The following is a 279,047-nucleotide window of genomic DNA, read 5'->3' as shown; positions in this document are numbered from 1 at the left end:
GGGAAGACACCAAATGCCAGGAGACAGAAGATGGACAGTAGACAAATCTCTGCACTACAGCACCTACTGATATTTGCAGGAGCATCTTTAGGACTCACTATTACAGACATGTAACAAAGCTTTGGTGAGTTTTATGTTGCTCTAAAAAGGATAATCACAGCTGAGAGAAATAAGCACATAACATCTGATACCTAAAAAAAAAAACCCTCTTTGAGCAATTAACATAGCATACACATGAATAGCTGCAGAAATGCTGCCACCCAGCTGTAAAAAAGCTTAGGAAGAGCCTCAGACCCCAACATAACTGAGCTAAGTGGAAAGTGTCATTCCCTGCTTGCTGGAGCACTTTCTCTGCCCCATTTTGATTTCCAGATTTGGGCTACTCTCTGCTGTGTTCTCCACCTTATCTCCTTGTGCTTCAGTGGATACTGAAAGAAATACTGTAAAGCCTAATTTGGAGGGAAAGAACACACACAGCTGTGAACAGATAGCCAGGTCTTGTAACACATGACAAGGTATGTATCCCAGCTGAAGGAGTGACCAAAAATAAGCTTTCCTGCTGTGTTTATCACCAGACAATACAAGGTTACATCCCTGGTTAGAAGGAAGATCTCCACATCCAGCATTAATTCCGGCCCTACTGAGGCCAATTCTCCTAAGCAGTGAGGAGGGATGGTAGTTATCTTGTAAGCACATTAATTCGCCCCTAAATCCTCTCCCAGTGAATGTGCTTGTGGTTGTTGTAACATCTGTGTGATCATCCAGACAACTCAGATGAACTATAGTGGAGCAGCGCCCAGGTCCAGCACCTGCACAAAAACAAAGCAGCATGAAGATGACGTGGAATATGTTTCTTCACCAAGCTCATTTCCTAATTTTTCTCCAGGGTGACAAAGTACAGCAGATGATGCATCACTCAGCTACACACCAAATTCTGCCCAAGGAATCTAGGTTTAAGATTTACCACTAGGTTAAAATAGTTAAATGCCTCTCTTGGAAGTTTTTGAAAACAAATTCAAAACTTTTTTGGAAGTTATTAGATAAGCTTACCATTACATTTCTCAATGTTGAGAGTTTTCTTTCATATCAGAATTAAGTGAAACTTTCTAAGTTGGATGGCAGCTTTCTTCTCTTTTTGAGGCATTTAGCAGACTTTTTCACTAACTAAAGTTCACTGACTTTTCAATTATTGGAGCCTTTGCTAAGAATAGCAGTAAAGATTCATTTAAAAAAAAACATAAAAGGTGAGCATATGTATTTACTTACAATACACAAACTATGTAATCTTACAGACTCTGAAAACTTCTGAACACACTTAAAAGTACATCTGATTTATTTCCTGATTGGTTATTATATGCAGTAAAACACCCTTTTCATCCAGCCACTATAGTAAAAATAATTTTTAAAAGCCAATGTAATTTGGATGGTGGCAATGTACCTCATGAGAGATTAAAAGGTCCTTTTTAATGGGGAAGAAAAATGAAAGTTCAGACCCAAGCTTCAAATCTGTAATGATATTTAGCACACAGCAAAAACAATTTAATTAGCATTACTTAAAAAGCTCTATTGAGGAGGCAATTTCCAGACAAAATTAATAACTCAGATGACTGAATGCCCAAGTAGTGATTGGAGAGTCAGATGTTTGACTTGCACATCATTCCTAGATAATTTAGAGAACAACAAATAACAAAGTCTCCATCTAGCACTTTTAAATACTAAATTTGAGTTATTATATTCAAACCTGGTATTTAAGACTAGGAAGATTTTTTTTTGTACTCTTGACTCATTTAAAACAAAGATCAGAAGTCAACAAATGAACAGTGAACCCAGAACTTCAGGTTACTTCACACTGCTGAGTAAATCTATAAGATGTAATTATCAGATCTTCCACAAATCCAGTGCTGAAAGTAGACAGACAATAACAAGTAGCTCCTGAGACAAGAGAAACCAGTATAATGTTAATGCAAATATACAGAAAAGCTAGTGTAATAATTTCAAGATTAATAATCACTTTTCATTTTCAATACACAATGCATAAATCATTTCTAAAAGAAAAGATACAATAACAACATAGATTTGCAATTTTAAAAAAAGAAACAGAAAGGCACAGTGGGAATGTATATGATCATTTAGAACAAAGGCTTTTTTGCCTTACCTGTTCAGTTAAAATCCCAGAACTGCAAAAAACACCAGAGCCATTATCACCAACAGCGCCTCACAACTGCAGTGAAAAATCATCATCACAGCCTGATAATGTGTGCACACACGTACACACACAAACACTTGAGTTGTGTCCTGTCCTGTTTTCAGTAAAGGACAATACACACACACAAGGGAAAAAGGCTACAGACAAATGTTGAAGAGAGCAACTGCATCCATCATGTAAGCAGAGCTCAAAATCCTACAAGGCTCAGCACTGTGACCAGATCATCTCTGCATCACAACTCCAAAGATGAAGGCAGAGGAGAGTACAGAAGTGTTAAAATCTCACACTAAAGGATCTGAACAGTGGGTCCACCTACAGGTACGATGATGATTTGAGAAGTGATAGGGGCACTAGTGCAGCCACAGTAACATACTAAATTTCAGGAGAAATTAAGAAATGGAAGAAATTAAGATAATGGAAGAGGGATTAAAGGCAATCTTTGTACAGATCCCCCACAAGACTTCTGGAACAGTGTACACCAATCTGTTCAGCCTAGCAAAAGCTTGCCATGTAAACCAATACACTTACCTCTCTAAATTTATCAGGAGATAAGCACAAGGAAAGGAAGTGTAGTGTTTAAACAGTGTTCTGCTAATGAACAGCACAGAAGACAACCATGCAAACACAAACTAACCAGATTTAGCCTACAAGTCACAGACTTCCCCAGACACCTGCAGTGGCAGTGCCAGAGAACTAGAGAGCTTCACAATAGAAACACGCACATTCTACAAAGCAGCTTGGCAGCACAGAAGCTTTAACTAAGTAGTCCAAGAGATCTCATCTAGTCTAGTGCTCCTGCAACACTTGAGCCTAATTTAATAAGAAATAACCTGTTAGTGCACAAGTGCTTGCTCCTCTTTGGGCTCCTCAATAGACTGCAGGCACCTAGTGGAAAGTGCTGCAGATTCATCACATCCAGCCTGCTACAAGAGTCTGCGCTCCTATACGCGCAATTACAATCACAACCAGAGGACCAGGAACATGTGGTAGTTTCTTCCTCACTATCCACAAAGCCCTTGAAAAATTCTTCACTAGCACAGAAAAATCTGTGATTACTAATTTAAAAAGTAGAGGGAATTATATAAACCAGCAGTTTAATATCTTATTACTTTATTTTAAAAGAAAGCAAGAAGAATAAATGCAATTCCAGGATCCATTAACACAATAATTCAAAGGGATCAGGTTTCAGCTACAGTTACCTCCATGCCATGCCTATCTCAGGAAATTCTTACTTCGCATGCTCACCACAATTGTATATAATGAAGCTATGCTCCCTTCTGCTAGAAGTGTTCTAATTGCAATGCTCATTAACTGGTAACCAATTAAATAAGTTTCATAGCTTCCTACTAAGTGGAAGCAATTAGCAATAGAATAATAGGCTAATGTCACTCAGGAACATAAAGGGCTACAAATCTAAGTAGAGATGATTACTCACAGGACTATTAGAGCTGTTAGTGCACCTACTCGATTGCTACCTTTTGCAGGAGAGTTTAGGCACGTGGATGTATCCAGGCAGACAGGACCACAGAAGCACAGAATGGCTGAGGCACCTCTGGACCCTCTGCACAGAGCAGGGTCAACCAGAGCAGATAACTCATGACTTTGTCCAGGTGGGTTTTGAGTACCTCCAAGGATCAGACTCCACAGTCTCTTTGGGCAACCAGCTCCAGTGTTCCAATTACCCTCACAGAAAAAAAAAGAAAAAAAAACAACCAAAAAATCTTCTGCTTAAACATAATTTTCCGTATTTCAATTTGTGTTTACTGCTTCTTGTCCTTTCACTGGGCACCGGTGAGAAGAGTCTGCCTCCATCATCTTTACTTCCCCCATATCAGGCATTCATTATGCACATGGGTAAGACCCCTCAGCCTTCTCTTTTCCAGGCTGAATAGTCCCAGCTCCGAGCCTCTCCCTGTATATCAGATGCTTCAAATCCTTCATCTTCATGGCCCTTCACCGGACTCACTCCAGTATGTCCATGTCTCCCTTGTACTGGGGAGCCCAGTCCTGGACACTGCCCCAGATGCAGTCTCACCAGGGCTGAGTAAAGGGGAAGGGTGACCTCCCTTGGTCTGCTGGCAACACTCTTCCCAATGCAGCCCAGGAGGGGCTTTCCCACAATGGCCTTTCCCACAAAGGCACATTGCTTGCTCATGGTCAACTTGGTGTCCACCAGGAACCCTGGGTCTTATCTGCAAAGCTGCTTTCCAGCTGGTACTGGTACATAGGGTTACTCCTGCCCAGGTACAGGACTTTGCATTTCCTTTTGTTGAATTTCATGAGGTTCCTGTCAGCCCATTTCTCCAGCCTGTCCCAGTCCCTCTGAATGGCAGTGCAACCATCTGGTGTACCAGCCATTTCTCTCAATTTTATATCCTTTACAAACTTGCTGAGGGCACACTCTGTCATATTATCCAGGTCATTAATGAAGATACTAAACTCTACTGGCCCCACTATTGACCCCTGGGGTACACCACTAGTAACTTGCCTCCAGCTGGACTTTCTGCTGCTCATCACAACTCTTTCACACCAGTTCAGCCTGCATTGCAAACCACTTTAACTTTTTGAGAGGCACTAAAGTTTTCAGCAAGGCAGATGACAAATGAGTTTCACCTTTGTCCTGGTTTCAGCTGGGATAGAGTTAATTTTCTTCCTAGTAGCAGGCATAGTGCTGTGTTTTGGATTTAGTGTGAGAAGAATGCTGATAACATGCTGATGTTCTTAGTTGTTGCTAAGTACTGCTTATGCTAGTCAAGGACTTTTCAGCTTCCCATGCTCTGCCAGGGGCACAAGAAACTGGGAGGGGGCACAGCCAGAACAGTTGATCCAAACTGACCAAAGGGCTACTCCATACCATATGACGTCATGCTCAGTATAGAAACTGGGGGGGGTTGGCCAGGGAGCAGCGATCGCTGCTCAGGAACTGTCTGGGTATCAGTCGGTGGGTGGTGAGCAATTGCATTGTGCATCCCTTGCTTTCTATATTATTATTACTATTATTACTATTTTTCTTTATTTCAATTATTAAACTGTTCTTATCTCAACCCAGGAGTGTTTCTCACTCTTACTCCTCCGATTCTCTCCCCCATCCCATCGGGGTAGGGGGAGTGAGCGAGCGGCTGCGTGGTGCTTAGTTACTGGCTGGGGCTAAACCACGACAACCTTGTACACTAGCCTCACAAATGCAGACTCAAGACAGCACTACTAACTACAGTTCTGTTGACATTTCAATTGCTTCCCAGCAACCCATAAGCATCAGACACAGCTTTAAGCTTGCATAAGAACCTGCGTTATCTATTTCACCAAAACACCAGGTATTTATGACTGGTGACAGCTTCTGTCCCATGAACATAATTATCCAGACACAGCAGTTCAGTGCATAATCAGTGGGATGTTAACGACAGGTAATGACACTCATGCACAGAATATGAGATGGATTCAGCCCCCGAGAATCTGTGCAATTCCTCTACATTCAACAGTGCTCCAAGGAACAGTGAGAAATCCAACAGCAGCTTCATACAAATAGACAGGAAGGAGCACATCCAGAGGCAATGCAGTCTCTGTGGATGTGTCTGTAGAATTTCATTGTTTCATCCTATACAGTACTTTTCCCCAGAAGAGAGATCTTGTGGTTTTCAGTCAGGGAGAGTTTTTCTCCTACTAGGCAAAACTGATTAGGACTTATCTGCCTAGTTATGAGCTCAGAATTATGCAGTCCCTTTTGGGAGACTTAAATTGTATTAATACAGCATCAGGTTTTCTTATGACAAGCATTGCTTTGATAACAAAGTAGAATGAAGTGGAGTTAAAAAAAAACATACAGACAGAAAATGAGCATTTTGGTAAGGAAAAAAATGCAATGGCAAAACCGAGGAAAGTTTGCCTATTTTTCTACTGTTCTTATAATTCATGAGATAAGCCACTGCTCCATCACACTTCACACTCGTTGCTTTGGGCAGTCAGCAACTTATGTAGTCAGTTAAGGAACTGTCAGGATGTCCTGGTTTCGGCTGGGATAGAGTTAATTTTCTTCCTAGTAGCAGGCATAGTGCTGTGGTTTGGATTTAGAATGACAAGAATGTTGATAACACACTGATGTTTTTAGTTGTTGCTGAGTACTGCTTATGCTAGTCAAGGACTTTTTCAGCTTCCCATGCTCTGCCAGGCACACAAGAAACTGGGAGGGGGCACAGCCAGAATAGTTGATCCAAACTGACCAAAGGGCTACTCCATACCATATGACGTCATGCTCAGTATAGAAACTGGGAGGGGTTGGCCGGGGAGCAGCGATCACTGCTCGGGAACTGTCTGGGTATCGGTCGGCGGGTGGTGAGCAATTGCATTGTGCATCACGTGCTTCGTGTATCATTATTATTATTATCATTATTATACTGTTACTATTAGCATTACTATTTTTCTTTACTTCAATTATTAAACTGTTCTTATCTCAACCCAGGAGTGTTTCTCACTCTTACTCCTCCGATTCTCTCCCCCATCCCATCGGGGTAGGGGGAGTGAGCGAGCGGCTGCGTGGTGCTTAGTTGCTGGCTGGGGCTAAACCACGACAGTCCTTTTTGGTGCCCAACGTGGGGCACGAAGGGTTTGAGATAACAACAGATTAACCAGAGTGTATTAAGGAGTCTGTTAACAGTTGCCGGTCACGATATTAGTTCATCTGATCTGCACCATGTTCTTTTTTTTTGCAGCATGCGTTAAAGCTTGTTGTCAGTTTGTGTAGTGTGCTATGCTCTGCAGTGATTCATGATTTTTTGCTTGGGAGGCTCCTTATCAAAACCCTGACCTTGAGCATTCTTTCGTATTTGGGTTTCATACAGAAGTCACTACTGTACTTCGGGTACTACCTCATAGAGAGAGTTAGCAATTATACTTCTTACTCTGAGAGGCTTGTTGTGGAGGAAATACAGAATGGCACCTTTGCTGCTTTCTTCTATGATGTTTCCTCCTTCATTACAACAACTTTCCAGTATCTTGAACACCCCTGGGCAGTTAAGATACTTCTATTGATAATTCTTGGGAATGTTGTTTCCGTTTTGATAAAGGTCAGTAAGCAGTTTAAAAATATCATCCAGAGATCTACCCCAAGGCTGGATAGTTATGAGTGGCAGGGTGTGTGGGATCGTATGTGCAAGTACCTAGGGCAGTGGGGACCTGCAGTGTTTTGGAACTTCACCCCTGAACAAGTGCAGAATCCTGAAGAATTAGTAAAGTATTTGGAAGAAGTATGTTGTCACCCTGGTAGCTCCAGAGAGACACAAATCATTGCAACATGCTGGGGACTGGCCCATGCCTATCGAGCCGTGGTCAACACTAATCAGTACCCTCAAAAGAAAGAGAAGGTCTCTGGATCTGATGACAAAACAACAAGCACTGTGGCTACTCAAACCCCCACTACAGGCCCTGCGGCTACTCCAACCCCCACTACAGGCCTTGCAGCTACTCAAACCCCTGCCCCAGGCACTGTGGCTACTCCAGCCACAGCCATGAGCACTGCGGCTACTCAAACCACAGCCATGGGCACTGCGGCTACTCAAACCCCAGTGACAGACACTGCGGCTAAACCAGAGAACCAACCTGCACCGGTATCAGTTGCCCCTATACAGAAGAAAAAATACACGAGGAAATTAAACAGCTGTCCACCTTGCCCGGTCTCTCAGAGGACCCTTCGATTGTAGGGTTGCTGAAGGTTGAGGAACAACAGGTGCCAATTGCTACCACAACTGTGCACAGGCGGCAATATCGCACCAACCGAGACTCCCTGATTCCCATCCATAACCTGATTCATCGACTGGAGAGCCAGGGAGTGATCAGCAAGACTCGCTCACCCTTTAACAGTCCCATATGGCCAGTGCGAAAGTCTAATGGGGAGTGGAGACTAACAGTGGACTATCGTGGCCTGAACGAAGTTACACCGCTGCTGAGTGCTGCTGTGCCAGACATGCTAGAACTTCAATATGAACTGGAGTCAAAGGCAGCTAAGTGGTATGCCACAATTGATATTGCTAATGCATTTTTCTCCATCCCTTTGGCAGCAGAGTGCAGGCCCCAGTTTGCTTTTACCTGGAGGCGTGTTCAGTACACCTGGAACCGACTGCCCAGGGGTGGAAGCACAGCCCCACCATTTGCCATGGACTGATCCAGACAGCACTGGAACAGGGTGAAGCTCCAGAACATCTGCAGTACATTGATGACATCATTGTGTGGGGCAACACAGCAGAAGAAGTTTTTGAGAAGGGAAAGAAAATAGTCCAAATCCTTCTGAAGGCTGGTTTTGCCATAAAACAGAGTAAGGTCAAGGGACCTGCACAGGAGATCCAGTTTTTAGGAATAAAATGGCAAGATGGACGTCATCAGATCCCAATGGATGTGATCAACAAAATAACAGCTATGTCCCCACCAACTAGCAAAAAGGAAACACAAGCTTTCTTAGGTGTTGTGGGTTTTTGGAGAATGCATATTCCAAATTACAGCCAGATCGTAAGCCCTCTCTATCAAGTGACCCGGAAGAAGAACGAATTCAAATGGGGCCCTGAGCAACAACAAGCCTTTGAACAAATTAAACATGAGATAGTTCATGCAGTAGCCCTTGGGCCAGTCCGGGCAGGGCAGGATATTAAAAATGTGCTCTACACTGCAGCCAGGGAGAATGGCCCTACCTGGAGCCTCTGGCAGAAAGCACCAGGGGAGACTCGAGGTCGACCCCTAGGGTTTTGGAGTCGGGGATACAGAGGATCCGAAGCCCGCTATACTCCAACTGAGAAAGAGATACTGGCAGCATATGAAGGGGTTCGAGCTGCTTCAGAAGTGGTTGGTACTGAAGCACAGCTCCTCCTGGCACCCCGACTGCCGGTGTTGGGCTGGATGTTCAAAGGGAGGGTCCCCTCTACACATCATGCAACTGATGCTACATGGAGTAAGTGGGTTGCATTGATCACACAATGGGCTCGAATAGGAAACCCCAGTCGCCCAGGAATCTTGGAAGTGATCATGGACTGGCCAGAAGGGAAAAACCTTAGAATATCACCAGAGGAGGAGGTGACACGTGCTGAAGAGGCCCCACTGTATAATAAATTGCCAGAAAATGAAAAGCAATATGCCCTGTTCACTGATGGGTCCTGTCGTCTTGTGGGAAAGCATTGGAGGTGGAAAGCTGCTGTATGGAGTCCTATACGACAAGTCACAGAAACTGCTGAAGGAGAAGGGGAGTTGAGTCAGTTTGCAGGGGTGAAAGCCATCCAGCTGGCTTTAGATATTGCTGAAAGAGAAAAGTGGCCAGTCCTTTATCTCTATACTGACTCATGGATGGTGGCAAATGCCCTGTGGGGGTGGCTGCAGCAATGGAAGCAGAGCAACTGGCAGCGCAGAGGCAAACCAATCTGGGCTGCCGCATTGTGGCAAGATATTGCTGCCCGGGTAGAGAACCTGGTTGTAAAAGTTCGTCATGTAGATGCTCATGTACCTAAGAGTCGGGCCACTGAAGAACATCAAAACAACCAGCAAGTAGATCAGGCTGCTAAGATTGAAGTGGCTCAGGTAGATTTGGACTGGCAACATAAGGGTGAATTATTTATAGCTCGGTGGGCCCATGATGCCTCAGGCCATCAAGGAAGGGATGCAATGTATAAATGGGCTCGTGATCAAGGGGTGGACTTAACTATGGACAGTATTGCACAGGTTATTCATGAGTGTGAAACATGCGCTGCAATCAAGCAAGCCAAGCAGTTCAAGCCCCTCGGGTATAGTGAACGATGGCTGAAATATAAATATGGGGAGGCCTGGCAGATTGATTACATCACGCTCCCACAGACCCACCAAGGCAAGCGCTATGTGCTCACCATGGTGGAAGCAACCACCGGATGGCTGGAAACATATCCCGTGCCCCATGCCACTGCCCGGAACACCATCCTGGGCCTTGAAAAGCAAGTCCTGTGGCGACATGGCACCCCAGAAAGAATCGAGTCAGACAACGGGACTCATTTCCGAAACAACCTCATAGACACCTGGGCCAAAAAGCACGGCATTGAGTGGGTGTATCACATCCCTTACCATGCACCAGCCTCCGGGAAAATTGAGCGATACAATGGATTGTTAAAGACTACCCTGAGAGCAATGGGTGGTGGGACATTTAAACATTGGGATACGCATTTAGCAAAAGCCACCTGGTTAGTTAACACCAGGGGATCTGCCAATCGAGCTGGCCCTGCCCAATCAAAACTTCTACGTACTGTAGAAGGAGATAAAGTTCCTGTAGTGCACATGAAAAATATGCTGGGGAAGACAGTCTGGGTTACTTCCCCCTCTGGCAAAGGCAAACCCATTCGTGGGATTGTTTTTGCTCAAGGACCGGGGTGCACTTGGTGGGTGATGCGAAAGGATGGGGAAGCCCAATGCGTACCTCAAGGGAATTTGATTTTGGGTGAAAATAGCCAATGAACTGAATTGTATGATATTAATTGCTTTATAATACTGTATGTTATCTCTTAACTGTATGTTATCTCTTAACTGCATGTTAATATAATAATATAGTAGGTTAATATTAAGTATATAATACTGTATATTATGATTGCTATATGCCACATCAATGGTATTGCAGTAAGAATTGCCCAGCTTAATGAAAATGAACTTTGATGAAACCATGTTGGAATGAGAACTGACTTCAGCATGCAACAGTCCAACACTGCACACCACCTCTCCTGCTCTGAAAGACTGTGATGACAGATGGAACCCAAAGTCATGGGCTAAATGAACTCAATGGACATTTTAGAGGGATGGGCCATAGACGAAGGGAATGATATCTGTGTGTATATCAAGATAGGGAAAGCGGTGGTAATTAATTGGAACACATTGGAAAGGGGAGGGCCTGTGCATGACGTAGATGGTATAGAATAAGGGGTGGATACTGTCCTGGTTTCGGCTGGGATAGAGTTAATTTTCTTCCTAGCAGCAGGCATAGTGCTGTGTTTTGGATTTAGTAGGAGAAGAATGTTGATAACACACTGATGTTTTTAGTTGTTGCTGAGTACTGCTTATGCTAGTCAAGGACTTTTTCAGCTTCCCATGCTCTGCCAGGCACACAAGAAACTGGGAGGGGGCACAGCCAGAATAGTTGATCCAAACTGACCAAAGGGCTACTCCATACCATATGATGCCATGCTCAGTATAGAAACTGGGGGGGGTTGGCCAGGGAGCAGTGATCGCTGCTCGGGAACTGTCTGGGTATCGGTCGGCGGGTGGTGAGCAATTGCATTGTGCATCACGTGCTTCGTGTATCATTATTATTATTATCATTATTATACTGTTACTATTAGCATTACTATTTTTCTTTACTTCAATTATTAAACTGTTCTTATCTCAACCCAGGAGTGTTTCTCACTCTTACTCCTCCGATTCTCTCCCCCATCCCATCGGGGTAGGGGGAGTGAGCGAGCGGCTGCGTGGTGCTTAGTTGCTGGCTGGGGCTAAACCACGACACAGGAGCACAACTGAATGATCCACACAGAAGCACAGAGAACAGAACACGCATCAGGGCACACCCTGGCCAAGATGTCACACAGTTCATTATCCATAGGCAAAATTGTCAGGGGCACAGTAGGAATTTTGCACAATTTTCAGTGAGCTCTCACAAGCCACATCAGACTAGACATTTTAAGCAACATTTCCATAAAAGATGGGCTTTTCCCCAGTTCTGGGACTGTATGTTTGAACCATAAAATCCCATAACAGAAATATCTTTAATCATCTAAGTACTAAATACATGGACTCTAACCATGGGGTGCTGCTCAACCACTTTGCCCACACAAAACCCAAGTTAATTAACAAAGTAGCCCAATACGCACCTATAACTTCAGATTTCCATATACGTGAAGCAGAAAGATGTAGCCATAGAAGAGAAGGTATTGCAAAATGCCCAAATACAATTACAAGAACATTTCAGAGAATAACCAAAAAGTTTGCTTATTTTTCTAACCAAAGCTGTGTTGCAATCCAATCAATTTTCTGAACTTGTTTTCATCATAACTGAACCTATTTAGCCAAAGGAAATAAGGGTCAAATGACATATGGTCCCACATGGCACAATCCAGATAAGCAAGTTCTAAAATGCAAGTTATTTTTCACAACTCTGTTTACAAATGACATATTTTTCACTTCATTTGTTGATCCCATTTCCTTTGCCACATGCAATGGTTTTTACTACTACCAGCTATGTTTGAAATAGAGTTTCAGCTGTGTTCCCACAAAGCTAGAGGACTAGAGATCTGCAATATATGCAAGCTTAGAGTTAAGAGAAAACTGTGTTAGGAGCCCTGTAGTACAGTATCTTAATCTATTTAAGCAATAACAACCCTCCAGTACACTGATCAAAAAGCACCACATTATGCTGCTACTGAAGCTGTTTCACTAAATCAAAAAATATCCAATAAGAGTTGGAAAAAGAACCATCTGCTGCCCAAGGGGTGTATCATTACTAGGAGCTATGACAGAGTGCCATATCACAGCAGGATCTTCTACAGCACATACCTGCCAGCTCAAAGCATTAGGATCTATTCAACTAAATGAATCCAGCCCTCTGTACAATAGCTTAAAGCTTCTAAAACAGCCTACCTTGTATAAACCCCATGAAAACATTCCTTCCACTTACATTTGAGCAGCTTGCCCCCCTATTATACTTAGTTTGTCACAACTTTCAGGCTAATAATCACAATTCTTTCATTGACACATTTTTCAGATTTTTCATTTACATGAGTGGCAACAAACCAAAAGAATCCATCAATTTCTACCTACTGCTCTGTTCACAAATTCTGCAATTGTGGTGCATAATTCTTATTCCTTGTTATTTCACTAATTGTTTCTACCAGATATGTAGAAAGTTATTTTGCACAACAGCTAGAGAATTATGTTAGACTCCCACTGCTGATTACTAATTATTTTCTGCTATTCTCAGTGAGAAAGCTTGAGTTGTTAGAATGCACAGAAATACACTGTAGCTTTCAAACTGATTTCTTCAGCACAAAATTCAATATGAACACACTTCTATTAGAAAAATGTTAGCCACATTTGAAAACAAAAATCAGATCAAGAAAAAAATGAAAGCTTACATCCTTGGCATTGTACACAAATCCTGGCAAAGCATTTTGAAGTGGTATTAACACAAGTGGTGTACCTGCCAAGAGAGGAGTATGTAAGCCCAAATAGTTTTCAGGAGTGAAACAACATTCCATTACATGAAGTACCTTTACTGATACTGCCAGTATCTAATATGAAAAGCAAAAGCCACAAACAGTAAATATATCTCTCTCTATTCAATGGAATAGCAAAGACCTCACTACTTGGTAGCTTGCCAGATCCTGGGAGCTTGGGGCCCTTTGGAAGTACCTGAAAAAATCTGCTGTGAGAAAAAAAAGCAACAATCCTTCAGGGAGAAGCAGCACACTCTTGTATGGGGTAAGCACAGACATTATACATTAAGAAATTATTTTGTGTGGATGAACTTGAAATCTTAAGTTATATTTATCAATATATTATCTTTATTCCCTCTGTGTTTGTTTGAATAGGTTTCATGATGGTGGTCTGACTGGAATGGGGGAGTTGTATGAATATATATACATGTATATTCCTTTTTTAAACAGCAGCAGCTTCTAGTCTTGAAGACAAGACCAATCATTGTAATCGGAGAAACTGTATGTTTGCAGACAGCAAGGACATCTCACTAGTAAAGTAGGATCTGGACTCTTTAAATATTTAAATGCAGTTTTAATGCAATTAATGGCTAAGATGCAACAACTGAGCTATAAAACCAGAAATTTCATGTCACACATGCCCTTGAAGGGCAGGTATGACTTCATCTCATCATTAATTGTGTAGAATTAAGACATTGAATCAAACATAAGCCTGTAAGATTTAAAACATAAAAAAGTCCTTCAATAATAAGTAAATAATTTAGCTCCTAAAATCAGCAGGGCCAAAAGTAGCTGAAAGATATTCTCCTCTAAGACCATGCAGCACATTCAGTGTAGCCATGGTCTTGGTATCCACTCTGTGCAGAAGTCACTACTTGGACCATAGGAATGGTTTTTAGCTTTTTATATTGATTATCTCTCTTCCCATTGTAAAACTCCCACTTTTTAATTAGGAACCTAAGCTAACCAAAGTTTTTGTATTTGTCTTTTTGTCATAGAGTAACTGGGAAGTGCATTAAGCACTGGCACCTCCTAGCTAACTTCTACTGAATATTCATGGTCCTGTGCTGCACACCACAGCAATCTTCCAATAATCCTGCCTTCCCATCAGCCTTGCAGGTGTCAGTACAGCTACAGACTAAACTGAACTCAAGCACAGCAAGTCAGTTTAGGATGAATCGGCTTCTCCACTTAAGACCATGGGATCAGGCCAAATGTTTTTTGTCATTAGCAAAAAGGATCCTGTATAAGGTTCACTAGCTTGTCAATCAATACTTCCCTTTCACTTTCAAATTACTTCCTGGTTAGTCTTCAATCACCTCTGCCCCTGCTTGATTTTTGTTACATAAGGAATTTCAGAGGTCTGGGCTAGGAGCAAAAATCTTTGTCTTCTGAAGAATGAGTTAGTGGCAAACATGGACAAAAGGCGATTGCTGTGGAGCCAACCAGGAAATCCACAACGAAGGACACTCCCCACCATGCACAAATGGGTGGGTAGGGAGCACCCAAAATCACTTTTAAGGAAGTAGTTTCCTCATCCTGGCTGACAAAAGCTGAAATTTTCAACAATTCATCTCTCCATGCAGGAAGCCATGTCCTTGGAGAGCACAACTTTGTGGTCAGAAGCTCCTGGAGCTTTCACCCTTAACACACTGCTCAAAAAACATTATGAGCCACAGCCAGTCCAGAGCTGTTGGCACTTGGGCCATTTCCCTTTGCCTCTGTGCATGTTGAACCAATTTCTAACCAGCATACATGAAGCCTGTGAGTACTTCTTCCCCTGAACTCTTGGCCCTTCCTTTGCTGCATGCACTAGGGCCAAAGTTTTTCTTGTGATCATTTCAACATCCAACCATAAAATTTTGGGAGCAACCTCTCACTCATAGGCCAACTTCAACATCACAGCTCCTGAACAGTCAATGACAGCATGGTTGTCCCCAGGCTGCAGTATGCACAAATTGGCCAAGTCACCACATTCCCCTTCATCCTCACAGACCACACAGTGCTGGTGTCAGATGCTCAGAGAGCACGTGTGAGCCTGAGGAGCGTATCAGAATCTGTTTCTCTTCTGCCAAAACTTCAGAAAGGGCCATCACACATGTCCTGGTTAAACCACGACAACACAACAAGCCTTTTTGGCTCCAAAGCAACTCTTCAGCTGGTTCCAGCTGTGCTTAATGAGGGAGGAATAATGCAGCTCCAAGCAGTGTTATTCTGTGTTGGTATTTCAAAAAAATACTGGGAATGAGAGAAGTATTAGCATCTCCCACAGTTGCTGTGGCCAGATGTGGTTGACAATAATCTTTTACTGCCTCTTTTAATAGTAACTGAAGCATTTGCAAGGCACTTAAATCTTCACATTTTTCTCCCAGCCCCCAGCTGAAGAGTTTAGTTCAACTCTAGCTCTGATCCAAAGATCAAGAAATAAGAGCATTTTAGCTTATGGACCCCCAACAGATACTGGCTGTCACAGTAAAGAGCTGCAGAATTTCCCAAACCTTGAGAATCAGCCCCCGCTATTGCAGACACCATATCATGCCCTCTTTTCATGAGCTACCCAAATACCATCTCAAAAGCAGTTAAAATTGTCCCTATTGCCTTTAGTAGAAGTCTTTTCCAGACCTTCTTGGGCTAATCTATTTTTAGGCTGTTTATTAGGGGAAGAAGATTTAATCACACCTTGTTTATTTGTACCCACCTGTACTTGTGGAAATGCTGTCTTCTAATTTGGCTTTTTTCTGTCTCTGGTACTTAACTCCTTGATGTACCAAAGAAAGCAACTATATTCCTCACCTTTCTTTTTGCTAAGTTCCACAGGCCAAGCTTTTCCAGTCACTTATGAAACAGACAATCCATTCCCCTGGTCATCTCTCTGTACCTGTTAAAGTTTAGAGTTTTTCATCCTTGTTTACAGTGTACTGGAAATACCTCACCTGATGGACTGCAGCTGCTTACTTGCATAGCCACTTCACGCTAAGTAAAGAAACCTCATTCTTGATAAATGCACCCAGATTTTGCTATCCTGTTTGGCACATCACTTGGGAAATTTCCATAGGTATAAGGGGCAGTTAACAAGCCTGTGCCCTCTGCTTTTGAAATGTCTTTCTCAGGTACGTATAACGCTAAATAAAAATGGAGTTATGCACATGGCTAGTGCAAAGCACATGCTCAAGTCATTTGAGGAATAAGATCTTTAATCAATATGTCCCTAATTTTACAGCAGGTTTCAAGTAAGCAAAAGATCTGCCCATAAAGCTCTTGCTGTGAGGTCACAGCCAACATGATCACTACTAATAAAACTTAAGCACTGAGTAAGCATGTTCATAACTATGTTTTAATTACAAATGAAAATTGACACCAGCTCTGTCCTTGACTATGGCCTAATATGTTTGGTGAATATTTAACTAGGAAGTTTGCCAGCTTCAATATTGCTTTGCTGCATTTGCTGTTACAGCAAGTCATGGAATGCTATATGCATACCTAACTACATGAAATGATGTGGAAATCCATTTCTGAGCCTACCATTGGTTTAAACAAGAGTACAAAAATGTGCCAAGTGATTTCTGCATCTCAACAAAACTGTTCAACTATGGATTATTTCTCTCACAAAAAGTTCAGGTAGTCATGCAGTCTGAAGACAGTCTAGAGGGGTTTTAACAGAGAGATATACACATATCCAGGTAGAGTGCAGGGTGCATTTACTGTGCTATGAATTTCTTCGCTGACATCAGTAAGGGCAAGATTTTCATTTTTACTGTGAACTTGCCTACATTCCTGGACAGCAAAAACTATTAGTGTGAACTGTAGGAAAATGTACTATGGAGAATTCACTGCAACAAATGAAAAAATTCTTCAAAATGATAGGAAAGTAGCAACATTGATCCAATGGACACAGATAAGAAAGGTCTCTTAAATCTTCTCAGTCATATAATATCAGGTGTCTTCTGTCTGAAGTTTTGTCTATCCTACTGTTTTTATAAGAGACCTGAAAAGCCTTCCAAACAAATTCCTCTCCTCTATATTCTTAGTACAAAATTCTATGCCCAAAGTAGTAATTTTCCCTTGTAGGGTCAAAATATGTACCCAAGCCTTTGTTCAATCACATAGGCAGGTTACCTAGGAATTAAACACCCTATAAAGCAATTAAATGTAATTGAAAGGAAAAACCACTTGTGCACACATCAGCCAACAGAAATTCTGTTGCTTGGAATTATGATAAGTAGTGGGATTGTTAAAAAACCCCACATTGTTATTCAATACACTGAGTTTGAACATCCATACGGACCTCCTCTCTAAGTTCTGTAAAAGACACTTTGTGCAGATTATAGGATTTGCATTTTATATTCAGTGATAAATCACATTCTCATCTGATGATATGGGGGGGTTTGTTTGTGACCTAGCCATGTTATCCAGTTCACTATCCCTGTGATTTCATCTTTTTAAAAGTGCAAGGTTTAATACACAGTTTAAGAAGTGTTAGTCATGAAGCTTTAAGTAGAAGATGTATGACCAAACTAAACCAGAGATGCAGATTCACCACACATTTCAGGATCATAAAGAGCCAACCTGAATAACCAACAGTGCTAAGAGGAGCTATGTTTGGCTTCACCTGAACAATTAACCTCAAAGTGGCACAGAGTCAAGAGGGAAGAATCAAGGAGACAGGCAGAGGAAGAAAATTTAGAATGAACCTGAAAAGTGTGTGTGTTGGGGGGTGGGGGGGGCATGTTTTAAAAAGAAAAGGAAAAAAGGAGTATGAAAAGGGGCACTAACTGGGCTACAAGGAAGAAGTTACAAAGTGACATTGAGAGACTTCCTATCTGTGTGCAGTCAGCTCTCTTCTACCATTCTCACAAATACAGATGTACATCGGTTACTGACACCTTAACATCCTTCAAGTTGCAACCTCAGTGCACACATAAGCTGAGCTGACACATCCCCTAGCAGCTGGCCCACTGGATCAGAGCATTTTCCCTAGAGACTGATGTGGGTCATTCGTATTTTTCTTTTGATTTCCTGATGGGGCTCTGCATTTTTCTCTTGCTTGTGTGGTTTACAAGCTTTGCATGAAAAACTGTAAAAGAATTCAGCTTTCAGGTGATACTCAGTACAAAGTTTCATAGAGAGAGCTGGGTTCCCAAAGAGAAGTGTTCCAAACTGTCACTGGCAAAACTGCCTATTAGGCATGACAGATGTGTTCAAAAAATGGGTAGATGTGGCACTTCGGGACATGGTTTAGTCCAGTCTACCCTTGATTGGCTTAGAGTAGACTTGGTAGTGTAGGTTAATGGTTGGACCGGATGATCTTAAAGGTCTTTTCCAACCTAAACGATTCTATGATTCTATGATATATTATCTTTTGAGCAAGACGCCTTCCTTTGAAACAAACAGGCCTTAGGTACAGAAAGAGAACATTTGTCTCCACTGAATCTACCTGGAATGATGCCCAAACTGTAAGTTTTCCCTTAACTTCCCACTGAAGCCATAGATTAGCTAACTGCTTTCCTCCCTGGCCTTAGCCTTTTTTTTCAGATGCCAGTTAATGTGGGTTAGAAATTGCACACTTTTGAACACAGACTAATCAACAGAAAGCTGTCATCACCATGTAGACAGACATGCACCTGGACTGACTTAACTTTCTCACTTTTCCTCCACATGGTGCATAATACCAAGGTGCCTAAACAGGCTCCTGGTCATGGCACTGCATCCTTCACACTAGGAAGGCATGCATCTACCAGGATAACAATGCAGTTATTACAAGGACTACACTCTGACTTGACTAATGTTATGTTCCTTAGGAGGCAGGTTCCTTATGGTTCCCCAGGTGTGTAGAGGGGCTTAGGGACCCTTAAAGGAGCTGGCAGAGAATCTGCTCTGCTCTGTAATATAGCAATGCAGAGGGGCAAGGGACCAGCCAGGGGTCCAACTCCTAGCCCACTCCAGCAGCCAGGAGGACAGACAGAGCAGTAAGCAGATGCCACAAGGACTGGGCACAGACCAATTCCTGTTGGGCAATGGAGACTACCCCAGGGTGACATAAGGGCACTTACACCTTAAAGGACAGCAGAGGATCTTTGTTGTTCATTGAGGTTTAGTTATTTTTTTTCTTTTGTGTTTGGAAGAAGGATTGGCCAGCAGGAGCAGGGAGGTGATTGTCCCCCTATACTCGGCGCTGGTGAGGCCGCACCTGCAATACTGTGTCCAGTTTCGGGCCCCTCAATATAATAAAGACATTGAGGTGCTGGAGCGTGTCCAGAGAAGGGCAACGAAGCTGGTGAAGGGTCTGGAGCACAGGCCTTATGAAAAGCAGCTGGGGGAACTGGGATTGTTTAGCCTAGAGAAGAGGAGGCTGAGGGGAGACCTTATCACTCTCTACAACTACCTGAAAGGAGGTTGTCGTGAGGTGGGTGTTGGTCTCTTCTCCCATGTAGTTAGTGATAGGACGAGAGGAAATGGGCTCAAGCTGCACCAGGGGAGGTTTAGGTTGGATGTTAGGAAAAATTTCTTCATGGAAAGGATAGTCAAGCATTGGAACAGGTTGCCCAGAGAGGTGGTGGAGGCACCATCCCTGGAAGTGTTCAAAAAACAGGTAGATGTGGCACTTCGGGACATGGTTTTGTCTAGTCTACCCTTGATTGTTTTAGTGTGGACTTGGTAGTGTAGGTTAATGGTTGGACTGGATGATCTTAAAGGTCTTTTCCAACCTAAACGATTCTATGATTTTTATAACCTGGTTATAGAACTTGTTGCCTTAGGTTAGCAGGAAAGACAGACATTGTGCACCAAATAAAGTAACTGAAAAATCTCAGTCCTGAGAAGTTTCTGGTTCTTTTTCAGAACCAAGACTTCGCTCAAAGTTCATAGTTTCTCATAATCCTGTTCAGCTTTCTCAACCCTCTGCAAAGACTGTGAGAATTACAGGTTTACAGACACTTCTTATAGAAATAAGTACCTGCTCAGTTTCTCTAGGTAGGGAACCAAGCAGACCTATACAGCAAGAAGCCACTGCTTCTCACAAAGATCTTCTGAAACACAAAGTTTATGCCAAGTTCACATCCAGATGGGGCTGTAAGCCAGAGGCAGGATATTGCTCAATGGTTGATTGCTGGTATTTTACCTTGTAAGAAGCAGAGTTTCTTCAGTAGTGCCTGCAAGGATTCAAGGTAGAACAGCTCTAGCCTACAGTCATGACTGTATCTGTACAGCATGATGTGGCATACCAGATCTCAGGTGTCCTGGTACAGCCCAGGCACCTGGAAGCACTGCTTACAGGTTAGAGCAAAGCAGTTGGAAGCAGCAGAGCATAGGCTAATTGCTTACAGACGTTGCTAGACAGGCCACAACAACTGCCCTTGCTTTGACCTTCTCCTACAGCCACCCTTCACTCCAGTTTCTTCATGAAATAGAACTTATACAAGTGAAAAAGCTAGAAAACACAACTGTAAGAATGGCTGTCTCCCCTGCACTCTCCAGGAAGTGCCATTTCTCTACTGTATCATGTGAGCAGCTACTCACTCAGCCATTCCCTCTAGAATCCACGCACTTGCAGCATGAGAATCTGCTATGCTACACACTATGCTATGTTATACTCCACTATCACCAGCTTCTAGACACTCACTTCAGAAGCTCCATCTTTTGCGTGTGACAGTGAGGTAGAGGAAGTTTTCATTAACAAGAATTTATTTAGAGAAAAAGATGGGACAGAATTTGTTTATCCTGAGGGGTATCTTGAATCTCTGGAAGACAACTCCTAGTGACAACAAACTCTGAAGAGCAACATTTCAAATACAAATAAAATGCACACTTAAAAATCCCTCCTTACCCAATCTAATGACATATGGTAGCATCTCTTTCAGGATATGCACGTTCTCTACCAGCTGTTAGCCTTCTTGATGCAGAGCTATGATCAATCATGATAGTCCATCACTATGTTCTCAGGCTAGCTACTCCAAGTTATATATCACCCTAAGACCAAAATAAAAACCTAAGCAATCTTCAGAAATTCCCTGACAAGAAACTGTTAATTTTACACACTACTCACCTTGGGAACATGCAGTCTGAAATAAAAACACAGCTGGCCTGATGCTCAAAACTGTCATATAGCTCAATACCACAGGGGACCACCCAGTCAGTGATAAAACATTTTATTAAGGCAGCTAGAGCTAAGAAATGTAAAAGCAGTTCTGTAAATTTAACCACTGGTTGTTGGAAGAGCTGAAGAAAACCTCTCCATTTGTTATCATATGTTTAAAGAGGAAAAAAATTCTGGCTTGTAAATGACAGTGCTACAAACACTGTGTAACTAGTTCTGTAAATTCAGCAACTTTCATCAAGTTTCCATTATCATTTCATGACTCAGAGCCACTCACCATCTCAGGTGGGAGCAGTCCAGTATCTAATACAATGACTCTTCTAGCAAAAGTAGTACTTTTTATTCACTTCAGGATTTTTGAATTGGCACAGTATGATGCAGTACAAACGTACAATAAAGTACAAAGAAGGAAAAATAAGTAAATGCTCCCAAATCTCCTGCTAATCCTAATAAAAATACCAAAGTAGCACATAGTTATGCTTTTTTTATTCAGTAGTCCAACAGCACAGTATAAGAATGCAATTTATTCAACACTTGACTCAAAAGACTCCTGCAACAGCAATATATTCAGAAACTCCTGAGACGCCTCACCAGTGGTGTTTGAAGATTGTCTATTTATGATATTTTACAGTGGCTTAATAGAACAGAGGTTAAAATCCCTGGCTGTGTCTTCCCTGCCTTGCAAACAGGGAAAAACATATCAATACTGCCCTGAATCTGGCTCCCCATTGCAAGCCAGAGAGCAGCTTGCACTGCTGAAAAGCTAAGAAATAACACAGGGCTTTTGCTGAACAATTTCAACATAATTCAAAACATTTTGCAGAAAATGAGGCAAATTGAACAGCAGTTTAGCAACAGTGCATAATAGCAGGTGTCACGTGTAAGGTTAAGAGGCAAATCAACTAAAAGCCAAGAGAAAGGAAAATAAAACAGTGGGGAATCTCAGATGGGCCTGATGTCTCTGCAAAACAGTAACTACCAGCCCTGGTGCTTCATCACAACCCTGACAGCAAATCCAAGGAGAGGAACAAGTAGGGGCTGCTCCTTCTACTGTTTATTACCTTTCCTCTGCTGCCTCTTTATGAGCTTTAGCACACTGCAGGTACTTTTAGCCTTTATACTGTCATCACATAAATACACAGTGTATTTCACCACTAAGTTCTGACCCTAGTGTAATACAGCAACTGTTGCACTGGGTTCAGGGCTCAGCTAGTTTCAAAGTAGTGTATGCCATTAGTAATCCACTTATGTCATTCTCCTAATGACAGATGGACCACATGCTCCAGGAACAGGGTCTGTGTTGCAGGAAAACTTATGTATAGTAGGCTTGCCTACTATGTACACTCAATAGGGATAATACAGGGAACTTAAGGAGATAAGAGGTATTCTTACCCTCAACACTGTCATATCTATACAGAAAGCAATGCTACTTGGTGCATAAGATAGACATGTATTAGAAAGGTGCTCTTTTAGTATGAAAGCAACTATGTAGTGCTGGCAGCTAGCTCCACTCTCAAGTATAGTGCTACCTACAGGAACCAGGAAAGTGGAAGACTGGTAACTAAGGAGAGAAATGGAGCAACACAGGAAAACTCAGCCACCCTCCAGGCAGCATACCCTTCAGCTTCCATTTCTGGCCCTGTGTCTTCACATTTCCCAGAAACAGTGCAAAACAGCTTCAATCTTTTGCTATCTCAGAGTGAGGTTCCACAGGAGCTGCTAGCTCCTAGGTAGTGTGGATGGAGATATTCAGTGGAGAAACTTCTTCCATGCATACACAACAGTTCTGATGCAAGAGACCAGCCAAGCATGATCATTCTGTGGCTTTGGCTGTCACAGCACATGCAGAAGAGGAGGATGCACACTGCTGAGCTGCACTAGTACTTTCAGTTACACCATAAGGCTGGCTAGCTAGATTGGCATTAATGCAACATTCAGCTGGTGCCCTCAATCTGGCTCACTCTGGCTTTCCACACTCACACCATTCTGGTGGGAGAAAAAGAATGACAGCCCCTGACAAGGAGAACAGTACCAAGAAGCACCACTTTGTTTCAAATTGGATCACAGGAAAGGAGCACAGCACTATGCTAAAAGTACAGCCTAGTGACTAGACTAAGATACCAAAAGGTACTTACCTCATTGGTTTCAGTGACTAAAAAATTCACACTGTTCTAATAGGATTTTTAAAATGCACTTGAGAGACTCAATCTTTAGGTATTTAAACAGATTTAAAGATCAGATGCTTGGTCATTTGCCACATAAATCCCAGATAATGCCTGCATCCCCAACAGTTACTTTGAGCTGTGAAGTGAGTCACCACCATCTGCCCACTGCAGCAGGACACTTGGCTGCACCTGCTAGTAGTATCCTTCCCAAAAGCCACCCCCTGGCACTGTAGTTCCCATACAAACATACCACCAGCAGCAGCTTGTACTCCCAAGCAGGTCTCTGCAGTCCAGGACCCTCTAGATTGCCTGCACACTTGTTTAATTATGTGTTGCTGAGGCTCATCTCACCTGAAGTCTTTAAGCATAGAAACTTGTTTATAACAGGAAAGAAGTAGCTATCTGCTTTTGGTAAAGACCGCACACTGAATTGGTGTTAAGATACCAGACTCTGGAATAGAAAAATTGTGTGATGAAGTCTCCAACACAGCAGCTCCCTAGCACAAAATCTCTTTCCAGTTTGGGGGTCCTTCCCTTAAAAATATTCATATTTAAGGGTCTTAAGGTACATTTACTGCCATGAATATTTTCAGGGAGTATGAAAGTTAGATCCCCAATGTGATGATGATGCTCCATGAGTCAGAACTTGCATCTCAAAGTTGCTAAGAAGTACTCAGAGTACATAGGAGAATCAAGACCAGCTAGAGGCTGACTGAGGAAGAGTCCATCTGAGCCTACAGAAAGTGCTCTCCTCTGTTTTGAGTCTGGCTCAGAGCTCCTGCCTCCCTGGCCCTGCGGTATCAGCCAAACCATCTCATTCTTACACTTTTCCCCAGGAGCCTGCTCTTTCCTGCATGAAGGCCACTCCAGCCTTTTGGAGAACAGTTTCAGTCTCACCCAACTTGTGCTTCTCCAGCAGCTTCAGCTGGGACACACATGTATCTCTGTACAGTGCTGCTTTCCAGCAGACCTGACCTGCCAACTCCAAATGGTACAACACACCCATATGCAGGGATGGGGTGGGAAGGTATAGGAAGATTTTAACTTGTGTGTGGAGACTACCAAATACTTATGCAATTACTCATTTCTTTCAAAAAAGCCACACCAATATGCAATTGAATTCACCAGCCTATCACACACACTGTGTGACAAAAATATTACTTTGATATAGGATTATTAATATAAAATACACTATTTTTACACAGATTAATAACTGAGCTGAGCAAGTATCCTCCTTACTATGTGTAATTTTAAATGGTTTAATCCTGTTAATTTCCAGACAATCAAATGATAATATAAGCAATAAAGCAAGCAATAATGAATACTGGTCCTTGAAGTACAGAACCCTTGAATAAAAAATTGTTTCATCATTAAGAGCAAATGTTTTCTCAAAGACACAAGAATCAATATAATCTGCCTTTTGATGCTGTATGGATGCCTAGGTAATAGGTATCTCAGTCTTAGTTCTTTAACTTCTTTAATTTAAGGGCCTGGCAGCTTTCCAAAATTACTTATACATCTTTCTAGTTACATATGCCTGAAATTTCCTATCCATGTTTGTTTAGAGGGCTTCTATTCAGGTACAGTAGACTGGAGTTACAACTTCCTTCAAGTTAAAGGCTTGAGTTATTATTCTTATTGCTTGATGATGAATTGAAAAATTAAATAGCCAAGGATAAAAGTTTTGACAAGACTTGAGATGTTGGCACCTCCCTCTGGCAGTGATAGATTAGCCTGGAATTTATTTGTTTATGAATATTCTATTGTTGTAAAAGAATGCATTGTAAGTATTTCTGCTTGTTGTTGACTTTCACTGCAAGAAGTGTCCTTTATTTTACTAGGACCTATGCAAGTTTGTCTCACACCATCTGGCAACCTCATTTGCACATACCACATTGTACACAGAAGCATCACTAAGTATCTGTTTAAGCTTCCTCAATATAATACTTTATTTTTATTATCAGAAATTGTTTTCATTCTGATCACCAGCAGTAAATCCATATATCTCCTAGCTAAACATTATTTCACATCGCATTTAATCTCAGGCGAGTTTCTTTCAATATGCTCAAACAGATCGAAATTTAGTATGCAGATGCCATTGCTTTTTAGGGCCCTGGCCTTCAAGCGCACACACACAGCTTTATACACACAGAGGTGAAAATCAACTGCCTAACAGATTTGAGGTGCCTGGTGCACAGGCAGGATCCCTACCACACACTTCAAGAGGTAGCAGGGGAAGATTAATGCATTCACTGCCAACACAGGTTAGCAAAAACACTCCCTTGACTTGGAACACCACCAGGAATGGCCTACACTCTTGTACAAAAAAACCACCTCTGTTCTCAACAGTCTCATTTGCACTCCTCATAGGACTGATCCCCTTCAAGGTCTGTAAAAGGGATAGCCAGGCCCTTCTCCAAAGGGAAGAGGAAAGGACAACTCTGATACTTCATTAACACAAGACACTGGGGTAGGAAATTAACAAAAAGCCAGAAAGAACCATCTGGGTTACCAGTCCCCTGCCATTTAGGAAGCTACTCCAAATGCTTCATCCCTCTGTGACTGAATGCAACTATGTTCTTGGAAAAAAAAAAAAAAATCACCTGAGGTAGCATTTGCAGTCAGGCTGTTTGTTACCTGCCACCTCTGCTTAAGTCACAACAGATTTAGAGCAAGGCCCTATGGTAGGAGTACTCAAGGTTTTGCTTTTTTCCTCTTTTCTTTCCCACATACATATACAGACACAATATGCTCACAGAAGCCTTGGTCTTCCTGCAAGAAGAATGGATTGCTGATTATAAGTGGTTTACTGTGAATAAATGGCTATGATGACCTCAGCTTATTAATATTACAGCCAATCAGCAATATAAATCAACCTTACCAATCTTTCATTGGCAACGATGCTACAACATATTAAATAAAAGCTCAGTGTGCATTTTGAAATAACCCTGGTTATACCCTATTTCTTCACAGTATATATCTTCCATCTGCTTATCTCAAAAGCATAGGTCTAAGAATACTGAAATATAAGATATACTTATTCCTGTTAACAAAATCAATCCAGAGATGATTTTTTTACAGAAACAAAGTACAACACAATTATCTAGGTCTCACACAAAGAAAAAAGCCTTCAGAAACAAGTCATTAGAACATTGCACAGAATTAAAGGTCAGTTAACAGAGCTAGTTAAAGTTAACATAAGTGACTAACATCCTGGGAGGCTCATTCAGAATTTAACATAACACTTACATAATGCACACAAAGTAGTTAAACATACATTATTACTTAATTAAACCCTCCTAAACAGCTAACTATATGTGCATTAGCCAAGAGTCTTGATCTAAGAAGTTAAAGCATTCCTTGGCAAACACCCCCAACACTAACACACAACTTTTTGCTGGATTCAGACTCCTTTGTATATTTGCAATTAGCTCTTCCATTCCAGAAATGTAGGAGGAAGGAACTCTAAAAGCACAATGAATAAGGAAGGAGAGATTTGGGGGTTTTAAAATTATTTTCAGTCCTTTCATTTTCAGACATCTTCTAGAGTAGGCAAAGAGACAGGAACAGATTTACTCCCTCAGTTGGGGGAAACCATATTCAAGAGTGTCCCAGCATATCATCTTTTCTAAGCATCAAGAGATACTTGGCTGGTGGTAACCAACACAGAGCTGAAGTTCCAACAGTTCACCTCAGTTGGAATCCTAATCCTTTATTTCACATTTAGATAAATTTTAAGTGAATTTTGAAAGCACTTTACGTAAGGCATACCATAAAGAATACACATTCAAAATAAATAGCATTGCCCATAAGTCACAGTACATATTTATGAACTTTAACTCCTTGAACATGCCAATCTACAGAACATTACAGATGAGCAAAGCTCCATGGCCTGACTCAAAGACCAAGTATTATCTGTAATCTCTGGAATTAAGAGGGCCCCAGCTAGCTTCCAAATTATCACCTCTTACATGGTGCCTCCTACCGTGAAAGGAGTCAAGGCAGAAATAGCCTCTTTGATCATTTTATACACCTCCCTTCACTTAGGATAATTTACTGACTCCAGTAATTGCTAAATACTGACATTTGCATGTACTTGAAATCCTGTAACTGATCAGCTGAATAGATTCAGGTTGAGCGTTACCTTTACTCCAGGGACACTAGAAATGCAAAGTAATTCCATAGTGTATGTGCTTACCTCCTAGCATTCAAGAACCATCATACTCTAACTACATCAAGAACAGCTTTCCCTGCGATACAACCATGTGTCCTAGATCATGCACAGCATTAACCCACTGGCTCTGGCAGAGGTATTTCAATCAAAGGTTTAACAAATTGCCTCAAATGACAAAACTAATATACAGAGGATTTTTTTTTTTTTTTTTTCAAATATTGAAGTTTGGAAGAGGCTGAACACCATACCACATTTTTTTACAAGAATTTCAGTTCTGAAGCTCCTCCTTTGCCTTCAATCGTCTCAATCATTTGAATTAATCCACACAATCACAACTATCAAGGCATTGAATCATTCACAGGTCTTCATTTCAGTTTTAAGATAAGATTTCGTAAGCAAATATGTATAGAGTATTTCCACTATTCCAATGTTACCCTTAACACTGAAGTCCTAGTTCCATGTTGACATAACTAGTAAAGAAATGACTAACATCAACTAACTTGAACTTCAGATCAGGGATTAGAACAAAGGAAGAGAAGAAAACAATAAATTGCATCAGTACAAAGAGCCTGAATGCCCAAACTGATATTACTGCTGTGTTTGAGTTAATGGATGACTACCATCCCCAGCCATGGGACAGAAAATTACCTCTTCGTACTGTTGTAGCTACATTTATCAGTGCCACATATGCCTCTGTACCACTGGATTCAGACTGTTCAACAGATTGGCCATTTCTGAAAAATTTTATTACTACAATGAAAGTCAGGAAAGTCCACTAAAGATGAGATTAACCTACAAGCTTGCTGAATCTCTGCCTGCCTAAACTGGCCATATCATTTAATTGTTCTCCCATAACCTTTGCCATCAGGAAAGAGAAGGTAAAGAAGGGACAGAACCCTATTTAGCATACAGGTATTACCTGTTTAGATTAACAAGCACTGCATTTAGGAAATAAAGGGAAATGATTTATCCAACCATCCATCATTTCTAGCCACAAAGCTTTCACACTGTAATGCCCCCTGAGTACAAGCCAATTGGCAGCACTAAAACAAGAAGTGGGATTTCACCTTCTTCATAGTAGGTTCTGGGATACTTTGAATATCAGACTCTTTCCTGCTCTAAACAGACACTTTCAAATCAAGGCAATAACTAGCTTGCTCTCCAGAAGGAACATACTTTAGCATTAAAGAGACACTATAGTTTTTTCTACACAATTTGGAAAAATATATTGGAACCTTTTACTGTAAATATTACCTTGCCTTTTTTTTTAGGTCATGTGAGACTGTTCCCTACTAAATAACATTTCAGGCTTCCAGCATGATGTGGGAAGGTAACAACAAGATATATGGTATTCATAAACATAGTAGAATCAAACCTATTTAGAGAATTCTGGCACATTTTTGCTTCTTGGGCATAGAAGCTGCACTAATAAATAATTTTAGGCAACATTATAAACTACTTTATAGGTAGAGCAAATGTCATATCTAGTAAGAACAACCCTATGAAAGAAGCCTGTCAAGACTTCTCCTTCCATAAAATGATGCACAGAAATTTGCAGCTGTAGTAAGACACCACTGTAGCAGAAGAATATTTTAATGCAAAACATCTTGCAGCTTGGACTTCAAAAGTACAGGGCTGGATTCACACACTGCAGGAACTTCCACTGAGAAAGACACATTTTTAGTCTGATGGAGTCCATGAGATGAAAAGCAACCTTTTTTTAGCTTTGTTCCTTATCCAGTCAAAACCACTTTCCAAGTGGCTTGGCCATGTTTGAAGGCAACTACTTAGGCTGTGTAAAATCCATTTCCCACAGAGGTCACTGAGAAATTAAACTAGATGTCCTCTGCCAGAAAGCAGAGCAGAGCAAGGAAAAGAACCTAAGAATGCTGGTTTGCAGTCCTGTTTTGTACCTTAGGGGGTTGGACCAAAACCTAGTGGCATCACCTCTGTGGTTGAGCAGCTTCATAGGGTGAGGAAATGCTCACGTTATTTACAAAGGAAATGCTCAAGTTATTTAAAGTCTGTGCACATTCACTTTCACAACCATCTCCTGCATTAGTTAATATCAGCCTAAAAGAGTGGAATATCAACAGCTTTTGGACATTACAGATGCTCTCAGCTGGGAATTATTTGGTCTAACTCAATTTCATACTCAACACGCTCTCCCAAAGTATAAGAGAAGTACAAGGAAACTTGCATATAACCCATGAGTTGCCTTCAACATGCTGAAAATGAATGCATCATGCCAGATGGGATGGGACTACCATGTTTTGCTCGATTCAAGCAAATGTGCCAAATAATCCTAAAACAAAGGATGTGACATGCAAAAAGAACATCACGTTGCTGCATAGCCCATTGTTCTGAGCAGCCCTTCAAGGCAAACCCTCTCCCAGGTAAATCAAATATCTGCAGCAGAAAGGACTTTGTTCCACTTTCTTCCTTCCCTATATATGTGTGTGTATACACACAGAGAGGATGAGAGATCTGGCATTCTTAACGGAATCTTTAATTACCACTTAAACTTATTAGAGAAACAAGAAAGATGCAACTGGGACAGTTATTTTTGTACAGTAAAGCTTAGCACAGCCTAGTAGTTGTTAGAGCACTTACAGTTATTTATTTGTACTATTAGCAATAGAACTTGTCTGCTCTTCAGGACTCTTCACTTATACCTTTGGCAATTTCAGTGACAGCAAAGTTAGGGGAGGCAAGTTGCACCTGTGGGCATCAAAACCAAAACTGATTCATTGCTCTAGAGCATATGAAATGCTTCACTTTGAAACACTACAAATCTGAACAGATAATTTAGAGAAAATCTTTATATAGTTTTCAGAGTACACAGCAGCCTTGCTATGCCCCACCAGTTTAGGCACAATGCTTTCAACTGGAATAGAGACCTGACTATCAGCTATCTGTCAAAGCAAATAATTGACTAAAACAAACATGGGATTAGGACAACCAAGATCAGTTACTCAAATCAGCCTATTGCCAAACAGCCCGCAGTAACCCAAGAATTGATTACCCACTGGATCATGGACACTGATGTTCCTTTCTTACAGCAGCTCAGACAAGTCCAATGCTCTTATCCCTGCTTCTTCACTGCATGTGTGGATTACTGGACACGCCTCTAGCGGCTTCCTGATCTGCTGACCTTGCTTGTTTAGTTTAACCTGTGAATCTGCTGCTGTGTACAGCTAGCCATAATCTAACCAAAGAACCCAAATGCCTTCCTCCAAGAATTCTGCAATTCTCATTTCACACTGCCATGCATAGCTATTATCTACATCATTTACCCCTCCTAAGTGCAGGATCCCAAGATTTTTTTTCCCTTTGGACAGCATAGCCATTTATGCCAGTTAAATCAAGGTTAAGACTTACATCCTCCATAGCAATACTCCAAGGCTCCATAATCAGATAAAGAGTAGCTTTCCTGACCACCAGCCAGGACATGACAGTACTGCTTCCCAAAGAAATAATACTTTCACTTGTGCTCTTACAGCAAAACCCATTCTCTCAAATAATGCTGTTGAGTTTTGATAATGTCTATTGGAATTCAACATGAGTTGAATTTCTCACCTGCTACTGTTTTTGCAAAGTGTGTTTCTCAACATTTAGAGTAGGACTGGTGTGACAACATGCTTGTAGTTAGAAAAAAGGTTTCATTAATAGCATTAGCTGTCCAGCTGTTTATGTCATTAGATCAAAGTTATTCAATAACTCAAGGAAATACATTTCTGGTAGCAGTAACCTCAAGTAGTATTCTTATTAAAGCGTATCTAGTAAGGATACTTGTAGTATTTAATTAGATATCTGAAAGAGTAGTTTACATATTGCAGAAATGACTGTCAACAGTGCAAATTAGCACAGGTATTTGCACTACAACAGAGTAGAACAGGAATAAATCAGATCTTGCAGTTAGCACTGTTTAAGTGATTCTTAGCCTAATCTGTCTAACACTCCCCAAAGTTTATTCAGCTGTCCAGTTCAAACATAGCAATTCCTGATCACAAAACTGAAGAAAGATTATAAGGAGAACCTAGCAAGCACCCCTGTAGCAGCACAAAGCATGGGAGGGACAGTCTGGACTACACAGTAGTGGGAACCACACAGTGGCCTCTGCTACCCACAGATTAGATCATAGCTGTGTCTAATCCTGGGTTTCCAAAAGTCCCCAGGAGGACTGTAAAGCACCCCAAAAGCTTTCTGCAAGTTTTCCACTATTTTTCCAAACCACTGATTACCAACAGCATTCACAAGCAGAATGCCAGTGTCACACACAACTCAGTCTGGACACAAGGCCCCAGCAATATCCATCTACATTTTGCAGTTTTATTCCTAACATTTTATCACACAACTAGAACTCTCAGCTTAAGCTTCAGTCACTGCTGCATCCCTATTTTGGGCTTGTTCCATTAATATTCATCCTGAATGCATTCTCCTATACTCTCCCCACCACTTCTTTTGTTTTGCAAACAAGCATGTTTTGTTTTCTGCCATGCTAGCCTTCACATGTGGGGACTGTCTCAAATACATGCAGTACTTGCTCAGCTTCTGTATAATTCTGCAGAACCTAGAAACAAAGCTTGACAGCAACACAACAGCTAGAGTGCCAAGACAAATGCCCTTCATGCTGACCTATGCATATTCTCAGTTCCTCATAACCATCTGTCTGTAACCGTATCTGACAAGGCAAGCAAGCACAAGTACCTAAGGCAACAATCACCTTAATCTATAGCTATATAACATCTAATGCAATGAGGTACAATCTGTGATGATAGCTCCAAGTATGACAGCTGCAAACTCAGAGAGTGGCATTTTTCATCTCAATATCCATTTCAACCATTGAAGGTCCTCTCAAACTTGCTCTTAAGATTTTTTTCCAGGTATGCTTCTTTTCTTCCCAGTGCTGGAGATAAAGATTTTAGGCAACAAGTTCTCCCACATCAGCATCACCCTACAGCAATCAAGAAGGCAGAGCATCCTCTTCATGAGCTTCACAAATTCTAAACCCACCATGCACTTGTAAGTCATGGACCAGCCCAGTTATGCCAAACAAGAAAAGAACCTCTTCTGAGCACTCAAGCATCTTCTTAAAATAAAGGTAACTTCTGTGAATACACATTAGATCTCTGTATAAGTACCTTATCTAGTGAGCACATCACAAGGATGCTGAGAAATTCTTAATGAGTATTAGTGCATGTCTGCTGCAACATAGGAGACAAGAATTACAAGTCTCTTTTCATTTCCTAATGCAAATTACATTCTGTTCTGGACACAGGACCAAATACTTTATTTAACAGCAAAACCCAAGAATAACTTAGAAAAAGGCATAAAAGTGAATTAAGATTTTTATCATAAGCTACATTGTGGGGGGAAGCAATTGGCATGTCTTTTAACTGCACAAGCTAGTTAACTGCATGAGCTTTGCATTTGAGTGAAATATAAGCAAGCTGGGGAAAAAAAGGACCAAAGTAACAACCATCATTCAAGGGGTACAAGTGCAGAACAACAAGTAGTTGTTTGGAAATCACACAAGTTCTTCAAATCCATGCCTGGATGCAAGCTGATCCATGGTAAGCCGTCAATTAACACTAACAAAAGAAAGCAAAACCAATTAGGTAAATGACCACCTAATAAACAGACAGTTAGCCAATACACAACTAAAAGCTAGTGATAATTCAGAAAGCTCAAAGAACACCTTGAAGATATATACAAAGGGTAAATTAATTGCTTATAATACTCCAATCTATTGAAGTAGCTAGCCAAAAAAAAAATTAAGCATAAAGTTCATTATAGGTAGGCTTTAGTGTCATATTCCTGCCTATATATCCTACCTACCCAAATCCACCGAGTCCCAAAGATATATACATGCTGGTTTAAGTACTACTACCTCCAAAGTTACTATTTTTCTCATCTTAGTAATATCTGAATCTATGATGCTTTTACTGACTCAAAAGCAGAACAACCTAGAAGTATAACTTTTTATTCTAGCATTATTTCCAATCATCAATTAAAACTTAGCAGGAACAAGCTAGTGGGCTTCCAGATAAGTTGGGAGCTAATAAGCTTAAAAGAAAGGATCACATACATGCCTACTTGAAAATAATTTCCCAAGCAGCTAAGAATGCACCTCCAACAGATACAGCCCATACATACACAGACTCAAGATACTACAGTACAAGTCATTTAAGCTGTGAATACATTCCCACGGTACATTCTCTTTGCTCACTGAAAGGGTATTTAGCTATTCTAAAGCTTCAAACAGGCACAGCCACTTCAAGGTGACAGCAGAGAAACACTGATTCTGGACAGTATGTACCTGCATAAGCTACAAGCCCTAATTTGCCAAAACCAGTCATTTGCAGCAGGTCTCTCAGGTAGAAGCCAAAGCAGTGGTGTGGAAGGGGCTTTGGCAGCCTAGGGTTTTTACATATTGAAGTTCTGCCTTACAGCTGAGCCTCTCCACCACCACAAGAAATTCAGTTTTCCGTTGTGAGAAAACTAACAACAGAAAACCAAATAGCTTTCTGCTATATTTGCTAGTAACAACTCTTCACCAGAAGAGTTCAGCCACAATGTTAAGCCTCTCCATGCTGTCAACCACTCCATCTGAAAAAGCAGCAAGTGTCTAGGTTCCAGAGAAGGTCCCACAGGAGGCAAGACAAAAAAAGATTATACTTGCACTTTCTTAACTTCAGTGCAGAGAGAGCCTTTTTTTTTTCCCAACCAACATGTGATGTCAAGAAAACATTGTTGTCACAACTACACAGACACCTTCTGTAGTCTGAGAGGCACTTTTTCCCAAAAACATAAAGCATTTTGTCCATAAACACCAAACATGAGAAACCACAGGCAGCTAGACAGAAATACTGATTACATAGTAGCTCTGAGAAAATACAGAGAAAAAAATACAAATGCTGACCACTAGCTAGAAATCCCCCACAGCCCTTTGCACTAGTTAAAAGCTCAGAAGAATATTCACATAGAAGTTACCAAAACAGAGCCCTTATAGATACTCACAGTATGTATCTGTAATAGTCAAGCAAGAAAACAGGTAGTAGAATGTACTAAAGCCTTTTTTACCCAATATAATATTTTAGTTACATTAAACAATTCAGTAGAGCCTTTACTCAAAGACATTTATGACTGAAAGGGCTTTAAATAGGTACAAGAAAATAAGTCATAAATGAATATGGCCAGGAAATTATACTTACAGGAAACAAAAAACCTACCTATTCTAGACCCAAAGTATTTTTTTTTTTAAATAAAAACTACTCCCTCTGTTAATAATTCTATATAGTGACTTCACTACAACACAGCTATCACTCCAGCCACCCAAGAACATACAAACACCCCCAGACTACTCACCACTCCCTAGCAAGGGCCCTTTATATAAACCTACCCTCAGCATAGTGTTCTGGAGGCTGGTCTTATAAATTTGGCAATGGCAAACAGCTGCTGCTTATGCATTCTAGGGAGTTTGGAACAAGGAGCTGCTGCTTCTGTCTGGTAAGTGTGCTAGTTTGGGGCCTTTTGGTTTGTTTCGGGGTTTTTTTTTTTAGTGTTTAATAATTTATGGTAATTGTAAAATAAGGGATGCAGATAACTTACATGTGTGGGAAAGCTGCTTTTATAGAAGTGTCTAATACAAATGAATTGTCTCCCTTAAGACAATAGAAGAGGCTCTAATAGTTCTGTGAAGCTATCTGATAACAATAGCTTGTAGGTATTAGGAGGAAAAGTATAGTAGTACTGCAAGTACAATATGAGTATTACTGGCTGCAGCATATTGTGACTCTCAAGTGTAATTTGTCCTCAGATAACCTATCTGAAAATAAGGAAGTGATAGTAAAACAGAGATGTAAGAGGGATTTGTTCTTTTTGTCTAGATTTATAGAGTAGAGAGGATAAAATCCTATGAGTGATAAGGCTAGTAGAGGATCAGCAGTGGTATTTCTTGAGCAGGGACTGACTTGAATCACTAACTGTGTTGAATACAAAGCAAGCACTTACAAGTCAGATGCTTGGGACCTTGGGCTTTATCCTAATAGGTGCTTGTTATAGTTTGAGAGCTGTGCTTTTGTTTAAGTACTTCAGCTTGTTTTTGACATGCTGATCTAGAGTCTGATCCTATCTGGACTGCTGTTAGCTTCTCAGTAATGCTGTAACAATGTGGCTTAACAGTAACATTGGAGAGTAGTAATGACTTCATGGAAAGCTTCTGAAACAATGAGAAAAGAAAGGTAGCTTAAGCAACAAATAGATTTTCTGTTCCACAGCATGTCTTAACATAATGATCTTGCAGCTGCTTTTATATCCTGAAGGGGTGGGGGAAATGCTGTTCTACAGTGACTCTAACTCTGAACAAAAGTTAAAGATGCATCAGGAGCAAACGCTCCATAGCAAAGGCTTATCCTAGTGCAAAAATAATGGTATGTCTTAAAAGTTAGTAAACAGCAAAGAAAAGGCTAAATACAAGGGTTTCTGTAGTAGAACAACAGAAGTAAGTGGCAGATAAGATGTTTTATGCTTATTGACAAGGGAAGTATTAAATTCTTCCTGGAAAAAACACAAATATTGGTCAGAAAACAACATAAACCACTGACACTGCTCAAGTATTTTTTCAAAGCAGAGCAAGTAGAACCAGATCTGCAGAGTATCAGTGTTGTCCCATTCAGTAAGTTATGCCTACAATTTATTTTCCAGTAAAGCTAACTATCCCTATAAAGGAAACAGGCTAACTAGAAAAACAGTTCTGCTGTAATTAAATTAGTCAGCTTCCTTTGTAGATGATACAGAAACCAAAAATATGTAGTTTAAGATGCAAAACTGCGTGTGCATATACCCTGTGAGCATCAACTCTATTGTATCTTAAATGTAACACTTAAGATTTGGCTTCAGTTTGTTATTGTGTGGTTTCAGTTAAGTATGTAATGATAAGGCAATTAGGAAATGGCAAATGATAAACATCTTCAAATTCTAGACTAGTTCAAGTTCCAAAATGAAAAAGCTACATCTAAACAAAAACAATTATTTCAGTCCTGGAAATCATCAATGAAGTATAGCATACAAATCTTACAGGACAGGTCTCTGACAGAAATATCAGAATCTGGTAACTAATTTTTTTAAATGAAAGCAAGACTTGCCTGTCTGAATTCTTTTTTTCAGGCAGCCCAAGAAAATTCTTGTTTGCCTTATTATCAACTTTAGATATGCCATGACACTATGCCAAAAAAAATCATTTCTTAACTGTATGTATACAGTATAATGCTTTGTGAACAGATTACCTTCTGCATTTCTACTGTGCTCTTGGAAAAGTCTGTATTCTCCATACATTAATAAATGTATCTCTCTAAACCCTTGAGGGGTGTTAGATTCCTATGAAAATGGTGGGGCTAAATGCTGCACTGGTACGGTGCCCAATCTGAGATCCACTGTTACTGTGCAGCTTGAACTCTTAACACTTGTTAGCATTTGATCCTTGGAGCTCCTGTCATGCATCTCAATTACAACAATGAATGATTAACACTTCTGAAAATCAGCCCCATGCTGTTTTCAAATACTTAGGAAATGAAAACTACAAGGACCACATGTGAAAAGTTTGGGTCAAGTGATTTTCCTTGTATCATACAAACTCAGTGGTAAGAGCTGAAATAAATACAGTTCTCCACAGAGGTTTTTCTCATGCTGAACAATATTCTCACAATCTGTGTTCCTGATCTACTTAAATAGCCTACTTCTGGGGGGGAATCTCTGATCCAAAGTTTGTTCACCATAAGCTTTAGTTCCTTACAAGCTTTTGGCCTTTAGGAAAAAGTAAACCTAACCATTGAGACTAGTGCCATGATCCATATACCCTCCCTTAAGCAGGCATTTTACCTTCTGAGTAGTTCTAACAACTTAATTTCTTAATGTGCCTATGCAAGATAGCTTCAAAATGTAGCAAGTTCTATATTACTGCAGATTATCAGCAAGTAGGGATTTTTAGATTCATGATGGAGAGATCTTTGCCTTGGCCTATCAGTTTATTAGGCCAGCTACTAGCTGGGATGGAAGCACAGTCTGTGCCACTGGCTTTGAAAGTGTTGATAGCAGAGGAATGGTGATACATTGAATTTTTGTTGTCCATTGCAAGCTGAGAGAGTGTGAAATAATGGTTACAGAAACCTGTGTTGTCTTACCCTTTTATTCCAGGTCTTGAGTCCTATAGGAGATTACATGAATGGAAAACATTCCCTAAAACAGTCAAATTTGAAAGCCATATTTCTTGTACATTACACACAGAACAGTGAAAAATAGAAGTAACTGAAACAGTGGCTTACATCTTTTTCTGAAAAGATTGTTTTGTGACTGGTTCAGCTGACAAACAAGAACCTAACACAAAGCCATTTATGTCACTTCTGTATGTTGAAAATACCTTCTCTGCTCCCCAAGTTAAAAGTCTAGGGAGATAACTGTACAGCTGAGCTGTAATATATCAACTTAAGTTTCCCTGCTCACTTAGACCATTTCTATGTGCATTTGTTTTTATACCTTTACTAGAATTTAAAAGAACACTTACAGATGAGACTGCAAGTGAAGACAGGGCACAAACCCTACCTACAGCAATAAAACACGTGATGTTGTGCATGAGCCGATTCAACTGTGCTGAGAGGGACATTATTTTCTGTCTTCTTCCCAAGTAATTGTGGCACTTCTGACTTCATGGTGCAACAGCTGTAGACTAAGCTAGCTTGACTATGCATTCTGATTGTTAGCTTTAACTGTTCAACTGTGACTTGGCTCCTGGAGATCAGACAAGCATCTGAGCTGGCAGAGCAGCGTGTGCCTAGGATGCCCCTGTTTATGGCAGTCTGATGGACCCAGCCACGAAGTGTCCCTAAATTCTGCTCTGTGAAACCCTCACCTGTGTTCCTGTGCTGTAGCAGGCTCAGGCAGCCAGCACCCACTCCTCCAGTCAGGCTCAGTTTGAAGGGAGGTGGCACAGGGCAGATGTCCCTCATCACAAAGCAGCAGTAGTTCAGCTTGGTGAGCTGCTGACTCCTATTACGTGAACATCGACTACAGGAAGACCTAAAACGTGGACAGAAGCAAACTAGATGTCACTGTATGTCACCTCCGCTGGCCTTTTACAACATCAAAATGATCTGAGGTGGCAAGCAGCTCCTGGCAAGGGCTGTGCTTTGGAGGCCTGCAGCTGTGCGAGCCCCAGGCCGAGGCTCACCTCTGTGAGAGGGAGAGTCCGAGGAGCCTCCCGGGCGAGCTGCCGGCGGGAGCGTGGCCACCGCGGCCTGCGGCGAACTGCCCTGAGAGCCCTCCCGGGGGCCGGGCCCCTCTGAGGGAGCGGCTGGCGGGGGCAGCCACTCGGCAGGCGGCAGCGCCGGCCGGAGCGAGCGGGCGCCGAAGCGGGGCAGCGCGGGCCGAGCGCGCCCACTGGCGGCTGCGCGCCGGCACTGACCGGGCAGGGTCCGGGCGGTGCTGCCGCCCGCCGCACGCGCCAGTACTCAAAATGGCTTCCGCCCCCTACAGGCACCGATGCGACGCGGCTGCCCCCTGCCGTCACACGGCGGGGACGAAAAAAATGGCTGCCGCTTCCCACGGGGCTGTAGCCGGGGGACTCACACGGGAATAGCGGCCCTGCCGCCGCTCCCCTTCTGTGTAGCTGCCCGTGTCCGGGCGCCGCCGGCAGGACCGCACCGCCCGGCCGTGAGCCGGCAGCGGCCCCACCCGCGCGGCTGGAGGGGCTGCGGAACCATGGAGTGCGGGGCGGCGCGAGCCTCCGCGCCGGCGGCAGCGCCCTCTGGTGGGCAGAAGCGGCTGCTGCAGGCGGTGGGGGCTGCGCGCCCGTCTCCCGTGGGGCTGCCCCGGGTAGGGCCCGGTGCGGCCCCCAGAGGCCTCGCTCCCTCCGGAGCGCCGCAGTTTGTCCTTCAAGAGGGAAGGGGGATTCCTGGGGGAGCCGCTGGTCCTGCTGCTCCAGCTGCCTGTGCTTGAGGGGCGCCTCTCCTGTCAGCTTTGCCTTGCACCCCTAAAATCCACACCTTTTGTGTCTCCAGGAGCTCTGCCCCAACCTCCCATCGTCCAGTATCACCTTGGTCTCTATTCATGCTTGGTTTTCCCCTCCCTGCTGCCTAAGCTGTTTCTTGGCTTAAGTGGTCCTTCACCCTTCCCCAGTGCTTACATCATCTCCTTGTAATCTGCAACCCTATCCCCAACAGTAAATATCTTTAATCCAGTAAAACAGGCTCTCTGCATCCCAGGGGCTCTCCCGGAGCACAGTCCCACTGGGAAGACCCCCGCCCATGGGTTAGCTCTGCCCTGTGACACCGTGGTTGGCCTGTGCTGGAGCCAGCAGAGCATGCAGATATGGGAGGTGAACCTCACTGCTAGCTGCTCACAGCTGACAAAATTTGGGGTGCAGGGCTGCTGGCTCATTGCAGGGGCATTCCTGGCCATTGCAATGCTTTCAGCTTACTCCTTTGGGTGTGGAGCAATGGGTGTTATTACACAACCCCTCCTGCAGTGCTCCAGACCTTCCACTGATAAGGCCTTGAAGATGTACTTGATCAGCACTTTTCATGAAGCTGTTCAACGATTTGTGCCAAAGCTGTTAATAATGGTGTGGAATAGTATCAGCTGTGAGGGTAAGTGCCGAGCCTTCTGCCTAGCCTGACAGTTGCTGTGCCACTGCAGGATGCTGTCACCTCCCTGTAAATCAGCTTTCTTGGTTCCTTTGCAAGTGGCAGGAGATCAGAGGTCACCTGAGATCCCAGGTAATGATGGAGCAAGTCACTGACATGGAAAGCTCCGAGCACCCATCCTCCATCCTGGCTCACCAGGGGCTGCGCCTCTGCTGAGACCTGGAGCAGAGGATGGGGGACACAGCTGTGCTGTGCCACAGGGAAACAGATGGGGACATGGAGGGCATCGCCTGGTCAGTCTGCAGGTGACATCAGGCCCCTGTCTCAGAGCCCCCTTTCATCTGCTGCTTTAGCAAAGTTCAGATCCGTCAGCTCTGAAGCATTTCTCTTGGCTCAAGACAAGAAACCACTTTTACCTCTGTGCTTCTGCCTTCAAAGCATGCCCCAGTGAGTGTCGGCTGGGCCAGCTGTGGTGGCCTGGGATGTGTCTGTCCCAGGCTTCCTCTGCAAGGAAGGGAAAAGTCTCCCGTTGACAGAGGGGCTTCTATAGCCCCTTGCTTGGCCTGGCAATGCGCAAAGCTCTGCCTGCATCTGCCTTCCCCACTCCCTGGAGCTCTCCCTGGAGCCTTAATCTGTCTGGAGTGTGGGCTGCCTGCAAACTCCTCTGTGCTGCAGTGCATGACGCCCCCCTGGGCCCCTTCTCCGCTTTCCCAGCGGCCATGAAGCGGAGGCTGTGCTGGGGTCAGCGGGGCACAAAGCTGCTGGTGGGGGCCCGCCCTGACCCCTGGCCCTGCCTGCTGTGCCCGCTGCGGGCAGCCCGCCTCTGCCGGCCTGTGCAGACCTGCAGGCGGCATCGGCAGCGGTGCTGGGCCACAAACACACCCAGGAGGGTGTGAGCACGCAGCAGAGGAGCAGAGCAGGGCTCTGCTGCGCAGGGACGCCCAGCCCCAGCACTCACCTGGCGTGCCGGCATCCCACCTGCAGGAACCCGACGTCCAAAGGAAGCAGGTATTTCACCCACTTGGCTCACTGCCCTGGGGTGGCAGCCCATGCCACGGGGACACCATCCTGCGCTGCCACAGGAGCTGCGGGAGAGCTGGCAGAGCAGCAAGGGGGGGTGATCGTCCTGACCCTGTGTGCAGCTGAGGGGGAGAAGGAAAGGGGCTGCCCATGCTGTCCCCATGCTCCGGAGAGTAGGAGTGGGAAGCCCAGGGCTGACTGCATGGGGGAGATGTGGGGTGTGAGGCTGGGAGTGGGGCGTCTGGGCCAGGCTGTGCTGCTCTTGCTGTTTTGGGGTCACCCTGTTCCCCATGTTGACCCAGGAGCTCTGCCCTCCCTCCTGTGAGGTCAGGGGACAGCAGGGCTGGGTGTCAGCTCCTGCTGACCTGCCCAGTGGCACACAGCCTGGGCTGGCTCAGCTCTGTGAGGGCAAGGGGGTCTTGCCCTGCCCATGGCCACCTGGTTGTCCTGTGCCAGCACCCCTGGGGCACAAAGGTCCTTGCAGGGCTGCAAGGGCACACTGCTGTGTTGGTGACTGTAGCAACGGGTTTGTCACCCCTTCAAGTTCCCTGTGCCCCCCACACTAGGGCCAGGGGTGTGCTGTCGGGGTTGTTTGGTGGGAGCTGAAGGAGGGCTCCTTCCAGCTCTGACAGACCCCCAGCTCCTGCTGTGCAGCTCTCCCCTTGGAGCCAGAGCAGAAGCTGAGCAGGGTCTGTTGTGTGCCCAGCTCAGCTCTGTTTGGGACCTGTGCCCGGTGCAGGGGTGTTGTGTAATAACTACTGGTTCTGCTGCTGCAGCCCCACTCTGAGCTGGGGAACAGCATGGCATTTTCCCTCCAAACCTCCAGACAGCACCACTGGCATAGATTTGTGCCTGGTCCTGTGCTACTGCTCTGCCAAGCTCCAGTCCTGGCAGCAACTGTGTCTTGAAGCTGCTGAGTGCTGAAGTTCAGCTGGTGGCTACAGCCACTCCTACTGTACTTTATACCCTGCGTGGGAGCCAGCCGGGGGGGGGTGCCAGGGTTTCCCTGAGCAGCTGCTGGCACTGGTGCTCTGCCCATGTGAGCAGTGGTGGGGGGGGGGGGAACAGAGCAAATCCCAGGGGATGCTGGCTGAGCCTGCTGCTCCCTGGTGGAAGTGGTGCCTCTGTTTCTGGTGACAGCAGGGGTATGAGCCTGCAGCCAGAGTACCTGGGTATCAGGGAGGGAAGCTGTGTGGTCCCACGGCTTCCTGCACTTGTGTTAGGGCTGGCTCCTTCTGTGTGATCACTGAGTGGATCACAGCTGTTGATCTGGTCCCTAGAAGATGGAGGGGGCAGTGGATGTGGGCACTACTGTGCTGCTCAGCATCCCCTGTGCCTTGCCTGGCTGGACTTGCTGATGGCAGCCCCCAGCCTGCAGAAGCCAGCTGGGCAGGTTAGGGGTCCCAGTCTTGGGTTGGTACCTGGCTGCATGTGCTTTAGCAACCACTGCTCTGTGTGGGTCCTGGGGGAGACTCTGCACCTCAGCCCTGAAGACCAACACACAGATGGTATTTGGGAGTGAGGTGCTGTGCTGGGGTGCTAGTGTGTCATGGGGGGAGACCAGGCTGACCTTGGCCACAGCCAGGGCATGGCAGAGCCACTCTGATGTGGCTGGCTGGGGCTGGGAGGGCCTGTGCTAGCTCTGCTCCCCCTCTCCAGGGCCCAGGTTGGGATGGGACACAGCATTGCTACACACACCCTTGCCCCCAATATTGGAGAGGATGTGGGCTAGGAGGATGTGGTCGGCTGGCTCCCGTGCCTGGCATAGTGGTCGCAGTGAAGTGAGAGTCTGGCTTAATCTGCAGAGTGATAGTGTTGCATGGGGTGCCTGGCCTGTTAGGGAGGTTGGGATGAGGAGAGGGAGCAGCTCCACAGCTGGGCAAATAGTAATAAACGTGGGTTTCTCAGGGTGGATAAAGGGAGACCCTGTTGGGGGCTCCCTGCTTCCTCCAGCCAAGCACCAAGAATCTGGGGACCACAGCAAAGTGTCCTGGCCCTCTCTCCTTCCCAGTGTGTAGGGAACCCAGGGGTATCCCTGCACCAAGCCTGGCTGTCCACTCCCCCGCAGTGCTTGGACCAACAACCATCCAGAGCCTGCTCAGCTGCAGCCCCTCCAGTCCCCCTGGGGACCCCAAACCCTTTGCTGTGCGAGCTGAGCTGGAGGGCTGCCAGGATGGTGCTGCCTCAGTGGGGACGTGGGCTTAGGGAGGAGGATGGGTAGTTCCCAGCCCGGAGCCTAAGCCTGCAGCATGGGGCTATGTGGTCTTTGCAGCTGGGTGAGCTACTCCTGGGGATCCTGGGTGCAAGGCTGTGTCAAGCTGGCTGGTGAGGCTGCCAGCCCATGGAGCCTGCACAGTGTCCCTGGCTCCCAGGAAAAGTGCCAAACCCTGGGCTGGGGAGCAGGCCTTGCTCCCTGCCAGCTCCAGGCTTGCTCTGGCTCGTAGAGCAAAGGGTCCTAGGGCAGCCTGCTGAACAGGTTGGGCTGCACCCTGTGCTCCTGCTTTCCCTGGCACCATGCCTTGCCTGGGGACACAGCCAACAGCCCTGCTATGTCCCAGGGCTCTGGGGCAACCACTTGCCAGGGTACCTGGAGCCAGGATGCTGCAGTGCCCCATCCCCATGGGGCAGGGAGTGGTGTGTGTTGGGAGGTCTGTGCCAACACACTGTGTGCATCCCCTGCAGGACACCTGACCTTTGGCCTGGGACAGCCCGGCGCTATGGCAGATCCCCCTGGCTGCTGCCGCCCCTGTGCCACCTGCCTGCTCTGCCTCTACAGCTGCCAGTGGATCACTGCCAAGAAGGAGAAGAGCAGGGGCCTGAGAACCACCAAGGTGATACTACGGGTGATGCTGAGCTGGGGCTGGTCAGCCCCTGCATGGGAGGCTCAGAATGGTGGCTGGGGTGGGGAAGGGCTCTAGCTAGGGCGCTCAGCCCAGACATTGGGCTGCTGACCCCTTGCCACTGGTCCTGCTCCCCAGGGCTGAGCCCCAAGAGAGCTGGGGTGCTACCAGGCACCCTCTCTCTGTCCAGGGACTGCCCTAGCCTGGAGCAGTGAGAGGGTGAGCTGTCTGTCCCCGTTGGGTGACAAGAAGGATAGAGCAGCATGTTGGCAGCAGCAAGGCTGAGCCATGGCCGTCCCCTCCCTGGCTGAGCGTGTGTCTGCGGCAAGGTTCGCACGTGCCTGGAGCAGAGCGCTGTGCTCCCTGAGGGCTGAGCATGGTGGGCAAGTCCTGGGGCGCTGAGTGCCTGGCAAGGCACGTGGGAGGCACGGTTCCTGGGCTGGGTGCGGCCCCCGCCGATGGGGTGCTGGAAGGGGGTGTCCCCGGCAATTTGTAATCTGGGAGGGGTGAGGCCCTGGGATTCTCTGAGGTCTTCAACTCCCATGGGAGCGGCTGTGCCACTGCTTGTCCCATCTTGCCTGGAATGTACGAGCTGGTCCAGGCTGCCAGCTGTACTGTTCAGCACCTGTGGCACCCCTCACCTCCCCATGTACATGGGGCTGGGGGCTGGAGACCCTGAAGCTGGACCTGGTTTTGGCTGGGCAGGCAGGAGCAGTCTGCAGGCTCACTGCTGCAATGGCAGCTCTGAGGCATAGCACCCCTCTCTGCCCAGCCCACAGATCACCCAGCTAGAAGGGAACAGGACCTGGCTCCCTGCCCCTTCCTGCATCCAAAGTCCCAGCCTGCTCTCAGGGGCTGCTGCATGGGAAAGGATGCAGTCCTGCCACAGGGGCTGTCCTCCCCAGCCTGGCATAAGCAGCTTTTTAGCTTGTAGGAGATGCTGGTCCATCTTCCTGTAGCATGGGTCCAGCCAAAAGAGCTCTCCCAGGGAGCTCTGTTCCCTCTCCATGGGGCAGTTCAGTGCCTGAACCCATGAGGCCAGTGCCTGCTGTGACCCCCTGTGCACCCTGCTGCAGGCTGGGTGCTCCCCAGGGGTCTCAGGGGCTAGGTGCCCTGCAGGTATATGCATAGCTGTCATCTCTGGCTTTCAGTGTGACTGCAGCTGGTTCCTTTTCCTCTTCTGTGTCTTCCTCTTCACACTGGTGTGGCTCTACTTCGCCATCATCATCCTCAATGATTTCCACAACTTCAATGAGTGAGTAGGATCCCATGTCCAGCCTTGCTGCCCATGTCCCTCCTCCCCCTCTGACTGTCTCCTTTGCTGGCAGGTTCATCTTCAAGCAGAGGAAGTTGTGGCTAGACTGGTCCCTGGTCCTGCTCATAGCTACAGCCGTGCTGATCACCTACTCTGCTGTGCTGCTGGTGAGCCCCACTGATCCCACCTGGGCTAATGGGGGTACAGAGCTGTGCTGAGCACAGGCTGGCGGCCATGCCCTGTGCAGAGCCAGGTGGAGCCCGCAGCATCTGGCCTGTGGGAGCTGTGTCAGCCCAAGCATGGCTGGAGACCCTGCCTACGTCGGGGGGCCAGAGCTCCTGTGGCTGAATCCTGTGCCCTTAAGAGGGCTGAGGTATGGGGTACAACCCAGCTCTGACATCTCCTTGTTCTTCTCACAGGTCCTTGCTTTGTGCTTGCAGCTTTGCGGCCAGCCCTTGAAGCTACACTGGCTGCACAAGGTGAGAGACTGGGGGTGCAGGAAGATGGTGCCTGCCCTGGCTGCCCTTGAACCTTGGGAAGCTGTGACCAGCCTACTGGGGCTGCATAAGGCTGCTGTGACCCCACTGAGTGGCTGTGTATTACTGCTGAGCTGGGCTGCAGCTGTTAGTCCCCCAGCCACACATCTCTGAGATGAGAACATTTCCCTTGCTCCAAGCGTGGGGTACAGAGCTCAGCTGCAAACCCAGATGGGGGAAGTGGGGTCGCAGGACTTGCAGGGGCTCAGGAGGAAGGGATGAAGAGGACTCTGCCTGCACTGCCAGGGCAGAATGCTGTGTGCTCTCCTAACTGCCCTGTGCCCTGCCCCACAGACCCTGCTGATCTTAACTGCCTTGGTGGTGGCTGCAGCCTTCACAGGGCTGGGAATAAAGTGGGCGGAGGAGTGGAGAAGTGCACGTATCTCCCTGCAGGTGAGTCACCTCGATACCAGAGACTCCCCCGCTGCACCCAGTAACTGGCCTGTGGGGATGAGCTGAAGGGTGGTGACTGGAGCCCCCAGCATGGCTGTGTGCCATGGGCGTTAATTCCCTGCCCTTAACTTCTGCTGTCTGGCCTGGCAAGGTGCTCCTCCTGCTCTTGCAGTCCTGCCTGGAGCAGCTGCAGTCAGGGTGATGAACAGTGGCTGGACTAGAGTGGGGAGTCTGTTCAGTGCCCCCAGAAGCCTGCCCTTCCCTCCTGGCACTGTGGCTCTTCCAGCGGTGCTGGCTGCAGTGGCAGATCCCTGGCATTGGAGCATGAGGATTTTAGGGACAGGGGCTGGACTGGTGCCAGCTGACACCCTGCCTTTGCCTTTCCAGGCAACAGGTCCCTTCCTGCACATTGGAGTTGTGGGGGGAATGACGCTCCTTGCCTGGCCCCTGGCCAGCTTCATCTACCGCACACGCAACACAGGTAATCCCCCTCCAAGGTCTCCACCTCCCTCCTTGGCTGGTGCCATGCTTCCTACCACCCGACTGAGCAGCACTTACGGCAGAATGGTGCACAGAGAGCATCGGTGCAGCGGGAACAGGTCCCCAGGACTCAGTCTGGTAGTAATGCCTGCTCTTGGTTGCCGCTTCTTATGCGCAGCCCTTGGTGCAGCTTCAGCCCTCGCTGCTTTGCAGCTGCTATGGATGGCAGACTAAGTCCTGCAGAAGTGCTGGGTTGGGGTGCAAGGACCTGTAGTGGGCCAAGAATAAATCTGCATGTTCCTGAAGCTGGGGATGCTAGGCCTGGCCTAGGGCAACCATAAGTTAATGCCAGGTGAAGCAGCCTTGGCTTATTCCTAACAGCCTGCAAAATATTCCTCTGTACCTCACCCCTCTATCTTCTCTGTTTCTGCCTGCAGGTCTCAAGGTGTTTCTGCTGCTTGTGTACTGCATGGTGATGATCGTGCTGTATCTGGCTCCCATGGGAATCACGTCCCCTTGCATCATGGAGGAGAACCAGCTGCCCCCCAAGCCAGCCCTGGTTGGCCATCGAGGAGCCCCCATGGTGAGTGACCAGCACTGGCAGCGTCCTGGCACAGGGGTCGGGGTGGATGGGGCAGGCTGCTCTGCCACTGAGAGCCAGGTTATGCCTAGCCATGGGGCACTGGCATCAGACCCTTGCTGCTGCAGGCCTGGACAAGCTCTGGCCAGCCCAGTAGATAGCGGTCTGCACACCAGCCAGGGCAGCACAAGGCTGGAGGATGGGTGAGCACAGGGTGAGGAGGGTGAGTGCGGCAGCTGCAGAGCAGAGCGGCTTGCTGAGCACTGCTGAACCAGGAGCAGGCAACTCAGTGGAAAGCCTGGCTGTGTAGTGCGGGCTGGGAAGCAGGGACTAGGCAAGCTCTGGCTGTCTGCACCCAGCCCTTTTCCATCCCCCACCCTACCAGGGTCACCCCAGTCTCATTGTGGTTGCCCTAGAGCCCAGCCAAGCTGCTGGGGGCAGCCAGGCAGGGTGAGTGGGTGCCTCCTGCCCCTTCCTGCCTGTGCCCTCTGCACTAACACTGTTCTTTTTCCAGCTGGCCCCTGAAAACACCCTCATGTCACTGTACAAGGCAGTGGACTGTGATGTGCAAGTCTTTGAGACGGATGTCATGGTGAGGTAAAGGGGCAGCAGGGACTTAGAGGGAGGAAGGGGCCTGTGTATCCTGTGATCTCGCCTCCCACGTAGGGCATTCTGGAACACACCTGGAGGACTGATATAGCCTGCATTTGGAGGCAGCCCTGTTCAAAGGGCTCTGCCATTTCTACCTTCCCAGTATGGGACTGGCTCCAGCTTGGTGTCCCACTGATCTGGGAGAGGTACTGGGTTTCTGTCTTCCCCACGCAGGTTGCCTTCCAGGGCATTAGGAGGGAAGCACCATCAGGGGAAGGGCACTGCTTGGAAAACAGACCCTGCCTCTAGTTCATCTCATGCAATCTTACTATGGGGACAGCTGTTGCAGCAAGCCAGGAACTACTTGGTTCCTGGCTGGGTCTCTAGGTACTCTGTGCTTTCTGGACATTCACCTTTTTGTGTAGAGGACCACAAGTAGGCATAAGGGTGGGGGTTACCCTAGAAGAGTGGCGGGGGGGGGGGGGGGGGGGGCAGAAATGCCAGGGCAGGGACAGGAAACAAAACAGCTTGCAACACAGAGCTTCTGTCTCTGCTCCTTTGCCAGTGCTGACGGCGTCCCATTCCTCATGCATGATGAGGAACTCACCAGGACCACCAACGTGCAGGCTGTATTCCCTGAGAGGGCTGCCCTGAACAGCACTGCCTTCAACTGGACAGACCTCCAGCAGCTGGATGCTGGCAGCTGGTTCCTGGAGGTCAGGATGCCCCTGGGGTGGCTGGTCAGGGATGGGTGCATTTGTGGGTGAAGCACGAGCCCTGCCCTGGGGAAGGTTCCCTCTGCAGCACTGGTCCTGGCAGACACCTGGACAGGGTGCAGAAGCACTTCTATGCCTGCCCGAATCCCTTGGGTGTGGTTATGCCCCAAGCTGGGGTTTGTTCTCACTGCTCAGCTGAGTCATGAAGGAGGCTGATTTGAGGGGAGATGTCTCATGCATTTACTCTGAACTGCACAGCCTGCCTGGGCTTGGAGGCAGCTGTGGCAGGCTCTTCCCAAAAGGTGACTAACCAATTGCTGAGCTGCTCTGAATGCCCACAGGTGTTGGGGCTGCTTGAACTGTGCTGTTAGTGGGGAGAAGGGTAAAGGTGTCCCATGGATGTGCAGGGGAAGGATCTCTGTGCCTGTCTGCACTGGAGAGCATGTGGAGAGGCCAGTGTAGGAAACTGAGAGCCAGAGATGTGCACCAGTTTGGGAGGTGGAAGCTTACAGGGGTCTGCCTATGATGACTAACTCCCACCCTTGCAGCGGAGGCCGTTTCCCACTGTGCAGAGTCTTTCTGCTGGCGATCGCTACAACGCAGCTAAACAGAGGATCCCATCCTTGGGACAGGCGCTAGAGGCAGCGAAGCAGAGCAATATCTCCATCATGTTTGACCTCCGGCCTGAGAACCACAGTAACTACCAGAGCTTCGTCAATGCCACCCTGGAAGTGATCTTGCTGTCAGGCATCCCACTACAGCAGGTGAGCTGGCCACCGCCCCACCACTGCCAGGCCCTGCCACCCCATATACCACATCTCCATATGCGATCCCTGCTGGGGAACCCTGTCCAGGTGTGGGATTCTCTAGCTGGGAGAAGTTGCCAATAATTAAGGGTTAATGCCTACAGCTTCAGACCCTTCTAAATACTCTGGTTCCGAAGCACTGGCCACTCTGGTGCGTAAACAGTGATTCAGTCTAGGGAGGGGACCTGCAAGAGCAGGAAAATAATGCTCAGGCATTTACCTCCCAGCACTGTGCCACACCTCTCCCTGCAGCTTTTGGACTCTTGCTGTGTTGCCTTTGCACTTCATCCAACCTCTGCAGCACAGGACACGTGCTGCCCTGAGGGGATGAATTAGCACCCAAATCGCTTTCCATTCTTGGCTTTTTGGGAATGCAGAGCAGGAGGGGACACAACAAAGACTTGTGCTGTAGCACTGATCCAAGGTGCATTCTTGCTGCAGAGTTTGGGGCCAAAAGCATGCACGGCTTGATCCATTCAAGGACCCAGAAAGGACATAACTGCTGCAGCTTTCTTAGGGTGGAACTGCTTTCTCCCCTGAGTGGGGTCTGTTGTGCTTACTTCTTGGCTAGCACAAGCTCTTAGGAGACTGTGCTGGCTGAGATCCTCATGGAGGAGCTGAGCATGGAGGGGGGCAGGAAGCAGCTGTCTGAGCAGGCCATGTGTGCCTGGACCTGCAAGGAAATATTGGAAGAGAGCAAGCTCTCTGGAGCACCTCTCCTCTGCATGTGCTCTCTGGCTTTTGCCTAGGTCCTCTGGTTGCCAGATGGGTTTAGGGAACAGGTCAAACAGCAAGCCCCAGGCGTTCAGCAAGTTTATGGCCGGAAGAGACTCCAGAATGAGAAGGAGCCACTGCTGCATGTCAATCTGCCCTACCAGGACATGAGCCCTGAGGAGATCAGGTGAGAGCCCTGTGCCTAGGAGTCTGGGAGCTGTGGGGCCTGGACACTGTACCAGCTCTGTCCCAGGGGCCAAGAGAGGCAAGGGCTGGCTGAGGCTGAGTGCTGCAGCACTGCTGGGAAAGGCAGGGTGTGCACTACAGCCTTGCGGACAAGCACGCCTTGTCAGGCAGGGCTGGTGCAGGGGATGGATGGAGCCAGCGGCAGTCCTCTGCCTTGCCAGCAAATCTGCCCTGGGTCTGGCTCTCCAGACAGTTGCTCCATGTGGCTGCAAATGCTGGATCACATCCCAGACATACAGTCCTCTCTGGCTGTACCCGAGTGTGCCGGCACCCTGCTGTCTGCTGCTCTGACCACGGCTGTCCCTATGCAGGCAGTACCGCCAGGACAACATCTCTGTCAACTTGTATGTGGTGAACCAGCCCTGGCTCTTCTCTGTGCTGTGGTGCTCTGGGGTGAGCTCTGTCACCACCAATGCCTGCCAGGTGCTAAAGGCGATGAAACACCCCATCTGGCTGCTCGTAAGTGACCCTTCCATCCTTCATCCTGCCCCACAGCCCTGTGCCCCAGGCACTTGTGGGTCCCTTTCTGCAGCAGCCCTGGGCAGCCAGCTGCCTGGAAGGGAGGGCAGAAGGGACCGCTGGCGCAGAAGGGACTGCTGGCACAGCAGGCTGGCCTGCGCTAGCAGCACACCACCCCTGGCTGGTGTTCATGGCTTGTCCTGTTGCCTTGCAGCCCAGCAGCACGTACCTCATGATCTGGATTGTTGTAGACTGCACTTCCTTCCTTGCCATCCTCTGGGCCTTCTTCTTGCTGAAGTACGTTTGATCCCTTTCCCCCTCCTGGGTCAGGTCTGTTGGGGGAGGCTGTAGTGTGCTCTGGTGCCCAGTACATACCCAAACCCAGTCATATCTGCTGCTGCCCCTGTCTGGACTCTGGTCCTGGGGGGTCCTCTCCTGTCTGGCTAAGTGAGACAGCAGTGTGGGGAGGCAGCTTGTGTCATTGGGCTGCAGCTAAAACTCTGGCCTGACCCTTCCTTGAGCTGCTGGATGCCTTAGTTCACCCTTACTAGCTTGCTCTGCACCCCAGGGCCTGGGGCCTGCTCCTTTACCACTGCTGCAGGCACTGAGAGCAGATCCCTGTGGGACTGTGTGTCCTGAGGGGCACTACAGTCTACAGCTGGGAGCTTGGGGGAGGGATGGGGCAGGCCAGACTGACGTGCTAACATTGATCCTATTCCATCTCCTAGGAAATGCTCCCAGAGAAGACGGCCAGTGGGTGAGTGCACACGCATGTGAGCTCCCCTCCCTTGGAGTCGGGCTGTGTCTGTGGGGCTGTCCCTGGCAGACAGACAGCTTTCTCCAGCAGAACATGACAGAGCAGTTTGGGATGGCTGGGGGAGGGAAGGGAATCCCAGCCCAGGGAGTTCCTGTCCTGCCCTCAGCAAACAGCCCTGTGGGACAGAGCTGGGGAATCCTACAGTCCCTAAGTCTCCTCAAACCTGATTTTCAGGCCGCTCTGCCTGTCGCTGCGGGATGGTGACTGCCTGCGATGATTGTTGTTTCTCTCTGTCTCCCCAGAGTCCGAGACAGACGTGCTGCTCACAAAGATCAACAGCTTGATGCAAGAGTGACCCCTTGGGCCTGCATCAGCCATGGGGAAGGGCAGCCAGAGCCTTGCACAGCTCAAGCGGGGAGCATTCCTCAGGCCAGCTTCGAGGCTCCTTTCCCTTGCAGACTCCCCATCCCCCATAGCCTTCCTGACTCCTTGCATGGTGCACAACTGCCCTCAGCTGAAAAGACCTGGAACTGGATTCCCAGTCCCCACTGGCAGCCAGGAACCAGAGCCTTTGCAGGGGTTTCCCGAGGCTGGCTTGTGCCTGGGGGCTGAGTAAATTACCCAGCAGTGCTGGAGCTAAGACCTCTGCCCTGGGGTTTGGAGACTAGTGGGTGTTTGAGTTGCTGTTTGGTGCAGGGGCAGGGCAGACTCTGCCTGTCTGCAGCTAGTGATGGGAAACCTTGTTTAAAGTGCTGCTGCCCTGCCACATGGCTTGAGGAATAGGATGGGGGGGGGGGGTGTTCCCCAAGATGGAGGGGGAGCTGAGCTCCTCCCACCCCCATGCTGGGTACCAGTCCTACCCCTGCTGCTGCTGGCTTCATGCTTGTGGGCCAGGGTGCTGGCGCCCCATGCAGCAGTTAGCGCCTGTTGCTTGGGGGGGGAAGGGGAGCAGGGGCTGGGGGTGGAGGGTGTCTGGGGCTGGCAAGACCACGGCCACGCTCCTGCTGCTGCAAGGCTACAGGGGGCTGCAAGGGAGGGGAGTGGTGGGACTCGGCATCGGTCACTTTGCAGCTGGGCCTTGAACATGGAGCGGGGGATCGGGTCAGTTTTACTTGTTCCTACCTATTTATGTCAATAAAGACATAGACAGACCCCCAAGGGGTGAGTTGGGCATAGCTGCTTCCTCCCCCTTTCCCTCTCCCCTGCACCACCGCCCCCCATTCTCCCGCAGGTCCCGCCTGCCCGGAGCGCCGCCGCTACCGGCCCGGGGCAGGCGGGGATCCGCGGCGCGTCCGTGCCACCTAGTGACAGCGCGGGGAAGCGGTGCCGGGCGCCGAGCGGCTCCTCCGGGCCGGGCCCTCCGCAGCGGGGAGGGAGGGGAGGGGAGGCCGGGCCGGGCGTGCCCGCCGGGGTTCCCGGGGCGGGGTGCGCAGGCCGAGCCGCCCCGGCCGGCGGGCTCCGAGCAGCCGCGCCCCGGGGTAGCGCAGCGGGCGGGTGCGGGTGCGCTCTCGGTGCCGGGGCGGTGCCGGCGGGGGGCGGGCGGGGGGCGGCTCCTCGGCCGGGTCCCGCGGGGCGGGCGGCGGCTCGGCCGCTCGCGGGCTGGCACCGACCGGAGCGGCCGCCGGCCACGGCGGAGCGATGATCCGTCGGGAAGGTAAGGAGCGCCCTGCCCGGCCCGCAGCGCCGGGCACCGCGGCCCGCCGTGCTCAACAAGTGTCTGCCCTGCCGGTACCGGCACCGGGATTGCGGCCGGTGCCCCGCGCTCCTGCCGGGCAGTTCCCGCCCTCCTTCCCTTCCTCCTTCCCTCCCTTCCTCCCCGCCACGGGCCGGGCCGCTCTGCCCGCTGCACCCCTGGGGTTGAGACCTGAGGACAGGGTGCCCCGGCTTCGCACCCTCCCCGGGCTGTGGGACGCATCCTCGTGCCACTTGGGCTTGGAGCGGGTGGCCATGGGGTGCTGTGCTTGCAGCACCCTTGGGTGCTGTGGGGAGGGCAGGTATGGGGGTGCGGGCCCTGCGAGGAAGGATATCCTGTAAGTGCAATTTCCACCCTGAGACATGGCAAGATGGGCCCTGGACAGTACACGCTCTGTCTGGGGTGCTGCAGGAAGGGTCCTCTGGTCTCTCCTCTGTGCTGGGGGCACAGCACTTCCCTGGGTTTGGTGCTCCAGGGCCAGGGCTCCCCTGCTCCAGCTGGCTGCTACCCAGTGCTGGTGACCAGTAGCGCAGGGGTCAGCACAGACTGTGTGCTGCTCTTTGTGTGCACCCTGGACTGGGGTGGGATGTTCACACCAGGTTTGCAGTCATTGTGTCCTGGTGTGGTGGCCCCAGTTCTCCACCTGCTTCTTTAGCTTCTGCTGATAAGGTCGGGAATGACCAGGCAAAGATGACTCAACCCTGCTCCTGGGATGCTGGGCAGTATCTGAAGCCACTGTCTGATCTTGCAGAAAAGCAAGCCCTTAGTGATAACACAGGGCTAGGATGCCTATGAAGCCCAATAAATCTGGAGCTTGGGGAAGTCCCTGCTTTTCTTGGAGCCAGTGTGGAGCCCAGCTCTGAGCAAGAACTATTCACACTTCCCCAGGTTCCTTTCTCTGTTCTGTTCCCACAATGAGTCAGTTTGGGCCGGTGACACAGCCAGGATACCTTTCCCCTTTTGGCTGATGAAGAGCCGGGAGGGGAGCTGGCCAGGCAAGCTGGGACAGCAGGTGGCACACACCCTAGTAGACACAGGCCCCCTTGTTTGATGACCTGAATTCCCAGCCAAAAGCCCTGGGATGAGCAGGGTCATCCTTTCTACATGAGTTCCTGGGTTAAAAGATGAGTCCCCAACAGTGGTGGAACAGCTCCCCCGCCTCCTCACACAGATGCCCTTTGTTTGTGGGCTGCCTGAGTGACAAAGGGAAATATTCACTGATAGGGCTGGGACAGACTCAAGACCCATGGGAGCTCCCCACCCACCTGGCAGATGGGTCACTTCTGGGGCTAGAGCTGGACTGCCAGCTCTGGGTGTCTGCCCAGAGAAGCATGGAGGTGTCCTGGCACAGAGAGATCATAGCTCCGCTATTTGAGGTCCAAGGTTGTCTCACAGCTATGGTGAGCCTAGTCTTGAACCAAAGCATTACTTCATGGCAGCCTCCAGCTCCCCTCCTGGCCAGCATCAATCCTTCCCTGACCCCCAGGCATCATGTTCCTTTCCCATTGTGTCTCCAGCTGACCCAAGGCTGCTTGCTGCATGGAGCAATTGTTATGCTTCATCCTGTAAAAACCCAACTTTTGCCATTCATGTAGCTGAGCTGTTTGCAGTATCTTGCGCTACATGACTGGGGCTGTGCTCAGCTTTGCTGCAGCCATCTGGCCCCATGTGGGAGTCTGCAGCTCCTGCGGTAGTACTCATAGCCCTGTGCAACTGGGATGTGTCCAGCTCCTGAATGGCTTCTCTGCCTGGGAGGTGGCAGAGGTGCTCAGGCTGCCCAGCGCCACGGGGTTTGGAGGTGAGTCAACCTGGGTTTAGCTCCTGATTTTCAGTGTCAAGGAGAGCCAGCAGGCAGAACCACCTCCCCTCCAGGCCCTGCCCAGCTCTCCACTGTGGCTCCTCTGCACCTTGCAGCAGGGTTAGCTCTTCCAGGTATGTGTAAGGAGGCTGCTTTTGTGGCTGGCTGATGCCTAAAAATCCAGAGCTGGAGGGCAACTTGAGGCATTATCAAGGTGAGCCCTTTGCACTGCTCCAAGGCTGCACTTGAGCCTTCCCTGACGATGCCTGTCCATCTTTCAGTGTTAATGCCTTGTTACTCCTGTGTCATCTCTGCAGACACTGAACGGGCAGTGGAAATTCTGACCAGATACCAAAGCACCCTGCAGTCCCCAGAGGAGCAGGAGCTAAAAGCCTCCATTGGAAAAGTCTCGCACATCTTCCAAAGTGAACTCTTCCAGGCTCTGCTGGGTAAGCCCCTGCCTTGTGATCCCTGGGGCTTTGTGGTCAGTGGGCTCTCCTGTGGGCCTCATCCTGCATAGGTGCCTGGCACTGACCAGGCTGGGTGTGTCTTGTGCAAACACATGGGTGCCTGTAACACCAGGGAGCTGGGCTGTCTTTCCCCTCCAGGGCTTGGGCAGGAGGGTTGGTAATGAGTTGCTGGGTGTTTGCGACATGATCAGGAATCCTCAGTCAGGTGATTGTGGACAAGGGGTAAAGCCTTCTTCATCAGGCCATGCCAGATCTATCCAGCACCTGCTAAAGGATGCTGCTGGGCCGTGCCAGGTCTATCCAGCACCCGCTAAAGGATGCTGCAATGCCGTGAGCACCCTCTGTGCCGTGCAGGCGTGGTGTGTCCACAACCACCGCTGGGTTTCCAGCTCTGCTGCTGTACCAAGGACGTTCCACCACAGGGCCTTGCTCCTCCCTGCACCCCTCAGCCTCATCACAACCTGTTACTTTCTATTCTTGCTGCAGACCCAAAGGGAAACTAAATTTTTCTATCTTTGAGAGAGAATCCACACGTACCCAGCTCCTTTTGGAGTATCCTGGCCTTTTTTGTGCTTAGACCCGCAAGCGCTTGCACATAATACACTGTGCAAGAGGCTCCATTTCATACAAGAAAAAGGCTTGACAGTGAGGTTCGTCTTGGGGCTGGGCACCAGAAAATGCTATTTTGAGTGCAGCGTAAAGTTCTCCATAAACACAGCTGGAGTCTCACTGGACTACGCAGCTTCTCTGTGCAAGATGTATGGCTATCTCGCTGAACAAGGTCATTTGGAAATGCAGTTTCTTTGCAAAGTATTTTTTAGAAAAAAAAAATTTGATAGTTTTGGACTCTGAAGTTGCTTGGCTCCATTCCCTGCCAGAGCAGACCAGATCCTGGCTGTGCAGGTTCACTTAGGGCCCTAATTTTGGAGAAGGTGCAGTTTGGCGAGGGGCAGGAGCTCCCACTCAGCTCCTCTCCTTAAGTCCCACTCGCTGTGCGTCTCAGGGAAGTATGCACAGCCCTGGGGGTTTCCATTCCCAGGTCTCCTGGGAGAGAAGCCAAGTTTCTCTGCTGGGAAGGAAGGGAAAGCACCCCAGAAGCTCTGCACCCCAGAGGAGGACCCGGGCCCCAGGGTGCAGAGCTCCACACATGGTCTGTGCCTCATTCTTGGTGCGTTTTGACCCGAGGCTGTCTCAGCCCTGGTGCTCGCCATTGCCATCGCTATCGCTCTCCTCTCTCAGTAGCTCTCGCCTTTTCTTTGCACCTCTGCAGCCAGAGACCCCTTTCTATGCCCACAGAGCCCCAAGTTGCCAGCAGCTCCTCTGTGCTTCAGGCTATCCATTGAAAATGAAATACAATCATGGGATGAGCGGTGTGTCTTGAGGTATTTTATTCTCTCCTTTCCTTGTTCTCTCGTTGGAGCATCACCTGGAGGCTTTCAGCTCCGGTGTGTCCTTGTGCAGGGCTTGCACTGGGACGTCTGTGCCATCAGCAGCAGAGATACGTGGCAAAGGAGGGCTCCCTGGGGCAGTGGGCCCCCATGCTGAAGGGACCAGCATGCATCTCCTTTCTTGCCTCTTCATTTATACAACCCACTCTCAAAATAGTCCCCAGCCCATGGTTAGTCCCATGCTGGAGGCAGTGGTCCCCAGCAGGGCTGTGATTGCCTTGGCAAACCTGACACAAGCTCAACACCCCTGGCTGCTTTTGTGTGCTCCCTCAGCCCTCCTTGGGGCTGTATGAAGGTAGTGAAGCAGCTTTCCCAAAGCCCCAGGCTGTCCATATTAGTGCAGAAGTGTTGTGGAGAGAGTGGAGCTGGACAGAGCATGTCCACGTGCACACCGAGCTGGCTGCAGTTTGCATGCTGGCATGCAGATGCTGCACAGACTTCCCAGCTCCCTGCTCTAAGCCGTCTGTCGTGGTGTCCTGTCAACACTGGCATGAGGGAGTGTCGCTTGATTGCTGGTGACCTTTTCAACTGGTTTAACAGGATATTAGTTCCCCTGTGCCAGAGCAGCTTTCTCTAGATGTGTTTATCTAACTAGGAATTTGCATTAATTACTTCCGCCCTCCCGGAGCATGGGTTTGTGAATTCCTCCATCCCTGCGTGAACACGTGTAATGCTGTGTCCGGCTGCGTGCTTGCTGTGCCTGCACATAGCTGGCACACACCAGGGTGGCTCGGTGTCCGCAGTGTGGACCCGCTGGAGTGTAGTGACAGCTCTGGGAGGGTGGTGGAGCATTTCTATTTTATTTGCTCTTTACCCCCCACTTTTCCCAGTGGGCTGCTGTGTCTCTGTCTGAAGTTTGCTCAGAGTCATGGAGCTGGTTCAGAGTTTATCTGAGGGAGGAGGATTTAAAGGAGAGCCACAGGTACGCCTCCTCGCCCAGAGGCTTCCGTCTCGCTGCCCCACACCGTGCCAGATACTTCTCACTCCAGAGGGGTCTCAGCCTGCAGAGGTCTGGCCCCCTGCAGCGTTTCAGAAACATGGGCCTGCTTTTTTTTTCAGCCCCTGGGGAACATGAATGCATGAGCATGGTAGATCCCTGTCCACAGATTGCATGCTTCTACAGGTAATGCTCTCCTAAGACATGCATTGGCTGGCTTGAGTTTGAACACCAAAATGCATTATGCCATAGTAGAGTTAGCTGAAGTGCCAAACATCACAGTTTTCCAAGTTGGTCCACGGGAAAAATGCCAGGGATATGGCTTTCCATATGGTTTGGGGTTTTTTTTTTTTTTTAAGAATAAGCTGTTTTGTGGACTCCAGAAGTCCCAGTTTGCCCAGCTCCAGGGGAGGATCTGCTGGGATGTTCAGATCCTAGCCTGTGTGGTGTCCAGGGCTCAATGTATCTGTCACTGTGAACGTGCCCAGTGTTGCTCCGCACATGCACCGTTTTCTGCCAGACTCCTCTGAGCACAGCACAGCCCCTTAAATCCTTCTGACCACCGCGCCAGACTCAACTCCCTCTCCCAGGAGCTACCCGTGCCCCAGGGCACACTGACTCTGCCAGGACTACTCCTGCCCCGGCACCCGCCGCTGGCTCAGTGCAGTGATGCGGGAGCTGCTCTGCACTGGAATGCACCAACCCCTGCTCCACACAAAAGAAATTCCTTGGCGGTGCAGAGGGAAAACAGGCTACACTGGCTCCCTCCTCCTGGCCCCTCTTTCCCTGCGTATGAGGCCATGGAGCCAAGCGCGTGACTTGCAGGGAAACAGCCCAGTGAAAGGGTGCTCAGGGACGCTGCGGCTGGAGCGATCGTGGCCCTGCTTTCCCTCTGCTCCCTGGAGCCCCTCGGAGAAATGCTTGGCTTTGTCTTGTGCCACCAGGGAGGATGGGGCTCGCACGCAGAAGCAGCTCCCTGACCTTTCCTTCCCAGAGCCAGGGCTGAAAGGGGCCGTTGTGCCCTTTGCAGCAGGCAAAGCTGGGTGGACAGGAAGGGTTTGTGTGTGCTCGGCCACCCTGGCTGCTAGCAGCCCAAAGGGCACAGCTCCTCCCGAAAGCCCCTCTGGGGCTCAGCTCCTCTCCCATGACCAAGCAGTGGCTGGCACAGACCCTAGTGAGGTCCTGTCGGCGGCTCAGGCTCACAACCCTCCCCATGGCTCCTTTTACCCCAAAAAAGGTTCCCCCTGGAGAGCCCTGCTGCTGCAGAGGCATGAGGAGAGGCATGCTATTGCCAACCCACGGTGCTTCTCTGGGCGCGAAACTCTAGCTGGGAACTCAGGTCGCCAGCAGTGCTGTGGGGATGGCGGTCATGGCTTCGCTGGGTGGCTGCAGGAGTCACTGGAAACTGGAGGAATCTGGAGGATTCCCAGCCCTGAGGACTCCTCCTCTTGCAAATTAGCCCATAACCAAAGATGGAAACTTGTTGTTTGATTGAAAGTTCTGCTGTGGCGGCCATAGGTGTGAATCCTCCCTAAGGCAGTGGGCCCATGGCTGGGGGGCTGGTGTGAGGCTGGATTTCTGCTTGGGGTAAATCTGCGGTGACATAGCTGATGACAGTGCACGCGTCGGGGAAGACATGTCATTTTCTGGAAGCACGCGTGCCGGCTGGCACAAGGGTGCTGTATTAGCCCTTGGATGTTGGTGCTATAGAAATATTTAATGACATTTATTTAATGTACTGACCCCAGGAGGAAATTGTTAGACAAATTCTAATCTCTGTAAATCTTGAGTTACTCTTCCTTATTAGATCCAGAGCAGATTTAACACTGTCATTGAACCAAAATTGGGCTGTAAGACAGAACATGCAGCATCATCTTTTGCTACCGCAACGTCCGCTTACTGAGGCTTTTCAGGTAGCGCTGCTCTTAAAGTGTGCAGGTGAGGCAGACTTTTGTGCAACTTGTAATGCCTATAAGAAATGAAGGAAACCAGCATGTATTTAAATTATCTTTAATGTCACATGCATGTGTGTCCTAAAATGTAGTCCTGTCATGGCCACGCCCTTCGTTGCCCAAACCCCGTCCCCCAATCCTGAAACGCCTTTAATCCCTGGTGCCAGCAACGATTCCCTCTCCCGGCAAGTGTCTAAAATGGGCTGAGGGTTTCAGAGGTGGAGAGCGGCTGCTTCAGAGGACAAGCTTAGGGCTCCACAGGCGCCTTGCCAGCTTGGCTGCCCAAGGCTGTGTTCCTGCAGCAGATGGGTGACAAATGGGCACGCCGGCAGCGGTGCACCCCCGCGATGGGGCTGTTCAAATCCTGGTTTCATTTTTGCAAGGTTTTCTGCGTTCCAAGTGTAATCCACGCAGCCAGGGGCCCCTGCTATCCCATTACACAATGACTATTTTTATAACCAGAGGGAGAGATGTTTTTGCAGGAAAACAAAGTCCTGTTTGTCTGGCTGTGTGATGACTGCTTGCCGTGACCTCATGTCTGATTTGGGAGGGCTTCGGGGGCAGCCAGCAGTGCGCTCAGCACCTGGGAGACTGGGGAGGAGGTGCCCCAGGTGCAGTGGGTGGATCTCAGGACTCCCACTCCTCCGGTCACTGCCAGCTGTCCCACTTCTGCCAGGGCACAGGACAGATCCTGGCGATGATGCAGTGTGAAGCAGCAGCTCCAAAAGCAGCATCAATGCCGGGCAGTGGCACAGTGCTCTCTGGGCTCGGGCGGCCACACGGCCTGGCTGGGCTCCCTGTGGGCACAAAGCCACGCTGCCAGCAGCTGAGATTTATAGCAGCTTTCTCTCTGTGGCTGGGAGGTCACCAGGCAGCCCCTGGGAGCTGGATGATGGGGGTCAGTGCTGCTCCCCGTCCCATCTGCAACATGGATGTGCCGCTGCAGTGCATGAGCATGTGGTTAAGCACAGGGAGAGGATGAGGACTTGCATCCGGGGGTACAATCCTGCTTTGTGAAACCCTCCCTGGGAAATAGCCTTGGGCAGTGCTCAGCATGTCCCTGCTTAGACTGCCCAGCACTCACCAGATTTCCTTTGGAATCTTTATAAAGTGGGCATTTAATACTGCATGGTGCCTCGATGTGGCGTAGTTTCAGGTGAGAAATTGCACACTGAAGGGCTGGTGCAGCTGCTTCATCCCTGAGCTGCCAGAGAGTGCTGGGGGAACAGCCATGGTCCCCTTGAGCTGAGACCCACTGCTTGCCCTTGGGGTCACTCGAAGAAGAGGGGCCCTCCAGCCTCCTCCGCAGTGGACACAGGTATAGAAAATTAACTCAGGTTCCTGCTGCAGCTTTCACCGTTCCAAGTGCTTGTTTATGCTACCATGACTTTTTGGCCCTGCCGGCTCTGCCAGGCTTCCTGTTTCCCAGGTGCTTGACGGGATTTATTACTTTTTTATGCCTTTTGCAAGGCGTTTACCAAACTCTTTTAGCCGACCTTTTGGAGCTTTACCTTTAACCTGGCAGCATTCACCATCCTTTCTGGTTTTCTCATTTGGACACAGCTTCAGCTGTTTAGATGAATGTCTTCTTGCTTTTAATAGCCTCCCTTCCCCTGCAGCCCAGCCTTGCTGTCCTCCCTTTTGCCTTTACAGTATCCTCTGGCCAGGCACTGTGCATTTGCTCTGATATCCCAGTGGGGTCTCTCTAAATAGGCTCAGTGCCTCCCACAAATGTTTTACCCTCTTTGTTACCCCTTTCAGTTTCTTCTTAAAAAAGCTTCTCATTTTTTACGTAGTTCCCTTTCTGAAATTAAACACTTCTGCAATGGGTATATTGGCTTTCCTTGCTCCTATGGAGGTGCTGGATCTGGAGGTCCCTGTCTGACCTGGCTCTGGGGATGAGCTGGGGGCTGGCTGGGGGCCAGCAGCTGCCTGAGTGCATGGCAGTGGGGGCTTCTTTACGGAGGAGCAAAGCCCACTGCAGCCCTGCTTCTCCCTGAAATCCTCCACATGTAACCAGGAGAGGGTAAAATGCTCCTGGCAGGGGTAGGAGAGGGTCTGGGCTCCTACAGCCTCTCTGGAGCTACACCCAGGCAGCAGCTGCCATCAGGTCCCACTGCCGCCCCGTAACTGTCTCTGGAGCAGCGAGGGCTGGGACACCCCATTCTCACACCTCTCTCTGGAGCCACTATGATTTACAGCAGCAGGCTCAGGTCCTTGGAGCCCAGAGTGAGGATACCTGGCATCTGCTTGCGGCAGCGCACAGGTAGTATCGTGCCAGGTGGGAAGAGGGAATTTATCAGGGAAGGAGCTGGAGATAACACTGCCATAGCCATCAGCTTTAGAGCTTGTACACCGTGAGCCTGCTGTCCTGGTGCCCTGTGCCCTCTCTGCCTGTCCTGGTGGGAAGGGAGCCCCTCTGCGGGTCAGGGGCACGGGGGAGCAGCAATGGGGAGGGAAAAGCCTGGCAGCATCAGGGCGGGCAGACAGGGGCTGCCTGGCGCAGGAGGCTTCTCGGAGCAGAAGGGACATGGGACCGCACATGGGGCTGGCACAGCCTGGATGAGAGTGGGATGGGGTGGGTTTATGATTGATGTTGCTGAGCACAGTTTGCTCTTAGTCCCCGTGAAGCGTGTGGTCATTGCTCCATGGAAATGCCCATGCCTTCCACAGCCATGGGGCACTGCACGCTGAGCCAGGCACCCCATTGCACCTCTTGCCTTGCAGGGTGGGGCATGGTGGGCAGCGCAGCAGGGGTGGGGAGCCAACAAAGCTCTGTCCCAGCCCATCACTCAGGTGCCAGCCTCTCACAGAGGGCTTAGACTTATGAAGCTCTGGGAGAAGAGTGGGTGGGTGCAGGTGCTGCACCCCATGCAGGACGCTGGCATTGCACTGCCTCCCCAGTCCTGTGGATGTTTCTCATGCTGTTTTGCAGATATCCATGAATTCTACGATTTCACGCTGCGCTCTGCACCCCTGCAGCGTCCCAGCCCAGATGCACATCACGGCACAGCCAGGCAGCAGCATGGAGACAGCAAGTCCAGCTCTGCAGTCACACTCAGAGAGCCCCAAAACCTCCCCGAGGTAAGAACTGCTCCAGCCTGATGCTGCGGGCCCAGACCCTACAAGCTCCTGCAGCAAGGCGGGGGCAAGGGGCATGGAGGCTGCTGGCCACCGCAGCCCAGCCAGCTCACACCCAGGGTGTTTCCACATCTCCTCTGTCATAGCTTGTCTCATTAATGAGGCAACTTCTCTGGTTCACAACTGTTAATTGAATTACTCTTAATGCAAATCACTTCAGCTCCAGCTCTGGTTCCTGCTTTGCTGTTGCAGCTGGATTAGTTGCTCCCGTCTGACGCTGTCTCCCACAGAGGTGTTTCAGCACTCTGATCTAGCCACCTCGCAGGCTGCTTTTGATAAGTGAAGTAGGTTGAGTCTTTTAAGTTTCCCTTTTTGGGATTTTTTTCCAGCTTTCAGATAACTTCTGTCTCTCTTATTTGCATTCTCTTTGATTTTCAACAGCCTTTTGAAAGATACAGCACCAGGTGGGGAGGCAGAAATTGAGCAGTAGGGTCTCAGTTACCTCAAAGGCACCAAGGTAAATAAAATTGCCTCGTGCCTTTGCAGGCCCTCTTCCTGTCACCCTCTCACTGCCTTGTGCCCTGCCAAGGGGTGCTGTGGGATCCCCCTGAACTAGGAATATGGGAACATTCATGCAGAAATGCAAAAATCCAGGGATTTCTCCTTTCAGTGAAATAATGATATCAGAGAAACACCAGATTTCTGCCTCATGGACTGAACTGGCTTCCTATCACATACCTGTGGGGACACCAAATTTGTGTGGCACACAGGGACGATGGAGCTGAATGATGTCTCCTAAGGAAGAACACTTTAAAGGAGTTTGATGATCAAGAACAGGGGGGACAAAACTGCCCACAGTCAGTGCAGGAGATATCTGTGTCCCTCTGACTCAGGAACCATTTTAGTCCCGTTTTTTCTTGACCCCCTTCACATTGACAGTCCCTCTAGTTAAAGGCAAACCTGCAGATCTAGTCTGTGTTTATAAATGAATTTTTAGTGATGTTTAGGCAGTGGGATCCTGCTTCAGTGTTTTGGGTCTCCTGTAGCCTTGATCCACCCACTGGCAAGCTCTGCTGGCAACAGGTGCCAGCCTCTGCAGCCAGGCCAGTCCATGGGGCCCCGAGGAGATGTGACAGTCAATAAGGACATTTAAAAATCAATGTGGAAATAAGTGGGGAAGCAGCCGTGGGCCTGGCGCAGCTGGCGTGAGGGGCACTCCTGCTCCACCCACAGTGCCCTGCGCACAGCGGGGACAAGCAAAGCGGCCAGTCTCAGGGCACTGAACACAACCCAAGCCCATCAACACCATCAAATCCCTCCTCCTTTCTCCAAAAAATGTTTGAGGTATCTTGTGTTGCTGAAACGTGAAATGCAACAGGGAGCTGCCCCTGCCCGGCAGCGGGACAGTCTTGGAGTCCCCTGCCTGCAAGCCTCCACCATTGCCTGCAATGACCCTGCTGCCCACGGGGCCAGTGCCAGGGCAGGCTGTGGGATGCTCACAGAAGGCAGTATGAGCCCCCTGCATGGGATAAAGCTCATTTTAGCCCTTCCAGAAGCAGTGGGGGGGGGCATGGAGGCAGCTGGCCTGCCCTACCATGTGTACCCCTTGTCTTGTTTCAGGATCCGTCCCGGGACGGTGAGCGGAGGCTTCCCGCAGGGGCTGGGGACAGCGCGCCAGGGACGCCGCCACGGCTGGTGAAGGTGACGGCACGGAGGACGGAGGCACCGGCCAGCGTCTGCAGCCTGGTGCTCGGCTCTCGCAGCGCCCTGCCCCAGGTGAGCCTCCGTGCGCCCCACACCGCGTCCCGCCCTGCCAGCCCAGCCAGCGGCTGGCACTGAGGGGACAGCAGCGGGGCCGTGTGCCCGTAGCACCGTGGGGATGGTGCCGGGGAGGTGTTTTGCTCCCCTGGGGCTAGCAGTGTTTCTTCGTGGCTATTCTGGTGATGTTCAGGCTAGGAAATCTAGCAGTCACCCATGCCAGGGGCTGGACAACACCAAAATCATCCCCTCGCGTTAGCATTTGCTATGGCCCAGTGTCAGCCCTCAGGGCTCAGAGGTGTTTATGGTGCAGAAATAAAGAGGCTGTGTGGAGCTGGAAATCCTCCCAGCCCCATCCCTCTCGCCCCCAGCGCTGGCACACTCCCACGTTGCAGATTTCCGTATTTTTTTCTCTGAGCTCTTAAATGGCAGGACCATTCCTCAGCTTACCAGGAGCTTTTCTCTGCTGTCTTATTTACTTGGAAATGCCATTTATTTGGATGTGCATTGTAAATCCCAGCTTCCTCCTGGAGCGAGTGCATTGTTCGGGCTACACATCTGAGGGGAGTTTAGAGATGAGCGAAGGGCAAAATGCACTTTTGGGAGGGAAGAAGTGGCCGGGATGGATGGAGCTCACCGCAGATTTAAAATGATGTGAAAATGTTGTTCTCCTTGGCATAGTTTGAAATAATGCTTGTTTGCTAAGTCAAAGTCTTCTTCCGAAATATTTTAAATATGAAAATTGCACTGCTTCTTTTCTCTCCTTTTTAAATGTTTCCTTTCTTATTCTGGACTGCAATAAAATGGGTAATGCCCCATTTTTTTTTCCCTTACTGTTTAATTTCTCCCTTTCCTCTTGCTACTCTCTACCTTTTCAAACATTCACCAAATCTTTAGCAGTTTTGGAAGGGTGGGACGGTGGTTTCCTGAACACGACAGGAGGATGAGCTCTGCTGCCAATCTCCGCCAGTGGGAGGGAATCATGACCACAGATGGGGGAGTCACAGGGCAAAACGCATGAGGGGTGAGAGCCTGATCAGTCGGGAACAGTCAGATTTTAAGTCAGACTTTCTTCCTAACTGTCCCAGGCTGTGGAGTGCAGCGGCTCTTGCATCCAGTCCCAAATGTCTGGCTGAGTTGCAATGTCTCCTTTAGCAGTAGCCACCTAGCTTTGATTTTAAGACTTCATGCAATGGGGAATCTGCTGTGTCCCTAGCCTGGCTGGCCTAATGGTTATTTATCCTTTCCATTAAAAATCTGCACTTTGCTGTTAGCCTGGATTTCTCTCGCTTTAGCTCCCAGCCCCAGGAAATTTTGCTGCCTTTGTTTGCTAGGATAAAGGACCGCGGCAATCAGAAATGTTCCCAACATGTAGGTATTTATAGATGCGTCTAAGTTCCCTCTTAACTTTCCCTTAGATAAACTAAACAGATTGGCTTCTTCACTCGCTCAGTGTGAGGCAGGTTGTTCCAGCCCTGAAATAATTCCTGTCATTCTTTTCTGAAGCTTTTTTTATTTTCAGCCTCCTCCTTTCCTAGCCTGCATCAGTATGGGTCAGGAGCTGGTCCTCAGTGCCAGGCACTGGTGCTTTCAGGGTCACCCATCTGCGGGGACTGCCGCTGCTGGCCCAGAGCAAGGGGTCACTGCCCGGGAGAGAGTGGGCACTGGGGACCCAGGTGGGCAGGACAGGGGTCTGGGAGGGCTATGCTCTGGCAAGGCTCTCTCGTCTGCAGCCTCTTTCATCCCAGAGGATGGCCACTTCACAGCCTGGCCACAGGGAGAGCAGGGACCTGGAGGGGAAAAAACACTGGGATGGTCATGTTCAGCGCTGGGCTTATCCATGCCTGTAGTCCTGCCTGAAACTCAGCTTTCTGTGGAGACTCAGCAGCTTTCCTGGAAACTGGGACCAAGCAGTGCTGGAGAGCCGCAGGCTCGAGCACTGCTCCTCTGCCGCAGCCCCTGTGCTGGTACACGAAGGCCTTCGACGCGGCAATGAGCCTGGTCCCTTGAGATGTCACTGTCATCACTGAAAACAGGCCTTGCCCCGGCAGAGTGGGAGCATTTCCAGCATTTCCATGTCCAGCCGTGACACAGGATCAGCTGTGCCTGGGGGTAGGCTGTGCCGATGGACTGCAGCGCGGACCCCGCTTCGCATCCTTCGCTCCTGCATGAAGGCACCTCAGCTCCTGCCCAGCATCGCCTCCTGTGTCAGTTCTCAACAGCCCCAGCATGCAGGACAGTGTCAGGGCTGGATAACACCTACACACCTAGCTCCTGCCTGCCTCCACGGTGACTTCTTGCTCCCCAGCCTTCGGTGCATGCTTTTTGCCATGGGCGTGTCCAAAGTGGGTTTCAGGAAAACACTTGAGATGGCAAATGACACTTGGAAGAACTGGGGAAGCTTTTATAATAGGTGATAGTTAATGCTCAGGCAGGAGGGCACCAGCTGCAGGGCAGAGCAGCTGCCCCCCTGGTGCTATCAGCCCAGGAACAACAGCTCTAGCGGACACCCTGCCACTGATAAAAGGCAAGATGATGAACTGGCTTGTCCTGCCTGAAGTAAGTGCAATTGTCTTATCGCATCCGTCAATGTACATAAGTTTTCTGTTGTCCTGGCTTTGTCCTCTCCCCTGCCTGCAGCTCTCCCCAGTGGTCATAGCAGAGCAAAAGCCACCATAACCTGCTTTAGCCAGGAAGATGCATGAGAAATAAATTGCCTCTCACACAAATGCTTCCAGGAACAGGAAATTTTCTGTCTGCTGGCAAGGATGTGTGTACGCTCTGAGTAGCCCTGCAGTGTGCAAATGGCTGCTGCAAAGGAAGTGGGACCAGTAAATACAGCAGCAACATGTGCTTCCTGACGGCAAGGCTTAGTGGGCTGAAACCATCCCTCCATGGGAAAGTGGATGTTCAGCCCTCAGTGGTGTAAGGGCAAGGGGACTTGGCCAGCTGAAATGCCCTGTTGAGGCGCTCAGAGGCACAATCCTGCCTGAGCTCTGTGGTTTGTGGGGTTTTATTTACTGAATCCTCCATTTCAACCTTTCCCTGAGCCCTGTGGTTGCCTTAGCAGGGCTGCTCAGGGCTTGTATGCATCCACAGCAGGAAGACCCACGAGGATGCTCCCGTGGCCAGTGCCGCTCGCCTGCACTCACAGGCTGGCAGGAAAGCTGCTTCTCTCAGTAAACGCTGTTCTCATCCTCCGTGTGGGGAGCAGAGAGCAGCCAGCTGTAAAGATAAATGAAAGAGGAACAATGCCGCTGATGAGCAGAAACTCTGCGCCTGCGAGGAAGCGCTGCTCTTCCCCTACCACCCTCTCCTGCCTCCCAGCACAGCTCTGCAGCCACTGACTTCATCCATGTCATCGCGCCAGTGCAGTGCCGCCCCTCCCATGGTCGCCTGCCCATGCATCCCTCCCTCCCTCCTGCCTGCCAAGGGTTTCGTTGCTTTGCTGCCCAACGCCAGCGCTGCAGCTCTGTCCTTGCTCAGTCCAACAGCTGACACGGAGCAACAGCAGGTCTTAACGTGATGGAGAGAGCGAGCGAGACTGCTTCAGAGCACACATTCTGTGTGTGCTCCGAAATCACCAGTGAATAGGAAACGTCGCTGGCAGGGGGTGCTGCCGCTCTTGCAGGCTGTGGGTGCGTGGGATGCCGCTGAGTGTGCCCGCAGCATGCCAGGTGCAGGCTGTGCTTTAGCCCTGCTGGGCTGAGGCCAAAAATGTCCCCTTCCCTCCCTGTGTCCCAGGGGGGACACGGCCCAGCTCTGCAGAAACATCCTGGCAGGGTGTTAGGAGCCCTCCCTGCTGCACCTGCTGCTGAAGAAGATGCGTCCGTCTGCCCTGTAACCCACAGCTCAAGTGGCAAAAAGGTTCATAGAATTCCCCGGGGGATTTGGCAGAGAAAGGAAGGCTGTGCCGCCAGCGTGGCGACCAGCTGTCTGCTTCTCCCATCCTTCTCTCAAGTGCTTTTTCCTCTTTCCCCTTTTGCCTTTGGCCAAAGAGAAGGGCATTCCTGTGTTCTGCGCCTTTGCCTGGTGGGAGCAGCTCTGGGCACCCGCAGCGGGTTGGGATGAGGCCGGCGTATGCTGCAGCTGCAGAAATGCCCACTGCGAGCTCCCCGCTCCCCCCTTCCCTGGCTGCAGCCCCACCGCTCTTCATTTTCTCTGCAAGGTGTGTGAGAGGGGAAGCACCAAGTAGCTGTTCGCTATTGCAAGGAGTGTCAGGGAAATTACGCAGGTGCCTGATGTGGGCAAATGTCTGACAATGAATGCAGCCGCCCCAAGAAGCCCCCCATGAGGTTGTTCGGTTGCACATGCCCTGCTTTCCCCACCACCCTGTGTCCTTTCTGTGGGCTGGCTGGGCAGGCAGCCGAAGCCATTGCTGCAGACCAGACTGGCCACTGCTTTGTCTCAGCTCAAGCCTGGCAGCATTAGCCTTGCGACCCCAAAATCCTTGGGAGGTGGCTAATGCGCAAGCAATGGGAGCAGAGGAGCAGCCAGCTGCCAGAGGGAGCACCCTCCCCATTGCATCCCCATGCACCTTTGAGGGCATGTTTAATTTTAGGAGAAGCAGAGAAGAAAAGCAGCAATCCACAACCCAGAGGCCCCGGCTGCTGCCCCAGTGTCACTTGAGCCACTTTGTGCCTGGAGGTCTCTTCAGAGCTCTGCATTCAGATGCTCTCCAGCAGTTTTGTGTTTCGACATTGCAGACACAGGCTTGAACGCCAAAGCGCTGAAGTCAAGAGGGTGTCTGTCTGCAGTAACACACTCAGATTGAACCATACATCAGCCCTGCACAGCATGGACACCCGGCTGGGCAGCCAGCTGCCTGTGTCCCTGGGATGCTGTTGCTCAAAGGGGGATCAGCACAGGCTCTGTCAGTAAGAGCTGTCACTTCAGGGGATGTTTTGGGATTGAATGGCCTCAGCTTTACTAGAGGCTCTTGCTATTCCTGCTGCAGAGATGAACAAGCACAGCTTCAGCAAAGGATGAAGAAGTCAGTAGAGCCACCAGGCTGTCAAACCAAAGGCTCATGCATGGCCATCTGTTCCTACTCTATTTGGGGACTTTCTGTCTAAAACCAGTGGCAAAAGGAAAATCCTCAGTAGCCCCCAAGGCTTTTCTGGCTGCGCAGCATAGGAAAGCCCTGCCGGACATAGGGCTGTTGGTCCGTCTGTTCATCCAAGTCATAGTCACTGTTTTGAAGTTACCTTGTGATGGTGTGAGTGCATGCAGCAATCCCTGTGCAGTGGTGGAAAGGGGACAGTGAGGGGGAGGCTTTGGGGAGTGTCCCACAGACGGCCACGCTCCAGAGTCACCCAGAGGAGCCTGGAGTCCATCCCTTCAGATTCATGCTCCAGCTTCACTTGCCTCCATCTAGTGCATGTGTCTGCCCGATCCTAGGGGAGAACAGCTGCTGGGGCGATTCGCACACTGATGGGTTTCACGCGTAGCTCTGAAAGCAAGAACTGAGACCATTCACAGGCATCTCAGCAGATTGGGGACTGAACAGGGGCCAGCCCCATCACTGCCTTTGCCAGGAGTTCCATGAGCCACCACACTGTCCCCGCTGGGTCTCAGCTTTGCCCATCAAGTTTCCAAAATGAGCTGGTGCAGCCTCAGTGCAGGGTCCCCACAGCAGCACCTAGGTCCCTCCTCTCCTGCTTTGCCTTGTTGGGTGACTGACCATGTTCTGCTGCAGCCGAAGTGAAGCATTGGAGCCCGTCTCCCATAGCACAAACCAACCAGGGGCTCTCAAAGTGCAGAGCCTCCATGCCCACAGCACAGGATGTACCGCCCCAACCTCCATCCATCTACACTCTGCTCCCCTTCGCAGCCACCCCAGCATCTTTGGAGGCTGAGGACAAATCTCATGGGTGTGTTTCTGCAAAACAAATGGGCTCTCCCCACCAGTTTTTAAAGAAACAAACCAAGCTTGAAGGCAGAGCCTGGCAGGCCAGCTGCTTTCTATCTGGAGTGCTGGAGCTGGGGGAACGTCGCTGCATCTTAATGGCATCGGGCTGGACGGAAATCAGGATTCTGGTGGCAGAGGCAATACTGGCACTGTTATAAATAGAACAGCCACGATAACTGCTTGTGAAGGTTTTTAGTCTTTAGGACTTGGAGTACCAATATCAAGGTATGCTGAGAGATCCATTATCCTTGGCATTGGTAGGAACTAGGGGAATTGCAGGGGAAGGACAGCGAATGAGTGCGGGTTTGGGAATTGTCCCTCTTGTGAATCTGAGTGTGAGCCCTTTGAAAGGTGCTCTCTGCTGTGTGCTGCCTCCTCTTGCTTTGCTCTGCCTGCTCTGGGGGGGTTAGACCATGTGTGGCTGCAGCAGTGCAAGCATTTCAAGCCAAGCTCGTGCCCTGCTGCAGGAAGCGAGAGTTTGCCCCAGGGCAGCACCTGCTGGAGCCCCGCAGGCTGCAGGTACAAAGCACCTTGCAGGAGCCTTGCTGGCATTGCACCTAAAAATTATTCCAAGGATTGAGACACAGGCAAAGGTCTCCTGCGGTCTGTGGCCTAGATAGCTCTCAGGGCTGGCACTGCTCAGGCACTGCTCAGGTCTGTGCCCAAAGCACTGGCATGGAGAGCATCATGCCTGGCCGGTGTCGCTTCCCCAGCCTCACAACCAGCTTCCCACCTGCACGTGTCCAGGAAACATGGCAATGTCCTGCCCGGCTGTCCCCCCCCTTTTAAGGGGTATTTTTAGACCAGATCATTTCATAGCCCAGGCTACAGCAGACTGCAGGAGGAGCTGTGGCAGACCAAGCAAGGGGGCACTGCACTGTGTTGCAAGGGGGAGACCCCGCGTGGTCCTGGAGCTGGATTCATTGCTAAAGCCAGGGGCAAGCTCTGCCGGCTGCTTTGTGAGCGTGTTGCGGTCCCATTGCTGCACTGTTCATTCCCGCTGCCTTGGCACGTACTACGCAGCTCGTTCCCCTTTGTGCAGCGGTAGATTTTGCATAGCTGAATCTCATGGGGTGTTTTTGCAGGTTAGTTTTGTAAGCTTTGGGGCTCTGCTGCTGTGGGAGCGCTCCTGCGTCACTGCTGTGGTTCAGAACAAGAGTGTGGTCATGAAACCACTCTCCCAGCTGCCTGCTCTCACCGCACCGTGGCTCAGTGGCAGAGCTCATGGCCGGGCTTCCTTTGGGGTGAAACAACCCAGCGGTGCGCTCTGGCCCCTGTGTACGCCCAGTCCCTGGGACCCAGCTATCCCTTGTCTAAGCCAAGACCTGAAGCCAGGGTGAGGGAAGCGGCGCGTTATCCCTCGACATCATCCGTCACCCAGGGCTTGTGTTGCTCGGTGTGTCGCTCCTGAGGAACACGTGTACGGGTGTGCCTGCGCCTGTGCCTCGGGAACACCTCCTCGCCCCACGGCTGGGACCCGGTTTGAAGGTCACCTCGGGCCTTCCGAAACGGTCGTGTCTTCTCCGGGCATACAGGTGGCAGAGGCGACGGGCGGGTAGCGCCAGTGCGCCTTTAAGAGAGGCCCGGGAGCCGGCTGCGGCCCTGCGGCACGCGCGCTGATTGGCCGAGCGGCCGGCAGGCGGGGCGGGGGCGGGGACAGCCATTCAGAAATTTCCGAGCAGCACTTTCTCCCTTAAAGGGGACAGGGCAGTGGCGGCAGGGATGGCCACGGCCAGCCGGACGCCAGCGTCCCGTCCACCGCGGGTGCCCGGGGCTCCCAGGGACACCAGCATTCGTTTTTCTCCCCGAGGTTGGGCAGGTTCCCATGGCGGAAAGCATGTCCTCGGGCAGCACAGCCCAGACAAGGTGCCAGTATCCCCACGAGCCACTGGCTGGGGAGAGTGGGAGCTGCTGACTGGGCTTTGCTCCATCTGGAAGGGGCAGATTGGTGCAGGGGTGTCCAAACTAAAGAGAGAAAGTGTAGACCCACAGAGCTCCCCTTCTTGTCCCCTATGCAGGGTGGGAATAATCGAGGAAAGGGTATCCCTGGGCCCTGGATGTGGGGAAAAGTCCCTCTGGGCAGATCTGTAATGCCCAGGGCAGCCCCAGCTCTGAGCAGAGCGGTGCTGAGTCCTTGCAGCACTTTCATAGCCGCATGTTGACCCGCTCCAAGGATGGGACTGGTTCCTGCAGGTTGGCTCCGGGTGGGGAGCCCACAAGAGTCGACTTGTGGGGCTCTGTGGCTCCAAGGACACATCGGCTTAGGCAGGGCCAGCCAGGAGACCTCCAACAGCCTTGTACAGCACAAGTGGGGTGCGATCAGCTGCCACTAAGTCTGAGTGTGTAAGCACATGCAGGGATGGCTTGGGACTAGTGAAAGATGCAGAGAAACAGGATGTCTGGTGGGGTCACAGTAGGCACAACCTGCTAGAGATCAAGGTACAGGACCGAAAAAGTATCAGCTGATTCTCTTAAAGACATGAGACTTCAAAATACCTTGCTCTGACTCTGGCTTGGAGTGGTGAAGTTGTGTCTTGGTCATATTTCCAAACCTTCCCTCTGCTCCATCAGGCTGGAAATGTACTTTTCTAAAGGAAATGAGGCACACACAAGGACTGGGCACCCCCAGACCACAAGACACAGCAGTGCTGTAATTGCTGTGCCCATGCAGCAGCAAGGCTCCCCCCTTGTGCCCAGGGAGGTGCTGCGGGAAGGCAGCCCACGGCCAGCCCATGCTTCAAGTGCTCCAGCGCAAGGCAGGAGCCTCTCTGCCGGGTGATGGGGAGAGCGGCTGTGGGCGTTGTGAGGCTGTCAGGAAATCCATAAAGCCTGCTGCAGTTGATTGCTATTAAATAGAGCCTCCAGGCTCTCCTTTACAGGGAGGGAGCCTGGGCTCTGCTGCAGGGACCTGCCGCAGGTCTCCATCGCTCCTCTCCCCCGCTCCTCTCCCCCGCCAGCACAGCCATGAAAGACGTTTAGTTGGCCGTAATTTCAATTGCAGAAAGCAGCCAGTGGCGTTTATTGAAGACCCTCACGCAGTTGCTGCCACAAGTGAGGATATTGGAACTGCATGCTGGCACTGGGCAACGTATCAGGGATCATTAATAGAATGAAAATGGTTTTGCCCTGGAGGAGAATAATTTATTTGGCAACTGCCCTGAGAGTGCTGAGAGCTATCGGTCCCTTGGTATGCCTGGTTATTGTTATCCCAGCTGCACATTTCCCGGTGAATCGCTGCCGGTGGCAGGGAGGAACAGTCTCAGTGTGAGATGTTCGTTATCCTGCCCCTTCCCACTCACCCATGACTGCGCAAACCCTCCAATGCTCACGGGAGCCATCGGCCCCATTTGCCCACTAGCTGTGCAGCCAGCTCTGCAGAGTGCCTGTTCAAGTTTCATTTGACAAGCCCCAGATACAGCAAATTGCAAATCCCTGCTGGATGGGGGTCTATGGTACTGCTAAGGAACCAACTGACAGGCTGAGCCAAGTTCGGTTGGTTCCTCCCTTTGCTGCTGATTTCTCCACGGCCTGCTCCCTGCTGCGCATTTATCTCCCAGTGCTCCTCACCCCCAGTTCTCAGCTGGGTAGCTGCCGACCCCACTGCCTCCCCTCTGCTCTGGATATTGGGTAGCTTTCTGCAGGTGACTGTGGTCGAGAAAGGTACCTCCTCCATGCAAAACTGTCCCCTGCCTCCTCCCCCAGCATTACAAAGGTGACACCTTCCCCATCTACACCCAGGCTCACAGCTAATGCGTGGCTTTGGTTCCCCTGGCAGGACCCAGATCCTGCTTGGGCTAAAGGCAGGGAGCAGCATGACAGCGCTCGGGTGACTATTGCCTCTGCAAGGAGCTGGCTGCCTTCATCTTCTGCTCCTAGAAAGGCTGTAGGTGCAACAAACCCCCAGCTCCTGGTCCCTCACACTTGCCTTCCTCTTCCTGCAGGACTTCATGTGAGAGGAAGGAAGCGACAACAGGGGTTGAAATGCCGGCAGCGCCAGATAAAACCTAGCTCCATGCTGCCTTTGTGCCATGTAAATAGCACCATCTCCAGGGATTTCTTGACACTTTGCTGAAATTAGCACCTGTAAAAAGAGCAGCTGCCAAAGCTGAATTTAAATAAGACGGGCAGGCTTCTGGTAGGAAGAGGGTAGAGGCTGAGAGAGGTCTTGGTTTCCTTGAATCACTTCCCTCCATTAAGGCACCTGCCTGGAAATCAGTTCCCAGCTCCTTTAGCTCTGCTCAATGCCACATCACTGGGGCAAGATGCCCACAGCTGCCTGAAAGCACTGGGCACTGCGCCTGCCCTGCCAGATGCAGATCTGGGCACCCCAGTGCAGGTACCCACGCTGTGTGGGCTCCGGCAGTGCCACTCCCAATAGCTAAAACACCACTACTCACTGAAGCAAGCTGGAGGAGTACAGGATGCAGATGCCCCTGCCCAGCTGGCCCTGGCCTCCTCTTGAGCTGAATAACGTGTCCCAAGCCCTGCACAGCATTAGTGAGCATTGCAAGCAAGCAGCAGCAAACAGGGATTTTTTTTTTTCCTTTTAATTGGGGCTAGCAGGCAGCAAATTCACTACGTTCACTACAAATGATTAGTAATGAACTCTCGTGGCAACTAAAATGGGACATGTGGGTGTTCAGGGGGGAGCTGCAAGTAGGTAGGGAAGGGGTCCATCAGAGCTGCAGCAGCTGAGGCTCAAGGCCCCTCCATTTGCAGGTGGTGATGAGGCACTAACAGATAAGAGAGCTGGGGGAAGCAGCAGGAGGCTTTAGATCGTGGAGCTGTACCTGAGTTTGCGAGATGGCAAGTGGAGTGGGGTGGAGGCAGCGATGCTGGCACTCCAGGGCTGGCAGCAAGGGTGTTTCCCATGTGGGGATGCCCATTGCATGCGTGGGTGCCCCATCTGCGGGGCTGCCGGAGACTGAGCAGGGAGAAGACCAGAGACCTTCCTTGTGGAGGATGCACTCCAGTCTGCCATGGGAGGGGGAAAAAAAATCAAATGCTTCTCGTAATTGTTCACTCAGCTCCTTATTAAAGCATTTTTCCCTGACATGTCTTGTCCTTTGCTTTTGCACTTCCCCCCTAAGTGAATACCCATGTCCCTGCCTGCCCCCACCACAGGACTGAGTGAAAGGAGGAGACGTGTCTGGAGCAGGGCAGGTGCGAGCAGTTGGGGTTACAAACTCCACATGTGCCCTTCCCTGGTGCTCTCCTCCCACCCAAGTCAGCCTCTTCCAGACATGGGTCTCCTGACTGACCTTGGCCCAAAGATGGCTTTGGTGAAGGCTCATGGTAGTGGAGGGGGCCTCACTGGATGGCCAGTGGCGCTCAGCACACCGCACGGTCCCTGCAGCCGAACCATGCCGTCCTAGGGTGGGAAATGCAATGGGAGAGAGGTTTGCAGATGGGCTGGAGCAGTCATTACGGTTGTGTTACAGGTTCTGGGCACATCTTGTTGATGAAGTGACTCAGATCTCAAAGGTGCTGCAGGGTGGGAGACGGTAGGTAGCCAAGATGGATTTCATGTCCTTTTACTCTCATGCAGGAGACACTGGCCACCTGCCTGTTTCTACAAGGCTTATTGCTCTGCTTTGGTGCAGCAATCCCCTACTTCAGCTTCATTCCTGCCCCAGTCCCTCCTCTCATTCCCACTTCTGCCCTCACTACTGCAAGATGCCCTCTCCCTGCAGATGACAGCCCCCAGCCCCCAGGTCCACCCTGGCTGTTGAGGAGGTACAGCATCTGCCTGGAGCACAGGGCTCATCAGCCCAGCATCCTCCTGCAGGGCCAGCGCCGTGTGCTCTGGGAGATGGCACAAGGAACAGTAGAAGATGTGGAGGTGATCCTAGTTTCTTGAAGCCTGAAGTGTAAAGTCTGTTAATGCCAGCACTGCATGCTTTCCTTCCATGCACACAAACACAGTTTTTCATTGATTTAAATAACTCTGAACGAGCTTGCTTTGCATGCAGGCATCCAATCCTTCCTTGCCTTAGTGAGCTCCTGGGGTCTGCAGTGTTCTGTGGCACTGAGCTCTGCAGGGCAGAAGTACATACTTATGTGCAGCCGTTGGCTTCATCTTGCTGCATCTCTGGGTCTTTGGGTCAGTGCCACAGTGCACCCAGGTGCCATAACTGACTGTTCGTCAGCGAGAGCCCCTGGGGTCAGCAGGGTGGGGCTCACCTGTGGAGCTGTTTCCGAGGGTTCAGCAGCAGTGCTGTGCTTGGCCACTCAAGGCCAGCACAGTAGGGACAGGATCTCTAGACTTGCTTGTCCAGGAACATTATGACTGTCCTAAGCTTGCATCTGGGGGAATTTCAGTGTAATATATCTGAGCCGCAACACCGCTCCATGGCATTAAGCATGGAGCAGCACATGGTCGTAGCATCCATCCTGTGACAGAAGTAATCTGAGCAGCCCAGAGGCAATGAAGCGCAGGCAGGGCTGGAGAGGACAGGCTCTGCACTGCACGGTGGGGACCGTGGGGTTTGGGACAACACAGATCCCAATTACGGGGTGTCTTCTGCCCCCCTCCCCTTCGCCCAGAAGCAACCATTTCACTTGACCACTTGGGAGCAAACACTGCAGGAGCACCTCCATCTGTGGTGGCGAAGTGCAACAATTTTGTACTGCAGTTTAAAGAGCTAAATAAACAAGGAGTGGGCAGGGGCATTTTTCTGACCAGCCGTCACACACTTCCTCCTCCCACAGCCCTGCTTGTGAGCAGGGCCATATTGCACCGGCTGCGTGAGGCCAGTAGGAGCCTGCAGATCTTGCAGCCTGAACTGGGTTACTGAACCACCACGTCTTGTGGCTCAACTTGCAGCCCCCTCCTGCTTGTGTCTCATTCCTTTACCTGTATCCTGCGGGAGTCTTATTGTGCCCCTCTCATTGCTCTTCTACATACTTAAGTACCATTTCTTCAAGTAATTCTTCACCCACCCTAGTGTTTATTACAACCCTTAAGCATTAGGAGGCCGGGTTCAGGTTCTAACTGGTCAGATGTGGTTTTTTGTAATGGGTTTTTTCTACCCTTCAGTTTGTCTGGGTGACTCTCTTCTGACTCTCTTCCAGTCCAGCACTTCTGTGCAAGAGGTGACGGGCTGCCTGAGCTGCACTGGGAGCAGTGCCCTTGCCCTGCAGCACCGGTGGGCATTTCTGCTCTGCTTTTACCATCCCCTGATGGCACTAGGTGGAAAGCCCAGCAAAGGCCCTTAGTTTTTCCACACCCCCCAATGCACCCGTGGCTCACTGGGCAATGGCAGCATCCCCAGGGTGCTGTGCTGGAGCGTGTGGTAACATTTCCAGCAAAGCAGGGTGAGAGCCGACGTAGGGATGCAACACAGATGCTGCTGCTGCCGGGCCAGTGACCACGGTTCAGGTCTGGAGAAGTTATTTCCTAGTCCGGTGCAGATCACAGTTGATGCGAGGCGAACTCCTCCTGGTGCCAACCGCAAAGCTGGCCGGGCTGCCCACCGCCGTGCGGGGGCTAGAGGATCGGAGCTGCACAAGAGCTGCCTGGTGCGTCCGGGGATGGGGATGGGGACGGGGTGAGGGCAGCCGCAGGTGACGCACGCGGCGGCTCGCCGAGGACTTCTGTTCCTTCTGGAAGCCGCCAGCGCGGGCTGCCGGGGAGCAGCGCGGGCAATCCCCGGGGCCCGGGGCTCGCAGGCGGGTGTTGGGCCCCGGGGCCCGGAGCTGCCCCGTCCGGCGGCGGCAGGCGCGGCCGCGGCGCCCCCAGACCCCGCCCCATCGCCGGGGCGGGGCGCGGCGCGGAGGCTCCGCCGGCGCGGATTGGCCGCTGGGGGGGGGCGGGGGATGCTTCGCGCCGCCGCAGGTGCCGCGCTCCCGAGCCGCGCCGGAGCCGCGCCGGAGCGGGCTGAGCCGCGCCGAGCCGCGCCTGAGCGGGCTGAGCCGCGCCGAGCCGCGCCGGAGCGGGCTGAGCCGCCCCATGCAGCGGAGCGGGGCGGAGCCGCTGCCCCGCGCCCCGCGCCGGGAGCGGCCCCGGGACTGAGCGGCGCTGCGGGCGATGCCGCGCCGCGCCCCCGCGGAGATCACCGCGCTGTAACCCGGGGCCGGGGGCGCCGAGCGGGCGAGGAGGCGGCAGGCGCGCCTTGCGCGGGGCGGGGGCCGCTGCCGCCCCCCGAGCATCCCTCCCTCCCTCCCTCCCTCCCTCCCTCCCTCCGCGCCGCCTCCCCGCCTCCCCCTCTCCCTCCCTGCCGGCTCTATGGTGTGAGGGCAGCGATGCACAAGCACCACCACTGCTGCAAGTGCCCCGAGTGCTACGAGGTGACGCGGATGGCGGCCCTGCGGCGCATGGAGCCCCCCTCCTACGGCGAGTGGCAGCACGAGCAGTACGGCTACGGCGGGTACGGCTCGCAGACCCTGCCCGCGCCCGGGGGGGCCGCGCCCGCCGCCCGCGGCAAGGCCAAGCTGGGGCCCCCCGCCCGCGACCCTGCCGCGCTGAAGCCGCCGCCGCCGCCGCCGGGGAAGAGCGCGCCCAAGGTGAACGGGAGCGGCTCGGGCTGGTGGCCCGAGTGCACGTGTTCGAGCCGCGACTGGTACGAGCAGGTACGGGCCAGCCCCGGGCAGCGGCTCCCCGGTGCGGTGCGGGACGGGGCGGGTGGCTGATGGGGGTAACCTGGGGAGAGTGGCGGGGTCGTGGCAGGGTGCGGCGGCGTCCCTGAGGCGTCGTGGGCGGCCGGGGTGGATGCTGGTGTTGCTGGGGCTGGACGCCGGCGTTGTTGCGGTTGGCCGTCATCGTTGCTCAGATTGGAATCGCTGTTGCTTGGGCTGGCTGCCGTGGTCCTGCCCAGCGTAGGAGCTCTGCATCGGAGCAGCCTCCCTGGGTCCGAGGTGGGCCAGCTGGGTTTCGCTTGGCACAAGGCGGGTGTGATGTTTTTCGACACCCCACCCGAGGTCCTCACTGCTTACGATGCCGTTGCCTGGAGCCCCGGTAGTGTCGAGGGCATCCCATCATACTGTGTGTAGCAGGCATGGGGCGTGCTGCCTGCCGGGCAGCCTCGTGGGCTCACGGTGCTGCTTGCCAGCGCTCCCAAACTGGCACCTGCTCTCCATTGAGTTGTGGTTTCCTCGCTCTGCTGCTACATCCCTGCTCCCCAAGATTATTACGTAACCCTGCTCTGGTCGCTGGCATGCTGTGTGCATTCTGCCCCATTTCACTACCTCCATTTCTTCCCACACACGTTCGTTTTGTACTGTTCTCCTCCAGGACCCGTTATCAGGCTGTGTCTCTCTTTCTCCCCTAAATGGAGAGACCAGTCTTGTTTTGAACCCACAAGCCAGCTTAGAAAATGGTTGGAGCTGTTTGGAAAGCATTAAAATGGAGGCTAGACCCTGCCTGAAAAACAATTTATCCTGCTTTAGAGAAAGGCATTTCAATTTGCTTCTTCTGCCTCTTTCATTCATTATCTTCAAGCCTCACATGATTTCTTATTGATCCTTCTAATTATTATTTCAAGATGCTGTAGCAGGCAGATATGCGGGAATCAATGGGAATTCTCTCCTCCTTTCCCCTCGGAAAACACAACCGTCTTCTTCCCTTCCCCTGTTTTTTCTTCATTACTGTCTCAGTCTGTAGCTCTGGTTGAAATAATTAGATTCAAAGCTGATACGCTCAGATGATGTTTACAGAAAGCACCTAAAACCCCAGCCACCTTCCTATCAGCCTGGTCCTGCTTTCTGTCTCTTTCTCTGCCACTCTTTGCATCAAAATCAGCCTTGTCTCTCTCTCGCCTGCTGATTCCTGGCAAGCATTCTTCCATCTTTCCTTTGCTATCTCTTTCCTTCCCTCCATCCAGAGCAGCAAGCTCAGGGAGCTGGGTAGGAGCAGGGAATTGAAGCATGTCTGCTCCCTCCTTTCCATTCCTGCTTGCATGAAAGGTCCGGCCCAGGGTTCCTAGTAAGATGATTGCAAGCGGGCTGGGAAGGAAGCGATGCCAGCTGCATTGCTGCCGTGGCAGGCTGGGCAGGGGAGCCTTTCATGTTTTTGCAATGGTGGAAGAGAAATCATTGTCTCTTTGTGGTGCTGCCACGGAGCCCTAGGGCTTGGGCTGCTCTGAAAGTCCACGTTGGGAATCTCTGCTTGGCCTTAGCCTTTCTGAAGATGGGGGGGGGGGGGGGGGCGGGAATTCAAAAGCTCCTCATGGTATTGCAAGCGACAGAGGATGCCAGTGTGTGAGGCTACGTGAGCATAGCAGGGTCTGCATGTAGAGTATGACGTGTGTGATATGTGCACTGCCTGTATCAGAGCAGGCAAGATTGCTCCCTGGTGTGTAGCAAATGTATGCAATGAGTAAAGCTTTGCAGCAAATACCTCAGTAACGCTCCCCTTCTGATCACAGGGTGAAAAGTGCCTGAGCCATCAGGAATCCATGTTCTTACCAGTCCAGTGGTGGGCAGAGAGACAAAAAGTGGTAAAATGGAAACAGCTGGGCATGGCTTATGCCCAGGCAGATGGGTTTGGCTCTGGGAGGTCAGGAGATGTTGGGCTCTGGGTAGATTTGGCTGGATGCAAAGCCGTTCTCCTTTGCAGGAGCTGAGGAGGCAGCCTCTGTGTCCTCAAGAGCCTTGGCTAGAGGCAGGGCTGCCATTTTTCAGGGCTGCCCCTTTAAATGAGCTCCCTGTCCCTGGAAGCACTTCCAGCAGCAGAGGTGGGAAGGGGTGTGTGTGCCAGCAGGCTTCCCCGGAAAAGCAGGGATCTGTTCACCTCCCAGGGAGCTTCACCACCTCTCATTTAAGTGGGTTTTTCCCCCCTTGCTTCTTCACGCAAGCAGAGGGGAACGCGCACCGCCTGCACGCGCTGGTGCGGCCGCATGTGCGGATGCTCTGACATCAGAAACATGCTCACGGTTGCATATGGTGGTGTGTGTTCTCTGACATCATGCATACTTACAGACCCTGTGCGTTGTTCCGTGGCATGTGAGACATACCCGCACGTGCTGCCCAACACACAGCATGGTCCTAACGTCAACCCACACCTTCTCCCACCTCCGGTGCCCCATCGGTTCTCTCCTCCTGCCTCTAGGACACAAATTAGCTTGCTCAGGCAATGCCAGTAACTGAGAACCCCTAATCCTGACCGTAGGGAGGGAGGAAATCTCTGAGCTCTGGGTTTCTCATTTCTTTTTGCTTTGCTTTTCTTCCCTCTGAGATCTCTTCCATTTCTTCTCCCTTATCTGTCCATGTTCCCTGTTCATTAGTCCCTGCTCCCTGTGCTTGCTGTCATTGATGTCCTCCATTGTTCCCATCGCCATTCCTCTGGCTGGCCCTGCGCCCTCCTCATCCCTTCTTGCTTGCTGCTGGGGGACTCCAGTCTTCCCCTGTGAGACTGGGGTGAGAGGAGGACTCCCGGCTTTGGGGGAGGAATGGCAGCACAATCTGGGGAAGCATCCCTGATGTGCAGCGCTAGAGGAGCAGAATGCTCAAACCCATCCTCTCCCCGGCACAGTGACGCCCACGGGCTCTCAGGAGAGGAGCGCTGAGCTGAGGGTCCAGCAGCAGCCAGCACCTTTCCCTCCTGCAGGAAAGGTCCAGCCCTGTGTCTTAGTTTGCCCTGAGGTCCCTGGTCCTGGGCACGGTGGCCAGAGCAGGGCCCCCCTCATGAGGCTCCCAAGGGTCTCACCAGTGTTTTCATGTGCATTCGAGGTGGCTGGGGCATGGGCACCTCCTCTCATGGCTGGGGAAGGGGCCCGGGGCAGTGCTGTTCCTCAGCATGTGGTTGGGAAGTACCCTCTGCCCCCGGGGCTGCCCCAGGTTTGCTGGCCCTGCTTGGCCAGAAATGTGATGTCCTTCTGTCCCCCCTTCCTGCAGCCCCTTTCTCCCTTTTGGGGGGTCAGGAGGATGCAGAGGGGGGTTAGAGCAGCATCGCAATGAGTCCCTGACCACCTGCAAGTGCCCAGAGCACACCAGGCTTGTGTGGCCCCCCCTGGCAGAGGCTGTTCGTGGCCAGGCAGGTGGAGGAGGGGGACAGGTCCTCCCTGCCTGTCTTCAGCAGTGAATGCTTCACTGAAGGTGGTGTTTTTCCACGCACAAACATTGCTTGTTATAGTTCCTCCCGTGCACTGGGGAATTACCTGGAGTAGGTAGGCACAGGGTGGCATGTGTTGGTGGAAACAGCAGCCTTTGCTGAGCCTTGGCATGCTGCTGGATTTGGGGCTCCTGGCTCTTGGGGCATGAATGGTGGGGGCGAGGAAAGAGCCTTGGGGAGGCCGTCGGGGTCTGGGCTGGGTTTCTGAGCAATGGGCAGGCATGGCTGAAAGGAAGGAGAGAGCGCGCTGAGGGGGCAGGCGGGAAGCCGAAAGCGGGTTGCTTCGTGGGAAATGGCTGAAGCCCCAGATGTTCTCCCTGGGGAGGCGCGAGGGAGGGTGAGAGGAATGGGGTGCTGGGGACATGGAGGCAGTGGAGGTGGTGAGGTTGGCAGGGTGATGTTGCTATGGCTACTACTGTGCTATTCATAGAAGAAATTAGCTAAATCTTTGCACTGGAAGGTGGAGGAGGAGAGAGGAGGAAGGCGTTCTCCACGTTTGGAGTGAGGAGAGAAGCCAAAACAGGAAAGGGGTGAAGTTTTCCTCCTTTGCTCTGTGCCTGCACCGTGGAGGGGCATTTGGGGGAAGTGCTGCTGCCTGACCTGCCCAGCACTGGCCAGGTACAGGAGGATACAGGCAGAGAAGAGCTGCCCTGTGGAAAAGACCCCCTGCAGAGCACCCACACAGAGTCCCGCGTGGCAGGACGAGCTCTGCATCGTTCCAGGAGCACAGGAGACATCCTTTTAATTAAAGACAGCCAATCTGTGAAAGGTATTTTTGGCAACCTAAATGTACAACTGTAGTGAAACTTGCCCTTCACGTCTGGCTCTGTCGCTGAACGCGGTGCTTGTCTGTTCCTGACCCTGTGTGTCCGCTTGGCCCCTGCTCTGTGGTTGCTGGTGGTCCCCCTGCCCTCCCTCCATCCCCAGCATCTCTTCCAGCGTGTCCTCCTGCCAGCCGGAGTCCCGGGAGGGTCTTCCCTCTCCACCACTGCTCATCACACTCCACTCCCTCATTGTGAGAGTTTGATTCCCATCCCACAGACCTGTTTGTCACCTCCTCACTCACGATGTGTAAATCTGCGTGTCTGTTCCTAATATATCTCCCTCCATCTGATTTCACCTCTCAGCTTGTTTCTTGGGCATCTCCGTCTGGTGATCCTGCCGTCATCACCCAGTTGAGTTGCTATAACCAGGCACTGAGCTGCTTTCCTTCCCCCAAACCCAGCCTTGCACCCACCCTCATCCCCTTGCCCTGTGGGACGCAGCTGATATTTCTCATGGTCGTCTTCCTTTCATGCCGCCCAGCTGGCACCAAGGCCCAGTTAATGCTTTATAAAGTCGTTCCCCCTCCCTGTGTGTCTCTTGGGGAAACTTATGCCTTAACACCCAGATGCCAGGTGAGCCGGTTCCTCTTGCCTGCCCCGGAGCATCCCGTGTCCTGCTGTCACCCATCCCCTGGACTGGGCTGAGGAGGGTCAGATGTTCTCAGTGCTCCTTCCCAAAATATATTGAGTTCATTTAGGAGTGGACAGCTGAGGACGTTTGTCTCCTTGGTTTCTTTATTCATCTGTAAGACTTTTCCCCCTTCCCTTGACCAAGTGAATCCCTCGGACAGGGGCTGTGCACTTGTGCTTGCTGACCCTTCTGACACATCCCATTAATACGGTAAAGGATAATGTTGGAATTAGAGGGGGGAGCTGAAGGACTGAGCTTAGCTCCTCTCCAGCTGGGCTACTAACTGCTGCCTGCTCGCCAGCCCAGATGCACAGACCACAGCCCCGGAGCTGCAACCCGCTGCTGGTTTTGGGTGTCGAGCTGCTGAAGGGGCCCTGGGAGCAGCACAGGGAGAGGCACTGGAGCTGGTGTCCAAACTGGACATAATAGAGATGTAGCTGCTGCTGTAAAGGCAGCATCTGAAGCCACATAGGTGGGAGAGACCCCATCAGCACAACATGTGGAAGAAGAGGAAAGTACCTGCCAAAAATGGGAGGATGTGGCCCTGACCCGTTGCCAGAGGAAGGGAAGGAAAGTGCATTGGTGAGGCAGCTAGGGCCAAGCATGGGCAGGTTTCAGCAGGGATGTAGCCAATGTGGAGGAGGTGGCTCCTTGTGAAGAACCCGGGGGTGGCAGGAAGACCTTCAGCTTCCACCACGGCAGCACCCATCCTCGCCCCTGCTGGAGGAATGCTCCCCCCACCCCCATGGCTGCACATTCCACCTGGCTCTTCCCCCATGGTTTTGGATGTTACATGGCTGGGATGTGCCTGAGCCCAGTTCTGACCAGTGCCAGGGATTCAGCGGGGATCTGCTGGCTGTCCTCAAGGCGTGCTCGAGGGAGGAGGGTCCCATGGCAGGGTTGCATGACAAGGAAACCCAGTGGATGGCCATACCAGAGGTTCCATCTGGGTATCCTGGGTGCAGAGGTGGGTGGGAGGTGGAAGCGAAGCAGAAGCCATCGCCGTCCCTGGAGAGTTGCCTCGTTCGGGTAAGCCCCTCAGCGTGTCGTATGGCGTGATGGGAGGAGAGGAGCTTCCGCTCCTTCCTTAGCTGCGGATGCTCATTTAGAGAGAGGAAGTCATTAAGACTAATCAGGCCATAATCAGGCACATCCGTGGCTATGTGCTGGGCGCCCACAGCACACAGCCCCATGCAGGATGCTCTCCAAGGGGACTGTGGTCTCTGGGTCCTGGGGGAGAGCACGTCCAGCACTGGTCTGCTCTGGGGCACAAGGAGCACAGTGTGGTTGGGATGTGGGGGCTTTGTCTGCCACCCCAAACCCTGCATGCTGGCGGGAGGGACAGTGCGTCTCTAGCTCAGCATCGCAGCTGCGATTCAGGGATGGGTGTAACCCTTGCTGTAAAGTTGTGCCAGTGCTGCGGGTGCAATGGGCTGTGCTAATGCTTGCAGCTGGTTTTAACACATGCAAAGATGGGATGATACAGGAATCCCTCAAGGGCCCTCATTGCAAATCCAACAATACGCTATGAACATATATCATGGACTTAGAGAGGAAAATTTTTAATACAGTGTTTAACAAGTTCAGAATACCTGAATTTGAAATTAAGTTCACTGTTTAGTCTGCAAAAGCTCGCTTCGACGGGGCTCACTGAAGGACTGCTCAGAGGGTGTAGTTATTTTTCGGGACATGTAGTGCTTCAGAGCACCCTGGACCAGGCCCTAAATACCTTCTTGTCACTGTCCTATTAACTGGAATTTAGTTTGAGGCTCTGTTGATGGATCTTGGTTTGCTATTGTCCCACAGAAACATGTTTCTTAACACTTTGTAACTAGGTGTGCACTGGAACTTACTGAAGAGAAGAAAACAGGATATTTGAATCCCAGGGACCAAAGAAATCTTTATTTTAATACCGTCCCTTATTCACTCTTTTTTTTTTCCCTGTACGTATGTATTTGTCTGAGAGGGGAGGAAAAAAGCACGTGAGTCTTTCAGATGATAATAACTCTTCCTGCGAAAAAAGGAATTGAGTCAATTTTATTTGGTACCACCAGGTCAGAGGGAAACCACCGGAGCCCAGCACCTCTGCAAATTGGGTCACTTATTTTAGCGGGCTGAGCCTGGAACAGGATGTCTAACTTTTAAGTATGAAAACGCTGGCCTTAATGGTTTCTAAATGGAAACTTAGACTCCACAGAGCTTCTGTTTGGGGAAGCTTTCTTCCTTCCCCGCTGAGTGAAGGCTTTTTCCAGTCCCTATTTAAGCTTACTCTTCTTTCTAAAAAAAAAAAAAAAAAAAGGCACCAAAACAAAGATTAAACCCTCAGTAGCTGCTTGTGTTCACATTACACTTTGGACACTTCAGTGGCTTTGCCAAAGATCCTTGTGACCAGGGACCTTTCAAGTCCTGCGTTCCCTGTTTCCGGATGGCCGTGGTGCTTTGAACTGGTGCCGAGGCGCAGCCGCGGGGCAGGGGCTCTGCCGCTGCGGCCCCAGAGCCTCACGCCACCAAAAGGGCCCAGCTCTGATGGCTCCCAGAGGCAGCCTGGAGAGCAGGGCTGCTCTCGCCTGCGGGCTACCGTGCTGGCTGGGAGCCAAGCATGGAGGCATGGGCAGCAGCCAGTGCCTGGCTAGCCAGGACCGACACACAAGGTCTGGGCACACGCAAGCTCCACAGTCAGCCCTGGCATCATTTCCTATCTCATTTATGCCATGTTGTGCAGAAGGAGGGCATGGGGTCAGGCTCAGCCTGTCGCTCCCCTTCACGCAGGCACACTGTTGGGTGGTGTGTGCCTCCCCCTGCCCAAACGGTGTCAGCCAACAGGTTGCTCTTGCAGTGGGTGAGAAAAAATGCAAATAGAGTTATTTTGTCCAGCCCAAGGAAAGGGAAGGGAGACTCATCTCTGGTCATGAAATTCTTCAGCCTCCAGAAGTTTCTAGCCTCCATTTTCTTTTGCCCCCTTTCCCCGTCCCAGCCTGTGGGAGCCGTGAGGGATGCCGCTCTCCCTCGGGGCTCCGCAGCACTCTGATGCTCCCAAGCACCCTCAGCTCTGTCCATGGTGTAAAGAGCCCATGAAGGCAAAAAGAGGTGAGCACAGGGAGCTGTGAGAAGGGGACCAGCCTCTGGCAGGCAGCATGGTGCTTCTCCCCTTAAGAAGGGAAGGGATAGGAAGCCCAAAGCATGGATTTGGTGTTGAGATGTAGGAAAAGCCCTACATCTCATGGGCCAGCTGGGAGCCAGGCTTCAGTCTGGGAAGGGATGTGCCGTGCATCGTTTCTTAACAGGAGGTGCGTGAGGTGGCTTCCCTGGGCACGGCCAAGTGAAAGCCAAGGGGGTCTGTAGGTGTGCAGGCATTGGAGGGGGGCTTGGAGCAGCCTGGAGGGATGGTGCCAGCACCTCTCTGCTCCCTGCACCTGCCTTCTGGCAGGGGCAGAGCCAGGGCTCGTCCCTTCTCTCACCTTGGGCACAGGGAGCTTCAGGAGCGGGTTTCTGGCCTGCCTCAACCTCAGAAGTGCCCACACATTGCTGTGGAGGAGCTGTGTCATCTCAGGTGCTTTGGGAGGTGATGTTTTTGGCAGCTGCATGTTGGGCTCTGGGTTGGTGCAGGAGGCAGCCCTGGCGTTGGGAAAACCAGCATCTGTGCAAAGGGCAGGGAAGCCTGGTGCGAAGCAGATGAACGTGTCAGTGCTTATCGGGGTGAGTGGCAGTGAGCGTGGGCTCACCGTGTGTGCTGCGCCGTCAGGACCTGGGCTCGCTCCTGTGAAATTAATTCATTAGCTTGGTGTGAATCTGCTCCCCCTGGCAGCAGGAGCCTGTCGGTGCCCGGGCATCCCACAGCCGACCCTGCTGCCACAGCAGCATCGCACCGCTCCTTGGCGTCCCCGAGCCAGTACCTGCGTGTTCACAGCTAGCACCCAGCACCGTGGGGTCCTGCCACAGAGCAGCTGCTTTCATAGCTGTAAATGCACAGCTTTCTCCATGGTTTAACACCCTTTAAAAAAAAATCAAAGCAGATGGAGCCAGACTACAACCAGCCCAGTGTGCCTACCCTGTTTAGATGTTGGGCATCTCCCCACTTGGCCTCCACACCTGAGAGCTTTTAAAAGGATGTAAAGACCGAATTTCATTATCTCCAGAGCCATTTCCTTTTGAGTGTTACTATTATACCGCAGGTGGTATGCAGCAAAGGATATTAAAAGGCAGATTGGCTATTCACTCTGATCCAGTCCAGGAAAGTTGCAGAAATAAAGAAGTTAGTACTCTGCTTCTCATACACTAGCCCAGCATCACAAATAGTCACCCTGTCCTGTGCATTCCTTGGTGTATGACACATGGGGCACACCAGCCTCCTGCAGAGACCAGCTCTGTGCGTTAGGCTTGGTGTTTGTCAGCTCTGGAGGCTCCTGTTTGAGTCCTGTTGCTGGTTAAGATGGAAATGGGTTTATATGTGGGCACAAAGCAGTTGCTGTTGGCCTGGCATGTCTGCAGCACATTTATTTTGCCTGGAAGAGGTATGTAATTCCTGACCTCTGTGGGCTGGCCCCTGTGCTGGCTCTGTGGAGGATGTGAAGCTGTTGCAAAGCTTCAGGATTTCAGTGCTAGAGAGAATATCTTGAACTTCCAGTTCAGAGTCTCCCTGCTCAACTCCCATGTGCCAGCCTGTAGAGCAGTCCTTGGGGAAATGCCACAGGGCAAGGCTCAGCCCTTGGAAACAAGCTAACAAACCTCATCCGTTTGCATTTAATTGCAGTTTTTCTTTTCATTGGAAGTTTTGGAAAATCATCATGTTTTGCAATTCTTACCTTTGCCCCAGCAGATGACAGCAATAGAAACAGAGGTGAAGGGTGATACCTGTAGACATATGCTTGGCTGCCCTCAGGTGACTGTGTTAGTGCCCCTGGGCTGCCAAGGCCAGTCACCCATTGGAAATACAGCCCAGACGGCAGCGGTCCCTCTCAGATGACTGCCCAGAGGTGACATCTAAAGGTATTCCTGAAAGGCTGGATCCTGCGCCTGAGGTGTGTCTGAGCGCTGCCGGCTGTCTTTCTGCTCCCTGCACATGCTGCAGTGGAATCACTTCAGCCCAGGGAGGGGGCTGCAGGCTGTCCAGGAGGTGACATCCCTCCTGCCCTGCATGCAGACCTGCAGCCTCCTCCTGGCTTTAGCCACAGAGGCAGCTGCCTCAGATGGGCTCAGGGCTCTCCTGGGGCCTCTGCGGGGAGCCACCCCCTTGCTGGGGGCTGCACGGGGCAGTGCTCCCTCCGTTAGCACCTGGGCTGTGGCTGCCACCAGGACCATCGTGTAGTGCTCGAGCACTGGTACAGATGAGTGCGAGGCTCTGCTTCTCTCAGCCCTCATGAGACCAGAGAGCTCCTGAATCCTGACCTTCAGACATCATCTCCATTTACTGCTATTCCCTTTGACTCCTGTTGCTGCACAGATTTTCCCAACAGCTGTCCTCTGCCTCACTGGCTTTGCACCTAGATCAATCTCTCTGCATCTGTGCAGTGACCCCTCCTCGGTCCCCAAGGTCTTCCTTGAGTCCCACCTTCTCCACAGCCTCCAGCCCCTGAGTCCAAGGATCTGTGCAGCCCCCTGCACCTCTGCCTGATGGAGGGAGTTCAGGGCACCTCCAGCTCCACTGGGCTTTGGTGGTCCTGCTGCCATGGGATGAGCACCGTAGGGCTTGGGACCTCTTCTCTTTCCATTTGTAACCCCCCAAGCACAAAGAGGGCTTGGTAAATAACAATAGTGTGATGAAGCGGTTTAGATGGAAGAGATCTAACAGCCCCCATTGAATGTGACCTGAATGCACAGCCCTGTTCCCTCTCCTCCCTGTGTGTAGCAACCCCCTGCTCCTTAGGGCATAAATTACTTACCATTCCCTATAGAATTGAGGGCATGGTTAATTCACCAGCACGTTCCTGCTGCCCAGCAAAAAATGATGACGCTCTCTCTCCTCCCCTGGCTGGCAGAAGGCTCGGTACAGGAGCCTGCCTGATGGAGGGAAGCAGAGGCTTTTCATTTTCAGGCCCTCTGCTTATTTCTGAGTCTTAAGTCTTGTCTTTCTTTACAGTAGAACAGGCAAGGTGCTAATTTTGGAATATTTGCAAGTGGAAGTCAGAGCTAATGTCCAAACACCTTTTTGTCATAGCTGGAATAGCTGGCCACAGGAGGCAAGCGGGGATTTCCTGGTCTGAATTCCTTCTGACCGTGTGTGACTTTGTTTTAAGCAGCCGCTCACATTCAGCATCTCCTGGGTCCCATCTGGAGCCTGAGTGGGAAATTGTGCTCCTAGCAGTATTTTGAGATGTAAAAATCACTAGTGTGGAATGGCTGCGAAGGATGCTCAGTGTGCAGTGAGCAGGCTAGACAAAATATGTCCTTAGGGCTCACCACTGTGTGAGCGAGGCAATGTGATGTGTAATTTGTGGGCTATTAGTAATTCAACAGAGAGACTGCAGTGGGGCTCAGTGGAGGACTCAAGCTGGACCTGCAAAAGTCTCTATAACATTATCATACAGAGCACTTCTCCCTGGGAGGGATCCAAAGCATCATTTATGGAGTTGAATTCATGTCATAAATCATGGGGCACGTGATGAGCTACATTCACTTAGGCTGCCTCTTCTGTATCCTTCCTGGAAACTCATCCAATAGGAGCTGGCCTCTGGCACATCAAGGCTCAAACATCCACCGTTTGTTAATTGCTGGCAGTAGAAGTGCTGCTTTTTTGCCTTGAAATGTGGAATCCCGTCCTAGAATTGCACTGGGGACTAATAAAAGCCAGTGCCAGGTTTAATATATGCTATCTCACAAATTATCTGGACTAAATACAAGGACTGTGTACTGCCAGAGAGGGGATATTCCCAGCTTAACATTGCTTCTGGGCCATGGAGATCCCAAGACACTGGACCTGAAAATTGCGATTCTCTTATGTGTGTGGGAGGGGTTTGGCAGGAGTGCTTGGAAGTGGTCATATTTGCCTGAGCTAGAGAATTAATTGCCATAAAAACTATGGTTTTGTAACCAATAGTTACAGCTGCAGAAAAGATCAGAAAGCATCTGAATAAATCAAATTAACTATCTCCTGCTCTGTCCATGAGAGCAGAACCTTTCAGGGCAAGATTTAAACCACAATCTGGTTGATTCCTAACTCTCCCACCTATGAAACGAGGGGAGTGAAAAGTCCAGAAATACAACCAACTAAAACGGGATGGTGGGGACTGCCATGCTGGGTTGCATGAGGAGGTTGGTCTCTGTCAGGGGCATATAAACCCAGAGGAGGGCAATGAGGAGGTAGCTTGCTCCTCTGAAAATATCTCAGACTCACAGAGGCCATTGGGCTATTGCAATCCAACCACCCACGCTACTGGACAGACGGTGGTTCCTGTTAATTGCTGCGCTAGCCCACCCCTTGACTTGCTTGCTCCTGACCCTGTTTCTGATGCCCTACGGCAGAGGGTTCGCCTCCCCTTGTAGCTCATATCTCAGGTCTCCCAGTCTCGCTCTGGCTGTTGTTCTCCACATGAGCCTTGGGATGACGATGTGAATTGAGGCTCACTCCTGACCTTCCGGATTTTGCACCACTTGCTGCTGTGTGCCAGTGAGGAATGTCGGCCTTGTAATTAGTCTTAAGCTTCTCAGTTTTTGCCGCTTCTCCCTCCCGCTCCCGCTCAGAGACAGGCGCCTTCCCGGCTCCCTTGCCCCCGCAGCCAGGCGGGCAGGGGCTGCTCCCGGGGGAAGGGGCTCGCTGCGGGCTCCGCGGGGCACCGCGCCTTCAGGAGGTTGCGGCGCTGGACAGCTCCGGCGCGGCGGGACCCCGCGGGCCGCCTTGGGGGACCCCGGCCGCCCCGTCCCTGCGGCCGCCGGCGCTGCAGCTTCCCCCGCGCCCTTCTCCCGGGAGAGCCTCCCTCCCTTTAGGGCCTCGTCCCTGCCTTCTCCTGCCTGCGCTTGCCCTCTGTGCATGTGTCCCTCCTACGATGTGCAGCGAGCTAATGGGCAGAGGGCAGCCCAGGAGGAGGGGGACCCGGGCAGAGGTTTATGGGGAGCCCTGCAAGAGAGGGGGGATGCGCATCTGTGTGGGGGGAGGTGAGCCGAGGTTGCCGAGCAGAGGATTTACCCCAGAGGTAACAAGGATGAGGGACCAAACTCTTCCACCTCTCCCAGCACATGGTGGCCCCATGCTTAGGAGGGGCAGCAGCAGCTGCTGGAAGGTGCGTGAAGGCCTCAGGGCTGGTCTGCTGGCAATATATCCCTCCTTCAGAAAGACTTCCTTCCCTACTCCTGCTATTTCCTAATCCCTCAGTAATGTGGATTTCAAGTAAATTTTGGTGCTGGTGGGATTCTGGCCCAAGGCTGGGAGAGTTTCCAGTCTTCCCTGCCTCCTTCCCAGCAGCGGAGGCCATGGGGTGTTGGGGACGCACCAGGCCTGAGGAGGGGACTGATGCCCAGAGCCATGCTGTGGCCCTGCTCCTGTCCCAGGGTTGTTGGGCACCTGGAGGAGGGACAAGAGCAGAGCCCTTCCTGAATTGCTCTCTTCTGCCTGTGGTGGCACGGCCAGCAGAGAGGCAGTGCACTGCGAAGGGCTGGGTTCATCGCTCAGCTCGGTGACCTCCTGCTTTTCTCTCCTCACAGGCCAACCCTGCTCCCATTATTGTGAACACAGACTCGCTGGAACAAGGGCTTTCTGTAAGTCTCCTGGTTTTGTTTCACTTCCTTTGAACAAGGGGTATGCTTTCCCTGCTTGGTGGTGCAGGAAAGGCTCCTCCAGCCCAACGGGGCCCCGGTGAGGTGGCAGAGGAGCCTGATACCTGCACCACATCCCCACAGCACATCCCACCCCCAAACCTCGCTGGGGCTGGGTGATGCTAAGCAGAGCCAAGGCTAGCAGTAGGCGCTGCTGGGGAGTCCAGCACAGGGAGGGTACAAGGCAGGAGGCACTCAGAGGGGCACACTGTGGGGTAAGCAGGCATCGGAGGAGCAGGAGGAGCAAGTGGGGCTGGCTGTGTTCAGGGTTACCCACACAGCCATTTCTTCAGCCTCCCATCCAGGGTGGCTGTGAGGCTCTTCTGGGGCATCCAGAAGATGCCATCTTCCTGCACTGCCTCAGCCCCCTTCAGCAGCCCTGGCCCCTCAGGAGGGAGGCAGGGCTCTCTCGGTGCTCGCTGGCATCACGCCCGTTGGTCCTCAGGGCAGCATGAGCCATCAGATGCTGCTCCTCTCCCAGCAAAGGCTGCCAGCAGCTGAGCAGTGCTTGGTGACTGTGAGTGTTTGCAGCCACGGTGCATTTGGCATTCTTGGCATAGTATAAAGATAATCCTCGGTTTGTTGCAGAGAGGGTTTGCATGCTGCTGCATCCTTTCCCAGAACATTTACAAATCATTCCTGCTGGGAGGGATGGAGGGAGCAGGGTGGCCAGCATGGATTTCTGCAGCACTGGCTCTGTGCTTGTGGGGTGCTCCCCTTTTTTTTCCCCAAAGGGAGCTCAGCTGACAGCTTGCCAGGGCTGGGTGCTTTGCACCTGGTTTTCTTCTGATACAGCAAATTTCAGCTGCCTTCCACATTAATGAAGCGGCACCAGGACTCAGAGCTGAGGTTGATTTGTCTTTGGAGTCGTGGTGGAGGGCTACAGGTGACTTCTGGTGGTTGAACCTTCCTTGTAAAGAACTGCAGATCTCAGCCCATAGACTGTTGTGGGGTCAGTGCGCACCAGAGCTGTGCTGGGCTGGTTGAGCAGGGCTATGAAAAGGAAGGGAAGCCCAGCTGAGGCCTCTTCTACCCTGGCTGTATGGTTTAATAATGCCTCAGGTGCTGAACTGAAGCCACCCGGCCTTGGAGAGGATGGTGCCTCTTTCAGCATGGTGGTCCTGGGTCCAGCAGCCTTGTATGAACGTGGCAGAAGACAGTTGCTCTCCCCAAAGGTTTCCTTCTTCAAACGCATGTCATGGCAGGGTGTTTGTGGGGTTGGAGGTTTCTCACAGAGTGCTGGGCACCCCTACTGCAGGGCAGTGCCGTGTTGCAGCCTGCTCTCTGCGCTCACCCAGCTGGTGCCGTTCTACAGGGAAATGGAAAAAGGGCGATGTCTCCTGGAGGGGAAGGATACACCGCAAGGTTGGACTGGGGCGAGTAAGGGGTGTGCTGTGGGCAGGGCAGTGAGGTATTCATGGATAGAAAGTCTGCTTTCACGTCTGTTTTGTACACTCTCTCCCTTGCTTGCTCGCCATTGCAGCCACCAGCGCCGCGTCCTTTGCCAGGCTTCTGCTGTGCCCGTTCCTGCTCCCTGCCTGTGTGCCCAAGGGCAACGAGAGGCGAGCCCAAGGGCCAAGGACAGGCTCTGTCACCCCAGGCAGGCTCCCAAGCCCTGCAGAAGCCAGCAGCAGGGAGCCCGCCCATGGGGCCAGCAGCCACCTCCTCCCACTGCACTCAACTTTCCTGCCCTCCTGGCTGCCTCCCCCACTTTGTCTGATTAACACCATATCCCTCCAGCCCCCTCTCCCTCCACCTCCTTAGTTCCATATCCCTGTCCACACCTTCTCCCTGGGCCTTGGCTGCAGCTCCTTCTTGCCGTGCTAGATGGGAGCTCCCTTTCTGTAGCCCCTGGGGTGGGTTTGGCTGGGTTTTGGGGCTGCCCTGCACCCCTGGCAGGCACCAGCATCACCCTGGGGATGGCAGTCACCTACCCCATCCATCCAACCCCAGCAGCACATGCTGGGAGGGCAAACTGCCCTGTGGTGGTCAAAAGGAAGGGGCTGTGTCTGGGCAGAGCGGGGACCACCAGCCTTTGGCCAGGCATGTGCCACCTGTGGGATGCCTGGAGGAGCTTGTGCCCGGGGCAGGGGAGACACCTGACTGATTCCTCTCAACCTCCAGCCTGGAAACCCTCTTGCCTTCTACTTCATGTCATACCGGCACAGAAATGAGCCCTGCTCCATCCTTTCCTTCTCCAGGGTGCCGGGCTCCTCGGGCTCCAGGGCAAACACACCCCAAAACCTTCCATTCAGCAGTTTCCCAGGTCAGCAAAGGAGCCACACCAGGGGCTTGCTGCAAAAGAGCGCACCAAAACAGCAAATCTGGAAGCATGTTTTTTTACAAACCAAAAAGCTGAAGCCTGTTGGTACAGTATGTATTTGGAAGGGTTAAAGTCACATCTTCCAGTCTTTAATTATTTAACTATTCAATGCTTTCCTTAATGATAAACAGATGGATGTATTCTAGTTCCTTCCTGTTCTAGCTCCATTGATTGCATTGGACTAGCTGCTGGGCTGAATTTGGCCCCGGCTGTTTATCAAGAAGTCTGCTCTACATTTCAGTCTCTCTGTCCACCCACCTCCATCCCCAAGAGCATGTGGCACCAGCAGCACTGTAAGGTATGAGCTGCAGCACTGGGTCCCACTCACCACCGGGGCCGGGGCTCAGCTCTGCTCCCTGCAGCTTGTGCAGAGTGCAGCACCCCCAGGGTGTAAAAACCCAAATAAATCCTTATAAAATTCCTGCTGTATTAAAAGCATCCCTTGAAGGGTAAGGACAGATGCCGGGGGGGATCACCTGTGCCAGCTCCAGGTCACTGCTCATGGTTTCACCCCTTTGTGTATTTTGCTCAGCAGGTCCATAGCGGGGAGACAGAGCATCGGAAGTCCAGTTCCCATGGCAGGCAGGGTCTTTGCGTTTCAGAGCTGCCTCTCTGAAGCTGAAACAACTTCTTGCTGCCCAGAGTGCATGGCAACTGCTGCCAGGCAGTCCAAAAGTGTGCAGGGAAGGTCACTCCAAAGCCCTTGAGGATTTCATATCCTGGCTGCCCCACTGCCCAGCAGCGAGGTGCCACCACCTCCTTGATCTCTAAAAGCCAGGTCTGAGGAAGCCAAGTGCTTCCTTCCCAGGCCTGATCCCGGCCAGTGAGCGCCATGGGAGTCCCAGGCTCTGCCACCAGTGAGCGCAGAGGTAACCCCCTTGTGCAGCACTGACTCTGCTGCCCAGGTCCCCAGCTGTGGTTGCTGCAGGGTGGAGGGCTGTAGAGATGGCCACCACAGTCCAGTGCCTTTGGGCAGGGTAAAATTTGCTTGTAAGCCTGGAAAAAAAGTAAAAAATCAAAACGAAACTGCCACCCTCACGCTTTGGTCCCAAGTGCTGGTACATCCCACTGCCAGTTCCCGCAGACAGTGTGGCTGTGGAGCCCTCCCAGCTGCATGCTGGGGCTGTCAGGCTTCAAACCCCTTCCCTCTGCCTGAGCCCAGCAGGCTGGTCCCCATGGCCCTCTGGCAAAAGGCTGACCAGAAATACGGCATTTATTTACTCTGTGCGCAAGGCCAACACTGTGGGCAACGCATACAAGGGGGTGGAGGCCAGAGGTTAGCTGGCAGCGAGTCAGTAGGTCTCGGTGCTGCAGCAGGATGCACAGATGGGGGGAGGTGAAGGGAGGGAGCTCTTGACCTATTTTCTCTGGGTCCCCTGCCATGTACAGGTAAGGACAGTTCTCCCTCACCAGCGCTGCTGATGTCCGTGCCAGCAGGGAGGTGCCCATCGCACCCGCTGCCCCGGCACGGGGCTGCTCTCCTTTCCCCTCGCTGGGGCAGGCGTGGGGCATCACCAGGCGCCCTCCACCCCCAGGTCCCACTGGCACCGCCGAGGGCTGACCCTCCAGCCTTCAGGCTCTCTTCAGTATGTCAGTACATGGCTGCTCCACCACCAGGTCCCGGTGCTTGTCCCCATCGCGTCCTAACCACAAGATATGGGCTAGATCCTGCTCCAAAAGTGGCCGCAGGCAGTATTATCCTTCCTGCAGGTTATTTCTTCTTGCAGCCTGGTGGGCTATTTGAGTTGGATTTGAGGAACCCCATCTTAGTCTTCTAAATGTGGCCTCCTTTTCTTATTTAAAAAAAAAAAATCCTAACTCTCTAGCAAATTGCAAAGCGCGTTCCACATGCGCTGGTGCGGTGTTGGCCAGCGAAGCCTGCAGACAGCTTGCAGTAGCTCTGGAAGGTGTGCGCTCTTCTGTTTATCAAGTGAGTGTTAACTCTGCAGCCTTCTGTTGATGATTTAAATGTCATCATCACTAACTATTTCCCTGCTGCTCAAAACATGAAAGGGAAGCGAAGGCCAGCGAAGGGAGCTTCTTCCTGAGCCCTCAGGTGGGCTTGCTGCTTGGGAAGGGCTTGGAAAAAAAAAAAACCCTTACTCTTTTCCATGAGAAATCAGATTGTGCTTAGGATCAGGATACGCTGGGAACGGCTAATTAGCCCCCAACACCCCTGTCAGCTCTGCAGGTGTTACATGGGGAGATGGGAGCAGAGTGGGGTGTGCTGTCCCTGCCCCGGGGCGATGAAGCCAGGCATCTCCCCACTGAGCCGGTGGCGCTGAGACGGCCCCGAACAGGAGCTGGGGAGGAGCGCACTGGTGAAGAGGGGGAACAGCCTGCGGCACAGCCAGGTCACAGCAGCTCCGGTGGGTGCCGCGGCGAGGTTTTGCCGTCAGTGAGTGACTGGTATTCAGTTTTTTGACGCTGGAACGTTTGCTTTGTTGGCTCGTTCCCTTGGTTACGTGGTATATATTAAGTTCTCCATTTGGCTTCCTTTTGCAATTAACTGGTGTTCTGTTGCATGGATTTTGGAAATATAAACAGATCTAAAACTTCATGGTCAGGCCTGGCTGACCCTGGCGTGCCTGGCTGGAGCAAGCTGCTCCCAGCATGCATGGCACCAGGCAAGCAACAACACCCATTGCTTTCAGGGACCGATGCAAAACACCACTCATCATTGGCAGCCCCGAGATTTGGTGAGCGGGGATACCCCAAATTCACCTGCCTGGAAGCGGGGTGCCTGATGGGGTTGCATGCCGGGTTGTCTCTGCGCTCCGGGTGCTTGCCGGCAGCAGCCGCTCGCTTGGCGGGGCTCGCGTGCTGCTGGCTCTCTCCACGGCTCACAGATTGTCAAAGTTTTCTGCACATCCCCATCCTGTAGGTATGTATGTGCTGTTCCTCTGCGGCCGTGGGTGTGCATATGGCTGGCTGTGTGGCAACTGTGTTGAATGCCAAAGCAGAGAGGACAATGTGTGTAGTAGCGAAGGGTGCCAGGAATACGAGTTGCTGGAAAGCCGGGGAGAGGCGACGCCGCGCCCCACGCGCCGGGCTACCAACTGCAGAGATGCGATGAGCCTGGAGGCTGTGGCGAGGGAGGCTGTGAGGGCGGCGCAGGCCAGCGAGCCGGCTCCACTCAGGATTAGTCAGTACGGTAGGATGCAAGGAGAGAAAGGCAACCTGTGGCAAGGGAAGCGATGCCCCGCCGCCCGCGGGAGCATGGCCCAGGGCAGTGCTGTGGCAGGAGGTGGCACTGGCCACACGTCCCTGTCCCTCTGAGACTGTCGGGGATCCTGCTGCGGGTTAATCCCACCACTACCAGTGCTTTTCTGTGGAGGGATCCTGTTCAAGAGCTGACCAAAGCCTTTCCCAATGTGCTGGGAGGATCAGAGCATCCTAATATTGGAGCATCTGGATGTCCTGACCCTGAACCGTGCCCTGAAATCTTCCCATGGCTGAGAGGCGCCAGGCACAGAGCACATCTGAGAAGGGGCAACCCTCTCAGCCCCTGTTCCCTGCAGCCCCCATCCCGTCTCTCTGCTCCAGACTCTCCCCAACCATCGTTCTCGAAGCGCAGTACCCACAACAGGGTGTGGGATTGCTTTGGCCTCACCAGGGCTGAACCAGGCAGGGGATGGGGGTGCATGTGGCACAGTCCCATCCCAGATCCTGACATGCAGAACTGCTCTTCCACCTGGGCATGTGATTATTCCCACCTAGAAAAACTCCTGTTTCCTCTTCCTACCTATTTATAATAGGGTCTCACAGCTGCCTCACTGAGTTTCCTTCTGTGGTGTCAGATGATGGCTTTAGCATAAATGATGTTTGCTGTCCCCTCCATCTAACAACCCAGCACTGTGAGGTTTTGGAGGATGGCCGGGCTGTGCCTCCACGGGGGCGGATCGCAGGGAGCTGGGCAAGCTGGACACAACTGGTGCTGGCGCCGGATAAGGGGACCTGTGTCCAAACAAAGCCACAGCAGCTCCAGTTTGGGATACAGAGCATGTACAGAAAGTGGCTCTATACAATCTACAAGCCATCAATTAATGGTGGGTGTAAAATCCACATGCGCATTGTCCAGGGGCCACAGGCAGGCAGGGCTGCACAATGGGAGAGGCATTTCCCTGCTGAGCCCTGGGTCCCGCTGCCTCTGCCGTGCCGTGCAGACCAGCCTGCGTCCCATCCCTTGTTTCCCAGAGTGACTCAAATTGTGAGTTTGAGTCCAGTCCCCTCCAAAACCGTTGCTGTTTTGAGTGTAACAGCTCTGGATGTTCCAATAGCCAATTGCTTTGCAAGTCCCGCAAAATTTTAGACCTCAGCAGCTGTTTATGGCTTGATCCTGATGACCTGGAGTGAAACTGCTGCTTTATTTTCCTGTGCATTTTTGCTTATGGGGAAATTGGAAGTTTTTGACCTGTACATTTACCATTTCTTATTTTAGAGCCTACAGTTGCATCTCTTTTGTTTCAAGCCATTACGTTTCCCAGAGCCCTGCTTTGGCACTCTGGGTATGGGAGATTTTTAAGCGTGGGGGTCAGTATGGTGTACAGCATTGAGACAGACTACACCATTTTTTTATATAAGGGCATCACAATGTTTTCCCCTCTTACTGTGCCCCACACTCACACCTCGTTTCCTTTGCACCCAACGAATTTGGTAGAATAAATTATTCTGAATTCCCCGTTAACACAGTCATGCTACTAAAAGATTTAAAAGATATAAGCTGCTAAAGGTATTTATTATGTTACTTTGTACAGACATTATTTTTTTTCCTTTAAATGGACCAACCCCCTTTCCTTCCTGCAGCAGTGAATTCCCGAGGTTAATTACATGCTGTGTAACAAAGGCATTATTTCTTTTTGTGCCTTCACTTGTGTTCCTTTTCATGGCTGGAGAAATGAGCCGGGAGAATAAAGGCTTTGCACTGAAGTGCATTAAAGTCAGTGGGCTTTGGCTCATGCCCAGAAAGAAAAGCAGCGCATGGTTTAATTCCAGGGCAGACTTGAGCGATTGCGTTTAAGGTTTTTTCAGTAGTGATGGCACAGCTTTTAGGTTGGGTTCTCTATATTCAGCTCTCAGAGGGGAAAAGCAAATCCCCCCAGGACCGGCACAGAGCTGTAACGAGCTGTCTCCCTCTCCCCAGGTGAATGGCAGTGATGGGATGTTCAAATATGAGGAGATCGTCTTGGAAAGGGTAAGTGCTATTTACTCGCCCGCCGGCAGCCTTTGCTGCCTCTTCCCACTCGCCCTCCCACCAGCGCAGCCGGCACCCCCTGCATCCCTGTGCCAGCTGATGGGAGAGGTCGGTCTCCACTCCCCGCTCTCTCCAGAGGCTTTTGGGGGTGTTGTGCTTGCCTTCCCTGCATGGCCCCCGCAGCGCGGGGAGAGGTGGGCTTGCTGCTCCCACCCCCCGCAGACCCCTCCAGAAGGGAGGGAGGAAGGCTTCTCCCTCGCCTCCCTCATTCACACCCTCACCCCCACAAACCCGCCAGCACAGAGCTGGGGGGGGAGGCTCTTTGTCACCGCCTTTGCCGGAAAATGGAGGTGCGCAGGGAGCTCTGCTCATGCAGGCGCGCGGGCGGGCGCACCCCACAGCCGGGCATGCGGGACCAATGCCTCCCCACCACCAGACTCCCCGTCGCTCCAGGGTACACAGCCCAGGGATGCTAAGCGGCAAGGACAGGTTTTCTAGTAAACTGGACCGCAACAGGGAGAGTTTCTTCTCAAGCCTTTTCTTGTCTGTTGGCAACACAGAGCTGATGGCGTGCACCACACAGGCTATGGCTAAAATTAGCTCCCCCTGCAGATGGGGCTTATCCAGGGGCGAGCCAGCACCACGCAGGGCAGGGAGGGCTTTCCCCTGGTGCCCAGGCAGCGGCAGGGATGGAGGGGCAGAGAGGGAGCAGGGAAAGCTGGCCCAGGGTTTGCTCCAAGAGGTGGGCACAGCCCTGCCAAGTGGGGACGGCCGGGGCAGGAGGCTGCCCGTGGCGCTCCACAGCGCACCTTGCCTCTTCCTCGCTGCCGTGCCAGGTGGCTCGGCCTTGCTGCGTGGCCAGCATCGCAGGGGAAGACGCATCGCTCATTATTCTGTTCCTCTCTGCCTTTAGTCATCTCCCTCCTCCCCTTGGCTCTGCATCACGGAGGTGGGTGGACGGAAGGTTATCTGGGGCTGCCGCCTCACCCACCGCTTCCCCGGCGTGCCTGACGAAACCAGCCCAGGAGATACTTCCTTTCTGGGCTGAGCCTTCTCACTCCAGGCCCAGTTTAGAGACAAAAGCCTTGTTTTCAGGGGTTCTTCAGAGCTTCTTCTGTCCTCAGCCCACAGTGGGAGAAGGAGGGAGCTGGCAGGGTCACATGGAGAGGCAGCACTTGTTACTGCCCCCATTTCAAAGCCCCAGGCAGCGATTCCCTCTCCAGCAGCAAGGAACCATAAGGGAATTTCAGTGCTTAGCAGCCAGGGCCAGCATGGACCATACCCAGGTCCTTCCCCTTCACCTGGTCCCCAGTGTGATCCAACAGCCCCATCTTACCGCAGGAGGAGCACCCTGCTGCCTGCAGGTGAGGCTGTCCCCTTGCTGGGGTGTTTGGCTCCCAGAGCTCACCTCAGTGTACCCCAAAATTGCTGGTCTGTCACTGTTATTAATCCTTGTCCTTGTTGTAAAGACAAGGGCAAATGCAGCAGCGTTTTGGGGGCAATAACTGAAGAAACGCCGTCTGCAGAGCAACGTGGCTTTGGGTTTACCCACCACATGTGTCTGCAGCAGGAGCTGCCCCCATGTCTACATCAACCCCGATGCCAGCTAAGAAATCCTTTGAACTCCATTTCAAGGTTTATCAAAATAAAAATAAACACCTCCTGGATCATTTCCAGGTTTTGTAGCTAGCATTGGAGCGCACCCTTCCATAGACAGGCACAACGAATGGCTGGAGACCATTTTGCACAGTCTTACCTGCCTTGCTGGGGCCCGGCTGGCTCTCCAGTGACAGTAAGCAGCGTTTTTGAGCTGGGCACAGGGTAACCAGAATCCAGCTTAGAGGAAGGAGAGCAGCCTCAGACCTCTCACTGTTGAGTGCCTCCTCATCGTGTGCCGGCCAAATCCCAACTGGCAGGAGAGCATCCAGGAGCGTTTTGTAGTGAGGGGCATTGGTGGCTCCCGGAGATGCCATGTGCTGTGTCATAAGTGGCATAAGTCAGAGCAGAGACCTCTGCGTTGCTGATGCTGAGCCCGGATTGCTGGGGAGAAGCGCAAACCCCAGCCAGCTGCTGGTGCTAGATGATCCCAGGGAGCCTGAGCTCTGGTGTGGCCCTCCTGGCCACAGGTCCCCCAGAAGGGCAGAGCTCCCCATCGCCTTATGCTGAGCACTGGGGCTGTGGGCAGCCGGGAGAGTGCTTGGCCCGAGTCTGTTTGTGTATGAGAGGTGGGCACGATAGGATGTGACTAAGTGTCAGCTCTTCCGCATGACAAAACAAGGCGAGGAGCCATCTGATTTTCAAAGCAGAGCAGAAAAAGCAGGAATTGTCCACTTGCATCAAGCACAGAGCTGTAAGCAACGCCTGTGAGTGTGTCACTAATAGGGATCCTGTAAGCCGGAGAGGCAGTACAAGGCCATGGCCACTCATCCTGGGATGCTGCCGGGATGGGGCTGGAGACGCGGCAGGGCCCCTGCATTCCCACTGGGCAGACTTCAGCAGGACAAAGTGATGCCCCAAGCATATCTGGGAGGAAGAGGAGGCAGAACTGGAGATCCCACTCCATCCTGACAGCCCCCTCCACCCAGTCCTGCAAATTTTGGCATCAGCACTGCTGGTCCCTGGGTTGGCTCCATGCCAGAACTGCATCCCAGGGTGCAGGGGGGCAGGGGTGGGATGCTGGTGACTGGCACAAGCCCCGCTGCTCCATGTGGGCTGCAGCATCGGTGTCTCCTCCTGGGGAGCAGCCAGCAAGGGGAGGTTTTCTCCGCCAAGGACCACCCCCTCTTCCCCCAGCTCACTGCCTGCCTCAGAGACTCTCAACGGAGACGCGGCGGCGAGGGAGGTCCTCGGCGGCTCCCACTCTCCCGCTCCATCTGTTCGGTGCTCTGTGCTGCTGCACCGAGCGCCTCGGCTGATGAGCGCCAGCCTCCCCTCCGGCCGCAAAGCCCTCTGCCCCCTGAGCAGGGTACCCTGGGGCGCAACAGATGTTGTAAGGGCTTCCACGCCCCAGGCAGCCACGGCTGGCGGGGAACTGCTTCGGGAGGGCTGGCAGCAAGCGGTTGCCCACGGGGGAAAGACGCGGTGTTTGATTTCCCACAGGGTAACTCTGGCCTTGGCTTCAGCATAGCAGGAGGAATCGACAACCCCCACGTTCCAGATGACCCGGGTATCTTCATCACCAAAATCATCCCCGGGGGAGCGGCAGCCATGGACGGCCGTCTGGGGTGAGTGTACAGGGCCTGAGGAGCAGCTCCATCAGGGTGTCACCTGGGATCTCCCGAGGGACCCTCTAGGCAGCTCCTGCCCTCTCCCCTGCCATGGTCCCCAGTACCTCCCGGTCCCTTCCCCACAGCCACGTCCCCTCAATGCAGCGATGCCTGCGGTCCCCTGCCACCAGCCTCCTATCTGCAGCCACCTCTCCTCCCCTCCCTGTGCCAGGCTCCAGCTCCCATCCTTCCCCCTGCAGCCCAGGGCAGGATCCAGCCTTTCCCCTCATCTCCCATCTCCACCTGGGTCGCACCATGTGGACCAGCCCCACTGCCTTCCCCCTTCAGGAGGGACCCCGCTCTCACCCTGGCAGGGCAGGATCTGGCCAGCTTGAGCAGCTCTCCTTCGCACAAGGGTCTGCGCAGCCAGAAGAGGGTGGCAGAAGTGTTCAGAGGAGGGTGGCATGGGCTGGCAGTTCCCCAGGGGAGCTCAGGACCACCCTGTGCCCGCAGGGTGAACGACTGCGTGCTGCGGGTGAATGACGTGGACGTCTCTGAGGTGGTGCACAGCAAAGCCGTGGAGGCCCTTAAGGAAGCGGGCCCCGTGGTGCGGCTCGTGGTACGCCGCCGGCAGCCCCCACCAGAGACCATCATGGAAGTCAACCTCATGAAGGGCCCCAAAGGTGAACCCCTCACTCTGCTCGCAGAACCGGGGTGCCCCGCTGCCCCACAGACAATGTGGGGTGACCCCTCAGTGTGGGATGCCATGGGTGCCAGGCAGCGTCATGGAGGGTGTGGGATGCAAGGTGGCACTGCCACGGTGTGGGATGCTGCAGGGTGGCCCAGCAGCGTGGGATGCTATGGGGCACAGGGTGTGGGACAGCCCCACAGTGCAGTGCTCGGTGGTTGGGCTGTCCCTGCACAGCAGCAGGGTGGCCCATTGCCTGCCAGGTTTGGGGCAGGGTGGGAAGCCCAGTGAGGCGGAGGGGCTGTGGTGCCAGCCCAGGGCTCCGTCCATCTGTCTGTCCCTCACCCCTCACCTGCCTTCTCACTCCCAATCAGGCCTGGGTTTCAGCATCGCAGGGGGCATTGGGAACCAGCACATCCCCGGGGACAACAGCATCTACATCACAAAGATCATCGAGGGAGGCGCTGCCCAGAAGGACGGGCGCCTGCAGATCGGGGACCGGCTGCTTGCGGTAAGCCCCATGCCTGCAGCCAGCCACGAGGCAAAGCTGGGCAGTCTCCACCGTGCCACGGTGCTGATCCTGAACCCCAGCACCCGTCCCGCTGGCAGTCCCGCACCCCTTCCCTGGGGTCCCCACTGAGACGGTGCTGTAAGAGGGGCAGGCGCAGCACTGGCTGCAGGCGGGAGGGCCAAACCCATGGAGATGGGACCCTGTCTCCGGACCTACGGCAGCAGCTACCCTGAGGGAAACCGCTCCACTCCCACAGGGCTGCATTGGCCCCTGCCCTCCTGCCAGCAGCCGTGTCACCCAGCCCCTTCCCTCTGGCAGGTGAATAACACAAACCTGCAGGATGTGCGGCACGAGGAGGCGGTAGCCGCCCTGAAGAACACCTCCGACATGGTGTACCTGAAAGTGGCCAAGCCCGGCAACATCCACCTCAACGACATGTACGCGCCCCCCGACTACGCCAGCAGTACGTACGCCGCCGGCCACTGGCATGGCAGCCCAAGCACCACAGGGCTAGGGGGGATGGAGTGTGCTGGGGCGGTGGGCAACACTGGGCTGGTCTCCACGTCCGTGTTGCAGATGGGTTTCTGCTCCTGATGCCCTTCTCCTCCCCTGCAGCCTTCTCAGCTTTGGCTGACAACCACATAAGCCATAACTCCAGTATGGGCTACCTGGGCAGTGTTGAGGGCAAGCCTGCCTACCCCGTCCCTCCCCAGGTGACTCCATCCCGGTACTCACCCATCCCTCGGCACATGATCGGGGACGAGGACTTCACCAGGTGAGTACTGGGCATGAGCATCCCTAATCCCTGCTCTTTCTGCTTCCCTCTCTGTGGTGGTTTGACCCTGGCTGGATGCCAGGTCAAACCACCACACTCTTTCCCTCCCTGGCTGCTTGCCCTCATCCCCGCTGCCGGTGCAGAGCCTCAGCTGAAAGCCTGTTTGTGGGTGCATGGTGCAAAGCTTGGGGCCCCCACAGTGAGCTCCATGTTCACCCCCCTGAGACCAGCCCTGCTGTGTCGCTCCCTGGCTCGCTGCATCCCCCCACTTCCCCATTCCCCCTCCTGCTCCTCCCCAAGCCTTACACATCTGCATTTCAGCTTCATTCTCTTATTTATTTTACAATACCTGAAATACAAGATGTTCCCTGCCCTTACGGTGCCATCCGGTGCCGGCAGCGCCTCAGGCTCCCAGGCTGTGAGCAGGCTGTCCCCAAGAGGAGCTGTGCTGGGGGTGAGGGGCTGGTGGGGCACAGCTCTGGGTACAGGTAGGGCTCCTCCTCCTGTGCTCCCCGAGCCTGGCAGCCCAAACTGCCTGCAGCTGGGTGCCATTTCACCGGCTGCCAGTCCCGGGCTTGACAGCCCTCCTGAACAGCCCTGGCATGGCCCCCTTTTCCCCACTAGCATAATTTACACTGCACAAGCAGGTTTGTTTCCTGAATCCAGGAAATAAAGATGAGCACAAAGGAGACATTGCTCTGAGCCTAAACACAATATAAAACTCCTCCAAAGCCTCATGCTGAGGATGGGAGAGTGAGGCCTGGCTGGTCCTGCTCTGTTTGCCCGGGCTCACAGCTTTCCCTCTGCTTGCAACAGCCTCGGGGCCAGTGCTGACTTTGCTCAGGTTTGGTATCCCCAGGGCCAGGGCTGTAGGGCTCAGACTATATTCTTAGGACTGACATTCGGGTTAGGCTTAGGGCTGGCTTTGCAGTTAGGAGCGAGGTCACAGGCAGGTTTTGGGGTTGCGTTTCCACTAGAAGATGCTGTAGCCTCGGCTGGGATTGTCCCATTCTGCGGGGCGCTGGTGGATGCCGGAGCAGGAGACCCTGACTTGCCATCTGGCATCAGGTCCGCTGTCCTCCCAGAGAGTGGCTGCACTCACCTTTGTCATGGGGATTTCTCGCTTCTTGGTGCTCATCCATGGACAGGTGTCTCTGTGCTCTGTGACCTGTGCAGCACTGGCCTCCACCCATGCCCCATCTCTCCCACCTGGTGTCGGCACCAGCAATGCCAGTTCTACAGCCTGTCCCCAGCACTGCATCCTCGGCGGGTGTAGCAACTCCTGTGCTGTCAGGGATGGTGCCACATGCAGGAGCAGTGCTTTCTGCCATTGCATTGCACCACAGAAGGGACTGAGTCCCAGCACTCGGAAACTGCACCATCTGTCTCTCGCCAGGGACCCCAGTCCCACTAGGGCGTCCCTTCCTACATGCGCCGACGTCCTTATTTGCTGGCCAGAAAGCGGAGAGAGCAGCCCAGCCCGGGCTGGACCCTGCCCAGTGGCAATGGCACGGCGATGGCTCAGCAGTGGCTCAGCGCAGGCTTGGCAGTGGCCCTGGTGCAGCATGTGCCGGTGGCCGCGAGAGGATGGTGCTGCCTTGCAGAGGGCCCCGCTGCAGACAGCCTGGCTCCACTCGGACAAGGTCCCCAGCCATAGCTCCCTGCTCCCTGCCAGATTCGCAGCCTGTGGTGGGCTCAGCGCCTCCCTTATCCATCCCAGGGCAGTGCTGAAAACCTCATGTGCATCCCTGACCCCCCCAAGACAGCTTCATCACTGCGGGTCTGTTGGCTCCTGCATCACCAAGATTGTGCGCTGGGACCAGCGTGGTCCAAATGCATCTTACTGGTGTGTGGAAAGGCAGCAACTCCCCTGAAAAAGCAGCTGTCTCCCAGGAGGCTCCTGCCAGCTGTTCCCCAGGAGAAGCAGAGGTCCTGGCCTGGATCCAGTATCAAGCCTCTTTCCCTCCCGCGGGCACAAGTGCTGCTCTAGACATGGATGTGGCTCCAGTGACCCTCATATCCTGCAGCACCCAGGGCCGGGGACCAGAGCATCTGTTTTCCAATGAGCTCCACCACTGCAACCCAGACCCGGCACTGCCCCACAGGATCCCCGCAGTCACTCTGTGCCGAGATCCCAGTGTTAACACTGCAACTTCCAGGATGGGATCTGCCTGCAGGATCCATGTCCTGTCTCCTGGGGTGAGGATGGAAGCAGAGAGTGCATGTCATGACTGAGACCTGAGATGTACCTGTCTGGGGCTTCATTTCATCTCCTTGGTTCCTGTAGTGTGTCTACCTTCCACCAAACTGTCTAGTGCTCACGGGTGCTGGGGATGCTTCCCACCAGGCCAAGCTGGGGTGGTGGTTCCCACACTCTGCTTGGGCAGCAGCAACACCCAAGGGGAAGAGCAAGTTCATCAGCTGGCTGGAGGCAGGGTTTACAGACCCAGAAATCAGACCTATTTCTTCCCCTGGGAGAGCTCTAGCCCCAGGCATAGCTTTGCTGCAGAGGGACTGATGGCTGCAGCCCTCCCTGCCCCCTCACAACTACCCCCAAGCCAAGCACTGGTGGACTGGTGGCATCCTGAGGACTTGGGGTTGAGCCTCTTTTGACCCCAATGGCACTTACATGGTGTTTCCCTGGTCTCCTCCTGGTCCTGGTGCATCTCAGCCCCACACTACAGTCCAGACGAGTCCTGAGCCCTGCTTAGCTCAGAGCTCAAACGCATCCAGAGGCCATAAGGGTAAAGCAGGTATTTTCTGGAGGCCACAAGGTAGGTCCAGTCTCTGCTCCATCAGAAATGTGTAGCTGGAGTTACAGCCCTGCTTTACCTCTGCGTTTGAAGGCAAGGGGCTGCCTGTGGTGATGCATGGTGTTTGTGGAGCTGCAGGCATGGGGAGCCAGGCTGTGAATTTGTCCTCACTTGGGTGCTCCCCCCAGTCAGGGCCATGCTGTCTGTGCCTGCAGGGGCAGGAAGGAGTTAAGTCTGGAGGGTCTAGCAGAGCAAAGGCTTCATCCTTTCAGCGCTTCCATAAAAAACTCTGTGTGTGGGTCGGGGAAGCTGCGGGCCCCGCAGCCGGAGAGAGGCAGAGACAGGCAGCACGGGGCAGCTGTGGCGTGGAGCATTCAGAACATTCCTGCCCCTCGTGCCTCCTGGTCGGCGCCGCCAGTAGAGCCTGCCACGCCACAATGTTCACCGTCAATGTCTCATCGTCCATGTCCTACAGGGGACAGCCATCCCTGTCCCCTTCCAGGCAGCAGCGAGGCCACAGGAGCAAGTGTTACCAGAGGTAGGGGACCGGGATGCTGCTGTGCCTGGTGGGAAGTGTGGGGACGGGGAGAGGAGCGGCTGGGAGAGCTAGGAGGGTCAGTCTGTGCTGAGCCCACGGTCTGGGCAGGGCAGGAGCCCACCAAGACCTTCTTGCAAGGCGTCCTGCATTTCTCTCTGTCCATCTGCTGCTCCTATTGCTCCTTATAAGGTGGTTGCCTGGAGCTAAGTGACATTCAGCCCATCAGGATTCAGCCTCGGGGAAGGATGGTGGGAGACTTTTCCTGCAGTGCTGGCACATGTCCCTGGAGGTAAATCCTGCCACCTGCCATCGTGAAAGCACCAAAATCTTCCCCAACTGCCCAGGTGACGGCAGTGATACTCCAGCCTGGCCCAGGGGGCTGAAAAAGATGTTTTCTTGCAAGAGTGGCCTGGAGCAGGCTGGCTTCGTGCTGCCTGCTCCGCCAAACTTTATTCCCCTGGGTCTCCCCTCCGCTTGTGCCACCTTGAGGCCAGCTCCTTCCCCAGCTGTCACCGGCAGCTGGGGGGGCCGGCTGGGCCAGCCCCCCCCTCCCCCCCCAGTGCCCCACAGTCCCCTTAGCATTGCCAAGTCTGCCGGTATTTTAGGATCCACTGTGGGTGCCCTGAGCCAGTGCCATGCCTGGGGCTCCAGCATCTCTCCTACCGTGTCCCAGAGATCTCCTTCTGCTCCGCAGCAGGTGCGGGGTTGATCAGGCTGCTGAGCTCACTGGCAGGTCCTCGGTCCTTGTGGTACCTGCTGGAGCAGCCAGGATCCAGCCAGTCACCGCAGTGGATGCGCTGATGGTCCTCAGTGTCATGTTGGCTGACAATCACCACTAGCCTGTGCTAATTGTCTAGCATCATTTATTCCTTCTTATTTTAATCCAGTGCTTGAGCTGAGAGCTGCCGTTGTTCCCATCAGACTTGGGTTCTTTTTCCCAGCCAAAAATGGATGCAGGATTTTTGTGATGCCAGGCAGTCTTTCTGCCTTTGCCTGCCTATTGTGTGAGCTGTGAAAGAATTAAGTCATCACTGAAAAATTTAGGACTTCTGTTGGGCCACGCAGGGCCTGTGGCATGGGGGTGCATGGGGTTTGCAGGCATGCTTGCCGTGCTGCATGGGTGCGGAGGGGCTTGATCCCCCCTCTCCCGGCACGGCCGCACCATCCTCGATGCCCAGGCTTGCAGCATCCGATGCTGCCTCGCCATCTGATGTTTCTGTGAGTGATTTCACGGCGGATGCTTTGTCTCCGTCCATGCTGTGTCTCATGTCACTTGTGCAACTGCCCGCACCTCTCCCAGTTTATCAGCCTCCTCGGTGCCTTAGGCTGAGTCATGCCGGGTCACAGTCAGGGTGACTCCAGCCCCGCCGGTGTGCCAGGAAGCCCCAGCATGGCCGACCCTGTCACCACCTTTGCTGCTTCTCACCCTGATGTGTCCCTGTCCCGTGTCTGTCCTTCCAGGGAGCCCCGGAAAATCATCCTGCACAAAGGCTCCACCGGCCTGGGCTTCAACATCGTCGGGGGGGAAGATGGCGAGGGGATCTTCGTGTCTTTCATCCTGGCCGGAGGCCCTGCCGACCTCAGCGGGGAGCTGCGGAGGGGAGACCGCATCCTCTCGGTGAGTCGGCGGGGCTGCCCGCTGCCCCTCCACGGCCTCCCAAACCCCTGGCGGGCGCCCGCAGGACACCCGTCCCTTGTCACCCGGGACAGAGCGCGGTAGGGTCTGTCCCCAGTGCCTGTGTGGACACGGCCCCTGGGTGCGTAGAATCGGAGCAGCGGCCTGCCCGGGATCTGCCCTGCGGCGGAGCAGGGGCTGGCCGGCTCCTCCCGCGCCTGCCGGCGGAGGGCACCCCCGATGCCCGGGCCGGCGGGGGGCGGCTACCGGGGATGCCAGTACTGGAGATGTCGGGGGGGGGGGCGGGTACTGGGGGCACAGGGGCTGGGTGACGAGGCACGGAGTGTGGGTACCGCGGGTACCGGTGCAGGGGCGGGGGCAGCGGTGCCGAGGGCCGGCGCGCAGGGCAGGCCCGGTCGGTGCGAGCCCCGCTCGGTCCGGTCCAGCGGAGCCGCTCTGTCCCGGCAGGTGAACGGGGTGAACCTCCGCAACGCCACCCACGAGCAGGCGGCGGCGGCGCTGAAGCGGGCGGGGCAGACGGTGACCATCGTCGCGCAGTACCGGCCCGAAGGTACGGCCGCCGGGAGCCGGGAACGGGGGCGGGGCCGGGAACGGGCCGGGGGCGGGGCGTCGCATGCAGATGAGGGGGGCGGGGCGGTGGCTGGCGCGCGGATCGGGCGGGCCGGGAGGCCGGGGCGGGGGGGCCGCCGGCGAGGCGCCGATTGGCGCGGGGCGGGGCCCGGGGGGAGGTGCGGCCGCCGATTGGTCGGCGCGGCGGGGGGGGCGGGGCGGCGGCGTCCCGCCGGCGGTGCCTGCGCGGCTTTGTGTGCGGGCCGGGCGGCTCCGGGGCTGCTGCCGGGGGCGCCGCCGCCCCCCACCGGCCTGCAGGTGAGCGGGACTCTGCCGAGCTCGCCCGCGCCTCCCCGGCCCTGCGGCTGGCCCGGCGACACGGGCCGGGCCGGACCGCCCCTCCCCTCCGGGCCTGGGCCGGCGGGGGGCCTCGCCGGGAGCGGGGTCGTCTCCGGTGGCGGGGGGGGGGGGGGTGGTGGTGGTGTCTGTTTGCCGGAGGGTGTCGCTGGGGGGCCGCGCTCCGTGGGCTCCTGTGGGCCTTGCTGGGGGGCCCGGCACTGAAGGGCTGCTCCGGCGGGGTTCACGGGTGCGGCGGCAGCCCCTCGTCCTGGGGGGCAGCTCCCCGCCAGCGCGGAGGGCTCCGGGCACCCCCCTGCGACCGGGCCGGCGGGGCTGGAACCGGGGCCTCGATGCTGGGTGGGGGCTCGTCCCCGACTGAGCATCCCGCCTGCCGCACGACCCCAACGGCTGCCTTTCGTTAGCGCTGGGCTTTAATTCCCTCGGTGAAGGTGTCGGGGGCTGGTGGTCCCCCGTGGGGTGGCTGGGTCCTGCGTGGGGCAGCTAGCAGCATGCAGCTGCAGGAAAGGAGCTGGAGGCTGCCTACCGAAACCCTCCCGGGCTGGCAGGGCTGAAGTGTCACCTGTGGGCTGGAAGGGCAAGTGCCGGGGAGGCCATCCCGCCGGCGGGCGAGGGGCCGGGAGCTGCTCCCGGGGCTGCTGCCATGCTGTTACCGTGTCCCGGGCAGCACCGTGCCAGTGCTGGGAAGCAGCAGTTCACGTCCCCTGATGCAGGTGTCTCTCCTGGACGCCACTGTTTTTCTCCCCTAGCAGCTCTGGTCCTCTCTGCCAAGGCGAGCATGCTGCCCCTTGCCTGCCTTTTGCCGTGTGCCTCCTCGGTGGCATCGCTGGGCAGTGCCCTGCGGGCCCCTGTCCCCGCTGTTCCTCCTCTGTTCCATGGCAGAGGCCATTGGGGCGCGGAGCCGTTAGTGCCACTCAGGGGTGTGCTGTGGATGTGGGGCTTGTTTGGTTTGGCTTTTTTTTTTTTTTTTTTTTTTTTTTTTTTCCCTTTCTTTCCAGGAAGCACTTAGTGTTCTTGTATTTCTGGCTCCCTTTGCCACTTGAGATTTGGCAAAGACGCCAACCAAAAGTGGTTCCTAAATGTCAAACAGGACAAAATGTTTCAAAACGCCTTTGGACTGAGGCTGAAATGTCAGTGCTTTCTAGCCGGTGGCTTTATGGATCCGCGATGGCTCCTAGCACTTGCGGGCAGCAGCAGCTGGCACACAGGCTGCAGCCATCCTGGGATGCAGCGTTGCTGCTGTGAAACACAGACTGTTGGTCTTGGGAGTTGACCTCAGTGCTCCAGAGGCCTGAAGGCCTGGGAGCCGAGCAGAAAGGTCTCCCTGGCGTGAGCCCCACGTACAGGTGAGGCTGGGTCCCCTTGAGGGGATGTGTGCTCCCAAATGTTTGCCTTTTCTATGTGCATCATGGCTGTGGAAAGAGCGGGAGAGCTGGATTGTAGAATGCCCAAACAGGAGATGCTGGTGGAAAGGGGCTTTGAGAAGTTCCTCCCCGCTAGCAGAGGCGGAGGATGGCACCTGTCTTTTGTATGTGAGCGTGGCTAGGGCTTGCCCATAGGGTGCTAGGGTGCACACGTGCTCTGCAGCTGACCTCTCTGGGGCTCTGAGGGAGCAGAGAGGCTGCTTGCGCAGGTCTCGGGGAGTGAGGTGCCCTTCCTGTGGGTTGCACTGGGAGTGGAAAGAAGCAAAGGCAAAACCAGGGAAGGATAGAAAGGCAGGATAGCAGCTCCTCTTTCTTCTGAGCACCTGCGTGTGGTGCAGCACCTCTGACCACTGCTGCATGCCATTGAGGAGGAGGAGGAGGCTGCTCCCTGTGATGGTGCCTCTGAGCTGTTTGTGAGGTCCCTTCTCTTTGAGCACTTCTCCCCCTGACCTTTGCCTGCTGCTATCGCCAGCGCTTGGGTTTGGCAACTCCACCTCCTCATGCCCCATGCAACAAAGCCTTGATATTCTTCACCTGAAAATACAAGAACTTGTGTGATGGCATGTCTCTGAGCTGGCTGCTGAAAGGAAGTGCCAGGGCTGCATGGTGACTTTTAAAAGCCTCCAAGCTTTCTCCATGGCTGTGCTCCCCTCCACTCACCTGGGCCTGCAGCACATGTGCCCTGTGCAGGGAAGTGTCTGTACTTTAACCCTGCAGCTGGAAGGTGTGTGGGGTCAGGGTGATAAAATGCCAGGCTGGAGGGGAAGGATGGAGCTGGGGGTAGTTTTTGCAGGTGGCTGGGCTGGAGGCTGTGGCCGAGCATCCCTGGGCTATGCTGATGGCCCGACTAAGCTGGCCTGGCCCTGGGCAGGTGGGTTTGGATGCCGGAGAGAGCACGGCACACGCGCAAGGCCTTGTGCATGCTCGGGAGTTGCTTTCTGATGCAACCCCCTTCTCTACCAGTGCCTTCTCCCCTTGCACTGTCTGCTAGTGCCCAGAAATCAGCTGCAGACCTGCCGTCGTCTTGGGTCTGCTGGGTATATTTGCAGCTGCACCACACGAGTGTGTGCCGGTGCTGGGGATCCTTGGTGCAGGCAGGTGATCCCTGCCTGATCTTAATGGTCTGCGACCTGTGCACGCTTAGGTGTGCAGGGCCATATCCTGCTCCTGGCGCCGAGGTCACTGCAGTGCAGGATCGGGCCCAGCTCCAGGAGCACCTGCACCCTGGGAAGGGAAGAGCGGTGGGAGGGTGGAGCGATGTTTTTATCCAGTTGCTGAGTGGGAATAGCAAATGTCCTGCCCCTCCTGGCACATGGCACAGCGCCACAGTGGCACTCATGGCAAGACGCGCCAGGTCACCTGTTGCATATTTTTAAGTTTTGATAAGTGTGTCCTGAACGTGTCTGGCACCCAGGTCCTGTGGGAATGCTGGGGAGGCAGGGATCAGCCGTGGCTCACCTCCCCACCACAGGCAAGCTTCCCAGGCAAGTTTTGGCTGCACAGGAGATCTCCTTCCAGGATGTGGAGGCATGGTGGCCGTGAGCCAGGGAGCAAAGGCAGGAGCTCTGCTCGCTGGGGGTTATTTGCCAGCAATTGTCTCAGAGGCTGCTCCAGCATGCAGATAAGGAGGGGCCAGTGACAGCTGGGAGCATCCCATGCTTACTCCTGGGGTAACCTTGCCTCCCTTGTGCTGGGAGGGAGGTAGCAGGTTTGCTTTTGGAGCTGGCTGCTCCTCTGCCCTGCGCCCTCCTGCAGTCGGAGCGAGCACAGGTTGATAGCTCCTTGGGAGACCCTTCCCAGGATGGGAGATTGCATTTGCTCTCCAGGCAAAAAAGCTAGAGCAGCCCCTGTGTCCTTCAGTTTGCTGCATCCAGCCTGACTTGTGCTTCTCGTTGTGCTCGCGGGCTTTTCCCAGCCCCTCCAAGCAGCGTGGCCACTCCAGCAAGCACTCCATGGAGTGCACTGGCCAAGGCAGGGGCACTTGAGAGCTCTGCCCTTGGGTTGCATGCAGGGGATGCAGTTGCTGGCAGGGCGGTGGCACCCAAAGGTTGCCCTCCCGTCATCCGTGCCCTGATGCCAGTGGTGGCTAAACCTGCTTTTGCCCTTCGCTGCCTGCACAATCCCAGGCATGCAGAGAGCCTGTGCCCCTGGTGGGGTTTGGGACAACTCGGCTGGGGACAGGGGTTATAGCGCCCAGCTCAGCAGCTTTCCAGAGGAAATAGCCCTTCTGTACCAAAGAGGGTTTATGGAGCAGCTGTACCTGCTTCTGACTGATGCCCCTCTGGGATATGAGAGCTCATGGGCACCTTGGGGCAGAATGAGCTGCGCCAGAGGTGCTGTGGTCCACCCTGGTGTGGAGCAAGAGGTGCGGAGTGGGATGAAGCTCGCCTCCCTCTGCCAGGAACTCTGTAAAAACCCCAGTGCAGGTCAGCGAGTGCAAAAGTGCTGCTTTGATGTCAGAATTCAGTTTTCTTATTTTATAAGCCTTGCCCATGTTGGCTTTCTTGTGTTTCCCCCTGCTAGCAGGAAGGCAGGCAGGAGCAGTGGGTCTGGTGACCTCTGCATTAAGCAGCTGACCCTGCCCAGCATGCAGCACCTCTTGATGTCTTGTGGCAGGGGAAGGGGCTTTATGTGGAATTTCTGTGTGTCGCTTGGAGATTTTTTGTGTGTATCGCCTTTTTTTCTCAGTCTTTAAGTAAAAACGCATCTTTGGCAGCTGGGTGCATGAGGGGGTTGCCCAGGCAGGTCCGGCTGCAGAGTGAAAGGCTGGAGAGTCAGAAAATGCCAAGCTGCAGCTGCATAACCCCAGCCCCATGTGCATCTGCACTGAGAGTCGCCTCTCCCCTTGCACGGTGAGGGGCTGACTCTCAAACGCAGCCCGCAGTGCATTTCTTAGCAGTGTGTTGTTCCCTCTACCCCTGTGCGATGCAGCTCTGCAGGCCAGGCAGCAGCCTGCGCAATCCCCCACACTGCTGGGGCTCTGCTCTGCAGCAGGCGCTTGCCTCCGCTGCTGAGCTGCTGTGCTCCAGTTCACAAAAAAAAAAAACCCAAACCACATCTAAACCTCTGGGTTGTGGAGAGGCTTTCTACGCAAGTCTTACAGCAGAGATGAGACTGGTCCCCTCTCACGAGGACATGGGGATGTAACTGCAGGGTGCACCCAGAGGACAAAATCAAGGGTACTGGGTGAGAACTGCTGGGGTGGGCTGTGGCAGTGCCCGCAGCTTTCCTGGTGCCACGCTGCTGTGGTTGCTCACCGCCCGGCAAACCTTCCCTGTCGGCCCTGGATAAGCAGGGCCGATGCCTCCACCCTCTGCTTGCCGGCCCGACCTTTACACCCAGCTGAAGGTCGGGCTGGCGCAGCAGCAGGCACAGGGGTGGTGGCTGCTCCCATCCAGCTGCCTGGCAGAGGGGTGGCAGCAGCTTCTGGAGGGTCCCCCAGCTCCTCCTGCAGGTCTCTGCTGTCGGGATGTGTGAGCAAAAGGTGAATTCCTCCTTCCCACTCCCCTTCTGTGGGTGGGGGCTGTGTGGGGACCCGATGGCTGCAGTCATGCCTTGCTGCTCCAGCCAGTGGGTGCCGGTGTCCTGGAGGGGCTCTCTTTCTCTGCACATTTTGAACTGCTCTGTAGGTCAGCAGCTTGCTGAGCCCTGCCCAACCGTTGCCTCACCGAGCCGCAGCTCAGTAGCGGTGGTCTCAGCAGCCCTTGCCTGAGCTGCCTGTGCAGGGGCTTGGGGTAGGTTTGGGAGCAGCCGGTGCCCTGCCTGCTCCAGATGCCCTGCCTGAACTCCCACAGGGTGCTGCAGCCTCTTCGGTTTCATCCTCCCGCATGTGCAGCGGACAGATGGGCTCACGTGCAAGACACCCCATGGACAGGCTGTCATTGCCTCTCTCGGAGCTTACCAGTTGAGCCCTGCTTGGTGCGGAGGGGTGGCTCAGTGGCAGCTCCTGCCTGCACTGACCACCTCTCTCCCTGCAGAGTACAGCCGCTTCGAGTCAAAGATCCATGACCTGAGAGAGCAGATGATGAACAGCAGCATGAGCTCCGGCTCCGGCTCACTCCGGACGAGCGAGAAGAGATCTCTCTATGTCCGGTAAGGCTCAGCCCCCCTTGCCTGCCCCCTGCCTGCCCCCCTTGCTCCAGGCAGCTGGAGGCGGGTGCGATGGTATATCCCCACAGTGCGGGATGCAGGGTGGGATGGTTCAGCCTGGGCTGTGCAGCACCTCTGTGGACGGGTGTTTCAGAGGTCAGGGAATAGTGTGATAGATACCACATGAAGTCCGGAGGGCGCAGCAGGGAGAGTGGTGCTTTTGCACTGGTTTGCTGGGGCTGGGTACTCTGCACTCAAGTGCCTCTTCCGAGGGCTGCTCCGCTTTGGAAAGCACTGATGTCTCTACAGAGCCCTGGGTGGCTGCTGGCCAGGCCAAAACACCAGGGATCACTGGGAAACAGGGAAATGCTGGGCATCCAGCACCGCTTCTGCTCGGGGCAGCGTTTGGGGTGTTCTCCTTGAACCACTCCCTGCTAACAGGCTTCTCCCTGTCTCCTCCCGCCATTCCTGTGGCAGGATCTGGCTGGAGGGAAGATGAGCTCTTAGGAGGATTATTGTTCTGAGCCCTCAACGTGCGTTTGGTCCAGAGCCAGGTGCAGGGCAGGCAGGGGTTAAGCAGCCATGCAGCTCTAACTGCTGCAAGTCGTGCACCACCAGGGCAGCCCCTGCTCGCTGCCTGCCTCCTGCCTGCCACAGCACCTGTGGGGTGACAGCTAATGAGTAATTTTAACTTGGTAATTAAAATAATCCTGTAAATCCTCACCCTGCACAGCCTGTTGCAGATGGGGGCTGGCGGAAGCAGGGGATGCTTCTCCTTCCCCATGGGAAGGATGACAAGGGCCGAGGCTGCATCACCCTCAGCCTGCGTCTCCCACTGCATGGCTGCTCCATGCACATGGGCTTCAGGCTGTTGCTGGACCTGGTGCAAGTGCAGCCTGGCAGGAGGGGAGAGCTGCGGCTCTGGGTTCCTGTAATTCACACCTTCCTGTGTGGCTTTGCAGGCATCTTGCTTGATTTAGAGTCTTGGGGCTCCATGCTGCGGGTGTGCACTGAGCTGGGTGCTATGTTGAATAAACACCTTCTTGCTAGTCCTGCCCTTGCTCCCCTGCTGTCCCATGGACACCCTCATGGGTGGAGCAGGGTGTAGGTTGCATCCAGTTTGAGTTGAGCCTGTGAGTCTCCTGTTTCCTGCCTGGATAGGTGCTGCACGTATCAGGGCATGCCCGCGAGCCAGAGAGCTCCCTGCTGCCTCCAGGCTGCTTGTAGTATCTCGCATCTCTTGATGCATCCCTCCACATGGCTTTGGTGGCCTCTGCAGCGCTGTGTCCCCTCACATACACCCAGGTGGCTTCAGATGGGAGCTTGGCAGCGCCTTGCTGAGGGGGTGATCCTAGGGGAGAGCTTTCCCCCAGCATGGCCCTTCCTGACCCTCCCCAGCTCTGGCAGCTGCGCACCCCGCAAATGTGCTTTCGAAAGCTGCTGGGCGCCCGGGCTGCCCCAACCCTTCTGGGCGTGGTAGTTTCGAGCACAGTTTACTCGAAACTAGCTGAGCTGCTGCGCTGTGGACAGGACATCAATTACAGGACTTGCTACCCAGCTGCTTGAGTCAGCCCTGTGAGGCTGCGTTGTACCCCATGTACTGTCAATGGGGGCAGAGCCAGGCACCCTGAGTGCCTGCCGGAGCTGATTTGGGGGTATCAGCACTCGCCATGTGTTTCAGAGCTACAGCTGCACAGCACGGGCAGGGGTGAAGCAGGTTCACACACTGCCCGCTGCCTGTATGTGCCGCTGCAGGGCAAAGTCCACCGGCACTGGGACTGTGCCAGGCAGGGATGGGGGCCGGGAAGGCGTTGTGCCTGGGCACTGGGAGCAGGCTGTGCCAAGTCCCTGGCACTGCTCTTCTGCCCTCCAGCCAAACCATCTGCTCTCCTGGCTGTTCCTGCAGCAAGTTGGTCTAGGGGCAGAGCAGAGCAGAGCTACCGTGCTTCCATCTGGCCCCCGCACCCTGTGCACCCTGGGGAGCACCCACCCACAGTGGATCCTGGGTGCCGACGGGGCCAGGGACTGGTCTCCAGGAGCATCGCACCTTGAGGAAGAAAACGTCTTGTGGCTCCGCTTTGTGGGTGTTCAGCCCTTGCACAAATCTTGCTGTGCCTGCCCTGGAATGCCAGTGGCTGCTGCGGGAGGAGGCAGGGAGCCACGGGGCCTGCGCTGCTGTGCAGCGCAGGGTGCGGGGTGTGGGCAGGGTGCCCCGCAGCCTGCCTCGGTTCGGGAACCGGCTTGACCAGATCCCGGGGGCCTTGGCTCGTGCTTTTCTCCCAACAGCACTGGTCTCGCAGGGGCCTGCCAGCCACGCGCAGCCTTATCTTTCAGCCAGGAGCTGCCTGGGAGGGTTGCTTGCATCCAGCCAAAGTACCCTGTGGTGCTTTGCTGCCAGCTCCAGCATGCCATGGGCCATGCTTGGGTACAGAGGGACTGAGCACAAGAGCTGCCCAGTCCTGAGAAGGCTGGGAAAGGGGGAGCAACCTGGTGGCTGGATGTACCTGGATGCATAGGGCTGCATCATGTCTTGTCCTAAAGATCCCTCCCTGACCAACAGGGCAGCCCCTCTTCTCTTCCTCCTCGTTCGAGACTGGCTGCCTTGAGCCAGTCCCAAATGACCCGATAGGTTTCATCGCCTGGTGCTCCCCTGGTAGCAGGAGCAGGGATCTGGCTGAAGAAGTGCCTTCCCAGCTCTGCTGCTCCATGAGGACCTGCTGCATTGTCCTTCGTCCCTCCCATTTGCACCATGTGCTTTCAGACCCCCTTAGGAGTCCCTGCAGTGGAAGGGGGTAATGAGCTGGGCAGAGGGTGTCTCCTGGTTGAGGAAGGCTCGTTAGTGCCAGGATTAAACCAGCAGCCAGCCAGCATTTGCAGTGCCTGGCTGGTGTCTGGCTGGGGGCGAGCAGGGTCCATGTCCCAGGAGCAAACACAGGGGTTGTGCTGGTGGCAGTGGTGCTTCTAGTTACTGTTCCCTTGGTTTGGTTTGTTGCAAAGTGGATCTATCAAAGCAGACATGGTTTGAGGTCTGATTTTAGTAGAATGAGTTGCATGTGAAGCCACTGAGAGCAGCTTGTGGGTACAGGCTGCAGTGCTGTGTGTGATGAAGTGTGTGCAGGAAGGGTATTAGTGTTCCTCTAGTTTAAAAAAAAAAAAAATTTTTCTGTAGCTGATTAGTTTAATATTGAACATAATTTTAAACTAAATAAACTGTTCTCAGGAGAAGTATTTAGGAGCCTGAAAAGGATCAGTTGTGGAAGCAGATATATATACATACCCTCAGATGTGTTCCTCGCTCACAGGCTCTGGACTAATGTACCCCTCTACATAAATAAAGTACATGCTCAAAGCACCCCGTGGTCTCTGCTGGTGCGACCGCCCACCAGCAGTGGGGTCTGATGTTCCCCATCCTGCTCCTGGGCCCTGCAGCTGCTGGGCAGGGATGGTGAGGGGCAGCCCCACACCCTGGCCCCCTGCCGCCCTTCTGCACGCTGCTGCTTTCTTGAGGCCCTGTGAGCTTTGTCTGCTCGCTAACCACAGCTGCCTTCAATGTGTCTGTGGGTCACGTGCCTCTTGCAGCTAAGGTCAAGAGCAAGTTGTTTTGGTCCAGCACTGTTATTCCTGCGTTGCACGCTTCAGGGCTTGTGCTGAGCCTGCCAGCAGGAAGGGTATGCTGGTGGCTGTGTGGCACCGCTGGCCTCGGCAGGAGGCTTCCCCGCAGTTTGGGTTAAATCCTTTAAGGTACGAAAGTGTCAGTGCCCCAGGAGGTCAGCAGTGCTGCTGCCCTCACTGCATGGCTGTACTCAGTGAAGGCAACACTCCTCTGCTCCTCCGCAGAGCCCTGTTTGACTACGACCGGACCCGGGACAGTTGCTTGCCCAGCCAGGGGCTCAGCTTCTCCTACGGGGACATCCTGCACGTCATCAACGCCTCTGATGATGAGTGGTGGCAAGCCAGGCTTGTCACGCCCCATGGTGAGAGCGAGCAGATCGGGGTCATCCCCAGCAAGAAAAGGTGAGTGTCCGTCAGCAGGAGCTGTCACGCGTAGTACCTCTGGAGCTCCTCAGCCTCCACAAGCCCTGCAGCCCTCGGGGGTCTGCTCAGGGTGGTCCCAGTACACATGCCCCTCCATGGCTGTGCAGCGTGAAGGGCACTCTAGTTGCAAGCTGGGGCTGTGTGCAGGTCTCCCTGGGGCGATGTTATCCAAAGCTGTGTGAGCCTCCAGGTGAGGAGGGGAGTGCTCAGCCCCTTATGTGGTCCCTGTGGGGATGGAGAGCTGGCGTTAGCCAGTTTGGGGCTCCAAGTTAGAGCAGAGTCACAGCAGTGGCTGTGGGCTGCTCTTTGTGTCCTCTGACAACCTGCCCAGCTCTGTGAGCCAGGTCCCATGAGATGAGAAGTTGCAGGGAGCAGAGGAGCTGGCTGCCACTGCCTTCAGGTCTGCAGAGCCAGCCCCATCCCTCCCCTCCTGGGAAGGCTGGCTTGTCCCATCTCCTGCTCCTGCAGATGCTGGCCCTGGCCAGACCATGGGCAGGCGGCTCCACCTCCATCCCTCTCAGGGAAAGAGCTGCCCTTCACCAATGGGGCCATGACGTGAGGGTGCACAGAGCTGCCTGGGCAGCCAAGCAGGCAGCATGGAGGGTGCATGCACAGGACTAGCGGCTCTTTCTTCCCTTTAACTTCCAATCAGGGTGGAAAAGAAGGAGAGAGCGCGGTTGAAAACGGTGAAGTTCCACGCCCGGACTGGCATGATTGAGTCCAACAGGGTAAGTGCCAAGCTGGGGCTCAGCAGGGCCGGTAGCTAGCAGGGGCAGGATGAGTCCCAGCGGCCAGAGCTCCCAATGGGGTGGCTGGAGCAATCCCAAAGCAAAGAGCAGTGTGACTGGACCTGCCCCAGGCCCGCATCTGTTTGGCATGAATCCTCTGCGACTGTGCAGGGGGTGAGCAGAGGAGCCTGGGATGGTGCGAAAGCGCTGGGGAAGGACCCCTGTGGTGGGGGAGCAGAGACTGTCCCACCACGGCCTGTGGCTGGGAGTTGACTGCAGGTAGCTCATGTAGGTGAAGGTAGCTGCCCTCACCCCTCGTGTGGAGTGCTTAGCGAGTGGACAAGGAAGGGAGAATGGCCTGGCTACCCCTGCAGAGCTGCTGATTGCCCTGTCAGCTTCCCAGCATTCCTACCATGTGTTTTTCTCCACGCTTAATTTTTTTCCTGCATTACAGTTTTCATGTAATCTCCATGATTTCATTTGAGGGTAACTGCCCTGACACAGCTCCTCATTGTCTCGTCATTTTAATTTTTCCCACATGCGTTAAACACCATTGTTTTTTTCTGTCCTCCCTTCCATCTCCATGTTCTTCAGTCGATCAAAACGAAACGTAAAAAGAGTTTCCGCCTCTCTCGAAAGTTTCCATTTTACAAGAGCAAAGAGAACCTGGCCCAGGAGAGCGGCGGACAGGAACGTAAGTAGCAGCTGGCCAGAGAGGGCAAGCGTGCGACCCTCAGGTCCCCTGTCTTTGGGGGGAGAGATTCAGCACGTTTCCGTAGCCAGGGCTCCTGGCATCTGCCCATGTTCAGGTCTGTGCTCCACAGTCGTGCCAGCAGTTAGGTAGAAACTGGAGCTTGAAACAAAGCAACGGCTGTGGGCTTGGCACTCTCTTTCTCTCTCTCATGTTCAATGTCTTCATCCTTTCATCCAACTTTACACCCACCTGACCCCCTGCTCTGCCTCCCCCTGCTCTCCCCGCTCTGCTGCGGGCTCTGCTCCCTCCCTCTGCCTGCCAAGGGCTGTTCCCCTCCAAGCAAGGGTCTGACCGCCTACTGCGGAGCTTCTCCTGTCCCCGTCAGGGCTGAGGGGCTGGGGAGGTCCTGGCTGTGTTCCCCACCTCCCCTGGAAGTGACTCGCAGCTACATATTCCTATCTGAGTTAAACCCTGTGGGCACGGGGGAGCTATGCCCTTGCTGGTGGAGGAGGTGGCCGCCCATGAGTGAGGCACATCTTTGGTAGGTGGCTGCAGACACTGGGAGGTCCCCAGCTTTCACCTGGCAGCATGCTGGGGCTCCCAGCAAAAGCAGGACATTGTTGCCTCAAATCCTGACGCGGGCAGCACTGGAACTGCTTGCTGAACCCAGCCCCTCTTCCTTGCAGATGCTAAATTGCATCCACTCCTTCAGCAAGCACCCAGAGAGAGAGGCGCAGTCCTTGCACCTCAGGGAAGAGAGGGTGGGCAAGGCAGAGGTGTCTCTGCCCCAGTGCCAGTGCAGTGAGCGCATTCCCCTCCCCTCCGGTGGCTCTCCTGGGTGTGATGCAGAGGCAGGAGGTTGATGCTGGACTGCTCTGGGGGCTGCCCACATCCCTCTGCTGCCAGGCTGGCGCCAGCTTCCAGTGAGCTTAGCAGCCAACGTGAGCCTCTGGCCTGTGGTGAAGGTGAAGTCTGTGTATCCCTCATAGTGCCTTGACGTGGCTGGGCTTCAGTCAGCTCCGTGCTGGCGCTGGGGGCTCCCTGAGGCGCTGCTCTCGGACAGCCCTGCAGTGCAGTGATATATGGCACGGGGACAGGGCAGGCAACACTCTTTGCCAGCCCATGTCACAGACCCGCAGCCAGCTCCCTCCCCGTGCTCTGCCACTGTCCATCCCAGCTTGCAGCAGGGGGTCCTTCCCCCATGTTTCCACAGCCAAGGCAAGCACTGGAGTGTGGGCAGCTAACATACACAGGTGGGGAAAAATGTGCCTCCCTGACATGTGTTAGAGGACTGGCTGGGCTCTGTCTACCCCCAGAGCGGCTGGGCTGTTCCAGGGGAGTGCGGAGCTACTGTGCCCTGCTGGTACACCCCGCGAGGCATCACAGAGAAACACCTCAGCCCTGCTTGCCGGCAGCTCAACGCTGCAACTGCTCGGTGGTAGCAGATGCTGCTGTGGCTGCCCTGCCCTCCCCAGATTCAGGGTGGCTCTTGGGGACTCTTTGGCAGGGAGGATGAGCTCGGGGGGTGGGGTCCGGCCACACAAGGTGAGACATTGGCAGCGGGCTGATGGCATCAGCTCTGAAAACATTTAACCTCACTTGCAGTTGCAGCTCTGGGCCATTCTGCACTCCTGTCACTAATGCTGGTCTGGCTCTGTCTCCCCAATCCCTCTGACTGCCCTCTCCTGCGCTCTCTTCTCTCCCCCTCTCCCCCGTCTCGCTGTCTGTGAAATCAGGACTTCCCTGGGTTAAGTGACGATTATTATGGAGCAAAGAACCTGAGTAAGTCAAATTTCGATGCGCATCATTCACTTTCTGTCGCTGGCATGCCTGGTGATGCCGGGGGAACGGCCGGGCTCTGGCCGGGGCAGCTGTGCTTCTCTGGGTGTGGGGAAGGAGGAGCCCCATGGGTGCTGCTCCTCTGCTGGGGAGCGCCCGCGTCTGCTGGCAGGGGCTGCTGGGCTTGAGGAGGTGCTGCTGCTGCACGCGGGAGGGGACAGGGGAGTTTGCTTGGGGATGTTGGCCATGCCCTAAGCGCGCCCAGCTGAGGGCTGCTCGCCGCACCCAGGGTGAGCTGTAACTCATCATTGTCCTCTTCCTCCTGCTCCTAGCTGGGCTGGCTGCTGGTTTAGTGCTCGGAGACTCAAGAGCCACTACCAGTACAGGTGGAAGGTGGCTGTGACCATGATGGGTCGCTCTGTGTGGGGCGGTGACAGTGTTTTGAAGTGTTGCCACCTTCCTCTGGGGCACCATGTAGCCAGAGCTGCAAAACAATGATGGCAGGAGCCCCTCGGTCCTCCCATCTGGGTGGGAGTCCCCTGCCAAGCTCCACACCCCGCCTGACTGGGGCAGAGCCTGACCAGGGGCAGGCAGTGGCCAGCAAGCCTCTGTGGGGCAGTTGCAACACTGGGATCAGTCTGAGCAAGCAAAGCCCCAAACTCTGCCCCATCTTGTCACTGTCTTGTCTCTGCGAGCCCCAGCCCTGTCCCTGTGATGGTGTGGAGCCATGCCCCCCCCGCCCACCATGTGCATGCTGCACCCACTCCCCCCCACCAGCACCCTGCCCCCCATGCACTCCACCTTCCCTCCCTCAGCCTGGGAAGCCCAGTGCCTGCGCATGCCTGCCCACGCCTGCCAGGCAGCCCCCTCCCAGCATCCCTGCCTTCTCCCAGGGTAGCCAAGCATCCCCCTGCACACCCCCAGTTTCCCAGCAAAGGGCGAGAGATGCCATCCTGCCCGTGCAGCGCAGGTTTTTCAGGAGGCCAGTGCTGCCCTGCCCTGGGTCAGTAGTGCTGGATGACGGCGGGGTGCCCCTGTGCCTTCTGCCCATGCTGCTTCTGAAGGGGGTCTCTCTGGTTGCTTTGCAGAGGGCGTGACATCAAACACCAGTGACAGCGAGAGCAGTTCCAGTAAGTGTGTGTCTCGCCTGCTTTCCCACCCCTGTGCGTACATGTGTGTGTGTATGTGTGTGCACATTTTGGCACTTCCATCTTGTCTTGTGCCAGTGGTGGCTCTGTTCAGAGGCTGGGCCTTCCTGCTGGTGACACTGAGATGCTGTGGCCAGCTCCCTCCTCAGGGCCTGGGGGAGCAGAGGCTGGGGGGCAGGAGTGAGCCTGCCTGCTTCCCTGCTCTCTCCTGGCTGCAGGGCTTTGCTCTAAGGCTGGGTGATGGGTTCCCAGTCCATGGTGGGCCCCCATCCTCAGTGCCTGCTGCAGGAAGCAATGGCCAGAGACCAGGTCCATAGCATAGGTGGCTCCTGGAGCCCAAGCCTGTACAAGAGCGTGGGGAGTCCAGCTGCAGTGAATGCTCTCTTTATCCCTGGCGGGTCCTCTAATATCTGCAGCACATGCATCCACCCTGCAGGGAGGATGGTGCGTCCCAATGGGCCCTGAGCCCGCAGTGGCAGGGAGGGAAAGAGGAGGCTTGACCCAGAGCTGGGACGTGAATAATTGACGTGGATCAAGGGCTGCAAACTGCATGCCTGTCACACTCCATGTCAGCTGGTAGCATCACGGGGGCAGCCTGGAGGTGTCCCCAGGGCTGCAGGAGGCTGGTGGGGGCAGGAGCCAGCTCCTCGTGGGTGCAGAGGGACTGCAGAGCTGCTGCAAGTGCTCACCTGCCTCTCCCTGGCTCTGTTGCAGAAGGACAAGAGGACACCATCCTGTCGTATGAGCCGGTGACGCGGCAAGAAAGTAAGTGCTGGTGCTGAGCTGCCCTGTGCCTGCTCCAGTGTGGGCACCTACATCCCTGGCAGAGCCAGGGTGACCAGTGCGACCTCCTCCTCCCCGCCTCTTGTGCTGTACCAGCACAGTGCTGGGTGAACACAAGTGGAGCTTCTTGTCTGTTGCATGCAGCAGAGGAGCCAGGCGTGCATGCCGCCTCGCGGAGCTTTCCCTGGCCTTGATCGCCCTGTTTTAATCAGTAGAAAAGACTTGTGACCTGGTCTGCAAGAGCAAGGGAGAGATCCAGAGCTAAAACTGAGCTAGGCTTTAGTCCCCAGCTGAGGACAGGATTTGTCCCTCGCTGCCTTGGGCCAGGTCCCTGCTGCAGAGCAACCCCCACAGCCCTCAGCATTTAAGCCTGCTCAATGCTCAGTCTGTGCAGACCCTTTCGCAGGCTGAACAGTCCTAGCCTCGGTGGTCTCTCCTTGCCAGAATCTGAATCAGACTCCTAGGCTCCCATCACACCCCCAGCCCCATGGCATCCTTGCCCCACTGTTCTGGTTGTCGGGCTCCTGCCCTGAGCAAGGGAGCAGCTTTGCTGATCCGCAACCTCAGAGACTTGCAGCACCTTCCCCGGGGCCGCGCAGATGGTTTGGGTCAGATGGGAAGGAGATGTTGACCATGACCAGGAGGAGATAAACTCACACGAAGGAGGCACCTTTGGGTGCCCGTATGAGCAGGAGCACCCACTGCCAGCAGGTAGAGGGCAGGTTGATGCCAAATGTGGCAGTAGGGTCAGCTGCCCGCAGCACAGAGGGAGCCTCAGGTTGTGGCTCTTGTTCGCAGTTCATTATGCGAGGCCGGTGATCATCCTGGGGCCGACAAAGGACCGAATTAACGATGACCTCATCTCCGAATTCCCACACAAGTTTGGTTCCTGCGTGCCACGTAAGTCCCAGCTGGCGCTTGGTGCCGTTGCTGGAGGGAGGGGAGAAGGGTGGCTCTGCTACTTGCAGGGTGTAGCCTGCAGTGGGGGGAGGGAGCTGGGAGCACGCGTGGGTTTTCTCTCTCCCAGGACGTTTGGCATGCATCACTCTGGGTTCGCTCATGATGCCTGCTCTCCTCCAGACACCACCAGGCCTCGGCGCGAGAACGAGGTGGACGGACAAGATTACCACTTTGTCGTATCCCGTGAGCAGATGGAGAAAGACATCCAGGACAACAAGTTCATAGAGGCTGGGCAGTTCAATGACAATCTCTATGGGACCAGCATTCAGTCAGTGCGGGCAGTGGCAGAGAGGGTGAGTGTCAGTTGGCATTCCTGGGACCGGGACACATCCAGCCCAAACCTGGACACGTTCAGCAGTTCCCTTCCTCTCCCTGTGGTGTTAACGAAGGGCTGTAACCACATTAAGCAAGCATGGCACGAGCCTCTTCTCCCTCTGGAGTCCTGCCAAGCCACGTGGCTGCTTTTCTCGGCCACATTACTCCACCTTGGTGTCATCCGAACTCCACCTGAAAGCCCGGCAGTGGTGGCGCCAGCCTTGTGCTTGGGAGCTCGCAGGGCAAAGGTGCCCGGCTGCCCTTCTTGAAGCAGCGGCATTTCCTCCACAGGAATACAGGAATGTACTGAGGGCTTGTAAATTGTTTCACGTGTTCAGAGAAAGATTCAGTCCATTTGCAGTGCTGCTGTCCTGCCCTAAGCAGGTGGGAATGTAAGGCCGATGGGCGTTGGCTTGTGTCTTGGGACTGGTGTTTCACCTCTGTGGCTCCTCTCTTTTGTAAGCATATCCGTATGAGCAAGCTCTTTCTGCAGGGAGTAGACTGTGTGGGTAGGTCTGATCCCAATCATCTCCTTTTCAGGGGAAACACTGCATCCTGGATGTGTCTGGCAATGCTATCAAGAGGTTGCAACAAGCACAACTTTATCCCATTGCCATTTTCATCAAACCAAAATCCATTGAAGCTCTCATGTAAGTGCAGCGCCATGTTCTGTACCTCTCCAGGGCGAGCAGCTCTGGCATGTCGGGGGTTTGTATGTCTGCTGCCTGTGCTTTTTAGAAAGCAGCAGAGGTTGCTGCTGGTGCTGAACTTGTCCCTTGTTAAGAGGAGCTGGGCCCATTGCTGTTTCTGTGGTGTTCCTCCACATCTAATGCCATGGTGCACCTAGGCTCCATGGATTGCTCCAGCTTAAAGCCCTTCATTCACCCCAAAGAGGATTATCCATGGGAAATCCAAAAATGCTCCCAAATGTGCCTGATGTAACCTGCTCACCTGGGCCCTGAGTCCAGCCAGGAGAACTGCTGACAGCCCATAGTGGTGGATCACAGCTGGATGGTGGCTGAGCCAGGACAGCCCTGGGGAGCAGAGAGGAGATGTTTCCTGTGTGCCTAAGGGGGACCTTCTGCTTGTCCTGCTGCTCCTGGCCCTGGGGAGCACAGGCTGGAAAGGGTGCAAGAGCTGAGCTTGCAACTCTTCTGAGCAGCAGCAGAGATGTGAGGAGATTCAGTAGCTAGAGATGGACTCTGAGATCAGAAGAGACTTTGCTGGCACCAAGGGGACTGGGAAAACTTCTCAGGCCAGAAGGGGTTGAACTGCTTATTTGGATGTTCTATGAAGATGAGGGCACCTAGGCAAGGAGGGTGGTGACAGGCTGTGGAAAAACAGGGAGACTTCTGCAGTAGTCTCGCAAATTCAGAGTATTGTCTGGATTTGAGTCCACTTCTGTGCAATGGTGAAGAGGGGGTGTGGTGGCAATGGGAAGAACTGTTGGAAGTTGAGATGAGGTGCCAAGGCAGTAAAGAGATTGTGGGGAAGGGTCCTGCCTTTGAGAGCTACATCCTGCACAGCTTCCATTCCTGGTGTGCAGAGGCTTCCCAGGCACCCCAGCTTTGTGGGCTATTTTTGCTTCTGTTCATTGCGAAGAAAAAGAGCTAAGGTTCTGTTTTTTGTACATGGCAGGGAGATGAACCGGAGACAGACATACGAACAGGCCAACAAGGTCTTTGATAAAGCCATGAAACTCGAGCAAGAGTTTGGAGAGTATTTTACAGGTGAGTGTCCTGAGCAATATCTTATTTATTTTACTTTTCTGGCTGGCAGCTGTGACCTCTCTACCAGCACTGTCTTGCTGCAGGGTCATGGGAAAATGTCCAGCTTCATCAAAGCAAAAAAGACATGGCACTTTGCCAGCAGGACTCTGCAAAGAGACTGCTCCAAGATCAGTGGATAAGAGTAAACCAGCTCTAGAGAAGGAGACAAGTTGCCAGGCAGGATTTTCCGAGCCTGTGAAAGCTTATCGCCAACTTTAATAATAATAAAAAAAGAAAGAAAAACCCAGGCAGGGGAAGCACAGCATAGATTCAGGGTGCTACAAGGCTACAGGAAATAAAACTCCCTGCACGGGGGAAAGGAGAGTGTTTTTAAAAAGAAAAAAAGAGTCATTTTAAAGAGGAAAAATAAAAAATTAGTGACCTAAATGGTGGAGACTGTCCTGAGTTATTACAAAACATCTCCCAAAAAAAGCCTGGAAGTTTGGCTGGCTTCCTAAGTAGTCTTTGCTGAAGAGCCGGTCAGGGGCTGCCTGGCACTTTCTGCCTGCAGAGATGAGCTGCTCATGACACAGGCATCCTTGTGCATTAAGGAACTAATGTTTGTAACATGATTAATTTTGGAAACTCATGGGCAGGCGAAGAGGCAGAGAAACTGGTCTTCCATCTTTCCTCCCATGCAATAACTGTTTCTTTGTTGAGTTGAGGAGTGTATTGCCCACCTAAGCTACCAGGAAAAATCCCAAGCAGAACATTTTCCAAAAATGGATCTCATCTGAGCAAATGTATGGGTACAAACAGGGTAAAAGCTTTCCCCAGACCTCCTGTCCTCGGCAGCAGGTCCAGAGCTGCTGGCTGCTCTTCCAGGAGGAGTGCAAAGGAAGCGCACGCCACAGTTTTGCCAGACCCTTGCCATGCCATTGTGCGCTTGGATGGTGAGTTTGAAGTTGACCTGAGGAAGGAACGCTCTTGGCTGAAACCCATTGTTGAAAGAAGTGGGTAATGGGCAAAGAGATGGTCACTGTAGCAAGTTCTGTGCCAGGAACTTGTAGTGAGGGAACAGAGATGCTGGAGGATGGTCCTGGCTGGGCTACAGAGGCAGGCTGAATTACCAGAAAGCTTTGACCCTCCATGTGCATCTTCCTCCTCTGATGTAGGAAGCACAGTGAAGTGCTTCGTGTTGTGTCTGTACTAAGCAGCCAGACTGTCGCTGGTCTTTGGGTGACAGTTACCGCTGGGAGCGACAGCCATAAGCTGGCCTTTTCCAGCCTGACAGTGCTGCAGAGGAAGCAACAAACATGAGGAGCCTGCAGCAGCTGACCAGAGGGGATGGACAAATCCAGCACCTTGGGGTACGCGCTCAGCGCACACCGGCTAATCCGCGCGAGGCCCTCCCGTTCACCACAGCAGAGTAGCTGCAGTGCTGGAGCCAGCTGCCCGTGGCCTCGGCGCGGTGGCATGACATGATTTGCAAAGCTGATTAGCAGCCCATTGTGGAGAACCCAGCTAGCACCTCACACACGTGAGGAGCTCTGCCAGTGCTGGATCAGCTCTTGCTAATCCCCTTGGACAGGCTGGGTTAACCCTCGGTGTCATCGTGCACCAGTTACAGCTCCTTTGACATGGGTTATCTCGTTCATTAGTTGTTGGCCGTGCCACGCCAGCCCCTTTGGTGCAGAGTGAAGGCCTTTCCCGTAGGTCGCGGTGGGGAAGGTGCAGCGCTGCCTCATGCTCAAGGTCTTGCTTGTTCTCTCCTCTTCCAGCCATCGTACAAGGAGACTCTCTGGAAGAGATTTACAGCAAAATCAAGCAAATCATTGAGGACCAGTCTGGGCACTACATCTGGGTGCCGTCCCCAGAGAAACTCTGAAGATGTCCCCCACCTGCTTCCCTGTGAGCAGAAAATCTCTGAAGTCCCACCCCACCCAAGCCCTCTGCCCCAAGGGGGGGGAATATGAAAACTGTTCCTGCCCCCTTTTTTAGATCGTCGCAAAATTGAGTTTTCTAGTCCTGTTTCTTTTGTTGGGATGAACTCATCTCATTCATCATGTGACTGTTCCCACCGTTCCTGCATGGACCTTCCCACTGCTCCATTAGAGACAGATGAGAACCCATTCAAGGTCGTTTTTTATTATTATTATTATTATTAACTAAACCAAGAAACAAGATGGGAGGAGGCGGCTAAGGACTAACGTAAGAAACAAGTGAAGCAACGGACTCTGAGCACATGAGCTAGTATCAGAGCTCCAGGGGCATTTCTCCAAGTGTGACTGTCTAGCAGCTCTGAACAGTGCGACAGAAAGGCAGCAGAAAGCATTTTATTTATCTGTATATGTAATTTATATATAATATATAGAGAGGTATTATATATATATTATATATATATATGTATGTGGACCAGGAAACCTGAGGGACCTCTCTTAAAAGGTATTGTATTATTGCAAGGATCTTTCAGTTTCTCTGTCCCAACCGCTGGGCGTAGGAAGTCCACTTGGGCAGAAAGAGCTCAAAACGGTACAAGGTGCTTCGGAAGCGTCTCCTGTTGGTGCCAGCCTCCTGCCAGCCACCCCAGGTCTATGAGGCAGAGCAGAGACTGGTATGCTGCCTGTGCAGAAGGGACCAGAGGTCCAGAGTAACACAGCAAGGAGCAGTAGCTGATCTGAGTGAGGCTGGGAGACGGAGACTGAGCAGGAGGCTGCAGAGCAAGAGAATGGATGATACTACATATTAAATTGCACATTGTTTTACACACCACCTTATGTGTTTGCATGAGAGGTTTCCTTTTGGTTCTATTTTTTTTTTAAGCTGATTTTAAACCAAAACCATATTGTGTTGCTGTGTTGGCTTTTTTTTATTAGTCCATTTTTCTCTTGTTAATAATGAACTGAATGGGTATAAAATCCAGTTTTTTAACTTATTTTTTAATCTGGCTCTATTGTAAATAGAATCTAGATCTGCGGTGTTTAGTTAGGAAATACTCTACCAGCCACATGGAACAAATGTACGCACTGTCCTGTGTTGCTGTGGAAAACCTGGGATGTTGGACTGGCCCTGTACCTGTGGGCACAGGTTGAAATGACCCATTCTAGCTTGCGGCAGCACACTGGCATTCCCTTCTGCATTAGCCACTGGCAGGAAGAGCCCTCAGCTGTGCCTTGGATGAATGCTCACACTTTTCCGAATCAGTAACAGAATTAAAAAAACATCCTCCCTCTCTTCCCTGCTCCATGCCAAATTCCCAGCTCTGCTGCATGCAGGTGGTGGTGGTAGCCTTCCCAGAGGCCATCCTTCCATCCTTCCTTGCCTTGCTGCTCTGGGAGCTGGGGCTTGGCAGGTGAACGTGCAGCCACCTCGCCTGGTTCTGTCTCTGACATCTCTGCATAAATCCTCTTTCTGAAATTGGGCTCGGCTCCCTGTCTCAAGGTCACCTTAGAAAACCGAATTGGGTGCCATGGGGTCTGTGTGGCAGGAGGATGCAGAGATGCACCCATCTGCTGTGCACTGGGATTTTTCAACTGAGGTGACTGTTGGTGCTGAGACAGTTGGCCCTAAGCTGAGAAATGTCTGTCTTTGAGGACACTTTGGCTTCCACACTTGAATGGGGCTCCATCATGGGAACAGAGCCTTGTGTGAAGCAGGGGGAGGAGACTCGCACAGCCTTTGAGAAGGAGCTATGTTGCTGGGTACTCACAGTACAGGTAGAAGCGCTCCCACCTTACAAAAAAAGAACCTGGCGAATGCTGTTTCTCACAGTGCTACGCACCAGAACAAAGGAGGTCACCATACAAGCACGAGCAGGTAAGTTTTGGCCCATTCTCCCTCCCCCTATTTTATAGGGATAAGTGAATGTATGGGGTGCCGGTTCCCTTTCCTGAAGGTAATGATTATCAGTGTGTCTGCGCATGGCACGCACAGGCCATGGTTTTCAGTGTGAATGAGAACTGCTGTAAGTAAGACTGTCCATGTACTGTCTGGTGAGAAGCTGTCTTTACTCATCCTGCATCACAAGGAGCCCTGCAGGGACCAAGCAGCTTCCTGGGACAGAAAGCAGTGCCGCAGAAGAGATGCGGCCGCTAGCGTGGTGGAGGGCAGGAAGGATTCTGCTGTCAGTGGGACTGACCCTAAAGGAGCAAACTTTGGCAATGGATTCCTGTTTGGCATCTAGCCCCCTGCCCTGCTGGTCCTGCTCCAGATGCTATAAACAACAGTCCCTGGAGAAGTGGAGTAAGTGAAACAAAAGTCCTTAAGGTGCTGGTCATGCTGTTCCTGTCTTTTTGTTTTGTTCCCCCCCCCCCCCCTTTTTCTTGCTGCCCCCCTCCCAATAGCCTGTCTCCCTCTCATCAGGTCATATGGAGAAAAAAGATGATGTACTCCATGGCATAGCTGACAGTATTGAATCGATCATGACAACACTAGTTGGTTACCAGTGTTTCTTCCAAGGAGACATATATTTTTAATAAACAGAGAGTTGCAAAGAACTCTGTCTTTGAGACCTTCTTGCAGAGTCCTTCATTGTGTGCCAGACCTGGTTTTGGTGCTGATCTTAGCAACTATTGATATGGTCTCTCTACAGCAAACAAGTGTTGACAGTGGTTTTAAAAAAAAAAAAATAAATTGCCTTTTTTTTTTTAATATAAGGTGGTCACTGAGAACTCATCTAAAAGAAGAGGTAAATTAAAAAAACAAAACAAAAAAACAAACAGAAAGTGGGTTGGTTTACAGCCATAACCAAGCCACTGAAAAGCTCTTTTGGGCTGTTGTAACACAGGTTTACTCTGGTCTGATGATTGACACCATAAATGTATTTTGGGTCATGGCTTGAATTGTGGGGAGTTTGCTTTACAAATGCAGATCAAATAATAGGGTTTATATGCTGCTACATAATTGTCCCTGTATTAGATATAAAGACAGCAAAGTAAAGACATAGTCCAGCTCATCTAGAGCATCTTTTTACAGTTTAACATGCTGTGTAGGCATCAGAGAAAACAAGAAAGGAGTTGTAAAGACAACTAGTATCTTTTTCTAGTACCTTTAAGTGCAGAGAATAGGAGTGTTCACTGGAAAACAAATGTGGTTAATGGGGTATCGTTATACATTCCTGTCTGAATCTGCTTTGTCATTTACCTAACTGAAAGGTGAAAGGGTTTTGTTTTTTAAATCTTGAATGTTGTGGGTTTTTTTCCTTTCAAACTGAACACAAGAGAAGTAAAGTGAGATTTCAGGGGAACGGGGTGTTGTACTGAGCATGGGCATAGAGATTGCAGACAGTTCAGAGTTTAGGACGCTCACTGGACAAATAAAACAGTTTAGAAACGCCTTTAACTGATCAGATCAACAGTCTTCTGGTGGTGGTTGTCCATAAAATACTGGAAGATTAAACAGTTATTAAGCAGATCTGATGCTGGCATTACCACTCCCAAAAAATCAAACTGTTTCCTTACATAGTGACAGATTTGGAATGATGAAGTTGTTGATGTAAAGCATCACAGGAACGTTGCCTGTTAACGCTGCCATGGTAGCTGCCAGGCTTCTCTGTCCAGTCCTCAGAGTTACTGCCAGTAACTCTTGAGCTGCAGTATGTGGATCTGCAGACACTCCTCCCTCGACAATCCATGATGTATCTGAGCTGATGGGTCATCTTGATCTGCTCTGACAGTGAACCATTAAGGTTTCAGTAGGGAGAGGAACACGGAGTTATGTTCTCAAATAAATCATGCCACTCTTGTAAGGTGGAGACAACCACTGGAAGAGTAACTCACATGCTGAGAGAATGACAGTGGCATGAAGGGACAGAAGAACTTGCTGGTTTTAATGAGCTTTTTAATGAGCTGTTTTTCTGGCTGAGGGTAAATTGCTCTGCCTACCAGGACCTTAGCAAAGTCCTTCTAGACCATACCATAGCAGAGCATTGTCCTGTTAATGGTCCTGTCTCATTGTGAAATGTAAGGGGGGATGGGGGGGGGGTCTTTTCTCTCCCAAGATGTCCTGCGACAGCTGCCTGCAACAGGTATGAAACTAATCTGCCTTAAGACACTTCTAGAAAATGAGACCATAAGCTGCTTGTGCTATAGAGAAATATGTCTATGCTTCTGTCTGCAGCTCTGGTTAGTTAACTGTCTTGGCCCTTGTTAAGCAGAGGAGCACAGGATCTGAGAGGCTATTGGAAGAGGGGGTTTAAAGGAATGTAATAATAATAGTTTTCTCAAAACATTTTATCCTTGTTGGTGCCTGAGATGCATGCACCTGGACAGCTGTCTTAGGTATGTCTTTTCTTGCTAATGATGCTTGGCAGCATAACCTTCAAGGACTGCTAGTCTCTGCTTTCCTCAAGCTATCACAGCAGGATTCATGGCACTAAAGCATCTGCTGTGAAGCAGGTAAAGTTATTGTGTTAAAGGTGTCTCTTCCTGTGAAGAATCCTTAGGTACCCCTGACCTTTAGTGTTTAAATGTCCTTTGCCTCCAAAATGAGGGTCATGTTGTTTGACTTTAGTTTTTTTAACCCTAAGGCAAAACATTAAGATGTTTGGGTCAGACAGTGCAGCATTTGTTAATGGTGCAAGCCCACAGGAGCAGTGGGACTAGCAGCAACACCTTGTTGGGGCCACACTTGGCTCACCACAGGGGCGACAGTGGTATTTCCTCTCTTAGTTCCAGTGCACTACGTGACAAAATCTTCTGCCCAATCCTCTAATGAGCTTCAACCCTCTTCCAATTACCTTGATTTCTGATTACAGTGATCACTTCAATGCCAAGTGCTAGTGGCCAGACCAGCCCCTCCTACTGCCTCTCCAGAATGCTCAATGCAGCCACAACATTAACAGCAGCAAAGCTCTTCACAAACTGTATGGTGGGAGGTAACCCGAGGTGCACCCCAAGTGGAAAGCTGCCAGAGAGCCAGTGTTCCTACTGCAGGTGCAGCTGGGTGAGAGGTGGCAGAAGGGGCTCCAGGGCTCAGCAGCTATGGCTCTACCAGCTCTGCCCTGCCCCAATCCCAGATTCTTCTCAGCGAGGACTTTTTTTCTCCTAGGCAGGTTCCCTGCAGCCATATTCCTAGTGGCTTGGTGGTAAAAATACCCTCTCTCTGGACCCATTCTCCAAGTCACATTGTGTTTCCCTTGTGCCTCTAGGCTGTTGCTGCTCCCCAAACAGGTAAGAAATTATCAGATAAGGAAAAAAGACAGGGCATAAAAGACAGGCTGGGGAAACGGGTGAAATTTGTGAACTACTGCCCTAGAGGATACATTTGTGTTCTCAGAAGCAAGGAGGAACTCTGCAGTTACAGAGCAAGTGTCCAGCACACCCTGTAGCTTCCACAATGATGTGTAAATCAGAAACTACTGCTGTAATACCACCCTCTGGAGCAATCTGTTAAGATTGCAGGATGAGCACCCAGACACTCTAAGCTGAAACAATGCTACAACAGAACAGTGATCAATAAAAAGAGAAGACTGGGGGAGTAAGGAGCGGCACCCATTACCCCCCCACCCCCCACCCCGGTCAACTGTTGCTGGCTTAAAAAGATTAATATCCCACAGTCATCCTAGCTGGGCTACTGAACTATAAAGCAACATTCAGCCTAGTAAAATAAACACTGGACCAGCCTGCATCTACACTAGCAAACTCAGTGCACAAACACCTGCAAAGTAGAGTGATTGCACGCAAACTAGCTCTTGGGAATGGTGACTGAAAATCCAGCTGATTAAGGTCTGATTCAACTAGAAGAGGAATTCTTGCCCTACTTAAAACCTATGGTAAATACTAAGCCTCGAATAAAATGTACAATGCAAAAATGTGCAGAGAAGAAGTGAGAAGTACTGTCAGCAGAGTCTGTAACTGATCTGATCTGGGCTTCTTAGCAAAGTCTGTAGCACAAAAGAAATCAAACTGAGCATCTCCAAGGCAAAAATTCAAACAATTCTGGCTGTAGGCAAAACCACATTTAATACTTGCTGCCTTCTATGGCTGTATGTAATTACCTGCTGTACTTACTGGGCAAACATGACCTCCTCATCTGGTACAGTGTGACACCTTTACCTGTTTATGTATTTGTGCAAGTCAGAACTGAGAATAATAATTAAAGCTGGCCTGGCAGGCACCAAGGAGATACTACAGGCAGCAATGGATACCTTTGACTCTATGGCATTGTTTACAGTCCCTGCATTAATGTGATGCAGCATACATCTCCAAAACTGTGCCTCCAAAAGAATTTTCTGTGGCATGAGGCCTGCTTTCTATGGGTTCAAAGGTGTTTCTTAGTTAAACAGACAGCACATTGTGCATTAAAGATCTGAAAGCAGTGGCTCACATACATCCAAATGAGACCTGGTGTACTGAGCGTGCCAGGTGGAGAATTTACTCTAAACAGATCCACCTTTGTGTGTCTCACAGGAGCCACCTGCACCAGGCCGCCTGGGTGATTTGTATGGGTACCATAAACGAAATGCCACTGAAGTTCAGTGGAAGCCACAGCCTGAAGAATAAAGGCCCTGTGGTAGACCTCAGGAATAAGAACATGTACATAACCTCCAGTTGAACATAATTACTTTTTTGCTTTCATCTTTGCATCCTGCTTGACTATTTCCACAAAGGTACCTTCCTGTTCCTACCAATACATAGTTATAGCTAGCTGAGCCTGAAGAGCAACAAGACACTTTGCAACAAACGCTCTAGCAGGGGCACAGCTCAGGCAGCACCAGTCTCAGCTGTAGTGTCCAGTATCTTGCTATCACAGGCACCAGATCCCATAAACTTCCCAATACTTCCCTGGTTGCCACCTTCGATATAATTCACTCCTTTAGACAGTCTCATTCTCACACTTTATCCAGAAGCTGCTATTAACCTGTGCAGTACTGCAAACCATCTAGTACAGTATGTTCCTACCTGCTGTTGCTGTAAATGCCACGCTGACTTACGTGGCTGCATGGACCTGCCTTCAGGAAATGACCCTGTATCCAGCTGCACAACAGACATGAGGATGTGCCAGCTACGCTAAGGGCTGATTTCTAGCTTCAGGCATAGGATGCAAAGTGGTGCCTGGTGCACACAAAAAGCAGAAATCACTAGTATTTGGTTTACTCAGACTATGAAAAGAAGATAGACATGGCTCATTGATAGACACTGCAATGCAGCTGACTTTTAATTACTTCTTGGCCCTGACCACTGCACTAAGCACACCACTAAGCTCTTCTTCCAGAGCTTGTCAGGCTTTCAGAATGGACAACTAATGCAATTTCTTCTTTTCTATAGCCACCATCCTGCTGTTAGTGACCCTGTCCTCTGTCTGAAGAGCTTTAATAATCTGGTTCTAAGTAAAATATATTTTTAAATTTTAAAACCAAAATTAAGTAAGTCTTAATCTCAAACCAGATGATCTTACAGCTGTCCATCAGCCCTGCCTTCTGTAAATGCTTGTGAAGAGTAAGTAAGTAGCAAAGCACTTTGAGCTCTCTAGTAAGCGAACCAGAGGACATGAAATGACTGTAGCAGTGTTCCTCAAGGTGCTTGAATATTCTCTTAAAGAAACAGCAGAAGAATCCACTTATAGGATGTATGCTCAGTTATAGATCATGCAAATGTGTATGTGGTCTATCACACAAAAGACACAATATACAATCTTTACTTTGACCTGCCTTGTACCTGGTTACTATAGTGCAGCAGCCCTAATTGAAAAGCAATCAGTATACATCTACCAACTATGATACCTACCTCATCTTCTAAGCAGACAACTGACAGCCTGAATCTGTGCTTTTTGCTCAAGCACCCTATCAGCTTTTTTTTTTTTTTTAAAAAAAGAAACACTCCTATGCTGAGTATACCTAGGCTATGCTAGACCCCACAGTACTGATCCCCAAACACTTCAAAGGGCTTTATTGGAGTCCACTGTTGCTCCCTCCCAGCCCAGTCACCTTTATTTCCTTCCAGAGAAGGGCTGGACACATTGGAAGATGCATGGCCTTGTACTCATATGCAGGTAGAATGCAACCACAGTTCATCCCCCGGAATTAGGATACCAAGAGGTGTCATGGAGCATATCTCTGCTACAGTACAGAAGACAACACTTGGGCCATGTTTTCTTCTGACCTCTGCACCTGCTGGTGAAACAGCAGCAGTTGTATAGAACTAATTATGTTTCTTAACCCCACTCCACCTCTCCACACTCCTCACTATCCCCCCTGAATTTCAGGTGGGAGGTATGTCTTCAATCCAGCTGCAGTGAGATCCATCCATTTACCAGCCTGTGTTTTTATGTGGATTTGGGGGGATTTCATGCTGAACTGTGGCTGGTGTGTTACAGTTAGTAGCTGTCACAGGAGAAGAGTCAGAGATTACTCAGACAGATCTGATCTAGTAGTTAGTTTATTGAGTTCTAATCAGTAAATTTAGGTATGTAAAATATTTAATAAGTATAGATGGATTGGCAGCCAACACTCTACTATTTACTACACTTAAAGTTGGTATGGGATACAAAGATTATCGCTTAAGCTTACTATACATATCTTAAATGTTACATGCATGCAAAAAATGTCACTTACCAAACCATCAATGCCTGGTGTCAGGTAAGGGATCTCTCAGCCTCGAGGGGTAACCCTGAGAGGTGTCCCTGCTCAAGGGGAGATCACCGCCATGCAGCCAGCTGCTATGGAGGGAGAGCTCAACAGATGCTGATGGCTGCAGATATTTATAGTGTAAAGTGGTTGATTCGCAGTCAGATTTCCTGCTGTGTTAATGCAGTTTCAGCCACTTATCAGCCCAGTCTCCAGCCTAAACAGTTTTTTGGGGTTTGGTGCCGAGTTCTCACCGACAGCCTCACACAATAGGATTAACTTTGATTAGGCCTACTTGCTGAGCATCTGCCTGGACCAAAGTTCAGTCAGTTCAAACAGGAGGAGTGCATCCGTCACAGTAGTCTATAAGCAGCAGTACCTAGTCAAAGCTTTAGCTTTTTCTGTGAGCTAAATAGTACCCTGCTCTTTTTTATTCTAACTAAATTGTGAAACTGGCAAACAGCTCTGAATTCTTGTACATACTGAAATGGACTGAAAATGAAACAATCTGATAAATATTTATATAGCAAGGCAGCTATGACATCCAGAGGAGATGCCTGGTCTTGGAATACTTGTATTGTTCTCATTGCCACTTACTACTAAAATCAGGTATTTAAACCAACCTGTTACACAACAGCAGACACATCTCATGAAAAACTTCAGTATTTATTTCTAACTGATATATAGCTCCAAAGAATGAAGATTATTCTCTAGAGGAAAACAATTACATTTATTCAATAAACACTTCCTAAAAAGTACATAACTTAATTGCCAACAAGGAGGAGATCCTGGTTTCTTTTCCGCTGCTCCCATGGCCCCATGCCTTTGCAGAGCTAACGGCCTCTTTCATTCAGCAGAACATTTCCAAGAGAGACTGCTGTCCTCCTTTTTTGCAGTTGTGGCTGACGTTATTCTTCTTCATTTGGAAGAAACCCTTTTGCTCTGTCCAATTTGTCCAGAACCTCACTATAAAGACCAATCATCTGGAGAATATAAGCACCACAGTTGTCAATAAGGATGGATAAAGTTGTATCATTCAACTAGATAATACACCAAAGTGACAGGGAACAGAAGCAAGGGAATAGGTGGGAGACTACCACTGGCTTCTAAACCTAAAATTTCATATTGATGTAAAGGTTTCGGTACAGATTTAATTAAATACAGTGGTTTAAGAAAAAAATAGTTGTATCAGTGCAACCTAACAAAGGTGGTTTTATTTATACTGACATAAAGTCTAGTTTATAGCTGAGTCTTACATCATTGAATAAACCTATTCACAGAATCACAGAATGGCTGAGGTTGGGAGTGATCTCAATTCTTATTGTCTTAACTGATGTACCAGCTCATGCATACGAGAATGAATGATGACTGCATACACCAGCCAGGCTGCACTGTGTTGCAATCAAGGTAGGAGCACCAGCCCAAAACTGTAAAGAGAAGCTTACTTGTGACAGAGCAAGAAAAAGTGTTGCTGCTTTCTACAGAGGTACTAGCCCTGAAATTTTTCCCTCCCAGGAAGTGGCTAAGCTACACCTGAAAAGACGAGCTTTAATGATATTATTCACATCAGCTTAAAGCCTGTTTATAAGACATTAGATTATACTAGAAACCAAGCTTGAAAGTATTCATAGAACAGCTGTTTACTTAAGTAAACTGGTACAGCACCTTGACTTTAGTGAAAGCAGGCAAGGTAAAAGGGTTGTCCCATGGCCACAAATAGTCAGAAGTTTATTTTCAGTTAGCCATTTACATGATCCTTCCAGTAAAAGGACACTACGTTACTCTTTCTATTGTCTAATAAAACTTTTCTGGCCTCACTTTGAAAAAAATCTTTTAGCATGAAGCTCCCCCAAAATATTTAGGTACCATGCTTCTCCTGAAACTCTTTAAAGATCATCTGTAGTGGTTTCTTCACCCAGATCTGTATCTCAAATTCAGGCCAGACACCCAATCCAACATCCTCAAATCCATCTGCTTACACTTACATGGCCTTCATAGCTTTTCTTCAGAGATCCTAAGTGACTGAGGAAACGCATTCCTAATCCACACCACTGCTCAGCTTCCTTGTATTTACCAACAGTATACTGAAATATTCCTGTATTCCAGGCTCTTGTCATCAACCAAAGGATCTCCATCTCCGGGTAAGCATCCTGGAGTAGCAAATAAGCAGCAGCAGCTCATGAGAAAATAGACTCTTCACTTTAAACCTGACAAGTCAAGAGTGCATTAGAGTTTAGTTTTAGAGTGGGAAAACACTTGGGGTTTGGGTTTTTTTTTTCCTCCTAGGCAAAGGGCAATTCCTTCTGAGCCATCCTGTACTTCACAGTTCATCTACACTACTGTCAAACAGCTTGTTTCCAACATCACAGAATCATAGAATGCTTTGGGTTGGAAGGGACCTTTAGGGATCATCTAGCCCAACCCCCCTGCAGTGAGCAGGGACATCTTTAACTAGATCAGGTTGCTCAGAGCCCCATCCAACCTGACCTTCAATGTTTCCAGGGATGGGGCCTCCACTACCTCTCTGGGCAACCTGTTCCAGTGCTTCACCACCCTCATTGTAAAAAATTTCTTCCTTATATCTAGTCTAAATCTATTCTTCTTTAGTTTAAAACCATTACTCCTTGTCCTGTCACAACAGGCCTTGCTAAAAAGATTGCCCCCATCTTTCCTACAGGCCCCCTTTAAGTACTGAAAGGCCGCAATGAGGTCTCCCCGCAGCCTTCTCTTCTCGAGGCTGAACAACCCCAACTCTCTCAGGCTGTCCTCGTAGGAGAGCGGCTCCCATATAATTTTTGTGGCCCTCCTCTGGACGTGCTCCAACAGGTCGATGTCCTTCTTGTGCGGACAGCTCCAGAGCTGGACGCAGTACTCCAGGTGAGGTCTCACCAGAGCAGAGTAGAGGGGCAGAATCGCCTCCCTCGACCTGCTGGCCACGCTTCTTTTGATGCAGCCCAGGATTCGGTTGGCTTTCTGGGCTGCAAGCGCACATTGTTGGCTCATGTCCAGCTCTTCATCCAGCAGTACCCCCAAGTCCTTCTCCGCAGGGCTGCTCTCAATCTCTTCATCTCCCAGCCTGTATTGATATCAGAGGTTGCCCTGTCCCAGGTGCAGGACCTTGCACTTGGCCTTGTTGAACCTCATGAGGTTCACACAGGCCCACCTCTCCAGCTTGCCCAGGTCCCTTTGGATGACATCTCGTCCTTCTGGCGTGTCAACCACACCACTCAGTTTGTCGTATGCAAACTTGCTGAGGGTGCACTCCATCCCACTGTCTACGTCATTGATGAAGATGTTAAACAGCACAGGTCCCAGTACGGACCCCTGAGGGACTCCACATGTCACTGGTCTCCATGTGGACATTGAGCCATTGACCACGACCCTCTGGATGCAACCACCCAGCCAATTCCTTACCCACCAACCAGTCCATCCATATCTCCCCAATTTAGAGGGAAGGATGTTGTGGGGGACTGTGTCGAAGGCTTTACAGAAGTCCAAATAGATGACATCCATTGCTTTTCCCTTGTCCACTGATGCAGTCACTCCTCACAGAAAGCCACTAGGTTGGTCAGGCAGGACTTGCCCTTGGTGAATCTGTGCTGGCTGTCTCTAATCACCCCTCTGTCTTCCATGTGCTTGAGCATAGCTTCTAGGAGGATCTGCTCCATGATCTTCCCAGGCACCGAGGTGAGGCTGACCAGTCGGCAGTTCCCAGGGTCCTCCTTTCTTCCCTTTTTAAAAATGGGCACAACATTCCCCTTCTTCCAGTCACCAGGGACTTCACCTGACTGCCATGACTTTTCAAATATTATGGAGAGTGGCTTGGCAACTACATCAGCATGACATGGGTAAGTCATGTTGCAACTACCTATTGGTAGGTCAGAAAATGCAATTCAGTAGGACTGGGAATGATGCTAGAATGGAAGTATGCTTTCCAACAGCTTATCTGCAGACAGGCTGGACTTGCTGCTGCAGTACTTTCCAGTTTATCCAAACAGTACTGAATAGCAGGACATAGTTGTTCACTACAGATCAGAAGCAGCAGTTCTTACATCTTCAGAATTTCTCTATGCACTGTGGCAATGGCTTGCCAGAATGAAAGCTGCCCTTCTAACTGCAGAACAAAAGCCAGAGTACCCAACAGTACTTTGAACCTGCTGGGGAATTGATTCAGTTGGGGAAGGGAAGGACAAGCAATTATTTATTTGCCATGCAAATCCTTAAGGGGAGGCTGGAAGGACTTTTCCCTCTTTGATAGATACTTCTCATCCTAAGTAAGAGGGCCCAGAGTGAATTTCTGAACTGCAGCATCCATTTCTGAATAGGAGGTATAAATCATGAGTGGTGTACCAGCTTTCTAACTGATGATGTACTGATGTGCTGCCGCAGTGTCATTCTCTTAGCATGGTACCATTAGTACCTGCTGCCATGAGCAAGACTGCAAAAGAAGACCTTCTAGTACTGTGAAATTTCGCTGTTCTAAGTATCAGTCCACATAAACAGTCCATTCATATCCTTCAACAAGAACATTATCAAAGTTATAGGTGAGAACTTTGGTGAAAGGCAGGACACAAATGTGGACATATTCTGTTTTGGGCAAGTCAGGAACAGCATATCTTTATGCCACTTTTATAAAAGAAGAGACATTCAAACCTGACTAAAGAAACAGCCATGCAATGGAATGAAGTTATGAAACACAGTATTGGTTTCATTAGTCCTGAACAGAAATACTCCTTAACTGATTTTTATCTATGAAATTCTAAGTAGAAATGTCTGACTTCCTCAGTACACCTGCCTTCACTGTACAGCGTTACGCTTCAGGCCTGAAACGAGCAGCAGAAATGCTTACTGAAAGAAAGATTTTACTCTCCATACACCTGTCCTCACAGAAACAAGGCATGTGGTGCCACAAGTACTGACAGCACAGGAATCTAGTTCTAGGTCATTTGGAAAAAATAGCAACGTAGTAAGCTCCCAAATACATTTAACAAAACAGAGCTGAGAAAAAAAACAAGACTGGTATCCAAATTTTAGGTGGCTTTAAACTGATCTGGAAAAGTAATCTGCATTTAAAAAAACATATTCAGTGTAAGAATGTAGAAAGCAAGAGGAGGAAAGATGCATGTTCTACCTCAAGATGTTTCTAAAATAGGCACTGAAAATTTGGCCTTAAATGTCTCTAAAAAAGCCCTTACAAAATCCAGGGAAATTCATAACTCAGTCATAAATATCCAAGAGGCTTTTCTTTTGAGGTGATTTCAGTGTATCTTTTACTGAAGAAGTCTTAGCTGCTCCACATATAACACTATATAATGTTCCATCTACTAATTATTCTCAGTCTGATGAGAATTTTTTTTAATGTGCTCAGGATCATCTCCCAGTCTCTTGTTTTCCTGTTCAACTTACTGTGCTGCTGACTATGCTCAGAGCATCTTCAAAGTAGTCCCACACCTCCTGCAGTACACAGGCATCCAAGTCTGTTAATCCAGTCGGCAAAGAAAGATTAATCAAACTATGTAAGCATTTGCTGAGAATTGAAACAGAGCAAAAGAGGAAACATTAAATACCATGTGCACAAACAGCTACTTTTTATTATCAGCAGCACACTAACTTACGTCTCTATGATTGTCAGACAGACACGTCTACCTTGGTGCTTACTACTCTCACATTCTTATAGCAGAAACATACATTTTTCTAGTATCAGATCTCATTCATACAAACTATGCAAAAAGAGAGATGAGAACAGCAAGTACTTAATTATTTTCATTGCTGGGCTCTAAAGTAACACAGAAGGAAAGATATAATAATTTCTAGGGTGCTACACATGACAGCTGGGAAAAAGTACCTTTTCTAACTTCACCAACAAGAGCTAAGTAGTCAGCATCCTCAGAAAATCAGTAACAAATACCTGGTATCTGAAAACAGGTCTGTCTTAGTGTGAAATGGAAAAGTCTATATTAACAGTTGCCTTTGCCCAGTGCTTACTGTAAGGAACTCGGAATGAGGAAAAATATTCTTTATGGGATACAAGTGAGACAGAAGGACAAATACCAGGTTGTTTTTCAGATTTCATAAGGTACAGCTGTTACAGAGCCACCTACCCAGCAAAATAAATCACATATGTACTATGTCATCGTATCACTAACTTACAGCCCTTAATTTCTCTTTGCTTCATTGTCTTTGAAATACCTAGTTCACTACTGCAGGGTAACATCTGAAATGAACACCTTCCTCACAAGAAACAGCCAGAGACCTCTTCTGGATGCAATTTTCATTTCCATTTTCCTTCCTCAATAGATTCATTTATTGGAAATATGACTGTTTCAGAAAATATGCCAAGTAAACAAATTGCAGTTAACACATCTATTACACAGTCATACTTAAGAGGTACATTGGTTGGCCAACAAGAAGTGGAACCTTACACATAAGCTAAAATCCACTTTTTTCAAATTGCAGGCTTTATTCCCTGTCAGCATTTCCAGTCACAGGCTCATGGCAAAGTTATGCAGTAACACTAACCTAAATTTCACAGCATCAATGACAGTCTGCTTTCTGTGAAGGTTTAGTGCACTCTTGAGAGCTTTCTTACACAGTACAGGATACCGAGCTGGCGATTCCATTGCTAATGCTTAAAAGCAAAAGAAAATAGAGAAGAAGAAAGAAATAGCTGGACCCAGACTTTAATCTCATTGGCCACTAAAATAAACTACAGCATGTTGCCAGATCACTTGTGATAAACAACTGAAAAGAGATTTGCTTAATGAGTGGGCTGGTCACAAGCTAGTGCTTCTCTACTACTTCTTTACTGTGCACATCATCAATGATAACTACAAGGCAGAAGCACAGCAGATTTCATAATTCAGAAGTATTCTCACTACTGTTTCCTTCTGATGCAGTAACCCAAAAATATTGGGGGGGAGGGTGTCTAAAGTAAAGAGTATTTTTTTGTTTGTCTCTTTGAACATGAAAATTTGGATGGAAAAATTAGGCAGGAGCAGGATGTCAGTATGCTGTTTCCAAGCCCAGGTGTGTGTACTCCCTCAAGACAAGGGAGATAAGTAGGTGTTTATGCAATCCTACAGAATCCCCTCCACAGATTTGCCACAGTAGTTCTAAATTTTACTCATCTTCCTTGGATCCTACTCTAGATTCTCAAGGAGGCATGACTAAACTTTGTGATGAAAGTATGGTACAGTATAGAGAAGTGCTATTTACAAATTAATTACACTAACTTTAAGTTGAAACTGCGTATCTATCCAAAGTCCACATCCTAAAACTTGTGTATTAGGGCATGAATCAGCTAGGATCATTCTCTGGCCTTTGCCAGTTTGGAGCTTGTAAAAGTTTATCTGAATAATCTTTTCCAGACTCACAACCTATACAAATGTCTCAGGGTCTAGAAGTGGAAGGATGTCGCAAACTTCTGGTTCATCATCCACGTAATACGGTATTTCAAAATACAGATCTCCTAATGTTGCTGAGATCCTAAGCATCTTTGCTTCAGGAAAAAGTATATATGGTTAGACCCATTTTCTGCATGCTGCACAATACATGACAATCCTGGTCACCCCAAATGAACAAGAAAGAGCAACAAAAGCTGGTTTTCATGACTTGAAAAACTATGGAAGTACAAATGCAGTCCTTACATGCAATGATCTCCAGCGTCTTGACTTCTATTTGTGGTTGCTCCCATACTGACTCCATAAGGTTGTGGAGTGTTGGATCATTCAGCTTGGATCTTGCTTCAAATTCATAAAGCAGCAACAATGTGTCTGTTGGGTCTTTAGCAAAATCTCCTACAGAAGAGACAGAACTGCCTGGATGTAATGATTCATTTTCTTAAAGCCACATGGTGTACCATAAGGTATAAATTTTGCTTCCAACAGGTAGGAAAACCATTACGGTACTCAGATTTAACAGCAGAGCAAGTGGAACTCTGAAGCAGTCTTGGACAGAAACCTCAGATGTCCAAAGCACAATCCCACCAACCACCCAAGCACCATGCCTCGCCTCCCCGGCCCCCACCCCCAAAAAAAAAAAAAAATCTGGACTGTCTGCAATTGGCTAAATTCATGCAACCCTCCTAGGCAAGACAATAGCTACTAGGGAAGCCATTTTCATAGACGGGTAAAAGAGATAACAGGCGGCCACCAGCTCAGAAGGTCAGCCTATGAAAGAAGTTATCATCAGCTTCAAATTTTTCTATAGGACTTGTCCCCTTTCTGGTAGAAAAGCCTTCAGGAAATCCTTAAACACAGAAGAAGGGTGGGAGAACAGTAGAACTGCTAAGAAGGTATAAACCTGATACAAATGCCAAACAGTCCTTTACTGAACTATCACAAAGACCTTTGTTTTTACATCTAAAAGACATTCTCAGCTTCCGCCAGGGCAACAGACTTGTCCACACATTAGCCAAGTTCTAGTGAAGAAATGAAGGAAGCACCAGGCTACCGTTCCACAAACCTCTGCAGGAGAAACTCCAATATGTCCCTCTCCTAAGATAATCAACCCCTTGGGATTTTAAGGATGGAAAATTAAAAGGGAAGAAGTTTTCCTGAGTTATCTTGCCTTCAGTGCAAAAGGACAAACAGAATCCCAAATCCAGGCCATATAATGAACCTTTCATTCTGAAATTTTAAGGGGAAAAAACCCCAGCAAGTAAATTTCTTCACAAAAGTTAAATACTAATGCACCTTACAATGGAAACTCCAGTGTCCCAAACCTATAACTGAAAAGAAACCAGACCACAGGCCAGACAAGGAATGCCTAATGGAATTTTTCTACCAATATACAACCAAAAAAGTGAAACATGCATCCTCTAGGCTAACAGTCACTCAGCATCTCAGCTGTCAGCTGAAAGCACGCCAGTCTCCAGTAATATCCGACCTAAATTGATATGGAATAGTCACAGAACAGAGGATGGGTTTTGGCACTTCAAAGTATGGTAGCAGGACCTTCTGTATTCTGAAATGCCTTATATGAGAAGAGGCTAGTAAATTAAAACAGTGCAAGAGCAACTCCACTCTAGAGCAAAGAGCTTGGAGTTTCTTAACATTTAAGACAGAACAGTCAACCCAACTTCACTCTGAAAGATTGCTCCACACTTCACAGCACCTATACAATAAGAAGTCTGCAATGACATACAAAAAACAATAGCTGGCTTTGCCAATTCATTTATCATATTGCTATATATCTGCTTCAACACTCTTCAGCTGAGACAGCAATTCCATATACCCTGTATTTTTCATGAATACAGTGACTAAGTCTAAGAGTTCATGTGCTGAACAGACACACTTTGTAGCTTACCTGTTAATTTCAGAACTTTCCATATGTCCTTGCATGCCTGGAGATGTTGAAGGGCCTGAGTCAAAAGCTCCATCTGTTTTACAAAATTTAAGAAGTATTTTTGTCATAGTTTTAAAAATTAATGAAATATACATGTCACAACTAACAGGTTCTTTACACCAAACTATAAAATAAACTAAGAATCAGCCTAATCAGTACATCATCTACACCAGTTACTGGTTTTGGATTTTTTTTTTCTCTCTCTCTTTTTCAAAGACCTCCACATCTCAGACAAAGCCGCTTCACACTGAATGTTCCATTGGTCCAGAAAGAACCATATGGGTTCCTATGGGACATCATTTATTTTAGCTCCCAAGCATAAAATAGTGCTATTGAGACTGACAAGCCACTAAATCCCACAACACAAATTGCTGTGCATTGCTCTCCACAAAAGTTTCTAAATCACAGTACAGCAAACTTCCGTACTTCCTTCATAACCACTGTACATTTTCCTTAATCTTCTTACCACAGTAAGTACAACACCCCCAAAAAAGGATGTATGCATAAAAAAACCAAAAGTAATTGTGAGCTTTATCACAACCATACTGGTAACTACTTTCAGCAACAGCATAATCCTAAAGATGCAGTAATTATTTGCCTGACCAACCCATGTTTAGCAGCAGACTCCTTACATACTATATAAGGTAGACTGAAATTCCTCTAAGAGAAGGTACTGCCATGACTCTTTGCTGATATAAATCTGTTCAAATCTACTGAAGTCAACAGAACTAATTTACAGAAACCCAACGCTTACAATTGTCTGGAAAGCACTAGGTGCATTGATTCTAATTAACTATGAAAGGTTCCCATGCTTATATTCTCAATATCCTGTTCTGAGTGAAACAACTAAGACTTCAAAATCAAAAGAAAAAAATGCTACACTGATACATACAGAATCAGGTAACAGAGCAATGCCCTACCTGTTCAGAAGGTGTTACTTGTCTCCCCATTTCCAGATCAACTGCAGCTGCCATTAACAGGCATGTCTTCTGAGCAATTAGAACAGCTTTGTCAGAAGGACAAAACTGGGACAACTGACACCAAAAATAGGAAAAGGTAATGAGAATTCTGCCCATATAAAGCAATTTGCTTGTGAACAGATGATTGCTGTCTCCTCTATGACATTTTTAGTAATCAGCCATGAATAGTATATATTCATATTGCAATTTTACTTGTACAATTACACAAGAAGATTATTTAAATATAAAGTGTAAAGCAGCATTGGAGTCCCCTCTCTACAAACACATATAAAACTGACAGTGTTGGTAGGAGTTCTGTATGGAGATTAGGACTCGAGTACTTAACATGTTTGTATTAATGACAGAGTTTCCAAACATCAGAATCCATTTATTTTAGAAAGTTCTCATTGAAGCCTAAGTTTCTTTTGATATTTTTAAGCAACAGAATGTAAAGTATGACAATAAAGCTTACATTTTGTATTACAAGTCAATCTCCTTCTGACAAAAGTGCTCCATCTTCAGAGCATACAAGCATGTCTCCAAGGAGATACCTGATACATGGAGGTAACTTCTAACAGAACTAGACAGATGACAATATTCCTCAATCAGAGATACTATTAGCAAGAGTACACACCTTGAAAGACAGTAGGAAAAAATCCCTCATCTTTTCAGGGCAGCCCCTGAACCGTACAGCTAAGTTCCAAGCTAGCAAAGACATAAAAAATGGAGACTAGAATAAAAATCTTCAATGTTACAGGTATGCCCATCTAGTCTCTAGTAATAGGCAGTTCAGATTCTGCAATTCAGTTTCTTAATCAAAATATCATCAACAGCTCATTTAACAACAGCAAGAAATACCATTATTAGTGATTTGTTAAAATAGCTTACTCATGCTTTCAAATTTTGTCTTAATAATTTCAACATAACCAAGTATCCATTCTACCACATACCCTACCCACAACAGCATGAACGGGAAGAAGCATTTTCTTACGTTAGTAAACAAAACTAGTATCTGAATAAAAGTGTTGAACAATATTCCCAAGACAAATTAAAAAAAAGGAAAAAAAACCACATCATTTTGAAACATTCTCCATTTTAGCCAGCAGGGTCAAGTACATAGCAATTAAACACACAATTCTGATTAGTAAATGGATGAGCCATCTAAGGACAATCAAACTATTTACATATGAGATCTGGCCCAATTATATGTTTAGAGTCTACAGTGACTTTGCAGATTCTAACTTTCATGTTAATTTATTCCCTAGGACATGTTTTTGTAGTCTCTGAATTGTTTATTCTGTGAGGGAGAATACTGCCTTGGAAAGGTCATGGTGACCACAGAGTCCATTCACACTCGTGTTACTGTTTTTGACCTCTGCTGCTTCTCTCCCTCCTTTGCTACTCTGTATTGGAGTATGGCTACATTATGAGGATGTGTGCAAAAGCTCATCATGGCAGATGTCTTCTGTTACTGATTTCAACTATTTTCTCTCCCATATGCTCTGGCAGAAGCAAGAATCTGAAAAATTGCTTCAACCCGTTACCCTATGCTTAAATTTTTATTTATAGACAGCAAATGCACCGATTCCTTTACCAAAACAGTGTAACGAAGACACTAAATGAGGATCCAGAAACACGCTACGGATAGTGCTTAAGACAGCTCCATGGGAGATGCATTTCCCACTAGGAAACACTTTATCTATGATAATGTCTGCTCTTTGGATTTCATATACTGTAGTTCAAGGCAAACTGCAGGACTGCTGATTTAAGGGACTAATGAAGACAGTCTGGGTGGCAGAGGTAAGCTCATTCTGCACCAATCACACCAGTACACTCATCTGAACTTCCTAATTCTTATTTTGCCTACATGAGAATATGCATACTCAGGATCGGCAGTAAGGTTTTTTAGCAGCATATTTTTTTCAGACATTGAAGAAAACCATTATTCTTTCTATTTGCCTGATCTCAAATTTTACTTCTGTAACAGAGTCTTGGTAGTGAAGGGCTAACTACGAGAAAAATGGTGAACTCTGAAGAGTTGTATCATGGACACATACAACAATTCCTGCGGTGAAGGGAATAATGCTATCCCATCAGTCAAACAGACCTTGTGTGAGTATTTGTCTTGATAACTGACTTAAAACATGAGCCATACCAGATAGTTTCAGAAGACAGAAAATGCAGGAGAACTTTAAGACTAGTTAAGGCAGCAACTGCCAAAGGTGACAAGTTTTATAGATTTAAACGCTTCTTTCTTCCTTAAGGTCTGGCTAAGTGGATATGGAGGGGATTCAGTTTAGATTTTGAGAGTGCAACCTACCAACTTTTCTAAACCAGTGAGCTTCAAGGATCCTCATGTCCCCCGTAAATTTCTCTTCTGTGAAAGACTCCGCAAGTCTCTTGTGAGCTGCAGAAAATGTGTTGTTCAATACATAAGTTACACCTTCTGAGCAGAATAAAAGCACTTCCACGTCTAGTAACTACACTACAAAACAGGTTTCCAAAACTCCCATATAATTCCTGATGAAGAGTTACTCTCACAACTTAAATCTAATATGCTTGACCAGAGAAGCGTATAAAAAACATCAAAAGGTGCCTCAAAGAGCATTTTAGATAAGATACATAAGGCTGCCAAGAAGTACTTCCTCTTCAAAGTTCACTGACACCGAAGTCTAATGCAGAGGAGTTTTACTTAATTTCACAAAAAGTTGAGGGTTTTTAAATTTAGTAACAGGTTTGAGGCCTTTCTTCAAGGAACCTTAATTTAATTTAATTCTAGTCTTCATTCTCTTCTCTTAGTTCCAGTAAGAATGGCTAGTGTAGAAAAAGTTCTACAATCTCATTAATTTTCTTGTCCAAGATAGGAAGAGAGGGGTAAAAAAGATTTAGTGAAAGTATTTCTTCTGATGGAGCAAAGTCCTCTGTAAAACTCCTGTACCTTTTCCAATGCAAGCAAGACAATTCTTTTTCAAAGGACAGCACAACTTAAAAGTGGGAACCAATTTTGACAAGCCTCTCCTGTCTTTCAGCAATTTGCTATTACACCTTGCAGTTTTCTAAGCCTTCCAGGGGAAAAAAAATAGCATGAAGTTAATTTTAAAAATGCTCCCTTTTAAACAACTAGAACAGCAAAGACCACCATTGGCATTTAATTAATGCCAGTAGAAAGTTACACTGTTAATTCAGTTTACAAAACCAAATGTCTTCCTTTTGTGGTAGCCCCGCTACTAAAGATACTAACTTTGTTCCTGCCAATGCAGTCAGAGGAGGAGACTGCCATTTGAGGCCACCCAGGCTGTGGCTTGTACCCAAATATCTGTTGTTTGCATGCATGGCCTTATGAAGGATTAAAGGGAAACTGCCTAGAAGAAACTGCCCCTTTGTCTGAGAGAAGCTCCCAAGTACAGGCTTTACTAGAAACAGTTTTTCCAACACTAGCCTACAAGCTTTCCATAGCAAAAACCTGTAGCACTGAGATCCAACTTCACAACACTGCTGAACCTACAGTTTTAATTTTCACTGATTTCAGTGGGAAGTTGGGAACCTAGACTGAAATAAGGAGTCTAAACATTTGGTTGGTATGGACCTAATCATACAATAAAATTTTCACAGATGGAAGAACTACAGAAAATTTAAATAAAACAAAAGCATACCCAAGGTCAAGTAAGTCAGCATTGAGTTGATATCTTCATCTCTAGAATGGAGGAAAAAATAAGTTTTAGAAAATGTTTGATTAACTTTCTTAGAACATATTATTTATGTTGGAATACAACATCTCCATAATTAGGATATAATCATTCTTCCCCTGACAAACATCTCAGTCATTAGCAACTTCTAGCATTTGAAGATGCAGAAGAAGTTGAAGGCCTGAAGAAAGTTTTATTGATCTGCAGCAGTGAAGACTGTTGTAGAAGTGTAGTGGGAGATTTTCTCAGTTGTTGGGGCTGCAGGTTACACTTCAAACCCTGCTCACACTACGCTGTTTTCCTGACAGTCAAAATCCAGCAGTACAGTTCTCCTACTTCTAAGCCAACACACCATTTGCAAAATGGCTAGTCTTCATCAAGGGAGGTCCCACTCTGAAGTGCTCACTCAGAACTTCTGAAAGATATCACATCCTAGTGTCAAAGTTAAGAGGTTGCTTAGCTCACATTCTCCATCAAAAATACCTGACAGTCTTATGCATTAATAAAAGAGGAAGGCAAAGAGCAAATATTTAAAGGAAAGGTTATACAAGTAGAAAAGATGTTCCTATGTCAAGTCATTAGATCAAGTTGGGAAGTCATCTCGGTGGACTTTTTACTAGCATAAAAACTAATCTCTTGATTACTCTGCAAGAAAATAAACCCAGCAAGAAAATATTACACCACTTGTACAACATATCCACCATAAGAAAATGCTTTTGCAAATGGACTCACCTTTCCTCTTCACCTTCTGCCATGACCTTTGACAACATAAGACGAACCAAACATCTAAATATGAGAAAAACAAGCAATGAAGAAACAAGAAATCTTTTTCCAACGGTGTACTTTGCCCTAATTTTCCAGAAAGAATACCACTTTTCTTCCTTATGCTATCAGCCCCTGGAATTCATAGAAGAATTCAAAGTGTCAAACTGAGAATAAGATTATACTATTTCCCACCCTATTACCTGATTTTGTATATCACTTTGTTAAATCATGTAATAGTAAGTAAATAAATGTACTTTAACAAAGGCTTTACACAAATCTTGAAATAAATATATCTGTCTTACAATATTTGTTTTTATAAACATGACAGAATATTTCAGTAAGAAGACACCACTTCATCAGAGGACACAAACGAACTGGTATTTTCACTGAATATATTGTTGCAATCTCATTAGAGTCACTGTCGGTCATCTGTTCAAATCACAATGTAATCATAAAATTCAGAGCAACTAATACTATTTGCTTGGGAGAGACTTGGAACATCTGTAGATATTAAAGTTCAGGCTTGAAGTACATCTGCAGCACCAAAAAGACTGCTAACTAATCTTTTATCTACTGTTTTCCACCTTCCTCAATATAATAAATTATTTTTGAAAAAGAAACCAGAAAAATTTCTCATTCCTTGTAAATATATTGAATTCTCACTTTAAAGCTGCAAATAATTGTCGGCAGTCTTGTAAATGTTCAGACAAATACTCCAAAGCTTTGATAGCCACAACCTGTTGTTCATTCTGAAAAGAAATTAAAACATGTTTTGTATAAACTGCACTACCTCAGTTATCACAAAAAAAGTCCCATAACAACAAAGAAACAGCATATTCCAAAAATCTGCGCAGTCTACTAGCAGGAAAAAGAACAAAGGACTCTGCACAGAAGAGCCTCAGTGTCAAGAGAAAACCATAAGGAGAGATCATACGATTCCATGCACAAAGAGCCTATGGCAAGAAGGGGATCAGTAGAGGTTGGCAAGGCTTTCATGCCTTACAGTGCTATGAACAAAGCCCTAAAAGGCAACCAAAAGCCTCTTCTGATTATGCTAATGTAATCAGCCAGTTCAGACATCACTCAAGTCACCAACGAAGAGGCAAATAGGAGGGACAAGTGACTTTTCAGTCTTTCATCGTTGACTTACATGTATTTTGTACACAGATCCCCCCTAGCATGTCAAAGATGAAATCCCAGAGGCAGAAAAAGACGTAACATTTTGCTAAGGAGAATTTTACAGAAATACACCATGTCATTTCCAGATACCAACATTTATAACTCAGAATCCGTTATTTTCCTGAAGGAATATTAAAAAATACAATTTCTTTTTATGTTAAATCAATTTCTACTTTGCATTACACAAGATATTTGAGTGAGACCTTGGTCACAGAAGCATGAAATACTTAGAAATGCATGAAATACATAGAAATACTAAAAGTAGTCCAGGTTACAGAGGTTACAGCTGTCCTACTTATATCAATAAAGCAAACACAATGTTATCTGCTCTACCTCTAAAGCAATTTGGGCAGCTAAACTCAGGAGGTTAGTGCCTGTATTTTCATCCACTCTCAGCTTGTCTTCATGTTGAGATGGCTTTTCTGCTAGTTTCCCCATTTCAATAACTGTTTCCACAGCTGAAATATATATACATAAGGAAAAATTAATTTTTTTTATAGAAGCAATTGGAAGGTGCAAGGTTCTACTGTTTTAATGAGGTTTTAGAAATGACTTATGAAAGGTTATAACTTTTTTTTAATATGAAAAACCAAGACAAGAAAACCTGACCATACCAGCACTTCTTCACAATTACGCATTTCTTCCTAGAGAAGCGCCAAAAGGCTTTCCAAGCTACTAATCTAAGGAAACAAGGATGCCATACAAATGAAACTCTATCTCACATCCTTAATTTTATTCTGCTAAACAACTGTTTGTCACCAAAGACAGAAGACTTTCTCTAATACGTTGTCTGGGCGTGATTCCAAGCTCCCACATCTTGGCTTATGCTAAGGGTGCTGCTGCTTTTATGTTCACACTGTGCTGTGGTTCCCACTCTATATTATGTGAACAAATTATGAGGCCATTGAAAAGATGTATAGAGAACAATTAATTGGCACAGAACTCACCAGAAAATAAGCTCTGCATGTTACTCTGTATTCTAAGTAAGTATAGACTGTATTTCTCAATTTTCATTACTTGAGCTAAGATTCTCATTAAAATATGAAATGGCAGAACTCATTATAAAGAACAAAGAGTCTACAGAGATACGTCATTCTGTAAGTGATCTCAGTAATTCATGTATTTTCTGGTAACTTCAGGCTCCACTTGTCCAGAGAAATTAAGAGCAGCAATAATGATTCCATCAAGGTTCATTTAGCTCATTATCCTTTTTTATATCGTATATGCATAGAAAAGAATATTAGAAACAGTAATTATACAATGATTCTCACCCTGGGATGCTACTATATATAGCTTCCGCCCATGAGAAGATTAGAGACTTCCTAGCCAGAGGCTCCATCCAGACAGTATCATATATGGCAATGGACTCCACATCTTACAAATGTGTGCAAAATGCATCCCACTCTGACAGTTTGAATCTACAGCCTGACAGTTTCACTGACTTTATAGACCCTTCTTCTAGCTTCCCTCTATCGTGTCTCTCTCAAGATGAACACTCCAAATCTGCCTAGTATTTTCTAATATATTTGGCACTTCTGCTCCTCATAGTGGACCCTTTATCTTTCAAGTTCTACCTTTATCAGTATCTTTCTCCATCACTGCAATCTTATAGACACTGAATTTAGTAAAGATGCTGTTTGGATCACACCTCTCTGCTTCTTTAACTGCCTCTTTAGCCTATTCACAAAAGAGATTAAAGGAAATCAGTACAATGACATCTTGAAATCAGTAATATAATTTGCAATAGAAGAGAGCTAAAAAGATACACAAAATGTTAATAGTTACATTGTTGATATTTATATAAGTACTCAGGAAGTTTGGTTTGGCAACATCTTCCCTGGAAAGAAAAGTAAGGTGACAAGAACAGAAGATGGCACCAAAGACTGACAATGACCAGACTGAGGAAAAAGCCAATTCCTCAAAATTAAAGCTACAGAATCAGAAAGCAAGAGAAGCCCTGAGATTGCTGAAAAATTAAACTCCCTTCTGTCACTTTGAACTGGGAAGTTTAACACCCCCACACCAGAAGGCCTAGATAGGTAAAGCAGGTGCACTTCTCTGCAGAGGTGAGGGCTAACACACTGTTGTGGGACGTTCTAGTGAGACACATCAAACATTTTTCCTGCCAGGGCTCATCTGTCTTGAAGAGAGGAGGACCTCTCATCTGAGAAGAAACCTGATATACTGAGGCATGGTCACACAACCTGTGGACTTTCCCCCATGAGTATGATAGGTGATACAAGAGGCCCCCATAGCAGCTAAGATGATGCACAACATCTCTCTGCCAGATGATGCAAGATAAGCAAAGACAGTTCCCCCTCTCAAAGCAGAAGAGGTACAATAACAAAGATGTAAATTAAGTCCCAATGACATAGCCACAAAAATAAAAACAATGTAAATAAATAAATAATAAATGTGTGTGTGTGTGTATATATATTATATATACCTTGTCAACTTGTTTCAGATGAAGATAGCAAGAAGCCATGTTCCTCTGCAGCTTAGCCAAGTTCTGATCTATCTGCCCAGGTGTGTAGAAGCTGACAGAATAATTGTACCAGTGAAGAGCTTCAGAATAGCTTTTTGCCTAGAAAATAAAAAAGAAAAAAAAAAACAAACACAAACCCCAAACACACCCTTACTTGGGTGATTAAACCGCCTATGTTTTCTCAAATTTAAAAAAAAAAAGGTCATAGAAAATGAAAGATTTAGAAAATCAAGTATATTCTAGTGCAACCTTTCTCCCAGAAGAGCAATCACTGGTCCCACAACATGGGTAATACTCATTAGGAGAACTGATGCTTTACCTATTTCTACTCTTCCCTTATTCTTATGGCCATTATAAAAGACAAGACACTGTACTAGAGGGGTCATTTGTCTGACCCAGAAAGGACATTCTTATGACTAAATACAAACCAGAAATATTTCAAAAAAACTCTCTCTTCATGATACAAAGCAACTGAAACGAAGAGAAAAAGACAAAAGTGTTTATCCCACTTAGACTGTGAACCTTGATGATACCATGCTGAAGATGGTACTCCGAACTATAGTTCCAATTTGGAGAGAGAATTTAATTTAAAATGAGGAAGAGGGAAGCTGTGTCATTAGCAAAATTCCTTCTTGACTACACAGATAAAAGGTAACAAAATGGCACATGTATTTTTCTTTATATATTCAAGAAATGAGTGTATGACAAATACAAGAGTAGAACATGAGCTCATCTGTTCCAAATACTGAAAGAATAAGAATGTAACTGGTTGTGAATAACAGAACTTATATATACTCATAATACGAATGTGTATGAACTAAGACAGAATGTGTATGAACTAAGACAGAATGTAAGCATCCAAAGACACTTTATAAGCTGAAAAGAAAATCAATGTACAAATAACACCGCTTCATACTCCTTAAAGCAACAACTGACTGTCAGAATGCAGGAATTGTAAAATAAACAGTTCAATGTAAAGAATATTTTTAGGTTTTTGTACCCTTCCCAGGATAGAACCAGAATGATGGGCTGCACAGGTTCCTTGGCCGATCAGTTCTGGCCATAACTGTTCCCACGTACAAACCTTGAGATGAAGCTACCTGAAACTTGATGTTGTAATGGAAACCAGCACCCAGCTGGATGAAAATAAAAATAGTGCCAACTGGAATAGGGATCTTAGTAACAGCTTGCACTCTAACCAAAAATAGACATACCAAAGAGGTCAGAAAAAGCAGATCTTCATTTTCACTGATACAAATAACAACACTACTGTTTGGTCCCAAACCTCATAATGTTTGGCAGCTCTGTCCCACAAGATGATGTGCAGCTGGTTCAAGGCTTCAGGCAACAGCTGTTTCCCAGTATAATGACCTGAAAAGATACTGCAAATCATCACTTTACAAGAAGTTTAAGAAGCACACTGACACGCACCTAAGAACTATGTGAGAAAGACTGTCCCATAGCCTACAACAAAAAACCACTGACACAGCAATAGTATCAACCAGGAGCCAGTGTTTCTTATCCTGCTTCTGGGGAGGGGAAAAAAAACCAACCATAACAAACAAACAAACAACCCCCCCCCCAAACAGCCGGTAAGAGAATAAATATTTTCACACTTGAAAAATGTAAATGTGGCTCTTGCACCTAGCTCAATGCTACATAAAATAAGGTCTGATTTCGAGCAGATCTCACAGTCAAAAAATACTACAGTGCTACAGGTGCAACAGACATGGAAAAGAAACTGTTATTCAGCTGCTCTAACAAGGATATGCAACCTCTTTTAGTACTGACAAACAAAACCACATTGGGCTTGATGGACAAAGTATTAACATTACACAGAACTTCTGATAAATGTTTCTAATCCCACATGTATCAGTCACACACAGTATACACTAAGAAGGAGGAATTGTTCTAGCAAGTGAATTTAACCCTGAGCTTTACCACGACTGTCATTCATTATGAAAGTTGAGAGTTGCCATGCAAAAGAAACATAAGGAAAACCAGACACAAAGAAAGATGAGAAGAAGCAAAAAAGTGAAAATCAGAATTCAAGACTTTAGCCAACTAAATCCAGCTTTCAGTAAACAGCAGCAAAAGATAGATACAGACCTATAATAACTTCTTCAACCTTTTGCTTAGCAAGCAGCTCCCTCTTATTCTGCAATAGACACTCGATGTGGAGCAGGGTAATTCTTCCAAGGTCAGGCGAAGATTCAAATCGTTCAGAAACAGATTTCAGAAAATCAAAACCAACTGATTCCCTATTCACACAGATGCATTTTTAAGAGGCTGCACAAGAAGAGCTGATAATTTTCCATTCTAAAGAATAACATATTCATACTGTACAGCATGTTTCTCATTAATACTACTAGCACACAATCACACTGACAGAGTGAGTCAAGGTATGAATTACTGCAATTCTTCTATTCAGTAGTAACTTCCTATTAGCACATGCTTGTTCCACGGTATTCACAAGAGAGTTTACTCCTCACAATGAAAGAGTAAGAATTTACTGCAAGATAGAAGCATATACATAGGTAATCATGATGGAGCATTCAACAGTGTGAAATTTCATGCCTCAATTTATTCTGCAGTAACTTGTTCATCCTTTTACTGCTTTTCATAAGAATGATTCTAGACTCCAACCTCTTTCATTCTGAGGGTTGGTTAGTTAATATGGAAGACAGATTTCAGTCAGGTAATTCCATACTCATATATATATTATTCCAGATATACATTAAAACTACATAGGGAGAATATTAAACATTCCACAGTAGGAGTACAGCATTGCAAATTGCCACTCACTGTTATTTCACACCCTGTTCTGCTGCTGCCATAATCTGTATCACCTTGCTATAGAAAAGACAGGCTCCCTCTCAAAACTGTTTACCTACCTCTGTGAGTTTTTATTTAAAATAAAGCATCATTGTATAATATATGTTCTCTGCTTATAAAAGAACACCTATAAAGCCCAAACATTGTGTTCACCCCGCTTAGTGATGTTTTCATACCTTCCATGCTCCAGCAGCAATTTGGCAGTATTCAAACAAAAGTCTAAAGACATCTCATGGTGCAGGAATTCTGCAAGAGCTAGACAGAACACAAAGCAGTTGAGATTATTTAATCAACTTAGGCATTTAACTGCTCAATTTACCATCTACCTCCTACAGCTTCTTTGGGGATAAAAAAAAAAAAAACCCAACCAATATAATAGTTCTAAAACAAAGGAAGAATAAAACATGTCTATTGTGCTACGACTTTCCTTTCACTGAACAATGAATGTAGTACTACAGAAAGGTGACCGGCTGATAGCCTTGGAATTCTAGCCCTCTGTCTCTTTAAACAGGAACAGCATAAGCATTAGTAGCACAAACTTTTGCCTCAAGCTGCTTTCCATCAAAATGTCTCATCCTTATCCAGCAGAAACCACTTAAGACTGAGGTCAGTGCTCAGGCTGTGTAGTGGTATCACATTGCAATAGGAAATACTTAAGCCTAATGCCTTTAGTATCAGCTGTTGAATTGACTGGTGCTGATAAGTAGGTACCAATTTTAGACCACTCAGATTAAGTTTAAAAATTGCTAGACCATGCTGGATGGTTAATAACAAGATTTACACATTTGTAGCTTGGATGAGATCAGAGAAGGAACACATAGGGATATGACTGTAACTTGTTAAAGGAAGCATTTCTAAGGCACCTGTGTACAAGTGCACAATGCAAGATTTTAGTCAAATGCCTAAAACTTAGCAGGTACCTTCACTCAAGTTGCAGTGCATGGACACAACACTCTTTTCTGCCAGCCATACAAGAAAAGACAGACATCCACTCATTAATAAACTTCCTTGAAAAACTGACTGGAGTCTTAGTGCTACTAAACATAAGCAGAGTGTGTTTTGACAGGCAACACTATGGCTTCACAATTCAAACTGCAGAACAGAAGCCAACTATTGCAATGGTAAGTTTTGAATAACTGTCTACTTGAAAGCCAGCTGAAATTCCCCAGGATCAATCTGAAGTGGCGTTTCCATTCCTGCTAGTCTGGCAGCATTCAAACCATTCAGCTCTCTCCAAGAAATTCCTCATCTTATTGTATGTTTATTTCTCAGAGCATTCATTATGTATCTGATGCTTTCCAAACAAGAATTGTACAAAGCCTCTCTTCCTTAAGATTTCATTATTTATGGAAGTAAATTTCTCCTCATACATTACCCTTTCTATATTAAAGTACCCCCCAAAACCTTCTTCTCTCACGCCAATAGAAAAATCAATTCTCTTCAGATGACAAGTTTGAGGAATAAGGAGAAAAGAGTTTATATGCCCTAGACAAACTAAATAAACTCTGGTAACATAGGTTTATAACAATACACTGATCAGCACTTGATGTCTCTTGGTCAAAATCTGCTAAATCACACACAGAGAACAGCAGTGTTTCACAAGTCTTTATTCTATGCTGACTGCATAAGAGACAATCCACCATCACCCTTTTTGAGTGGCATATATCTAAAATAAACCATACCTTTACATTGCTACATTTTCACTGTCTTCATTCCAACAGGCTTGAGTCTTTCCCCTTCCCTATTTCCAGCAAGTCTACTTAAATTCTCAACAAAAATAAAATCATGCTTAATTGAAACTTACATTAGCACCTGGATAACTACTCTGTGAACACTGACTACTATGTCTCACACTCCAAAACCAAAACAACATTTAGCTAACAAAAATTCCTCTAAAACGCACGAGAAAAGGATTTTTTTTTTTTCTACCTACAATGCAGGCAGTCTTCCTGGATATGGAGTAGTATAACCTTACTATGAAACCTATGCAGAGCTGTGATACCTGAGTTGATATCTTCATCTGATGCTCCACTCTTAAGAAGAATTTTAACTTTCAAAAAAAACCCTGCTGGATGCAAATCTTCCTGCACAATGAAAAACAATACATTACTTGGACAGCTGTTTGTAGAATACAGATCCCATGAGAGTCCAGCATATCCATAACACAGACAAATATCAGGAAATCACATACACTCCACTGTATTCTTCAGTGCCATTTCAATGACTGAAGCAACAGGTAGGTAACTGGTAATATTTTCTTCTTTCTGTTCTTTCCAAAAGACCATGAGGACAATGAAAGCAAGAGATACATGACTCTCATTTTGCTGTGGCCCACTTCCACTACTTTTAAATAGAAGCTGAACAATACTGAATCATAGAAACTTCCTGCTTTTCTATGTGTAAATTGGCTAGATTACTCTAGAATTAATATAAGCAGAATTCAAAGTAGCTTATAATAATACAAAATTTAGGAGAGAATAACAATGGGAGCAAATGGAAATAATGAAGACTGTATACTACAGCTCTCACTAAAACACTGCACATTTCAGACTCTAGAATAAAAGTTTTCTCCTAGTTTTCCATACTCTCATACAATATCAAAACATACATTATCAAAAATGATGGTAAAACTACTTTCCACCTCAAAAGGTTTTGCAAAAGCAAATACAATAAAAACTGCAAAGGGCTTAGATACTATAGTAGCATGTTATTTGAATGGTTAAAATACACTGCCTTGTATTCTGATCTCACAAGCACCTGCATCATCATCTGTCTGAAAGTTTTAACAGCATGTAGAAAACTGAATTTGAGCTTTCATTTAAAACAGGATTTCATACTTAAAAATTGTTTTGTATGAAACAGATAATTGAAATTTTAAAATGGTCAGCCAAAGACAAATACATATTTTTCAAACTTAAGTTATCTAACCTGAAAAGATAGAAGCACAAAATTAATTCACATCTTTATATGGCAAATGGAATTTGTACAAGAGCAAGAGACCTCACTGTAGTGACTGCTTACAGATATACGAACTTTCTTCAGGGTAGCTGGTATGTTTATACAGCTCATTTTTCAGGTTCCAGAAGAAATAACAGTGATGTTAGTAAAGTACAATAGCTAAATTAATTGTTTGAAATAAGACTGACGCAGCATGGCTAGACAGCTTTCAAAACTGAACTCTGTTTGGCGCTTGCTCAAATACTTGTACAGATAATGAGATGGGTACTCAAAATGTAGTATGGACATATCCATTATAACCCAAAGCAAGACAAAAGGTCTGATGCATAAGAAGCCAGCTGCCGTAAATCTCAGGTGGACCACACTGTAGTTTATTCTGTTTCTACAGTTTTCACGAATACGTGTCAAAGAAATTTTAGTCATATCATTATCAAAGGACCTCACTATTAATAGCTATGAGACAGCAAGACAGCTCTACATCTACATGCAAACAAGTATTTCTCTATTAAAAAGCTGGGAACACCAAAACATACTTAGGAATATGAAAACCAAAGCAAAGCAAACACACCTCCATCTGATTTCAAAGATAACACACCCGCGATTAATGCGGTCCACAATATTATGTTAATAAATGCTTGAGTTTTGACTATTGCACACCATAAGTACAGTAGCACATTACTACCTGATTTGCCAAGCTTATAGCTTTCAATGCCTTGTCAAGATACAGATTGCAATCCCACTCGAAATAGGCTGTAGCTAACAATCGCAGCACTTTAGCCTGGAAAGAAAAATAAACTGGAAGTTTAAATGCCATCTGAAAAGCAGAAAAAAAATCGCCACACATGAACATACATATGAATACAAAAGACTTAAAATTTAAGGTAATGAAAAATAAAAGCTCTATGAGTCAAAAGAATGCCTGCCTGGTATCAGACATATAAAGTGACTACTCAGTTCTGAAGCATACCCAGTCTTCAACACTGCAATTCACACAGGACATGAATCAATTAGAGTTCAGAGGAGAACAGAAGGGTAGCAAGGAAAATCAGAGATCTGGAAAAAACAGAATGAAAGAAGAAATTGAAGGAACACGACGTACAAACTTCACTGAGAGAAAAAAAAACCTAACACAAAGACATACATGATAATGGCCTTCAAATACATAAATTATATATATAAAGAGGAAGAGATTAAAATCTTCTCCATATCCACTGAAGGTAGTAAAAGCAGTAACAGGTTTATGAATGAGACAGATGAGCATCTATCAGAAATGACACTGATGTTAACTGATGATGCCTTGAAAGAAGAGGAGGAATGGAAGAAGAGATGGCCTTTCAGGGTCTACTTCAGCCTTACTTTCTACAATTTAATTTCTGTGAAATAGTAGATTCAAATGTGATTTAAGGGCACCCATCAGTGACTGAACTCTTAGACTGATACTCATAGCAACTGAACTTGCAACTTTGCCAAACTTCATAGCAGACATAGTACTAAAGAGGAGGCCAAAGGTTTGGCACAGCAGAGGCAGATGATACAGTGGAGTCAGGTTAACAAAATCCTTCTATTTGTAAACAGCAATTTCTCTATTTCTTACCTGCATTTCTTTGGCAACAGAATATTTCATGTCCATCTTCCCAATGTCATAACTCTGGCTATCGATAAGTGAAAGTTAGAATTAAATGGGATGACAGAGATAAATTCAGCCAGTCTTCTGATATGTGCAACACTCCTACCCTTTCCCACTTCTTAACCAGTTAGAAACCACATAAATCACACAAACTAATCTCAGTACTCACTCTTACTAGAGAACAGAAAATTTTGTTTTCTTTCTAAATCCTCACATTAAAAATTGTACTCAACACTTTCTTCAACCTGTTGCACCACCTTCTATAACATCTTCTGTTCAAACATTGCAGTAGGATTTATCAGTTTTAACCATAGGCAGTTTGAAGAAGCTAGTGTTCTCATTCTCACCTGACATATAATATAGTCATACACAAAAATTATACATGACCTGATCTCAAGATGACAGCAAATCAATAGCAGAGACAGAAACACAACCTGGGAGTCATGATTCCCATTCTTTTTCTAAAAGTTAAATGACAGCACAAAGGACCACCCAGGAGAAAACGCAGTGGTAATTCCACAAAACCAGATTTGATTGCAAATGCTGTGAACGAAGAACTGCTAGAAAGAAAAACAATAACTGGGCATTTGTTTCATAATATATTCTCAGTACAGGGAAATCTTAACCCACTAGATGGAGCTACATCTCTTTCTCCAGATAATTATTTGCACTTTGCAAAGGTTTATTTCCTCCTCAAATTTTGTCATCAGGACTCAGTATTTAATTTTCCACAAGAATAAAATATAAAATAATCTCCAAAGCACCAGCTGTAATTCATTCTAAGCATTTCTACAAATCCTCTTTGGCAACATATGTGACTGTAACTATTTTGAATTTGATATGTTGCCATTCTCTTCTGACTATTTAAAAGAAAAAGAAAAAGAAGGAAAAAAAAAACCCCAATTTCTGAGCTGAGGCTGTGACCTTGGCATGAGGATACTCTTCCCAATAGCCTACATTTTTTCTTCCTTAGCAGTACCACATTACTTATTTGGATCCTACCCCAACCATCTCTAACTATTCCTTTTTCACCTTGATGTCTGTGTGTTTCATCAGTCAAGGACTTGCTCTCAGTGAAGCACTTCCTTTACAAGAAATTCAAATACTGTTTAAAACAAATCCATTTAAAACAAGTCAGAAGAATTCATCTACTCTTTTCCAAAGCTTTCAAATCCCTTCACAATCATTTATGAATGGCACAAGAACTGGGAACAGCCTCTTCCTAAAAATAATCTCTTTGGAAGAAGTGTTAGGGAAACAATTGACAAGAGCCATGGAAAGAAGACTTTCATTCTAATGACAGTAAATCGATGTGGAAAACAGACATAAATGTTAGGCAACCGAGTAAGACAGTCGGTATCTGCTCAGCTAATTTGGTTCAGCTAAAATCTTGTATTCTCGCATTTTTAATTAAACCTCTACTTTCCCTTGATCCCCCCTCTCCTTCACACATATTTTTACATCTCAAAAGCAGGATTTTATTCTGTTTGCCTTTGCACATTACCTGAGCCAGAAGGAGCTCTCTTCATACCTCTTCCGTTCATATGTTTCCACTCCAAAATTGTAGCAGAGGATTGACAGGTAACAGGTCTGCAATAAAGGACTCCTGCTTTTATAATACTCTTGTGGAAACATCATTAGATCTATGGCACTCCAGTCTCAGGTTCTTTAAAATGCATTTTACTTTAAAGATATATCCACTGTTATCACTTCTGGCCTTATACAAGGGGATATTGAACATGACTAAAATGGAATAATAATTGTGTGGGAAAGTGAAGCATCATTAACCAGTCCAGAACATGCAAAACAACGGGATTCTTGGAACACATGACGTAGAATAGTTCCTCAAGAAATCACGCTGAAAGCACTAGAACTGTTTAAAGAATAAAAATTAAAACTTGAGAGGAAAAACTGGAATATTACAACTTAATTTTTAAAAATGACAAAAAACTTTTACATAGTTAAGTAAAGAGGACTCTTCCACAGTAGGCTTCTTCCCCAGCATGTCTCTTCAGGGTTAAAAAAGGATCATCCACATTACAAGTTTTAGGAGAAAGTTGGTTTTGAATGCTTGGTTATTCAGAGCACTGTTGCTTTCTGCTTTATCACTCAGCCCTGACAATGTCTGTTCATAACAACTTGCCTTTCCTTTGAAATGATTTGCAGCTGTCATATGTCGTCCAAAGAAAAGACAGAAAAGTCATTTTATATCTTCTCAGGCTGCCAATATTTACATCCATTTTGCCTCTGCAGTAACTTTCTTTTCCATGTATAAATGATGTTTCTTGCAAGTGACTACAGCTTTCAAATCCTCAGGCAACAATGAGAGAGAGGTAGCACATATTGCTTCAAATTTATTGTTTATCTCATTGCAATCCAGAGACAAAAGCACAGATTCAGTATGCATGAACAAAAAAAAAGATCACTCTCAGATGTGAAACCCTTATTTTCCGTAAGTTCATTTGTGAACATTTTCTTTCCAGAACAGAAAGTTTACTGTATTGAGAGGGTTTCATGCAAAGTGTTTAGCATAACGCTGTAGACATACCATAGCATACCCCAGTCATTTACTTGCATGCTTGGAAAAGAAGTATTTCAAAGGATAATTAAAATACTATTTCAGTGAATGACTGTGTTCCAGGCGTCAAGCGTATCACTAAATATCCCCATAAACCTGGCACTTCTCTGAACAACAAGCGTTTGGAACAATTCTGGCATTTCACCCTGTAGGCCAAGAGTTCCCGGTTATGGTTCATAGACCACTGATGATCCACAAGCTGCAAATCCTCTCCAGCTGATCTGTGGTACCATACATTACCATAATGCAACAATCTCTTTGTGATATTCTGCAAGTGCTCTCTGGTACAATGGAAGCCTGGAAGAGTTAAGGACTGATGGCTACCTAGTGGTCCAAAAGTTTCAAAGTCACTCAGCAATCACTAGCTCTTTCCTTTTTTCTCGTTGTTTAAATACCACTCTTTAAACCAGAAGTAAATTGTCTCTCTCATGATCAGAAACCTTTTCCTTGTCTGCACCAGTGCTTGTGAAGAGCATTCATCATGATAGGACAAGAGGAAATGGGCTCAAGCTGCGCCAGGGGAGGTTTAGGTTGGATATTAGGAAAAATTTCTTTACGGAAAGGGTGGTCAAGCATTGGAACAGGCTGCCCAGAGAGGTGGTGGAGTCCCCATCCCTGGAAGTGTTCAAAAAACGGGTAGATGTGGCACTTCGGGACATGGTTTAGTCTAGTCTACCCTTGATTGGTTTAGTGTGGACTTGGTAGTGTAGGTTAATGGTTGGACTGGATGATCTTAAAGGTCTTTTCTGACCTAAACAATTCTATGATTCTAAGTTTAATATTATTTAATGGAGAAGTTTAAGCGGAAATAATTAAAATAATTTAAAACGAAATGAGGAACAGTAATGCAAAGATCCCAGTAAACATTTTCAACAATTCACAGTGAGAAGCTCTGCTCTTATGATTCAAATCAAAGCTAGACCCCTGCAACTGACTTAGTCACTCAGATGCACTGAACAAGGCCTGTAGATCACAAAAACCAATTTTAAATTGGTTGGAGTTTAATATTAAACTCCAGCTGTATTTCCCATATTTCCCTTTCAGAATTCACATCTATCCCTTTGAATTTTATTGCCTGTACCACAGAGACAGAAGCAAAATGTTTCCTAAATATTGGGAAAACATTAAAGTAAGCAAATGAAAATAAATGTGGAGAAGTTTATCCTGATATAAACATATTTGATTTTTATCTTTGCAAACAGAGAACTAATCTGCATATGCTAGAGTTTGTTGTCTTTGGACATTGTTCTGTGACACAAGAACTACAAAAAACACAGTTTAGTGCAATGAGAAGCCTCCATCCATAGCTCTACAGCTTCATGAATATTAGTACTGAGATAGTGATAAACTTGCATATCAAAAATTTAGTAACTCAGCTCTTCTCTTGTCCCATCTGTCTCCAGACAAAAGTTCACATGGGTACAAGTGAAGAAGCAATATACAAGATCAAGATGTAAAATGCAGCCGGTTCTGTAGGAGAGTAGGTGGCATATTCAATTTAGAAATCTTTTTGCTTTGCTTGCTGATTTGTCTTCTCTCATTCTTTAGGAAAAGTTTATCTTCCTATTTTGAATTATAAACTATGAGAAAGAAGAAAAAAAATGAACTTTGAAGAAAAACCTGCCGTTTTCATGCAAAATTTTTAGTAAGAAAATCTCAAAGAAGCAACCAGACCCAGAAGAGAGACACAGTTCAGAGTACTTTTCAAAATGGTGTATGGCATATGTCATTCTTTAACATACAGAGAGGAAAGCAGATTTTCAAAGTTTGGAATGATAAAGAAGAGATTATTTCACTTACCTCTTTTGGCAATTTTATCAACATATCTTTGCAGCGCTGCACGCACATCACTGCTTTCTGAAAATCCCCTTGAGCAACTGCCTAAGAAAGCAGTAGAGCATGCCAACAAACTTAGTGAGCAACTTGTCTTTAAAATTCATTAAAAGACTGATTCCCCAAAATAGGACTTGGGTTTTTCACATTCAGTAAAGCTAGGTTTGGGATTACATATCTGTCCTTACAGTGCTACAATAATTCTGTATTTTTCTATATATTGCCAGATGATAAAGATATCCAGAAAAACACTGCAGTCCTTAGGTAGTGTGAAAAGGCCAGATACACGGGACAAGTTCACTCAGAGGTTAAGAAGATACAGATCAGCAAATCTTAAACCACCTCTCCTATAATTTAAGGTCCTCTTTTGTCTCCATGATCAAAGTAAAATTTTGGCCACTACTTTGGCCTGTTTAAGGAAGCTCTTGAGAATTTTGGAGATAGTACTCCCCTCCTAGATACTGAGGTCAGTGGTGTTATCAATAAATGCAGGCAACTACATTTTCTCATATTTACACTCATATGTCTGTAATACTCTATAGCACTGATAAAGTACTCAGAAACTTCAGTCAAGCACAACAATGCCTCACAAAACTTAGATTTCTAAATTACATACTTCAAATTACTGTAATTTGTGTTGTTGATCCCCTAGAAAACCTTTAGCACTTTTTCAGACTTCTTTCATATTGTGCTAGGCTTTTTTTTTTTTTTAAATTATCACCATGGGTCTTACCTCATTGTATGATGCCAGAGGTTGAGACTTTAAAGTATCAAATTTCATGGAACTCACTATTTCCAGATCTTGTAATTTGATACTGATTCTCCCACTGTTTAAAGCCTTTATATGTGGAAAGCAGCATGTATGAGGTCATGGAAGAGAGTGTATTCATGTATAGAAAGATCTCTGTCTGATGGCATATAATATTAATAGCTTTGATGATGTTCATGAGTTTGCAGAGTCATGAAAGTTGTAAGTTACAGAAGACTTTGCATATGTGGCTTATAGCATCTACTTGTTAGATACAAACCTTGGCTATCTGCAGCCATGATGAATACTACCTTCATATACTTTTAATCAGCCTAGCTGCACATACTAGCATAGTATGATGAGCGTTCTAAAGTGACTAATCTTGCTGCGTACGTGTTACACAAATGCAGTTTGGGGGACCCAGGCTCTACACCAGTCCTATCCCCCTTCTTCAGTCAAGCACAGGACACCTTTGAAACTGACACATTTATGATTCAGAGAGCGAGCTGTTTGTTTTATAAACAGCCATGCTAGCCAAGTCATAGAGCAACAAATCTGAACTAGAAGATATAACACCACAGCAGAAATTACTGCGATAAATTAGGCAAATTAAAAATCATTAAATGATTGCAACACTGAATTCAAACATGAGATCTGCCATCTTACATCTAAGTGAAGGAAATATATCCCTCAGCAAGTCTTCAATGCCAAGCATTCATACATCTAATAACTGGGTGAGAGTTTCTCTCTGTACCCCTCGTGACTTATAAGGAAAACTGGGAAGAACACATACTGATTCAGCCTGATAAGAGAGTACTTTGAAGAGGTTCTTCTCCACATCAGCTTTGTGCATATGAGTATCTGCTTCACTACTGCTCCCCTTAAGTAACTTCGCATAGAGTTTTTCTATGCTCTGGAAAACAAAGCATAGGCATCAGCCGTGGAACTTACAAATAGGTGTGTTTATAATAAATTAAAACTGGAAAAGAACTTACACTCATGGCAATCTCTAGAAATCCATCGGCAAGATCAGCTTTTCCCATATCTATCCATGCTTTCCCAGTTTTCATAGACATCTGAAGGAGAAAATTATAAGTGCTTTGTGAAAATACAGTCACTTTCAAGAAAGGCAGTGTTAGATCTCATCTTGTTGATGCACATATCTAACGTAGGAGAGGGGGTATTTCAGCTCTTCAATTTCTGACAAGCGCCTCTCACATCTGAATTAAGTCCTTAACACCTAGATGCAGCATAAGACTTATGGTGCCCTACTAGACAATATTGTAAAATACTGACATAAATGAATATGCTGTTCATATAGCATTTTACCATATGACAAAGATGTGATGCTAACCACACTGTCCAGAAATTCCTAACTGCACTAGCTCAGCATATATATATAGCTGAAGGGGGCTTCAGCATGTATATTCCCCAGAACTACAGGTATATTTCACTCCATTTCCAAAGCAACCATAATAGGGTTTGAAGGTCATCAACTTTCCCTTGGTGATCAACTGTACTTCATTGCTTACCCACCATTAGCCTTACCAAAATCTGTCTTCGAATAGTTCCCTCTGAAGGATCACTGCCTTCGCAAAGGCACACCAATCTGCAAGCAACAAACCGTACTGCAAGAAAACAGTGCAGACATTCATAAGTTCCCTTTCCTCTTTTTCTTTTTTTTTTTGAAAGTCAAGCCCTGCCATATCTGAAAGACTGCTTGCCATTTTAAATTACAAGAGAGAAAAACTTGAAAGCTTCAGGAGTCAAAGCAGTCTGAATTTTAGCCCAGCTGCCTAAAACTGCTTTTTAGGCAGTAGGGGAAAAAAAAAAAGATATTCTCATCAAAATACCTATTAAACACTTTAGAGAGTTTAAGTTAAAAATGTGGTATTCAAAGACTTAATTACATTACAGGTGCTTAGAGTAACGTGTCTTGAAAGCCTCAAAATAGCCTTCAGCAAAATAGAGAAATGAAGTTTAATAATCTTTACATTTTCAAAGTAAAAAGCAAAAATATTTTCAAGCCTTCTTTATACATCAGGGATGGAAAAGACACCACAATGTATTTAAAATAGCCTCTCCCTGGCCCTTCAGCTTTAATACAAGATCTGAGAACATTACGCTCTACAATTACTACTTATTTTGTGTAAACTTACCCTTTTCCCTTTACCTGATATATGATGCAGATTACACATAATTTTGACTATAATGCCTCAAGACAAAAATGTAGGCCAGATATTGCAATCCTGCAGAACCACATACAGAACAGGTTGAGGGAAAAGACCAAAAGCTCACTTATGCTTTCCCCCAGCCCTGCTCCTGGCCCCAAGCAAACCCACCAGCTGTGTACCTGGCTAAAGCATAGAAGTAAAAAGAGGATTTAGAGTTTTTCTGTATGTAAACATTGATGAGATAGTTACATTAAAGAAACAATCTCACTTGGTATAAATTAAGTGACCAACAGTCTAAAATTTACATCTGTGTTATTTCCATACATTTTTAGATCAAAACCATAGCATTAGAAGACAAATTACAGCTTCCTTTGGTCACAACACCTATTTACTGATGCTCTGGCATGGAAAGGGGGAGTGGTAAGAATGCCTACTCCTCTGTGTCACAAGGAGATCACTATTACACCAGGATGCTCCTTCCTGAACTGTTTATACAAGCCCAGATGTATATTTTCCTCTGTCTACACCCTATCTGCAAAGATCCAAACAAATCTACAGCGCTACATATATGCCTGTCAGCAGAGAGTTTTTCCTTTTCATGCTACAGCACACAACACGCATTTAGGAAGGTATAGAACACATACATACGTTTAGCTCTTTGCTCATCATTGACAACAGAACCCATGTATTTGGTCACAGCCCAGTTCCACAGGCTTACTGCACCCTCTTCAACCTGAGTAGGAAAATTCCATTAGATTTAATTTTGTCCTGGATTTGGGTCACACTGAAATTTACTACTGGAAAAGGAACCATCTCTCATGTGTATCACAGTAATGACCTGTCCACATGTTTGTGCAACTTCCTTTTACGTTGGGAGTCAAAGGTGTGAGTTTTCCATGAAACTGTTACATGATCCCACAGGGAGATCTGGGATAGTGACCTGAAAACAGGCATGCTGAAGGGACCACATAGCATTTCTTCAGCTAAAAGTATGGATCATTCTTTTCTGTAGATCCATCATTTCAGAAGAATTATAAGCAGCTGGCAGGAAGCACATACTCTTTTCATAAGTATATTTCATAAGATATATTCAGTCTCATAAAAGACTATTTCACATCTTCTAAAAACATGAGAGCACTTCTAAGATGAAGCAAGGTAAGAAAGAACATGACTGTGTAAATCCAAGGCTGACAAGACCTGAAACTAAAAAGAACTAATTAATCGTATGACCAACAGCACGTCACATCATCCCTCAGTGCCTTCAGCTCCAATTTGAAATTATGCATAACAGCAAAATCTGTAAGTGAAGTGGTGGGCTTCAGAAACATTCAAATATGTTCATAAACAAATCCCATTAATCTGTCATATTACTCAAATGTCCTAACCTATGTTTCTATCAAGTCCTTTTCCAAACTTAGCAAAACATGACCTCACTTACTCTATCCATCTGGGATGAAGTTTTCTCACAAACACTCATAGATACAAAATTTGTGCAATAGCACATCACCACATCCAAAATACATCTGATTCACTGGCAGCTTTCAGAATACATTATGTACATTTTAAACAGACGTTGAAAAATTTGAAGGGATTGGAAGTGAGCTGTAAAAATTGTATCAGATTTGAAAATATATCTATAGTAAGGCTTCACTTCTTTTGCTATCAAAAAGAAAACTAAGTAGTTTAATTATCTTAAATACCTACGTTGGGAAACTTCTCATATTAGCAAACAAAGAACAAAGGCTACTGACTATATACTCTTGTTAAAAGGATGATACAGTCCTACATAAAGGCAATAAGCTCCTTTAACAACCCACCTTGAAGGGCTGCACTTCGCATCACTACAAATCCTGGTCTCCATGGCAGATCTTGCCTACAAATACGCTCTTGCCTAACTAGGACATGTTTTAGGGCCCCTTTTATTGAATAGATCGGATTACAGATTAATGATTTCTCCTTTCTTTAAAAATAATTTAGCCCAGCTGATTCAGAAGAACTGAAGGATACCAGTTTTATACTCCTGTATTTCTTTACAGACTGCACGAAACGTACTTTCTGTTGTGACACTTGCTAACATATCTTGCTCTTTGTCACAAATTTAGGACTTTCAAAATCAGTCTTCCTTAGATGATAATCACTATGAGTTAAATCTCCCTTCAAAGTATCATTTTGGAGGAAAAGGTTGGACAGTATCTCAGCTGGTCTTGTTTTTATTCCAAATTCATGTACTACTCATCAGCCTTCTATTTGAAAATGGCCTTTTAAAGTAGACATTTATTACAAGTACTCCTCTAGAAGAAATACACAGAAGAAAAAAACCCTAAAATTAAAAACATTATAAACAACAACCTAATCCACTTTTATAATGTATGAAAATTAGTACTTCCCTAATATTAGGTACTGGCTTTCCCAGGCAGTTAAAATGACATGCTTGCTTGTTTTCTTCTTCCTCAAGCATCTGCCATCATTACTGGACTCCACGCACAGGACAAGAAGGACCTCTCCGCTGACCCAGTACCAAACCCTTAATGCATCAGCACTCTATGCTTGCATTTTTACTTGAAATTACAGTTACATACTACCAGAAAATTGAAATAATAAAAACCTTTACATCACTACGATACCAGTAACTTTTCCCATTATGATGCACACATTCAGGATCAACATTTTGCACTGACTTTTAAAATGTAACATCTTCCACTTTATTTTGGACTTTCACGCTATCGGGTTAAAAGATGAAAAAGATAAACTGTTCTGTTTACATTCCAACAGCGCTAGAGTTAAACGTTTAGCTTCACCGCAAAAGATGGGAAGCAAGAGCACACGCTCGCAGAGCCGCAGCCTCCAACCCGGGCGAGCGGTGCTGTGTGGCGTGAGCCTCGCGAAACCCCACTTCTTCGGGCATCGAGCCGGGAGGCCGGGGCTCTACCTCAGCCGCACTCCCATCCTCCTCAGAGATGCTCCCCGCCGCCTGGAAGAGCTCCTCGGTGAGGGCGGCGATGCGAGACGGGGCCTCCTCCCTCAGCAGCTCCCGCACCAGCCCTGTAAGACAGGGCGAGAGGGGGGAACGTGAGACACAGCCCACAACAGGGTCGGCTCCCAGGCGCTTATGGGGAAAGGAGCCCTCGCCCCACGGTAGGCGGTACCTTCCACCGCCGCCAGCCGCGATCTCGCCATGGCCAAGGCCGGGGCCGCCCCGCAGCGCCGCCCGCGCACCCTGAGGAGACCAGGACGGGGGGGGGGAGGGGGGGGGGGGGGGTGAAACGCGCCGCTTGCGCATGCGCGCCGCCCACCAGCGCGCGCACCGTCGCGGAGCATGCCGGGACCGGCGCCACGACCGCGCCGAACCCAGCGCTCCCGGTGGCTCCGCGCGCCGATTGGCTGTCCGGCACTACCGCCCCGCCTCCTCGCCCCGAGCGACAGTCGCCGGGGCCATTCGGACGGCGCGGCGGACCGGCTTCCCCGCTTGCCGTCCGGTGGGCGCCGCGGCGGTTCTGGAAGGATCCCGGCAGCAGGGCCCGGCCGGGCGCAGGCGAGATGTCGGGGCTGCTCCACACCACGCTGAGCGGGCTCAACAGCGACTCCTACTGCGAAATCAGCCAGTATCGCGACCAGCACTTCCGGGTGCGCCCGGGCCTGAGGCGCGGGGCTGGGGGCGACGGGGCCTGAGGCGGCGGGGCCCAGCCGGGGCGGGGTGGGGAGAGCAGTGCTTGAGGGGGAGGGCTGTTGCCGGGGCAAGGCGGTCCGAGGAGCCGGCGAACGGGAGGGGACCGTTTCTCCGGGGTGGCGGGAGATGCCCCCCGGGACCTGGCGCCGGGAGCGGCGCGGCAGGCGTGCTCACCCCGCTGCGTGCTCCCTTCTGCCCTCAGGGTAGCAGGCAGCTGCAGGAGAAATCCCTGAAAATTTCCTCTACGCTGTATGTTGGCAACCTGTCCTTCTACACCACCGAGGAGCAGATCCAGGAGCTCTTCTCCAAGTGCGGAGACGTCAAGAGGATTGTCATGGGGCTGGACAAGATCAAGAAAACCCCCTGTGGCTTCTGCTTTGTTGAGTATCCTTTCTGGTTCCCTGCTACTGTCAGCCTGTGTGTGGTTGCCACCTTTAGTTCCTCTCTGCACAGCAAGCTTAGCTGTACTGCTGTGGAAAACCTGAAAAGGAATGATATTCAAGTGCTTTCTACCAGCACTTCCAACCTTGCTACCTCCCCACCGCTATCTTAATTGAGAGACAAGACTGTACAGCGGTGCCATAGGTGAAAAGTGCTACTGCTGCTGTACTTTCTGGAGGTGGCAGAGAGCTTCTTGAGTTTGTTAATTTCTTTAATGATTTTAGGGCCCAAATGAGAACTGTTACAATCGTCAGTCTGAGCTCTTGCGTGCCAGAGTACATGTTCACTTTCTCACCTTAACTTCACACCTGAATGAAGTAGCAGAATAAGCCATGGCATTATTCCAAAGCACAAGGTACATGCTTGTACAAGCTGTACCATGAGCTGTCTTTGCAAAGCTCTCCTGTGAGGCCTGCCCCTCTTGTTCAAATTGAGTAAAGTTTCATGTAGTGTAAAGAGGCATGATACAGATTTCTTGCCCTTAGCAAGGCTGTAATGTTTGTTTCAACTGCTTGTGAAATAAGTGATCCAAAGCTACTTCTTGTCTGTGCAGCTACTAACTGAACTACATTCAGAATCCTTTCTGAATGGGAACTGGTTTTAGCTTGGATTTATATGAGCCCAGTTTTTGATTGCATAGAGAAGAGCAGGAAGAGTAGAAAAGGCTGGAAAGCAGGGGTTTTCTGCTTCTCGAATACAATATTTCTTTTTTATTTTCCCTGTACCCATCAAAATAGTATGTTTAGTTCTCCTTATAATGTGATTCAGATACTACACAAGAGCAGACGCTGAACACGCAATGCGATTTATCAACGGCACGCGACTAGATGACCGCATCATTCGAACTGACTGGGATGCAGGGTTTAAGGAGGGGCGACAGTATGGAAGAGGAAAGACTGGAGGACAGGTAAAGGAAATAGCAGTTCATACCTTGAATTTGATCCCCCTAAGACTGTGTACTGCTTTGCTAGTTTTGTCTCGTGTAGAACAATTGTAGACCATAAAGACCTGATAATGAACTTTAGCCACTCCCAGGTTGTTTTGGTAACTGATGCCTGGTGTTAAAAGCTAGAAATAGAACTTAAGGCCATTTCTGTCTAGGACTCCAAACTTCCTGCAATGCAAGCAGAATGTTCCCAAGCTAGTACTCTTAAAATGATGCAGAATTTGAATGGAGGGGGATAGCATAGCTGCTAGGCCAATCTCATAATGCAGCAGTTTGCCCCAGTGCAAAGGTGAGGTTCCTCTGCAGGTTTCCCAGGTGGAGGCGAGAAAATGTTCTGGAGGCCTGGCAATTCAGAAAGCTGGACTGCAAAGCTGAATGAAAATATTTTGGGGTGTGCTTTGCTTCTTGTCTAAAAAGACCTCAGCCATCAGATATATCCTCATTTATCATTTTCACCACCATTACCACCTTTTTGGTGGATTATTTGAAGGGATTTCAAATGAGTCAAAGTGCTTCTAACCTGAACTTCAGTTCCCCACCAACTGAACAAGGAGGGGATGATGATTCTGAAGTCTAGCAGGAGACAGGCAGTGCAGGATACTAATATCTGTGTTACTGCTGTGCCCCAGGTGCGAGATGAATACCGGACAGACTACGATGTGGGAAGAGGTGGCTTTGGCAAGATCATTCAGATGCAGAAGGCAAATCATCAGCCTGCGATCTATTAATTGCCTCGTGGGTCCTAGCTCATAGAGGGCTCTGTCCTTCCAGAGCTAGCCCTGTTCTTGCATTTTGGATTGGGGTAGAGAGTGAGATCCAAGTTCCAGCAAAAGGTGACCCTCCTTGGACTGTGGATATACATGTATTCATTCCCCCTTCCTTCTGGGCTAGAGAGGATGTTCTGTGCTGATACAGGGCAACAAGGGGAGAAAAAAAATGGACAGCTCTGCAGGATTCTGAGTAAGAAGAAATGCAGCATGTCACACACACCTTGTGCTATGACATTCTCTTCACATTGCAGCTAAGCAGGTGGCTTCCTCCAGGCTACAACTGCAGCCGTGGTTGCTCTCAAATGGAACTTCTTAAAAGCTTACCACCATCGGAGCCGTCCGGGTGCCTGGGCACCTTGTGGGTATGCACAAGAGATTCAGGTTTCTAATTTACAACCTCATCTGCCTACAAAGCAGTATCGCTGTTTGTTTGGATGGAAGAAGTGGAACAAGGTCTTATCATCCACTTGGAGGTGTTTGCACATCTAGCCCTTGGGTTGGTCAGTGCCTGCAGAGCATTTCTCTTTATGATGCCCCCAGTGCTGCCTGGCTTTTCAGATCCTCACTGTTTGGCGTGATTTTGTTAAAAGTTTCTTTTAATTTTTTAAATAAACAGTTGTATTGGGTCTGGCTGAGATGGAGTTGATTTTCCCCCTAGCAGCCCTCATAGTGCTGTGCTTCATATTGGTAGCTAGAAAGGTGTTGAAAACACACCAGTGTTTTGGCTACTGTTGAGCACTGCTCCCACAGCATCAAGGCTGTCTCTCCAATGCTTACCCCCCTCACCCAGTAGGCTGGGGATGGGCAAGGTCTCGGGACGGGACAGAGCCAGGACAGCTAACCCAAACTGACCAAAGGGAGATTCCATACCATATGGCGTCTGGTCAGCAATAAAAGCTAAGGGAAAGGAGGAGGAGGGGGTGGGCATTCGTTGTTATGATGTTTGTCTTCTGGAGCAACCACTACACCTACTGAAACCCTGCTTCCTGGGAAGTGGCTAGACATCGCCTGCTGATAGGAAATAGAGAATAAATCTCTTGTTTTCCTTTGCTTCCATGTGCGGCCTTGCTTTTGCTTTATTAAACTGCCTTTATCTTGACCCATGAGTTCTTTTCTATCTTATTTTCTCACCCCTGTCCTGTTAAGGAGAGGAGTGCTAGAGCAGCTTGGTGGCACCTGGGGTCCACTACAGTCCTTTTGGGCGCCCAGTGTGGGGCCTGAGACAACGGCAGTTTTGTATTAAGCGTGCTATAGCTATAGTATTTACTAAGTAGCAAGCTTCTGTGCAGGTCACAGAGTTTGTTGGCTGCGCTGCTTATCTCTTTATTTTGCTGAGCTTGGGAACATGTTAGTACAAACAGTGGCTATGTGCTTTGCCCTGGAATTGATGGCCTTACTGTGCTGGGGGAGCTACCTTGTGGAGAGGATGAGGGAATACATCTCTCTCTTCCTACCTGGGATTGATGTGGGTGATTTTATTATGCAGACTCCCACAGTCCTTGTTCACCCTTATGTGAGCTGTTTAATACTACTAATTAATACTGTTGGCATATTATGGGGTTTGGCCATGGTCCCTGTAAAATCATCTAACATGAAGATCAGAAAACCTGGATTCTGTTCTTCTTTTCTTGATACAACCCAAAATGAAAGACAGACATATTCTTCTTTTAAAGATACTAAGTCAATTTGACAATGTACAGTACAAATTTCCTTCCTAAATGAATTTTAGTTATCTTGAAATAATAGTTATCTAATAATGATACCTCTCCATCTCAAATATATGTTAATTGTCACACATGGCAATCTCAAAGGTTCTTCTGTACCCTTTGATAAATGCTGATTCACAACATAGTTGAATTAGAAGGTGCTTTTCTAGAAGTTAGCTGTTTTCAAAAAAGTGTTCTTTTTGATAAGCTGATTCCTCGTCTGCCTCCTAGTTAAGTCTCTTGTGACCATTGATTTACATCAAAGATTTGCTGACAGTTCAGCATTGTGGAATCTGTTTGTGGAATCTGGTGTCATCCTGGTGTAACAGAAGACAACTTTTGGGTGAGACAATACTGAAATGTGCCCTTGAGGCAGCCAGTCCCTGGGTAGCAGGGTGTGTGGAAGGATTTAGGCAGATTCCTAGGATGGTTATCACCTGCCATAACCTGGGATTTTACACCTGAACAGGCAAGCAACCCTGGCAAACTGATGTGCCACCTGATGGAAGGGTACCTTGCCTACCCCAGTGAAAACCAACAGCTTCTAGCACTGTACTGGGGCCTGGCCTGTACCTATCAAGCCATAGTTCAGTACTCTCAGAGGACTGTTGGTTGAGGCAGGGACCCAAACTGCATCTGAGAATACCTTGACTGAGACCAGGGTGAAAACTACATCTGAGGACATGATAGTAGAGATAGGAACCCAAACAACAACAACTACAATTGCCCCAGTAGTGGAAAAGAAACAGTGGACAAGGAGGTCAATGGGTCCATATCATCGATTAGTAAGGGGGGAGGAACAAGAGAAAGGGTTTGATCAAGAATCTGGTCCTTCAGCAAGGAAATTGGAGGAAGTGGGAGTGGGAGAAGTGGAGTGGGAGAATTCAGACAAGAAGCAGAAACTACCCGGTCCCTGACCTCATCAGAACTTCGAGACATGCGGAAAGATTGCAGCCACCAGCCACGTAGGCAGATTGCTGCCTGGCTGCTCTGATGCTGGGATAACGGGGCTGACAGTCAGCAATTGGAAGGTAAGGAAGCCCAACAGCTGGGATCCCTTGCTAGAAACCAGGGAATTGAGAGAGGAATTGGAAAAGAGGCAGCAATTTGCAGTCTCTGGAGATGGCTCCTCTCATGCATGAGAGCAAGATATCCATTCAAGGAAGATCTTGTGATCTTCCACCCAGGAAAGTGGACTACCACAGATGAAGGCATCCAGTACCTGAGAGAATTAGCAGTGCTCGAAGTCATCTACAGTAGTCTGGACAATTATGAGGTCTCCAAAGATCCAGAGGGTGTCCTGTGCACACGGGCCACATGGAGGAAGGTGATTCAAAGTGCCCCAGCGTCATATTCTAACAGCTTGGCAGTGATGTTTTGCCCGGCTATGGATACACCAGCTGTGGAGAGAGTGTCTTCTTGGCTCCAAAACTTTGCAGAAAATCTTTGTCCCTCCTCAATCCCTATGGGCCAGTGCCTTGGCTGTCAGGGGCACTGCAAGAAATCAGTACCCTCCTGCCTCAGTCAGAGGGAAAGGGAGCCCCAGGCACATGCCATGTGGCGCACTCTGGCTCTTCCTGCATGACCAGGGGGAGGATGTGAGGAAGTGGGATGGTGAACCCACCCTTAAGCTGGAAGCCCATGTACACGAACTGAGAGGGAAGACAGCTGTCAAGAAGGGGCCACCTAAGAAGGTTGGCAGCTTAGTTGGCTGTAGAGACACAAGAAGGCAATCAGCGATCTCCCAGACATAGAAGGACTGAGATCACCTCCCTTGATCCTGGTAAGGGGACTTCTTGTCTGGCACTGCAAGGGTCAGACAGTGAATACTCTGACAAGGAGCCTTTGGCCAGGAGGAGGAAAGGGATGACCAGGGATACTGGACTGTGTGGATTCAATGGCCTGGCACATCAGAGTCACAGAAGTATAAGTCTTTGGTAGACACTGGTGCACAGTATATTCTGGTGCCATCAGGGTACAGGGGCACAGAACCCATCTGGATCTCTGGAGTGCCAGAGGGATGCCAAGAATTGTCTACTCCAGTATAGACAAGGTGAGCTTAACAGGGGACAAGTGGCAAAAGCACCCCATTGTGACTGGCCCAGAGGCCCCTTGTATCCTTGGCATAGACTACCTCAGGAGAGGGTACTTCAAGGACCCAAAAGGGTACTAATGGGCTTTTGGTGTAGCCACTGTGAACACAGAGAAGATCAAACAGCTGTATACCCTGCCTGACCTCTTGGAAGATCCCTTTGTTGTGGAATTGCTGCAAGCTGAAGAACAGCAGGTGCCAATTGCTACCAGGATGGTGCACCAGCAGCAATATTACATGAACTGAGACTCCCTAGCTCCCATCCCTGAGCTGATTCATCAGTTGGAGAGCCAAGGAGCTATCAGCAAGACTCACTCACCCTTTAATAGTCCCATGTAGCCAGTGCAAAAGTCTGATGGAGGGTGGAGGGTGACAGTAGACTATCGTGGCCTGAATGAAGTCATGCCACCACTGAGTGCTGCTGTACCAGTCATGTTAGAGCTCCAGTATGAACTGGAGTCAAAGGCAGACAAGTGGTATGCTACAATTGATATTGACAATACATTTTTTTCAATCCCTTTGGCAGCAGAGTGCAGGCCACAGTTTGCTTTCACATGGAGGGGTGTCCGACACAGCTAGAATCGACTGCCCCAAGGGTGGAAGCACAGCCCCACCATTTCTCATGGACTAATCAAAACTGCACGGGAAAAGGATGATGCCCCTGAACATCTACAATACATCAATGACATCATTGCCTGGGGCAACAAGGCAGAAGAAGTGTTTAAGAAGGAAAAAAGAGTAATTCAGATTCTTCTGAAAGCTGGTTTTGCCATAAAAAGAAGCAAGGTCAAGGGACTTGCACAGGAGATTCAGTTCTTGGGAATAAAATGGCAGGATGGATGCCGTCATGTCGCTATGGATGTGATCAACAAAATAGTAACTATGTCTCCACCAGCTAACAAGAAGGAAACACAAGCTTTCCTAGGTCTTGTGGGATTCTGGAGAAATATTCCAGGTTATAGTCAGCTTATGAGCCCTCTCTGTTGAGTAACCCAAAGAACTATTTTGAGTGGGCCTTGAGCAACAACAAGTCTTTGAGCGTATCAAACAGGAGATAGCTTGTGTGGTAGCTCTTGGGCCTGTCCAGACAGGACCAGGTGTGTAAAATGTACTGTACACTGCAGCTGGGGAGCATGGTCTCACCCGGACCCTCTGACAGAAAATATCAGGAGAAACCCGAGGTTGACCATTAGGGTTTTGGAGCCAGGGGTTTTGAGGATCAGAAGCCCACTACACCCCAACTGAAAAAGATACTAGCAGCATATGAGGGGTTTTGAGCCACTTCGGAAGTTGTTGGTACAGACTCATATCTCCTCTTGGCACTACAATTGCCCGTGCTACCAGATGTTCAAAGGAAGCATCCACTCTACTCATCATGCTACATGGAGTAAGTGGGTAGCAGTGATCATGCAATGAGCTCGACTCGGGAAACCCAACCACCCAGGAATCCTGGAAGAGATCATGGACTGGCCAGAAGGCAGAGATATTGGAGCATTAGCTGAGGAGGTGGCTCGTGCCCAAGAGGCACCACCATATAATGAGTTATCAGAAGATGATTATGCTTTGTTTACTGGTGGGTCCTGTCATGTTGTAGGAAACCATTGGAAGTGGAAAGCTGCTGTGTGGAGTCCCACACAATAAGTTGCTGAGGCCACTGAAGGAGAAGGTGAGTCATGTCAATTTGCAGAAATGAAAGCCATCCAACTAGCCCTAGAGACTGCTGAACGAGAAAAGTAGCCAGTAATCTATCTCTATACTGACTCCTGGATGGTGGCTAATGCCCTATGGAGGTGGCTACAGCAGTGGAAGAAGACCAGTTGGCAGGGCAGGGGTAAACCCATCTGAGCTGCTGCATTATGGCAGGACATGGCTGCGCGGGTAGAAGACATAGCTCTAAAGGTACATGATGTAGATGTGCACATGCCCAAAAGCAACACCACTGAAGAGCATCAAAACAATGAACAGGTAGACAAGGCTGTCAAAATTGAAGTAGCTCTGGTGAACCTGGGAGCATAAGGATGAGCTATTTGTAGCTTGATGGGCCCATGAAACATCAGGACATCTAGGGAGAGATGCACTATACAGATGGGCTCATGATTGAGAGGTGGACCTGACCATGGAGGCCATCACACAGGTCACTCATGACTGTGAAACATGTGCCACAATCAAGTGAGCCACACAAGTAAAGTCTCCCTGGAATAGAGGGTGGTGGCTGGGTTTTCAGTATGGTGAGGCCTGGCAAATTGACTGTTAGACCACTGCCATGAACATGCCAAGGCAAGTGCTACATACTCACCATGGTGGAAGCAACTACTGGTTGGCCAGAAACATACCATGTAAACCATGCCACTGCCCAAAACACCATCTTAGGCCTTGAAAGGCAAATTTTGTGGCAACATGGTACCCCAGAAAGAATTGAATCAGGCAATGGGACTCATTTCTGAAATAACCTCATAAACTCCTGGGCCAAGAAAGATGGCATTGAGTGGGTGCATCCCATCCCCTATCACCCACCAGCCTCTGGAAAGACTGAGAGATATAATGGACTGTTAAAGACTATGTTAAGAGCATTGGGCAATGGGGCATGGAAACACTGGGATATAAATTTAGCAGAAGCTGCTTGGCTGGTTAACACCAGAGGATCTGCTAACTGTCCTGGTCCTGCCCAAACAAAACCCATACATACTGTGGGAGGAGATAAGGTCCCCGTAGTGCACATAGGGAAGTGGCTGGGGAAGGTGGTGTGAGTTGCTCCTCCCATGGGAAAAGGCAAACCCATTTGTGGGATTGTTTTTGCTCAAGGACCTGAGCGTACTTGGTGCGTAATGCGGAAGGATGGGGAGACATGGTGTGTGCCACAGGGACATTTAACCTTGGAGGAAAAACAATCTATGATGTGAGTTGTATGTTGTAGGAAGTGATGTAGCAGGAACAACCTGAACTGACAAAGAGTGAGTTTTGCAAGGAACCGGACAAGTTCAATGATGACCCAAACCAAGCCAGTGTTGGTGTCTGTCATGGTTTAGCCCCAGCCAGCAACTAAGCATCACACAGCTGCTCACTCACTCCCCCTACCCCAATGGGATGGGGGAGAGAATCGGAAGAGTAAGAGTGAGAAAAATTCCTGGGTTGAGATAAGAACAGTTTAATAAGTGAAATAAAGTAAAATAGTAATAGTAGTAGTAGTAATAATAACAATATAATAATAATAGTAATAATAATATACAAAGCAAGGGATGCACAAAGCAATTGCTCACCACCTGCCCACTGATACCCAGCTAGTTCCCGAGCAGTGATAGCTGCCCCCCAGCCAACTCCCCGTGGCTCATATACTGAGCATGACATCATATGGTATGGAATAGCCCTTTGGTCAGTTTGGATCAACTATTCTGGCTGTGCCCCCTCCCAGTTTCTTGTGCACCTGGCAGAGCATGGGAAGCTGAAAAGTCCTTGAGTAGCATAAGCAGTACTTAGCAACAACTAAGAACATCAGTGTGTTATCAGCATTCTTCTCACACTAAATCCAAAACACAGCACTATGCCTGCTACTAGGAAGAAAATTAACTCTATCCCAGCTGAAACCAGGACAGTGTCCAACAATCGAACCTGCTGCTTCTCCTGTCCTGAACACCCATCTTGACAGATGGGGTCCAAGTCATAGGCTGTTCTTCTGAACATTCAGAGGAGTGGAGGAACCCCATGGAATGGGAGAATAATATCTCTCTCTTAAAGGACAGGGGATAGTAGTTAATGAGAATGTATAAATCTGTATGTTGGGTATAAAGATGGATTAAGTATGTAGTATAGGTTGTAAGTGTTGGTAAGAAGGGATTTCAGTAATAAGAATTAAATACAATGGGATGGTTAGAAGAGAGATAGATATGTATTAAATTATGCGGGACCTGAGCATGACGCAAATAGTATGGAGTAGGCTGTCTCTCCAATGTTTCTCCCCCTCACCCAGTAGGCTGGGGGTGGGCAAGATCTTGGGAGGGGACAGAGCCACAACAGCTGACCCAAAGTGATGAAAGGGAGATTCCCTACCATATGACATGTGCTAAGTAATAAAAGCTAAGAGAAAGGAGCAGTGCAGGGTATTCATTATCATGACTTTTGTCTTCTGGAGCAACCGCTATGTGTACTGAAGCCCTACTTCCCAAGAAGTGGCTAGACATCGCCTGCTGATGGGAAGCAGAGAATAAATCTTTTGTTTTCCTTTGCTTCCGCGCGCGGCCTTGCCGTATTAAACTGCTTTTATCTAACCCACAAGTTCTTTTCCATCTTATTTTCTCCACCCCCATCCTGCTGAGGAGGGGAGTGATAGAGTGGCTTGGTGAGCACCTGGCGTCCAGCCAAGGTCAACCCACTATAACAGTGAGTCCTGTACCTGTTGCAGTTTGTGTGTCAAAACCACTCAGTCTATGGCACAAAATAGGGGTGGGGGGAATGTCTCCTCTTGGTGTATTAAAGCTGCTGTGACTTGCAAACACAAAGATGGGCACCAGAAGGGGGGCACAAGTCTTGCCATGTTTCTCTTGGCTTCCATCTTGGTGCTGGCTTTTCCTCCTCTTCTGTTTTGCAATGGCTGATAGCTGATGTCAGAAGGAAGTTGCTTATAAAGTGCACAGCTCCTCCGAATGAGACAAGTCCTTATGTTTCACACCAGCAGGTTCTAGAACTTTCCCCATCCTGTCACCTGTTCCACAATTGGAGGAGTGTATAAAGCAAAAAAAAAGGCCCAGCGTGTACTTCAGAGAGGAAGGAACCAGGAACTCCCTTCCCTGTGTTTATGACAGGCTTTCTTCCCATTTTAAGGAGAGCATGGCTCACACTCTCTAACTAGTTCTTAGGGTCCGAACAAGGGACCAGAGGAGATGAAAAACCCTTTCTGGTCTGTCCCCAAGAACCTCTCAGCTAGGGCAGGGAATTCCATTGAACAAGATAAATTCTGTCTGTAAATTTGGTTTGTATTATGTAAATAATAGCAGCTACTCCCTGCCCAGTAATATGTAATCATGATTTTTCATGGAGTATCTCATCCGAGACAATAGAAACTGTCGCACACCCATGTGCAGACCAGGCATACAACTTAAATTAATATAACATTCACATTAGCTCTAAGTCTTTATAACTGAGCGGGAGGGAGTGTTACATTTATTTTATTGAAATGTCTCCTACCTGTTTGTTTTGCAAGTCAGGTTGCTGCGCCTGTACAACTGCCACAGGTCTTGAAGGACCTGCATGTTTAGTCTTCAGCAGGTTTAAGCAATGACAGCACTGAGAAGCCTTGTGATGTGGGCAGCCCCTAAGATGCAGTGAAAAGGAGCAGGACATTGACTTAAAAGCAAAAAATACAAGCAGTCACCTGTCCAGCCTGGCAAAGCAGCATCAGCGTGAGGTCCCTTGTGGAGAATATGAATTACAGAGGGAATAATTGCCTGGGCAAACACAGCAGAGAAATGGGAAAACTTACAGAAGATGGGGAGAGGTATCAGCCATGAAACTCTAGGATTAGCAAAGGAATCACTTGTGTATGAGGTAGGGAAACATACAGCAAGCTTTCAGTTTGCTCCTGGAAGAGCCTGGTGTGGCCTGTTGGACACATCAGTCCTCTGTATGTAACAGAACATGCAGAAATCTGTTCAGTCAGGTGCCTGGGCTGTTTTATGACTGCAGAAGGCATCAGTCCCTATTTTTGCAAGATACTGTGATTTCAGCTCTACACAGATCTCCCTGTCCCACTCACTTCAGTCTGGAGGAGGAGTGTCTCCTTCAGCAAGTCCCAAATCAGGGCTAGCAATGTATGCACCGTTCCTCTTTCAACATAACCTTTGCAAAGAGATTTATGCTGACTTTTATTTAAATACATGTATTTGCCTAAAAGAATCCACCTCAAATACTACAGCTGCAGTAAATGTCAGGATCCCTTCCTTCTATAGCAATCCCAGACAGAACCAAAGAGAGATGAGAAAGTTTACAAGTCAGTAGGAGCTCCCAGCTCCCAGCCCACGCTGCCACGTGTAGGTACCCCACGTGGCACCACGCTGCATCAGTCAGAAGAGGTGTCCTGGCCAAGAGTATTCCCAAGCGCAGTGGCTGCCAGGGTCCTGGAGCAGCCCCTCCTGCCCTGGCCGGGCTCCTGGCCATGGCACGCTCTGTGCCCAGAAGACTCAGGCTCCAGGGCTGCATTTCAGACACCTTTCATCAGTACACAAAGGTCCTATTAAGAGAGAAAACCCTTTGTCCTCACATTGCTGGGGCAGTGCCACGCTGGGCAGTGCAGCCACCAGACTGAGAGACCTGATGAGACCCAAGAGAAACTGGGTGCGGCTTAGCAGCAAGCATGTGGCTGCCTCTCCAAGTCATGAGGAGTTAATGTGCTGGAAGTAGAGGCCGCTTTCCCTGGCAGACAGCCGAGCTCTTTCTGTAAAGAATCCTGATGCCAAGTTCATGCCAGCACCAACCAAAGGAGCTTAAACAACCCTTCAGGCTTCCTGGGGAATCAGGTCTTGGACACCAGTGAGTTTCTGCTGGATCCCTTGTGATCTGTGGAGACCCTATTCCTCCATGACAGAGAACAGAATAAAGTAGAGCAGTTTTGCCAGGAAATGCTGCTCCTCCTCAGGCTCCTAGTCCATGCTCTCACTCAGGAACACCACACTTAAAAGCCATCTACACTGGGGAGAGGAAGAGACAGGCTGTAGTTCTCATTCAGTGCAGCAGCTTTTAGAGTCCCCTTTGATCTGCTAACAAATCTCAGGAAAATTTAAAGCAGTCAGGGAAACAGCAACATTATAGTCGTGGTGCTCCCCAGCCACTTCCAGCCACTGGTGGCCTGAGAAGATCCTGATCACCTTCCTCTCCCACTTGTGTCATATGGGGGTCCCACACTTTGCCATACACCCCAGAGCCAGATGCACCAGGCCTGGCATCATAGTCCTGGTAAATGAGGTGGACCGTCTCGTCCTCCACCCCACAGAAGCGGTAGACCAGCTCTCCTGGCCAGTCACTGTCAAACCCCGAGAAATTAATCCTCTTCCCAGCCATCTCCTCCATTGCTGGAGCTGCCATCAGCTTCATGTGCAGGTGCCGGCGTGGCCTGTGCAGCTCCAAAAGGGCATAGTTGTAGTCCATGCTGACCAAGTTGGGACCCCGGATCCAGCCCACGGGCACCTGCGTCCACTGCACCAGAGACCAGCGCATCGCCAGCCTCCCCATCCCGTTGCCAGCACCCCGCACTGGCGTCAGGAAACCCACCTTGATCTTCTTTGCCACCTTCACTTAGTCTTTGCTGTTGTGAATGCAGTGGGCAGTGGTGAGGATGTGCCGCTCAGACACCAACACGCCCATGCAGCCCCTGGAGATCTTGACGGTGACAGAGAAGGGGTAGGTCATCAGGAAGTGGTTCCTGCTGATGGGAAACTGCCTGTCTGTGCCATAAATCTGCCACTTGGTGGCTCACGCCACCTCCGCCATCTCCGCACCACTCGCCTGGGGGCTCACTTCCACCGTGGTGAGGGTGGGGGTGCCATTGGGATACACTGTCTCGTGAGAGAGAGATTCCTGGAAGTCCTGAGGGACCAGGGTGGCCTCCCGCCAGGCACAGGCATCGTCGCAGCGTGTTGTCAGCTCCAGGACAGGCTGTGACAAGAACCACCCATTGGCTAGTTGCAGCATGGACCAAGGAAAAAGAGCGGGAACCAGGTCACCAGCTGTAGCACTGGGAAGAAAGGACAGCAAGAGAAGAGCAACCACCTGGCAGCAAGTCATCATGCCAGACCTGCAAAAGCAAAGCAGGGAGAGCATTAAGCCTCACAATTAGAGAGTCAGCCACCTGCCACAGCTCAGGGCCGGGAGGATTATCGGATGCACGCAGCCTCATGCCAACTACTGGGTCATGCATACTTAAGCTGTTACCACAGAAAGCAGAAGGGTTGGGACCTGCCTAGAGCCGGGTGAGTAAGGAGCGATAGGAATCTCACCCGGCACCAGCTTTGATCTCCTGGAGTTCTTCTGGACGGTGAGGCCCTGCAGCACAACCCAGTGCTGCTGCAGAAATACCACAGGCTCATGAGTTTGCTCTTTTGCGCCAGTAACCCTGTCTGCCCCAGGATGGATTCCCCAGATTCCAGGGCTCGAGCCCCGCTGATACATGCATCCCACCCGGCAGCCACAGCAGCTCCACTCCACCAGTCGGTCACCTGTGGGGAGGAGGATATGATGGTACCTGCTTGCTGGTCCTACAGGGAAGAAAAAGGCGCATCAGCGCCTCAGGTTGAAGTATTTGGTGTCACAGAGCAATGCGGACCAACCAGCCTATTTTAACTCCCAAATGGATCATTGTACCCAATTTAAAATTTAATCCTCCGTTATATCTCCACGTGCCAGGGCCACCCCTGTTCTGGCAGGGGAGCAGTGCAGGGGCAGGCTCTGCAGTGCCAGCTCTCCCTCCAATGGCTCAGCAGCACAACCCTCTGTCTCCATCGTGCCCTGAGCCTGCATACCCACACAGGTCCCTCTCAGTAGCCGCTCCGGAAGCTCTTCCTTGGCAAGCAGCTGGTGTGCAGACAGAGGTGCTCTGATGCTGCCACTGGGAAAGCTCCATGTCCCCCAAAGGCAGCTGGGGTCTGCGCTGGACACGTTGCAGTGCATGCAGTTATGAAAGCCGCAGGGGACAGGGCAGAGCCAAGTGGAGAGGGAGGCTGAGAGCCACCAGCTCTCTGCATCCCCTGCACCCTGACCCACCAGTGCTGCATTCCCAGCATAGCCCACGGCCAGAGCATGTGCCGCCAGCCGGTGGCTGGAGCCAGGCCTCCGCTGCAATGCTGCCCCAACTGCCTGCCCCCTCAGCATGGCTTAGGCCAAACGCAGCCAGAGCCAACAACCCTCCAGCTCGCCTTTAAATCAAGGGGGGATGGCAACAGGGAGATCACAAACCAAGCCCTGGCTTTAGCTCCCAGGGAGGCCTGCCTGAGTGCCCCTCCCCTCAGCACTACAGCCAGCAGGATGGCACTGAAACAGGAGCCAGCCCTGCTTCCCCTGCCCATGCTTGTGCCAAGTCAGCCCCGCACCCGTGCAGCAGCGGAGCCACAGGCAGGGGAGCAGCTTCGGGCTTGTTTGGTTCCTGCCAGGGCTCTGCCAGCCACTCTGCCAGGGCTGGAGCCGCCTCGGGGAGGCCCACAGCCGGGCGGCAGGCAGGAACACAGCCTGTGCTCCGAGTCTGGGTGGAAACTCCCTGCCTGACAGGGCAAACCACAGGCAGCTGTGTGCAGGGCTGGGGACCAGGCCTCTTAGCCGCAAAGCCAGGTTCTGCTTTTTGCTGCATTTTTCTCAAACAAGAAAATGGCCCCTTCCAGACTGGCATGGGAGGGGAACGCTCACCCTGCAGCCCCCAACACCTGACAGCTTTCGCCCAGGAACATGCTTCCCTCCTGGCCCCTCTCTGCACAATGGAGCCCCGGGTTGCTATCAGAGCAGCAGGCCACACGCAGGCTGGCACAGCAGCAGCTAAAGCGGTGCCAACAACATGCTGGGGCTCTGGCTGGGTGTTACCCACCAACTGATGTGTCGAGATGTACAGTAACGCCAGCAGGGCTTGGGAAAGGCAGAGGCACTGCCCACAGAGGATGCGGTGCCATCCCTGGCAACTCTGCTAGCCCAGAAAGACGTGGTGGGCAGAGGAAGGCAAGGTCCCCCCAGAGTGGGCACCCAGGGCTGGGGCAGCCCCCCCCACCCCACCCCAGGCAGGCAGCAAAGGGCAGGGTGCCTGCCACGGGGCCTGGGGATTGACAGGGCTGCTGCACTGCTGCCAGCACCTGTGCCCATGATGGGATGGCACCAACCCACCACACCACACCGGCACGCACTGGCAGCTGCCAGACAGCTGCTTCCCTGCCAGGCTGCTGTGGTGGGCCCAGGGCTTCCAGCACCTCGCTCCACATCCAGAGCTCTGCCAGTCCCAGTGGGTGCCCAGGATGGGATACTGGTGCTCAGTGGAATGGCCTGGAGCCAAGCATGGACATGCCCATGGGCACAAACAGACCCACGCATGGCCATGGGCATGGATGTGCACACATGCATGGGGACACGGGCATGGGGGGGCTGGAGCAGTGCTGAGGCAGGTGGTGAGGGCTGCAGCTGTTATCACGGGCCCATTGCCCACTAGGCTTGGGCAACAGCACCTGAACCTGGGTGCATGGGTGCCAGGGCAACTGTGTGCTCAACAGAGCCCCATGTGTTGTCCCTGGCCAGAAGATACCCACCAGGTGGGGTGATGGGACCCAGTGTGGCACACCAAGGCACTGGCACGACCGGGAGAACTGGAAGCACCTGCGAGGAGCCAGTGCCAGGTGTCAGTTGCGCCTGAGGTCTGGAGCCTGAGGCTCTGGCAGGGCACCCCAGCCTGGGGCAACGGGGCAGGTGGTGCCCAACACAGGGCCAGAGCAGGTGCTGCAGCCCCTTTTACTCTGGGGACAGCACTGCGGCAGGGTTCACAGCTCCAGCCCAGGGGCCGAGCAGAGCTGATGGTGTGGGGCCCTCACCATTGACCGTGCAGTGACCCTGCTCCGCTGCCAGTAAACAGGAACAGATGCCAAAACCACGCAAGATCCATCTGCCCTAGATTAGTTTATTTTGCAAAATAATTTGTCAGGGCTGATTTAGACCAGACCAGAATCTGGGAAATCATCATCTTCGCACATGGATGATGCAGCCCAGCTCCTGGCCACACTTCCTCTGCAGGCCATTGCTAGAGCCTCCAGGAGATATTTCCAAGGCCTTTACTGCAGCCACTGTCCTGGGACCTGGTGACATGCTCCCATGCAGCACAGGGCCTGCAGGGTGGGGCCATGGCAGGCTGGTGTCCGGCCCACAGGTACCAGCAGCACTGGGTTGAGAGCCTGGAGAACTACTCCATGGTTCCTGGCTCACTGTCCCAGAGGACAGTATGAGAGCTGGTGGCTCCAGCTGGCAGGTTTCGGGCAGGGAGCTCACCCAGCTGTGGCTGAGCCCTGCTCTGCGCTGACACCAGCCTGGCACCCAGCCCATGGAGTCCTGCCCAGGGGTCCGTGACCACAGGGCATTAACACGAGATGCGGCAGGACCGACAGAGCCAAGCACTTTAAAACCCATGTAGTTTAATAAGTATAAAAGTCGACATTAAAACACCAATTATACAAAGGCATATGAGGTTGGACACTGGTACGGCTACACTGTGGACATCTTCATGGACACCCGAACTAGATGCTCAAACCAAGCAGCATGGCCGGGGCAGCACGGGGCTTGGTGTGAGATGCAAATCCCAGACACAGAGAGGGGAGCACCGGACTGCTGGCGGTACCAGAATGAGCTGCCCCAAGCCTCGTTGCACAGCTCCAGCCATGGCTGCCATGTACACACCCAGCGCTTGGCAAGCACGGAGAGGAGGTGGTGACCACAGCCACATGGACAGACGGAACAAATACAACTGCACCATCACGTGGGGCCTCCTATGCGCAGGGAAAGCAGCATTTCTGATGGCAGCTTCCGTGGCAGGAGGGCCGTGCCGGTGTCACTGCCCCTCAGCAGGGTTGGGAGGATGGCAGAGACCAGCCCTGGGCCACTAACGCTCCCACCCAGCCTGGGGACTTGTCTCCGTGACCCCTGCTCTGCGAGGAGAAAGGGCAGCGCACGAGCCAGCTCCACAGTCCTGACTCTGGGAATCGCACCCCATGGGAGAGGGGATGGATGTACCGAGCAGATCATGATCTTGTCCCCGAGTGGGAATACCGGCAGAGGTCCACAGAGTGCCGGTGCCCAGTCCCTCAGACCGCAGCAGCCCCGGGGTCGAGGTCCAGCCCAGGGTGGTGCAGAGGCTTTTCTACTGTGGCACAGGGTTCCTCCGCATTTTTCCCTTCCACGCTGTTCCGAATCCCGTAGCCAAAGTAAATCATAAAACCTGCAGGACGGTTTCCACAATGAAATGCACAACGGCAGGCTGCTAGCGTAACAGCACCCCAGGGGAGACCCTGTGGGCACCACACTCCCCTCCACAAGACACCTACCCACAAACATCCAGATGGCAAACAACACCCAGGTGCCAACACTCAGCTGTACCATCAGCAGGATGTTAATGAAGATGCTGAAGATTGGCAGGAGGGGGAGGAAAGGTACCTGTGAGGAACAAGAGGTGCCCTGTCAGCTGTGCCTTGAGGGACCTGGCTGGACATGAGCATGCTCCTGGCCACAGAGGAATCCCACCCCTGCCACAGCCCAGAGAGCACCTGGGCACTTCCACGCTAGGGATTCCACCTTGGAGAGCTGCATCTTGGGGCCCTGGGCTTTCCCGGATAGTGACTGCCTAGCAGTGAGCCCTGGCAGACCCTGCAATGGCCCAGACCCTGCCAGGAGTCCACGGGGGTGCAGATCCCGAGCTACTGAGGGCTGCACTCACTTTGAAGTTCAATCGCACGTTGCTCTGTGGCTGCCTCCAAACGATGATGGTAGGAATGAGCAGAGCCACGAGGAGTAGCACCAGGACCATGATCCAGCCCACACTGGCGTCCTTCAGCGCAGTCACCTTGAGGGTCAGGACCACGCAGATGACCGTGATCAGTGTGGCTGCAAGAGAGGGGGCAGTCGAGGGGCTGCATGGCACGTGGCCTCCCTGGGACCCCAAGCCTCACCAATGGCTGGGCTGAGGCACCCACTCCTCTTGGTCACGTATGGGTCCACCATGTGCTGCCTCCAACACCCACCCCAAAGATTCACGAAAGCACTCTGCTGGGGGAACTCGCCAGCCCAGCAAGCTGAGGGAAGCATGCGCTTGGCTGGGCTCAAACCCAGCTCTGATGCTTACCCAGACCTGGCTGAGCCACACCATTCTGGCTGCACAACGAAGCCATTGATGGATGGACCAAACCTCGCTGGCCAAGCACGAGCGCTCTCAGGGAGCTGGGGACCACCCTTGCTGGGTGGCCAGCCTGAGCCAGGCTTGTCACAGGGAGCTCCCATGACCACCCGCACATGCCTGGCTTAGTGCCCACATCCTCCATCAGCCCCTGTGTGCCCCAAACCCTCGCCGTGCCCTGTGCTTGGCACCCTGCTCAGGGCAGAGCAGGTCCAGCACCTGTTGATCCAGCCAACAGCAGCTGGCAGCCTGTGCTGCCCAGCCCATCTCCTCCACCCAATGTGCCCACCATCCCTTCCTGGCTCTGCAGAGATGCACCAAAATGCTCCAGCCCCTGGCAGGAGGGGACATCGGCCGCTGGTTCCCACTCACTCACCGATGACCGAGACACAGATGTAGACGATGCGCCCTGAAAGCGTGGTGGGGGTGCCCGCAGGCGGGTTGAAGAGCATCGCCAGGGACAGCGTCTCTTTCTGCTGGGTGCTGGCAGTGGTGATGTTCGGGCTCATGATCACCCTCTCCTCCTCATTCCTATTCAGCTCCAGCATTTCCATGGCCTTTGGGGAATTCAGCTGCCCAGACTGGTACCTGAGCAAATGGGGCAAGCTGCAGCAGAGCCCAAGGAACTTCCCAGCCCAGGGGGACAGTGGGCAGCACCCTCATACCCCTCTCGCTCCTCCAGCCCCACATGTTGCTCCAGCAGCGACCCCGTGATGGCCACCCCACAGATGTGCCCAGAGACACCATACAGGCTCTTGTGAGCAGCCTCCATCTTGGGGGCTTGAAGCTTCCCCAGGCTGCGTCCCCCCAGGAAAAAGCTGTGGCCACAAGCCCCAGGCTTGATGCAAGCCACATCCACCTCAGGCACAGCCACGCGAGAGGAGGCACCCACCGGAGGATGAGCACGCACACTGCCACCAGGGAGTAGGCCAGCAGCGTGCCAATCGACATGAGGTCCACCAGGTCCTTCAGGTCAAGCAGGAAGGCCATCACCGCTGCAACAAGGACATGCAGTATGAGCACAGCTCCAGACCACTGCAGGGCCAAGTGTGAGGCGGCAGCTGGGAGCCTTACCTGCGAGGAGCCCCGAGGCGATGGTGGCTGACAGAGGGGTCTTCGTGCGGCTGTTGATGCTGGAGAGGAACTTGAAGAGCAGCCCGTCCTCTGCCATGGCGTAGATCACACGGGGCATGGGGAACATGGAGCCCAGCAAGCTGCCATGGGGAGACATGGCTCAGGGCCTGCCAGGCAAGCTGTCCATGCCCACCACCCAGGTGGGGACAGGACCGGCTCAGTGCCGGGAGTAGCACAGCAGCTGGATGGGGCAAACCCCCAGCCCAGCTGGGACATGGGCTGCTGGTCCCCATGCTGTGCCAGGCAGTGCCAGGAATGGAGCCAGTCCTACCTGGTGGAGAGGGCACAGAGTGAGCCAACAGCAACGGCGTAGCGGGCAGGCTCCCACCCCACCGCCTTGAAAGCCTCAGGAAGTGGGCTCTCCTTGTTCAGGAGGAAGTAGGGCACCATGAGGGTCAGGGCCGCGGAGACCCCGAAATAAGCCACGAAGCAGATGAGGAGGGACACAATGATGCCAATGGGGATCGAGCGCTGCGGGTTCCTGGCTTCCTCCCCTGTGCAGAGACAAGAGGCAGCGTCCATCCCCGCTCTGTGGCACAGCACGGGGCAGCTGGTCCTGGGGGATGAGCCACAGCAGGGACTTTCCATGGCAGTGTGGGGCTGGGCAGCAGCAGGCAGGGACTATTGGAGAGGAGGGGTCCCCATCTGTGCTGCTGTGCTGGCAGAGGCTTTGGCACTGCCGAGAGCGGAGGCGCGTGGCTACAGCCCCAGCTACCAGGCATGCAACTGCCTGGCAGCTGGGCTCGCAGCCCCCCCAACCATACCGGCCCTCTGCCCCCACCAGCAGCTCCCACTCCCCACAGAGCCTGCTGAAGGTGGATCCTCTGTGCATATGGGCACAGCGACGCAGCCACTGTGCCCTCTGCCCCCCGGCCTTTGCAAAGGCGTGCTCTCCCACTGCACCACGTTCCCTGGCAAGGGGCTCCGTGGCTGGTGTAGGAGGGAAGGAGCCAGCTGCCAGGCAGCCCCTGCAGGCAGGGAGGTCAGGCAGAACAGCCTGTAACAGCCACCCACTAAGTAGATTCCTGGGGGAATGGGAGGAAATTAAGAGGGCTCCCTGCGCTCTAGAGAGCAGCGGTTCTGCATGAACTCAGTCATTTAGGAAAATGTTGCTTGAGGCTGGGACATAAGCAGGAGGCACTAGCAATTCCCAGTGCTGTCACAGCCTCAACGCGGCAGCGGAAAGGTTCCCCACTGCCCCGGGAGCCGCCTGCACAGGCAGGGTGCAGCCCCACTCCCACCACGTGGTGTGGGGAGCTGCTTTTCCTGGGGCAGGGCATGCTGTGAGCCCTTTTGTGCTGGCCCAGCTGGGGACAGAGCCACTGCAGGAAAACCTCCCAGGAGCAGTGGGACGGGCTGTTTCCCACGCCACGGAGCATCCTCCCCGGCAGGTCCCAGCCAGCAGCCGGCTGCGCTGGGGAAATGCCCATGCTGCCCTTGCCCAAGGCGGTACCTGTGGTGGCGATGCAGTCAAAGCCCACAAAGGCATAGAAACAGGTGGCAGCGCCAGTCAGGATCCCTTCCAGTCCAAAGGGGACAAACCCGCCAGAGCCGAAGTCTTCTTTCCTGGAAAGGAGGGAGAAGAGCAGCTGCCATGGGGTGCACAGACAGCAGGGACGGTGCCAGCCCTGTGCTGGACCTTGGCCCGGCACAACTACTCTCCTCACCTGGTGTCATCCAGTGAGTCCAGGTGCGAGCGGTTGATGTAGTCCTCCTGCGAGAGCTGCCAGTTCTTGATGTCTCCCTTCACAAAGCCAGCGATGATGACAAAGCCCAGCACCACCAGGTTCACCGCTGTGAAGATTTTGTTCACAAGGGCGGATTCACTGACGCCAAAGGCCAGCAGCGCTGCAGGGACGGAAGCAGCGAGTGAGGACCTGCCAGGCTCCCATGCCACCACCCGCGGTGCCATGGAGCGGCTGCTACGCACTCACCAGTGAGCAGCCCAATCAGGATGAGGGCAAAGAAGTCCGGGCGCTCGGCCAGCACCCCTGGCAGGTGCACTGTGGTCTTGTTCATGAAGAAGGTGGAGATGTGGTTGCCAATGATGTTGTCGAATGCCGCACTCCAGGCTCGAGCCACGCTGGCCGTGCCTGGTTGATGGCAAATCTGTGCATCAGTCCGAGCCCATGGCAGAGCAGCACTGGCCACCCCCACCCCAGTCCCGGCCTCCCTGCTGATCCCACCCCACCCCCTCCTCCTGCAGCACCACACGCTGCCCCCACAAGACCCCCACCCTGCCAGTGCGGTGCTGGAAGGAGCCCAGGCACATGTGCCAGCACCCTGCCTGGCCCCGTACCTATCACATAGGAGAGGATGAGGTTCCAGCCAGTTGTGAAAGCCCAGATCTCGCCAACGGTGACGTAGCTGTAGAGGTAGGCAGAGCCGGTCTTGGGGACGCGGGCCCCAAACTCTGCATAGCAGAGTCCGGCCAGTACTGACGAGAGAGCAGCCACCAGGAAGCAGAGGACAATGGAGGGACCAGCCATCTCCTTGGCCACCTCCCCAGCCAGCACGTACACGCCGGCCCCCAGTGTACTGCCGACCCCCAGGGCTATGAGGTCCAGCGTGGAGAGGCAGCGAGCAAAACGCGTGTCCTCGGAGCTCAGATCCACCATGCGCCGGCGGATCAGCTTCTTCCCAATGCTGGTCATTTTTCTCCCAAACATCTTGTCCTCTCGTGGGTGGTGCTCAGCTGCTGAAAAACCCCTGCAAGAGACAGGGCCAGAGGAGCCTGAAACTCAGTGTCCTGCAGGCAGCAGGACCCACACTGCGGGGAGCAGGGCAGGCAGCGATGCCCACAGGAGCTGTGCCTGCTCCCGGCCGGCACATTGGCACGCAGCCCCTGCCACGCTGGTGGGGCAGAGACCATGGCGGCTCCCTCCAAGGCACCATGGGGCTGTGCATACCCCACCTGCGCAGCCCCTGCACCAGGAGAGCGAGCCAGGGATGAACCCAGCAAGTCCATGGTGGGAAACAGGCTCATTGCACAAGCCCCGTGTGGTCCCAACGACGGCACCCCCGGGCACGTCCCAGAGCTTGCCCACTGTCTCCCAGTACCTCCCCACTGATTTGGCAGCCTGGAGATCCCTCGGCCCAAACTTGCCTGCTGGCGCATCCCTCTGGCCTGGCCACGTGGGTGTGCGCAGCAGCAATGGCAGGGAGGCAAAGCATTCCCCCAGCGGAGGATTTGGCAGGCTGGGCTGACTCAGTGGGATGCGGCCATTCCTCCTTTTGCTCCCAGCATCTGCACTGCATTCTCGGCAGGGATGCATGGCCAGACACACAGCGTGGGTCCCCAGCGCACATCCCTCGCTTGCTGAGCGGTCTGCATGCTCCGCAGGCTGCAATCACCCTAAATGTGCAACACCCCCACTGCCCTTGCTCACAGCAGCCACCCATCCCCAAAAAGCTCTGGGAGAAGAGCACCCTGTGGAGCAGGCAGCCAGCACAGGGTGAGAGGAGCCACAAGGAAAGCGGCGCCCAGTGCCCACAGCCACGGCTGGCACCCCGTGCCCAACACTGGGCCACCTGCCCACCAGCACCTTCTCCCTGCTGGCTGCTCCCTTCATTGGGAAACAAAACACGCTCCAGCCAGGCACCTGGGGCAGCACTGATGCCGCGCTGTATGCATCAACTAAGTACACACAAGGATAACTTTGCGACCCTTTTCCACTGAGTGGGATTACCAGGGTTGCAGTGGCAGCCACCAGCTCGGCTGCTTCCCCACAGCCAGCAAAGCAGCCTGTTTCTGGAGAAACCTCCTCCTGAGCTGGCACATGCCACATTTGGCCTTGGCCCAAGGAGCCATCCCAGCCCGGGGCAGCCTTGGAGCCAGGTTTCAAGGGATCAACAAGCGCCCCAGCACTGGCACCCTCCCCGGCCACTGCCCAGAGCGCTCTGGCTGCCTCCCCCAGCGCTGCTCGATTGCTCCAAGGATTTCTGACGCCCGACGTGAGCTCTGCAAACTGCAAGCACGGGGCTGGCAGCAGAAACGCGCTCAGGTCTTATTCCCAGAGCGGTGCAGAGAAAAAAGCGCGAGCGGTGCCCAGCAGGAAGATGTGGGGCAGCGTCCTCTTCCGAACCCCCGCACTGGGAGTCGCCGTGCCCGGCGAAAGTAACACGTTAAGCACCCAGACCCCCACCAGCACCCGCCAGAGCCGGCCTAGGGAAAGCCGCTCAGGTGGGTCGGCCGGCGCCGGGAGGCTCAGCCCATGGCCGGAGAGGCGTCTCGCAGACAGCCAGGCTGTCGCCCGAAATGGAGAGCGCACAGCGAGCTGCGGGCGGGAGAAGCAACGTGTCGGGCGACAGCTCCCGCTGCCCGCCGCACCCCGGTGCCCGCCGCATCCCGCCGCGGCTCGGGGCAGGTGCCGGGGCCCGTCAGCCCCCGCTCGGGACCCTCACCCCAGCCCCCGCGGGGACATCTCCAGCCCCGGGGAGCTGCCAGCCGCGCTCCGTCCCGCCGGGGAGCCCACGTGCGGGCACCGGCTGATGCAAGCGCGGCACCGGCTGCGCCAGGCCCCGCCCGGCCCGGCGGCGGCGCCCGCCGCGACTCACCGGCGGCTCGGCTCGGCTCGGCGCGGCGCGGCGCGGCGCGGCTCGGCTCGGCGCGGCTCGGCTCGCTCCGGCGCGGTCCCGTTCAGTTCAGCTCCGCTCCGCTCCGCTCCGCTCGCCCCGGGACTGCCGCTGCCGCCGAGGGGTTGAAGGGCGGACCAGCTCCGCCCGCCGGATGCCGGACCGCACCGCCCCGAGCCCAGCCCCGGCGCTCGGCCCTCCCGGACGGCCCCCCCCCGCTCCCGCAGACCCGCCCCGCCGCGGGGGAAGCGACGGGCGGGCGGGACCAGCCCTGCGGCCGCTGCGGGGAAGCCCGACCCCTCCCAGCCCCGCCCGTTCCCGTCCCCCGCGCCCCGCCACCCTGGCGCGCCCCCGGTCACAGATTTTAAAAAAACAGATATAAATTCGGGTAACAAATGGCACCGGGGCGGGGGCCGGGCACGGCTCGGCTCCCGGGAGCGCGGCTGCGTCGGGCGGCAGCGCCGAGCCCAGGGCAAGGGACTGTGCGGCCGGCGGCGTCAGCCGTGCTCCCCCGGGAAAGGCCCCGGAGGGGGCGGCTGAGGGTCCCCCGAGCCCAGCCGTGCCGGGAGGGCACAGCCTGCCCGGGCCCTGCCCCGCCGGGGCTGGGAGCGGGGCGAGGGCCGGGGCGCAGGGGGGAGGCCAGCCCTGCCGCGGGGAGCGCGGCCGAGCTCAGCCCGAGGCATGGAGGGGGGCTCTGCCCCGACCCCCATGTGCTCCGCAGGGAGCGAGTCCCGGCCAGCGCCCACGCTGCTCCGCTACGGTCTCCTCAGCTCCGGGAGCAACAGGCGGCTCTAAGTGATGGGAAACACCAGTCTCGGGAGAGTTGTTTGGCAGTCGGGCCGGCAGCCCGGAGCAAGGCAGGAGCCAGCACCTTTCTCCCCAGCACGCAGGCTGGGACCAGCCACCCAGAAACCTGCTCCTGATGCAATCCAGCGTTCGTGTGGTGGTGTTGTCCCAAACAGGGCTCGTTTACCCGGTGTGCGATAAGCCAAGCTTCACACACTGAGGCGAGATACTGGTTTATTTCATTTCTGTGCACAGATGGGTGCTAGGTGGCAATTCCACAAAGCTAGCAGACCGAATCATCAAGTCAGCATCTATTGATACACATTCATTACCATATTTAATTCCCTAATACATATGCAGTGCTACGATTCGTTAAAATCTCTCCATCTAGTATTTAAATTAGTGAGCATGCTCAGTGTTCCTTCAGTTTGAGTCTGGGGTGTAATTGTGGTAGGGGGCTCATGAGCCGGTGGTCACGATCTCCCCCTCCCGGAGTTACCTTCCCCCTCATTTCCTTCTTGGCAGATCTTAAGCAACTTCTCATCATTTACTGATCAAGTCAGTAATGCATCACCTAGACTTCTGCTCTCGGACAATCTGTTCACCAAACAAAAGCATAGTTAGGGTAGGGCCTTACAATGGACATCGACAGCAGCATCCGTTTTGGACGACATTGTGAGCACCGCACCCATTTGAACAGGCAGCGATGCCAGGAGGTGAGCCAGCCCCTCTCTGGCATCACAGGCAAGGCTCTGCTCCAGCACCACTGCTGAGGATGCAGAGGCAACAGGCTTCCAGCCGTTCGCAGCAGAGCAGGCAGGAGCACCGGGCAGGGCGCTACAGGCCCCGCGCTGCGAGCCTGCCCAGCCCACCTCCCCCTGGGGTGTACACACAAAGGCCAGGGAGACAGAAAGGCTCCGCTTCGCAAAATTACCCAATGCAATGGAAACACCAACGCAGCATCCTGCGAATGCAGCTGCCAGGCAGTGACGCAGGCTCTCCTCCCACTCTCAGCCCTTGCAGATGAATGAAACGAGGGCTCAGCAGCGCCCCTTCCCCTCCCCAGCCGCACGCTCTCCACCAGGAAGGAAGCTCAAGACCAAAATACAGAAGTACCCTGCAGCCTCGCTGTCAGCGCCCAGGCGCTTTCTGGTCCTTCTTGGGCTGCCTGCAGCAGGCAGAGACCTGCCTGGGCCAAAGCCCTGCTGCCTGCAGCACCATGGGCAGCACCATCGCTGAGGGTGCTCTCGGGCAGGACAGGCAGCACTGTGGGCACAGCAGGGCTCCATGGGGGACCACTCCGGCCAAGCCAAGCAGAGGCTGGGTACCCAGAGTGAGGGGGTGGATGACACCCTATGGCGGATGACTCGCCTGTTCCCAGAAATCCTCTTGCGACAGCAGCCGTTGGGAGGCAGTTCTGGGCAGGGAGCAGCACTGGGGCACCAAACATGGCTCCAAGCTCCCAGACCTCACATGCAGCTCCACACTCATCTTCCCAGTGCCCCATCCTCACCTCCCAGTCTACAGCTCTTCCCCACTCCCCATTCAGGGCCCTGATCCAGCAGCACGGGCCAAGGGCTGGGAGCAGCATGGAGCGAGCCAAGCACACGTCCCAACAGGAGCAGCAGGAAGGCAGACAGTAGCAGGGCACATGTAACCAGCACCAAGGAAGGTAGGAGGTGGCTCCAGCCCAGAAAGGGGGGCAAAAGCCCTGAAGAAGCAGATCTGAATCAGCCCTTAGAGCCCCATCACCTTCGACGATTGGAACATAGAATCATAGAACATCTCCAGCTGGAAGGGACCCATAAGGATCATTGAGTCCAACTGCCTGCTCCTCTCAGGACTACCTAAACTGTATGACTAAGAGCATCATCCAGACGCTCCTTGAACTCTGACAGGCTTGGTGCTGCGACCACTTCCCTGGAGATCCTGGCCCAGCCTGCCTCCCCTGGGGTGCACACACAAGGGCTGGGGAGACAGAAAGGCACCACTCTGCAAAATTACCTCAAGGCGATGGAAACAGCAATGCAGCATCTTGCGAACACATCTGCCAGGTAGTGACGCAGGCTCTCCTCCCACTCTCAGCCCTTGCAGATGAATGAAACAAGGGCTCAGCAGCGCCCCTTCCCCTCCCCAGCTGCACGCTCTCCACCAGGAAGGAAGCTCAAGACCAAGATACAGAAGTACCCCGCAGCCTCGCTGTCAGCGCCCAGGTGCTTCCTGCTCCTTCTTGGGCTGCCTGCAGCAGCAGGCAGGGACCCGGCTGGGCCAAAGGTCTCCGCTTCCCTGGAGAGCCTGTTCCAGTGACCAACCGCCCTCTCACTGAAGAACCTTTTCCTAATGTCCAACCTGAGCTTCCCCTGATGCAGTTTCATTCCATTCCCTCGTGTCCTGTTGCTGGTCACCAGCGAGAGGAGATCAGCAGCTCCCCCTCCGCTACCCCCTTGAGGAAATTGTAGACTGCGATGAGGTCACCCCTCAGCCTTCTCTTCTCCAAGCTCCAACAAAGTGACCTCAGCCGCTACTTGTAAGTCTTGCTGTCGAGGCCTTTTACCATCTTGGTTGCCCTCCTCTGGACACACACTAATAGTTTGATGTCCTTATAGTGAGGTGCCCAAAACTGCACACAGTACTTGAGGTGAGGCTGCACCAGTGCAGTGTAGAGTGGGACAATCACTTCCCTCGATTGGCTAGCGATGCTGTGCTTGATGCGCCCCAGGACACAGTTGGCCCTTTTGGCTGCCAGGGCACACTGTTGACTCGTATTCAACTTGCCATCAACCCAAACCCCCAGATGTCTTTCTGTGGGGCTGCTCTCCAGCCTCTCGTCCCCCAGTTTGTATGTATAACCAGGATTACCCTGTCCCACGTGGAGAATCTGGCTCTTGCTCTTGTTAAATTTCAAATGGTTGGAGATTGCCTAGCTCTCTAGTCTATACAGATCCCTCTCGTAGGCCTCTCTACCCTCAAGAGGGTCCACAGCTCCTCCTAGTTTAGTATCGTCGGCAAACTTACATAATGTACCTTCCATTCCTGCATCCAGATCATTTATAAAAACATTAAAGAGCACTGGCCCTAAAATTGAGCCCTGGGGAACCCCACTGGTGACTGGCCGCCAGCCTGATGTAACCCCATTTACCATAACCCTTTGAGCCTGACCCATCAGCCAATTGCTCACCCAGTGTATTATGGACTTGTCTAGCGGTGTGCTGACCAGTTTATCCAGAAGGATACTGCGAGAGACAGTATCAAAAGCTGTCCTAAAATCCAAAACCACCACATCTACTGGCTTCCCTTGGTCAGCTAGGTGGGTGACCTTGTCATAAAAGGAAATTAAGTTGGTTAAGCAGGACTTTCCCCTTGTGAACCCGTGCTGGCTATGACCAATGACTGCGTTGTCTCTCAAGTGTTTTTCAGTAACTCCCAGAATAACTGTCTCCATAATTTTACCAGACACTGAAGTGAGGCTGACAGGCCTGTCTTCCTCCTTATCCTTCTTGAAAAGTGGGACAACATTTGCCAGCTTCCAGTTGACTGGGACCTCTCCAGACTCCCAGGACCATTGAAAAATAATGGAGAGAGGTCCCACGATGACATCGGCCAGCTCCTTCAGTACCCTGGGACAAATCCCCCCAGGCCTCACAGACTTACGCACATCCAGCTGGAGCAGCAAGCCTCAAACAAGTTCAGGGTCGGCTGGGAGTTAATCATGCCCCCAGTCACAGTCTTCCAACACAGGGCTCTGGGGTTCCCAGGGTACATCATTGGTGTTGAAGACAGAGGCAAAGGCAGCATTGAACGTCTCTGCTTTCTCTACGTCCCTATTTGTGAGGTGACCGACCTCGTCAAGCATCGGATCAATGTTACCTCTGATTCTGCTTGTGCTGTTAACATATTTTAAAAAGCCCTTTTTGTTGTCCTTCAGTGTGCTGGCCAGCTTGAACTCTAATCGAGCCTTGGCCACACTAATTTTCTCCCTACAGTGGCAGACAGCATCTCTGTAGTCTTCCCGTGTCGCCTGTCCTTGCTTCCAACGTCCATACACTTTCCTCTTCCGCCTAAGTTCTAGAAGAAGATCCCTGCTCAGCCAAGCTGGCCTTCTGTCCTGCTTGCTTGACTTCCAACACCTTGGAATTGCCTGCTCCTGCGCTCTTAAGAGATGGCTCTTAAAAAGTGACCAGCATTCATGGACCCCAATACCTTCAAAGCAGATTCCCAGGGGACCTTACTAACTAGCTCCATCAGCAGCCCAAAGTCTGCTCTCCCCATACCCAGGGTCAAAGTTTTGCTGGCAGTTTTTCTCCTATCACCGATTTGAAACTCAACTACTTTGTGGTCGCTGTGACCAGGAGAGCCACCAACCACCACTTCGCCACGAGTCCCTCTCTGTTTACAAACAACAAATCTAGCAGGGCACCTTTCCTGGTCAGCTGCCTTAGTACCTGCACCAAGAAGTTACCTTCAACATGCACGTACAGGGAATGCCCCTGTACACTGCGCTAGAGTGCTCCGCTGCAGATCGGGCCAGCACTGGAGCTACTCACCTCAGCGACTGAGTGCTGAGCAGGGGTGGGAGACAGCGGACGGAGCATCCCTGTGCAGCCACCCCTGCGCATGGTCAAGGGCAGCCGCCCAGGAAGGGGGGTGGGCTGCCTGCCGCACTGTGGGGCAGCCAGGAACAGCAGCCGGACATAACAGGGGAGTGGGAGCAGGTCAGCCTTCCCGGCCCAGCCTCGGGGTGCTGCCAGCACCAGACAGCGGGACTCTCCAAGGCCTCACCCAGACGTGAGGCAGCGCGGTAAGGTGCCTGTGTCAACCTGCCACAGAGAGAAGGCAGGGCAGGCTTCAGCACTGGCAGGCAGGAACAGTGAGGGACTGAGTCCCAAGCACGGCTTCTCCACCACCTACCCCCAGACACTGACACAAGTCACTAATGGGACTAATAAAATGGGAAGCAGCAGCTAATAGCTGCAGAAGCCCAACATGCCATCAGCCAGCACCACTGGCTCTTCCCACGTCCAGCATGAAGGTAGTTCAAGGCAGAAACCTACCCGTACGGCTGCCTGTCACCACCACACATCCAAGCATCCCGCCTGGAAGCACCAGGTTTGTCCAGAAAGCCTTCCCCAGAGCCATGCGGTGCCTCCATCCACCAGCACCCACCTCCCCCACGCAGCAGACCTCAAGCCTCTGGCTGAGCAGAACCAGCCACAGCCAGCCACAGCCCTCTGGAGAACAGTGGGTGGCACCAGGCACTGGCCCTACCCCAGCAGACTGCAAGCATCACTGGGAAAAGACACCTTTATTTTAAATACAAAGAGTTAAAAAGTTAATTCATTCAAGAGCTCCGCAAGTATCACTGGCCCAGTGGCTCAGGTGGCCGGACAAGTGGCTGTTGTGGGTCTGTCCCCATGTGCCAGCTGTCAGTCTCTCCCCGAGTCACCACTCTCCTCCATTGCTGCATCTTCTGGACAGATTCCTGGGGAGCAATGGCAGCATCAAGGTACTGCTGCTCCTGCCACTCGGCACCTGCCCCACACGGAAGGCCATGAGCTGTGTCCCTTCCACCTGGCAGTCCTCAGTTACACTGGCAAGGGATCACCGGAGCATCCCTGCAGCCTGCCCAGGGGCAAGGGCTCACCCCAGCGAGGGAACATACCTGCTGCTCTGAGCTGAGCCTGCAAGGAGGAGATCATCTGGCGATAGGCTTCACACTGGGCAGTCTTCTCAGCTGCAGGCAGGAGGCAAGCAGGCGTGTGCTCAGCCCGTCCTGAACACCTCACCCCCAGACCCTCTGGGCCAGCAGCTGGGATCCTGCTCTACCCCTGAACAAGAAGCCAGCCCCATCCCCACGGAGCTCCAGGCCCTGGGCTCCAGGTACAAGTGCAGGGGGTGTCACCTGGATTGCGGGTGTCCCGCAGACCCTGAAACAGCCAGTCCCACATACCAAGCTCGCCCTTCGCTCGCTCCAGCTCGCTCTTTACACGCTTCAGCTCCTGGGACAGCTGATCACCTGCAGACTGGCAAGGGCAGTGCCTAAGTGTGACGCAGGGGGTGGTCACCCCCACACAGTGACCTGCAGACCAGCCCCAGCACAGCCCTTCCTGTGGAGGAGCATCTCTGCAGGCAGCACACACACACCAGCCCAGGTTCTTGGGCTCGGGGAGCCCTGCTCACCCCCCTCAGCATGTCAGAGCAGGGATGCATTCTGACATTCAGCCCTGCTTCAGGAGCCTGGCGCTGTTGTAGCGCAGCCCAACCGGCACTCCAAGCCTAGCACCTGCACGACCACTGCCAGGGTGTGTTCGTCGCAGCAGCGGTGCCTGGCAAAGGAGTCACTGTTCGCTTGTCAGCAAGCAACTGCCAGCGCCTGTGGGTCACAAGGATCCCTTTGGCAGGCTACAGCCACATAGCGAAGAGCCCTAAAACTGCTGGCAAATGCACAAACGTCTTTTGCAGGTAGGAGACTTCACACCTTGGAGCCTCACCTTGCTGCAGGCTCTGCTCACCCCATCCTGGGGACATGTTGAACACGTCGGGAGGTATAAAAGCGACACCACAAGCCACAGGGGGTGTGCATCTTTCAAAAGCCCCTTAAAAAAGCCAACTGGACAGAAGCCTGCAGTCCCCTGAGCACTGGAGAGGTGGTAAAGCCATGCAGCAAATGCACAAGGTCTTGTGTAAACCCCAGGGAAAGACTAAAAGAGCTCAGGTGCCAGCCCAGAAATTGGCAGCCCCAGGACCCATCACCTCCCACCTCTGTCGCAGCTGGACCAAGCCACCGGCTGAACAGTGCTCTGTGGTGCCAGGACACAGTTGGCTCTTACCTCCTCAGCAGGGACTGCAAACCCCAGCCCTGGAGTCGGGCCAGGGGCCAACTCACTGGAAAAAGAGGACCCCACACACACCCACGTCTGGTCAGCCTTACCTGTGAAGAGAAGTGTCGCCGCTAGAAACGTAACTGCCGGCCCTGGCCCCTCTCCAACCAGGCCACAGAGCTGCTCCAGACCAGGGGCACAACCTGCCCAGAGGAGCCAGAAGTCTTCCAAGCCCCTTCAGCCCAGCGGCTGCTGCTGGCCTGGCCTCTACGGGTGCTGCTGGGAGAAGGTGCTCCCGCACGGCCTAGCTCCCAGCAGCTCTGGGCCCCTGCTTGGAGTCTGCTTGCACAGGGAGGGCAGACAGCCGCCCTGGGCAGGGCACAGCTGTCCCAGCACAGCGAGGACGGCCTCCTCGCTTCCTCTTTCTCTGCAGGGACCACGGGCCGCCCAGCTGCAGTTCTTGGGGAAGGCAGTGCACCCTGCCTGCAGAGCAGGCCAGAGCACCCCCAGGCTCGCCTGTTCAGCAAGGACCTTGCTGGGGAGCGGCACTGCCAACCAACCAAGTGCCCGTGTTTCCCCATGCTCACCCCCGACGCAAGGCGAGAATCCACCAGAGCCCAACGCAGAAACGTAGACTCTCCTCACCGTGGTAGACTCACAGGACGCTTGGCTTTCAGCAGGTCTTTGGCAGTCAGGAGCCAGGAAAGCTCCAGAGGGGCTCCCCTCTACAGGGGAGCAAGCTCCAGCTCCCCACTCCTGCGTGGGACCACACCTCCATACTGCTCACCTGCTCCCAAGACAGTCCCTGCTGCAACCAGCTGCTCTTTGCTCTCACTGTTTTCCTTCAGCTCTCGGGTTGTATTGCACATCAGCTCTCGGGTTGTATTGCACATCAGCTCTCGGGTCGTATTGCACACCAGCTCCTGCGTAGTCGATCCTGAAGTGGGGTCCAGGAAATGAAAGCGAAGAGCACCAGTCCCTGCTCAGAGAGAGCCCTGGCAGCAACATGCGCTGACCGGGGCCACTCCCTGTCCTACGGATGAGGCAGAGCACCAGATTTCTTCAGGCTCTTTGCTGGGTGCCTCTCCAGGGAAAGGGACTTCGCCTAGCCTTACTGCTCCACGTTTCACATCCCCTCCTCTGAGCCCGAGCACACGCTGGCCCCTCCTGACCTTTCTTGGGATCAGCCTTAACTCTGCAGCCAAGTCCTGAATGTTCTCCCCAGGGCAGCAGCTCCCCCCTCCCACAACACTGGAGCCTCCAAGGCTTCTGCCCAGATTCACCCTTACCGAGGCAAAAGCGCTTGGGGGAAGCCACTCTTCCCAGCGGCCGCAGTCGTGAGCGAGAAGCCACGGTAGGAACTGCTGTAGAGAGCCTCTGGGAGGGCTGTCTGCGACCCCCAACCTTGACAGCAGCTATAGCGTACAAACATTAGGCACAGAGGCTGCCACTCCAAAGCAGCTATACCGCACCTCTCCTAGGGCAGCCCAGGGCTCAGCCAGGCTGCCTGTCCCAGGCCCACAGGCACCAGCACCCCCACGACCCCACAAGACCAGGGGCTGAGGGCTCCAAGCCAACAGGCTGCTAGCCCACGTTAGCGGGAGGCCACATACTGCTAATTAATACAGCATGTGGGGCACGAGCGCATTTCCTGGGCTCCTACCCGCACCGCTGCCAGGGACTCCCCACTCCCCACGCTCCGTCTCTGTCCCATGCTGCAGCCCAGGCCCTCCCCCTTCTCCCCTCTCGCTGCAGCATCAGTCCCCCCAAGCCTCCCCGCTTTGCGTGAGGCAACTGGCAGGTGCAGAATTACTTTTCATCTCTGTGTCCCGGGGGGTGGGTTTGGGAACGGCACAAGGTTGTGCCAGCTGCGAAGCCCCGCTGGGATGCTGAAGCCTGGACTTGGCAGCCGGCACCAGCTTCAGCTTGCTACCTGGGGAAGAGACGGGAGTTTGCAGCCCCGGGGAGCCGGTCGCTGTGCTGGGGCTCTCTCCAGCCACCCGGCTCACCTGGGGGCTGGGGGAGCCTGGTTCCCGGGGCACCGAGCCCCTTGCCGGCTTTGGGGAGCTCCAGACCCAGAGAGGCCCCCGCCCGGGACAGAGCGAGCCTGCCGCCGCCGCGGCCCGGGGACAGGGCAGGGGGGCGGGGGCGGCCCGCGGGGCCCGGCCCGCCGCAGCGGGGCTGTGCGGCACCGCGCCGTGCCGCCTTAGGGCACAGGGCCTGCGGGCGGGCGAGGCGGGAGCCGGGCGGCGCTGCGCCGGGGCAGCCGCCGGCAGCGGGCAGCGGGAGGCGCCGGGGCTCCCCGCGGGCCAGGCCCGCGGCGGCGACGGCCTCGCAGCCACCCGTGCTCGGGCGGGCGGCGGGCGTGCCGCTGCCCGGGGCCCCCTCGTTGCGCGGCGGCGAGTCCTGCAGTGGCGTGGAGGTGACGGGCCCGGCGGCGTCGGGCCACAGGGCGCTGCCCTCCGCGGGGCCCGGCGAGGGCTCCGCCGCAGCGGCGGCGCCGAGGCGCAGGCGGGCGGCGATGGCGCGGCACTCCTCCTCGAAGAAGCTGAGGTAGAGCGGGGAGAGCGGCGAGCGCGGGCCACCTACGTGCCGCAGCAGGCCGGGGCAGCCCGGCGAGCCGGAGCCCGCCGGCGGCTGCTCCGACCGCCACATCTCGCCCCAGCGCCGCCACCGCCCCCTCCCGCCTCAGCGCAGCGCCCCCTGCCGCCGGGGAGGGCCACCCGCACGGCTCCCGCCTCAGCGCAGCGCCCCCTGCCGCCGGGGAGGGCCACCCGCACGGCTCCCGCCTCAGCGCAGCGCCCCCTGCCGCCGGGGAGGGCCACCCGCACGGCTCCCGCCTCAGCGCAGCGCCCCCTGCCGCCGGGGAGGGCCACCCGCACGGCTCCCGCCTCAGCGCAGCGCCCCCTGCCGCCGGGGAGGGCCACCCGCACGGCTCCCGCCTCAGCGCAGCGCCCCCTGCCGCGGGAGGTGCGCGCCCACCCGCCCCGCCCGTGCCCCCTCCCGCTGCTTCCCCCGCCCCGCAAGCCCCCAGGACGAGGCAGAGACTTGGCTTCACAGTGGTTTAATGCGAACGGAACCGGGACGTTACACTGGACAGGGTGGAGACAGCAGGGTGGATGGCAGCCCCGCGGCAGGACAGGCAGGAGGAAGGGGCCGCCCCAAGCGGGGGCCGGCAGCAGCGAGGGGCCGGGGGCTGAGCCCCGCTGCGGGCACGGCCGCCTCCACCGGCGCCAGCCTCCGCGCTGCCCCACAGCCCTTCCCGCACCGAGCCGGCCCCCGGAGCAGATCCCTCCCGCTTTCAGCAACTTCTCCTCCCCAAGAGCCACCCCAGCAGCGCCAGCTCCTCACCAGAAAGCCCAGGAGACGTGAGGGAGGCCTCGGGGGATGGACATGCTTGGCAGGAACCGGAGGGCAGTCAGTGCAGGCCTATGCTCCAAGAAAGGCTCAACTGTGCCACCACAGAGTGACCAAGCGCTTATAAACCAGCCAGTTTTGACCTGAGGAGCCCCGAGCTGAGGCCCAACCTCACTCATCGCAGCTGTGGAGCTGGAGGAACCTCCAAAGGACAGTTCTGCTACAGCAAGTCACAGCCTCGTGGTCCCCCTCAAGCTCTGAACGCTTCCCTGACCAGTCTTGTGTCCTCGCTTCCCACACAAGCAACTGCCTAGCTCACTGCAGAACACGGGAGCCGTCGTCACTTCTCCTGCTTCATAAGCAAATGTCTAACCCAGCACTGACCGACCGTTTTCTGCTGTTCCTTTCTGGAGAGGTGGCCTCACCCCAGGCCCCACCGCTGGGCTCCTCCTGTGGCAGCCATCATCACCGCCGCACACTACAACAGCCCCCACCAGCCCTCTCCTGCTCCTCCTCAGCCAGACCCGTCTCCTCCCCTCTGCAGCTGGGGCGCAGGACAAGGTCACCACGGCTCAGCTGAACAGGGTGCCGCTGGAAACACCGCCACGCCAGCCCATGGCAGAGCAAGCTGTGGCGGCTTTTTAAACCCTGGGCCAAGGCATCACAGCGCACACTGCTACAGCCCAGGCTATGCCAGCTTCCACACACCAAACTGCCCATGCAGAGCATCATGAGAGCACACGTCACTCGAGCTGCCAGCAGCACGTTCGAAAGGAGAGGGAATAACACGAATACACCAAATGGGTCTGTAATGTAGGGGGCTGAGAGCAGGGTTAGAGCAGGTCTTGGGTCTCAGCACTTCCAGACGGTGAAGAATGGGGGTTTCATGCAGGGTGAATGGGGTGGACGAGAGACCAACACACCCAGGCACCTTACTAAAACTCTAATACCTGATGCAATCACTGACCAACATGACAACTGCTATTCTTCAGAGTCTCCTGCAGAGATGCTTGGGGCTGCACGGACAGGGGAGTGAAGGTCATCTCATACCTTCCTGTACAGGGAGAAAGGCAGCTCCTACACCGTAATGCCATAAGCAAGTTCCTGCTCCACACCTATTCACATCTGCCCCTAGGTGTGGGACAACACGCTCACTTGCATAAATCTTCATACTTTTTTAGGCCAAGACCACAGCCCAGTAGAACAAACTGCTGCCAGTTACAAAAGAGGAAAATACTGAACAAACTGGGAGGTTCAAGAGGGAAAAGCTGGTTCAGAGAAGACAGATTTAGTGTAAAAATAAATGTCATTTTTGCAGGAGGGAGGGTGGAATGGAGGAAGACGGTGCCAGGTGCTCCTACTGGCGCACTTTCCCTGGAACGTAATTCCTATCAATAGTCTCCTCTTGCAGGAACATATGTAAGCAGCGCTCGTTCTGTGCCAGTGGGTGTCCAGCAATTCTGGAAGAAAATCAGATGTCGAGGTTAGCACAGCCGCCACCGAGACCCTCACACCTCCGCTCTCTGTGGGGAGTAAGGCAGACCTCCTCACTAATGGGCAGCCAGCACACCAAGCACAGCCACACCGAGCTTAGGCCAAGGTCACCAGATCCATGTGCAACAGGGCCAGCAAGAGGTGCTTGAGCACAGGGTGTTCCCTCCCACACCGTGCCCTGCAGCACGGCATGAGTATCCTGAACCAACTACCTGCTACCCTGTTGGTGGGTCTCTGCAGCACAGCTATTCTGCTAATATTTGCTTCACTCTCAGAAGAGACCACTGAACACAACACACACTCAAGGTAGGACTTACTTCAGAACCATGGTTTCACTACCCAGCTGCAGGCACCATACTTTAGCATGGCACTTACATGCAGCACATCAAGATTCCTTCCCGGTCAACCCACAGCCCTCTTCTACTGGCAGTAGTGAGAAAGGCAGCACACAGCAAACCCAGGGCATCAAGCTTACTTGTTAATAAACTGTTCTAGTCCCTGTCTCCGCTCCTCAATGAAGGACTCCTCAAAGATGCCTTCATCTCCTCGGAAGGGAAGCTGTCGTTTCAAAGCTTTTCCAGGCAGCGGTGGCACTACAATCTGAAAGCACAGAATCACCCTGTCAGCAGAACAACCACCTGCAAGCAGATAGCCTTTGCCATTTGACACTCATCTCCAGCCCCATTACATGGACAGAGATGAAGTCCCAACAGCTGCCCACCACCACAGCCTCTCTTCTGGGCAGCTCAACATTATTGCTACACCTGTGCTGGTATGTTCTGGTTTCAGGAATAGGCAGGTCTGAACCATGCCTCACCTTACTGTCTCGTTCCAGCTCATTCTTCAGCCATTCAAAGTCACTATATCGTCTCCTCACACACGACTCCTTCAATTTGAAGATTGGGAGGTTTGTCTGTAATGAAGAGAAACAGTTAATTTGCACGTTGCTTTGGAAGTCAGATAGTATTTCAACACATAATTGAAACCTGAAGCTGCGTTTAGAAAAACCAAGCCCCCTGAGAAGGAGGCATTACAAAAACACCCAGCTTCTTTATTCAGGACAGAGCAGAAGCACCGAAGCCCTTCAGAATCAAGTAAGCACTTGCCAGGCTACTCGGAGCCAGCTATTCCCTCCCCCTCAAGTGACTATTTCAGGAACACACCCCCTCCCAGGGGCATGCGCTGGAACCAGGGCTCACAATACAGAGAAGGCTGATTTCCCCCCCCCCCCCCCCCCACTGAGTTCACTCCATTTTGAAGTGATCTACAAAAGAGCTTCACAGCAGCCTGCAGAGCAAAAGAACCTCTGACCCAACATTAGCGTTTCCATGGAAGAGCTAAGGGAGAAAATCTTGCCCCAGCAACTGTTCAAGGCCAGACCTCGTGCTACAGTCTTCTCTCAGAACAGATTGCCTACCCTAAGAGGCAAGCAGCTTTTTCATATCTGGCTTGTGTCACCGGAGGAATGTGCAGCAATTCCCCACCCTTCTACCCTGCCACTAGCATCTAAAGACTGCCAGCTACAGTAACTTCACCTTGACCCTGTCAACGCAGCCTGAAACATTCATGAAGGAAGCAAAACCTTATGACAAGCAGCACCCAGATGAACACAGGTATTGCTGCAACATGTTTAACTATATTCTTACGAGGTGTGCGAAATAAAACCAGCTGCTTTCAAAGCAACCCTGCAAGAGCTAGTTTCAGTGGGACTAAGAGGTTCTCATTGCCACTTGCCAGGCGCCCTTTCACAGGCTGATGGAAACCAAGCGTCAGAACAGAAAAAAGCAAACACCCAATTCTTCTGAAAGGCGGTAGAGACTTAGCAGTTAAATCACACTATGAGCAGAAATCAATGCCAACACTGTAACATATGCTAAAGGTAGCTTTTTTCAGGGGAAGCTCAATTTTACTTCTTTCATATATCAGATGCAGAGCTGTAAAGAGGTCCCCAGTTCGGCTTGGTTAAGGCCCAGTAAAGAGAACCCTGCAAGAAGTCCTCAGCCTGCTACACACATTCCTGGATCATGGGGTCTTTGTAAAGCGATCAAGCTGACTCAGAAGAGGTAGCTAGACTGCACTGTGATAAGGTCCCAAGATACTGCTAGCTAGCTTTCCTCCCCCGCTTGAGATAACCAGCTGCATGCAGCCATGCCCTGCTCAGGAACCACCCAACGTTGCCCAAGTGCCAGGCCTGGGACTCCAGAGAGGGGACAGGAGCAGGAGCCTGCTGAGGCAGCACCCTTCTTGTCCTTGTGCATACCAGCCCTCGCCGGATGCCGAAGGACCCCGGCAAACCCACCAGCTGCAAGCGCTCTGACCTTGAGCCCTGCCCCGCCGAAGAGCCGCAGGCAAGCTGCCAGTCCCAGCCCAGCACCGCCCGGCTTGCAGGGCCGGGGCTCACCTCCTCAGCCCGCAACCGCCGCAGGCAAGCACAGCACCTGCCCGGCTACGCCGAGCCCCAGGAGCTATGGCCGGGCTCCCTACGCACGCACCGCCGCTCCCCGTCCCGCCCGCGCAGGCCGCGCTCGGCCGGAGCAGCAAGACCACCCCTCCCCCGGCCACCCAGCGCTGCCCCCCCTCCCAGGGCCGGGCCCACACGGGGCTCCGCAGCCCGCGACGGCCCCCGAGGCCTGCCCCCCCCCGCCCGCAGGCCCCACGGGGGCCGCACCCGCATCCGGAGCTCGTAGCTGGTGTATCTGGCGCGGCCCATGCCCACGGTCTGCGGGTTGAAGATGTCGATCTCGAGGAAGTTGCTGGGCGGCCCGTACGCGTCCGTCAGGTCCTGCGGCTTGGCGTTCAGGCGCCGGGTGTCCGCCACCGCCGCCTCCGACATGGTGGTGGTGGTGCCGCCACCGCCCCGCCCGGCCCGGCCCGCCCGCTGCCGCAGCCCGCCCGCCCCGCCCGCGCACGAAGCGACATCTCCCGCCCGCCGCCTAGATAACACGGCGGGCATCCAGGTTTCGGGGCCCCTCAGCCACCGCCCCGCCCGTACGCGACAGCGCCGCCGCCCGGCCGCCGCCTGCACAAGCGGAGGGGGCATTCAGGGCGCGGGGCACGCCAGGCGCGGCCCCGGAACCTGCACGCCAGGCTCGCTCTCGACGCTGCCCCGCGCCGCATGTGCCCGAGGCCCAGCGGGCTGCGCTGGGCGCCTGGGCTGGAAACGGGAGCGCGGTGCCGAAAACCGTACATAGGGACTGCGCCATACGGCGTCCTGGGCGGGGCCCGCCCCGAGTGTGTGTAGGGTGCGGGGAGTGCCGGGACCCCAGAACCTGGTTGCTGCGGTTCTGACGACCGGAGCGGGCCGCGGGCCCATCACGCCTTGCGCTAGGGAGCGTCCCGGAAGCGGGCTCCCGTCCGTGACAGGGTGGCGCGAGGGAGGAGCGATCCTGGGCCCGCGCCCCCAGAGTGCCGCAGCACGCTCTGGTGCGGGCAGCGGAGCAGCTCCCTCCGTGGGGACCCCCGGGCCCGCAGGGCCCCGAACGGGGCGGGGCAGTTATGTAAGCGCCGCCGCCGCGGTGCCCGCTGGGAGCTGTAGTCGCGCGGGCGCACCGCCTGCCACGCGCGCCCCCCGGGCCCCGCCCCGCCCCGCCCCTCGGGTGCGGGGGACGCTGGGTATTGTAGTCCGCCGGGTGGGCCGAGCCGCCTGCCGCCGCCCCGCCGGGACTACCGCTCCCAGCGCGTCCCGCGCGCGCAGGCGCAGAGCGCGGCGCTGCTCCCTGGTAAACAGAGCGGCGCGGCGGCGGCGGGGCCCGGGTCTCACAAAGGGGCGGTGGGCCGGGCTGATGCGTGGCGGCGGAGCGGCTCAAACCCGGCAGCGGCGCTGAGGCGGGTGCCCATGGCGGAGGCAGGCGGCGCCGCGGCGGCGCCGGACATCGATCCGGACTTCGAGCCGCAGAGCCGGCCGCGCTCCTGCACCTGGCCGCTGCCGCGGCCTGAGCTGCCGGCGGCGCCGGCGGAGGCGGGTGGCGCGGCGGAGGAGGGCGCAGGTGGCGCGGCGGTGGGGCCCGGGCGGGCCGAGGGGGCGCGGGCGGGCGGCGCGGCGGCGCGGAAGGGCGGCTCCCGGCGCAACGCCTGGGGCAACCAGTCCTACGCCGAGCTCATCAGCCAGGCCATCGAGAGCGCCCCCGAGAAGCGGCTCACGCTGGCGCAGATCTACGAGTGGATGGTCCGCTCCGTCCCCTACTTCAAGGACAAGGGCGACAGCAACAGCTCCGCCGGCTGGAAGGTGCGCGACGGGACGGGACGGGGCGGGAGGGACGGGCCTGGCCTTCGGCGGTGTGCCGGGGCCGGGGCGGGCTGCGCGGCCGAGCGAGGAGGGGCTGCCCGAGGCGCCTTCCCGCGCCCCTGCTGCCGAGCTGGTGCTGCCGCTTGCCCCGGCCTGCCGCCCGCCCCGCCGCGCAGCCCCGGGCTCACCTGTTGCTACTCGTCCCCAGCCCGGCTCTGCGTGCTCGACGTTGGTGCCAGCGCCTAATCCCCGCGCTGCAGCGGGGCGGCCTGGCGTTCAGCTCTGCCGAAAGCTGCTCGGCTGGTGCAGGTTTGTCTGCCCGTGAGTGCAGGGTGATGGGATCTTCTCAGAGCCAGCCCAAGCTCCGTCTCTGTGCAGCTGGAGCAGAGAGGAGCAGGCTCCTCTGGACGGGTGGTTGCGGCATGGTCCTGTGAGGCTGCTCCTTGTGCCCTTTCTGTTTGGAAAGTTTTCTAGGAAAGGAGCAAGGGCCAGTTAAAAGGCTGTAGCTAAGCTTCTGTGCAAGACGAAACATCAGTTGAAGGGTTTCTAAATACAAGGCCACGGTTCTTTGCCATCTGACTGTGCGAAAGCTCAATATAAATGACTGTTTCATAGCAGACATTCTTGGCTTTCAAGAGGCTCCCTTTAAAAAAGGTGCTGTGTCCCAGAGCAGTGCCGGTGCTGCAGCTGTGCAGGGAGTGGGGACCTCTGCTGGAGTTCAGAAAAGGGAAAGCAATAAAGTCTCAATGTTGTGTTCTTCTCTTGCTCTGGAAATAGGCACGTGCGCAGTTCTGTTAAAGCAGCTAAACTCCGTTTCCGTCCTCTGCAGGTGGCAGCCTGGTGTTCCTGTTCTCTTTAGTCAAACAAACTCTGGCAAAGAGAAAGGGAGATGTGAGAGCTGGTTTGCAAAATAGTCCCTCAGGCTGTCCTGATGTATTGCAGTGGATGCCACCATGACTGGAATCTGAAGAGTGTGATCTATTGCTCTTGCTGCACGCTGGAATTACACTTAATGCCATACTCTTGTTTGCAGTGTACCTCTCCGTTCACAGTGTTGGTTAGTGGTTCATCCATGCTGCAGTTCTGCAGCAGCTTGAGCCAACGTGGTCTGGGGCTTTGTGACTCCAGCCATGTGTTCCTCTGCCTGTGTGACTGAGCAGTAAGTCAGCACAGAGAGTTAATTTTGAAAAAAAGAAAAGAAAATGGGTAGCTTTTTCTGGTAGGTTAGCTTTCAGCTGGCTCAGCTCTCTGAAGTGGCACACCATGTGGTTGCATGAGTGTGAATGTTTGCTTGAGAGAGGGTAGGAACATGGTGAGAGGGATGCAGCTGTCACAGTTTAGGCTGGCACAGGTCGATACAAAACTTTTCACCTTTCCCATTTATCTGGCCCACTAACAGTTCCCAGAGAATGCACGTAGTTTGGCTAAAACTGACTTTTTTTTTTTTTTTTTAAATCCTTTGTGCAGGTTGAATCCTCCTTACCAATTCTAATTTGGGACAGTGCTTGGGTGCATTTTCTTTCTCTTTAGGAGATACGGTGGTCTTGCTGGAGGATAGTTCTTGCTTCCTCAGGCTAGCCATGCTATTCTGGTTCTGCTGCTGTGTGGAGTCACGTTATTTTGGTAGACAGTTTATGGAACTGGTGCATTTTCTCTTCGGGAGTGTGTCTGTATCTGGCAGTAGTGCCTGAGACTAAAGTTCAGTGTGGCTTCTGAAGTGCATCCCCAGATACCGTGGGGAAGGTGGAAAATAGTGAAGTGTCCTGCCAGACTGGATGCTGGAATAGGTAGACTTCAGGCTTGATTCTGTAGGCTGTTCTTTGTTACATTTATTGATGTGTAATGGGACCATCAGTCTTTGGTTTTCCTTTGTGTTTTAATCACATATCACATTTGGGAAACATACAGTTGGATTTAACTTGCAGAAAGGCAGAGATGAGAATTTGTCCACATACAAGGGTTGAGGTCCCTGCTTAGATGCTGTTGCTGTAGCTCCTGTGTGATGACTGTTCAGTGTGAAATTCATTTGTAGTTTTTCAGCCTGGGAATGGACTAACTCAAGCTGGCTGTAGTAGGGGAAGAGAACAGAAACTTCTTGCCAGAAAAGATGAGGGAGGGCAGAATGACAGCAGCTGTGGTGGGAATCAGCCTGCCTTATGATCAGGGCAGTTTAAAACACTTGAGTTTAACCAGCAAACAGAAAACCGTCATAGAAATACAGTTGAAACTGTTTAAATGCCAGGGAAAATTCTCATAAAAACTTGTTTTCATTTTTAACAAATATTGTCAAAGTTTGGGTTGGTATGTAGGGGGTATGCAGTTAATCTTATGTGCCCAGGAGGGGCAAAGGGGGCTGTGGTATATTCCCTCTGCTCCATTTTCTTCCCTGCTCACACTCTCAAATCCTGTTGGCAGCGCTTGGCAGGATGCATGCCCCATCACATGTTACCACAGAGCTCTGACTTCTAGTCTTGCTTTATGTTAGCATACGGTTATATAGATTTGCAAGAGGTTTTGTTTGTTTTACTTTATTTACATCAAAGTGCATTATATGAAGGCAGGTTAGACACAGTTTTAAAGCTGTGGAATCAATCAAATCAATTTAATTTTGTGGACTTAGGGTAAATTTAGTAGGTGTGTGTTTTATATTTAAGACAAATTGAATAAACAAAAGATGTCTTTTCAGTTGAGGAATGGAGCTGCCTGGTTTTTTGTTTTCACTGTTCCTTGTTATTTTTAGAGCTGTGAAGCTCTGCTTGCATCTTTTTTAAATTTGTAAAGTAAAAGAAAAACTTCTTGAGTTGTCTTAGCTTTACTGATTTCTCAGTTTTGAACTGAATGAGTTTGGATAAAGGAAATTAATGTGGAGCTGCTGCTAAATGCTGATGTAGCATGTTTTATGCCTGTTAAGATAGTACTATAGCTCCTAGAGTTCTGGTAGTTCTGTGTTGTTTGGGCAGAGCCGTACTGATAATATGCCCTATTTGTATGTAGTGTAGCTCTAATAGAGAATTTTAAGTGGGCAATTAAAAGAAACGTGTCTCTAAAAACATTTTTTTATTCTACTTTAGTTAATATAAACCCCATAAAATCATTGTTGCTTCATAGTTAGTTTACAGCTGTCCTTCTCTACTATACAATTGGGGGAAATACAGCTGTTACAGACTGCCAGGGTGTAACCTCTGTGAATTCCGGAAGAATCTGTGTTTTTGAGGAGGGTGGTGTTTGCTGTTCTTGAACTGCTTCAAGCACTTTGTAAAGGACAGATTTGCTGGGTGTGCAGTCTGTCCTTTCCCTGCTGTAATTCAGCTGAAGTTAAGAATTAACCAGCCTGAAAGGCAGAAGTGTCCTTGCAAGGGTGTGTCGCAGGGCTTCTTTGTAATCCTCCCCTTGGTGCTCTGCAAGCTGCTCTGTGGATTAGAGGATAATTCCTTCTGGCTTTGAGATTACTTAGGTGAGGAAGGTGTTGAGGCTTTCGAACAAAGTAGAAGTGTATAAAGCCCGCTGAAGCAGTTTGTACTGGTTGTTGGATTTCTTGCATCCATGAGTATGAGCAAGTTTGACACAGTGAGGGGCAAGGTTAAGGACTAGTCTTTCTCAGTGAAACATTCAGTGTATTCTCCCAAAGCTGTTGTCTTTGCCTTTGTAGGAACAGAATTAACTTTAAACCCATCTTTTTCACCCTCCAAAGACACCTCACTGAAGCAAAAATCAGACATTTCCTATGTGTGCAATGTAAAGGAAAGAACAAATGATTCTGCAATATTGCATTAGTTGTAGGAGGCTGAAGTCACACCTCTACATTCTGGAACTTCGCATTCACTTTGATTCAAATGTGTACATGTATATACACATACATATGTGCAACAACTCAAGTAGCTGTATTAGGAATTAAAAATTACCAGGCATTCTTCTTGTCTGAAACAGAAGGTGTCATCCCTCTGGAAACTCAGCTAGCTCTTAATCTTTATTATGGTGGGCAGCATTTTGCCTTAAACCCTTCCATTCCATGCTTGTGTTACATGCATATTGCCTGTAGTTGATGTTAGCTGTTGACCAAATGGATCAGGAGACCTGGCTGAGGGCTCTTGGGTGCTTCCTTGCATGTACCCTACAATTCGGTTTGTGATGATAGAGAGACTTCACTGGCATCCAGTGCTGTAGTGCTGGCTCTGAAGGTCCCTGGCCTCTCCCAGAGCTGAGGATGTCTCACCTCCTGGTAGAGCATGTACAGAGCTCCCTCAGGTTGGAGCAGCTGCTCATCCTGTGGCCTTCTGAGGCTTCTCCATGAAAGAGTAATAGGCCAGCAGACAAAAGCAAGCCTGTCCATCTTCTGGACTGTTTCTGCTGTGCTGCAGCTGATAGGTTCTGCCAGGTTATCCTTACACCTTGCAAATAAATTCCAGTTCAGTGGATACAAAATTACTTGAACACTTGTTTTGGTAAAGATGAAAAGTTTATTGTTCGTTCATTGGCATGTTGACTACTGTTCAGCCAGCTTTTGGTATTTTTTTCTGTAGTCAATCTACAAAAAAGCAATGGTCAGTTCCTAAAATAGTCACATTAGCTGTTTGCTTTTATCTGTCTGGACTGTGCAGGAGTGTCCCTGTATCCTTGAAGATCTTTTGGCCCAGACTTGTCAGAATCATACCTTCTTAACATGGACAGGTGAGGGCCCAAATCACTATCAGGAGAGCTTGCTTTAATTTCACAAAGAAGCCCTTTATCTGGAAAAGAACATCTGGTGGGAATGCTTTACACAGGTTTGCTTTTGACTTTTGGTAATGATAATTTCAAGATGATGGTTTGAGAGGACATTAAAAATATTTCCCTGTCTTTGCTCATTGAGGCATAACTGACTTGATGCCATAAAGCAAAAGGAAACATAAAACTCAGAGTCTTGGCTCGGAGCAAAGTATAATTCTGCCTGACCTTCAGCCTGGTGCAGGTTTGTGCATAGGGAGGCTCAGTCTAGAGCCTGGGTGTCTCTCTGCTGCACAGAGCCATCGACCTCAGTCTGCGAAGAAAGACGTCTACTTTCTGTTGACCATGCTGGGAAAGCCCATAGTGTTTACTCCTAAGTTCATGTGCCTGAAATGATACAATTCCCCGATAAACCTTCTTACACTAAAAATGAAGAATTGCGCATGCTAAATCAAATTGGAATAGCGATGTCATTGCCGTCATCGTTGGTACTTAAATTCAGTTAATCTTTAGCAGTGTTGTAGGTGCTGCTTTCTATTAAATTGGTATTATTTTGGTTTCTTGGAAGTTGCTGCCGTGCGAGGGGAGGCAGGGTCTGGCTGTTTGAATCCAGAATAGCTGGGGGTGGGTGGAAACTGCTGGACTCTTGCCATTACCTCATATGTCCCCAAATGCATTCATGTGGTGTTAGCAATGTGTTTAGTCCTGGCAGCGGGGAGATGTTCTCTGTCCCAGCGGCTGACAACCTAGCTGGGTTTCCTTAAAGCAGAGGGGAAAATAATAAAAAGAAGCTGAACAACCATTGTTCAGAAGCTGTAGTGAAGAGTCTGGCATGGAAACCTGAGGAGCATGGGGGGCTTTTGTTCACCAGTCTTTCATTTAACAGAATCTCTAACCTTTTAATCCCATTAGTCCTTAAATGGTCTGGCAACAGCAAGTAGTCTGGCCTAGGTGAGGGCCCGATGAGGAGGGAGGAAGGCAGCTGGGCATGGCAGGGTGTTGTGGACAGGAGGATGGTGAAGTGCTGGATGTGGAGAATGAAGCTGGTGGCAGTGCATAGGAGCAGGACAGTGGTGTGAGTGTGGGGTCACCAGCTGTCCTATTTTTCAAGTGGGATAGAACTTATTGATGAGTGATCAACCATGGTGTGGGCCCACCATCGCAATGTAGCGATGTATACTTAGTCCTCGTTAAAGTGACATTAACAGCCCCTTCTCCCAAACAAGGTGCAATGCCCTGAATAAGTATGGAAGTGCAAGATTATTTTTTTCATTTGAAGCCTTACAGAGTGTAGTTGTCCCCCTCAAAAGTGGGGGAGAGCTCTTTGTCTTTTGGTGAAAGTCTGTCTGCCCTGTGCAATGCCAGTCAAATTACCTGAAGTTTTTGCTGTTACTCTTTCCTGCTCCCTGCCAGTTTGTTCTGGAAAGCTACTTTGCTGAAAGATTATTCCTTGCAGCACAGCTTAATTTTCCAGGCAGTCCTCGGAGAAGGCTGCTCCCAGGTTGCTGGTGTTACTTGTTCCAACAAGTTTCTTCTGCTCTATCTAATCCTGAACAGCTTTTGTTGTATGCGCCTGCCTGTCTTGGTAAACTTGTAAATGGCCTCGGTCTTTGCTTTTTAGAGCTAGGATTTTCTTCTTTTGGGCTCCCATTGAAAGATTACAGAAAGGAAAATGTTCTTCCTAAGATACAGCTCCCCATCTGCCGAGCTTGACGTCTGTGCTCACGTGTGCCTTCTGGAAGGGGATTGCTGGGGAAATGTTTTGGCTCCCTGGCTCTGGAGCAGTTGTTTACTTGCTGGAGTGTAACTTTGCAAAATCTCTACAACGAAGACTTTTTCCTGAAGCCTTTGGAGCCAAGTGGCTGGCTGAATGCCGAGACAGGCACTGACACACTGACAAATGCAGCAGGCAGGGCGTTCTGCCCTTGCAGCCTCCCAAGAATGCCATGGCAAATGATAATTCAGCACAATTATAGGCCTGGCTTTGGAACATGGCCCTGCGCTGGGATGTGACCGTGTTCTTTGTATGCCTCTGAGACAGTGAGAGTGCATTACAGGCAGCTACAGTGATTGTGTATCTGCCTCCCCCCCCCCCGCCCCCCCCCCCCCCCTCGTTCCTGAGAGAGACTTTTTGTTAAGAAATCTGGTGCCTCTGTGGTTTGTAGTAGAAACATGACATTTCCTGGGAGAATGGCCCTGGCACTAGGGACCAGTGGTTGAAAATCCAGGCAAATGTGGGCAAGTGCAAAATTTTCAAGGATAGCTACAGTTTCTTGTGTCTTTCTCGGCATAGCTTGTGCTTGGCCTGGAGCGCTCTGCTAGCGCACAGTTCATGTACCACTGTTGCATGGATGAGCTTCTCCAGGCAGGGCACAAGAGCCTCCTTCTGCTTCTGTCACATCGGTGCTTAGAAGAAAGTACATCACAGGAGGGTGAGTTGAGGCTTGTTTTTAGTGTGACAGACCTTAAAGTCTGAACAAACCATCCTGAATGTTCTGACCTGCTCTGAGTAAAACTTCAGATAATCTCGGCCTTACCTACAAAAACCTATAGTCCCCTGGAAGGGCTGTCACTGGCATTCTGTCTTCTGTATGACCCACTTGTGCATTTTCCATAGTATTTTGGTGTCTATGGCACTTGTCCAGAAAGCTGACTGGGCGGGATAATTGCTTGGTTGTGCTGCCAGCTCCCGTGGCTAATTCCCCATCCTGAGACCGAAGCACTGTTCAGTGCTGGGCAGGGTCCACAGCAGCACTGATGCTGCTGTGGGGGCAGGCCTGGTACAATGGTGAGGAGTGTTCCTGTCCTTTAAATAGGGCTAGGAGATTTTATCAAAGAAGAAGATTTAATGTTGTAGTAACTGAGATTTAGGAAATAGTTTGTGTCTGCTGCTAGCCACACTTCTATAGCTGGTCCATGTATCCTAGCTTGTACACACAGTGGTTGGGACCTAGTGAATGGTCCACCCTTCAGTGTACAATAAATGTCTCTAGACAAACTTTAATTTTTTGCATAATATCTGTCATTAATTTCAGTATGGTTTTGTCTGAATGTGGTTTACAGGAATCATCTTTGATCTGTGATGGATTAGAGAGATAGACTGGCAGTTTTTCACTGCAATACTTAATATACAGACATAAGAACCTCTATAAGATATCTGAATAAACAGCAATAACCACCCCTAATTGTTGAAGAGGTCCCTAAGGATTTGAAGGATTCCTGCCTGTGCTTCTTCCTTCAGGTCATACTTCCTTATGGTCAAAGATGTTGCAGAGCCAAGACCTTGTGTGGATTGCAGGTGCTCAGACCAACTGGGATCCTCCTGCATTGCTGAAGTTGAGCATCTAAAAAGTCGATGTCATCTACATGTTTCTGGTTTGAGTTGCTTAACATCAAGAAAGGAAATACGTCAGGGTTGCCTGGGTGACTGAAGTCTGTCATTTCCTCTCCTGTCAGGTTTGACCTGGAGTTCTGTGATTATTTTAGCATAATTGATTTGTCCCTCACTTTCTCAATAAGATATGAGGGTGCCCTCCATATGTTAGGTGTATTAAATCATTCTAGCAGATGCATTCTTGTGCTGGGGAGCGTGTAGTATGCAAGTGTGAATCTTTTGTGCTGTCTCACAGCACCCAGGCTGATAGTGCATCAGTTCAGTTGTGTTTTGGGACTCTCTGGACTTGTGTCTCCAGTACGCAGGTGAGCTCAGTCATGCAGGTGTGATACGGCTCTGGGTGCTGCGGCTGCAGTGGTGAGTGAGCTGCCTGGCAAAGTCTGCAGGAGAGGTGCAAAAGTGATAATTTAGGCATTGCAGTTCTGACAGCAGTTAACCCTAATATAAGAAGTGTTCAGGTTTTTTCCTCTGCCTCCAACCACACCTTCTGTTCTCTTCCTTAGTTTTTGGTGCTTGACCCCCACAGTGAGGTAGTTCAAAAAACAGGTAGAGAAGAAGCAGGAAAAGTAATTTGCAAGGAAGGATAGGGCTGCTTTTCGGTTGGGTTAGCTCTCTGAACCAGCTCATAGGGTCACAGATGCTTGTGTTATGGGAGGAGGAGAGTTTGAAGATGAGGAAGGAAGGAGTGGTACAGTAATTATCTGTTTCTACAGCTATTAGCCGTTATGTTGCTTTAGCAGTAACATGTAAAAGCACTTTGAGACTGTTTCATAAAAGGTACCAGGCTTCACATATCTGTGTTCATGTGAATTCTAGTCTTATTCCAAGTCTCGTTTCAAGCTGCTTTTCAGCCAAAAAACTAGAAAACTAGTTGCTAAAATTGTCACGATACCTGAAGTGGTGCTAATTGCCTTGATGTTTCAGTGTTACTGAAATGCTTGCACCACTGCAGTGTGCTTTTGGCACAGGAGTTAAAACCTGGCTATAGCCATGCATGAGAAGAACTTACTGGTTTAAAGTTCCATTTTAGTAAATGGAGCTAAAAAATGGGTGGTTGTGAGACTTCACATGTATACTGTGTGTTTGAGCTATTGGGTCATTTCTGACAGGACTGGGTGTCATCATGAGTTCACAGATTACTTTCAGGAGAATAAATGAAGAATTAGTGACAACCTAGTGGTTCTTATTGCTGCAGCAGTATGCATTCAAAGTCATGCACGTTTACCTGGGAAAAGAGGGGAGATTCTTTGGAAATGAAAGCAGCAGCCTTCCAGGAGACAGGGTACCAGTCTGAATTACTTTTTCGAGACTTGAAGGAAAAGAAAGCTTTATTTAGAGAAGATGCCAGGCAGGAGTGTTCTATAGCTATTACTGTGAATGACTCAATAAAACTATGTAAGAGCATTGTCTGACACATGTTCCATCAGGCCCTGGCTCCACAGTAACCCTTGGGGTGCTCTCCGAGTAAGAGCATATGTATCCTTTGATACCGATCACAAGCGGCCAGTCTTCTCCAAGTCCTCAACAGCCAAAGGTTAAAATGAAAGCTAATGCAGAATGATTCTCACATCTCCTTCCCTCTCCATGAAAACTTTCCACTTTGTCTGTATTGTTTATCTACATCTGCTTTGTTCTAGGATAGTACTTTTGGTGAGGTGGCCAAAATTAGCATGGTGAGGACTTGTCCAAGAGGAAAAGGGTGGGGAGAAGGAAAGCAGCAGGCAGGAAAGAACTGTGTTTAGAGGTGGTGGGAAAAGATGATAAAAGCACAGTTAATTTTGTTCAGAATTAAGAGAGCATGCATGAAAGCTGAAGGCTGCTATTTACCTTTTAGTTTATATGAAAAAGATGTTGCTCTTGGACTGCTGTTATGCTACCAGTGTAGCACCTTTTAATGATGTGTAATTTGACCATCTGAACAAATTAAATGCAAGTATCAAACAAATGCACAACACAGGCCTTGGGGAGTTTACGGAGGATCTGCTCGAACAATGAGATTATTCCTTGCTGATTCTAAATTACCAGGGAGTTTATCAGTTGCAGGATGAAAATTCAATTTGATGGTGTACAGATATGTTAGCTTGCAGTTTCCAGCAAAACTAAACCAAAAGAAAGGAATTGGGAGAGGCAAGGAATGTGTACCTTGCCAAACGGAAAAATGGGAGAGACTAAAACTGGCATGTACTGTGTGGGAGTGCTCTATCTGCTGAACATCTTACCCCATTAGAAACACACACAGTGGAAAAGTGTATTGCCTCCTTGCAGAGTGAGGCTGGCAGGCTCCAGGATTACTAGGACTCTTGTTCCACAAAGTTTCTCTATTGTTTCTCTGGTTTTGGGATGAAGGTGGTAATGGGCCTGCTGAATTAGAAGTGTTTTGCCATTTCTCTTCACCCAGTATGTTTGCTTCACTGTTGTGCTGTGCTCGAGTCTGTCTGAAAGCTAGCCATATAAAAATTAAAAACTTCAGCCAGGCTTATGCTGGCTAATGGGGTTGGCAGAAGGGTAGGAGTAGCATTAGCTCAAATTCAGTTAGGCTTATGTTGAAGTTGCAAGCTGTATTTGGGAATTTGCTTACTTGCTCTGTGATATGCTTAGTTCTTGCAGATTTGTATGGTCTTGAAAAGTTCTTTTGTGTTAGTATTTTGCTAGTTGTCATGGTAGTTTCACCCTTGGTGCTGCAGTGAGACATGGCACTGCTTGCTAGCGCTGTCAAGTATGTTCAAGCAGAAATAGCAGGTTTTTATGGGTAGGTCTTTGTTATAACTTTCTTCTCTGGATACTGTCTGAATGTGTTTATGCTTGTGAGTTTCCTAGGTGGGAGATGTGTCAACTGTCAGGTCCTCATATCTTGGTTTGGTTTTTTTTCAGAACTCTATTAGACATAACCTGTCCCTGCACAGCAAGTTCATTAAAGTCCATAATGAAGCCACGGGGAAGAGCTCTTGGTGGATGCTCAATCCTGAGGGTGGTAAAAGTGGAAAAGCACCAAGAAGAAGAGCTGCCTCCATGGACAACAGCAGCAAACTCGCAAAAGTCAGAGGTAAAGCATCCAAAAAGAAGCCTCCTCTCCAGTCTGCTCCAGAATCCACTGCTGACAGTCCTGGCTCCCAATTCCCTAAGTGGCCTGGGAGCCCGTCCTCAAGAAGCAATGAGGACTCTGATGTGTGGAACACCTTTCGGCCTCGAACCAGTTCCAATGCAAGCACCATTAGTGCCAGGCTTTCTCCTATCCTGACAGAGCAGGATGACCTCCACGATGAAGAGCTGCTTCCTTCTCTAGTGTACTCCAGTGCATCCAGCAATGTTCCACCAACTGTGACTGAGGAGCTTGAGCTCATCGATGGATTAAATTTGATGTCTCCTAGCTCATCTGTGTTATCTACCCAGCAATCTGCCTCAAGTGGTCAGATACAGAGAGATTCCAGCTTCTCCTTGCAGAGCCCAAATGCAGCTGGTCAGACCACTGCTTTTGGCAATTCCCTGTTTAACCCTGTTGATATCTCGCTGCAAAGTTCTGTCAGCCATTTCTCTGCCCCTCAGACCTTGGAAGCTCTTCTGACACCCAGCTCTCCACCTCCAAGGGATGTTATGATGACTCAGGTGGATCCAGTTCTCCCACAGACTGGTAACAGGATGAGCAGCCGAACTCTTCTTCTTCTAGGTGGACAAGCCACCCAGAGTAAGATGAGCTCAGGCAATCCACGAGGAAAGCCTACAGAGCAGCAGGCAGAACCAGTCGGTGCCAGTGTTTTGCCATCAACACTTCCCATAGTAACATCTCCTCAAAACACTGCCAGCATCACCAGTTTGAAGGCTCCAGTTTCTGCAACAACTGCTCAGTCGGTCCAGCTGGGCAGTCCACTGCTTCTTTCTTCTGCTAGCCCTGCTCCCTTGGGATTGAACCAGGACAGGCTGCCCATTGATCTGGACATTGACATGTACATGGAGAACCTTGAATGTGATATGGATTACATAATCAACAGTGAACTCATGGATGGAGAAGGACTGGACTTTAATTTTGAACCCATTCTGTCTACTCCCAGCTATCCCAGCACCTCACAGGCCTCTAACCATACCTGGGTACCAAGTTAACTTCAGGAGCACAAAAAGGTAGGTGTGGTTATGTAAAATGCTACAACTCTATAGGGGGAACAGCCCTGCCTGGGATGGTTCCTGTGCCCAACTCTGCAACTGTTAAAGATACCTCTTTGGAAGTGCAGGTGCTCTTTGAGTAAAAAGCTTCTGGGAGAGCCACATTCCCTTTCAGAAGGAGAAAAACCTGTGTAGGAAGATTTGACTTACCAGGTAGTGAACTCCTTTATGGAGTAGAGCAGCAACCTGAATGAAACTCCTGTTGTCTCTCGTTGCCAAAGATGACTGCATTACAGGATTTCAGTCTCTGCCATGCAATGCCTATAGCTCTGAAGCTGACATGAGAGCATATGCTGATTCCATAAATAAAGACATGATGCTATATATACAGAACAGTTGAACTGAACCAAGCACATGCTGTGTTTCTATCCAGGTTGTTATTACCCTTGCAAAATTTTCTAGTATGTGTAGTTGCGAAGTGTGGCTGTGTCATGACTGCCTGCTTTGCCCTGTGTGTAGCAGGGCACAATCACCCTTGGTTATCAGACCTTCTGCCCTTCCCTTATCTGGGATAGTGTCTGTTAAGTCTGGTAAGCTGGTTCATCAGCATTAACTACTGAATTGTTTATGTACCCGTTATTGGAATGGGAAATGGGAGTATGCAGTGTGGATGGAGATGGAAGGAGGAAGGATGTGTTAGTGCTATCCCATGCACAACAAAGCTGCCTCTTCAGCAATGTTCTGTATTTGCACAAAAATTTCTAGAGTCAGTTTGGCAAATAGTGTGTATGAGAACAAGAGTTAAAAATGTCTTATTCTCTGAGGGTGTGACACTCTCATTTGAAGCTCTTTAACCACTGAGGCAGAATAGGAGAAATGGAGCTAAAGGCATATTTCACACTTGGAGCTCAGTTAGCTAACAGAAAATGGACAGTTTCTCTTCCAGACTGGACCATAGGCTGCCTATTGGTTGGAAAGTATAAGCCTTGCCAAGAGTATTTCCTGTTTAGGAGGCAGATAATGGTATTTGTTAGTGGTGCAAATTCAACCCCTAATACTGGCCAGCTGAGAAGGCAGAAGTAAGGGCAAACTGCAGATACTGCTTTGGTTGTGGGGAGTTGTTGAGCTTCAAAATGATGGAGATGGAGTGAAATTATCATGTACTTGACCTTAATACCCTTTCCTAGGCACCTGAGTAACCTGGAGGTAGCTTGCACTAGGTGACTTCTGGAGGTCCATTTCAACCTAAATTTTCTGGTGATTTCTGCTGCTGTTCGTGCTGGAGACCAGATACTAAATTAAATATTTTTCTGCTCTGCCCCAGTACAGCCATTCTAGACAAGAGTCTTGGGTCTAGACAAAGTGAAATCCTGTCTTTTCAGCCAGTGGTACTTAAACCCTGTGAACATATTGATTGGTACACCACTATATATTGATTTTGTTTAAACACAATTTGACTCCTTCTTATTCCAAGTCCCACCACACTGCTTAGGATGTAATTTATTAGTAATGTTCTTCTGCCTGTATTTAAAGGATCTCTTTACTGTAGAGAGAGGAAAGATCAATCAAGCTTTTCAGTTTCCTTATGGGGCTTTTTATAGTCCTGTGCATTTAGATGTGCTCTTGCTGAATCACTGAGTGGCCGTCTTAAATTGAATATCCTAACTTCAGGTGGAATGTGGAAACTCAGTTTTGATTTCAAAGACAAATTTGGTTGACAAAACATTGTCATCCTTCATCCGTGTTAGGACTGTTTGCAAGTTAGTGACAGGCTGTGGCCTTTTGAGCAGTGTTTCCACTGGATATTGTTCTGAGCTTTTGTGGTTTGGGTTTTGTTTTGGTTTGGTTTTTTTTCATGCTGTGCTAGGGCAGGCCATCATATTTGGGGAATACATGGACTTTGCAGGGGTGAAATGTTTTTCACAGGAGTGTTTTCAAAAGATATGCAAGCTGTCCTGCAGTCCTGGGTGCATTAATTACCTGGGCTGGATAGACAAGACCTCTGTCTAGAGAATACCAGGCATAGATTATTTTTTTTAAGAGTGTAAAGCAGAGAAGCTGAGGGAATGTTTATCAAAGGGTAAGGTCTGGTACTGGTGAAGATGTGGCTATAATCAAATGCTTAAGAGGGAGAACATGAGGTCTTAACAGCATGGTTATGTTCTTTTTCCATATTATTATTCCATACTTAGCATGTGAATTGCTTAATCAAAACAGGAGCTATTTGATGTTAAAAACCTTGGATTTGCTTTGTTCAGTGCATGAAGTTGAAGTGATACTTCCCGGGAAATACGCTGGACCCATGCTCACTAAGAAAGGAGTGAGATGTGGAACAAGTTCTGAAGCAGTATCATGTTTCGGCAGAAAGCGTAGCTCCTACATGCCTCTCGGTGAACAATTCTTAACAGCACTGCTGCACTTGGAGGAGAAGTGATGCCCTGTTCAGCGTGCTTTTGTTTCAAGCCTTTTATTCTGGCCTTAGATTATGTTTGCTTTTTCTGAGCTTTGCAAAGCTTTTCAGTTTTGCCTGTATCCTGGAATCCATGGAGTGATGAAGGGGAACTTTTTCCCCAAAGGAGAGCAAGTACTGTGTAAAATGCTGCCAAGACAGAGAGGTGGGTCAGGTTTTTAAGAAAGGGGGAACAGGGCACGTGTGGAGAAAAATAGGAGTGTTCATCAATAAATGCCAGTGATCCCACTCTGATTTGAACAGCCAGAATGAAAGTAGAGCTGGGCAAACATTTCTCTTTGTAGGCAAGAGAAGATCTTTAGGAATAAGTACTTAGTCTCTCTGCAGCACTTGGGAAGGCACAAGCTAGTTGATGTTACCCATGGTGCTCAAAGCTGACATGACTTTATCCCCTTCTTGCAAGTTAAATGCTAAAGAGCTTGTCCACAGCTTCGCCAGGAGTCTGAACCGTGAGTCTCTTTACTTGGAGATTAGAGACAAATGTTGAAACTTTGCCTCTGCCCAGCAGCGATGCATCACCCACAAACCTAGCCATTTGCCACAGAGGAAGAAAGTCAGTGTGCGAATGCTTTCCTTGACTAGGAAGAATATAAATTCTGCAATTTCTGCTGCTGTTGTCTGGTAGCTGCGGCTTAGTTCTAAGCCTGTCATTCACTGGTTAAGGCAGTGGATGTGCAAGCCATATGGAGTGACTTACGGGAGCCTTAGTGAGCAAGGTCATGGAAAAAGGGTAGCCACAGCTGGAGGTAGACCATGGCATGCAGGTGCTCAATCATGGGCAACCATTCTTGCCTTCAGCACTTAATGCAAGTGTCCTCCGTTACAGTTGTGGGAAGTGTGGGTGGCCACCTGGCTGTCTCTGAGCAGCTCAGGGACTTTGGGCTTGATCACCTACCTCTGTTATGTATTTCTGCAAGCCAGTAGGAGGAATACCTGGGAATAGAGTTGCCTCTTTTGTACAGTGGTACAGTTTGTGTCTCACTGACAATTGCAAAGTCTACCACTCTTCTGGTGGACATTAGTTAATGATAGTTGTTCAGACTCCCTATAGCTTCATAGCCTAGAGAACTCTTTATCCCTTGCCCAGCTTGGTCTGGACTCATGGTTTTCTTGCTGTGCTCCATCTAATTCCCTTTGGTCCCAACACTGTATTTTTGTCTACCAGAACATTAATAAATAAATAAAACCCACATCAACTTGCAGTTTCCCAAAGTAGCCTGTTGCTCTGGCTTCTGTCTTTTCTTGTTCAGGGCTGATTCCCTCTTGTAGCGTCTTTCCCTTTCCACAAGTTTATTTCATGCTCACTATTACTGAATGCAACTGTTGGATGCCCTACATTTATCTTGCTATTCTGCCTTCCAAAAGTATCATAGACCTGCGGTGGAGGTTTTATGTCAGTGTCTTAAGTCTGCTTAGACCTATTCCAAGGCTTGTTTGAACGAGTTGTGGCAGCTTCGTTGAGGTGAGGCAGAAGACCTGAGAAGGGATCTTTAGACTTGTGGGGCAATGAGATATATGGAAATGTTTAATTATTTGTAGGTAGATACAGGATTTCTTTAAGTGGGTGAGCATAAACAGTTTTAGTGTGTGATCTCTAGAAATCCCTTTTTTAGTCTTTTCCCTACCAATTGATATTTGTGGTTGCTTAAGGTGAAGAGTAATTTTCCTCTTCCTTGCTGCTTTCCTGCAATGCCTCTGGTGTTAGCCAAGTCCTTCTTTAAACCTCCTTATCTTGCAGAGCTTTGTTGGTGCCGCCAGCTTACAGGAAGAGTGCTTACTTTTGACCTTTGTGCTTTTGTTTTGTCTTTCTGTCTCAATCATACTCTGAAGTGTGGAGGGAGCAGTTGCATCCTCCACTTGACTCTCCATTGATCAAGGTCTCTTGTGACCTGTGTTTGTTCCTTGCTGGAAGTTGGCATCCTTTGAGCAGCAGGGGATGATTGATAGTAATTAACTCCTTATCTATGCATCCAGGATTCCCACTGAAGCTGAGATCTAACCATTCACTCTATTTTTCTTCTTCCCAGTGTCCTTCAGGTTTTGAACATCGGGTTCTGACTTCACTTCCCACCCCTGGCAGAGAAAAGAATGGAGCACCTTGGATTCGGTTTCCCTGCACACCACGCCTTGGGCAGAAGGGGCTGCCCACCTGGGAAGAAGGGGCAACCTGCACCTGGCTGCAACAGGAAGAGTTTAAAAATAATAATCCTGTTAATGTGCCACGGCTCTTCCTACAAACCTGACCCTGCTTTGGACCGTCTGGAGAAATGCTGGGCTTGTATGTGTCCAAAGAGGAGCCCTGGTAGAAACCTCAGCCAGAAGACTCTGTGCCAAGCAATAGCATTTTCCCATGTGAAGAGTTGGGTTTGCTGGAGGAGTCTCTCAATGGCTATCCTCTTTCTGCTGTGGCAGGAAGTCTCCCAGTGCTTCGGACTGGCGGAGGGCTGGCTTTGCTCTCACTTGGCTTGCCCTCTGGGGCAAAGTAGTTGGACATTTTCATTAAGCCACCAGATGTGCACTTGGTATCCCACAGACTCGCAGGGGAATTGGAAGGAACTTGTTGGTGGAAGCCCTGTGGGACAAGGGTGCGCTATTTCAGGGGTTGGTTTCAGTGTGCCCGTGTGCCCATCTTGAGAGCACCCATCATCGTTCTGCAGGGAAGGGTGGTGGTCGTGGTGTAGAAGGCTTCCTCTTGTCCACCTGAGTGGAGGAGGGTATTGAGTTTTTCACTGTGCCAACTGAGCCCCATTGAATCAGACACGTTTCAAGAAGTCCCTATGCTGTTCTCAGCACTTTCCTGATACACCAGGCTGCTGTAAAATAAGCACAGGTGCTAATAACTGTTTCTGGGACATAAAAAACATCATTTTGAGTTTGTTTCTGATCTGTCTTGCTACAGCAGAGAAATGGAAAGCCTGGGTGTGGCCTTAACAAGAGCCCTGGTTGCTTTTCAGAAGGGTATTTTCTATAGATGAAATATTTTTTTACTAATCTGGGAACTTTCTACAGTGAATATGAAGCCAATGTTAAGTGTGTCCCCATTAGGCATATTAGGCATCTCTCCCTCTGAGAAGGTACCAGTGACAGACTTTTTCAGAGCTGTATTAGGAACAAACACATTTGATGTTTGATAATGTCTATGATTGAGGGGAAAGAATTGGCAGGCCCCTGTGGTTTCAAACCACCTGGGGGAAGAGTTGTACATTATTGTAATCTATATGTAAAAGTAGCTGCAAATTACATAGAGGCTTTTCTAAACCTTTTTAAATATATATTATATATTTTAATTGAAAATGAGATTATTGGATTAAAAAAAAAAAACACAAACAACCCACATTTGCTGCATCTGTCCGCTTGATACCAGATAACACTACAGTATGGGAGGGGACAGGCCTAAGGCATTTTGGGGTAAGAAGCTGAAAATGTCATTGGAAAAGTGGGAAGGGCACCACAGTGTAACTGGGGAATGGCTGCTATCCCCAGAACAGGCAGCAGGTGCCTGCGTGGCATGGCATTCAGTGACAGCTCTTCAGTCTGTTTCCTTGACAGGGCACTCCCACTAAGCCAAGAGCACAATGTTAGGGAATGCTAATCATTAACAGCATGCTCATTCTCAGCTAATCCCTTAAGTAGCTGGACTGCAGCTGATACATACAATAGATTCCCTAGTCTGCCAAGAAGATGGTATGGACTGGATCGTGCTAGACCTGCTGACACTCTGGGTAGCCCTCATGGAAGGCACAATCAGTCATACTTGGTAGCTCGCTTTTTGGTTTCCGAAGGTTTTTGTTGCTGAAGTTTCTGCTACTGCTGGGGAACTTGAAGCCTGTAGACACAGCCTTGGGGATGTGCCTAGGATCCTGCCCTGGCTCTGTTCTTGCAGGACAGAAGCTATAAGTCAAGAGGCTAGTTCAGAGCATTAGCTGACATGTTCCTGTCACCTTTTTGGTGTTTGCAGTGGCAGGATCTGTGGGAGACATGGTGCTTTCATGGTGTTCTGATAGGCTTGGTCTGGCAGAAAGCCTCTCCAGTTGTTTCTGAAAGTGGTGATAGCTTCTGTTCAGAAGGTTTGTATCATGCAGTGCAGTGAGCCATACTGTTTTACCACCTTGTGTGCTCTGTTTTCATGGGTTTCATTGCATTTTCATTTGAGCGGGGATTGGAACAGGAGTGGTTTGTCTGATTACCTGCAAGAAGGCATCTTCAACAGTGTTATCTTTAGCATGCTCTGCCATCAGAGCCTTTGAGTAGTTTGATAACCTTTGCTTTGAAGGCTGTCTTCATGGCAGACCTCACGGTGATATGTTTCAAACTTACCCACAATCTGCATGTCTGGCCACACCTCATTGTAACAAACAAACAGGCAGATCCTAAGCGGGGATCCCAGGTCTTGCAGACTTGAGTCATGGATGCACATTCTCACTGCAGTTAGTTCATTACACAAATAGATACCGTTTCCACAAACACCTGATGGCATGTGCCACACGTAAGAATGGGCCATTCTGGGCTGCAGCTAATAGATCTGGTGGGATTTGTGTTATTTGGCACATAATATGCTACTTTGTCAGCTTGGGCCCTGAGGGGAAATGAATCCCATGATGTCTAGAACAAGTTGACTGGCTGCCTGTGCTTCACAGCCATGTATCAAAGGACAAGACACCAGTGTGTGTGGTCATGTTGTATGTGAATCTCTCATTTCTCATGAAAAGGGAGCCCCAAGCAATAGAAGGACAATGTTAGCAACCAGTGCTTCAGACTTGCAGATCTGTGGCTGTGGGGAAGAAGTGGTGTATTCTGGCTGTTCCAAGGTGTCCCCTAGGTGTGACAGCACTGGGGACCTGGCCTGATCTCTCGCTGCAGAGAGCCTGGCTCTGAGCACTTGGGTAGCGCCGCGGCGAGATCTGACATACTGGCAGCTAGTATACATCCTCACACTGTTCCAGCTGAAGGAGCTGCAGCCCGGTACACCAAGGCTCATCATGGTTGGTGTACTACAGTATGAGTTCATAAGAGACCCTGTGCTATTATTATTAGAACGCCTATCTTCCCCCCACACACACTCCCAGGCCAGACTCTGGGGAATTGCTGGTCCTGGGGACAGCACTGGACACAGGAGCACCTCTGGCTGGAGTCCTGCTGTACCAGTGTGCTGACAGTGACGCCTCTGTCTTGTGGCAGTCTCTGCAGGTGCTCTCTGTTTCCTCAACACAACAGAAGCTGGCAGTGGTTGAAGAATGAGAGCGCACTAGGGCTGAGGATGATGTTCAGAAGATGCTCCAGGAGTGCTCAATAAACTATGAATGTAATGTTGCAGGCTCAGGCAGGCAACTTAGCTTCTTGTTTGTATGTGTAGCAGGATAGCTTGGATCGTGGGCACAGAGGGCAGGGATGCAGAGAATTTGGGAGTTCTCCAGCCCTTTCTCAAATAACTTCCTTTTCATAAACCTTGAGCTTTTCTAGCCAGGGATATTTTCTCATAGCACACAGGAGACTTCAAAGTTCCTAAACTGCTGCTTGCTGAAAGGCTGTACCTGGCAGGGGGTTGCTCAATACTTGTCTAGTTTTCTTGTATTCTTGCCCAAGGTGTTTGCTACTGACTGCTGCTGGATTCAGGATAGTGTCTTGGTGGATCTTCATTCTGCGTTAGCACCACAGGCCCTGTACTTGTGGGCTAGTTTTTCCTCTAATGAAGGATTGGGCTGGGATTTCAAGAGCATGTTTGAGCTGGGTGGGGAGGGAAGGGGCCAGTGAGATGGGGAGTGATGCTCCTGGGTAAGTGCCTGAGAGGAGTGGGCACTCTTGGTATGAAGCCTTACGTTGCACTGTGTGCGTTTTCCTTTTCCTCTCTGAGCTTGGGTAACAAGTTTCTTCATCTCTAGAAGATCAAATGCCATCTTTCACAGTGTGAAGCCACCATGCAGCTTTGGGCAGTGGAGGATTTGGGTAACTAGGCCCATGGAGCCTAGTAGGAGGCAGACTTGTTGCTTTTATTTACACCTGGGTTTAGCAAATTGCTTGAGCCTTATTTGTAACTTAAGCATATTTTACTATACTCCCAGCTTCCTGTGAGAGCTTGGAATATTTGAAAGCTTCTTGGAGCCCTTAATTTTCCTTGTTGGTGTGTCTAAAAACATGTCATCCCCTACCCTGTGCTGCTTTAAAAACAGCAGTCGAATCAACCTGGCAAGTGAGAGGAATGAAAGCAGTGGGAGTGTTCCAGAGCCCAGGTGTATTCATAAATGAGGCTCATACTAGAAGCAAGCAGCACTAATCAGCTTTTCCAAAGGAAATGCCTAGAAAGCTTTTATGTAGATAATAATTTGTTAATTTTCTTACTTAGTTGCTTATTTATAGCCACACTCAAAAGCTTCAGGGCTAGCCTTGCTCCAGGAATGAGAAACCTGTCTGGTGCCACAGGTTGGAGTGTCTTGGGAGCTGTATCCTGAACTGTCACTGAAATAATGTGCAAGTTTTGGACCCATTATCAAAAAACCCCACAACAAATCAATCAATTTTGGGACATGAGCATGAACAGGGATAGCTTAGGGTTTGCCTTAGTTGCATGTCTAATGAAAAACATGTTCTAATTAATGTGGAGGAAAAGCAAGCAAGAGGTGACTCCTGAAGCCTGAAAGATCTGTCCATGGGAAAGCTCAGTAGCATGTGGTAACCCATCACCACAGTTGCTCACCCTTCAAGAAAGCGATCCCCTCTCTTCAGTAGCCTTTATGTCTCTCCCTGCACCCTGATGTGTCTGTAGTTGATGGAAAACAATCTCTGATGGAATCAAAACTGAATCTAATATAGTGGTGTAAAGTAGGGAGAAGAGGCAGCAGAAGCTGAAGGTGAAAGAGCTGATGGTGTTGCCTTTATGGTTCTCTGGCTAAGGCAACGTTACGGTGTGTGGTAGAAGGGGATGTTTGCAGCTGGTGCCATGGTGCTACTCTGTGGTGCTCCCCAAGGTGTCTTGAGAGGTTTGACTATGTAGAAGATAGGTCACTTCTCCTGAAAGGAGCCTTCTTCATAAGGCAGTGGGGATGGTTCTGTGAAATGATGCTTCCAGCACAGTGGAGTCTTCACCTAGTGCGATCCCAGGAAGGGTTTCTGCATTGCTAGCACAGATGTCTGCTCCACACAGGGCAGGCACCACTAGCTGACATACTTTCCATCCCATCCCCTCTGCACTCTTTCACCCACTTCTCACAATATTTTTTTTTTTACATAATAAATCTCTGCTTTTGTTTGCTCTCTGTAGCAGTGTAACTTCTGAACCATTACAGGCTCTTTGTTACCATCTGTGCTAGCAAGACTGTAGAATGTGCTAGACTAGGGGGGAATGTTTGACAAATAAAAACCTGTAATCCTCTGCTCTGTGTCTCATGCGGTTTGTTCTGTTTCCCTGTTGAGGACCAGTTACTTTTTCCTTGCCCTTGGCTTCTTTCCTCTGCCTTCCTCACCTGTTAGGGCAACCCTTGGTGAAAAGCCCTTAGCTGGCCGGAGGTGGTAGGGTTGCAGTGTGACAGCCCACAAAGGCTCCAGTGTGCTCTGCAGTGTGTAGAGCCCCTTGTTACAACTTGCTAGCAGCGCGTGGGGACCCATGGGGTTGCCAAGCCCTAAAACTGACCCTGGGGAGTTTTCACTTCTGCAGGACTAGTCTGGAGTCATTCTAGCCCCTTCATTCCTTGCCCTTCTAGACCTGAGTGCAGAAGATAACCCTATTGATTTTATATAGCTACATTGAAACATCTTTGAGTGTCAGCAACTCTACCAGTTATCTCTAGGAATAGAGATGGATTTGCTGCTACTTTCTTTCAGCCACCCCATCCACAAGCAGATGCTGACACTTAATTAGAACAGGTGAGTGAGCTTTTATCTTTGCTTGCATACCCTAAATCTTCCATCAGGAAAAGGAAGGTTACTACAGCTGGGGAGCATTTGTTATATTAGAAGATAATGGCTTGGACCTGCCCATCAAAGGGGACATGAATGTCAGAGTGGAACCCAGGAGCTGGTCATTCCTTGGGACTGCTCAGAGGTGTGTAAGTGGGTAAGAGGCCTCTCTGGGCAGGAGAAGGCTTCAGCTAGGTACCTTAAGGGGTCCTTCCCTGACATAAGGCAAGTAGGAATGTAGATACAGTCTGAGCCAGTGAAGCAGCTTGCATGGAATGTCATGGAGCCCTTGAATGAAAACAGCATGTCATTCCAGCAGGTCTGCCTTCTCACAGCTGGGATGAGGCTGGAGAATGTGCTGTCCCCCTCTGCCCTGGGGGTACTCCATGCCCCACAGCTCAGGAGGGGTCTTGCAGATGACAAGATCGGTTCAGGGCCTCAGTCATGTTGCTTTGGAGTAGAGGCAGGTAAGGAGATCAGAGAAAAATGGCTGAAGGGGTGTAGAGCATGGATTCCACTGGCCTGGTTAGACACACGGAGAGCAAGTCAGGGATGTTTTTAAAACTACCGAGGAGAAAGTCACAGTATGTATATGGCCAGAAAACTTGCATTCAAAGCCTTGGATACTCAATATTCAATAACATCTGATAAAGAATACCCCTGAAAAACAGTGCTAAAACAGTTAATGCAAATAACTCTGGAAGTGATCTTACGGCTCCTGCTTCAAGATTTAAGCCAGTGTCCAAAAATGGGGAATTGGGAGTAGATCCTTAGGTGAATTGTCTGTCCCTTATTGGTTCCTTTGGCATTTCTTAGGGCTTCCTGCAGGCACATAATGGTAGGTGGTGGTGGAGAAACAAAATGTCAAGGGTGTATTTTGCAGTTGTTGATTGGATCAGGGTGGATGCATTCAAAACTTGACATAGAACAGGGAACCATGCATTCCCCCCAGTAGCTGTTAACACTTTTTATGCCAATTTGAGCATTGGCCTGTGACACTTAAGCATTGCCAAGGAGAGCAAAGCGCAGAATAGATGCCAGCCTGGGACCTGGCTGCTTTGCCTCAGGGTCACTTTTGATGCGTGTGACACCGTCTGCAGTAGTCACCACAAGTCCTGCTGTGTGTCACCGAGTCCTGCTGTGTTCTGGCCTGATAGCTATGTGGGTTCAGTGCACCTTGTTTGCAGTAGGTCAGCCATTCTTGCAGTCTTGGAGACCTCATAGCTCTCCTGAGTTGTCACCATAAGTATTTTGGCCTATGGAGTAGTTGCCTGCAGAGCAGCAATACCTGAAGCCAGTGCAAAAACTTCACCAGCTTTTCTGCTCAGCTTAGTTTCTGGCCAGAGACCTGCTTTGCCCTGGATGTTTGCTGATTGATGAACACCTCTCCTGTGCCGCCAGTGATGGGACCACTTGTGAAAGCACAGAGGGGAAGTCTGTTGCCCTACTTTACATGGCTTTTGTGGTGGAGTAGCCGGTGCATGGGGAAGGCAGGCTGGGGAAGGGGGAGATGGTGGGGTGCACACTGCCTGCTCCAGAGCTGTCCTAGCAGGACAGTCCATCCCCAGCTCCCATGTACTATTTTTTTCGCCTCCACTGCTGTGGTAAGACTAGCAGCCATAGGCCTGGCTTTTAATGTGTGGATTGCAGGAGCTGTGATAGTAACCACTGCTGTAGTGTACCTTGCTCTTCTCTGCAGGCTGGGACACACCATTCCTCCCACCATGCAGCTTGGGGATGGCTTGGCCGTTACAAAAGCAGTCCTGGCTGTGCCTGCCAGCATGCCTTTCTGCTACAGGCCGTTGCAAGAAACTTGGTGCCTGCATCAGACATATGCCTGCGTCAGACGTGTGCCTGCATCTTCCCCTCAGTAATTCCAGGTAAGGTCGCAGTGGCCTGGCTCCCACCCGGGTGTGCTGGACATCCTGGAGGGTTCCTGCAGAGGAGAGGTACCCTGGGCTCTGGCAGCTCTCCTCTTTCCAGCCACAGAGCAATAGCCAGGAATATCCTAGTCCAAGCAGATGAAGGGTGCAAGGGGCACTGGGGCAGGGTCCCAAGCATTGAAGTTGCCAGACTCGTGGTGTGCTGTGTGGCTTAGAGTCATCTGCTTACCTCGAATGGTGTAGTACCTGCGCTGCCTTTCCCAGGAAGCCTCAAAGCCTGGGCAACAGCTTCACAGCCTGCTAGGTGCAGGAGAGGAGCAGGGGGTGTTGGTAAGGTGAAGGACCTGCTCATGGGTTTCAAAAGCTAAGCTGTAGTTACTGGTGTGGGTGTAGAACTGCCCTGAAGTGCCTGGTCAAGAAGACCCTTACAGGATTCTCCAGTGACACAAGCTCCCATACTTGAGTTATCTGCTACAAGACCTACTTGGGACATGATAGGAACTTTGCTGGCTCTGCAGGGAGGGGAGTAGATAGTTGCTTCATCTCTTTCTTTGTAGCTCTGAGATCATGTGGGGATATTTTCTTCTTGTTGGGGAGCTGAGGCTGGCAGTCTCCCTTGGCCTTGCCAGCAGCTGTGCTCATTTCTGGTCAGGTTTGACAGTCCATGGAACCCTTCACCTTGCTGCTGTGACTGGTGCTTGTTCTGCACGCCAGAGCCAGCAGCAGCTGCCCAGGATCCTGCAAGGCCAGCTCTTTGTGCACAAATGGAGATAGATAGGGGGCAAAAGGGAACCTGCTTCGCATCTCCTGGGAACAGGCAGCCCTTCGCCCCAAGCCAGTGCTGTGCTGTCACTGCCTTCTCCCTTCTCTCTCCCCAGCAGCATGGGGTGATGGTGGGTGGCGAGGATGCCACTGCTGGCAGCATGCTGGGAGCCAGCCCCAGGCTGTGTGGAGCTGCAGATGTGCTGCTTGCTTCTGGAGCAGTGAGCCCTGCAGAGAACTGACTGTTGTGGCTCATCCCAGCCCTGCAGGGGACAGGGAAAGGCTGGCAGGCAGCCAGGCTGCTACAGTTAATCAGAGCGCTACACCTGATAGTGAGCAGGACACCCAGCTGTCCTGATGTGTGCCCAGCCCTCAATAGGGCTAAATGTTGTACAGCAGTGCCTGTTCCAGTACTGTCGAGCGAAGCCTGGTGGCAGCTGTCCCAGCACCAGTCATCCTGGCACTGGTGCCACTGTCCTGGCACCAGTACTGACTCAGCCAGTACTGCCCAGCACCAGCTGTCCTGGCATTTTACTTCCCAGGCACCAGCTTGGCCCAGTACAAGCTGGTCCAGCCCCAGCACGGGTTCCTCTAGCCTGTGCTGCAGGGAGGGCACCTGCAGTGTGGCTGGGGAAAGAGCTGGTCCTGGTTTCTGGCCTTGCTCTCCAAGGCCTTGCTCACTTGCTTGTGAGTGCAAGCAAAATGCTTCTTCCTCAGCTGCAGAAGCAGCACCCACACCTCGCCCACCCATGGCCAGGTACCTGGCAGGGGAGAAGCCAGCTCCTTCCTCCAGCACCCTCCTCCTTGCCAGAGCACACAGCCCCTTGAAAATCTTCCCTCTTTTCCTATTGAACATGCAACGCTGCAGGAGTTGCTCATCTGAGCATGGAAAGAGGACATAGCTGAGCTAAACAGGATGGGTCCAGCCTCGGTGACCAGTTGCTGGCCCTGGACCAGAGCTGTCAGCGCAGGACCCTGCCATGGCTGGGAACACTGGGTTTCCTGGAGCTTGGAGCCATCTCAGGGCTGCAGTCATCCAGGTACTGCTGTCCTGTCTTCAGAGCAGCCATGTAAGTTTGGATCCCATTCCCAACATCTGGCAGAAATAAAGCAATGCATCCATGTCAAACATAATATATTTATAGCAAAAATAGGTTTTTTTGTAGCTTCCATACACAAGGTTTTCTCCCCGTACATTTATGCAGTAAACAGGTTGACTGAAGCAGCATGTGCTGGGCTGACTTGACAGCTGTGCTTGCTTCAGGCTCCCACTTACCACACAGGTGGCCTCATTCCCCTTTCGTGGCTGCTGTCCGGAGTGTGTGCCAGATCCCTCATACCTCCCCAGCCAGGGGCTGCAGCAAGGGCAGGGAACAGCCCTGGGACAGGGGGAAGTGGTGGTGCATGCTCCTGCCTGCTGGGCAGAGGGCAAGGCTGGTGCACAGGCTGCCTCTGTTCAAATGGGGACAGCCCAGGGAGTCCCCCCAGCCCAGGTTGAAGGAGAAGCTTCCCATAGCTCACCTGTGCTGACTGCAGGCTGCTGAGCAGCAAGTGACTGGGCACAGACCTCAGCCTTCTCAGGGTGGTAAGAAGATACGAGCCCCGTTAAGTCAGGAAGCCTCCCATGTTCCTCCTGCCCTCCCGCTGATGGGAGGCAGAGGAAGGGCTTTGGGGCAAGCTCCCAGAGGACTGTCCAAAGTCCCCTGCAGAAACCTCCAGAGCCTGAACACTGTCAGAGACCTTCTCATACTGCTGTCAGAGAAGGCAGGAGCACTAGGGCACCCTGCCAGCAAGAGCTTCACAGTTTGGAGTTCACCTGGGTCATTGCTTGTCCATCCCAGAGGTGTTTGGCACATAGACCTAAAGGGGAGGATGCATAGGCAGCAAGTGCATCCCCTTCCCGTCCCAGGCTGGGGAAGGGCCCTCGCTCAGAGCCAGCGCTCCTCCCTGCCTGACCACACAACTCAGGACATTGCAATGCACCCACAAGCTGCCTGTGCTGTTCCCAAGTGACATGCATCACCCCAACGAGGCCAGGCACTGAAGGGTGGCTTGCAAGCAGGGCAGCCACTGCAGCACAGGGAAGGAAGCCAGCTCTCCCCTCTGCCCTCCCTGCAGCAGCCAAGGCTCCTGCAGCGCCTAGGTGAGGAGCTTCTGCTCACTGGGGAGTATCCTTCTAAACCAGCCCCAGTCCCCTCCCGCCTCCCTCTCCCCCCACATCTTTGGCAGTCCTCCTTGGACACGTTCAAGTCTCCAGCATCACACCAACATCTCAGCAGCATGGACTTGCCTCACAGTTTGGTAATTGCACATAAATGGGGCCACTCAGCGAGCCCCACAAGGGCGGAGGGGGGGAGGAACAAGACAGTCAAGTAAACTAAATTGAGTAATCCCTCGCTGTCCATCCCAGCATGACAGGTCACACAAGAGTCCAGGGAGAGAGGATGCTGCCCGGCCCTGCCGCAGCGCAGCTCCCCACCGTCTAGGAGATCATGTACTGGGTGATGGCCTGCAACGCGTACAGCAGCTCTGCCTGCATTCGGGCTTCCAGGATGAGAAGGTTCACATGGACCTAAGGGAGAAGCAAAAGAGGTTCAGGCAGCTGCAGTGGTGCAAGCAAGCGCCCACCTGGGCTAGTGAGTCTTTTGGCATGGGACAAAATAATATTGATTTTTCCAGCACAGGCAGCTGCCCTTTTTCCCTCCTCCCAGACCTGCAGGCTGTGGCTGCCTCCCAGAGCTGCATGCTGGAGAGTCCCCGGCACACTTGCACCAACATACCAGGCTGGCACCGGCACAGTCCCTGCTGCCCGCCCACAGCAGCCGCTCCTGTGAGCTACCGCTGGACCGAGGGCTCACCTAGAGGCACTCACTGATGGGGTAACGGCCTTGGAGATCCCCGTGTTGCCGGTGGCCCGCACTCATCACACTGCGGGCAGCCCCAAGCCACGCTAAGCCCAACTGCTTGCAAACTAGTTTCCACTTCCCCCCGACCTGTCTCAGACTGGTTTCATGGCTCAAAGGTTTCCCATACACCCCCTGAAGCACCTCAGCCTGCAGTCCCTGCCTGCTCCCAGCCCCACCACAGCCAGTCAGAGCCAGAGGCCAGCTGTCCCACCTTTTCACTGTGCTTGAACTGCTTCCAGAACCTGTCAAACATTTCTGAGTTTGTCTTCTCTGGGTAGCAGGTTACGGTTTTAATGTAAACTTTGAGCATTCGCTCCAGGAGCTGATTCACTTCTGCGTAGTCGTAGTCATCGTACCTGCGGGGAGCACAGGGGTGAGTGACGGCCAGCACCAACCGTGTCCCTGTGGAGCACCTCAGCCGTGGTCTGCCCGGGGCATGGCACAGCCACAGGGCAGGGGGACACACAGCAGCGGCCCCCAGGCACTGAAGCCCCATCCCTGAAGTGCCCTGCCCTGACCAGAGAAGCTGAGCATCTCTTCCCTGCCTGGCCCAGCATCCAGGCAGGCGATTTACCTCTGTCTCTTTTCCAAGCCCATTGGCAAGACAACCCAGGTGTCCTACCCTCCTCCGGCCTGGGTCAGCTCGGTTTTCTCCGCTGGACTGCAAGGCTGGTTTGCCTACCTAATGCCAAACATGCAGTGGATGTAGTTCCAGATGCCCCGCTTGAAGACAGAGGGTTCACAGCCCTGCCGCTTGGCCATGGCACTGCTTTGCAGACCATCCACCATCCGAAACTTCTCATCCAGGAGATGCCCAATGTCAGAGTAGAGCCGGTTGACCAGCGAGAAACCATGGTCTTCCCAGGAGTAATCCTGTTGAGCACAGCAAGAGGCTTTTGCAACTGCAAAAAGGAGCCCAGGGCATGCTCAGGGCCCAGGGCTGGAGACCTCAGGACACAGCAGAATTCAATAGGTTTGCTCTGGGGGCAACTCTGCCCCACAAACCACAACATCCCTCATCAGGCAGCTTTTGAATTATTTTGACCCTTGCCTCCATGAGAGCGATGTGAAGAAAGCCCTTGAGGACAGAAGTCACTGGTCACCTCCCTCTCGCCAACCCTAGTGGGGCAGGTCCCCTCTCAGAGCTGAGTTTCCCTGCTCGGGCATTTTGCAAAGGCAGCTGCACCAAATCCGGGCTGCACAGCCACCCGGCGACTGTCTACTCCCCACCAGGAGCAGAGAGGAGAGGAAAGGTGGCAGCCCGGGCTGCTGCCCACCAAGACAGCAGGAACCTCACCTGGACTCTGAATACCTGCGTCTGATCCTCGTCGCGCCGGGCAAAGTCCTGGTATCCAAAGTCAGGGTCCTGCATGTAGCATGCAAGATTGGTGGCACCGGTGACTTCCCCGTCAGTATCTGTGAGAGGGGAGAGCCCTGCAGACAGGTCAGAGCGATGCTCAGCTGCCCTGTTCCCTGCCACACCAGGCATCGAAAGCCAGGCCTTGCTGTGCCTCTTCGGGAAGTGCCACTGCCTTCTTCCCCCCTGCCAGCATCCCAGGAGCCCCTCTCCATACATCACAAGAAAATGTAACATGGGGAAGCAACACCCAGGTATGCCATACGAATTCCCATCCCGCACACCTCCGCTTCCTGCCCCTCACCTTCCTCTCGGTCCTGCTGCAGCAGCCTTGTCTCCTCCCTGCCCTCGGTCTCCACGTGGATCCGCTGCATGCGTTCCCGGAGGGAATCCAGCTCCATGCAGGAGTCCAGGGACTGCACAGACACAGGCTCAGGGGTGAGGGCAGTGGTCCTGGCCACAACCCCCGTCCCCCCGTGGACCCACCCTTGGGGACTCACACGCTTGCGGTTGATGCGCAGCAGCTCCTGGCTGCAGCCATTGCCAGCAGTGGCTTCGCAGAAGCACTGGTTCCCGGGCGACAAGGGCTTCAGCGAGCCTCGGCACCCTGGCCCCTCGTCCTGCTCACAACCACAGCCGAAGACAAAGCTGGCGAGCGCATGGCAGTGTGCCAGGAGGACGACAGCGTGCACCAGCTCTGCCAGCGACCAGCTCCACTCGCTAATTTTCAGAAGCTTCTGCAGGACACAGACAGACCAGCAATGTGACACAGGCAGGCAGGCAGGCAGGGTTCCAGCACCCCCTGGGGAAACTGCTGTCCCCGCTGCAGCCCTGGTCCCTGGCTGATAGCCCCCCCCAATACCTCAATGTGCTCCTTGGTGATGAGCCATGGCCGATGCGCGAGGATCTTGTTGATCTCATTGAGGTTGCGGAGTTTGGGGGGGATGAAGTCGAGGCCGCGCAGCCACTGGGGATCACCCCCTGCCCGCAGGAACTGCAGCACATGCAGGTTCACCAGGTACCGGCACTGGTGCCGGGCAGCTGCCTGCAAGAGCAGCACGTCAGCATCCTGGCACCGTGCTGGCATAACAGGCCTCCTGGGACCCCACGCCCACCTCTCGCCCAGCCTCCAGGACGTGATTTTGGCCTCTGCAGAGAAGCCCATGGCAGAGGCTGTCTGGCGGAGGGAGAGCGGGGAGCCTCGCGGGGCTGAGCAGAGCCACCTGTCCCCTCCAACAGCTCCCAGCAGGGCTCACCATGATGGCAATGTAGTGCCGGCAGTCAAAGGGCAGTGGGCCGTCCATGTGCATCAGGTAGTGCTGCATCTTGAGAAAGCTGTCGAGGTACTGTGGGTGGTAGCCCATCTGCTGGGTCACTGCCTCCAGCCGCCCCCGGCTTGCCAGCACCTTCACGAAGAGGAACTGGGGACGCTCGGGGTCGCTGCCAGCCATCTTCACTACCTGCGGGGAACATGCTCTGCTTAGCTCTCCCTGAACAGCCCCTGCTGAAGCAGCCCACCCCAGCCAAGCCCAGGTTCTGCAAGGGGCTGGGATCCCTTCTCCCAGCTTGGTGCTCCTAGAGGGACACCATCAGGTCAGAAGCCACCGCAGAGGGCTCGGGCTCAGGTCAGGGAGGTGGGCAGAGCACTGCTCGGCAGGGTCACTGCTAGCAGGAGGACAGGCTGCAAGAAACACAGGTTGGTCTCTGCCTGGGAGTCAAAGGGCAAACTAGGAGTGATGTTTCCTTGCAGCCTTGGAAGCAAATGCAAGGCCAGAGCAGGAGCAACATGACAGATGAAAGACCTCCCAGGACAGAGCAGCCCATCAGCCTTACCGCCAGGCCCCCACGCCACCAGCACTGAGTCCTCCTGCCCAGCACTGGGACAGCGGGGAGGGCTGTGGAGCCTGCGAGCTGCTCCTGGGCTCCTGCCCCAGCAAGCCAAGGGGCAAGCAATGTCCTGGTACCCACCATGTGCTTAGGAGCACATGGAGGGGCTCAGAGGTCTCCCCACACGCTGCCCAAGAAGACGGCATGGGAGCAGGTCCCATAGCACATGGGTGCGTGGCACAGCTGGCAGTGGGTGCGCCCACCAGTGAAAACACAGACAGGCAACTTGGCGAGGGGGGTCCATACATCCCCAGCAGCACCTGCCCCAGCCCTGCACAAATGCCCCAGCCAAGCACAGCCCCGAGTCACACCACCCCAGTCCCTCCCAAGAGGGTGGTGGGAGCAGAGGATGGGGATGTGAGAAAGGTACCCGGGCAGCTGCTGTGCCCCAACAGCCCCATTCCCAAACCTCCCACCCAACAGCAGGGTCTGCACCGCAGCCCACCTGTCCCGAGGCACAGGTGCAGCAGGCACCAACCCTTGTCACACAGAAAGTCACAGCTCCCACTCGTGCACAGGAGCCCAAGCAGCACCCTCAGATGCAGAGGGTGCACCTCCCATCCCAGGCTTGAACCGAAATCTCCCCTGGGAGCAATTGGCCCTGCTGACACCACCGTCATCTTCCTCCCACCTGTCTCGCTGGTGCAGTCACCTGAAGGCTGGTGACCAGGGCATGGCGACCACGGTGGCACAGCAGCAAACCAGAAGCACATCTGCAAACTAGCCCCTGCTCCACCATGACTCTGGGTTGTCACTACCAGCCAGGACACGTGCACGGCCCTTGGAACCCCAACCAGGAACCCCCATGCCCTGTGCACCTTGCCTTGTCAGCGGCTATCTTGCCAATCAGAGAGCTACATCAGCCCTTAATTTCTGTAGCTGCTCGGTGTGCCGCCACGAGGTGACCCAGAGGGTTGGGGCAGCACCAGCAGGGACAGCAAAGCTGCGGGGCACAGAGCAGAGCACCCCAGGGTGAGGGGGAGGCTGAGTGGCGCTGAGACGCGCAGCAGCATGGAGCAGTCGCACCGCACAAGCAGCGCTTGGAAGCAGCTCTGGCTATGTTCTACCGTCCTGCACTTCTGACGAACACACCATCGCTCAGGTGTCAAGAGATTTACTTGACACCATCTGGAGCTTCCTCATCACTTCCTCTGGCCAAAGGGGTCCAAAAAACCCCCCAAATTAAAATGGGGAGGGATGAAGGGCACCGGCTTCTCTGTCCCACGGGAGAAGGTGCAAACCAGCAGTGACCTGTGAAAGTGCCCCGCGCAGTCCCTCTGCTCCAGGAAATGAGCTGCCCTGAGGACCCTCATGGGGCTACAGCCACTGGTCTTCTCCTTCTGGTGGGCAGAGGTGGAGAAGCTGGGGGCCCCTCCGCTCCCCTCGGGGGAAGGTGGTCCCCAGCGAGGAGCCATGTGACCAGCCCATGGCTCAGCCTCCGGGGCCGCCAGCTCTCCTCGCTCTGCTTGTCCAGGTGACGATGGAGTGAGCACCCAGGTAGCCGTGGCTTGGAAGGGGAGGATGAAGGAAGGGGAGGATGAAGGTACAGGGCAGCCCCGCGCCCACCTAGGCCCTGGGCCCTCGGCCAGGCTCTCCTCCCTGCTCCCCACAGCACCAGCTCAGCCCAGGGTCTCTCCTGCTGGCACCACCAGCCATGTCTCCCGGCCTTGCCTCCCCAGCCTCTCGCATTGCCCCCGGCACCACACTGCTCACCCTCCCCGGCCATAACCCTCCTCCTCCACCCCTGCGCCCACTCGCAGCCCTGGGCAGTGGGAGCATCGCCTCTCTCCCTGGGGGGGGCTTTCGTGTGTCCAAGCCCCCTGAACCCCAACAGGCACCCTGACCCCGTACCCTCCCTGCCCTGGCAGGTGCTGCCCGGCCAGCCAACCGCCAGGCAGCAGTTTGCATGTAAAGCGGTCAGGAGGATGGAGGAGCCCCACCGGTCCTGCACCCTGTGACCGGGAGCAAGCCCAGGCAGTGCCGGGAGCCACTGGAGAGGGGCCGGGGGACCCCGCCGCACCCCCCGCCCAGCTGGGCAAGACTGCGCGGTGTGAACCCCCCACCCTCCGGGGCTCCATTCCTCCGTGAGGCAACACCGCATCTCCGCCGGTAGCGGTGGCTCCACCGGTGATGCTCGCTGGGGCCAGGGCCGGGGCCGTGGCCGCGGCGGGCACCTCTCGCCTGGCCCCCTGCTCCGGTTCTCGAACGGAATAGGGAAGTGCTAGTGCCCGCGGCAGGGGTCCCCACAGCAGTCCCGGCCCGGTACCGGCGGCCGGTAACCGGGGCCCCATTGTGCGGGCGGCAGCGGCGGCAGCGGCGGCAGCGCCCCCGGTGCGCGGCGCGGGCAGTGCAGGCGGAGAGAGAAAAACAACTTTGATTGGCAGTGATGGAGGCACGGCACCTCCCGCATCCCGCACAAAGGGGACAGGGACGGCGCCGCCGCACCGGCACCGGTACCGGGCCGCCGGCCACCGCATCGGGAGAGCGCGGCCCCGCGCACCGCCGACGGGCGGCGGGAATGCCCTGGCCTGCTGATGCCGAAGCAGGATCGTGCCGTGCCGGTGGCGGCAAGCAAGGCCGAGCCCGGTGCTCCGGTACGGGCTGCGGTGGCGGCGGGGCGGGTCCTACCTGCCCCGGCAGCCGCTGGCACGGGCTTCCTCGGGGGTGCTCCACGCTCTGGGGACAGACGATCATGGTGAGCCCGCGCCGCGCCGCGCTGTGCGCAGCGCTGGTGACCGGCGCCGCTCCTGCCCACCCCCTCCTGCCCCGTCCCGGCCGCCGGCAGCGCCGAGCCGGGCACCGCGGCAGCCCGAGCCGCGGGGGCGTGCCCGCCGCTCCGCCTCCGCCAATCAGCGCCGCGAGGGGGCGGAGCCGCCGGCGCCGCGCCCCCGAATCTGCCGCGAGGGGGCGGAAGCCCTGCGCACCACGTGGGCAGGCGTGGAAAGTTACCCGTCCGTCAAGCGCGGAGGCAGGAGGCGGGGGCGGGCCTGCCCGCCGCTGGGGGGCGCTGCGGGGCCGAGGGGAGGCCTCTCCCCGTGTCCCCCGAACCGCGTCCGCTCCCTGATCTGCTGCCCGCCCGCCCCGGCCAGGCCCTGCTCGGCCCCGGTGATGGCCACAGCCCCGGACAGTGCATGGCGGGGACAGGCCCAGCCTTTATTGAGCCCCAGCGCTCCCTGTCCCGCTGGCTGGCCTCGGCCGTGCTCTGGAGGGTGAAGCCACCTTGTGCTGGGTCCCCTCTGTCCCTGCTCTGCCTGCACGTCCCCCTGTGTGGAGAGGCATGGTGCTGGGGGCTGTGGCAGGGGTGTGGAGGGTCGTGGGGACAGCTGGGCACAGGGATGTGGTCACAGGGACAAAACGGGGCAGGGGGACAGAGCTTGAGGGTGGTGGAGGACAGGGCAGCAGAGCACGAGGGTGATGGGCGTGGGGACAGTGGGCATGGGGACAGGGAAGTGGGCCATAAGGTGATGACGTGGGGGCAGCGGGCATGGGGACCAGGCAGCGGGGCATGAGGGTGATGGGCATGGGGACAGCAGGTATGGTGATGGGGCAGCTGGGCACGAGGGGGACAGGGCGTGGGGACATCAGGCATGGCAACGGGGCAGCTGCTGCCATAAGCCACGTGCCCATGAGGTGCTGGAGGCCCAGGGGTGGGAAGGTCCCTTGGGTAGGGTTGGCCTGTGGCTGACAGTGTCCCCCTGTCCCCAGTGCAGAGGTGGCCTTGATGAAGGTGGCAAGGCCAAGCCAGGTGCCCTGGGGGCCACTGGCAGCCTCTTACTGCTCCTTGGCCTTGCGCCGTGGAGGGCAGTGTCTCCATGTCAGATGTCCTCCTCTCCTCTGCCGTCTCTGGGGTGCCAGTCTGCCTCCTGTGCAGGCGCTCGCCCTGCAGCTGCAGAGCCTCTGCACTGGGCCCCCACACCTGTGCCCACCCACCCAGCTGTTCCCCATCCCCTCGCCCACCTGTCAGTGCCAGGCTGGGGTGCTCCAGGAGTGGCGTGAAGGACCAGCACATGTGCTCCTCCTTGGTCCCTGTGGCACAGCCCCGCAGTCACTCCTGCCCGCTGTGCCCCACTGCCCCATGCACTGCCAGGGCCCCCAGGGACTGGGGGCCTCCGCTTGCCTGGACACCTACCAGGTGCTCTGAACTGCACCCTACACACACAGTAGGTGCCATGTGCCTGGAGGAACTCGCTGGCCCTCTCCCTCAGGCTGGAGCAGCTTGGGGGTGCCCAGCTTGTCACGCAGGTCAATGACATCTGGAAAAGCTGGGGGGGTGTGGGTGTGGGCTGCCAGAGTGGTGAGCCAGGGACCCCCCACCTCACCGCTGTGCCCACGCCACAGGAAGCCTGTGTGGCATCCCACTGGAGATGGGACGAAGCACTGCTGCTGCTGCCAAGGTGGTGGGGGAGCTGCAGCCCTGCAGCCAGGGCTCACCAGTGTCGGGGTCCCGAACCATCTTCCTGATGTACAACAGCAGCCGCAGGACGGCGCGGTTGGTGTTGGACAGAAAGCTCTGGTCATCTGCAGGGCGAGCGGTGGTGGCTGAGGGCAGCAGGCAGCCCTCGCAGCGGCTGCAGAGCCCAGAGGCCAAGCCCGCCACCCGGTGAGGCCACGGTGCCAGGGAACAGCGCCGGTGGGATGGCCAGGAGGGGCCTCACCCCCGTGCTCGATGTAGATGAACGTGCTGCCGCTGTGGGCCCAGGACAGTGGGGCTGGGACAGTACAGCTGGAGCCTGCCCCACAGGGTTTTTGAGCTCAGAGGTCGGCAGGGCACAGGGCTCTGCAGCGCTTCCCCCAGACCCTGTGAGACGAGCCCGGCTGAGTCTCCAGCGCAGCAGAGCTTTATTGCAGCAGGAAACCGGGCGCAGGCAGAGGATTGGCAAGGCCCTGGGGGGACAGCTGGGCTCGCGCAGTGCCCTGAGGCCAGCAGCCCTCGGGGCTGGGGGCGACACGGTGGCTTGGCCCCTCGGGCCCTTGGCGCTCCTCAGTGCGGCGAGGTTTTGAGCAGCGGGGGTGCGGAGAGCGTGGGGCACAGGGGTGCGGGATTGTGTCACACTCCCACGTAGCTGTTCTTGTAGGGGCTGTGCTCGCGGAGGGTGGCCGGGGCCCCAGCCGTCACAGACAGTGGGTGGTTGCTGCTCTCCCAGAGGGGCTCATAGCTGTCCTTGGGGGGCAGCTCACTCACATAGCAGATGTTCTCGCTGTAGTTGGGCTTGAAGCTCTCCACGACGTCTTTGGGGACTCCGGCCCATTCCTCCAGGGAGCAGATAAGGGTGAGAGGAGCCACCACACAGCCCAGCCCCAACCCCCCAGGGCAGGGGGTGAGGCCAGGGCAGGTGTGCCCACAGCCGCCTTACCTGGAAGTTGCCGTTGTGGGTGATGAAGAGCTCGTCGAAATTCTTGCTGGGGTTGGGGATTCGGGGCATGAGGATGACCCACACCCTGTGCAGGAGAGAGGTGTCAGAGGGGAAGAGTCCCAGCACTGCTGCCTCTCACCAGCCCCCCGCACTCACCTTTCCATGCGCACCAGCAGGACAACAAGGACCAGCAAGACCAGGCAGGAGGCAATGGGGATCAAGACCGTGTGGATCCAGAACCAGTGCAGCTGCTCCTCCGCTGGGCCTGGAAAGAGCTGAGGTGACACAGGTCCCCGGCCGGCGCACCACCTCAGCAGTGCGGTGGGCATGCTGGCGGCTCTTCATGGATGGCCATGGGAGCTCGGCATCATCCGTGGCAGGGCTCAGCTGGGAGCGGAGGATGGAGGAGGGGCCCATCCCCGAGCCCTGCCGCGCTGTCACCACAGCTGGCTGGTAACCCTGTCCTGGAGTGGCCGTGCCAGAGCAGCCCTCCAGGGCTAAGAAACCCCTGGCAAAAGTCAGCAGGTCCTGCTGGTGGGGGCGTTTGGCTTCCAGAAGTGCAAAGGACGCAGGGGCCAATGCAGCTGCCTGTGCCCCAGGCGCCTGGACGGGTCTCACCCCTACAGCTGCTGCCTTGGGCCACTTTTCCACTTGCTTGGCCATCCCTCACCTGCTGAGCCCCACCATGCCCCAGCCCGACCCGTCCCGCTGCAGCCCCCAGCACCTACCCTTGCTGGTGGAGTTGCTGCCCCAGACCACGGGGACACTCCACTCGCTCCAGAGCTTGGTGCTGCCGCAGTAGCTGTTGATCTTGCTGCGCACATAGAAGGTATAGTACTTCTCATAGTCCACGCTGGGGAAGGAGAAGGTGTCTCCTTTCACCTGGTGCTCCTGCAGAGGGACGTGGGCCATGCGATGAGGGCCGGCACTGCCGTGGAGGCTGGTGCACCGCTTGTCCCCGGGCACAACCGCAAGGGTTGCCGCATCCGGGGGGCTCTCACCGTCCAGCCAGTGTCCTTGTTGCTCTTGTACTTGACGGCATGCTCCAGGCACTGGGCTTTGGGGTATGGGGAGGTCCAGGTCAGCTGCAGCTGGTTGCTGCTCATGTTGTGGATGGTCAGGTTGACAGGCGTCCCTGGTTTCACTGCAAGGCACACATGATGCCCGGTGAGTGCCGTCCCCATACCCTGGCGGCCCCGCTGCCAGCCAGGATGTGATGAGGCAGCCCTGGGGACCCAGAGCCCCACTCCTGCCCCACAGCAGCCCCACAGAGGAGAGTGGGTGCCCACCACCGTTCTGTACCCAGGTCCTGCAGCTCCATGCGCTCGCTGGGGATCTTCAGGGTCCTGCCGCCGAGGCTGGCATTGACGAGGACACGGAAGGGCTGGAACTGGATGATCTCACTCTGGTTGAAGTGGCAGCCAAATCTGATGCCCCGGTCCTGCAGGTAGTGCTTGCACTCCACCACGGGGGACCTGTTCTCGTACCTGTGCCGCAGCAGGTTATCAGGGCTCCCCGAGACCCCGCACACCCCAGCCCTCCCTGGAATCCCTCTCCCTGTCACATGCCATCCCCTTTGTCCCGGAGACAGAGCCTCCCCCACCCTGGGATTGGAGAAGAGGAGCAGGCTGGGACCAGCGATGCTGGCAGAAGCCTCCCGTGCGGGGACCCACTGCTGGACACCCTGCTTGTGGGGCTGGCCGTGGGGCAGGGGCACCTACCAGTAGTAGAGGGAGTAGTTGGCCGTGAGCGTCTCGCTGTTCCCCCATGTGCAGTTCATGTACTCCTCGTTGAAGACGACACACTCCACCTCTGCAAGGAACAGACACCGCTGGGCACCGTGGTGGTGGGTGGGTGCACCAGGGCCCAGAGGTGCACTGGGGAGACGCAGCACATGCCAGGGGTCCCTGCACATCCCGGTCAGCCTTCCTCTGGGTGAGCCAAACAAGCCCAGCTCCTCCAGACGGAGCGGCAGTGCAGCCTGCCTGCAATGCCGGGCTCACACCATCCTGTTCGCACACGCTGTGTTGGTGAGGCCTGGGCTGCCAGCAGCCCCACATCTTCCTCCAAAGGACTGCTGGCCAAGCAGCTGTCCCTCCCGCATCCGTGCCATCTACTCCTCTTGCTCCAGACGTGCTGTTTTGCCCCAGTTCCTCCATCCACTCCCCTCAGTCTCCCCGTGGCTGCTGTTTGCAGCTCCCGGCTCTGTGGGACAGCACAGAAACGCCTCCCTGCCAACCCATTTTCCTTGTCCCATGAGAAAATTGGGGTGGTTCCGGGATTTGTGCCTGATGTCTCCACCCTGGCTAAATTCATCTCACTGTTATGCTTTTGGGTGCTTGCAGGTGGCCATGTGTCCCTGTGTCTGGGCGATGGGGGTTGTGCTGGGCTGTGCTTCCCAGCGCAGCCCCTCCACCACAGGGCCAGGGGCTGAGCCCCAGTGGTTTGATCTCTGCAGGAAACACCGCTGAGCCCTGGGAGGCTGAGCAGCTGCTCCAGGTGCCCGCGCCAGCGCCTCTACCCCCTCCTTCCGCCGCGTTGCGCCAGCCCTGGTCCTGCCCACGCAGCCGGAGGCCACATCCTGGGCTGGCTGGGAGCTGCATGGCCACTGGGGCGGTGCTGGTCCTCGTGCCGGGCATCACACTGTGGTCCGCTCCAGCAGCCGCTGGCACGGCTTGCTGCGGGACGAGCTCCTCCGATGAACTGAGGCACCTCGCAGAGCCCCTGCAAGCGCCAAACCAGCTGCTGGTGGCTGAGAGCTGTCCTGGAGGCTCCCAGAAAATGGGATTTTTCCCCCTAAAAACCAGGCAATGGGACACCTCATCCCTTCTGAGGTCCAAACCCATCAGCCAGCACTGTGGGGGCGGGAGAAAGACAGCCGGGCTTTCCCGGCTTGTGATGTAACGCGACAGAGCAAACAGGCGCTGCGCTCTGGCTGTTTCCGTGCGCGGAGATGGAGGGCACCTTCCCGGCAGCTCAGGAAGTGCAGGGATGCAGAGAGGCTGTGTTTCCACGGAAAGCTGGTGTTCTACTGACAGCCAGCCAAGAAGTGGATTTTTTCTTGGAATGCGACAGCTGCTACGAGGGTGCCAGGTGGAAAGAGGAGCCGCTGTCCCCTGTCCCCCATCCCCCGCCTGCACGCAGCACCGCTGACATGACCGGGATGGAAAGGGCGGCTGGCGCAGATGCGCCGTCTGCTGCCCTGCCCGGCTGATGCGTGGGGCTGATAGGATCTGCGCATCGCATCCTGCCGCTGCCCCCTGCCCCGGCCCGCCACGGGGGATCCCCACAGCCAGGGGCCCTCGCGGCAGCGCTGCCTGGAGGGCTGGCAGCCCCAGAGCTGGCAGAGCTGCGGGGCTCAGAGCTGTAGGCCCAGTAGAGCCACGGGGCCAGGAGAACCGTGGGGCCGGTAGCCATGGGGCCAGCGGTGCCAGCAGTGCTCCAGCGCCAGGGCGGGAGCAAGGACACCCAGCGGGGCTCCCTGGCGCAGCCCAGCTCCCCGGCAGCCCCGCTGCGAGGGGCCACGTGGGTGCCGGCGGTCCCGGAGTGCGTCGGGGGTCGCGGGGTCTCTGGTGCATGCCCCAATGGCTCGCGGGCCCGCACAGCCCAATGTGCTGTCCTCCTTGCCTGCCATCACCGGAGAATGACAGCCCCCAGCCCCACCACCCATGGGGCGCTGCGGCCTCCCACCCCCACCGGGGCCCATGTGCCCCCTTACCTGACTGGTCGCGGGCAGCAACAAGGTAGGGGCCCAGCCCGCAGAGGAGGAGGAGGAGGAGGATGGGCACGAGGAAGGCACCAGGCACCGCCATAGCGGGGCGAGCTGTGGGGCGCAGGGCTGCCGGCTTCCGCAGCCGTGCCGCTTCCTGCCCCACGGCACCGCCCACCGCCAAGGGGCCCACCCCACGCGGCACCCCACGGGTCACTCCAGTGGGACCATGGCTCACCACACCGGTGTCGCCTGGAAATAAAGCTCCCGAGACCAAAAACGGTTTTGAAAGGAGATACTGCTTTATTCTGCGCAGGGTGCAAGGTGGAAGAATTCCACAAATCAAGCGCACCAAGTTCGGATTCCATTCCCTTATTTATACGCTGACCATACAGTCTCCACACCTTTCTAATACGCAATCTAGTGATTACGTAGTAGTGCGTCTTCTCGCGCACTGTCTTCGTGCGCTCATCTTCCTTGGTTAACAGTTTACGCACATAAGTCTTTAAAGCTATAGCGTCTTCTTAATTCGCCGCGCTTGCGCAGGAGGAGTCGGGGGGTACTTGCTTCAGTCCTTAATCGGGTCGGTAGTCGCGATCTCCCCCTGCCCGAATTACCTCTTGCCCAGTTTCTCCCATTTTGTGCGTGCCCGTTTGTTTTACCGTCCCCTTATCTTTGAAGGTCAGCAACCAGCCGCGTAGCCATCCTCCCTTCCTCCTTCAGCGTAGCAAAATATGCATTACTTTCCTACTCGAGGACTATATCTCATTAGCATAACGAGATCTACTGCTTCAAGGCAACATTTCCCCCCTTTGGAAGTTTCAAAATCTTCTTTTGAGACTTCCGCCGCTCCTACAAAACCCAACGACATGTTGAATAATAACATAAATGCACACTAACAAAATCACTACAACTATTATTAATCCAATTCTTTTCATAACTAACAAAGATAAATCCGGAATCCAGGAAGTTAACCATTTCCAAACTTCTCCAAACCCTAAGGACGTGTCGTCTTTCTGAATTTCATGAAAAGCCCGAGTTTGTTTACAATCTGGTTCCAAGTTAAATACCCACGAACTCAATGTACAATTCATGAATTGTTCTTTTTAAATTTTAACCACAGAGAGCTTTCACTTGGTTTTTCCACAGTCCACTTATCTGGCAGAAGTCCCTTCTTGTTCCGGGTGTAATGAATCCACGGTCCTATTCCATCAAGCTTGACTGCAGTACACGTAGTCGGGAGCACTTGAAAGGGTCCTTTCCAACGTTCTTTTAAAGGTTCATCATTCCAGGTTCTCAGATAGACCCAGTCTCCTGGTTGAATTTTGTGGACTGCAGTATCTAAGTTCAAAGGTGTTCTCAATTGTAGGTGCCTGTTGAGAGAAGACAAAACTTTTCCTAGAGAGATCAAATATTGCTTAAGGTACTGTTTTCCCATTAATTCTATAGATCCTGGCTCATGGTTTATACTTTGGTAAGGTTTCTCATATAATATTTCAAAAGGGCTAACCTTTTCTCTAGGTCTCGGTGTAATCCTTGCTCTCAACAATGCCAATGGGAGAGCATCTGGCCACTTTAATTGTGCCTCCTGACAAATTTTATTTAGTTGTCTTTTAATTGTTTGATTCATTCTTTCTACCTTTCCGCTAGACTGCGGCCTCCATGGAGTATGTAAATCCCATTTTATTTCTAATATTTTTGCTAATGTTTGAAGTACCTTTGCTACAAAATGCAGTCCTCGATCTGGGGACATTCCAGTTGGAATCCCCAAACGAGGTATTACTTCTTTCAATAATACCCGTTAGGGCAATAATACCTCTCTAGCCTGGTTGGTGCGACAGGGAAAAGCTTCTGGCCACCTGGAAAACGTATCCACCAATACCAATAGATACCGATACTCGCTTCGCCTGGGAAGTTCCGAGAAATCTATTTGCCAATAATCGCCTGGTGCATTTCCCTTTTTAGTTTTCCCAGGTGGAGGTCTAAGTTGTGTTCGCGGATTGTTTCGCTCACAGATTTCACACTTCTGAATGATGCTCTTGGCTATATTTCCCATCCCTATACTTAAAATAAAAAGTTTAACATTGTCCATAAGAGCTTCTGTTCCCCAATGTGTCTTCTTATGCTCTTCTTCCATGAATTCTCTCATAACAGTTGGGGTCACTACCACTCGGTCATCATTTGTAATCCACCATCCCTCTTGATTCTTTTCTGCATTAAGCAATTTAGCTAACTGATTGTCCTCCTCATTATAGTTTGGTGGTCCCTTCAGGTTTTTGTATTTTTCAGGCCATATTCCAAGGACCTGTTCTGCTGCTGCTCTCTTAGCCGCTGAATCTGCTCGTCGATTTCCAACTACTTCAGGAGCATTCCCAAATTGATGAGCTTTACAATACATAACTGCCACTTGCTTGGGCAGTTTGATAACTTGCAACAATTTTCCTATTAAGTCCCCATACTTAACGGGTGTACCTTGTGATGAAAGGAGGCCTCTCTCTTCCCATATGGCCCCATGTGCATGAACAACCCCAAATGCATACTTAGAGTCTGTCCATATAGTCACAATCTGTCCTTCTGCAAGTTCTAGTGCTCTTATTAGGGCTACTAGCTCCGCCTTCTGGGCTGATGTATTAGCCGGGAGAGCTTTAGCTTCTAATTCTTGCATTTCCTTTCCTCCAATCGCGACAGCAGATCCTGCTCTCCGAACTCCACCAATAACTTGACAGCTTCCATCTACGAACAGCTTTAGTTCGGCCTGTTCCAGGGGGGTATCTTTCAAGTCCGCCCTGCTGGAATATACCTGTTTGATTGTTTTTAGGCAATCGTGTTCTAATTCTGTTTCTCCAGGCAGCGCTATCAGGGTGGCTGGATTCAGAGCTGTAGTCACTTTTAGTTCCACATCATCTTGTTCTAGCAGCACGGCCTGATATTTCATCATCCGGCTAGGGGATAGCCAATGTCCCCCCTGTTGTTCCAAAACGGTCGTAACTGCATGTGGTACTTGTACTGTTATCTGTTGTCCCAAAGTCAGTTTCCTAGCCTCTGGAATAAGTAGCACTGTCGCAGCAACAGCTCATAGACATGAGGGCCACCCCTTACTCACTTGATCCAGTTGTTTAGAAAAATATCCCATGGGGCGTTTCCAGGATCCAGCTTTTTGAACTAAAACACCCAATGCGACATGCTGCCTCTCACCTACAAACAGCTCGAATGGTTTCTCCAAATTTGGAAGTCCCAAGGCAGGTGCTGACATCAAATCTTGGCTTAGTTGATAGAAGGCTTTGCGGCACTCAGGTGTCCATTCCAGGATTTCTCCCGTTCCTTTCACTGCTTCATAGAAAGGTTTAGCGGTCAGTCCAAAATTAATAATCCATAATCGACACCACCCCGCCATTCCAAGAAATGCCCTCAGATCTCGTTTTGATCTGGGTTCTGGCATCTGACAAATCGCTTCTTTCCTCTCAGTCCCCAAACTCCGCTGTCCTTTGGTAATGGTGAAACCCAGATAGGTGACTGTTTGTTGGGCAATTTGTGCCTTCCGTTTTGACGCTCTATATCCCGTTGTTCCCAAGAAGTTCAAAAGATCAACAGTGTATCGTACAGATTCCTCCTGTGTTTGAGTTCCCAGGAGGATGTCATCTATGTATTCCAGTAAAGTCACTCCCTTATTGTCCTTCTGCCAGGTTTCCAATTCCTTAGCCAACCGATGCCCAAAGATCGTTAGGCTATTCTTGAACCCTTGAGGGAGGACAGTCCAGCATAACTGAGTTTTTCGACCCATTTTAGGGTTTTCCCACTCAAAGGCAAATAATTTTTGACTTTCAAATTCCAAAGGTATACAAAAGAAGGCATCTTTTAGATCCAATACTGTGAACCACTGATCTGTCTCTTTAATGGCAGTCAGTAAGGTATATGGATTTGCTACCACCGGGTGGACGTCTTGCGCTATTTGATTAATTGCCCTCAAATCCTGTACGAACCGGTACTCATCTGAGTGTGGCTTTTTCACTGGTAAAATTGGGGTATTATATTCTGACTGACATTCCCGTAATAACCCATGGGTTACAAATGTCTCTGTTAGAGGCTCCAAACCTTTTCTACTTTCCAATTTTATAGGATACTGTTTTCGCCTTACCAGTCGTGCTCCTGGCTTTAATACGATGTTTACCGGTTCCGCAGCATGGGATTGGCCTGGTATCCTGGAGGCCCATACCAAGGGGGTTACTGCATTCAGTACTTCTTCCGGAATAGTTTCAGGTTCTGAGTTCTCTTGTATCTCTTCCTGTAACAGAAACACTTGCGCCTCCAAGGCTTTTTCTTCAGGTATTTGTACTTGTATATTATCCCCTTCAAACACAATCCGGGCATTCAATTTACTAAGTATGGGCATTCAATTTACTAAGTATGTCTCTTCTCAATAAAGGCATCAGGCAATCGGGAATATACAAGAATTTGTGAGTAAAAATTCGATTATCAATTCCACAGTTGATTGGTTGAAAGAAAGGCCTTACTTCCCTTTTTCCTGTTGCCCCAATAATAGGCATACTTTGCTTACTTGTTTTACCTTTACAGGTGTTTAACACTGAGTATGTTGCCCCCGTGTCAACTAAGAAATTTATTTTATCATTCCCCAACTTCAGGGTAACCAGGGGTTCTGTTGGGGGTACTTTCGACTCATCCCCTGGTCCCCTTGAGTCGGAATCTTGACCTAAAGTAAGCAGTTCCTCTACCCGAGGAGTCTCTTTCTGGAAGGGGTTTCGATTTTGATTTTGAGGGCACTCCCTTTTCCAGTGCCCTCTCTGCCTGCAGAAAGCACACTGATCTCTACCTAAAAATTGGTGTTCCCTCAGCCCCCAGGGAATTTTTGTATTTCCTCGGGGGGGGGGGGGCCTCTTGATCCCTGCCCATTATTTCTCCAGTTACCATTCTGATTGCCTTGTGATATTGCAGCAGCTAGCAATTGAGCCTTGTGACTCTCCTTTCTCACTTCATCTTTCTCCTGTCTTTTCCTTTCCTCCTCATCCCTATTATTGTATACCTGCCAGGCCACTTCCAATAACCTGTCTATAGATCTAGCAGCTGCTCCTTCTACCTTCTGCAACTTCCTTCTAATATCCGGGTTTGACTGACCCACAAACAAAGTAACAAACATCAAAGCATCAGTTTCCTTTTCTGGACCTAGATGAGTCCATTTTCTAGCCACTTCACATACTTGACCCACTGCCTGTCTTAAGGGTGCTTGCAACGCCGCTCCCCTCCTTCTAGTTCGCCCTGCTACCGGCCTGAAATTCTCTCCTCTGTTTTCATTCTCACTTAGATTTCTACTCAAATTCCCTTGCCCTGGTGCCATCAATAACCATGTCTCACCCTCCTCACCTTCCGATTCCTTATACTTATTACACTGCTTTCCGATGCTACATGTTGAGCACCGTTGTTTTGGTCCCTTATTTTTCACGTGCTCTAAAGCGAGAATATCAGAGTCCTTAACAACTAACCCACAGTCCTTCCGAATTTTCCAGTCGTTTCTTAGTGTAAAGAACAAATCCACATACGGCACTTCATCCCATTTTCCTTCTCATCTACAAAACAACATCAACTGTAATATAGTATTATATTGCAAAGTTCCGTTCTTTGGCCACTTTTCCTGATCTTCTAACACACAGACAGGCCACCACTGATTACAATATTCTATCAATTTCTTTCGTGTCAGCGGATCCCCTCCAAACTTGTTCCAATTCTTTCAAATACAACCTAATGGGGAAGGCTTAGCTATTCCCACTTCCTGGGAGGATAGCACATTTCCCATTCTTATAAATAGTATAATACAGCTTTAACCAAAATTACACAAAGTTACACAAAAGAGCTCTTACTTATTCAAACAATTATATACAATAATACAACCGATACCAATGCCACTTGCTCCGGTCGTCACCGTATTAACGCAAATAGCCTTATGCAGCTGCAATACCAATAAAACCAATACCAATATTCCACTAACACGTGCTCCAATCGTCACGATTTACTTGGGGAATTTTTCAATATTAAGCAGTACCTCTTAATTTTGGCTACGGCATATTACTCACCACGCCGGGGAATCGCTCAGGGAAGTCCCTGGATAAATAGTTCCAGTGCGCGCCGGAGTTCCCGTTGCAATCCCTGGTCGTGGGTGCAAACTGCAAAAGTCAAAAAGTCAGGGTCTCACCTGGGTCGCCAAAACTGTCACCTGGAAATAAAGCTCCCGAGACCAAAAACGGTTTTGAAAGGAGATACTGCTTTATTCTGCGCAGGGTGCAAGGTGGAAGAATTCCACAAATCAAGCGCACCAAGTTCGGATTCCATTCCCTTATTTATACGCTGACCATACAGTCTCCACACCTTTCTAATACGCAATCTAGTGATTACGTAGTAGTGCGTCTTCTCACGCGCTGTCTTCGTGCGCTCATCTTCCTTGGTTAACAGTTTACGCACATAAGTCTTTAAAGCTATAGCGTCTTCTTAATTCGCCGCGCTTGCGCAGGAGGAGTCGGGGGGTACTTGCTTCAGTCCTTAATCGGGTCGGTAGTCGCGATCTCCCCCTGCCCGAATTACCTCTTGCCCAGTTTCTCCCATTTTGTGCGTGCCCGTTTGTTTTACCGTCCCCTTATCTTTGAAGGTCAGCAACCAGCCGCGTAGCCATCCTCCCTCCCTCCTTCAGCGTAGCAAAATATGCATTACTTTCCTACTCGAGGACTATATCTCATTAGCATAACGAGATCCACTGCTTCAAGGCAACACCGGGGCCCCACGGTTCATCCCAGCGGGGCCCTGCCGCCCTTCCTGCCCAGGCCCCACGGCTCACCCCTCGGGGCCCCCCCGCCTGCCCCCCCAGGCGCCCCAGGTCCATCCTGCCACGTTCCCACGGCTCGCCCCTCCGGGCGCAGGGCTCACCCCCACGGGGCTGCCCCCCAGCAGCAGGGCCAGCGTGGGGATCCCGACCCACGGCCCGACCGCGGGTGTCCTGGGCTGGGTCCCTGAGAACTGGGCCGAACCGGGAGTCGCCGGGGCAGCCCCGGGGGGCAGCTGCGGGGAGGCGCTCCCAAAGGGGCCGGTGGGGGCAGTGGCAGGGAGCGGGGGGCAGCTGCAGGAGGTGGTGGCGGGGGCTGGGGCTGGCGCCGGCGATGGGGCGGCGACGGGGCGACGGTCGGGGGGACGGTGGCCGTGGGGCCGCCGAGGGCGGCCGCAGGGGGAGGCGTGGCGGGCAGCGGGGGCGGCTGGGGGCGGGGGGCTGCGGGGCGGCCCCGGGGGTAACGGTGGAGGTGGCCGGGGGGTGGGAAGGGAGGCGGGCGGTCACGTGACGTCAGCCCGGCGCGCCGCCGGCGCAGCGCCTCCGCCAGGGGGCGCCGCGCGCCCCTCGCGCCACCCCGTCCGTCTTCGACACTTTCCGCCTCCGCTCGGCGCAGGCTCGGGCCCTCCCTGGCGGCGCTCGGGACTCGCCGTCCTTCCTCGGCCCGGCTTCGGGACGCTCCGGCTCCCCTCGGCGGCGCCCGTGAGAGCGGCGCCTCGCTCGGGCCTCTCCGGCGGCGCTCGGGCGGCCCCGGCGCAGGGCGCAGGGCGCAGGGCGCAGGGCGCAGGCGCGTGCGGCCCCGGCGGTCCTTGTTGTGGCCCGGCCGCCTGTGCCCGCCGGCCGGCCCGGGATGGCGGCCTTCGGCGTCCTCAGCTACGAGCACCGCCCGCTCAAGCGCCCGCGCCTCGGCCCGCCCGACGTCTACCCGCAGGACCCCAAGCAGAAGGAGGTCCGGAGGCCGGGCATGTGGGGGGAGCCGGGTTGCGGGGCCGCCGTGCTGGGGCTGGCCGTGAGGAGGCCCCGGGGGTGCGTTGGGAGCCCCCGGGGTGGGGGTAGGGAGCCCTGCGTCCCTGTGGTGGGGTGTCACCCTGCCCTCCTGTACGCCCCAGCGACAGGGCAGCTGGTGGCACAACGTACGGTGGGCGCAGTGTGCTGCAACGCACCCGGAGCAGCACCCAGTGCACGTGATGCATCGCTTGGAGCACCCAATGCAGCAAGGGTGAATGGGGCGTGGGGACAGCAGACATGGGATGGGGCAGTAGGGTACAAGAGTGACAGGGTGTGGGGACAGGTCGTGTCCCCCTATCCCCATCCCCTCCCCCGGCTGCTGCCCGCCTGCCCTGAGGCTGAGACGCGCAGCAGCACGGAGCAGTCGCACCGCACAAGCAGCGCTTGGAAGCAGCTCTGGCTATGTTCTACCGTCCTGCACTTCTGACGAACACACCATCGCTCAGGTGTCAAGAGATTTACTTGACACCATCTGGAGCTTCCTCATCACTTCCTCTGGCCAAAGGGGTCCAAAAAACCCCCCAAATTAAAATGGGGAGGGATGAAGGGCACCGGCTTCTCTGTCCCACGGGAGAAGGTGCAAACCAGCAGTGACCTGTGAAAGTGCCCCGCGCAGTCCCTCTGCTCCAGGAAATGAGCTGCCCTGAGGACCCTCATGGGGCTACAGCCACTGGTCTTCTCCTTCTGGTGGGCAGAGGTGGAGAAGCTGGGGGCCCCTCCGCTCCCCTCGGGGGAAGGTGGTCCCCAGCGAGGAGCCATGTGACCAGCCCATGGCTCAGCCTCCGGGGCCACCAGCTCTCCCCGCTCTGCTTGTCCAGGTGACGATGGAGTGAGCACCCAGGTAGCCGTGGCTTGGAAGGGGAGGATGAAGGAAGGGGAGGATGAAGGTACAGGGCAGCCCCGCGCCCACCTAGGCCCTGGGCCCTCGGCCAGGCTCTCCTCCCTGCTCCCCACAGCACCAGCTCAGCCCAGGGTCTCTCCTGCTGGCACCACCAGCCATGTCTCCCGGCCTTGCCTCCCCAGCCTCTCGCATTGCCCCCGGCACCACACTGCTCACCCTCCCCGGCCATAACCCTCCTCCTCCACCCCTGCGCCCACTCGCAGCCCTGGGCAGTGGGAGCATCGCCTCTCTCCCTGGGGGGGGGCTTTCGTGTGTCCAAGCCCCCTGAACCCCAACAGGCACCCTGACCCCGTACCCTCCCTGCCCTGGCAGGTGCTGCCCGGCCAGCCAACCGCCAGGCAGCAGTTTGCATGTAAAGCGGTCAGGAGGATGGAGGAGCCCCACCGGTCCTGCACCCTGTGACCGGGAGCAAGCCCAGGCAGTGCCGGGAGCCACTGGAGAGGGGCCGGGGGACCCCGCCGCACCCCCCGCCCAGCTGGGCAAGACTGCGTGGTGTGAACCCCCCACCCTCCGGGGCTCCATTCCTCCGTGAGGCAACACCGCATCTCCGCCGGTAGCGGTGGCTCCACCGGTGATGCTTCTGTCCCCCGAACCACGTCCGCTCCCTGATCTGCTGCCCGCCCACCCCGGCCAGGCCCTGCTCGGCCCCGGTGATGGCCACAGCCCCGGACAGTGCATGGCGGGGACAGGCCCAGCCTTTATTGAGCCCCAGCGCTCCCTGTCCCGCTGGCTGGCCTCGGCCGTGCTCTGGAGGGTGAAGCCACCTTGTGCTGGGTCCCCTCTGTCCCTGCTCTGCCTGCACGTCCCCCTGTGTGGAGAGGCATGGTGCTGGGGGCTGTGGCAGGGGTGTGGAGGGTCGTGGGGACAGCTGGGCACAGGGATGTGGTCACAGGGACAAAACGGGGCAGGGGGACAGAGCTTGAGGGTGGTGGAGGACAGGGCAGCAGAGCACGAGGGTGATGGGCGTGGGGACAGTGGGCATGGGGACAGGGAAGTGGGCCATAAGGTGATGACGTGGGGGCAGCGGGCATGGGGACCAGGCAGCGGGGCATGAGGGTGATGGGCATGGGGACAGCAGGTATGGTGATGGGGCAGCTGGGCACGAGGGGGACAGGGCGTGGGGACATCAGGCATGGCAACGGGGCAGCTGCTGCCATAAGCCACGTGCCCATGAGGTGCTGGAGGCCCAGGGGTGGGAAGGTCCCTTGGGTAGGGTTGGCCTGTGGCTGACAGTGTCCCCCTGTCCCCAGTGCAGAGGTGGCCTTGATGAAGGTGGCAAGGCCAAGCCAGGTGCCCTGGGGGCCACTGGCAGCCTCTTACTGCTCCTTGGCCTTGCGCCGTGGAGGGCAGTGTCTCCATGTCAGATGTCCTCCTCTCCTCTGCCGTCTCTGGGGTGCCAGTCTGCCTCCTGTGCAGGCGCTCGCCCTGCAGCTGCAGAGCCTCTGCACTGGGCCCCCACACCTGTGCCCACCCACCCAGCTGTTCCCCATCCCCTCGCCCACCTGTCAGTGCCAGGCTGGGGTGCTCCAGGAGTGGCGTGAAGGACCAGCACATGTGCTCCTCCTTGGTCCCTGTGGCACAGCCCCGCAGTCACTCCTGCCCGCTGTGCCCCACTGCCCCATGCACTGCCAGGGCCCCCAGGGACTGGGGGCCTCCGCTTGCCTGGACACCTACCAGGTGCTCTGAACTGCACCCTACACACACAGTAGGTGCCATGTGCCTGGAGGAACTCGCTGGCCCTCTCCCTCAGGCTGGAGCAGCTTGGGGGTGCCCAGCTTGTCACGCAGGTCAATGACATCTGGAAAAGCTGGGGGGGTGTGGGTGTGGGCTGCCAGAGTGGTGAGCCAGGGACCCCCCACCTCACCGCTGTGCCCACGCCACAGGAAGCCTGTGTGGCATCCCACTGGAGATGGGACGAAGCACTGCTGCTGCTGCCAAGGTGGTGGGGGAGCTGCAGCCCTGCAGCCAGGGCTCACCAGTGTCGGGGTCCCGAACCATCTTCCTGATGTACAACAGCAGCCGCAGGACGGCGCGGTTGGTGTTGGACAGAAAGCTCTGGTCATCTGCAGGGCGAGCGGTGGTGGCTGAGGGCAGCAGGCAGCCCTCGCAGCGGCTGCAGAGCCCAGAGGCCAAGCCCGCCACCCGGTGAGGCCACGGTGCCAGGGAACAGCGCCGGTGGGATGGCCAGGAGGGGCCTCACCCCCGTGCTCGATGTAGATGAACGTGCTGCCGCTGTGGGCCCAGGACAGTGGGGCTGGGACAGTACAGCTGGAGCCTGCCCCACAGGGTTTTTGAGCTCAGAGGTCGGCAGGGCACAGGGCTCTGTGGCGCTTCCCCCAGACCCTGTGAGACGAGCCCGGCTGAGTCTCCAGCGCAGCAGAGCTTTATTGCAGCAGGAAACCGGGCGCAGGCAGAGGATTGGCGAGGCCCTGGGGGGACAGCTGGGCTCGCGCAGTGCCCTGAGGCCAGCAGCCCTCGGGGCTGGGGGCGACACGGTGGCTTGGCCCCTCGGGCCCTTGGCGCTCCTCAGTGCGGCGAGGTTTTGAGCAGCGGGGGTGCGGAGAGCGTGGGGCACAGGGGTGCGGGATTGTGTCACACTCCCACGTAGCTGTTCTTGTAGGGGCTGTGCTCGCGGAGGGTGGCCGGGGCCCCAGCCGTCACAGACAGTGTGTGGTTGCTGCTCTCCACTGCGCCTGGAAAGAGCCGAGGTGACACAGGTCCCCGGCCGGCGCACCACCTCAGCAGTGCGGTGGGCATGCTGGCGGCTCTTCGTGGATGGCCATGGGAGCTCGGTATCATCCGTGGCAGGGCTCAGCTGGGAGCGGAGGATGGAGGGGCCCATCCCTGAGCCCTGCCGCGCTGTCACCACAGCTGGCTGGTAACCCTGTCCTGGAGTGGCCGTGCCAGAGCAGCCCTCCAGGGCTAAGAAACCCCTGGCAAAAGTCAGCAGGTCCTGCTGGTGGGGGCGTTTGGCTTCCAGAAGTGCAAAGGACGCAGGGGCCAATGCAGCTGCCTGTGCCCCAGGCCCTGCACGGGTCTCACCCCTACAGCTGCTGCCTTGGGCCACTTTTCCACTTGCTTGGCCATCCCTCACCTGCTGAGCCCCACCATGCCCCAGCCTGACCCGTCCCGCTGCAGCCCCCAGCACCTACCCTTGCTGGTGGAGTTGCTGCCCCAGACCACGGGGACACTCCACTCGCTCCAGAGCTTGGTGCTGCCGCAGTAGCTGTTGATCTTGCTGCGCACATAGAAGGTATAGTACTTCTCATAGTCCACGCTGGGGAAGGAGAAGGTGTCTCCTTTCACCTGGTGCTCCTGCAGAGGGACGTGGGCCATGCGATGAGGGCCGGCACTGCCGTGGAGGCTGGTGCACCGCTTGTCCCCGGGCACAACCGCAAGGGTTGCCGCATCCGGGGGGCTCTCACCGTCCAGCCAGTGTCCTTGTTGCTCTTGTACTTGACGGCATGCTCCAGGCACTGGGCTTTGGGGTATGGGGAGGTCCAGGTCAGCTGCAGCTGGTTGCTGCTCATGTTGTGGATGGTCAGGTTGACAGGCGCCTGTGGTTTCACTGCAAGGCACACATGATGCCCGGTGAGTGCCGTCCCAATACCCTGGCGGCCCCGCTGCCAGCCAGGATGTGATGAGGCAGCCCTGGGGACCTAGAGCCCCACTCCTGCCCCACAGCAGCCCCACAGAGGAGAGTGGGTGCCCACCACCGTTCTGTACCCAGGTCCTGCAGCTCCATGCGCTCGCTGGGGATCTTCAGGGTCCTGCTGCCGAGGCTGGCATTGACGAGGACACGGAAGGGCTGGAACTGGATGATCTCACTCTGGTTGAAGTGGCAGCCAAATCTGATGCCCCGGTCCTGCAGGTAGTGCTTGCACTCCACCACGGGGGACCTGTTCTCGTACCTGTGCCGCAGCAGGTTATCGGGGCTCCCCGAGACCCCGCACACCCCAGCCCTCTCTGGAATCCCTCTCCCTGTCACATGCCATCCCCTTTGTCCCGGAGACAGAGCCTCCCCCACCCTGGGATTGGAGAAGAGGAGCAGGCTGGGACCAGCGATGCTGGCAGAAGCCTCCCGTGCGGGGACCCACTGCTGGACACCCTGCTTGTGGGGCTGGCCGTGGGGCAGGGGCACCTACCAGTAGTAGAGGGAGTAGTTGGCCGTGAGCGTCTCGCTGTTCCCCCATGTGCAGGTCATGTACTCCTCGTTGAAGACGACACACTCCACCTCTGCAAGGAACAGACACCGCTGGGCACCGTGGTGGTGGGCGGGTGCACCAGGGCCCAGAGGTGCACTGGGGAGACGCAGCACATGCCAGGGGTCCCTGCACATCCCGGTCAGCCTTCCTCTGGGTGAGCCAAACAAGCCCAGCTCCTCCAGACGGAGCTGCAGTGCAGCCTGCCTGCAATGCCGGGCTCACACCATCCTGTTCGCACACGCTGTGTTGGTGAGGCCTGGGCTGCCAGCAGCCCCACATCTTCCTCCAAAGGACTGCTGGCCAAGCAGCTGTCCCTCCCGCATCCGTGCCATCTACTCCTATTGCTCCAGACGTGCTGTTTCGCCCCAATTCCTCCATCCACTCCCCTCAGTCTCCCCGCGGCTGCTGTTTGCAGCTCCCGGCTCTGTGGGACAGCACAGAAACGCCTCCCTGCCAACCCATTTTCCTTGTCCCATGAGAAAATTGGGGCGGTTCCGGGATTTGTGCCTGATGTCTCCACCCTGGCTAAATTCATCTCACTGTTATGCTTTTGGGTGCTTGCAGGTGGCCATGTGTCCCTGTGTCTGGGCGATGGGGGTTGTGCTGGGCTGTGCTTCCCAGCGCAGCCCCTCCACCACAGGGCCAGGGGCTGAGCCCCAGTGGTTTGATCTCTGCAGGAAACACCGCTGAGCCTTGGGAGGCTGAGCAGCCGCTCCAGGTGCCCGCGCCAGCTCCTCTACCCCCTCCTTCCGCCGCGTTGCGCCAGCCCTGGTCCTGCCCACGCAGCCGGAGGCCACATCCTGGGCTGGCTGGGAGCTGCATGGCCACTGGGGCGGTGCTGGTCCTCGTGCCGGGCATCACGCTGCGGTCCGCAGCAGAGCTTTATTGCAGCAGGAAACCCGGGCGCAGGCAGAGGATTGGCGAGGCCCTGGGGGGACAGCTGGGCTCGCGCAGTGCCCTGAGGCCAGCAGCCCTCGGGGCTGGGGGCGACACGGTGGCTTGGCCCCTCGGGCCCTTGGCGCTCCTCAGTGCGGCGAGGTTTTGAGCAGCGGGGGTGCGGAGAGCGTGGGGCACAGGGGTGCGGGATTGTGTCACACTCCCACGTAGCTGTTCTTGTAGGGGCTGTGCTCGCGGAGGGTGGCCGGGGCCCCAGCCGTCACAGACAGTGTGTGGTTGCTGCTCTCCACTGCGCCTGGAAAGAGCCGAGGTGACACAGGTCCCCGGCCGGCGCACCACCTCAGCAGTGCGGTGGGCATGCTGGCGGCCATTCGTGGATGGCCATGGGAGCTCGGCATCATCTGTGGCAGGGCTCAGCTGGGAGCGGAGGATGGAGGAGGGGCCCATCCCCGAGCCCTGCCGCGCTGTCACCACAGCTGGCTGGTAACCCTGTCCTGGAGTGGCCGTGCCAGAGCAGCCCTCCAGGGCTAAGAAACCCCTGGCAAAAGTCAGCAGGTCCTGCTGGTGGGGGCGTTTGGCTTCCAGAAGTGCAAAGGACGCAGGGGCCAATGCAGCTGCCTGTGCCCCAGGCGCCTGGACGGGTCTCACCCCTACAGCTGCTGCCTTGGGCCACTTTTCCACTTGCTTGGCCATCCCTCACCTGCTGAGCCCCACCATGCCCCAGCCCGACCCGTCCCGCTGCAGCCCCCAGCACCTACCCTTGCTGGTGGAGTTGCTGCCCCAGACCACGGGGACACTCCACTCGCTCCAGAGCTTGGTGCTGCCGCAGTAGCTGTTGATCTTGCTGCGCACATAGAAGGTATAGTACTTCTCATAGTCCACGCTGGGGAAGGAGAAGGTGTCTCCTTTCACCTGGTGCTCCTGCAGAGGGACGTGGGCCATGCGATGAGGGCCGGCACTGCCGTGGAGGCTGGTGCACCGCTTGTCCCCGGGCACAACCGCAAGGGTTGCCGCATCCGGGGGGCTCTCACCGTCCAGCCAGTGTCCTTGTTGCTCTTGTACTTGACGGCATGCTCCAGGCACTGGGCTTTGGGGTATGGGGAGGTCCAGGTCAGCTGCAGCTGGTTGCTGCTCATGTTGTGGATGGTCAGGTTGACAGGCGTCCCTGGTTTCACTGCAAGGCACACATGATGCCCGGTGAGTGCCGTCCCCATACCCTGGCGGCCCCGCTGCCAGCCAGGATGTGATGAGGCAGCCCTGGGGACCCAGAGCCCCACTCCTGCCCCACAGCAGCCCCACAGAGGAGAGTGGGTGCCCACCACCGTTCTGTACCCAGGTCCTGCAGCTCCATGCGCTCGCTGGGGATCTTCAGGGTCCTGCCGCCGAGGCTGGCATTGACGAGGACACGGAAGGGCTGGAACTGGATGATCTCACTCTGGTTGAAGTGGCAGCCAAATCTGATGCCCCGGTCCTGCAGGTAGTGCTTGCACTCCACCACGGGGGACCTGTTCTCGTACCTGTGCCGCAGCAGGTTATCAGGGCTCCCCGAGACCCCGCACACCCCAGCCCTCCCTGGAATCCCTCTCCCTGTCACATGCCATCCCGTTTGTTCACGGAGACAGAGCCTCCCCCACCCTGGGATTGGAGAAGAGGAGCAGGCTGGGACCAGCGATGCTGGCAGAAGCCTCCCGTGCGGGGACCCACTGCTGGACACCCTGCTTGTGGGGCTGGCCGTGGGGCAGGGGCACCTACCAGTAGTAGAGGGAGTAGTTGGCCGTGAGCGTCTCGCTGTTCCCCCATGTGCAGGTCATGTACTCCTCGTTGAAGACGACACACTCCACCTCTGCAAGGAACAGACACCGCTGGGCACCGTGGTGGTGGGCGGGTGCACCAGGGCCCAGAGGTGCACTGGGGAGACGCAGCACATGCCAGGGGTCCCTGCACATCCCGGTCAGCCTTCCTCTGGGTGAGCCAAACAAGCCCAGCTCCTCCAGACGGAGCGGCAGTGCAGCCTGCCTGCAATGCCGGGCTCACACCATCCTGTTCGCACACGCTGTGTTGGTGAGGCCTGGGCTGCCAGCAGCCCCACATCTTCCTCCAAAGGACTGCTGGCCAAGCAGCTGTCCCTCCCGCATCCGTGCCATCTACTCCTCTTGCTCCAGACGTGCTGTTTCGCCCCAATTCCTCCATCCACTCCCCTCAGTCTCCCCGCGGCTGCTGTTTGCAGCTCCCGGCTCTGTGGGACAGCACAGAAACGCCTCCCTGCCAACCCATTTTCCTTGTCCCATGAGAAAATTGGGGCGGTTCCGGGATTTGTGCCTGATGTCTCCACCCTGGCTAAATTCATCTCACTGTTATGCTTTTGGGTGCTTGCAGGTGGCCATGTGTCCCTGTGTCTGGGCGATGGGGGTTGTGCTGGGCTGTGCTTCCCAGCGCAGCCCCTCCACCACAGGGCCAGGGGCTGAGCCCCAGTGGTTTGATCTCTGCAGGAAACACCGCTGAGCCCTGGGAGGCTGAGCAGCTGCTCCAGGTGCCCGCGCCAGCGCCTCTACCCCCTCCTTCCGCCGCGTTGCGCCAGCCCTGGTCCTGCCCACGCAGCCGGAGGCCACATCCTGGGCTGGCTGGGAGCTGCATGGCCACTGGGGCGGTGCTGGTCCTCGTGCCGGGCATCACACTGTGGTCCGCTCCAGCAGCCGCTGGCACGGCTTGCTGCGGGACGAGCTCCTCCGATGAACTGAGGCACCTCGCAGAGCCCCTGCAAGCGCCAAACCAGCTGCTGGTGGCTGAGAGCTGTCCTGGAGGCTCCCAGAAAATGGGATTTTTCCCCCTAAAAACCAGGCAATGGGACACCTCATCCCTTCTGAGGTCCAAACCCATCAGCCAGCACTGTGGGGGCGGGAGAAAGACAGCCGGGCTTTCCCGGCTTGTGATGTAACGCGACAGAGCAAACAGGCGCTGCGCTCTGGCTGTTTCCGTGCGCGGAGATGGAGGGCACCTTCCCGGCAGCTCAGGAAGTGCAGGGATGCAGAGAGGCTGTGTTTCCACGGAAAGCTGGTGTTCTACTGACAGCCAGCCAAGAAGTGGATTTTTTCTTGGAATGCGACAGCTGCTACGAGGGTGCCAGGTGGAAAGAGGAGCCGCTGTCCCCTGTCCCCCATCCCCCGCCTGCATGCAGCACCGCTGACATGACCGGGATGGAAAGGGCGGCTGGCGCAGATGCGCCGTCTGCTGCCCTGCCCGGCTGATGCGTGGGGCTGATAGGATCTGCGCATCGCATCCTGCCGCTGCCCCCTGCCCCGGCCCACCACGGGGGATCCCCACAGCCAGGGGCCCTCGCGGCAGCGCTGCCTGGAGGGCTGGCAGCCCCAGAGCTGGCAGAGCTGCGGGGCTCAGAGCTGTAGGCCCAGTAGAGCCACGGGGCCAGGAGAACCGTGGGGCCGGTAGCCATGGGGCCAGCGGTGCCAGCAGTGCTCCAGCGCCAGGGCGGGAGCAAGGACACCCAGCGGGGCTCCCTGGCGCAGCCCAGCTCCCCGGCAGCCCCGCTGCGAGGGGCCACGTGGGTGCCGGCGGTCCCGGAGTGCGTCGGGGGTCGCGGGGTCTCTGGTGCATGCCCCAATGGCTCGCGGGCCCGCACAGCCCAATGTGCTGTCCTCCTTGCCTGCCATCACCGGAGAATGACAGCCCCCAGCCCCACCACCCATGGGGCGCTGCGGCCTCCCACCCCCACCGGGGCCCATGTGCCCCCTTACCTGACTGGTCGCGGGCAGCAACAAGGTAGGGGCCCAGCCCGCAGAGGAGGAGGAGGAGGAGGATGGGCACGAGGAAGGCACCAGGCACCGCCATAGCGGGGCGAGCTGTGGGGCGCAGGGCTGCCGGCTTCCGCAGCCGTGCCGCTTCCTGCCCCACGGCACCGCCCACCGCCAAGGGGCCCACCCCACGCGGCACCCCACGGGTCACTCCAATGGGACCATGGCTCACCACACCGGTGTCGCCTGGAAATAAAGCTCCCGAGACCAAAAACGGTTTTGAAAGGAGATACTGCTTTATTCTGCGCAGGGTGCAAGGTGGAAGAATTCCACAAATCAAGCGCACCAAGTTCGGATTCCATTCCCTTATTTATACGCTGACCATACAGTCTCCACACCTTTCTAATACGCAATCTAGTGATTACGTAGTAGTGCGTCTTCTCGCGCGCTGTCTTCGTGCGCTCATCTTCCTTGGTTAACAGTTTACGCACATAAGTCTTTAAAGCTATAGCGTCTTCTTAATTCGCCGCGCTTGCGCAGGAGGAGTCGGGGGGTACTTGCTTCAGTCCTTAATCGGGTCGGTAGTCGCGATCTCCCCCTGCCCGAATTACCTCTTGCCCAGTTTCTCCCATTTTGTGCGTGCCCGTTTGTTTTACCGTCCCCTTATCTTTGAAGGTCAGCAACCAGCCGCGTAGCCATCCTCCCTTCCTCCTTCAGCGTAGCAAAATATGCATTACTTTCCTACTCGAGGACTATATCTCATTAGCATAACGAGATCTACTGCTTCAAGGCAACATTTCCCCCCTTTGGAAGTTTCAAAATCTTCTTTTGAGACTTCCGCCGCTCCTACAAAACCCAACGACATGTTGAATAATAACATAAATGCACACTAACAAAATCACTACAACTATTATTAATCCAATTCTTTTCATAACTAACAAAGATAAATCCGGAATCCAGGAAGTTAACCATTTCCAAACTTCTCCAAACCCTAAGGACGTGTCGTCTTTCTGAATTTCATGAAAAGCCCGAGTTTGTTTACAATCTGGTTCCAAGTTAAATACCCACGAACTCAATGTACAATTCATGAATTGTTCTTTTTAAATTTTAACCACAGAGAGCTTTCACTTGGTTTTTCCACAGTCCACTTATCTGGCAGAAGTCCCTTCTTGTTCCGGGTGTAATGAATCCACGGTCCTATTCCATCAAGCTTGACTGCAGTACACGTAGTCGGGAGCACTTGAAAGGGTCCTTTCCAACGTTCTTTTAAAGGTTCATCATTCCAGGTTCTCAGATAGACCCAGTCTCCTGGTTGAATTTTGTGGACTGCAGTATCTAAGTTCAAAGGTGTTCTCAATTGTAGGTGCCTGTTGAGAGAAGACAAAACTTTTCCTAGAGAGATCAAATATTGCTTAAGGTACTGTTTTCCCATTAATTCTATAGATCCTGGCTCATGGTTTATACTTTGGTAAGGTTTCTCATATAATATTTCAAAAGGGCTAACCTTTTCTCTAGGTCTCGGTGTAATCCTTGCTCTCAACAATGCCAATGGGAGAGCATCTGGCCACTTTAATTGTGCCTCCTGACAAATTTTATTTAGTTGTCTTTTAATTGTTTGATTCATTCTTTCTACCTTTCCGCTAGACTGCGGCCTCCATGGAGTATGTAAATCCCATTTTATTTCTAATATTTTTGCTAATGTTTGAAGTACCTTTGCTACAAAATGCAGTCCTCGATCTGGGGACATTCCAGTTGGAATCCCCAAACGAGGTATTACTTCTTTCAATAATACCCGTTAGGGCAATAATACCTCTCTAGCCTGGTTGGTGCGACAGGGAAAAGCTTCTGGCCACCTGGAAAACGTATCCACCAATACCAATAGATACCGATACTCGCTTCGCCTGGGAAGTTCCGAGAAATCTATTTGCCAATAATCGCCTGGTGCATTTCCCTTTTTAGTTTTCCCAGGTGGAGGTCTAAGTTGTGTTCGCGGATTGTTTCGCTCACAGATTTCACACTTCTGAATGATGCTCTTGGCTATATTTCCCATCCCTATACTTAAAATAAAAAGTTTAACATTGTCCATAAGAGCTTCTGTTCCCCAATGTGTCTTCTTATGCTCTTCTTCCATGAATTCTCTCATAACAGTTGGGGTCACTACCACTCGGTCATCATTTGTAATCCACCATCCCTCTTGATTCTTTTCTGCATTAAGCAATTTAGCTAACTGATTGTCCTCCTCATTATAGTTTGGTGGTCCCTTCAGGTTTTTGTATTTTTCAGGCCATATTCCAAGGACCTGTTCTGCTGCTGCTCTCTTAGCCGCTGAATCTGCTCGTCGATTTCCAACTACTTCAGGAGCATTCCCAAATTGATGAGCTTTACAATACATAACTGCCACTTGCTTGGGCAGTTTGATAACTTGCAACAATTTTCCTATTAAGTCCCCATACTTAACGGGTGTACCTTGTGATGAAAGGAGGCCTCTCTCTTCCCATATGGCCCCATGTGCATGAACAACCCCAAATGCATACTTAGAGTCTGTCCATATAGTCACAATCTGTCCTTCTGCAAGTTCTAGTGCTCTTATTAGGGCTACTAGCTCCGCCTTCTGGGCTGATGTATTAGCCGGGAGAGCTTTAGCTTCTAATTCTTGCATTTCCTTTCCTCCAATCGCGACAGCAGATCCTGCTCTCCGAACTCCACCAATAACTTGACAGCTTCCATCTACGAACAGCTTTAGTTCGGCCTGTTCCAGGGGGGTATCTTTCAAGTCCGCCCTGCTGGAATATACCTGTTTGATTGTTTTTAGGCAATCGTGTTCTAATTCTGTTTCTCCAGGCAGCGCTATCAGGGTGGCTGGATTCAGAGCTGTAGTCACTTTTAGTTCCACATCATCTTGTTCTAGCAGCACGGCCTGATATTTCATCATCCGGCTAGGGGATAGCCAATGTCCCCCCTGTTGTTCCAAAACGGTCGTAACTGCATGTGGTACTTGTACTGTTATCTGTTGTCCCAAAGTCAGTTTCCTAGCCTCTGGAATAAGTAGCACTGTCGCAGCAACAG

General features: G+C 51.6%; 12 protein-coding genes and 1 pseudogene across 25 annotated transcripts; 4 read left to right on the top strand and 9 right to left on the bottom strand.

Moving 5' to 3' along the window:
* The first annotated feature begins 44,210 nt into the window (after positions 1 to 44,210).
* On the top strand, positions 44,211 to 52,221 carry GDPD2 (glycerophosphodiester phosphodiesterase domain containing 2). Its single transcript, XM_075720704.1, has 15 exons — positions 44,211 to 44,324; positions 45,485 to 45,588; positions 45,662 to 45,755; positions 46,008 to 46,067; positions 46,419 to 46,517; positions 46,905 to 46,998; positions 47,435 to 47,580; positions 48,092 to 48,174; positions 48,734 to 48,884; positions 49,433 to 49,648; positions 50,440 to 50,591; positions 50,962 to 51,109; positions 51,324 to 51,406; positions 51,838 to 51,866; positions 52,169 to 52,221. The coding sequence occupies exons 1-15, from the start codon at positions 44,211 to 44,213 to the stop codon at positions 52,219 to 52,221; spliced, it is 1,626 nt and encodes a 541-aa protein (XP_075576819.1).
* Positions 52,222 to 53,504: 1,283 nt separating this feature from the next.
* On the top strand, positions 53,505 to 131,245 carry DLG3 (discs large MAGUK scaffold protein 3). 6 transcript variants are annotated; one of them, XM_075720789.1, is made up of 24 exons: positions 53,505 to 53,520; positions 55,675 to 55,806; positions 63,100 to 63,248; positions 64,866 to 65,021; positions 93,053 to 93,106; positions 100,630 to 100,680; positions 103,780 to 103,904; positions 104,400 to 104,569; positions 104,949 to 105,085; positions 105,404 to 105,548; positions 105,701 to 105,860; positions 110,613 to 110,769; positions 111,235 to 111,337; positions 117,095 to 117,209; positions 121,044 to 121,220; positions 121,894 to 121,969; positions 122,564 to 122,663; positions 125,531 to 125,572; positions 126,305 to 126,355; positions 127,172 to 127,273; positions 127,454 to 127,626; positions 128,189 to 128,298; positions 129,287 to 129,378; positions 131,139 to 131,245. In XM_075720789.1, exons 1-24 carry the CDS (start codon positions 53,505 to 53,507, stop codon positions 131,243 to 131,245), a joined length of 2,700 nt encoding a protein of 899 aa, XP_075576904.1. The 6 variants fall into 6 exon arrangements, with proteins under 6 accessions (XP_075576904.1, XP_075576905.1, XP_075576906.1 ...); XM_075720790.1 differs by lacking the exons at positions 53,505 to 53,520; positions 55,675 to 55,806; positions 63,100 to 63,248; positions 64,866 to 65,021; positions 122,564 to 122,663 and adding exons at positions 79,159 to 79,485; positions 124,400 to 124,445; XM_075720791.1 differs by lacking the exons at positions 53,505 to 53,520; positions 55,675 to 55,806; positions 63,100 to 63,248; ... (1 more) ...; positions 122,564 to 122,663; positions 125,531 to 125,572 and adding exons at positions 79,159 to 79,485; positions 124,400 to 124,445.
* Positions 131,246 to 141,264: 10,019 nt separating this feature from the next.
* On the bottom strand, positions 141,265 to 176,270 carry TEX11 (testis expressed 11). The gene is given in 31 exon segments (XM_075720795.1): positions 141,265 to 141,348; positions 141,907 to 142,071; positions 145,328 to 145,448; positions 146,441 to 146,549; positions 147,568 to 147,717; positions 149,228 to 149,300; positions 150,187 to 150,300; positions 150,860 to 150,930; positions 152,546 to 152,632; positions 153,879 to 153,919; positions 154,644 to 154,697; positions 155,340 to 155,425; positions 156,189 to 156,313; positions 157,430 to 157,532; positions 158,302 to 158,439; positions 159,626 to 159,711; positions 160,450 to 160,601; positions 161,352 to 161,430; positions 163,178 to 163,259; positions 164,816 to 164,911; positions 165,728 to 165,785; positions 167,265 to 167,350; positions 170,139 to 170,219; positions 170,905 to 170,931; positions 171,713 to 171,832; positions 171,915 to 171,995; positions 172,468 to 172,547; positions 173,742 to 173,826; positions 175,943 to 175,986; positions 175,989 to 176,135; positions 176,240 to 176,270. Coding segments are annotated over 31 exon segments (2,856 nt in total).
* A 356-nt stretch (positions 176,271 to 176,626) lies between these two features.
* Positions 176,627 to 179,543, top strand: LOC104026027 (nuclear cap-binding protein subunit 2). Of its 2 annotated transcripts, none has more exons than XM_075720625.1 (4): positions 176,627 to 176,717; positions 176,963 to 177,002; positions 177,987 to 178,108; positions 178,777 to 179,543. In XM_075720625.1, the coding sequence occupies exons 1-4, from the start codon at positions 176,631 to 176,633 to the stop codon at positions 178,873 to 178,875; spliced, it is 348 nt and encodes a 115-aa protein (XP_075576740.1). In that variant the 5' UTR covers positions 176,627 to 176,630; the 3' UTR covers positions 178,876 to 179,543. The 2 variants fall into 2 exon arrangements, with proteins under 2 accessions (XP_075576740.1, XP_075576739.1); XM_075720624.1 differs by having other exon boundaries at positions 176,963 to 177,144; positions 177,970 to 178,108.
* Positions 179,544 to 189,422: 9,879 nt separating this feature from the next.
* On the bottom strand, positions 189,423 to 191,568 carry LOC104032782 (serine protease 23-like; annotated as a pseudogene).
* A 2,290-nt stretch (positions 191,569 to 193,858) lies between these two features.
* On the bottom strand, positions 193,859 to 199,441 carry SLC7A3 (solute carrier family 7 member 3). 3 transcript variants are annotated; one of them, XM_075720864.1, is made up of 11 exons: positions 199,035 to 199,441; positions 198,670 to 198,828; positions 198,403 to 198,583; positions 198,189 to 198,301; positions 197,007 to 197,229; positions 196,676 to 196,815; positions 196,494 to 196,596; positions 195,978 to 196,189; positions 195,146 to 195,312; positions 194,757 to 194,865; positions 194,491 to 194,650 (listed from the first exon to the last, which is right to left on the bottom strand). In XM_075720864.1, the coding sequence occupies exons 1-11, from the start codon at positions 199,402 to 199,404 to the stop codon at positions 194,517 to 194,519; spliced, it is 1,911 nt and encodes a 636-aa protein (XP_075576979.1). In that variant the 5' UTR covers positions 199,405 to 199,441; the 3' UTR covers positions 194,491 to 194,516. The 3 variants fall into 3 exon arrangements, with proteins under 3 accessions (XP_075576978.1, XP_075576979.1, XP_075576980.1); XM_075720863.1 differs by having other exon boundaries at positions 193,859 to 194,865; XM_075720865.1 differs by lacking the exons at positions 194,491 to 194,650; positions 194,757 to 194,865; positions 195,146 to 195,312 and having other exon boundaries at positions 196,128 to 196,189; positions 196,267 to 196,596.
* A 12,732-nt stretch (positions 199,442 to 212,173) lies between these two features.
* SNX12 (sorting nexin 12) lies at positions 212,174 to 216,598 on the bottom strand. Of its 4 annotated transcripts, none has more exons than XM_075720525.1 (4): positions 216,434 to 216,598; positions 214,583 to 214,678; positions 214,241 to 214,365; positions 212,174 to 213,731 (listed from the first exon to the last, which is right to left on the bottom strand). In XM_075720525.1, the coding sequence occupies exons 1-4, from the start codon at positions 216,596 to 216,598 to the stop codon at positions 213,629 to 213,631; spliced, it is 489 nt and encodes a 162-aa protein (XP_075576640.1). In that variant the 3' UTR covers positions 212,174 to 213,628. The 4 variants fall into 4 exon arrangements, with proteins under 4 accessions (XP_075576640.1, XP_075576641.1, XP_075576642.1 ...); XM_075720526.1 differs by having other exon boundaries at positions 216,482 to 216,598; XM_075720527.1 differs by lacking the exon at positions 214,583 to 214,678.
* A 1,002-nt stretch (positions 216,599 to 217,600) lies between these two features.
* FOXO4 (forkhead box O4) lies at positions 217,601 to 240,019 on the top strand. Of its 3 annotated transcripts, XR_012831594.1 has the most exons (4): positions 217,601 to 217,990; positions 228,960 to 230,201; positions 232,442 to 232,552; positions 234,681 to 240,019. XR_012831594.1 is itself a non-coding variant. In XM_075720470.1 (3 exons), exons 1-2 carry the CDS (start codon positions 217,601 to 217,603, stop codon positions 230,181 to 230,183), a joined length of 1,614 nt encoding a protein of 537 aa, XP_075576585.1. In that variant the 3' UTR covers positions 230,184 to 230,201; positions 234,681 to 240,019. The 3 variants fall into 3 exon arrangements, 2 of the variants coding, with proteins under 2 accessions (XP_075576585.1, XP_075576586.1); XM_075720470.1 differs by lacking the exon at positions 232,442 to 232,552; XM_075720471.1 differs by lacking the exons at positions 232,442 to 232,552; positions 234,681 to 240,019 and adding an exon at positions 232,401 to 232,433.
* A 5,651-nt stretch (positions 240,020 to 245,670) lies between these two features.
* On the bottom strand, positions 245,671 to 252,032 carry LOC104039070 (sestrin-3). The gene is made up of 9 exons (XM_075720491.1): positions 251,967 to 252,032; positions 248,708 to 248,911; positions 248,314 to 248,496; positions 247,952 to 248,188; positions 247,756 to 247,867; positions 247,392 to 247,510; positions 246,777 to 246,967; positions 246,306 to 246,450; positions 245,671 to 245,760 (listed from the first exon to the last, which is right to left on the bottom strand). The coding sequence occupies exons 1-9, from the start codon at positions 252,030 to 252,032 to the stop codon at positions 245,671 to 245,673; spliced, it is 1,347 nt and encodes a 448-aa protein (XP_075576606.1).
* A 251-nt stretch (positions 252,033 to 252,283) lies between these two features.
* C13HXorf65 (chromosome 13 CXorf65 homolog) lies at positions 252,284 to 254,045 on the bottom strand (the record flags this gene model as incomplete). Its single annotated transcript, XM_075720787.1, is given in 7 exon segments — positions 252,284 to 252,601; positions 253,081 to 253,235; positions 253,296 to 253,364; positions 253,468 to 253,547; positions 253,549 to 253,591; positions 253,770 to 253,943; positions 253,946 to 254,045. Coding segments are annotated over 7 exon segments (939 nt in total), but the record flags the coding sequence as incomplete, so codon positions are not given.
* A 340-nt stretch (positions 254,046 to 254,385) lies between these two features.
* LOC104037364 (cytokine receptor common subunit gamma) lies at positions 254,386 to 258,504 on the bottom strand. Its single transcript, XM_075720646.1, has 8 exons — positions 258,411 to 258,504; positions 256,414 to 256,504; positions 255,995 to 256,179; positions 255,694 to 255,836; positions 255,421 to 255,583; positions 254,849 to 254,957; positions 254,693 to 254,777; positions 254,386 to 254,589 (listed from the first exon to the last, which is right to left on the bottom strand). Exons 1-8 carry the CDS (start codon positions 258,502 to 258,504, stop codon positions 254,386 to 254,388), a joined length of 1,074 nt encoding a protein of 357 aa, XP_075576761.1.
* A 9,755-nt stretch (positions 258,505 to 268,259) lies between these two features.
* On the bottom strand, positions 268,260 to 271,472 carry LOC142594848 (uncharacterized). The gene is given in 11 exon segments (XM_075720786.1): positions 268,260 to 268,283; positions 268,421 to 268,575; positions 268,636 to 268,704; positions 268,808 to 268,887; positions 268,889 to 268,931; positions 269,110 to 269,283; positions 269,286 to 269,408; positions 270,286 to 270,448; positions 270,559 to 270,701; positions 270,860 to 271,044; positions 271,279 to 271,472. Coding segments are annotated over 11 exon segments (1,353 nt in total).
* A 957-nt stretch (positions 271,473 to 272,429) lies between these two features.
* Positions 272,430 to 276,078, bottom strand: LOC142594847 (cytokine receptor common subunit gamma-like). Its single transcript, XM_075720785.1, has 6 exons — positions 275,985 to 276,078; positions 273,988 to 274,078; positions 273,568 to 273,752; positions 273,267 to 273,409; positions 272,994 to 273,156; positions 272,430 to 272,530 (listed from the first exon to the last, which is right to left on the bottom strand). Exons 1-6 carry the CDS (start codon positions 276,076 to 276,078, stop codon positions 272,430 to 272,432), a joined length of 777 nt encoding a protein of 258 aa, XP_075576900.1.
* Between the last annotated feature and the right edge of the window lie 2,969 nt (positions 276,079 to 279,047).

The sequence above is a fragment of the Pelecanus crispus genome, chromosome 13 (genome assembly GCF_030463565.1).
Source record: "Pelecanus crispus isolate bPelCri1 chromosome 13, bPelCri1.pri, whole genome shotgun sequence".
Lineage (NCBI taxonomy): Eukaryota > Metazoa > Chordata > Aves > Pelecaniformes > Pelecanidae > Pelecanus > Pelecanus crispus.
Note: the sequence above shows the minus strand (reverse complement) of the source record. Positions and strands in the feature narration are given on the sequence as shown.

Coding starts and splice junctions, on each gene's coding strand:
- SNX12 (XM_075720525.1), bottom strand. CDS start 216,598: ATGTCGGAGGCGGCGGTGGCGGACACCCGGCGCCTGAACGCCAAGCCG. Junction 214,366..214,582: donor AGCTGGAACGAGACAGTAAG/GTGAGGCATGGT, acceptor CTGTGCTTTCAG/ATTGTAGTGCCACCGCTGCC. Junction 213,732..214,240: donor CTAGAACAGTTTATTAACAA/GTAAGCTTGATG, acceptor ATTTTCTTCCAG/AATTGCTGGACACCCACTGG.
- LOC104026027 (XM_075720624.1), top strand. CDS start 176,631: ATGTCGGGGCTGCTCCACACCACGCTGAGCGGGCTCAACAGCGACTCC. Junction 177,145..177,969: donor TGTGGCTTCTGCTTTGTTGA/GTATCCTTTCTG, acceptor AATGTGATTCAG/ATACTACACAAGAGCAGACG. Junction 178,109..178,776: donor GAGGAAAGACTGGAGGACAG/GTAAAGGAAATA, acceptor GCTGTGCCCCAG/GTGCGAGATGAATACCGGAC.
- LOC142594847 (XM_075720785.1), bottom strand. CDS start 276,078: ATGGCGGTGCCTGGTGCCTTCCTCGTGCCCATCCTCCTCCTCCTCCTC. Junction 274,079..275,984: donor TGCTGCCCGCGACCAGTCAG/GTAAGGGGGCAC, acceptor TGTTCCTTGCAG/AGGTGGAGTGTGTCGTCTTC. Junction 273,157..273,266: donor ACAAGGACACTGGCTGGACG/GTGAGAGCCCCC, acceptor GTCCCTCTGCAG/GAGCACCAGGTGAAAGGAGA.
- LOC104039070 (XM_075720491.1), bottom strand. CDS start 252,032: ATGATCGTCTGTCCCCAGAGCGTGGAGCACCCCCGAGGAAGCCCGTGC. Junction 248,497..248,707: donor GGCACTACATTGCCATCATG/GTGAGCCCTGCT, acceptor CTGCTCTTGCAG/GCAGCTGCCCGGCACCAGTG. Junction 247,511..247,755: donor GCAGCAGGACCGAGAGGAAG/GTGAGGGGCAGG, acceptor CCCCTCTCACAG/ATACTGACGGGGAAGTCACC.
- LOC104037364 (XM_075720646.1), bottom strand. CDS start 258,504: ATGGCGGTGCCTGGTGCCTTCCTCGTGCCCATCCTCCTCCTCCTCCTC. Junction 256,180..256,413: donor AACTACTCCCTCTACTACTG/GTAGGTGCCCCT, acceptor GCTGCGGCACAG/GTACGAGAACAGGTCCCCCG. Junction 254,590..254,692: donor CCCACAACGGCAACTTCCAG/GTAAGGCGGCTG, acceptor TGCTCCCTGGAG/GAATGGGCCGGAGTCCCCAA.
- FOXO4 (XM_075720470.1), top strand. CDS start 217,601: ATGGCGGAGGCAGGCGGCGCCGCGGCGGCGCCGGACATCGATCCGGAC. Junction 217,991..228,959: donor ACAGCTCCGCCGGCTGGAAG/GTGCGCGACGGG, acceptor GTTTTTTTTCAG/AACTCTATTAGACATAACCT.
- SLC7A3 (XM_075720863.1), bottom strand. CDS start 199,404: ATGTTTGGGAGAAAAATGACCAGCATTGGGAAGAAGCTGATCCGCCGG. Junction 197,230..198,188: donor TGACTGCATCGCCACCACAG/GTACCGCCTTGG, acceptor GTCTCTGCACAG/GGGAGGAAGCCAGGAACCCG. Junction 195,313..195,977: donor CATCTGTGTCTCGGTCATCG/GTGAGTGAGTGG, acceptor CCTCTCTTGCAG/CCACACTGATCACGGTCATC.
- GDPD2 (XM_075720704.1), top strand. CDS start 44,211: ATGGCAGATCCCCCTGGCTGCTGCCGCCCCTGTGCCACCTGCCTGCTC. Junction 46,518..46,904: donor GTGCACGTATCTCCCTGCAG/GTGAGTCACCTC, acceptor TTGCCTTTCCAG/GCAACAGGTCCCTTCCTGCA. Junction 46,999..47,434: donor CTACCGCACACGCAACACAG/GTAATCCCCCTC, acceptor TTCTGCCTGCAG/GTCTCAAGGTGTTTCTGCTG.
- DLG3 (XM_075720789.1), top strand. Junction 105,549..105,700: donor GCCCCCCGACTACGCCAGCA/GTACGTACGCCG, acceptor CCTCCCCTGCAG/CCTTCTCAGCTTTGGCTGAC. Junction 121,221..121,893: donor GTCATCCCCAGCAAGAAAAG/GTGAGTGTCCGT, acceptor ACTTCCAATCAG/GGTGGAAAAGAAGGAGAGAG.